Source organism: Myxocyprinus asiaticus, chromosome 25 (assembly GCF_019703515.2).
Source record: "Myxocyprinus asiaticus isolate MX2 ecotype Aquarium Trade chromosome 25, UBuf_Myxa_2, whole genome shotgun sequence".
Taxonomy (NCBI): domain Eukaryota; kingdom Metazoa; phylum Chordata; class Actinopteri; order Cypriniformes; family Catostomidae; genus Myxocyprinus; species Myxocyprinus asiaticus.
Genome location: NC_059368.1, coordinates 19,989,277 through 20,264,180, shown reverse-complemented (window position 1 = coordinate 20,264,180; position 274,904 = coordinate 19,989,277). Strand labels below are relative to the sequence as shown.

The 274,904-nt window shown below is 40.9% G+C and overlaps 1 protein-coding gene and 1 pseudogene across 1 annotated transcript; one reads left to right on the top strand and one right to left on the bottom strand.

Annotated features, from left to right (window-relative positions):
• Window positions 1–11,333: 11,333 nt before the first annotated feature.
• On the bottom strand, window positions 11,334–22,091 carry LOC127415619 (transmembrane protein 179-like; annotated as a pseudogene).
• Window positions 22,092–32,104: 10,013 nt separating this feature from the next.
• LOC127416502 (kinesin-like protein KIF26A) lies at window positions 32,105–174,092 on the top strand. Its single transcript, XM_051655906.1, has 15 exons — window positions 32,105–32,164; window positions 32,424–32,675; window positions 71,901–72,398; window positions 95,385–95,548; window positions 141,714–141,903; window positions 146,981–147,172; window positions 147,943–148,036; window positions 150,157–150,419; window positions 150,786–150,969; window positions 156,295–156,454; window positions 157,071–157,233; window positions 157,887–160,824; window positions 161,405–161,595; window positions 165,745–165,895; window positions 172,211–174,092. The coding sequence occupies exons 1-15, from the start codon at window positions 32,105–32,107 to the stop codon at window positions 172,390–172,392; spliced, it is 5,682 nt and encodes a 1,893-aa protein (XP_051511866.1). The 3' UTR covers window positions 172,393–174,092.
• Window positions 174,093–274,904: the final 100,812 nt, after the last annotated feature.

The following is a 274,904-nucleotide window of genomic DNA, read 5'->3' as shown; positions in this document are numbered from 1 at the left end:
AGAAATCAACCATTGCAACCATTAAAGACTTAAAGGGGAATACAAATCATGATCCATTGACTATAAACAATATATTCAGCATATACTACAATAAACTTTATACCCCTGACCACAATCCCATACAATTCCACTTCCAACACTAAACAATAAACAGGTAGAAACACTAGATGCCCCATTAACAGTCAATGAATTTCAACAAGCGATGAAACAACTCTCAAATAACATAGCACCATGCATGGCCAATTAAATCTTAAACACTTCAGTGCCACCACATATGAATACCACCCTATTCTCCATACTCCTAAAACCAAACAAAGACCCAACATCATGTGCAAGTTATCGCCCTATATCACTAATCAATTTAGACATCAAAATTATCAGCAAAGTACTAACAGCAAGACTTGAATCAGTCATCTCAGATCTTGTCCATTTAGATCAAACCAGATTTATTAAAAATAGAAACTCTTCAACTAATTCACGTCATCTTTTTAATTTAATGCATATAGCAAAAATGTATACAAAAAATATAATTTTTCTAGCATTAGATACAGAAAAGGCATTTGATCGTGTAAATTGGACTTTTCTTTTTGCAGTACTTAAAAAGTTTGGTTTTGGGGAAACATTTATTCAGAGGATCAAAGCCTTCTATGATTCACCTAGAGCGGCAGTTATTACAAATGGAATTATATCAGGACACTTCACACTACATCGAGGAACAAGACAAGGCTGCCCCTTATCTCCATTGCTGTTTGCCCTATTTATAGAACCACTAGCATCTGCAATACGCAAAAATGAAAGCATAACAGGAATTACGGTAAACACAACAATTCATAAGATTAGTCTGTATGCAGATGATATAATATTGTTCTTACAAAATCCGACCGATTCAATCAATGAAGTTTTTAAGCTTATCAATACATTCTCTAAAATTTCAGATTACTCGATAAACTGGAAAAAATCAAACATTTTACCTGTACATGGCAACATCTGCAAACATAACCTGAAATTTCCTGTCAATATAGGCAATATCACTTACCTTGGCTTAAACATTTCCCCCAAGCAATCAGAAATATTTAACCTCAACGTTACACCACTTTTAAAATCAATAGAAGACAAATTATCATGCTGGTCAGCTCTACCATTATCAATTATTGGCTGCATCGCAGCAATAAATATTATAATACTACCAAAAATTAACTGTCTGTTCAAAATGATACCTATACAACCACCAAGCAGCTGGTTTAACAAACTAGATAGATTAATTAGTACATTTTATTGGAAAGATAAAAAGCCCAAAATAAAATGGGCAACTTTACAAAAACCTAAAACTCAAGGAGGATTAGAAGTCCCTAATTTCTATTACTATTACTTAGTACTTATATTCACCACACACACTCTAATCAGCAATGGCTTCAAATAGAAAATAGTGAATGTAAAAATATTTCGCTTCAAATTTTTAGGCAAATCAATTGGAAAGCATAGCTGTTTTAGGAATAATACAATAGTCACAACTCTGACAGCTTGGTGGAATGCTAATAAAATTACAGGCTTCAACCTTACACCCTGTGCAAACACACCAATCTGAAACAACCCTTATTTCTTAATTAACAAATTACCAATAATAGGAAATAATAATAATAAAAAAGGCATCACTCATTTGCACCACCTCTTTGAAAATAGCACAAATCTCAGCTTCCCAGATCTCTGCCAAAAGTTTGATATAGGAAAAGAGCAGTATTTACAATACAGCCAGTTAAAAAGTGCAGTAAAAGCAAAAATCTATATAACATATAATCCTCTCCACTCCACTCCACTTTTAGAAACTTTAAATAAGATAGCAAATGCACCCAAACTCTTTTCAAAATTATATAAAACTCTGGCATCTCATGATTCATCTATATCACTCCCCATAGATAAATGGAAAAAGATCTTAATATCACAACTAATCCACAGTTTTGGTCAAAAATTTGCAATTCCATCTTTGAAATCACTAAAAATAAAAATTTGCAATTAATTCAATACACAATTATTCACAGAACACATATAACAGAACACAAATTGCACATAATGGGTTTTAATACATCAGACAAATGTACACATTGCTCACTCCAGGTAACAGATACTTACATCCATGCATTGTGGTTCTGTCCCCCCGTATATCTCTTTTGGAAAAGGACCATCACAAAAATGTCACAAATATTTAAAATTAATATACCACTATGCCCAAGTATTTGTATCCTCTGTGATCTTTCAGAGTTAAAATTTCCTGCTGAATCTACCACTGCTTTACTGATAGCCTTGGTCATTGCAAAAAAAAAAAAAACAACAATCCTTATTAATTGGAAGACAAAAATACAACTCAAAGCATCATTGTGGTTGGACCTTCACTCTAAATATGATAATCAAGAATATAATTCATCTCTACAGAAAAAACAAACTGAGAATTTCATCAAGAAATTTTCCTTACTCACCAAAGAATTCAACTTGCCGATGAGCTGATACTTGCTCTCACTTTCTCTTTTCTTCTTCAATGTGTATAGGCGTTATAATAATGAAGTATATGTGTATGTATTTTCTTTTTTTTTCTTCTTCTTTTATTCTCTCCCCCTACGGGTAGTATCATTTAAATGTATGTTATATTACATTAACACTTACGACATAATATACATAATATACAACATAATACTTACACCATACCACATAATACACCACATAATACTTAACTACAGATACGCTCCAACTTATAGACACTATGAAACTTACAATTCACCATTACTTCTAACCTCCAAGAATTATAGCTGAATTATCAATGACCCGCAGATATACTGTAGATATAGACATTTCAAGTTCATTTCTACCCCTTGACCCACCCAATTATAACCTCACAATTACTGGACGGTATTCTTTATTCTTTGTTGATGACCTCAGACTGCTGTGCATGGTGTTAGTATGGGGTGGGTGTGTTCCGGCTGTGGTCGCATGAGCGGTGGGCTATGACCTGTCTCCTGTTGGGATGTTGGGCCCCTCACTCTGCATGTTGGGCCTCTGCGGCGAATTACTCCTGAGCGGTCGGGGTGGTGGAACCCTGCTTCTAAACTATTATCTATTTTCAATTAATGACCTAAATCTGCCAGAAGTAAATGGCCTGCACACTGATATATATTATAGAACAGTAGACCTGCCCTATTATGTTCCCATCCTGTGAACACAAGCCTTGCAACACCTGTGCTATATATGTATAAATGGAACTCTCCACCAGGTGACAAAGGTGTTGATCACACCAACCAAAGGGACCTGAAAGGCAGATCTTATTCCTGCAAAGCAGGACTTATGGCCTTTGATCTGGGAGTGGGTTGCTGTGGGGACACAGTTTGTGGAGTGGAGGGTCATGGTATTGCAGCTGGGGACGGGTTTGTGGACCCTCGCTTGGGTGGCCGTGGCGGGGGGAGCATGTGCCCTGGATCGCCACCATGCACGGTAGCCTGGAGCTATTAGTAAATACAGAATTTACCAAAATTTCCTTCGTATTCCACATCACATAAATATACATACATGCCCCTTGTCTACTGCAAAGCTAATATATACATAGGTTCCCCCCCACCTCCCAATTATTATTACATCTCTACACATATTAATGTTAGTATACATATATCAAAATACATATACAAAAGTTAATTTTCTAAAGTTGTACCATATACACACCATTTATTTGTTCAACAGGTTTCTTAAAAGAAATATATTTACATATAACCAGCTTTCACACACATTCACTGTCTGTTCTTATCTATGTTTTCCCTGAGACTACAGACTCCCTAGTTTTGTCTAAAGTTGTTAAAATACTTACTTTGTTATTGTTCTCCTAGTCTGAGTTTTGTGTTGTTTCATCTTCCGTTTATTCCCCAGCGTTTGGACTCTCCTGTGTTGTTTATGTTTCCTGCATATATCAAAAGGACTGTTGTGAGTTAACCTATCATCTGTACATCGCTATGTTTTCCCTGTCTGGATATTACTCACCTGCTGTTTGCATCACAACTGTATCTGGATTGACTCACCTGTGGTTTACATCACTGCTTCTTTCACTTGTTCAATAAACCCCGCAATTGAGTCCATATCCCTGCCTCCGTGAGTTTCTATGTGACACACATATTCAGGGTTGGGGAGTAACGGAATACATGTAACGGGAATACGTATTTAAAATACTAAACATAAGTAACTGTATTCCACTACAGTTACAATTTAAATCATTGGTAATTAGAATACAGTTACAGTCAAAAAGTATTTTGATTACTGAAGAGATTACTTTGTATTTTATTGTCATTTGTTTCATTTAATATTTAGTCCTTTCAGATGGAAAACATTTATACATATAAATGATGCGATCCAAAGTGCATTTGAACAGCGGTGAAACACTTTCTTATGATGTGTTACATTCATACGAGCAGACAGAGAAGTACGTTTGAAGTAAGTTTGGAGCAGAAGAAATAGAAATAAACCTTGTGTAAATTGTCAGCTTTATGCTAAGCTAAAATGCTATTTCTAGACATTTTACATACACATGTTACAAGGCACGATCATATTTTCTTTTTTTTATCAAGAAAATTCTTGTTGGATCATAATTTATTTTTTCTAGTAAGACCTTTGACATTAGGGCAAAAATCTTATTCTTGATAATTTTTGTATTGTTTTCCTGTAAGAATATTAAAAAAAAATCCTTAAGATCAATTTGATTTATCTTGTTTTAGAAACAACACTGCATAAGATATTTAGGTTTTTCAGAGAATGTATTTTGTCTTCCTGTACTGGCAGAGTTTTTATAGTCAAAACAAGTGAAGAAAATCTACTAGTGCTGAAGAAGTAATCCAAAGTATTTAGAATACGTTACTGATCTTGAGTAATCTAATGGAATACATTACAAGTTACATTTTACAACATGTATTCTGTAATCTGTAGTGGAATACATTTCAAAAGTAACCCTCCCAACCCTGTATATATTGCTTTTCTTTATTTGTACTTATCAATCTTATGGGAAAAAAATAAATAAATACTGAAATTGTGATAAACGTGGTCCATTTTGTATTTACAATGATTGTGTGGGATTGACCGCTTGCAAGGAGATGAGTTTAGCAGTAACATAAGGGGCAAAGGGGTCCTTTAAGTTAATACATACAAAGTGTGTTGGCTTGTTACAGATCTGTCACAAAGGCAACAAATGTCCCAGAGCCTTTCATGCAAGAAGAATGTCGTACTGAAAAACTAATTGTTCAGTACGGACAGCATTCCATTCATCTACCTCATTTCTTTTATGACCTGATGATGAGTTCATAGATGTAGCATGTGTCATTTCTGATGTATTATAACCAGTTTAATATTTCCTTTTATATGGTTGTTCAGCAGACCACGAATACAATACATTTCTTAAGAAATAAACAATGTTGACTGTTATTCCAGTTCAAATTGTGTGATTTTACTAGTAACCTACAACCTACTGGTATGTATTTAGATTTCACACTTAGATTTTTACATCTTTTCCTCTGACTTTTGCATCATTTTGTAAGTGCACTTTAAATCTTGAAATAAGCCAAAAGACAGAAATATGTGGAGTCTAATCTGGTCATGACTTGTGTGATAGGGTTTCTGTGATGCGTTTCCTTTCCCTTGTGACATAAAAAATGCCTAGGCCCAATGGAATGAATTCTTTTTTCTCATTCTACTTCAAAACTTCCCTTCCATTTCAGGTCAGTCTGGGTCTACCAGGAGACTCTGATGGTGAGTTAAGTGGAGGCAACACAAGCTTCACTGGTTTGACTGTACTGTGTGGATTAATCTTATAGGAGATTAAAATACTGCATATTCCCCATTAGGTTTATACTGCATACTGATATGCCTGCAAATGCCTCTTTCCTGGACTCATCAAAAACTAAAAAAACAACAACAAAGAAATGCGATCTGATAGTACCACAGGAACTAGCTCTACTGCAAAAGCTAGTTTAGCCAAAACCTGGACACCACTGTCACATGCAAGTGCACACACACACACACACACACACTGTATTTTGGTAATACTGTACAGACTTCCCAGATTTTGGTTTATATTTACAGTTTTTACAGTCGATAACGTCCTTTTGTCCAATCTGTAGTCACATTTTCAAAAATGTAAACACAACTAGTACAACATCCATCTGTTGTGGACCATACCATTAACACAATTCATGTTGTTTTCACAGAATATGCAGTAAATTAACACATTCCTAAAATACTTGAATTTTCTTTACATACAAGCTTACCCAATACCAAAATCATGGATCTTTCTTGTCTTGTTTACAAATGCTTGCACACAGCATGCCAGAAATGAAGATCTAATTTTCCAAACCTTAAATATAGTATAAAGACTCTACTTCTGCAACAACAGCAGCTCAGAAGCTATATTGAAAACAGCTGATAAGCATTTTTGAAAGAACAGTTCATTGAAACATAGAGAAATAGTTGATTCCAATCTCAATCGGAGACATAGCCTGGTGATGAAGTTCTTTCCATTACATGGACATACACAGTAAAAAGGGGACTCTTTGGATTGGTTTTGTTCAATGTGGATACAGAACAACACGGAGGAGCAGAGAGAAAAAAAATAATGTCTGGATGAGGGAGAGGGGTAGTTGGACCAGGGAGAAGGAGTGGTAGGGGGAGAGGAGTAAGAATGCGTGGTGGTGATCAAAGGAGAGTAAGAGCTGTTGTCACTGATGAAATAAGAGCCACCATCATAGACCATGTGATAAACCATGGTCTATCACTGAGAGAGGCTGGTGAAAGAGTCTCAGATGGTCAGCTGTGGCTTCCATTATCTGGAATTTTCAACAAACCAACAGGTAAGTAATGCATTTCACAAGGGCTTCTTCTATCATTACTGTTGCTATGTCCCACAGTAACTGTAGGCCACCAGTGCCAATGCAAATACATATGTTGTATTTTTGTTCCTGTAAAGGAAGCAACATCTTCCTCACTCTGGGAAAAGAGGAAAGCTCCTCAGTGAAGACCAAGAGCATCCCATTGTAGGATTGGTCATCGCTGACAATGCAATAAAACTGAGAGAAATTCAGACCAGAAACCTGGTATTTCACAATGTGGAAAGCATCAGCCTGGCTACTATTGCTCAGACTCTGACCAAACACAGAGTTCAAATAAAACAGTTGTACACAGTTCCTTTTGAAAGGAACAGTGAGCGGGTCAAGGAACTCTGGCACCAATACATCCAGGTATGGTGTCTATCCAATATGTCTTGTTCTATAGTGAGTTTTACACTATGCTACTCTACATGTAAACATGGGTTACAGTACATAGAGTAGGACATACTGAAAAGCATTTACACATACTGTGTTTGATTTCTTTCAGAGAGTCATGGAGTTGGAGGCTAATCAGACCCCACATGAAATCATTTATGTAGACGAGGCATGGTTTAACTTGGCAAAAACACATCGGCGGGGAACAAACGCCATCGGGAAAAGGGCCACCGTTGATGTACCAGGTCAGGGAGGAGCAAATATCACAATATGTGCTGCAATCTCGAGTGCTGGTTTGGTCCTGCAGAAATGCCAAATTTGTCCCTACAACACTGAGCGCCTGCTTTTGTTTTTAGATGACCTCCACCAACAACTGGTGCCAGAAGCAGAAAGTGAACAGCTGGGAGGAAATATAAGGACATTTGTGATTGCATGGGACAATGTAGTATTCCACCATTCACATACAATCACAAACAGGTTTGCAGCCCATCCAAGAATGGTTTCCCTTTTCTTCCCCTCCACTCGCCTTTCCTCAACCCCATTGAGGAATTTTCTTCTGCCTGGAGGTGGAAAATGTATGATCATCAGCCACATGACCAATTGTCCCTCCTGGATGCAATGGATGCTGGCTGCAGAGACATCTCAGCTGAAGACCACCAGGGGTGGATAAGGCATGCCAAGTGTTTCTATCCATGTATAACGAGAGATGACTTAAGATGTGATGTGAACGAGAACATGTGGCCAAATGCTGAAGATCAAATAGATTAGAACAGGACTGTGCATCTTCGTGTTTTTTCCCTTCTGTGCCTTTTTTTTTACTGTAATTGTATATTTTTTACTGTTTTTTTTTTTGCCTTTTTTAATTGTAATTTTTACACATTTGGAACCAAAGGCCATGTATGTTGGATTTTGATCAATGGCAGCAATTTCCATTTGACACACAACCAAAAATGTAGAGAGGTTTACAGTAAAAGGAAACTGAATTATAAAAAAACAACAAATTTCATATTGTCTATTGTATGCAGGTAGAACTGAAACATGACAAGTAATGCAGTTTTTGTAATGCCCTCAATATAGTCATTGACTATATATTCCTGTTGGATAGAAAATGTGCTAGTGTTTTGACGGAATGATTAGATATTGAGTTAGTTTTGCTGTGTTTTGATAAAGTTAGTGTATGCAGAGTTTTTTTATTTATTTTTTTTGGTATTTTGAAATGTAGAGTTGGTATTTAATGAACAAAATGTGGTTTTGAGCAGAAAATTAACTATTTGGCTAATTGTGTGAAGTAGGTGTGTTGCTGTGTTAAGAGTTTAGAAAAAGTTTCTTAAGTATAGGTAAATGCTTGTTAGCAATTGTTAAAAAAACTGTAAGATGATGTTGTAATTTTGCACTTGGCATCACAGATGTTCTTGTTTTTATATATATTTCAGCTTCCGAATCTATAAATTATAAATGACACATTACTTGAAATGAAACCTTATTTATAACATTATTCAAAAAAACCTCATGTTGTATAAAGGCTTATGTTCACTGATATGAACTGATTTGATTAAATCTAAGCTTGAAGTCTATATAAATGCAACTACTGAACTTAAAAACATGCCTGGCAACAGTACATTTTTGACTGTTAGACCATCCAGTCCTTTATGCTGTTCTAATGCACTAAGTAGATTATCTGAAAAACATTAGATCACAGAACAAATGGATGGTAAAGAAGTTTACAACAATTACTTTTAAAAAGATCCATACTTTACTTTGAGCATCACTGTCATTGAATAGGTTGTATGTTACACTTGTACAATCACACAGTTTTAACTGGAAGAATAGCCAACATTGTTTATTTCTCGAGAGATGTATCATATTCATAGGTTGCTGAGCAACCCAATAATAGGAAATATCAGATTGGTTAAAACACATCAGAGATGACATGTGCTATATCTGTGAAGTCATTAGGCCATTAGAGAAATGGGAGGGAGATGAATGAAATGCTGTCCATTCTGAACAATTAGCCCTTCCACATTCTTCTTGCACAAGAGGCTCTGTGATATTTGTAGTCTCTGTGACAGATCTGTGACAAACCAACTTCACACATTTATGTAAATATTAAAGGAACAGTTTCCCCATTTGTTACTGTTTTAACTCATCGCTTTGCAAGCTGTCAACCCCTACACAATAACTGCTGATACAAAATGCTGTAAGTTTATCATAATTTCAGTTATTTGGGATTTTAGATAAGGACGTGTAAGAACACAAATATGAATATTAAGTACTAAAATGTGCATAAATGTATGTGTGTGTAACAAAAGCACAATTACATAATGCTCCATTCAAAATACTGAATATATGAGAATATTCTAATGTAACAAGAAGAATTCTATCAAACTTTAGAATATCCTGAATATTTGGTTCACCATACCGGCACCTTGGCCACGATCAATGGCATTCCCTTTGGCCCTTGTTCTACATGTAAAGGAGCAACAACTCTTCTCACTGTGACAAGGTTTTTACAGATCACAACCCCATGTTAAAGAGTCATTATTGAGTTATGGTACACAAACACCAGTTATTAACATTTACATGGTGGGTAAATTACAAATAGTTTTTAAAAAGACTACTGTGGCAAGGTGATTTAGTACTGCCCCTCACAATCACATTCATCTGGTTTAGTCATGTTTTAATTAAGTCTTGATTAATAAGTCTTTATTTTAATATAATGTCTTACAGTTCCAATAGAATCACTGCTGTGTGACTAATGTCCAAATTAGTGTTTATATAGGACTAGTTGGTCTGTTTTAAGAATCAATGATGGACAGAAGTCTACACTGTAAAAAAAAAAAAAAAAACTGTGGTTACCTGCAATTGTTCTGATCTAACCCTTAAGTTTAGTTTTGTTGAATGTTACACTTACACTTATACAGTAAGTATAGCGCTTTTTCTGACACTACACTCAAAGCGCTTTACATAGTGAACAGGCGACTCTCCTAAACCACCACCAGTGTGCAGCATCCACCTGGATGATGTGACAACAGCCATAGTGCACCAGTACGCTGGTGTAACCTAATGTGTTCAGGTTGATCCAGTAATGGTAAATAATTAAATAACTTGAATCATACCATTTCAATAAGATGTTACCACATGATGCACTTTTTTCAGTTTATATCATATCAAAGCATTCATGTAGAAGACTATTGTCATGTTCCCTATAAAAAAGGGGGGTATAACTTATGACTGTTCTTCATTATCAGTGAAAGGCAAATGCCAAAGAAGAAGAAGAAGAAGAAGAAGAAGAAGAAGAAGCTCAGACTCAAGAGATCCATAATATTCATTTTTGTCTATGACATTTTACTGGTCCTAGCTGTAGATAATTTAGCTAATACATGCAATTCATCATCATCATCATCGGACAGGCTTTCTTGAAGTCAATAAATGTGATAAATGTGAAATGTGCGTTTGCTTCCTCCATGATTCTGCGAAGAATGTGGATTTGTTGAGCACAACCGCGACTTGTTCTGAAGCATGCTTGGTTGTTTCGGAGCAGTTTGTCAATTGGGTCTCGTATGCGGTTGAGTAACACTCGATTGAAGACTTTGGCTGCTATTGACATCAAGCTGATTCCTCGATAGTTGGTCATAAGTTGTGAGTTTCCTTTCTTTGGAATTGGGTTAATCAGACTTGATGTCCATTGTTTTGCTACCGTAAGCTGTCTGTATACCAACTGACAGATGATGTGTAGTTGGCTTACCACAAAGTCACCTCCTTCTTTTAGCACCTTGGCTGTCATTGCATAGTCTGGGCCTGGTGCTTTATTTCGGTTGAGGGTCTCAATTGCATTGTCGACTTCCTCTCAAGTTATATCACCTAATGATATGCCCGAGGTGTCGGTTGTTGGTAATGGGCAGTTTTCAAGGTTAACTTTCAGGCTCTTGTTGTTTAGTAGAGCCGAGAAGTATTTTGACCATTCGCTTAGGAGTTCGGACTTGGAGCTGGGAATACTGCCATCAAGCATTCGAACCATATTGGCGGAAGCGGCTTTTGGTTTTTCAGTGATGTCATTTACTAGCTTCCAGATTTGCGGTACTCGTGGTGTTTGTTCGCTAGTTCTAGTGCGTCGAGCTTGGCGTTGATATAGGCATCGTTTTCTGCTTCGAAAGCTTGTGCGACTTGTGCCTGTGCATTTTGCCACGTCTCTTTGTCTGGCGTTTTTTGAGTTAGCTTAGATTTCGCTTTCAGATCTCCTTCATTGGTGATGAGCTGGAGTGTGATGTTGCTGACCCAACACCACACTTTTTCGTTTGACCCAACTTTTTCGTTTGCACTTACGAGTGCAGCATTCAGTGCATTTGCTCTCTCTTGAATTTAGTCTTGTGGTTCTTGGATTGCTGCTTCATCAAAGAGGGATTCAAATCGGTTTTTCACTTCCATGTTGAATTCGTGTTTTAATTTTAGGATTTTCAATTTCTCGTACATGAAAGTGCATCTAGTATTAGGTGGTGTCTTGCTAGATCTCAGCGCAAGCTTGAATTTGGCACTCACAATCTTGTGGTCTGATCTGATGCTGCAGGTGTTGTATGCACGACAGTTCTTTATAGAAGTCCACCACTTTGTGTTGAACAAAACGTGGTCGAGTTGGTAATATTTGCCTTTTGGGCTTCTGTAAGTTCGGGAACCAAAAGCTGGCTGGTCGAAGACTCGCCATTTCACACATGCGAATCATTCGTGACCCATTGTCGTTGGTTGTCGTATGATAGCAGTGACTGCCTATAACTCTTGGGTTTGTTGTATGACTGTCGTTACCAATTCGTGCATTAAAGTCTCCTGCAAGAATGGTGATCTTGTGTGGTGGAATCGACTCGGTTAGCTCAGATAGGTCGTTGTAAAACTCGTCTTTGTCACATTCTTCAGCTGTCTTTGTTGGGGCGTATGCTGAGACTATGCATACTTTTGGATTGCCCTTAATATGTGCGATTATTATGCACTCCGATTTGACTGTGATTTAGGTGGTTAACTGAGCAATCTTGCTGTTGTACAGAATGGCTACTCCATGGCAAATGGATGACGAGTCTGAGTGTGCAAGAGTCCAGTTGCTGTATTGTTTGTGTTGACTATAGCCCACCGTATCGGATGTTTTTTGCCGGTGCTCTTGGAGTGCTATGATGACGATTTCGTATTTCTCGCAGTCGGCTATAATGCGATTGATTTTGTGCGTGATGGGTTCACCTGTTTCTGTGCTGATAGTATCGTTCAGCGTTCTCACGTTGTAGGTTGCCACGGAGAAGTGCTAGTTTTTTGGTTTTCGTTTTCCAATATTCGCATATTTTTCAGTGGCTGACAGATTGGTTGAACAGCCACCGTGGACCTTGATAACCTGGGCGACGGCCAAGCCAGTATGTTTAGAATTTGGTTGTGTTTTCATATTGTTTATACTACGTGGATTTTCCTTATTCCAGGTAAGACCATGATGGGATACGAGCCCTCATGCACGGACTAGCAGTGGGTTCGCCTTTCCAAGGTCTCCTTGTACTTGCCTAGCCCTACCCTCAAAAAGCCTTTCTAGGTTTAAACCCTGTACTTGCCTTAATGAGGTTTAGGTCTTACCGCTGCATCCCAGTAGTACTCACGATAGTTTCTCTAGCTATCGGTCCCCATAACCATATTGATCAGAGATCTTCTTGTAGGTTATCCAACTAGACCCTATCGGATCAGTTTAACGTCATGATCAGGACAATTAGCAATTCCAGAACAGGACCAGGTAAAAAATTATGTTTCCATTCTAGTTTTCCTTGAATAATCTCTAACTAATGCACATTGTAAAAGCATATTCTGAATATCAATAGAATTTCAAATACATACATACACGAATAACAAGTTGACTGAGAAAATGTTCTGGCGATGCACATGTGGTGGCCCTTAGGTGAACTGTATCATTGATAAATTAATTATGTAATTAAAGGCATAATAACAAGTAAGTTGGCCATGTGGTTGCAGTGAGAATCTGCAGTCATTTTCACATGTATTAAGTTGATCTACCCTCATAAAGGACAAGTCCGAACAATTGTTTTAGTATATACAGTTTGTAAAAAACTTTTGCATAGTTTGCATATCCCTTGTGAACTTCAAACAAAAGGTTTAGAGCAGGCAACATTACACTTTAACTGTTTGTGGAGTGGCCCTCTTTTGCTCTCTGTGGACCAAATTGATCTGTTATACTGATGTATCTTGAAGGGAGCTACTATCGGGATAGAGTGACAGTATAATTAGTCATCTTTATTTTTTGTTTTGTTTTTGTATGCACTTTAGCAGTTGCCCTGATATGGGTAACACTTTAGAATACTGTTCCTTAATTAACAGGTAACTATGCAGGAATTAATGCAGGACAAATGAGTAGTACTACGTTAACACTTAAGTCACTACAATTAACTAATATGGAAACAAAATGAACTAATCAGTAAGTAATTACAAACTGATGACTGTGGTAGTTTACTATTAGCTAATCAATATTACTGAATTTTATTTGCCTCTTTGAGGACTAATAATTAACTATGGCTAAATTAAAATAACAACTAATTCATTACTCATCACCACATTAACTCCTCAAAATACAGTGTCTAAGGGTACGTTTACACGACAACGATGTACTAAAAACAGAAACGTTTTTCTTTTGCGTTTTTGAAAAGTTTCGCGTACAGGCGACAATGTTTTCAAAACGATCCCCGTTCACACGGATCCACGAAAACGACTTATGCTGCGTTCCATTTGTCTCGGAAGTCGGAGTTCCGAGTTATTTTCCAAGTTCCGAGACCGGAACTGACAAATGGAACGCCCCCCGATGTCGGAATTCCTACTCGGAAAGTCGGACGAACTCAGAGGACCCCGAGTTCAGAAAGCAAGATGGCTGCGAAGAGCATCGACTGTAGTAAGTTGTGGGTTTAAATTTTTTTTTAGCACTTTTGTCTTTTTTGTGTCCAATTTAGTAAGTCGTATACACAATACTGTATTACCGTTGCCTATATGCATGTTGCTACGATCCTGTTATGCGTGAATTACTGCGTAATGTGTTGTTTATAAACTGGTGCAGCTCAAATTGGCTAGGTCGCTGCTGCTAACAACAGCAATGGTTGCTGCAGCTACAAGAACAATGGTCAGTGTTGCTACAACAACACTGCCTAACATTACAAACCGTAAAACAGTTTACACATAACACAGTTAGGCAAATTTATATTGCAAATATACGTTTGTACTTCCATAGGGCATTGCCCTTTGTTTACACCGCTGGTTTGATTAAAACGTGGTTAACATGTTTTGGTACAATCAAATACGTGGAAACATTAACATACCTTCTCCGCTTTCTGTCATCTTCCTCGAGGTCTCTTAGGTGAAGGGCATACTTATTTTGTAGCTCTCTGTGCTCCAAAAGAGCTAATGCAACAATTAATTTCCTGGAGGCATCCATCTTTTTTTCCAACTTGTCCTATTGTGTGTAAAAGGAACGCATCCAACTCAGATTTCTTGTTTTTTTTTAATGGAAATGACGTCGATCCGAGTCCTGAGCTCCGACTTCCGAGACAAATGGAACGCCGCATAAAAACACTGTATTATGCATGCCAGGCCAGTAGTTGGTGATGTCACTTTGTAAAGAAACACTACACGCCTGCACACATAAGCATTCTTCCACAGAGCGGTGAATACAATCAATGAAGATGGCGAAAGCATCGAGCAATTTTGCCTGGACGGACGATGAGGTTGCTTAATTACTACAATTATTTTGCTGGAGAAGTGTCAATAGACTCAAAATCTTGAGCAGCACAAACACAGTCCTGTAGTCCGCCAGTGTAGTTTTGAATGTCTCGCGTGCATGCCTATAGACTGAACTCTCAAGAATATTCAATAAACTCTGCTCATTTTTACCATCACTTCTTCTCTTGCCTTCTTCTGTATTCCCCCTGCTGACTCTTGAGCTGGTAGGAGAGTAACTTAACATAACAAGCTGTTGATGTTGACTGGTTTTGGATATCAGACAGAACTCTGATATATGATATCTTCTGACGGAGAGAGAGGTCTTGTGTACATTGGATCTAACATGCATTTTCACTGCCTCATGTTTTCATATTCTAAGCATATCATTGAATACTGTACATGGCATTGCATCTCTGTCTATAGGCTATATACATAAGCGGTGGGTGAATGAATTGCAGGGTAAAGGTACATCAAATAAAATTAAGTAAGTAAATAAATAACAATTAAAATACAAATAAATTTTTCCCATCTGAATCCATACATTAATTTCAAGATTTTCAAATTGCAGGTTTTGACTACTGTACAATGTTCACACTCCATACAAAACACTCCAAATGAATATATTGTTGATTATTGTTATTTGCACAGACACCAGTATTCATATTGATAATTATACATCTCAAATTGATGCCCATCAATCCATAATTCTTTATATAACACGTAATAGGCGTACACATGGCGTCATCGTTTTCACAAATTCGCGTTTTTGTATGTTTACACGGAGACGATAACGGCATCGTTTTCAAAAACTTGCACTTTGAAACCCGTTTTCAAAAGTTTGCGTTTTCAGGCCCCAAAACGCTGTTATCGTGTAAACGAACAGCCAAAAGTTTTCCGTTTTTAGTTGAAAACATTGTCGTGTAAATGGCCCCTATAATGTGAGGAATTATATTTTTATTGTCAAATTGAAAATGCATCTTCAGAGAAGCATGATTGTGCCTCTGTTTTCTTCAGAACAGAACTGGATCAACTTATGAATGTAGCTTAAGAAGTGTCTGGTATCTGTATATGGGTCAATGACAAATAAGGATGTCAAAGATGTTATATAGAAACATCTTTTAAAAATCTACTTTAAAGGTTTTAAATATTTTTTAAGGAAAGAATATTTTTAAATACATTTTTGAGTCAGAATATGTTTGAATATGTTTATCATAGAGTAGGTGTATTCCAGTCATTTTTATACTTTAGCAGTTTCATGTATTTTTTAATAACTTAATAAATCTAGTTGAATAGAATAATCAAAATCGTAAAACTGCACGTCCATCACGCCTCTAATCCAATCAGCATTTGCGATGGATGCTGGAGCTGAGGAGGTGGGCTGGGCCGAAGTGAGGAAAAGAACACGGGTCTTCTGTGTTGATCCGAGCTCACGCCGCTCCGCCCGAACACGCCGTGCGATTAACACATTAACATAGTTAAGATATGTTTAGTTCTGTTCAGATCAAAATAGGCAAAGGACACGTGGAAAATATATTTTAGAAGCATTTTAGCGAAAGTACACAGAAAGATGGAATCGGCCCGGAGAAACATCATTGTCCGTTGACTTTTGGAGCTCAGCGCACTTTCTGTAGACACAGAAATGTTTATATTCATCTTGATTTTTTGTTTTACGTTGAAAGGCAATGCTATGAAAGACGATTGTGGAAGGCATCCAGCACTCATTCACAGTACACAGAACCTTTAAAAGCACTATATCCTGCTTTAGGTTTGACAAAAGGTATTGTTAAGCAGTAAAGTGTTTCTTATGCATTTTATGTTCAATGAATTTAATGTCATAGAAAGATGTTTTGAATTTTTTTCTTACATGTTTATGCAACAGATTTGTGTATCTGATTAAATTAATAAATTGTTGAACCAATACTTGATTATTCAATATTAACTGTCAAGTAACACATCGTTTACTTTTAATTAAGCAATATCACACTCGCAATCATGCGATATGGTCCTACACCAGCACTGCTGTGATTCAGCCATAGGTAATCACAACAGTGCTGATTTAAGGCCATATAGCATGATTGCGAGTGTGCTATTGCTTATATACAACAGTTAAGTACATTTTTCAAAATTAGGAAAAACTGAGTATGGTCATAAAAACGCATTTGTGCACGAAACTACTTATGTGACAGATTAGAATCGGTCGTTGCTAGTTCAAACCAAATTTTGCTTTAATATAACATTAATCCTGTCCCTGACAACCATGTCACTCATGTTTATCACATCTGTTTGCTGTTAGCCAGCTATAGTTTGTCAGTGCAGTCAGTAATGTTGCAGATTGAAGGGTTTTTACAGCTCAGCAGACAACAGTGTGGTGGTGGATTGTGCCTGTTGAGTGTTGATTTCACGCTACGTTGTTACCTAGTTGGTGAGACGCAATGCTGGAAAGTAAATAAACAACATCCATCTTTTACTCTCCATGACAACGAGCTTATAGCTAACTAGCTAACCACGTAGCTACTTTCATTGCTTGTCAGCTGAGTGGAAGCTAATGTGTAAACATGTATTCACCAAAATGTTTTGTTCAGGATTCGCAGTTTGGTACCCCCTTCTACCTAACAATTCCAGTCGTTGCATTTACAAAATGTAATATTTAAAAGTCTGGTTTTCCACTGTTGAAAGTTCCCCCTGAACTTGTAGCAGAATATGGTGTAACACCGCTGCTGCTGTTTATCTCTTGACTTGGAAGTATTAATATAGTCAGCATTTGACTGATACTAAACAGTACTACTGATGTTTATTTAGCTATTTATTTTATTTTTAATTATTCTTTATTTAAATGGTCAGCCATTGACTGATACTAAACATACAGTACTGATTTTTATTTAGCTATAATTTTTATTTATTCTTTATTTAAATGGTCAGCAACTGACTGACAATGAACATACAGTACTGATGTTTAGTACAAGCTATTTATTGAATTTTTATTTATTCTTTATTTTCTCAGTGTTCATTTCTAGAATTGGTTGACAATGTATAATAATAATGTCAAATATTCTTTGATAAAAATATTTGTTTAAGAAAGCAGCCTTCTGAGTACCTTTGCAGAGTCATATCGGTGCAAAATTGGTGCACAATCCACATAGAAAAGGTCTGTTTTCATTCCAGCTCAAAAATTAACTATATCGGCCACCATATCGGAAATCGATGAATTTCCCCCCTCTAAAATCTGTATCGGTCTCAAAAATCCCATATCGGTTGGGCTCTAGTACTCATGGAACATCTCTCATCCAATCAGATTTGAGGACTGGAACTAACTGTTGTATATTGGTTTATAATGTTCTTTCACTTTAGAATACTGTTCCAAATGGTTAGTAATTCCTTCGGAAGGATGTGGTAACATTTCAGTCATTACTGGTGGGTTACAATGATTTTCACTTTAGAATATTGTTCCAAATGGTTAGTAAATCCTGTAGAAGGATGTGGTAACACTTGAGTCATTACTAGAAGGTTACCATGATCTTCACTTTAGAATACTGTTCCAAATTATAAGTTATTCCTTCAGAAGGATGTGGTAACACTTCAGTCATTACTAGGGGGTTACCATGATTTTTAAAGTAGTTATTACAGTAATAGAAACCTATAACCCCAAAACACAGAAACAGCATACTCATTTGTAATGGTTAAGAGAGATATCCAGAAGAACCATATATTTCTGTGAGGTAAGTTGGCTAGTAATTATATTCTACCAAGCAATGTAGTAATTTGGAGGGGTTATTTCTTTAAGTTCATTTCTGGTTAAAGAGCACAAGAGGGACACTGTCCTGCTTCTAAAGATGTACTTTATTTTTGTCACTAAATAGAATATAATCATTTACATTTAGTCATTCCACAGTGCTGGAATTGGTGATGTCATAAAGACTTTGCCCCCACTCCCTGAAGAAAAAAATAAATCACTGTAGTGACTGTTTATGGCATTTGTGGTGATGTTGGCTGATGAGTCCTTTTGGTCCAGTATAGAAATAATGTAATCTTCAGTGGAGGGATGCTGAAAGAATTGACACAGGAGTGAGGTAACCTCCCGAACTTACTTTAAGAAGGCCATTTATTTAAAATGACCCCTTAGCACATAGTTCTCTATAGGAGGTGTAACAACATTTACTAGTTATTAATAGCTATAAATCTATTACCTATTGATAAGTTAAACAATCTTGTGTATTAGTTAGCAGTAGTGATTAAAATGGTAATGTAGTGCTAGCCATTTGTCCTGCATTAGTTCTTGATTAGTTTAGCATTAATTATGAAACAGTATACTTAGTAGTCCTCCAGGAGGTATGAAAAAATAGTAGTTACTGATTACCTCATTGTGAACTAGCCTATTGGATTCATCTGTGTGCTATTACTGATTAGTTAATCACAGTTTCTTGTTAGTTAATAGTAGTAACTAAAATGTTAATGTTGTGCTACTCATTTGTTCCTGTGTTATTACCCATTAATGAAGGAACAGTATTCTAAAGTGTTACCCTGATATGGTCTGGAAAGAACAAAATTAACATCATCTTAACAAATTTTCCAGATGGTACTTTGTAAAAAGTAGTAATCTGCATTTGTTTCCTAAATTTCTACCTGAGTTAACTCTAGAAATTCGTTTTAATAGTGTAAACTAATATATTCAAGTTGAATTAGTGATGTGAAATGATATTTATTTACTTGAATAAAACTAGTTAAAAATGTACCACAAGAATTTTTTTTAAATTGTTTTTTTTTTTTTTTTTTTTTTTTTCAGTGTACTTGAAGTTGTTTGGATGGATGAAATCACTCCTCAGTGGCAAAATGATCCTAAGACATGCTGATATGAGAAACTGGAGTATTGAGCTCCTTGAGAGAATTCCCTTTATTTGCAACTCCTTCAACACCTTCAGTGGGGCAGACATATGCATGTCACAATGGATTACCATTCTGTGTTATTTTGGTGAAACATTAGGATTTTTAAATTGATCAAAATGGTTTGTCAAGTTATTATGAACGAAAAATTATGTAGGCTTATTTTATGCTGAGCATGCAAACTTCCAGAGGGTTATTATTATTTTTCTTTATTGTCACAATTGGTAGAGGAATTTTGCCTTGATGGAAAAAAATAACATCTTCCTTTTATACTGTTTTCTTCTTGTTCTTTTCTTCACTTTGCAGTTTTCTTCTCATATAGGATATTCATATGCAAAAGAGCAGTTGCATATGAGACAAAATGTTATTAATTTTGTTATTTTAATACGCACTGATAAAATGAGACAAGAAATTACTACAGTACGCTTCACATTTAGGCACTATTTTCCCCCTTTCAGCCACTAGGTGGTGAAAGAATCAACGAATCTGGTCGTCAAGCACTGAATCCATGTTGTGAAAACCAGTACATCTTTATTCTACTATCTATTAATATGGAAGTATAGGATTATGTACCTAAATTCATAGACTAGTGCTTAAAGAAAATGAAAATATGAAAAATAAATAGCATTGTAAGCTAAGGACCCCATACACATGCAGCAAGAATACAATTTCAGTGTCATTTCAAAAGAGTATGTAAAATATAATACATTAAATATCTAACTTTTAAAAATATTTATAAAAAAATATATAATATGTAGATACAAATATAATTATTTTAATGATCCTAATAATTAAAAACACTGGAGAAACATGCTGTTTTATGTATTACACTTCAGTGTTCAAACAATGCCACTGATTGGCTGCAGTCAAAGAAACTGGTTCTAATATAGCATTGATATGGTCACAATACAAAACAATATTTTCAGTATGTATAAATGATGTGGAAAGGGCATATATGTTAGTTTTACTGAGAAAATGGGAGAGCCAATCATTGCCTGTGTGAAAGTCTGATATGTAATACATTTTGTAAAACTAATGTAAGAATTAAATTAAATAAGAGCAAATGATAACACCAAGTACAGCTTTATGAGCAATATGTCAGGATGCTGTCTAAAAAATAATACTGCAAACAATTTAACTCTATGGTATCAGCCTTGAATATAAAGTGTGCCATAGACATTTATATAAATAGGAACATCCCTTGCAAGGAAACTCATAACTACAGTAAGACTCAAATCAAATCTCATACAAAATACTTTACATTTTAATTAAGGTCATAAAATAGGCCATGCAGTATAAAGGTATTACATGATAAATGTTTTGTTTACATCATCATGGCATTCCTGTTATGCAAATAAGAACTCTGCAAAGGATGACCCAACAGAAGCTCTTTTTCCTGAACTAGATTGTCTAGCAGCTCCAGCTGCCTGTGGTTATGATAGACCTTCAGGAAGGCCAGCACTATCACACCCAGCCAGCATAATCAGGCTGACCACAAGCCAAACTGTAAAGCAGAGAGACAGAGAAAAAGCAAGAACGAGAGAGAGAGAGAGAGAGAGAGAGAGAGAGAGAGAAATATCATATAAAATGGATATTTTGTGCAAGCTCCTTATGAATAAGAAAATCTCGGAAATACCTAGGGAATGTACAGTAGGTGGTATGTTACTTTGTGGATGTTTACCTGTGCCATGGCAAACTGGTCATAAAAGAAGGAGTTGTCGACACCAAGCTCTAAATCAGTGTCTTGCAGATCCTCACAACTGCCAAAGAGAAATTAATCATCTTTAAAGCAGAAGTAATATCAAAGTTTTAAACATACAGTAATTGGTTACAAATGGATAAAAAGAGCTTACCTGCTTGGCATGGCCCCATTTTCCGTGATAGCATCACACCATGTACTGAAGCCAACACTGGAGATGTTACTTGCCACAAACACCATAAATACCACCAAGAGGGACAGAAGGAGATTCAAGAAGGCATGGAAATGAGAGCTGTAAAGAAATATAAAGACAGTTGTTGAAAAGAAGCAATGTATGATAAAACATTTTACAAACTGAAACTTTAACATCTGGGGAGATTGCTATGTCTGCCATCATTTTTGGGAGATAATCAATACCCAAATTATCGAAAATTATCGACGGCCATCGTTCCGGCGACAGCATTCTGTTACTGCGCATGACGATAAATGTTCAGTTGTGTCATCACATCTTGTATTGCATCTGAAAAAGGATTTTCATGTGATTTTTTTTTGTTGTTGAATTTTTCTTTAACTATTATAAATATTATCGCTGTGAAGGGATAAATAATTAAAGGGCAAGTATTTTAGGTAGATGACTGATAGATAGAATCTCTTGATCTCATGAGGTGACTTACAAATAGTAATATAATTGACACGGCTCAAGGATGGACTCCTTTCTTGTAATCTCATAGTCATTGTTATACTGTATTTAATGTCTTATAATAACTCATTGTAACCATTATTTAATTAAACAGTTAATCAGTATTATCATAAATATGGCTGACTGAGTACAGATAAAACACTGAATATTTCCTTCTCAAACTAATTTGAACTACATGAATTATTTTCTTACTCTTCTTTCGTTGGGAATAAATCATTATTCCTGACTGCACTGCAGTTAATAAATCAATAAAATAAAAAATGACTAAATAGTACAGTAAAACAACATATATTTACTTGACAAGTAAAATGGCATACAATATTAAGTATTGTTTTCAGAAATATCTGACAAAATTTAGTAAACGTTATGCTTAAAAAAAATAAAAAAAAATAAAAAAAATCTGCAAATGGGGTAAGATAAATAAACTTGTTATTACTGTAAAGTTGTTGTTTTTTCTTACCACATTGGCAAATAGTTTTTCTTGTTTTACTGTAAGCAAACCCCCCCATTAAATTTAGTTAGATTTATCTGAAAACAAGACAAAATATCTTATGCTATATTGCTTGTCAAGTAAATAGGCAATAACTTGTTTTACTGGTTTTCTCAATTGCTTTGGCGCAGTTCTCGAATGAGAAGTTCAAATCTCTGAACAATAAGTTTCTTGATCACACCAGATTTAAATTTCTCATTCATTTAAGCAAAATGCACGTGTTTTGGCACATGTGTGCAAAAGAGTAAGTACAATTGTCTACAATTTGCACAATAACTAAATGCACATGGCTTGCTGATAAAAACTGATGAGTTGATTCTCAGTGAAACTGTCATACTCTTCACAACTTCTAAACATTCTTTCATAGTGTGAGCCATCACATGCAAAATGATCCATTCAGTTATCAAATTTGTCAGACATACATGTATATTCCATAAATATCTATGACATAAAATGTTTGTGACGTCTGCTAAATCTCTGGCCAGACCAACAAGAGTGACAGAATGTCCACCAAGAAGATGGGAACTTGTAGTGTTACTTAGTGTGAGGAGGTACAATTTATTGTTTTTTACAGAACTACCAAAGGTTTTTTCAATGTTCAGTTGTTTACTGTATACATACAAATGTGCATATCCTTTATCTATGTACTACAGTATTGTACAGTATTGACTTTTCCCAGTAAACTTTTACCTACTGTTGAAATCGGTATCTAAAAAGCTCAGTGTAATACACAATAGCATTCAGCTAGACAAAACTGACATTCTTGTATAGTGCAAAAATTAGTTATTATTGTATTTGAATATAACAAACATTTCCAGGGTTGACTGCCATGGTGAAAAAACATCTAAACATTTTGACAAGTATGGCTCACACGATGACAAAAAACATTTAATTTTGGTGGCACTGGCCAATTTACTGATACAATAACTAGGTTTTGAAGCATGAATTAAATGTTTTGGGTGAGTTACTACATTTTGCAGACATGCAATAGAGTTCTGACGTCCCATAAACTACTTGTGACAATTGCACTTACAGTTTAGAGAATGTTAAGACTGATTAAAAAAATGAGCCAAAGTGATTGAGAAAAACAGTAAGAATGTTTAAATATTATTACTGGAAAACAAGACAAAAACAATAATTAAGAAAATTATTTTTTTCAGTTTGACCATGAAAGGAAACTTTACTTGTTGCTAATTATTGATTTGTCTGCTTAAGATATTTTGGGACAGGCTGCACATTTGCATTGAGAAAATCATGCAAACTTGCAAGGTGGTCAGTGGGGGACAGTAGGCTTAGGCTAACACAGCTGTACCGGCAGCATAAGAAACATGGTAGAAAATGCTCCTAGTTTTGTTGTCTTTTATTCCGAAACCTTAAATAAGTAAGCCAGACAAATAAATTAATTCATTAATTAGTTGAAAGCCATATATATATAGATAGATAGATAGATAGATAGATAGATAGATAGATAGATAGATAGATAGAAAGTGTTAACTGTACTCAGTCTACCCATACTCTGTCCCATACAGTAATCTGATACATATCCATATGTGAACATACAGTAAATATCGTTTTTATTTATTTATTTTAAAGTGAACAGAAAAGGGTTCACTTTTCACTATTGAGGGTTTAGTTGTTAAATAATTAAACTTTATTTATAAATACTGTCCCACATTTTCATGTCACTACAGAAACACAAAACGCTTAAATCCATTGGTTGAGCCTGATATTAGCCAAACCCTTGCATTTTTAACCAGGGAGTGAGACTGCATCCCTGTCTATCATGGCCGTATTATGAGTAGTTAGATGAGATCCCATCATTTTGAAATAAATGTGCTTTTAAGTCTGAAAATCAGTGTGTAACTTAAAAAATTGACACTACTGAACACATTCTCGGCAATTAAATAAACCTTTATGGGGTTTAATCTATAATGTTTAAACTGTTAAAAACTTATGATTATTTCATAATGATCATAAGTTAAAATTAAATGTAAAATTATAATTAGATAAAATTGTCACTACTGAAACACATGATAAAGTTTAATTAGTGAGTTGATTATTTCATTAGTGACTAAATCTTATGTTCAACAATTATTTTAAGGAAATAATCACAAACTTTGAACACTTAAACAAACACAAAAACATAATATTTTAGTTTAAAATACAGATTTTTTTTTTTTTTTTTTAATGCTCAAAATTATCTAAAATGTCACTACCGAAAACTTTTTATTGTCACTTTTTAAGTTACCTGACAAAACCCTTTTTCAGTGTACATCTGACTTTTCCATCATTTTAAGCGGTAGCTTAAAATGATCCAAAAGGCATAAATACATGGACGAGATCTGCAAGTCTAAAAACCTGGTCATGGTTTGTGACAGTCATCTTGTTCTTGTCACAGCACTAGAGTTACTGTCATACATTTCCCCTGAGACTTAAATGGAGCCTACACCCAATAACATGCATTCCTATTTATCATTCAGCATCCACTTGCTCAAGACAAAAAAGAGGTCTAACAAACAAAGTAATAGGTCAGTCTGGGTCTACCAGGATGCTTTGATGGTGGGTTAATTGGGGGCAACGCAAGATTCATGGAATTTTTTTTACTGAGTGGGTTAATCTTGTAGAAGATTGAAGTGCCGCATATTGCACAGTAGGTTAAATTTTTCTTTCCTGGAAAAAAAAAAATAAAAATGAAAAAGAAAGAAACGATCTGATACTATCACAGTAACTAGCTTTACTGCACAAGCAAGTTTAGCAAAAACATGGATACCACTTTGTGTTTTGGTCACACACAAGACCATACCCACAATGTATTTAGGTTTAAGACTTTACAGACTTTACTTTTTATTAAATTTCTTCCCAGACTTTAGCTTATATTGAAGATGACATTGCAATTTTCCACTCTACAAAGATCTTTATAGTTCATTATAAATGACACATCACTTGAAATGATGCATGACTTATTACATTATTTCACAAATATTTTTTTAAAAATCTCATGTTATCTCATGTTATATATGGGTTAGACATTTTAGCCTATGATACTAAGCTAAAATTTGTAATGCCCTCAAATTGGAGGAATTTTAGCAGGCTAGTTTCACTGTGACCTCAAAGATCAGGTCTGCCGTGTAGACAACAGATTCCATAGACTTTGTTCGCTTTAGGATGGACAATTATATCCTGTAGAATAGCATTCATCCTTCCTTTTTTAAATGCTATGTTAAAAGCATCCTTCTTAAAGTATACAGTGACATCAGCTTTTGTTGGTATTAGAGAATATATGTGTAATGAGCTCAGTAATATTAAATCCTATTATTTTCAGCCAATTTATATGAAATAGTTAGTAAATTCTTGTGCTCTCAATGAATGATTTGAATTTGTTATAAATTGCAGTGTGTGCTTCCCTATATAGTTAGCATTAAAATTTATATTTTGTATAGTCATACCATAGTCCTAAAAGTAACTGACATACTGTAACTATTACCTAAGATATGTTGCAAAGTAGTTGAAGATTAATGATACATTGGTGGGTCATTTTATATTACTAACCAATCTGGGACACAAATTAAGTTGCACTGTGAATATATTGAAGCTCTAAACTAAGTTCAATCAGTAACAAACTAAATCCCAAAGTTCTTGATGAAAAGGGAGTGTGTCTGAGTGTAGGCCTATTTTAAGAAAATCTTTTAGTAGAATAAAGGCTTTAAAAACAGAATGTTGTATACTGTGCAGCATAATAATATTAGTTTACCTGAGTTAATCTTATTATAATCATAATACAGAATGCATGAGTGAATTATTGAGAGACAAATGAGAAACTCCAACTGATAAATTCTCGAAAGTAAAGGTGTGTTCACCTACTTATAACCGGTTTAGCAAGCAGGTTCAGGGTGAACGAACTTCATTTAAAGTGCCCACGCATGGTAAGAACCTCTCCAACAAGTCCAACCGGCATGATCATCATTCCACACCAGCACGTGTGAGACCCCATTATTTTGCGCTCTATATAAGCACCATGCATTAGGCAACAGCAGTGCAGTTAGTGTTTGAGTAAAGATGTCTTTATATGGGCTTCAGATGTGTTTTTCCAATCAGGTTTTCACAGATGCTACAGGATCTTTGGCACTCACTCGACTTCCGACTCGACTTCTCTTTGGTAACCTGTGGCTTCCTCTTTGGCTGAGTGGTTCTCAACAGTTCAACAGTTCTTATGAAAATTGTGAAATGTTCAGGACCACTTGATCAGACTTGGGAAAACCATCCACCAATGCACCAGGTCTGTTGCTTTGTTAAAGTTGGTTAAATTTACAGTATCATTTCTGTTTTATTGGCCTTCAGGTTTATGCTCTCTCTCTCTCTCTCTCTCTCTCTCTCTCTCTCTCTCTCTTAAATGGAATGTTTCACATTTTGTATGTAAATAATAAATGTACTATTAAAAGAATAACTTACAACTACTCTTTCTTATTTTTCTGCAAACACTGGGTAGACTTTATGTTTAGTTGTTTGTTTGTTTTGTGTAGTGCTGTGTAGCAAACTACTTTTGACCAATTACTAATTTGTCCTTGGACATATGACAACTTTAATATCTGTGTTCCTTCTGAAACAGGATAGCAGATGCGTACTTTATTGTGTGAAATGTTTGTGGCATGCTTCATGTTTTGTTTTATGCTTTCACATGAGTTTGAAAAAGCTACTCAAAATGTTTTTTAAAACAAAACTCAGATTTTTGGAAGGACTAGTCCACCATCAATGAAGAGGAATACAACTTTTTATTTCCATTTTAAAGGAAATTGTAGGTTGCAGGAATGTGCCACAGACATATGATCACTGCTGGCCGATTACATTTGTATACCTTCAACATAGGCTATGGTAATTGAAAGCTTATAGAAATCACTTTCTACACACACTATCTGCAAAAGACATGGGGCATTTCAAAACTAAAGTTAGATCTCATTACAATTATATGCCAAGGGGAAGCACATAAAGCTAAGTGCACAAGATATGTAAAATCTGTTTTGTTGTTAAATGTGCTTCTGAATTAGATAAATTTGTTGTAAGCTTATAACAACACAACAGTTGAAATATTGGGTAAAGTCCAGACATGACTTGAAAAGTCCTTAGCAGACATCTTTCTGTCAAAGGAGGAGAAAAGTGGCATTCATGAAAGATGTTCTGGGGCTCTTTGCATTAATAGGATCTTGACCAGATTGCACCAGGTTTAAACCAGCTGAGGTGTTCCCCCGGGACGTGGTCTTTCGGATTCAGGGCATGTCAAGTCTGACTCCAGGGACCACTGGACATGTTACAAATAACTTCAAAATGGATTGCAAAGATCGGACCGCAATAACCCATTATAATGTAAATTTTCATCACATCAAACTTGTGTGACTTTTCATTTATTTTTGCTATGTTGCATGGAGTCATAAATAAGGTCAGGGCCATCAGAGTTCAGAGGTTAAGATTTATGCATATATTATGCATATACACAGGTGTTTTTCACATTTTCAGGTCTAATAGTGTGTTAGTGTTCCATGAAAAAGAGAAATTGAAATTACACTACACTAAAATTGGTACATTACACTAAACTATGGTTTGAGACAATAGCAATATTTTTAACCTGTTAATAGGGAGTGAAAAATAGCTATATACAGCAGCCTACATCTCATCAAGATGTAATTCAACACAATAAAGGACATTCTCTCTAATAATCACTTACCTCTCTCCTTGTCTTTAATTTTTCCCCCCTTTTGTTTTGTTTTGTTTAATTCATCTACTTGAATTTGTTTTACATACATTTCTTCACTGTACTTAAAATGTCAAGTTGCCATGACTTGGCCATCATTGATGAAGACACTTTAATATTGCTTTAATTGTTCAATATTGTAATAACTTCATTTTGAGTCAACATTCAAACAAGACAAGACTAATAATCAACTAACTGATCATTTAAACAGAGACAAATACGTACTGACATCAAGGCAAGTTACTAAATGACAGTTAGTTTATATTTTTTCCAACAATAATCCATGATTACAAACAACGTAAATTATCAGTAAAAAGAAATCAGTTTCCGTAAAACATAAAGGTTCATAGTGCACATCAACTCAATCATCATTAACCCTTGTGCGACCTTCGGGACATTTTTGTCTTTTCATTTTGTTTTTTATTATTTATGCTAATTTCTGATTGGTAAAATGCTTCAGCACTGGCTATCTCTTGTTTGTTTGACAGTGTGCCAATGGCATACATTTTGCCAAAGGTGTGTATTTTTGGGGGAATTTTTATATTTCAACCTCAGTTCCTATAATACATCTATAATACACTGTGTACACAAAATAGTTACAAAAATGTTACAAAAAGGACAAAAATGTCCCCATGGAAACCCATTAAAACTGCAATATTTGATCCCTGTGCCATTAAAGCATAAGATCATGAATTCTGTGATATTATGCTTTCATTCTGGAGCCCTGGCTTCAAAATTAAAGCATTTAATATTTTCCACTAGATGGTGCCATTTTTCTCATGTTTAGCCTATGGAGCAAATACATGCTTTTTTCCTATTTTCTGTTTGCTGTATTATAGAGCACTGCAGGCCAATTAAATAAATGATGCAGCTAAAATTGTGTGGGTGTGTTGGTATGGGTGTCAGAGTGTGTTTTGTATGTGTGTATTGAGAAATCTGTGTGTGTGTTTGTGTGTGTGGGCAGGTTTAAGTGGTTTACGAGGACTTTTTTTTAGGTTATAAACTGGTAATTACAAGGGTATTATGCTATAAATGCGGTTTATGAGGACATTTCTAGTGTCCCCATAATTTAAATCACTTAAAAAACATACTAAATGATGTTTTTTTGAAAATGTAAAAATGCAGAAAGTTTTTTGTGAGGGTTAGGTTTAGGGGTAGGGTTAGGGTTAGCGGATAGAATCTATAGTTCATACAGTATAAAAATCATTACGTCTATGGAGAGTCCTCATAATGATAGCTGCACCAACATGTGTGTGTGTGTGTGTGTGTGTGAGTGTGTGTGTGTGTGTGTGTGTGTGTGTGTGTGTGTGTGTGTGAAAAATAACAGTGGCATTATGTAAACAAACTGGCATTTAATGGGTTAAAATTCTGAAAATTAATGAATATTTGGTAGTTATGATCAGGACTGATGTTAGTTAAAAAATCTAAGTCAGTGAAAGTGGAAAATAATATTAATATATAATATTATTATGGCAGTTTTCTGACGCGGACATTTTTGTCCTCTAAGGTCCTGAGTGTGCTTTTTTATTTTATCTGACACTGCACAGAAAATAATAATGCATCAAAATCAATGTTGTTGCCAATCAATGACATATCCCAGACTGTGATCATCCAAAAAATAAAAAATAAAATAATAATAATAATAATAACAATTTTCCTTAGCATTTAGTATATGGAAAACAATTCCTTTTTCTTTCTTTTTTTTTTTCTTTTTTTCATAAAAAACAACAGTGGCATTATATAAACAAACTGGCATTTAAAGGGTTAAAATCCTGAAAATGAATGAATATTTGGTAGTTATGATCAGCACTGATGTTGGTTAAAAAAAATTAACTCACTGAAAGTAGAAAATAATATTAATATATAATATTATTATGGCAGTTTTTTGACGTGGACATTTTTGTCCTCTAAGGACCTCTGAGTAACTTTTTTCTATTGACGCAAGGGTTAATTATATTTTAATCCATTTTCTGATTAAACGCGCATAAAACAATAATTTACAGTAGTCAAATTAGTTTGAGGCTGTTTGACAAAAAGAAAAGGAGAGAGAGAGAGAGAGAGAGAGAGAGAGAGAGAGAGAGAGAGAGAGAGAGAGAGAGAGAGTGTGTGTGTGTGTGTGTGTGTGTGTGAGAGTGAGAGAGAGAGAGAGAGAGAGAGAGAGAGAGAGAGAGAGAGAGAGAGAGAGAGATGAGACACAAGCGCAGTCTTTGAACTGATCCACATGGTTCAATTCAACAAGCTTATAGTTTTGTTTTGGACTACCAGGTGTGCTCGAGCGTCTTGGGTGTGCACGTGCAAAGGATGGATATGGTTAGACATTATTCTGAGCTAAAGCTATTCTGAAAGACAACAGTGTCATTTAAAAAAGGCACATGAGATTGAGCAAAATATTTCTTTGGTCTTACACTGATGTCTGATGCACGGCAACATCAAGCGGCATGGTTGGTTAATAAGACATTTATTAATACATCCAGATGACAGCACAAAAGAGAAGAGGTTTCACATGGCTTTACATGATTCAGCACAAAATGCAGGAGAATTACTGCAGAGGTCAACACCTGTGGAAGGTGCCACGTTCTTTTTGGATACTGATATAATATTGGGATTGACAAGTCACTGTCTGAAGAGAAAACAGAAGGTAATAGCAACTTGTCAGTTTGCATGTTGTTTTATAAACTATATACGGTATATAACACAAGAACAGGAAGTGAACATTTCATTTCAGCACCAAGAACAGCTCATTCGAAACACGCGACTGACGCGAGCCCCATAAATGTTTGTTTTGTCTTTGGAAAATGAAACTGTAATGACAACATATCTCGCATGGAAATGTATCATGACATGAAGTGATAAGAATACCAATGAATAAACTTCATAATCGTTCGTTTTATGAAAATTGAAAATTTGGTTAGTGCCCGTTTGGTGGCGCTAGAGTAATGGTAAATTGATGATTGCCCCACTAAAATTTCTCACAATGTGATGTTCCTCTCTCTCTCTCTCTCTCTCTCTCTCTCTCTCTCTCTCTCACACACACACACACACACACACACGCACGCACACACACACACACACATATTAGGACATGCAATAGAATACATCCAACATGATATGCAGTATACTAATATATATAATACATATGATGCAGGAGAGTATATAATTGGTTAAATATAAGTGTAAACTGGTCCACCGGTGTATTTATAAAAAATATTCTTGCATGTAAAAGCAATAGGACTGTTCAACCTGACAGAACATGATGCACGTTTAATCTGAACTTGATCTGAATCAGAGTTGGGAGGGTGCACTGTCTGAGCGTCGTTTCTGCTCCTCCCATTGAAGACTCAGTCTAAATGCTCAATAACTTTGAGACCTAACTTAAATCCACATAGCCCATTCTCTGTGGGATTGATAAACGCGACATCTCGCAAGAATGTTATCTAGCATGCCTGAACATTTTACTAACCGGAAAAACTAAACTTGGAAAGATTACACAGAGTTATGTAAATCAGTGAATCTTACGGAACTTGAAGTGAATCCAACCAAATCAGTGTCGCGTGCGTACGCGGGAACATTTCAAGCAAGAAACATGCGCTCCAATTATTGGGTCCAAGGTGGAGGGCGCAGAACAGATAACAGGAGGTTCACGGTGAGATAATGCAGATGTTATTATTATTATTATTATTATTATTATTATTGTTATTATTATTATTATTATTAATATTTATCGTCATAATTATCGTATCATGTAATAACGCAGATATAGTTCATGCTTTTTTTTTTTTTTTTTTTTTTTTTTTTTTTTTTTTTGTGAGATCCAGAGACCTGATACAACGTTTTGTGTTGTTACTTAAGTTTTTTCATTCATCTCTCAATTTAAATGTTTTTGTGCTTTTGTCTCACATTAGGTCGTTGAGATATCAGCAAGCAGTGAATCAGTGCAGAGTCCAGCACTTAATCCAAGGAAAAGGCTTCATTCAGCAGAGGAAGTGCAATGCGGCAACCGGCCAAACCCAGAGGGTGCCGGCTCAGTGTCTGTAACAGAGTTAAGCCATTCCGAGAGCAAGCAAGTGAGGGAAAGCCTGTGTCAGCGATGTCAAATCATCACGGACGAACTGAACAGACAGGCGCTCGAGCTGGCTGAGCCAGGAACGCTAAAGGTTTGTGCATGTGCATTCAACTAAACCATTAAAGCAATTCATCTCAGGGCCTTTTACACCATGAAGGGACTGACATTGGTGTAGAAATAATCGTTTTAATCTTTGCAGACTAAACTTTAATTGGTGGTGGTGAAAGTCAAGTCCTAACAATATCCATTTTTTTGTGTGGTATTTTCAGTGAAATACTAAACACATCTTTACAATGAGACATTATCTATTTTGTAACCCAACCGATTAGTTTGCGACAGTGATTGAAAGAATATTCTGGGTTCAGTACAAGTTAAGATCAATCAACGGCATGTGTGGCATAATGTTGAGTACCACAAAAATTTATTTTGACCTCCCTTCTTTTCTTAAAAAAAAAAAAAGAAAAAAGAAAAAATCTGGATACTGTGAGGCACTTACAATGGAAGTGAATGGGGGCCAAACTGTAAACATGACAAAGTTTCAAAAGTATAGCCTCTAGACGTAAACAATATGCATGTTAACATGACTTTAGTGTGATAAAATTGCTTACTAACCGTTTCTGTGTAAAGTTATATCTAATTTGACAACTTTGTTTGTAAACCCTAAAACGACCGCAAAAACCTCCTGAGACTCGAGCGTGACTGCTGTGTGCATTTTTCATTTCCCTTTTTGATTTGTAATTAGTAGCACCTTATAAACATGCAAAAAAAAAAAAAAAAAAAAAAATAGCAAATAGGTTTCCTAAAATGTATGTCCTCATATGAGGACGGTGGGATTAAGTTGTAAAATTGTAAATTATTTCAAGTTCTAGAAATTCAGATTTTTTTTAAATCAAATTGTTTATTATGTTTCCAGGAGTGTTGGTCATTCATGTTTTGAGACATTACAGACATTACAGCTGATTCTCTGTAAAGCTGCTTTGGAACTACGTATGTGTATTGGAAGAAAAAAAAAAAACTTTTTATTTTATTTTTTTGACTTGATTTGACTTTTATGTTTCAGTGTTTTTTTCTACTCTGGAAACAAAATCTCAATGTTCTCTCTTTACACTGTCAAACAAACAAGAGATAGCCAGTGCTGAAGCATTTTACCAATCAGAAATTAGCATAAATAATTCTGATTCAATGTAATGGCCAGCATCATCCAATCACTGCCAACCATGTTAAAATAAATTTATACATTATAAATCCTGAATCTATGTACTGATTACCATTGTCCTATGTCTGCCAAACATGTTGAGTGGTCCAAACATAATTTGCAGCCTGAAACTGAACTTTTGGTCGGAGGTTAGGAGTGAGTGCACTTGGCTGCATAGGTAAGCTATAGGATGCTCCCTTGCTCCCTATTTAGTAAATGACTTAACCTCCAGTGTGCTGTCTGTCTGCACTGGTCTCAGAACAGTTCAAAATGCACCTTTTTTTTTTATACTAACTCCATATGTTCAGAGTGGATCGCATCGTGGAGTTAACGGGGAAAACGAGAGGCGGTGGAATATGCTTTTACAGCAATGAAAGTTGGTGTACAGATGTAACAACATTAAAGAGGATGTGCTTTCCTAATTTGGAAACGCTCTTTATTAACTGTAAGCCTTTCTACTCGCCACGTGAGTTTTCCTCGTTTATTCTGGTGAGTGTGTATATCGCGCCAAACGCATGTTTGAATGCGGCGCTGCAACAGCTGGCTGATCAAATCACAGACACGGAACAAGAATACCCGGACTCAGTTATTATTATTTTTGGGGATTTTAACAAAGCAAATCTCACATGTGAACTGCCCAAATACAAACAGCACATTACATGCCCCACCAGAGACAGGAACATACTGGATCATTGCTACACAACAATAAAGGATGCATATCGCTCTGTCCCTAGAGCAGCTTTGGGACTCTCTGATCACTGTCTGGTTCATCTTCTTCCAACCTACAGGCAGAAATTAAAATCAACCAAGCCAGTAGTAAGGACTGTATAGAGATGGACCAATGAAGCAGAGCAGAAACTACAAGCCTGCTTCAATAGCATGGATTGGAGTGTTTTTGAGGCTGCAGCCACATACCTGGATGAGCTCACAGATACTGTTACATCATATATCAGTTTCTGTGAGGATATGTGCATTCCTTTTAGGACTTATTTAAATTTCAACAACGACAAACCGTGGTTTACAGCAGAGCTCAGGCAGCTTCGTCAGGCCAAAGAGGATGCTTACAGGGGTGGGGATAAAGTCTTGTACAATCAGGCCAGGAACACACTGAACAAGTAAATCAGAGTGGCTAAAAGAAGATACTCTGAGAAGCTGAAAAACAAGTTTTCAGCTAACGACCCTGCATCAGTGTGGAGTGGCATGTAACAACTCACTGATAACTCCTACCCCTAACCCTGTGGTGGACCAACAACTGGCTGATGACCTGAATGTGTTCTACTGCAGATTTGAAAGGCCCAATCTCACACCCCGCACCCAATCTGACCTTCACTTCACACAAACACCAACAGCTTCTGCAACCCCCCTCCTACCCACTCCTGCTACTCAATCTGCACTTAAGATCTGTGAAGATGATGTGAGCCACGTCTTTCGGAAACAAAAGACGAGGAAAGCTTCAGGCCCAGAAGGCGTCTCAACAGTGTGTCTTCGATCCTGTGCTAACCAGCTGGCCCCCATCTTCACACAGATCTTCAATAGATCACTGGAGCAGTGTGAATTCCCATGCTGCTTCAAACGCTCAATCATTATCCCTGTCCCAAAGAAACTAAAAATCACAGGACTTAATGACTACAGACCTGTCACCCTGACGTCTGTGGTCATGAAATCATTTGAGAGACTGGTGTTGGCCCACCTGAAGAACATCACTGGACCCTTTCTAGATCCCCTTTAATTTGCTTATCGAGCAAACAGGTCTGTGGATGATGCAGTCAACATGGGATTGCATCATATCCTGCAACATCTGGACAGACCAGGGACATATGCAAGGATCCTTTTTGTGGACTTCAGTTCAGCTTTCAACACCATCATCCCAGCTATACTCCAGAATAAATTACACCAACTCTCTCTTCACATGTCTATCTGTCAGTGGATTGCCAGCTTTCTGACGGACAGGCAACAGCTTGTGAGACAGGGGAAACTCACTTCCAGCACCTGTACAATCAGCACTGGTGCCCCCCAGGGATGTGTGCTCTCCCCACTACTCTTCTCTCTCTACACCAATGACTGTATCACCAAGGACCCCTCTGTCAAGCTCCTGAAGTTTTCAGACGACACCACTGTCATCGACCTCATCCGAGATGACGATGAGTCTGCATACAGAAGGGAGGTTGAACAGCTGGCTGTCTGGTGCAGTCAAAACAACCTTGATCTGAACATGCTCAGAACGGTGGAGATGATTGTGGACTTTAGGAGGAACACCCCAACACTGACTCCCCTCACTATTCTAAACAGCACTGTGGCAGCAGTGGAGTCATTCAGCTTCCTGGGCACTACCATCTCACAGGACCTGAAGTGGGAGACACACATTAACTCCATTGTGAAAAAGGCCCAGCAGAGGTTGTACTTCCATCGCCAGCTGAGGAAGTTCAACCTGCCACAGGCGCTGCTGATACAGTTCTACTCAGCGGTCATTGAGTCTGTCCTCTGTACTTCAATAACTGTCTGGTTTGGTTCAGCTACGAAATCAGACATCAGAAGACTACAAAGGACAATTCGGACTGCTGAGAGGATTATTGGTTGCCCCCTGCCCACCCTTCAAGAACTATACGCTTCCAGAGTGAGGAAAAAGGCTGGAAAAATCACTCTGGACCCCACTCACCCTGCTCACTACCTTTTTGAACTGTTGCCTTCTGCCTGACGCTTCAGAGCTCTGAGCACCAGAACCGTCAGGCACAGGAACAGTTTTTTCCCTCAGGCTATCCATCTCATCAACAGTTAAATTGCCCTATTGAGCAATACACAGTTTAGTCTTTTTTTTAAATATATTTATCCAACCTCTTCTGCCATTTCATTCCTCTGGAAAAAAAAAAAAAAAAAAAAACATTTGCACTGTACATAACAGATTTGTATTTGCACTGTACGTAACAGATAACAGATTTGTATTAGATTGCACTACGTATGTGTATGTGTGTATGTATGTATGTACTGTATGTGTGTGTCTGTGTGTGTATGTACATATGTGTATAACTATTTTTTATTTTTTATTATTATCTATGTCTTGCTGCTGTTTTTGTATTGTTTTTGTATTGTTGTACACTGGAAGCTCCTGTCACCAAGACAAAATCCTTGTATTTGTAAGCATACTTGGCAATAAAGCTGATTCTGATTCTGATTTTGGTATAAAGCCACTGAAGGCATTTTTTCAATGTGAAAATGCACAGTAAATACAGGATTTCTAATGAAAAACTGGCGCTATTGTCCACTATAGTGATGATTGTGTTTAACAGTGTGCTAGACACTTGCATGATGAAGGCCGTTTCAGAAAGTGGTGGGAACAAAACTGGCAAAGGCAAAAAGTGGTAGGGACATGTCCCACGCGTCCCACCCGTAAATGACGCCTAGGCCTTTGTACACATTACCGTCACTGAGGATATGAGACCCCATTTACACCTGCTATTAAGATGTGTCTTAGGTGATCTGATCACACGTGGTCATGTGAGACATATCGCTGTTTACACCTGGCCACTTATATGCGTCTCCTGTGACCACTTGTGATCGGATTTGGAGGGGAGGGACTCTTTTTCATGATGACACACATCACTATGTCAGTGTGTTACTGCATGCGCTATTTCTCCCAGATGCAGCTGAAATTTAATCTAAGCACAAACACAACATTTCGACCAGAACTGTCCGTAATTTTAGTGGATTACCTGTCTTAACCTGAGCTGCAGATGTTCGTGCTTCACATAAGTGTCCCTGAATGTTGACACACTGAAGAAGATCCATGAAGTGCTCATGCTTGTGTATATATCTGCTTTTTTAATTGTTCTGATCACACGGTTATTTCCTTTTAAACTGCTCATGACCGAGCACAGCGGTTGATTGACAGGTGATGGGGGGGTGCGCTTTGCTGTTGCTGGGACACATTCAGGACGGATTAGCGTTTACACATCAAATGTGATGCAGTCATATGCATTTTTGACCACATATGTATGTGGTATTTGTTATCTGATCACAAAACATTTTAGACCCCGTTTTGATCTGTATTTAGCCCTGACCACATGTGATCGTATCACCAAAAACGCATCTTAATACCTGGTGTAAGCGGGGTCTAACAAATGCACTCTAAACTCTGTGTAGTATAAACTTCTGCAGAGTCTTCTGCAGAGTAACTTCCCCACCTATTCAGCTCACAATGCATCTAAAGACAGTGGTCAAAAAGAGGCATGCAACATTTGGTCTCTTGCATCCATGTCTGTCTATTTGACATGTATGAGAACTCTATACGATCATGGAAGATAATACAGCCGCCAGTACCTCCACTTTCCTCCCCCTTCCACACTGATTCTTTTACATGATAGTGGGGTGGATTGCAGGTAAAACATACATTTCAATGACCAGAGCTAGTGAAAGGTTTTGAGTGGCTATATTCAAGAGGAGAACTGCTGAGATGATTGTAAGCAGTCATGCCTGTCATTGGTAACAAGCATTCTGATGATACCAGCTGTGCTGTCAGTACATAAAGAGATTGCAGTACACCTCAGTGTTTCAAGTTGTGACTATGCTTATGTTTATGGAAGAGGCACAACTTTAAAGGACAATCTTCAGTCCCTTTATGTCTGGTAAACTGTTAAAGCCAATTACTGAATCTTTTAAAATTGAGAGTTTAGCCTTTAAATGATTAATGGTATCAAGAGATTAAACATTGAGATTTGAGCCACCTGTTTCCTTTGTGAGTGTGATTATAAGCTGTCTTGTTTAGTTGGTCTTACCATACTTGTACTGTATACAACACCAATTGGGGGTCATTGTTCAAAAGAACAATGTGTGTAAAGGGAGGTGTAGAAATGATAACATCTGAAAAGGAAGTTTAACCCACCTAACTTTTACAACTCAATGAAAGTGTGATCCTGTTGGCTTGGCAATGCATTTCCTCAAATGGTCAGAGGCTGTGCATTCTTTCACGTTGACTGAACATATAAAGACTTGGACCTGTCCATAAGGTCTTGTTTTTAAGTATTGTGTGTCAAACTGACCCTGCCACAGGGACGTGTAGGTTTACCACAAGGCAGCATGGTTTAATTCACATTGTTTATACTCTTTGGTCAAATTACTCTTCAGCCAAAAAGACAGTGTTTAACTTACGCTGTAGCTAACAATGTAGGCTACAAGGCTGCGATGTCTGGTTCAGTTACACACCTTCCCTTTATTAACAACAAAGTTCAAGGTCTGTTATGGAGACAGCCATAGATTCCACTGAATTGTTTTGGGAAACTCCTGCTCTTTTAACTGGCTCACAATATAATTGTTTTCCAGTCCCTCTCTCACCCGCTACTCTGGAACATAACAATTCCATCACAGTAGTACATATCATCTAGTCAGCAAATCTGAGTGAAATGCAGGCCTGCATGGAAAACACATAATGAGGATGTTTCCATATTTATTTACTACAGAAAAATTCAGACCTCCCATGAAGATTTCTTTTGGTCAGTTATTTGGCACATTAAATGTGAACCATAGGTAGGTAAGGCTTGGCCCTATTTTAAAAAAGCTAAGCACAATGCTATACCATATGTCATATGCTCAGTGGGCATTTTGTGCAAGTTTTGGTATTTTGTGCAAGCATAAGCTAAGTCTAGTTGCAAGTGGGTTTTGCGAAATTGAGCGCACAAAACGCTAATGGTCAAGTGCAATTTAATCCTCAGGTTCTTCTCCAGTTATTGCACCGCCAGCGTCCTATTATATAGTGCATTCCCTGTCAAGCACCAGTGATATAAACAAAAGCTGGGTTTCCCGAAGCACTAAGTAGAATATTAGTAGCACTTAAGTAGTACTTAATTTCTAAGGCACGTTTCCCAAAAGTGTCATTATCTAAGTAGTTAGTAAAAACTTTCATAAATTAATGAGAGCTTTGAACCATTCTTAAGTCCATTAAGTGCAAATAAAACATATTTTTCTGGCATCTTTCACAGTTTATCAAGGACAATGGGTCTTTGAATGAATTGTATTAATATATTTTGATAATTGGAAAGCCATTGTAAACTATTTCAGAGGATAAAAAAAGTGTTGAAAAAATCACAATGAAATCAACAGGTAGTCTCCGCAGTCTGCACATGCAACGTGATAGGTCTAAATGACAAGACATGTAATACAGTATAACATAATATTAGCCTGCTTTGATAAGCATAATTGTAATGGCAATAGAAAGAAGATATGTTCTTATTAAATGAGTGATGTAATGTAATGTGACCATGCAATTTAAAACTTAAATATATATGCCTAATAAATCATTACAATTTGTTTAACAAAGGAGATTAGAGTAAGAGTGTGTAATGAGAGATTCCCTCTCTCTCTCTTCCTCCTCCTCTTCCTCCAATGGCTGTTTCAAATCAGCTTACTTATAGTCTTTTTACAAGGCAGTAACAAATTGCATGATGCATAATGGCAGTAAGGCTACAAGTACATGGTGCCTTGATCTCTAACCAGATGATCTATTAATATTTAGATAGGTCTATGAGTAGTTCAATACTGATGCTCGTCATTTTAATCCTGTTCTTTGTGCATTTGTTCAGTTTCCAGCCAAAAAACTTTAGGCTACCTGAGGGATGCTTCTGATTCACACCGTGTACATTCACGTTACATGCATTTATTGCATCACTTTCATTATTCTCTATGATACATCTGTAACTCCGTCTCACTAAAGCCATCATTATTTCTATAATTAAATTCTGTAATAGTTAATACATTTCTGTGCCTCGACAAGGTTACAAACAACTTCCATGTTTGTTAGTATTTCCACATGATTTTCATGTTGAGAAGAGAAACTCTGGACATATTTTCCAAAGTGATCAGCACCTTTGGACCGGACAGCTCCCGTAATGAAGCACTTAAGTTCTACTTTATAACAAGCAATCTAAGTGCTGGTTTGGGAAACAGGCGTTACTCCATCATAAAATAACGAGTGACGTTAGTTAAGATGATCGTAAAAGCTTAAGTTGAAACGTTATCAGGAAACCCAGCCAAAGACAGCTCATCCATAAGAAGTTGGTAGTGTAAGTGGGCTGTATGCAATGAATTAGAAGAACAGAAATATAGACTTGTGTTCTTGTTGATTGTCATTGGTACATTCTATGACAGTGACAAGCTCCTTTTATACACATGGAAAATGTGGTTCTCGTCAGGATTTGGATGTAGGCTCCGTTAAATTATAGAGAATGTACGTATTATTAATAATTCTGATCTACTGACACACAATGTGGCTAGGATCAACAGTATTTGTATTGGCATTCTAGGCTGTGGATTTGTGCACGCACTTCACTTCTACCGGTCGATTTTAGTTTAAAAATTAAAATTACTTTATTGAAATACGAATTTTTTTTACCAAAAATATTTCTAAATTAAATTTACACTTCAAACGAAACAAAAATATAATAAAAATAATTAAGTGGTCAAAAAAAAATAATATATAATCACCTTCCCAAATACAAACATTTTGCCCTCTCCAACTTCGTGCACCTGTCCTTTTTGCAGTGACCTAAAAATAACTAAAAAACAATATAAATTAGATCATAAGTACAATTCTAAATATAGACTTAACATAATAAAAATAATAATTGAAAAATAAACAATGACCTATAGATAGTTTCAAAGAAATCTCATACATTTTGTTTCATAAAGTGTCTACAGCTGTGATTGTCAGGGACATAATTCCATGTTCCACTATATTTTCAGAGTTTGGACATGGATTTTATAACCACCTGCTGATGGAATCTCCAAACTGCAAATTCAAGAACTGATTTTAGACTTTGTGCTGAGAAAAGAGATGCTTCTCAAAGCCTTAGCGCAATGACCCTTTTCTCTGGAAAATAGCAAATTGTGCTTTGCGCCACTTCATTAACATACAATACACCCACAGATAGCGCAAACACTCCCACTCACGCCCACTTGTGTTTTGCGCTGGCATGAAAATTGTGTTTAGAATTAGCACTTTCAAGAAAATTGGATTAGACGTAGTGCACGGTTGTTACGCGTAGTGCTCCGATTTGCGCACTCATGAAAATAGAGCCCGCTATCTCATTCTGAATAACAATTGAAAGTGACTCTTAATGTAAGAGAAGTGAACTGTGAAGGGTGCATATTGTAATTGACAAATTCAATATAACAACACAAGTCTGTATCTGGTTATGTAGTTATATGTAGTTATTCACCTCAAAGAAAAGAAGAAGGCTATCAGAGCTTCTTTGCCTTCCCTAAAGCACAGGGAGGATAAATGGTTGTTTTCTTAGACTCCAATTACAAGTCTGGAGATAAGATGAAATGTGGTGCAAGAGTAAAGCTGTAAAATGTGTGCAGACATTTTTCTCTTGGCTTAGTTAAATTATTTGTCAGCTCAGACAATCAGGTCTGGGTCCAGACAGATTAAGCTGTAAGATATCCCCGCAAAGGCTGAGTGTTTAACAAAAGCAAGATGAACAAATGTCAGGCCACTTTTAGCACACAATGTGGCTGTCAATACAAGATACTATAAGTTTGTCCCATGGAATCATATTCCCTAGAAAGGGTTTAAATTAAAAAGTGTATTGACATTGTAAATCCATTCTGACTCATCAATAGAAAACGAATTGAATCGCATTATTGAGGCATTTAACTTAGTTTCAAATCATTATGATCACATACCACATGAATTAAAGAATTTAACATCATGTAACAGACCTGCTAAAGGAAGTCTGTTAACTATAAAGAATTCTGTTTTGGCAGTTTAAGCAATTAGAGATTTGATACTCATATAGTGATTACAAATCATCAAAAGGTCTGAAAGCCATGGATTTATATATATATATATATATATATATATATATATATATATATATATATATATATATATATATATATATATATACTGTATATATGTCAGTGTTCTTGCTAAATCTAGCAAGAAGCAAGGGTCGCAATTAGGAAGGAAACAACAGTAGTGAATAAGAACGATTCGTTCGCTTAATGAATTAATTCCAAAACATATTAATTCACAAATGAACACTACAAGGGCTATTTAAGTGAAGTGAAAAAGATTTGACGAAACGATTCATACTGTAAGCGAACGTCCATACATTTTATGTATCATATGTGCATAGCGTACCTTATTTATTTGATTTAAATAGTATGTCAGCTAGGTGTTAGCACACACATTTCTCAAGAATGCACACACACACACACACACACACACACACACACACACACACAAACAAAAGCAGAGTATTTGACTGCTCAGCTCTAGCTGTTGCACCCCATATGCATTAGAATGAAGAGGGATTTGAGTGGCTGTGGTGTTTGTGTTTTCTCAATTTAACATCATCATCCACTTCAGTGATTTTCTTTGCCCGATCCTGAGATTTGTTTACATTTCTGAGTACTGGCTCTTTGCTTGACCCCTAAAATGCCAGAGTAGGGAACTCAAGGGGCTTATGTTCTTCCAACATAATCTCCTTTTACAGTTACTGAGAAAAATCCCCCTAAAACATTTTCCTAGTTGTGGACTTTGATGACAGAGTAAACTCCTGACTGCCCCCCTGTGTCCAGTACTAATATGAAATGGGTTTATCCAACTATAATATTTACTGAAAGTTTGTCAACAAGTGCATTCTAGGTTAAAATAATTATTACTATAGTCAGCCAAGTCCTTCTACTGAAAACCACCTCACCATAAATTCACTGGGCAAGTCTATCTCAGAAGAGGCCCACACTGGTCTCACCGGAGGGGGTGAAGCAATTTTAAAGAAATAAACTGGGAAGGAATGATGTGCTGGTCCATGTGATGAGAATTTAAACCTGTACATGTCCCTGCTGTCTCAGCGTTCAGCCCGCCAGGCATGACGGCTGTTTATAGGAGAAGCAAGAGGGGTACTTTCCCAAGGGGACTATGGCTTCCTCTTTTACAGGTCTGGACCTATACCAAGGGCCTCTCCCTCCCTCTATGAGATTATTCTTCTAATCACTTTGTCCTTGGCTATCTAGCAGGTAGCCTTTTGGCAGTGTAAATGAAGGCTTTACTCTTATTGGTTTTCAAACTGCAATATATTATAGAGGGCAACAGGTAAAGATTAGTCCATGCAGGCTTCTTCTAAGGATACAGCATTTCTTACTGACTACAGCGAGTGAACGACAGTTTCAGATAACATATGAGCTCTTGACCTAACATGCTAATGTAACTCATAGCTCAGAGCTGTATCATCCCCATTCAGGGAAAACTTCAGTGTTCTCCAAGAGGTTCATTATGTTGGTCCATTTCCTCCCTGTTATTTCTTTTCATCCTGTTTGTTCAAAGTCTGGACATGGAGGGATTCTGATTTACTCTGGTGAATAGGTAATCTTTAGAATGCTCATGACCAGATGACATGTTATCACCCTTCCCTTCTCTTTCATTCTATTCCTCTTCCATCCTGTGCTGATTATGTCACGCCCTGAGGGGTCAGGGCCGTATTAACGCACAGGCTTACCGGGGCTAAGTCCCAGGGCACGCGCCAGCGGGGGGGGGCACCGTATTCTCCCCCATAGACGTTCTCGGCAAGGCGTGCATGAAAACTCATTCAGTGGGATGCTGATGTAAACATAGAGAAGGTGCGCAACGGTTAAATCCATCCATGTAGCGCATGGTGATTGAGTGCGAACGTCCCCCCCCCCCGATGTCTGACAGAGGCCCAGCGAAACGTTAAGCCCTGGGGCTCCAGAGCACCTTAATACGGCCCTGTGAGGGGTCATAACTTGTCCATCACAGATCAATCCATCACACTGATGGGATGGTGGTTGTCATAGCAACCTGTTTGAAGGATGGAATAAGAATCCCAAGGCTTTCTTGTATTTGTCTCAGTGTAAATCTGTAAGTCTGTCTGCCTGTCTGTCCATCGACTGAATGAACAACAAAAGAATATAGGGGAAATCATGGGGTAGTTATCACATTTTTTCTCCAGTAAATATTTCGTAGAATAAGTTATTTTTTTTAATTCAGTTTCTGTATAGACACATATTTTAAAGTCTTGGCAACAAATAGCTTTTTCAAAACAGAAATTCATGAAACGACATGAAATATTAAAAGCAACATCCAAAAAAAATAAATAAATAAATCAAACCATTGTTTCAGCCAACAAATATTTAATTAATACGTTGTATAAACAAAATGTGACAATTTGCCCCAAAGTGACATCTATGAAGTGTATTCTCAGAATGCAGTTCAACCTTTCAATTAAATTCTACCTTAATAATAAAGTTGACCCCTGTATTAATGTATGCCAGTGTGGTTTTAAAGGAGTAGTTCACCCAAAAATGAAAATTCTCTCGTCATTCCCTCACCCTCATGCCATCCCAGATGTGTACGACTTCTGCTGAACACAAACAAAGATTTTTAGGAAAATATCTCAGCTCTGTAGGTCCTTACAATGCAAGTGAATGGTGGCTAGAAATTTGAAGCTCCAAAAAGTACATAAAGCCAGCATAAAAGTAATCCATACGGCTCCAGTGTTTAAATCCATGACTTCAGAAACAATATTGTAGGTGTGGGTGAGAAAAAGATCAATATTTAAGTCCTTTTACTATAAATTCTCCTCCCTGCCCAGTAGCTGGTGATATGCAAAGAATATGAACCACCAAAAACAAAAGAAGTGTGAATGAAGAAGAACAATGTGAAAGTGGAGATTTATATTATATATGAACTATCCCTTTAATCTGTTCACTTTATGTTGGACTTTTAGTCTGGAGGATAGAATTTACAAAAAATATTGTAATTTAAAGGAATAGTTCACCCCAAAATGGATCATTCTCTCATCATTTACTCACCCTCATGCCATTCTAAAAACTTCCCATCTTCTGTGGAATACAAAGATATTTTGAAGGATGTAAGAGGTGGTTTTCTTCTTCCATATAACGCAACTCATTGGGGATCAAATCTTTCAAGCTCCAAAAAGCACATAAAGGTAGCATAAAAGTAATCCATTCAATTCGAGTGGTATATTCCATGTCTTCTGAGGCGTCACAATAGCTTTGAGTTAGAAACAGACCAACATTTAAGTCCTTTCCAGTATTTTAACATTGCACTACACTAGATGTCCATTAATCACATTAATGATATTTATGCATATCTGGCCAACCATTGAGCTTTTGTATGCTTATCCAGCCACTGTGGAGTTTTGTCTCTGATGAGTCCAAACTAATGAGAGTGACCTTTCATTCTGTGGAGTTACGGATGCAGGGTGAGTAGTTTTGCAGGTAAAGCACAAGGCCACTCCTGAGGCTGAGCACAGAGCTGAGATCAATGCAGCATTTGCATTAATCACTCCGGAGTGCTCGTTCACAGCTAACACACAATGACTGATGAAAATACAAGTGGGAAGATGTGTGAGGAGTGGGTTGTAAAGTGCCCTGATTTTGGAACAGAGCCAGCAGCTAAAAAGGGTATTGCACTATATGTCCCAAGACCCTACAAATCGGCACCTGAGTGGGAAAGACACCAAATAAGAGAAGTTTCATGACAAATAGAAGAAGGTTCATGTTAAAGTCCTAAAGTATTTCTCCAGATATACATAAAAACCATACAGCTTAGACCAGCATGAATTCCCATGCTGATCCAAATGGGCCTATGCTGAAATGAAGTAACAGTTGAACTTGAAGTCACTGCAGAGACTACACCGGATATGAGTGATAATGAGATACAGAGACACAACAATAACAACAGAGTGAGAAAAATAGAAAGTCTGGCGATCAGAGGGGACCAGTGGTGAGAAGCGAAGAAAACAAGGGCAAATCCAACAAAAAAAGGAGAGTTGAGGTAAGAGATAGAACTGTTTGTCATTGCATCCCTCGGAGCCTGACATTAACCTGAGGCAATGGGAGTCAAACAGAGGAGTGCAGTGGATCAGCTAGAGTATATGGGACAGATAAGCTGATAGAACCACACTGGAACAGATTGAATAACAGGCTAAGTGAGCTGTGAAACAGATCAATGCTGTGGTTTGGTAGCCGTAATTCAGTTCTGTCCCTGAGCCTACACCTCAATCAACTTTCAGAGGCTGCCACTGAGATAAGTGCATCATATAAGTCAAATTGAAAGCCCAAGTCACATACGAGGTTTCTCTTGATTGACAAATATTCTAATATCACAAAGCAGGGGTGGACTGGAAATCAGTGGCATGCACTGCAAACGTTTTCTAGTATTTTACAACAGAATACTGTACTCAGAATCTTACTGTAATTTCAATACAGGCTTGGACATTTTCTGTCATAATCCAAATTACAGTATAAAAGAAATTACAAAATCACAATGCATTGTGTTACAAGTGTTTCATTTGAAGTCACATTATGGTGTTTAGTGTTCCGTTTGCAATGCTTATGCTATGCTTTGGTTGTTATCTCTCATTAACTTTTTATGTGAGTTGTCAATCAGGCACGCACAGACATTAACACTCAACACAAAAGTCCACAATGGTGACAATTAACATGCATTGTAGATAAAAAATAAAATAAAAATTATATATATATATATATATATATATATATATATATATATATATATATATATATATATATATATATATATATATATATACATAGATGATCATTGTGATTGTATAACACAACACTGCTACATTACAGTAATTTCCTAGTCCAGGGCTCATATAAAAAATATAAAAAAATCTTAAGGCTAAAAGTAGCTTCTAACACAGAAATTTAGGAGCAACTCTTAAAATTAGGTGCGTGTCACTCCTAATTTTACTTTAAATCACTTTTGGCATTTTAAAAGATTCTTACATTAGGATTTCCTTAGTAAACTTGCTCTTAGCAGTTTTGTGAATAGTTTTTAAGCAAAAACTCTTAGCTAGGAATTCTTTGGAGAGCTCCTTATGGTAAGATAAAATTTCACTGCAAAGTCACAGTATACAGTTGTCTTTTAATTGTAATAAACTGTAGAACTACTGCTGTAAAATATATTGTGAAAGTTTACCAACTAGTAACCATGAATATACTATAAACTCACAAAAACATTTTTTGTAGTGCATACACATAATTAATATTGCCTATGATTTCACTGCATGCTAATGTCTTTATTTAATGTATTTTTATATCGCAAAAGAATTTAATGAACTGCATTAATAAACTGAATTAAATTACTTAGTAAGAAAATACACAATGAGTAGTCAAGAGGTTGAGACAATTGTGCAGTTAACTTGCTTTACTTGAAACATTAAAATAGCTGGAATTGGTGCTTTTAGCTAATTCCTAAAAAAAAAAATTAAAAAAAAATCTCTGGAAGAAATGTTCGTGGACCAGTGATTCTCTCACCTTTTTTGCCCTTCATGAGTTTGCATTCCTGCTGTGGCATTGCAAGAATTAATTTGCAAGAACAAATCTACAAATTAGAAAAGAAGCAAATTTGTTGTTTTTTTCATTACCCAGTTAGCACTCTTGCCACCTGTGACCTCATTACACAGCATACCTATGTGACTTGATAGTGGTGTGCCATGGTATTTTTTATTCGTAAAAAGTGTTCCGTGGCAGAAAAAAGGTTGGGAAACACTGTCTTAAAGCAAATGAGAGGTGAACAAAACAGACATCCTTACCCTTAACCAACACCTAACTGACAGTGTCCTAAAAGCAAATGGCACATGAAAAGCACACTTTCTGAAGCAACCACATCATTTTGAGTCGCTTCTATGACACTTTCGTCTCACGTGTCAACTTGCATGCTTGGCTGCGCTCAAACAGCGGTCTTCTGAATTAAGTCTTGCATTAAGAATTAAGCTTCAGTGTTCTGAATTAAGTCTCTATGCAGGTAAGCTACCGCAGAAGCTAATCATGTTGGAATAAGCGTGTAAATGTAGGTGGGTCTGTAATACAAGCGTTAAAATGTGTCGTTGTTCAAATTATGCATTTTAGTATAAGTGTTTCGATATCATAACATAGCAGTGTTTGAGTAATAGTGTGAAAAATACGTGTTTATAGTCATAAACAGCCGTTGTAGTCGTCAGAGTAATTTGTGTGAAAGTGAATAAAACACACAGTTGTTATAGCACCTCTAGTCTTAATTTCACCAGGAAACTGTGGCAAACGTAGAACGTAAAAGTCAGTTTGCAAAAATTAAGTTATAGTAATGTTTCGTTAAAGCATTGGTTGTTATTTTCTTACCCAATTGGCAAGTAGTTATCTTGCTTTAAGCAAAAATCTCACTAAATTTTGTTAGATTTCTCTGACAACAAGACTTGATATCTTAAATCTATCTTATATATAAAGGATATAGCTTAATTTATCATATATATTGTATATATAGCTGAAGTCAGAAGTTTACATACACTTAGGTTGAAGTCATTAAAACTCATTTTTTAACCACTCTACAGATTTAATAGTAGAAACTATAGTTTCTATAGCAACTATAGTGCATGACACAAATACTTTTTCCAACAACTGTTTACAGACAGATTTTTTCACATTTAATTAACTATATCACAATTCCAGTGTGTCAGAAGTTTACATACACCAAGTTAACTGTGTCTTTAAGCAGCTTGGAAAATTCCATAAAATTATGTCAAGCCTTTAGACAATTAGCCAATTAGCTTCTGATAGGAGGTGTACTGAATTGGAGGTGTACCTGTGGATATATTTTAAGGCCTACCTTCAAACTCAGTGCCTCTTTGCTTGACATCATGGGAAAATCAAAAGAAATCAGCCAAGACCTCAGAAAAAAAATTGTGGACCTCCAAAAGACTGGCTCATCCTTGGGAGCAATTTCCTAACACCTGAAGGTACCATGTTCATTTGTACAAACAATAGTACGCAAGTATAAACACCATGGGACCACGCAGCCATCATACAGCTCAGGAAGGACAAGCATTCTGTCTCCTAGAGATGAACGTAGTTTGGTGCGAAAAGGGTGAATCAATCCCAGAACAACAGCAAAGGACCTTGTGAAGATGCCGAAGGAAACAGGTAGACAAGTATCTATATCCACAGTAAAACGAGTCTTATATCGATATAACCTGAAAGGCTGCTCAGCAAGGAAGAAGCCACAGCTCCAAAACCACCATAAAAAAGCCAGACTACAGTTTGCAAGTGCACATGGGGACAAAGAACTTACTTTTTGGAGAAATGTCCTCTGGTCTGATGAAACAAAATTGAACTGTTTGGCCATAATGAATATCGTTATGTTTGGAGGAAAAAGGGTGAAGCTTGCAAGCCGAAGAACACCATCCCAACCGTGAAGCATGGGGGTGGCAGCATCATGTTGTGGGGGTGCTTTGCTGCAGGAGGGACTGGTGCACTTCACAAAATAGATGGCATCATGAGGAAGGTAAATTATGTGGATATATTGTAGCAACATCTCCAGACATCAGCCAGGAAGTTAAAGCTTGGCCGCAAATGGGTCTTCCAAATGGACAATGACCCCAAGCATTGTGGAAAAATGGCTTAAGGACAACAAATTCAAGGTATTGGAGTGGCCATCACAAAGCCTTGACCTCAATCCAATAGAAAATGTGTGGGCAGAACTGAAAAAAACATGTGTGAGCAAGGAGGCCTACAAACCTGACTCAGTTTCACCAGTTCTGTCTGGAGGAATTGGCCAAAATTCCAGCAACTTATGGTAAGAAGCTTGTGGAAGGCTACTCAGAATGTTTGACCCAAGTTAAACCATTTAAAGGCAATGCTACCAAATACTAACAAAGTGTATGTAAACTTCTGACCCACTGGGAATGTGATGAAAGAAATAAAAGCTGAAATAAATCATTCTCTCTACTATTATTCTGACATTTCACATTCTTAAAATAAAGTAGTGATACTAACTGACATAAGACTGTCCAAAAAACTGTCCAAACGCCTTGTTGATGAGAGATGTCAACAGAGAATGGCAAGACTAGTTCAAACTGACAAGTCTACGGTCACTCAGATAACCGCTCTGTACAATTGTGGTGAGAAGTAAAGCATCTCAGAATGCTATTCTGAGATGTAGGTTGGCGCAGTTTTGGCGGCACGAGGGGGACCTACACATAGGCAGGTGGTTTTAATGTTGTGGCTGATCGTATGTATATATATATATATATGTTTTTAGGATATTAGAAATTATTACTTGAACAACAAACAAAAATACTGAGTAAGAAAATTATTTTCTGCAGTACACTAGTCAACCGCCCCCCTGGGAAAATGTTATCACAGTGTATCACGTTGCAGTGTAATTTGTGTAACAGTCAAATGTTTTAACTTAATATTTAGGTGTGCTCAAGAGAACAGTTCCACAGTTTTGTGCACCAGTTCTGCCCAAAGAGTCCCCACACGCCTTGTCAAAGAAGGGACAATTAAGCTCACACCCGCTTTATAACCCTCACTATGCTCACTATAAATAACCATTGGAGCAGTTAAGCTACAGGTTTACAGCTCTCTCCTCGTGAGTTCTGCATGCCAGTGCTGTAGTAATCAGCCGAGAGAAGCAGACACGGGGAGAGTTCTTACTGCTTTCCCTATGTATCCAGTGTTATTTTGGCTAGTTTGAATTTATGATTAATGAATATTATGGGTGTGTTAACTTCTCTTTGATTTAGTCACTTCCATGAGTCGCTTGTCCTTGTTGTCGCTTTATGCTACCAGGTTGTCTGCATCTTACTTTCAACCTCCTTATCTCCCTTCAGCCACAGCCTGCCTGGCGGTCACACTTTTAGATTAGTTGTCATTAATGATGGCTGTAAGATTGGAATGTGAGATGTTGATGTTTTGGAGGACGGAGCAGAGCGGCTGTGTTAAGGAGATAGCTGTTTTCTCACACCTAGTCTGGATTTACGCTTGGAGTACAAAGTCAAAATGTTTTCACAAGGCAAATGACTGGCATAATTATAAAGTTTAACAGAGTTTCTAAGACTTTTTCGTTATAGGAAAAAGTAGGTCTAATGCATTGATTTCCAGATCGATTTTGTTTGTTAGATAAGTATGGAAATTTCTGCAGCTATTTACTTAACAACTTTAATTTCAGTCTATACCTAACACAATCGCTATCATATGGCTTTGGATTATTTGAAATATAGCGCAGTAGTCATATGGACTACTGTTATGTTTTCATTTTACAGAAAAGAGTGGCCAGGATATTCTTCAAAAATTCACCTTTTGTGATTCACTGAAGAAAGAAAGCCATACAGGTTTTGAACTAAATGAGGGTGAGTAAATAATGACAGAACTTAAATTTTTGCCTGAGCTATTCCTTTAAGGACAAGAATTTAAGTGAATTCAATTGAATTATAAATCTGGGTGTTCCACAAATCAAACAGTGTAAAGACATCCCCCCAGGTTTCAGTGGCCTCTCAGTTAATGAGCTCCTAAAACAACATTTTGGGTGTGTTATGGGATGTGACCCCACATCACGGTTTACACCAGAAATTTGAGGTCCTGGTGTTATCAACAAAGGGCTCCCTTTAACTGTGGCTCCTCTGATGTTGAGTCTTAGGACTTCCTGTGAGTATTTCAAGTGGACATTCTTAGAGAGGGTGCATGTTGAGGTCAAGGCTACTTCCTGCGATTGAGAATTTTGCCTCTGGTTTTGTCTTTTGGATTCACTGTTATCTTACCACACCTGTAGGAACATCTTTTAACACGTGACAGGATCTTGCAGCATGTCAGTTTTATTTGACTGGTTTAGTCTGACATTTACATGCAGTAAATAAAATAGTGGAATGCTTTTTATTATCTCATTGACATTTTTAAATACGTCTCCACAATTCCTTAACTCATCTCTTTATTTATGTGTGATGCATAAATACTTGTAGGAACAATGTTTTATAGGTGATGTTGGGTCTGTTGCATTATTGTTAATGTAGCAGAGACAAGCATAAAGTATAGTTTCTCATCCATCCAATTACATTTGGTGATGAGACGAATTTGGAGTTGTTCTGAGGCTGATTTTCTTGACGTCAGCTGCCTAAATGGGGATGTATGTCTATCAGAATGCACGCATATCTTGTACAGATATCTTGCTTTGTGTGTTTGTGAGAACCATAGAGAGAAAACACAGCTAGGGGCCTGCTGAAAAACACTGTCATCGCAACTAGTGTGAGGACACAAAACCGCAGAGCTTTGACAAGGAAAAAGAAATATGAGTGTTTAACCATTACTGTTTTCTTTAAAAGGAGGTACCATCACTGTTCATTCCCTATTAAAACAGGAAATTACAGGCGGACACAGGGAGGAGTGGAATTGTTCATTTGATCTTTGTTGTTCGGAGGTCTGGACTGTTCAGCTTTGACCTTCGTGGCCAAAAAACAAGTTCATAAAATCCAATACCTGCTGTGAGGTACCTAAAATAGGAACTTTTGAATGCGTTGTTGACATGGAACATGAAATCCCATCCCCTAATGTATTGGAATACTCTGAGGTTACCCATCTATCTAGTTTTTGGCATGGCCTAAAGCTCATATGGATTTTAGGAGGAACCTGATGTTCCCTTTGTGTCAGACCATTGTAATGTGTGCGTGTGCTATGAAAGTATTTTGAGTAAAAATAGATTTTTTTTTTTTTTTCTACAGACTTGCATGTGTCTTATTTCCCCCAATTTAGTGTAAATAGAGGTTATTCACACTGTGAGGGCAGGACATTTGTTGACACTGACTATCTGCAAACAGGACATTTCTGAACACAGAGATAGTGGTGTTACTATTGACTATTAATTTCTCTAAGTATTTTCAATGTGTGTTGATGAATATATCAATTAATAATGATATTGCTTTTTTTTTGGCACATGATGTACTGTATATAATTATACAACAGTTAGTTCCAGTCCTTGAATCTGACTGGATGAGAGACGTTCCTAGCGTGCTGATGTCTCAGAAGAGCAGCCGCTTGTGTTTGTGGTGTTCTAAACTAAAATGTAAGAGCAGTGCAGATGTGTAAAAGCTGCTAGAAGTGTCTATTTTTATTTATCCCTATGACATTAAAGATTTTTGCCAGCAGGTGACAACAAAATATTATTTTTATGTGTTATGAGCCAGTTGATGTTCATAAAGTCTGTCAGTCAGCAAGCGGTTTCTTTGAAGTCATTAGCATTGTCTCTCACTCCATGATCGATCGGATTACTACTACACTAGGACTGCACCTAACGATTATTTTTTATCGATTAATCTAATGATTCTTTTTCCGATTAGTCAATTAATCTAACAACTAATTTGCAGATTATTCTAAAGATTTTTTATAATTATTACTTGATTAATATAACAATTAATTAACCCAAAATAAATATAAAAAACTTGTCTCATTAATATTTCAATATTTTATTAAATCATCTTCTCTTAAACACAAACAAATGTACAAGAAACAAAGTGTGCACTGCAGGGCATTATTCTGCAACAAAAATAACCCTGTTTTAACTGGTAATCTCCATTTTACAGTCCAACATATAATCTCTCCAAAATAAAAGAAAGAACTTGTTCAATTCAAGTAAAAGGAAAGTGCAATCTACATTTAGCAATCCAACAACAAAATAAATGAAACAAATGTAAAATTCAAGTCACTTTCAGGAGGAAAGAGGATTTTGGTTTTCCAAAAAGGTGGGGGGTGGTGGGGGGGGGGGGGTAATAGGGTTCAAAACAGTGTTACTATGAATGCAAATTTTAATACAGTGAAAAAAACACTCTATTAGCATAACATAAATATATATAAATAAATAAAAAATGTCCAACATTCTTTTGAATGTCCATGTACTAAAATAAAATATTTGATGTCATAAGTGTACCTTCATTTACTATTACTATTATTTTGAATGGCCATGGAAAATGAAGAAATATGATAACAATTTTACCTGGTTGCAAAAAGTAGTCCATTAATTTACCTGATGTACTTTCACCTTTTGCTGACCCTTTATGCTTCGCAGAGCTAATGTGTGCTTCTAAATCACTTGCACCTTTATTAGCAACTGACACATAAGTGCCAGCTTTACATGTCATACATTCTGCTTCCCACGGATCTCGACCTGGACGAAAGTATGGGAATTGTTTGTGCAAATCTTCTGTAAATTTGCACTTTTGTTTGGGCATTGTTTCCACTCAGCTGTCGTTTGCTGCTACTGTCAAGCAACTGTTTGATGCTGAACACAACAGCGTTTCGCGCATTCGCGGAGAGATTGACAGGCAGGAATTTGGCCAATAGTTGCTGGAAGCCTCTTATAATCGACCAATTGGTGTGCGAGAAGGCGGGACTTACAAAGAGGGGTTAAAGCAATGCAAATATGTGCGCACACATCCCGGACATTTTCTCAAATTTAGAAATCCGGGCTGGATGCTTTTTTAAGGTCTGAAAAAAGAGGACATGTCCGGGAAAAAGAGGACGTATGGTCACCCTGCGTTAGCAGCGGTGCAGAAATTACTTTTAACATGGGGGCGATGAGGAAACATTTAGAAAATCAATTTTAAGTGACTACTACTAACAGAAACACGTGTTGTAATACTAATATGTAATGCTTGGGTGGGGACAAAAAGTAAACAGGACTTACGGTGCTGCCTTGCTGCTGTCTTGACAAAGTGCTCCGGGATGCTTTCGCTTCAAGTGTTCATTCATGGCGGTTGTACTGCTGTGATAAGCCATTTCCAATTTGCATAGCTTACACAGCACCACATTGTTGGGTCTCTGGCTAAAATACTCCCATGCTTTAGATGACTGTGGACGTGTTTTTTTAGCTGCAGCTTGTTCTTCAGGGGAATCCATGCTTAAACCGGGCGCTGCCATTTTAATTACTCCATTGCGACGCGCTGACGCATGTCATGCAAATCGACGTATTTCTGTAATCGATGACGTCGATTACGTCGATGAATCGTCCCAGCCCTATACACTACACTACAGCTGGGATATAGAGTTAAACTAACAGCTTCAGCATTAAGGCTTATCACAGCTGAGAGATACGACAAACAGAGTAATAAAAATACTCAAGGCACCTTCTACCAGAGATTCCACTTTGGGAGGAGATGTAAACATTTAACATGGCAGACGAGAGTATGGTTTCTATAGTGAATGACTCTTGCGAACCGGCTACCAAGAAATACTCAGGGGCTCTTTTTACACAGAGAAGACAGGATGTTTTTGACCAAAATTCCATTATCTTCAGCAACCTGACTAACACAACAGCTAAGAAATAGAGTTAAACAGCTACAGCTTTACTGTTCATCTCTGCTTGGGAGTTGCGACAATCACGCTCAATCGCTCTTTCTCTCTCACTTGTTCGGTCTCTCTCTCAGCACTGCTGCGATTACCTGTGGATGAATCACAGGCGTGCGGATATAGGGCCATACAGCATTCTTGCTTGTGTGATATTGCTTTAATCAAGCTAAAAAAGTACTATTCATTGTTAAATCGAAAAGCAAAATAAAATAAAAATAAAAAACTGTTAAATGACAAATTCCAGTCAGAATAGCTTTGTGGCTGTATACTTGGTGCACTTTTCCAAAAATGAAAGTTTTGTACTTTAAATTATATTATACACTTTCAAGTAAAAGATAATACAGTGCAATGACTTTTCAACATGAAAAGTAAACTTTAATCATGGGGAAATTTTACCAAGAATTTCACTTATCTTCAGTGGCAACATTTTGACCATATAAATCTAGAGATGTGTAGATTTTAGTAGCAAGGAGATGAACATATATCCTTCAAAGAATTACTCATATTTGCTGACTGACAGTATACTAATTAAAAGATATTTCTCAATAATATTTGCGGCTATAGTACAGACATACTCTAGAATAATATTATGTGGGAAATGCAACTACAGAGGTACATTATAAATACTGGGAAAATACTGGGTTAGCTGAAGATTGCAGGTATATTCTGACAGGTTTTTTTTTTTTTTTTTTTTTTTTTTGTGGTTTTTTTCATGTGCACTGTCAAAGGAAATTTTCTGTGGTGCCTTGAAATCTAAATCTTTAGTGTTCTGTATTTAATCTTGGATGATTTTGGTCATAAGATGCCTTTTAGATCAAAAATGCACTCAGACTACTGAAAAAATATTTTTTCATGATACGTTTTATTTGTGTTTCTTTTTAAGGTCTCAGTATCTACAGTTAATTGACTGGCTTTACTTTATCTGTTTGTCCCTAATAACACTTTCTACATGGAAACCTCTGTTGCAGAACTGCTGGTCTTATGACCAGATGATACAAATTGTAAGAAAAGATAATATAGTAATAGAATAATATTTATGCTCAAAGTATGAAATTATTTCAATGCCATCTGAAATATAATTTGCATTTCCATTAATTTATTATGGCTCATTCTGCTGAATGATTGTATTAATCATCTGGCTTATTGGCTTGGCTGATATGCATCAGTGGGACACTAATGATTCCTATAAGAGTAGCAGATTTTTCAATATGTGATGACACACTTGCACCATAATCGCTACTGGAAGGATTTTGTGTAATGTTAATTAAGCCCTCTAAAGTCTCTTTATTTGACCACAGACCTGAACTAGGGTAAAAAATCAAATCTTTCAACCTAGTGTGCTTGATTTCTGTTCAAACACTCAAAAGTAGCAAAAAAATTGCTCCTGTTCTTGCAGTAGGTAAACAGATAAGGTACAGTAGATTGTTGAAATAGGTTCTGGCAGCTTTTACCAAATCAGGAGGAGCTGTATGAATTTCTTTCTTGGGCCATTTTACCTGTGAGTTTATGTACCAGTGAGTGCAGTGTGTTATGCAATAACCTACACGGAGACATTCCTTTGAATGCATCCTTGATGTATGTGTATGTCATCTCAGTTACATAACTGTCTCATTACATTGACAGGAATTTGCCTTTTATATAGAATGCAAGAGAAACCCAGGATATACAAGTCTTTGCTAAGTCAGTGTGGTGGGACAATGGCTCTTTTTTCACATGTTAGATATGCATGTATCTTCCTGCTTCAGTCGTTTGTTTTTTTTTGAAAACTAAATCCCCACACTGTCAATAATGGTGACATATATAGTGTGAAAATATCTGTGGGATGTATGGTAAACTTTTCTATAACTTTTGTTAATTACAAAGCTACATGCATGGTATTTCCTTCCCTTTTTTTAAGAACTCTCCATGCTGCAACAATTCTGCACAAGTAACTCATGAACGCTGCAGTAATTTTTGGAAACCTTTCTTAATATTGTAAATTCTACCCAACAGGGAAAAAAATAAATGCAACCAAATTACTGAAGTAATCTGTTGTAATTTTCTTCTATGTCATAACCTGTTTGTTTACAAAGCTCTATGAAATTAGTGTTCTAAATGTAAATTAGTCAAACAAGATTGGTGTAATTGTTTTGGGAGTCACTTAGTTAAATAATAAAAGAGTGCATTTCTATAGACAGCCACTTGAATGTAGTATAGGCCCACCCACATGTATTTAAAACCTGTCATCATCTCTGTGCTTGCTCATGATAATGGGAGCTTATTGGGCGAGATGTTATTGTAATGGAGTATAATTGTTCTATTAAGAGCCATCACTACAATTTCTCCCTGCATCTCGCAGTCAGTTATGCCTGCGTCGTTAACGCCATTATCCTTGGTATCATTGGTGCCGTATGATCAATCAGAGATTGATGACTAAGGAAGCAGTTTTTTATATGAACTCTTTTACTCACAAAGAGACAAACTCTAATATGATGACATGACAAAATGGCCCTTAGGGAGAATTAGCATTATATATTTTTTATACTTAAAGACTCCTGGAACTTTTAAGACTACATTTATAAGAGCAATTTTACTTTTTTTAAGACAGACTTTGGAATTTACTGTATATTGATGTGTAAATTTTTGCTATGGCTGTGAAGTAAAAGAAGCTGTAGTAAAGCACTTTAGTTAAATGGTGTAGGCAACTATATTATGCATTTCCAGGTGATCAAAGGGGATATATCTTTGGTGATGCACTTTTGAAGTCTGACATACACAAACCTAAATATGTTATTGCATTTCTGAGATGCTTTCATGTGTCAAAATCCAAAGTGTAAAAGAGAGATTTAGAGAATGGAGACAACGAAGGAACATTCTCAAGAAAGTAAATTTCATTAATGATAGGCTAATTGGTTATTCTATACTATACTATGCTATGCTATGCTATACTAAATTATACTAAATTATACTATTCTCTGCTATACTATCCTATCCTATACTGTACTGTACCATACTGTACCGTACCGTAACATACTATACAATACTATACTATACTATAGGCCTACTATACTATGCTATACTATATTGTACTATACTATGCTACACCATAATATACAATACTATACTACACTATACTGCAGTGGTTCTCAACCTGGGGGCCGGGACCAACTAGGGAGCCTCAACAAACTTCCAAGGAGGCCTCAAGATTACTTAAAAATTAATTTAAATTAAGAAACATTAAAATAATTTAAATAATACAACTTAATTAAAATGCTAAAAAATACTTTAAGATATGCCCACAAATTATAAACAGACTCTTTCTGAAACTTCTAGAATCAAAATTTATCCATGATTAATTCTTTTAATCAGACACATCTAGTTTCGGGTGAGGGGGCCTTCAAATATTGTCTTGGACAGTGCGGGGCCTTGGAGTCAAAAAGGTTGAGAACCACTGCTATACTGTACCGTACCATACTACACTATACTATACTATACATCTTGGTTACTTTCGTAACCTCCATTCCCTGATGGAGGGAACGAGACGTTGTGTCGATGTAGTGACACTAGGCGTCACTCTTGGGAGCCCCAAACACCTCTGATTTTTGAGAAAAGGCCAATGGGAATTGGCTAGTGGAATTTGCATGCCACTCCCCCGGACATACAGGTATAAAAGGAGCTGGCTCGCAACCACTCATTCAGGTTTTGTGCTGAGGAGCCGAGACGAGGTCCTGGCCATTTCAGCGGGTAGTTCAGTGTTGTGGCAGGAGGGACACAATGTCTCTTTCCCTCCATCAGGAAATGGAGGTTAAGAAAGTAAATAAGACGTTCCCTATCTGTCACTCACTCAACGTTGTGTCGATGTAGTGACACTTGGGGTCCCTATACGAAATGCCACAACTAGCTGAACTGTGTTACGTGGACTGGAGGTGTGAGATGGGTAGGCCATTGTGTGCCTCGTAGCCAGAGCACCTGGCCATCACGTAACCTCCCCCAACGCTCCTACGAGCATCATATGGTCCCCTGCACCTCGGGAACAAGTTGACTGCCCAAAAATGGGGACAGGCTGCCCCATCCGTGGCCTCTTCTCTTTTTCTTTCTCCCCAAAAAAGAATGGAAATCTTGTTCAGCTGGGGGCCATTAAGTGTCCGGGTCGGGGACGTGTCCCTTCCCAAGGGGAAGACACTGCAGAGACCACACCCTACCCGAAGGGGAGGTAATTGTGTGGAAATACGTCACATGGTCTTACCGAGCTTGTCGGCAGTGTTGCACATGGAGAAGTCCCCGTGGTAGGTCCTACCTAGAGGGGAGGAGCTCTACAACACGGCGACTGGTGGCAGAGGGAACTCTGCCCAAGGAAGATGCGGGTTTACCAACGGGGAAACCGTCTTGCGTAAGATACATCACACGGGGTTACATACAGGCAACCGGCACATGTGGAGCACCTACCTCAGCACAGGGCCTATTAGCACACGTGCTGGGCCGGCATAGAGTTTCTCCCCCAACTCGCCTGCCACAATGCTAAGGAGGAAGGACATCCAGGTTCCACGACCTCGTGAACACGGCTGGGGGGGTAAAAGCACACGTCTCCGCCTCCAGGAGGGGTCAGGTGCTATGCGCAAGTGGTACACCCAGCCAGTTGTCCCACAAATGTACCTGTTCCTACCTGACAACACACGGGACGAAACCAGCTCAACCCAGAGATTGTAAAACCTTGCAAAAGTATTGGGTGTTGCCCAGCCCACTGCTCTGCAGATGTCTGCTAAAGAGGCACCATTGGTCAGAGCCCAGGAGTCCACCACACTCCTAGTAGAGTGTGTTCGTAGCCCCAAGGGGGCGGCACGTCCTGGACGTGATATGCCAAAGTGATGGCGTCAATAACCCAGTGGGCGATCCTCTGTTTGGAGACAGCGCTCCCTTTCCGCTGTCCTCCAAAGCAGACAAAGAGCTGCTCAGAGCATCTAAAGCTCTGCGTGCGATCCAAATAGATGCGTAAAGCACGCACCGGACACAGCAACGACAAGAATGGGTCTGCCTCCACCTGGGGCAGCAATTGCAGGTTCACCACCTGATCCCTAAATCATGGGAACCTTGGGCACATAGGGGCCGGGGTCTCAGGACATGTGAGAGTATTCCAGACCAAACTCCAGGCATGTGTCGCTGACAGAGAACGCCTGCAGGTCCCCCGCCGCCAAGGATGCCATATGCTCCAGGAGCCTCTGAAATTTTGGTGCTCCTGGACCACCAAGGTGGACATCGCCTGCCAGAGAGTCCCGGGGTTGCCCGTGACCTTCGTCGCCCGGAGGGTGAGATCAGTCACCGAACGCAGCTTCTGCATCAATCCCGGTTCAGAACTACCCTCGTGCAGTTCTCTCAGTGCCTTGGCTTGGTGCACTTGCATGAGAGCCATGGCATGCAGGGCGGAGGCTGCCTGTCCAGTGGCACTGTAGGCCTTAGTCACCAGTGACGATGTGAGCCTACAGGCCCTAGAAGGAAGTCTCAAGTGGCTCCGCCAGGTGGCGGCGCCTTGCAGGCACAAGTGCACCGCAACCGCCTTATCCACTTGGGGAATTGCCGAGTACCCCCTGGTAGCCCCACCATCGAGGGTAGTGAGAGCGGAGGAGCTCAGAGATTGGGTTTGGGCAGTAAAAGTTGCCCGCAACGACTTCGTGAGCTCCTCATGCACCTCTGCGAGCAGCGCTCTGCGCCCAGGAACCAATAATCAAGCCATGAGGGTTCAGGGTGGGACGGAGGGGTCCACTCCAGCCCGACGCTCACTGCAGGCTGGGCAAGCATGGCCGTCATCTCTGCGTCAGCCTGCGATGGGGCGACCGCACCCAAAGGTGGGAGCCTCGGCGTCAGACTGAACCAGCCCGCTCTCTGATGCTGCAATCGAGAGCTCATCAGCTCTGCGAGCCCCAAATGAGATCGCGAACTCGCCCTGAGACAAGCCGGCGATCTCATCGTAGAACTCTAGGAAGAGCGTGCTGGGAATGGGAGGTCCGTGGGTGGTTATCTGGCGGAGTGGCTCTCATTGGAATCCCCAAATTGCTCCCAATGCTAACCGACGCGGCCTCAAACTAGTAGGTTGCCATGGTCATGTTCTCGCAGTGAGAACATGACCCATCCATGAACGGCGTCTCCGTGTGGGCAGCGCCCAAGCACGTGAGGCAGCGATCATGGCCATCGGAAGCAGAGAGGTAATGATCAGGATCACATGAGAGCAACCCAGACCAAACTCCAGGCATGTTTTCCTGACAGAGAACGCCTGCAGGTCCCCTACCCTCTTGATGGAGGTGAGCGCCGTCAGAAGAGCAGTCTTCAAAGAGAATCAGCTGACTCTAGGGGCTCAAATGGAGCTCCCCGTAGGCCCAGAAGGACCACGGAGAGGTCCCACGAGGGGATGAGATGCGATCTGGGGGGGTTTAACCTCCTAGCGCTTCTCAGGAATCTGACAATCAATTCATGCTTCCCCAAATACTTACTGTCTACTGCATCGTGATGTGCCGATATAGCAGCTACATACACCTTCAAGGTGGAGGGGGACAGCTGCCCCTCCAGCCCCTCCTGCAAGAAGGAAAGCAGGTGGGTCTTCACGTTGGGAAGAACACCACTTGGCAGACAGACATCACTTCATGTCGTACAGGCGCCTCGTAGTGAGGAGCATGAGGTCTGAGAACCAGGTCTGGGTAGGCCAGTAAGGCGCTACTAGGACGACTTGCTCCTTGTCCTCCCTGACCTTGCACAACGTCCGTGTAAGTAGGCTCACTGGGGGAATGCATACTTGCGTAGCCCCAGGGGCCAGCTGCATGCCAGCACACCTGTGCCGAGAGGAGCCTCGGTCAGGAAATACCAGAGCGGGCAGTGGAAGGATTCCCGGGAAGCGAACAGGTCCACCTGCGCTTGACCTAATCTACTCCAGATCAGCTGGACCACCTGAGGGTGGAGTCTCCACTCTCCCCCGAGCGTGACCTGCCGTGACAGCGTGTCCGCTGTTCTATTGAAGTTGCCCAGGATGTGAGTTGCTCGCAACGACTTGAGTTGCTGGTGACTACAGAGGAGGAGACGGCGGGTGAGTTGCGACATGCGGCGAGAGCGCACACCGCCTTGGCGGTTGATGTACACTACCATTGCCGTGTTGTCCATCCGGACCAACACGTGCTTGCCCTGGATCAACGGCAAAAGCCTCTGCAGGGCGAGCAATACTGCTAGCAACTCGAGGCAGTTGATGTGCCAACGCAGTCACGGGCCAGTCCAAGGACCAGCGACTGCGTGCCCATTGTACATGGTGCCCCAGCCACGCTTGGAGGCATCCATCATAACCACGATGTGCCTGGAGACCTGTTCTAGGGGAACCCCTGCCCGTAGAAATGCCAGATCAGTCCAACGGCTGAACAGGCAACGGCAGACCAGCGTGACGAGCACGCGGTGTGCGCCGTGGCGCCATGCCCATCTCGGGACTCAAGTCTGAAGCCAGTGCTAAAGCGGTCTCATATGCATCAAACAGAGCCACGTGACCGCCGCTGAGGATGCCATATGCCCCAGGAGCCTCTGAAATAATTTCAGTGGGACCGACGTTTTCTGCCCAAATGCTCTCCGACAGTTCAGCACTGACTGCACACGCTCGCTCGTGTGGTGTGCCATCATTGAGACTGAGTCTAGCTCCAAGCCGAGAAAAGAGATGCTCTGAACTGGGGAGAGCTTGCTCTTTTCCCAGTTGACCCCAAGCCCCAACCGGCTAAGGTGCCTGAGCACCAGGTCTGTGCGCACACACAACAAGGCCAAGAGTGAGCTATAATCTGCCAGTCGTCGAGATAGTTGAGGATGCGAACACCCACTTCCCTTAACGGGGCAAGGGCTGCCTCTGTGACCTTCGTTAAAGTGCGAGGTGACAGGGACAGACCGAAGGGGAGGACCTTGTACTGGAAAGCCTGGCCCTCGAAAGCAAACCGCAGGAAGAGTCTGTGTCAAGGTAGAACCAAGACATGGAAGTACGCGTGTTCGGGGCTCCCAAGAGCGACCCTTAGTGTCACTACATCGACACAACGTCAAGTGAGTGACAGATAGGGAACTGTGAATGCAATTCTAAAATATTGTCTGAATCTGTAGATATTGCCTTGTTTAATGCACAGCTGGAGTTTTAAAACAGATTTTATAACAGGGATAATCTCACAAGGCTCAGAAATGTTTTTAGGGTGTTCAACAACTTTTGCTGTGTTCACTATGTATTTTTAGATGGCACAATTGTTTTGTTTTTTTACTCTTCAAACAAATGTGTGCAGTTAAGTACACCAGTTACAACACCTGTCTTTTATGTAGATTGTTTAAAACCACCTGTGACCAGGATTCATTTGCAATACAAATTAGAGTCTCTTATTTGAATGTATTTTGTGACACATGCATAATTTGCTTTTTATGATTTCGAAGTATACACCTCCATAGAGGGAGAGAACAGGTTTCACAGGGAAGGGATGTATACACAGATGTTTTGAAGATGCTGGTAGCATGAATATGCAAAGAGTGGAATAAATTAAATGTAAGGGTTGTCTTGGAGGCTGCAAAGGGGACAGTCCTTGTTTTGATGGGAAAGAAGACTTTGACTTTGACTTGCTGAAGGTAAAATAGGGGCAGAGACCAAGAAGAGTACATTTATTTTTAGACGTAAATCTACCTGCAAGTGGTACTAAAGTAATAAGGCATGAGAGGCCTTGCATTATAGTGATTATATCATGTGCAGGGGGTGTTCTTAACCATGATTTGGGGTGGTGTTTGCCCCCTTGGGTACATTTACAGTACTGCATTTGTGTGCCATGTAAGCTGGGACTGGAGCCCCATATATTCTCCTCTCTAAATTCATCAGAATGTTTTGTTTAGTGAGACATATTGTTAAAGACATTTTACATTAAATTTGTGGTTATTCTCTCACCTATATTTGTCTTAAGTGTCTACAGGATCTTATAACTTTGTAGTTTAACATCAGGACTTGTTGGCATTTGTGAAATGAAGGCAAAACAACTGTTTGTTCCTAGCCTTTGACTGCTTCTAGAGGAGCACGCAGGCCACCCCCTGACCTCCAGCACACAATGCACTCCGTCTGCTGTGCTTTTAAGGATAAATCTCAATTGTTTGGGTGATGTGATTTACAACACCCCTTTGCGAGTAAGTCGAATATTCTCTGAGATCAGTCAGTTGTGGTTTGACTGCAAACCAGAAGCGATGGTTTGAGAGTTTATGAGAATCTGAATTAGTCAATTGCCAAGACCAGTCAAGTTGTGTCAGCCAATGTTATTTTGATTTGAGTGGACTACTGCAAAAAAAAAAAAAAAAAAAAAAGGTAATACAAATCTTGTCTTTATAATGTGATCATACATGCTTTTTATATGATATATATTATTATATAGATATGCACAAATCCCAAAAATTACTTAAGGTTTGGATTAAGGATAAAAGTGAAAAGATCTTGTTCTCTTGAGTTGAGAATTCACAAAACATTTTCAGTTAGTTCATAAACCTTCCTCAATTTGTGTATTTTGCTGTCATCTAATAACAAAGTGGTTGAGTGTTGCTCAGGCTGTTGATTTTACATGGGATTTATTGTGTTCTATATCATATAAACAAAATAATTTCTACAGTATATCTAATAATATCTATAATGGAAAAAAATTTACTTTTATTATCAGGTGTTTGAAGACTATGTCTACAAGTGCATTGCATGTTGCAGTAATTAGACAAATGTGTTTCAAAATGTATGTAACAAATTAATATAAAGTTTCACATGATGCAAAAGTTTTTTTTTTTTTTTTTTTTTACATAATCTATAAGAGCAGGTTGTTGATGGAAGATGAATGAAAAACTCAGATACTGTATATGGTCCTGTTGTTCGATCTATGACTGAGTTTAAAACTTTTCAAATTATGGAATTTAAACAGCTTCCTTTGTTCTATCATTCCAGACATTGCACTATTCTCTGTACCTGTGTTCTGTCATGCACACTTTTATTTCACCCAAACTTTGTGACAGATCCTACTTAATTCCTTGTCTGTTTTCCTCACATTTTTTGTTGTTGAGCTCCTTTCCCCTCATCTCTTTTCTTCAGTCCCGCCATCATCTGTCTGTTGCCTTACAGGACAGAAAATTGCAATTCACCAGCAATTTGCCCCTCAGTGGAGCATGGATGAAGTCTTTGAAGGAAGACCTCAGTTCTCTCTCAGCCTGATATCTTTTAAGGATTTTCAGCATTTGTAAAGAATTTTAAACATCTTTTAAATTATTCAGTGTAAATGTATAGTTAATTTTCTGGGTGTAATTTGTTGAGGTCCACTGTCATTTGGCATAACTAGCTCGGTTAGCAAAATGTCAATTATCTACTATTGCTGTTGTTATGGCTGCCACCTCTAATGCTACTTCTGTTTACTATCATCTATTTGCTGATAGGTGAAAATATACGCTCTGAATAACTTGTAATTGTTTTTTGTATTCTGAATTCAGCCTTTCAAAAAAAATTTTAAATTCTAACTGAAACATTTTAAAACACTGCTAGTATACAGTATAAAATATGCATGTGTACTTTTAGATCCCACAAACCACCCCTGTGCTACTTATGTTCTATTTTAAGGAAGATTATTTATCTGTTTATACAGTGGCCCTAAAAAGTACTTGGACACTTAACACAGCAATTAAAACATATTAAAAAGATCTTCATCAACATGTCTACTGGCTAGTGTTTCAGATCGCCTGCATCAAAGTTCCTCTTACTGCTCTGTATCGCAGGTGCAGTTGTATATCAGTCATTTCATCCATGTAACAATCCCATTATTAATAATTGGGGCTGAAAAGAAAGTCACAGGTGGTGGATTGGTTCAAGTTTGTCATTAAAAGGTTCAAGCTTTGTAATGTTGTCGTCATCCTGTCCTCTAGTGTGTCATAAAGTGTGCCTGGTCACCCTCATCCCTTTGTCCTGCCTATCAGAATGTAGTGGCCATTGCAAACACATGTGGGTGGGTCATATGGGGCACCAGCTCATAGAAAGGCATTAACTCATGAATAAAGCATTTCTAACCTCTATATGTTTGCCTAGGAGGGCACTAGAAGCCAACAGACACAATAAAGGGTGCAGGCACTTTCCAGCAACACTGTTGTGTGACCAACATTTAACAAGTGCCATTTGTGTCTGTTGAGTGGGTGGATGGCTAACACACTCTATGTTTGTGCATGCATTCACATCATCTGGGCATTTTGCATTCTGCAGATGTCATTTTGCATTTTTACTATTCACAGTATCAGTGTTTAAATGAACACACATAAAGGCTTTTGAGGACATATGTTGATTAAGCTGATCCAAAGCCCTTACACTAATAGACTCTTCCTTTTTCTTATAAAGGTTTAGATTTACTCCTCTAATTGGAAGTACAAGCATTTAACAGTGATTACAATTCATTTTAAAGCAAAGGTTCACTCCAAAATTAAAATCCTGTCATCATTTACTCAACTTCATATAGTTTCAAACTGATATGACTTTCTTCTGTGTAACACGAAAAGAGAAAATTTGAAGAATGTCCTCATCTGGGATTCTCATGAATGTATTTTGAATTGTTTAATTTGGCTCACAAAACTGGTTCCTCACACAAAGCGAACAAATGGCTTCAGAAGACTTGGAATATAGTGTACAAGACCACTTTTATGATAATTTTAGGGTATGTTTGCATCAGTTTTGAAGTTTGAAAGCTCCAGTCCTCGTTCATGGTAATTGCATGAAAAAGAGCAGTCAGTACATTCTTCAAAATGTCTTGCTTTTGTGTTTCACTGAAGAAAGAAAGCCATACCAGTTTGGAACAAATAAGTAAGTAATTACAGAATTTTCATTTTTTGTGAACTAAAACTGAAGTGTTTTGATTTCATTTTTGATTCAAATTCGTTATCATTATCAATAGCAATCTTTTTCAGTACTGTCAGTCTTGATCTAAGGCCATAATATTATCAGGTCTTTGGACTAGTCTCACACATCCAGGGTGCTTCCTCTTAAGGGTATCAGCCAAGCTTTATACCCAGAGGCAGCTCTAACAGGTTGAGGGGGATGCATGCAGAGGTGGGTAGAGTAGCCAAAAACTGTACTCAAGTAAAAGTACATTTACTTTAAAAAAAAAAAAAAAATGACTCAAATAGAAGTAAAAGTACTAACATAAACAATTACTTGAGTAAGAGTAAGAAAGTATCCAATTAAAAGAGTACTCAAGTAGTGAGTAACTCGTTACTTCAACAAATGACATCATGGACGTTAACTCCGCTATATTTCATTACACAATACACATTTAACAAGTATTACAGAATTATTATTATTATTAATGGATATTCTGTCATCATTCACCATCATGTTGTTCCAAATGACTTTTGTACGACTTTCTTCTATGCAACACAATTAGGAGATTTTAGACAGAATGTTAGCCTGAGTCACCATTTACTTTCAGTGAATGTGTTTTTTTTTCTCCATATTTTGAAAGTGAATGGTGACTGAGACTGTCAGTCCATAACATTCTGGCTAACACCTTTTGTGTTCCACAGAAGGTCACACAGGTTTGGAACAACATGGGGGTAGGGAAATGATGACAGAATATTAAATTATGGCTGAGCTATCACTTTAAAGGTATAGTTCACCCAAAAATAATTTACTCACTCTCATACCATGGCAGATGTGTATGACTTCCTTTCTTCTGCAGAACACAAATTATGATTTTTAGAAGAATATGTACAATACAAGTGAATGGGTGCCAAAAATTCGATGCTCCAAAAAGTACATAAAGGCAGCATAAAAGTAATCCATATCTTCAGAAGTGATATGATAGGTGTGGGTGAGAAACAGACAATATTTGTCATTTTTTGCTAGACATACTTCTCCCTACCCAGCAGGGGGCGATATGCTGAGAAGAATGTGAATCACCAAAACACAAAAAGAAGAATGTGAAAGTGATCCATTTCTCATCCACACCTATCACATCACTTATGAAGATATTGATATATCCACAGTTTTATGGATTACTTTTATGCTGGTTTATGTGATTTTTTTGAGCTTTAATATGTTGGCACTCATTCACTTGCATTGTATGGCCAAAAGAGCTGAGAAATTATTCTTAAAATCTTCAGGAATTCAGCAGATGAAAGAAAGTCATACACATCTGGGGTGACATAAGGGTGAATAAATGATGAGATCATTTAAATTTTTTGGTGAACTATCCCTTTAAGGGCTCTTGTCAGATCTGGATGAATTTGTCAATAAGAAGATAGGTTTGAAAACCTTTCTTGTAATTATTACAGTGAAAACAGGGACATTATATATAATGCTGAAGTATAAACCAAAGCAAAATCATGTTTCATTAATGTCTACTTTCGCTATTTCATAGCTTTTAGTTCTTAGTTCAGTGTAGTTACAGTTTTCAGTGTCAAAAGAATTTAGGTAATTAGTTCTGTACAGATGTACCACCGTTCCCTAAATGCAGAATATGCAGCTTACGTAGGGCACCAACACTGGTCGCACAACACTCTCTTCACAATATGATCGCCTCGCGTCTGCACATCTCTCACGCGTATGACTTGCTGTGCACGCGCAGAAATGCTATCTGTTTGCGCTCCAGTTGTCAATCACATGAACGGCAGAGCAAAAGGCATTTACACTTAACTTGGATGTTTACAAGGATTTATACAGTTAATCAGCCCATAGCTGCGATAGTTTCCAGTACCCCCACGAGGGTGCAGGGTAAATGCATAAATACTGCTCATGACATGCGGGACATGGGACAAAGCGCTCTGATATATTGCTGCGCTGATTTAAAAATGTACACTTAAAAACGAATGTCAGAAGAACCCATATTTACATAATCACCCTGAAAATGTCCATCATCATGTCACAGTAAATCCCACGTTATTATTAGAGCTATAACTTACCTCAATGTGTTGCTTAAATTGGAGCTTCACTTTTTATCTTGAAATATCAGCTAAATGAAGGCATTGCATGACAAAACTATTCTTTTTTTCACTGTGTGGAGCGAAGAAAGTGTTTCACTTTGTTTGAAGAGCTCAATGCTGCAGCAGTGATGGACTTGGCTTGAGTGACAGTCTGTGACAGCGCGCACAGCTGTGTGAACTTCCGCTGTCGTAAAAGTCCCATTCAATAATCTCTCAATAAATTACACATTAATTAAAATTAAACACAGTAATGTGACAACAGGAACGCCCCTCATAGTGACAAAGTAAAAGTAAAATTTTTTCATTAGAAATGTATTTGAGTGAGAGTAAATGTACCCACTTTTAAACATACTCTAAAAGTACATGTTTTTCTGAAAAGTTACTCAAGTAAATGTTACGGAGTAAATGTAGCATGTTACTACCCACCTCTGGATGCATGCATGCCAACTGAAGCTGAAGCAGACTGCAGGCATCTGGCATGCCTATGTCGTATGGTTTTTCCTGCAGTGAACCCTCTGCATAAGACCTCCACCCCCAGAAAAAAAAGCACTCAATCATGGTGTAGAGTTGTGCTGAGGTCTGGGCTTTGTCCTCTGACCTCCATTTCCCTCCCGCAAACATACACTGAGGGTGTCAGCAGTAGACAGAGTACCCCAGCACCGTGTGTAGTCACGGCTGAGAAAGCAACAAGAGGGAAAGGGAGTTTATTACGATTCTTAAATCAAGCTACACTCAATGTTGTGATTCATGGAAAGAGAGTGCATTGATTTTATTGTTTTAAAAAGAACAGCTGTTAGGAATGCCCAAGTTCACCAAAAGTTTACCATTAAGGATGCTACTTATATTGTATTTTATGGAAGTTCATTTATCTGTATATACAGTGGCCCTAAAAAGTATCCAGACACTTACCCCAAATAAAATGTTTTAAAATGAATCTCATTGGATTATAAACTAAATATCAAAGTGAAATTTGCAAACAAATAATAGACCTTTTCTCAGAACTAACATTTCTTTCTGAGCCATTTTTGAGATTTATTTTCTCCAGCTGGTCTCAAGGTCATTTTAATGTACAGTATGTATGAAGTCAGTTTCCCTCATACAGGTGTCTTAGCAGAGTACCAACAGGTGTATAGCTCATCTATGTACATGCTCCGAAAAACATCTGACAACCAGAAAGTGGCCAAATAGCTTTTGTTTTCTATTATTTCATCATTTAAAACCTAACAAATCTTTTTTTAATGTTTTGCTTGAAAAGAGTGATTGTGCTTTCTTTCCTTAAAATACATGCCTCTTGGATTGATAGTTTGTTATAATGCAAAGACATTCATTGTAGCTAAAGTTTCCAAATAGTTTTGGGCCCCTTTGTATGTTATTATTCTATTTCTCACTGTTTTGTTTTGGTCATGTATTTGCATGTATTGTTCATGAAACATTTCAGTCACATAGCTGTTCAGAGGATGTTCAATGATTTTAATTATAGTATGGCTGTTTCTCAATGTGCGTTCTTATACGTTCTTGTGGACTCATTCGCTGTCATCATCCTCTTCCAAAAAAAAAGAAGGAAAAAAAAAGAAAAGAAAAGAAAAAGTACATATGGGGCTGTTAAATCTACATATTGCAGCACATCCCAAAACTCATATAGATGCATTCCTCCTGTCCCTCTGAGTTCACCCTTTCAAGGTAGCTAGACAAGACCGATTTTCACCACAACGCAAGTCCGGTCTTTGCGTTCTTAACTTCGAGAAATACCCCATTAGTGTCAACATGTGGACTGAGCTGCCACCTCTGTTTCGTACTTAAAGTTTTTGCTGTTATCATTATGTGTTACACATACAGTAACTGTCCTACATACATAATGCGTTAAATTAAGCCCAGTTTTTGCTTTAAGAATAGAGAATATTTAAGCACAAGCTCTGAAGTTATAATCAGTCGGTTAATTCGACCAAAACACAGTGTAAACAATACAAACTAAGACCATGATATCAGCTGTGTTGTTTTCACTGGTCATTAACATATTACTGAATTTCCTTGCAGAACCCAAGCGTTGCAGCCTTTCTCCTCAACAAGCTCCAGACTCTGGAATGGCCTCCCAGGTGCTGTGGTGCCCAGAACCGTTGTGAAGTGTGTGGAACACCCCTTCATCACCTGAGATGCCTGGCACTCCACTCTGCCCTGGGGCTGGCATTGGACGTCATGCCTGAGCTGCAGCATGGTGTCCTTTCTTGCCTGCTGCCACCACGTGTAGCATCCCACAGTGTTATGTCACCCCATACGTCCTGGGAATGGCCCACACAGAACTCTCCAACTGGAAGTGGTCAACTCCTCACCGGGCACCTCTGTGGTCCACCACCCGGAGAGAAACAGCAGGAAATGTGTTGGAATCAAGATGTAACAGCAAGAGTGGGTGGTAAACTAACCTGTTTGGCCACTGTCACACCTCTTCCTATCCATACACCTCTTCCTGTCCATACACAACACTACCTGGAGGGAGTTTGGTGTGTGACAAGGGCTTCAGACCATTTTCATATATTGGTAAGAGTAGCTATTGAATGTCTAGTTCTAAAGCTTCTAGATATGGTTCATTAAGCTGTACAAATTGATTCTCCTGAATTACCTTTCAGGCTAAAAACTGGAGGGGTTACTATACAAGTATTGGTGGGAAAGTGTTTTTTCTTACATTTTCTATTACTATCTGTTAATTCAGTAAGATATTGCTAAAGATGCTATATTTTTCAAGATCTGAGCAATGTTCATAGTAAAATCAAATCAAGTAACTTTATTGTTACATTACCTTATTCATGTTGTAGGTGTAATGGTGGGTGACTTGGGTGAATGCTCCACAAAAATGCAAAAAAACTTTCAAAAATATATGAGTAAATCTGGAGTAATTTGAGCATAAAATTGACCTTCCCTAAATATTCGCGAAAGCTTCGTACCCCTCAGATTTGTTAGTTGTATATTTAATTGAATTCCAAACATTCATAAATATGGGGCTTGTGCACGTTCATTCACAATTATCACAATCCAAGCGTTAGTGCAGTGGCGGTCCGTGACCACATTTTCTGAGGAGGCAAATATATAAATTAGTATTGAAAGATCAAACCAATAAAAGATTGCAGTGGGTCTAAATATCATGTTTTATTATATGTTTTATGCTGATAATTGTGCTCCCGTACACAGATAAAGTCCTCTCCCTGATATCTTAAAATAGTATTGTGTAACAGACCAGGTTCTTAATGTAGAAAGGAGGAAGTAGGGACCGGGTGAACAATCCACGTCAGACCTTTATTTCTGCACTTTTCAGTGTCACACAATAAGACACCGCTTTTCAGCAGTACACAAAAGGTTTGCTTTTCAGCACACACCACACTGACATGCAGACACACACAGACAGCTTTGTGCATCTCTCTCTCTTTGGTGTCTGGCTTGCTCTTAAATCCCTCTCCAACTCTCTCTGCAATGACAAGCAGCTGTTAGAGATAATCAATGACAGGTGATGATCCTTACTATTCTCATCTCCCAATCTTGCTCTCCATTCACAAACCAGTGCTCAACCACGCCCCCACCTCCACATACCCCCGTCGCCCGACCAGGGAGCCATCCAGCATGCTCAGTACCCCCCCCCCCATTTCTGGAGAGGAAGTCCGTAACAGCCATCTGCGCCCCTAGTCTGTGGACCACCTCGAATTTAAACACTGAAGAGCCAGATACCAACGGGTGAGCCGCGCATTGGTATCCTTCATGCGATGGAGCCACTGGAGTGGGGCGTGGTCCGAACAGAGGGTGAAAGTCTGTCCCAGGAGGTAGTAGCGAAGGGTGAGGACCACCCACTTGATGGCCAGACAATCCTTCGCAATGGTGCTGTACCTTGCCTCTCTTGCCGAGAGCTTCCGACTGATGTACAGCACCGGGCACTCCTCCCCGCAGACCAGCTGAGTCAACATGGCTCCCAACCCCCTGTCCAACACGTCTGTCTGCAACACAAAAGGGAGAGAGAAATCAGGGAATGTAACAACGGCCCGTCACAAAGCGCAGCTTTCACTTGCATAAAAGCCTTTTGGCATGGCTCCGTCAACTGGACCAGGTCTGGGGCTCCATTTCTAGTGAGATCAGTCAGCAGGCTGATGACGTCTGAATAATTAGGCACAAACCCACTATAGTAGCCAGCCAGCCCCAGGAACTGTCTCACCTCCTTTTTGGTCTTAGGTCTCGGGCAGGATGCAATCTCTGCAGTCTTATCAATTTGGGGACGCACCTGCCCGTGGCCCAAGTGGAACCCCAGATACCGTACTTCCACCGCTCTTCGGAACCAGTACCACCGGGCTGGCCCAGTCACTGTGGGATTCTTCTATTACCCCATATCGAGCATGGCCTTTAATTCTTCCTGAACTACTTTTTTTTGTGCTCAGGTAATCCGTCTGTGACTTGCAATGGTGAGAGATGGTCTCTGAAAGTGACCGGGGTGCCTCGATCGACTTTTATGTTCACCTCCAGCCCGAGCTCCTCCCTCTCCGGAACCACTGTCACCAAAGACACGGAGACTGCCTCCCTCCATGGTTTTAAGAGGTTGAGGTGGTAGATTTGCTGTGCTCCGCCCCTATCCATTCGTATAACCTCATAATCAACTTCCCTGACTCGCAGAGTGACCTCAAAGGGCCCTTGCCACTTTGCGAGTAATTTAGAGCTTGATGTAGGTAGTAATACAAGGACTTTATCTCCCTGTGTAAATTCCCATAGCCTAGCTCCCCTGTTATACAGCCGGAACTGACATTCTTGAGCCTGTAGCAAATTCTGCTGTAATAGCTGGCCTAATGTGTGGAGTTTTGCTCTCAGGTCAAGGATGTATTGAATTTTGTTCTTGCTATTTGAAGGTCCCTCCTCCCAGTTTTCCCTCACAACATCTAAGACACCATGAGGCTTACGCCCATACAATAATTAAAACGGGGAGAACCCTGTGGAAGCTTGCGAGAACTCTCAAACTGCGAATAACAGAGGTTCAAGCCACTTATCCCAATTCCGAGTATCTTCATGCACGAACTTACGAATCATGTTTTTCAGGGTTTGATTAAACTGTTCGACCAAGCCATCCATTTGTGGGTGGTACATGCTTGTCCAAATCGATTTAATACCTAATAATTCATACAGCTCGCATAGTGTACGTGCCATAAACGTAGTGCCCTGATCAGTGAGGATTTATTTTTCGGAATCCCCACTCGGGAGATGAAGAATGCCTCCGCAACACTGCATGCTGAGATGTTGCGCAGAGGCACTGCTTCCGGATATCGCGTTGCGACCAACACAAAGCGATGCCTGTGTACCATCCGTTTTAATGGCCCGATGAGATCCATGCCAATTCTTTTGAAGGGAACCTCGATCAACAGAAGGGGGTGCAATGGTGCTTGTGGGGTGGCCACTGGATTCACCAGCTGACATTCACAGCATGCTGCACACCACCTGCAAACATCCCCGCGAATGCCCGGCCAATAGAAATAGGCCATCATACGGTTTAGTGTTTTTTCCTGCCCCAAGTGACCCACCATCGGATTATAATGAGCCATCTGGAATAACATTTCCCGACGGCTCTTCAGTACTAACAGTTGGGTTGTATCCTCCTTTGTCTGAGCATCCTGCGTCACTCGATACAACGATCCTTAATAATTGAAAAATACGGATATGCGAGTGCAACGTCTGGCCAGAGGCGTTGACCATCAATCACTTTCACTTGATCAAAGGCATGCCTAAGGGTCTCATCTCACGTCTGCTCCAGAGGGAAATCCCCTTTCGTCATTTTGACATGGAGCTGACGTAGATGGCCCTGGCTCTACCTCCCCAGCCAGCGATTCTCACACCACATACCTATACGTTTTGTTACAGGACCCATCCACACACATTCCCCTTAATAAGGTAGTAAATGCCAGCCAATTTTAGTGCCAAGATTAGTGGATGGATAAGGCAGCTTGTGGGGGAGAGTGGAGAGGGTTAAGGAAAGCCAGCGGGATGAACGGTGCACAGGACTGGGGAACCGGTTTGGGGGAAGGAATTCCCTGTTTCCAGAGAACAGGAACAGGACGGCAGGGGAGAGATAGAGAGAAGGAGCTCGGGGCTCGCCAAGTCCCAAATACTCTGCCATATGATCCTCTGCCAGCTGGATGTCTGTTTGGAGTGATGCCAGGCGATGGCACTGGACCCACTCCACCTTCCCTCTCGGAAGCTGAGCGAAAAACTGCTCCAGTACCACCAGATCGATCACAGTCCCAACGTTGCGTTGCTCAGCCAGCAACTTCCTCTGGCAGGCGTCCCGGAGCTGCTGGGCAAAGGCAAACAGGTGGCCATGCTTGCCAAGTGTCAGTGATTGAAAGCGTTGGCGCTGTTGCTCCGGTGTCTGGCCGACCCGCTGCAGGATGGTTTTCTTTAGATCTGCATACACCAGGAGGTTCTCTGCTCCTGCTCTGTAAGCAGCTCGAGGAGGGCCTGATGCTGTGACTGGTGGATGCTGGCGAGGGTCTTGAAGACTTCCTCCAGTGGTGAGGCATCCATGGCAACATTCTTCCTCCTTAAGTCCTGGGTTTCGGCACCAGCGTAACAGACCAGATTCTTAATGTGGAAAGGAGGCAGCAGAGACCAGGGGAACAATCCATGTCAGACATTTAATAAACACTTTTCAGTGTATAACAAAAGGGGGTGCTTTTCAGTACTACATAAAAACATGCACTGCTTTTCCACCAGCTACGTATAAACATAAAGACACACACAGAGAGCTTTGTGCGTCTCTCTCTCTCTCGAACTGTGGCTCCGGCTCCAACCTATCCCTCTCCCGGCTGATTGCATTCATTTTTCCCCAGCCGTCCCTCATCGCTCTACCATGCCCCCATGCTCACCACATACCCCCAAAGGCCAACTCAGGCCTGGGAGCCATCCGGCCTGATTTACTCCCCCCCCCCAATTTCTGCAGGGTAAATATTGCCCTTTCGGCCTGTCCCACTGCCGGATTGTTTTCCCTGCTTCCTGGGAACAAGACGAGGGAGAGGAGGGGGGAGAGAGAGAATGAGATAGAGCGAGAAGGGGAGGGTAGGAGAAGAGAGAGAGAGAAAGAGAGGGAGGGAGAAAGAACGAGAGTGAAAAGGGAAAAAAAAACTCGCCGGTCCCTGTACACACCACCAGACGGTCCTCAGTCCGCTGTACTGCTTCCGTCCACGAAACCGGGCGATGGCACTGGACACCTCAGCCATCCCTTTCGGTTTCCGGTTGACGCAGTGCTCCAGCGCCACCGGATCGAGCACTCCCTCAGCGTCGCGATCCTCAGTCAGTGGCGAGGACTCCTTGACGGTGCATCTTCCTCTAAATTCCCAGGTTTCATCACCAGCGTAACAGACCAGGTTCTTAATGTGGAAAGGAGGAAGTGGGGACCGGGTGAACAATCCACGTCAGACATTTAATAAACACTTTTCAGTGTTTATACGTATAAACATAAAGACACACACACACACACACACACACACACACACACACACACACACAGACAGCTTTGTGCGTCTCTCTCTCTCTCGAACTGTGGCTCTGGCTCCACCTTATCCCTCTCCCGGCTAATTGCGATCATTCTCCCCCAGCCGTCCCTCATTGCTTGGCTACAACACGCCCTCTCCCCACCACCCCCGCTCGCCACATCTTGATAACTGCATATGTGTTATACTCTTTCCGCTAATAAACTCAGCACTTTCCAATCACCAACTCAACACTTGTAAAAACAAATGAAAGGAACAAATGATGCAGCACCAGCTACAGACTACAATCAGTGCAAACATTTATAAATGGATGCAGGGTCCAGTTTCATGTACAGTAGCATCTACTCACCTAATAAGCTACTGTATGTGTAGATGAACTCCATCCTCCACTGCTTCATTTCCTCAAATATATATATGATCATGTCGTTCTGTCTTTCACATGTTTTTAGATTTCCCAATAACTTTTATTCCAACGATATTTTGGCTTATTTTGAAAGTTTCTCTTCACCTCTCATGTTATCCACAAGTAGGCTTGATGAAGCGTAAATGTGATACTGAAAGCTCAGCAGATTGGTTTGAATGGCTACCTCTGATAATGATTGGTTATGAACGTGGAAGGTGGCAAATTTCATTTTGCCTCCGTTTGGCTTTTTGGACACTTTTTGAATGGAAGCAGATGCTGTTGTATCATTTGAATATCCATTTTGATTGGTCAGTTTACTAATGAGAGGTTTTATGCCATTAGCCTCCTCTGGCATTCATACCAATTCATACAGTCATTTTAACTCACCTGGCTACTACGCATATAAGACAAATAAATAGAAAAACATTTTTTTCCATTAAAGGCATCTGAGTTGTGTATGTTAGTAGGTAAACTGATTAAAACAACATTAATTTTGAATACATTTTTGAGGAGGCTCAGCCTCCCTTGCCTCCTCTGACCAGCCACCACTGCTTTAGAATAAAAAAATGTTCAGTGTAGCCGGCAGAAGGAGGTCTACCGCAATTAACCTTATCTGGTACAGTCGAGCGCATCACCAGCATCATTGGTGAAACTTCTCATGTAGGCTAAATTGTGATGGTAATTGTGATATACTTTCCTTGCAACTGGAAGAATCATTAAAGAAATTAATAGAATGCCTGAAGGCCTATACTGAATTATGAAACCTAAATTATAGAGCTCATAGCAAATAAAGAAACTCAAAAATCTGTCACATTATAGGGCATACATTTTTTTGAGAAAAGCAAACAAAATCTACGTCTTTCAATGACCTTTTTGCACCATGCCAAGCAGTTCTGCTGGAAAAACAATATAACATTTGTGAAGCACAGTTGAGAAGAAACTTTGATGAAATAAATGCAAGTATCAAAGAAATTATTTTAATGAATTAGCCTATATGGTTTAAACAGAAAATGACAAACCGCTTTTATTTAATGAATTTATGTTATATTAAAGATTAATTTTACTCATTTAATTCTTAGTTATTTTTTTCATACATTTCATTATTATTGAATTTAACTTCTGTCAAAATGTAGTCATGGCAGTTTGCCTAAAAGAACACAAAATGTTTGGAGGTCTTATGCATGGATGTCATATTTTCGTTTTGAAAATACGAAAACTTTCATGAATCCGAAAATTTACGTCAGAACGGCTTTACATTTTTTTAGTTCTACTTGTGCTCCATGAACGAGGCCCAATGTTCAGTATGTATAATTTACATATAATACACATAATAGACAATATACACATCATACCCAATTTACACATGATACATAATATACAACAGCACATGTGCTTTACAAAATGACAACACAGTGCCATTTGGAATACACAGTATACATAAAATAAACATAATACAAAATGTGCAGAGCAACCACATATGCAGGAGTTCAAATGGAGTGACAGAGAACCCAGAATATTTACTGTATAATGTACAATGCTGGAATGCATGCCTAGTCATAATGAGACATGAGCAGAAGAGTAATGAGCAGAATAATGAGAGATATACAGTAATGTACTGTGCAATGTATTGAGTTTAATGTAAAAAAAGTTTGGTGCTAGGGAAGATGGAGTAGAGTTGTGTAGTGATAGTCATTGTTGGTCATCATATCAGTCTTATGACCTAAAGAAAGAACCTGTCCTAAAGCTGATGGATGGTACAAAACCTGGAGCTCCCCTGTAAGAAGTGTTCTGAGATTCATTCTGGTGGTTTGCCAAGGCCACTGTAGTGGCTGATTCTACTGGGGCCATTTAGGGCCACAGAGCACACATCATAGTTGCCTTGCAAATATGCAGTTCTTTGTGATTATGGCCTAGTCATTTGGTTTATGGCTTTACCTTGAGTAAAATTATTTAAAGGAGTCCCTTATAACAGGGTATATGTGACTGACTATATTTATACCATTATGGAGTACATGTCCAGTTCAGGGCCAACAGAGTGTTGTTAAGACAGGACTCTGGGACTCTAGTCAGAGAGAATAAGATGTCACTTTTTGATAATGTCTAAATCAGATGTTAATGTTCTGGCTGAATGTGACTTAAAGGTTTAATAATAATCTTATGGTATGTTATAGATGTTTTGTCTATATATGAGATGCCAGTTTTCTATGGCTTGGTTCAAGGTTATCATGGATATCTTAATTGATTTTGCATGGTGGAAAAAAAAACAGTCAATGATGCACTGAAGAATGTGGCACAACAGAAAGTCAAACAAGGACAAAATTCCACAAGATCTGATTTTGAGAAGAGTGTGGTACACAGCCAAGGTAAGCAGTTGTCAAGCTGTATTAAGGGCATCCACTGAGATACTTGCTGTCCTATTTCTCACTGCAACACAAACACTTCATCCCTATTAAAGCCCATGAAAAGAAACCATAACTCTGGCAATATTACCTGTTTGTATGCTGAGTGACTTGGCATTAGCCAAACATCATTATCAGGTAGATTAGCTGCTGCATGTCTTATATTGGCCTTCTCAGTTCTACTTGACCATCCAGCTAGGAGATTGAGCATTAAGTCATCTTGTTATGAATTGTAATTTGATGGGCATTTGGATGGCTCGCTGTGACCCCATTGTCACAGATGAGCCATTTGTCATGGCTCATGCCAACAGAGATAATCAAGATAAAAAAAATAAAAAAAACCTTAAGCGATGTGAATGTAGGTTACCCTTTGCTTAATGCACTTTTTTTTTTAAAAATTTTTATTGAGTTTTCTTTACATTTGAACAAGAAACAAATCAAATACAAACGATCTGAAATATAGTAAATATAAAGTATAATCAATACACCAAACAGAGAGAAAAAATAAAACAGACTTAGGTAAGAGAGAGAGAGAGAGATAAAAAAAGATTACAGTGCTTTACCAAGTAATATAAGGGATGCCAGTGAGGCTTTAAACTACAATCATACAAATCCTCTTATTAAGATGGAAGCAATGTCAAGTCCTATATATGACAAAAAGGGGTCCCAAATTTTGTGAAATATTGCATCCTAATCATGAACCCTACATGTCAAATAATCTAGAGACACGTATTCAAGAATAATCCTATTCCACATTTTCGGAGTTTTGTCTGAAATCCACTGCAAAAGTATACATTTTCTGCCACAAAAAGTGAGAATATTAAAGAGCTTAGTCTTGTGTACAGTAAGACCCAAATAATAAGATATTCCTAGTAAATAATATACAGGGTCCGGAACCAAGGAGACCTTCAATATCTTGTTCATCACTTCAGTAACTTTACACCAGAACCTTTGAATCTTATGACAAAACCAGAAGCAGTGGGTAAGATTCCCTATATCTGTCTTGCATTTAGAACACAGAGGAGAGAGATCAGCCCTAAATCTACTGCGTTGGGCAGGAGATATGTGTGCTCTATGAAGAATTTTAAGCTGGATTGCTCTCACTCTATTAGAAACACTCAGAGACTTTGCATTCCTTCAGGCTATGTCCCATTCATTGTCAGAAATTGTAATATCAAGTTCTTTCTCCCAGATTGTTTTAAAAAAATGTGTAGATATATTCTTAGTCAAAGACAGAATATTATAAAAATGACTTATAGATGCATCTGACCGAGTCTCAAAAAGCTGTTCTTCAAGGTTTGATGAACTCACATCAGATAGAAGTGAAGTGTCCTTCTGAATAAATGTCCTTAATTGTAGGAAGCGAAATAAATCTCTGCCATCCAGATCATATTTCTGAGAGATCTGACCAAAGGACATAAGAGTAGGGCCCTCAAAAAGGCCCTTCAAATTAGTGAGACCTTTAAAAGCCCAATACTGAAATCGCATATCAGTCATGCCTGGAGGAAAATCTGGGTTTTTGCATATTGATCTAAAGACTAATGTTACGGACAACCTGCCCTCAATTCGTCGTATGGATTGCCACACCTTGACTATGTTCAAAGTAATGGAATTTGAACACACTGTTTGAACCTCCTTAAATATTTTAAGAAAAGCAGATTCACACAGCCGGCGCCGAAGAACCCACGGAGTTCCTTGAAGCGCCCCTGAGACGGGCGACCCAAGGATGAGGGAACCCACTCACGTTGAGCTGGTAGGAGGACCACTCCACCCCCGGTGGAGGGCTGAGTGGAAAATCTATTGTTGCCTTTTTGTTTGATTTCGCTGCACGCCCAAGTGGCTGCGGTACCCAACAGATCAGCAAAAGAGCGGCTTCCTTCCTCCCTGGGTCACATACCCGGTGTGTACCGTCCATGGGCTTTTTCTTGCAGGATTGGCGCTTCAGCGGTGCCCTTTCCGCCCCTGAGCGCCCAGCTGTGGCACACAGCCGCCCCCTATGTGGCAGTCTCCACGGGTTACGAGGACAGGCCTCTTCCTCCCCCGTCCCAGGCTGTTCTGGGGGTGGTCACAAGGAGCCAGGTAAGTGCTTCGATGTCCCTAGACTCAGCATGGCCACGACATGCTGTGGCACCTCGCTCTCCACCCCGCCGCGAGGCCCCACCTGCCGGTACATCCGACGACATTGTCCCCTTGGTCCCCCTCAAGCGGAATTTGGACGCGTGGCTCGCGCTTTCCAATCCGTCGCGGTGGCTGATCCGGACCGTCCGACTCGGCTATGCAATTCAGTTCACAGGCGCCTGCCCAGGTTCAGTGGTATTCACTTCACCTTGGTCAAGGGCGAAAACGCCGCCACCCTGTGCGCGGAGATTGCTACCCTCCTACGGAAGGACAAACAGGGAACAGCAGTTCCACTGAAACTTTTTCAGAGGCTCCTGGGGCATATGGCATCCTCGGCGGTGGCCACCCCGCTCGGGTTGATGCATATGAGGCCGCTTCAGCACTGGCTCCAGACTCGAGTCCCGAGACGGGCATGGCGCCACAGGACACCACCGTGTGGCCATTACATCGGTCTGTCACTGTCTTTTCAGCCCTTGGACCGACCTCTCGTTTCTACGAGCAGGTGTTCCTCTAGAACTGGTCTCCAGGTGCGTCGTGGTCATGACAGACACCTCCAAAACGGGCTGGGGCGCTGTTTGCAATGGGCCCCGCGACTGCATTGGCCCATCAACTGCCTCGAATTATTGACAATTCTGCTCGCCCTGCGGAGGTTCCGGCCGTTGATCCAGGGCAAGCACGTGTTAGTTCGGACGGACAGCATGGCAGTGGTAGCGTATGTCAACCGCCAAGGCGGTCTGCGCTCTCGTTGTATGTCATAACTTGCCCGCCGTCTCCTCCTCCGGAGTCAGCAGCACTTCAAGTCGCTGCGAGCCACTCACATCCCGAGCAACCTCAACACTACAGTTGACGCGCTGTCACGGCAGGTTTCCCTCAGGGGAGAGTGGAGTCTCCACCCTCAGGTGGTCCAGCTGATTTGGAGTCGATTCGGACAGGCACGGGTGGACCTGTTCACCTCCCAATAATCCTCCCACTGCCCGCTCTGGTACGCCCTCACCAAGGCTTCCCTCAGCATAGATGCTCTGGCACACAGCTTGCCCCCTGGCCTACGCAAATATGCGTTTCCCCCAGTGAGCCTGCTTGCACAGACCCTGTGCAAGGTCAGGGAGGACGAGGAGCAGGTTGTCCTGGTAGCACCCTACTGGCCCACCCAGACATGGTTCTCGGACTTCACGCTCCTCGCGACAGCTCCCCCCTGGTGAATTCCCCTGAGGAAGGACCTTCTTTCTCAGGGACGGGGCACCCTCTGGCACCCGCGCCCAGACCTCTGGAATCTCCAAGTCCGGTCCCTGGATGGGACGCAGAAGACCTAAGCGGTCTATCACCTGTGGTTGTAGACACGATCACTCAGTCTAGGGCCCCCTCTACGAGTCGCCTGTATGCCTTTAAGTGGCGTCTATTCGCTAAGTGGTGTTCTTCCTGACACGAAGACCCCCAGAGATGCACAGTCAGATTAGTGCTTTCCTTCCTGTAGGAGAAGTTGGAAGGGAGGCTGTCCCCTTCCACCTTGAAGGTGTACGTTGCCGCCATAGCAGCACACCACGACACAGTCAACGGTAAGTCCTTAGGGAAGCACGACCTGATCATCAGGTTCCTAAGAGGTGCCAGGAGGCTGAATCCCTCCAGACCGTGCCTCGTTCCCTTATGGGATATCTCCGTAGTTCTTCAGGGTCTACAGAGAGCCCCCTTTGAGCCTTTGCAGTCAGCCGAGCTTAAGGCACTCTCCTTGAAGACTGCCCTCCTGACTGCGCTCACTTCCATCAAGAGGGTAGGTGACCTGCAAGCGTTCTCTGTCAGCGAAACATGCCTGGAGTTCGGTCCGGGTTACTCTCACGTGATCCTGAGACCCCAACCGGACTATGTGCCCAAGGGTCCCACCACCCCTTTTAGGGACCAGGTGGTGAACCTGCAAGCGCTGCCCCAGGAGGAGGCAGACCCAGCCCTGTCGTTCTATTTGAATCGCATGCAGAGCTTTAGAATCTCTGAGCAGCTCTTTGTCTGCTTTGGTGCACAGCGGAAAGGAAGCGCTGTCTCCAAGCAGAGGATTTCCCACTGGCTCGTTGACGCCATAACTATGGCATATCTCACCCAGAACATGCCACCCCTGGTAGGGCTACGAGCCCATTCTACCAGAGGTGTAGCGGCTTCCTGGGCCCTGGCCAGAGGTGCCTCTTTAACAGACATTTGCAGAGCAGCAGGCTGGGCAACACCCAACACCTTTGCAAGGTTCTACAACCTCCGGGTGGAACCAGTTTCGTCCCAAGTAGTGGCACGCAACACAAGTGGATAAGCCCGGGAAAGACCATGTGACGTATTCTTCCACTTAAATATACCCGCTCTCTTTGGGCGAGGTGTGGTCTCCGCTGTGTCTTCCCCTTGGGAGGGACACCCCCTGACTAGACCTGGCGGCCCAGTCGGATAATCCCCCTTCTTTTTTAGGGAGTGGAAAAAGAGAAGGGGAAAAGAGGCCACGACTGGGTTAAGCCTGTCTCTATCTTTGGGTAGTCGACTTGTCCTCAAAAAGGGCCGTTCGACCCTCATAACTATGTTGGGGGAGGTTACGTGTCAACCTGGTGTGCTGGCTATGAGGCACACAGCAGTCTGCCCACCACACACCGCCAGTTCACGTAACACAGTTCAGCCAGTTGTGGCATTTCGTATAGGGACCCTAGTGTCACTACATCGACACAACGTCAAGTGAGTGACAGATAGGGAATGTCATGGTTACTGGTGTAACCTCCGTTCCCTGATGGAGGGAACAAGACATTGTGTCCCTCCTGCCACAACGCTGAACTACCAGCTGAAATGGCCGGACCTTATATCGGCTCCTCAGCATAAAACTTGAATGAGTGGTTGCATACAAGCTCCTTTTATACCCATATGTCCGGGGGAGTGGCATGCAAATACCACTCGCCAATTTTCATTGGCCTTTTATCAAAGACCAGAGGTGTCTCAGGCTCCCAAGAGTGACCCCTTGTGTCACTACATCGACACAACATCTCGTTCCCTCCATCAGGGAACGGAGGTTACACCAGTAACCATGACGTTGATCCTCCCTAAGTCTCAGATTTATATATATTTTCAAAAAATTTTTGCAAAGCTATTATTAATAATTGAAGTATTCGAAGAGGGATGCCCTAACTGGTCTTTTATTGACAAAATTGTTTGAGAGTCTGCCTTTTTCTTTATAAGGTGTGCTAGATATTTCCCTGCCTTGTCACCAGGTTCATAAAGCCTTTGTTTAGCAAATCTAATCTTCTTCTCAGCCTGTCCCACAAACAAAGAACTTAAAGAGGAACGTAAAGCAATAATTTATTTCAATCCATCTGAATTTGAGTTCTGAGTGTATTCAGCTTCCGTTCTTTTAATTTTAGCCTCCAAAATTACTCTCTGTTCTGCCTGTTTTCTCTTTTTATTAAATGTATAAGAGATTATCAAGCCCCTTGAAAAGGCTTTTATTGTTTCCCACAAAAGAGATTTATCACTTGTAGAAGGGCCATTAATAGTAAGAAATACCTGAAATTCTGAGACAAAATAAGACGTAAAAGCACTATCCTTAAAAATAAAAGGGTTAAGTCGCCAATGCTTAGCTTGAACTGAATGATCACGGGGCTTCAAATGCAAAAAAAAAAAAACAAAAAACAGATGCATGGTCTGAAATGATGATAGTACCAATTGAGTGCAGTATTTGTTTAGGGGCAAAAAAAGAGTCAATTCTCGTATTGGCAAGAATGTTGTTTAGAGAAAAAGGTAAATTCTTTATCAGCTGGATGTTAGACTCGTCATATATCCACAAAGCCCAAATCCTTACATAATGAATTAATAAATTTAGCTTGAAAAGAGAGGGCTGATGTGCCAGTCAGTGGCGATTTTAGGGGGTGGCCTGTGGTGGCCTGGGCCACCCCTGAAATCTCATTGGCCACTCTGTGGCCACCCCAGAATTGATTGGTAGTTCATCATGTTCATCAACACAAGAACGAAGAACCAATAGAAACACCTGTCAATCAAAGATGACATCTCAGGTCATTTGTTGATTTAGAGCCACACTGACCCAGGGTCAGTTTTATATTTCTGACCATTATAGTAGTGGTGGGACTGAAGCTGTGTGAGCTGATCTTTGATCAGTGGGGGGAGGGGCAGGCCGCGGGTGGCCAGGCAGGTCCCGCAGGTCGCGGGCAGCGGGCGCCAGATCTGGAGTATAATGGTCGGTCAGAAGCACGAAGCTGACACAAGCTAGCGTCTACCTCCAACTTCCAATGAGTTGACGACGTCGATTTGTGGTCAAAAAGAAAGCTGTTATTTAAGAGGTATTTTCTTCTAATCTAAAGTTTAATTTATCCCGAATTTCCATGTGAATGTGAAAAAATGTTTTCATTGTTACAGTAGCTAGGTTAAAGAGTAAGCTAGACCCTACACCACATTCAGCATGTTATCTTTATATTGACATGAAATATGAAATGCCATGTTTTCTGATTTAATGACGGAGATGTGTAAAGCATTTTACAGATGTATATGTTCAATAGCTAAAGTTTTATATATGGCTAACCTGTGTGTGAAATGGAAGGGTTTGTGCTGTGACTGTACTTTAAATCTTTACATGAGTTATTTATGAGCTCTTTATGTGTATTATTGGTCAGTCAGACCAATAAAATCTTCAAAGTTTTTATACCTTATTTGACATTTTAAATATGCAGAGGCAGGGCAAATTGCACTTAAATGCCGCAAAGGATTTGACTAACTATTTTATTTAGTAATATTCAAAGTAATTGAAGCTATCAGAACATGTGGAAAATAAACCTGAGTAGACACTGTAAATAGAGTTTTGTTTTTTACTGTATTCAGAGCTCAATCTGCAATTTTGGGGTTTCCAGACAGACACCTTTAAGCCCTCGTAGCCAATTTCACACACTGATTTGTATCCAATTTAACAATATTTCTGCTGGACAGTGCAGTTATAGCTAATAAATGAATGAATAATTGATTGAATGATTGATTGAATTGCGCCTCAATCAGTTATCACCTGCACTTGTATCTTTTTATGATTATACCTATACCTGATGTTATACGCAGATTAATTCTCTACAATGAGAATAGCTCTTAAAAATGTGGAACTAACTTTTCCTAAACAATTACTGATTTAAAAATGGATGTTATGTTAAAATAACCAGAGATTCCCAGAAACTGTAATAGGTTGAAATAGAACAGGAATAGAAAACTGTCAAATGTCAAAACAACAGTCTGGTATTGAATACAAACAATTCAGTGAATGCTAACATGAGTTTAAGAATTCATTTATTCTACATGTGTAGATGTTGAAGCAAAGCAATGCGATATTTACACATTTTGATCATGTGCCATTCATAAAGTTTCTCCCGGTATCGCCACCCCACACTAGGTCTGTGCCCCATCTTGGCCACCCCAGTAAAAATGTCCTGGATACGCCACTGGTGCCAGTGGGCAACTTGTCTATTACAGGATTCAAATGACAATTAAAATCTCCACCCACTAACGAGCAGTCCACTTTACATTCTGGCAGCTTAGCAAATGCATTGGTTAGAACATCACATGAATGACCGGGGGGGGGGGGGGAGTACATATTCATAATAGCTATTTCTTCCTCAAACATTACCCCCTTCACAATCACAAATCGACCACCTCTGTCTTGAATACAGTTTGTCATCTGAAACGACAGTGATTTCTTAAACAAGATGGCCACTCCTCAACACCTTGTTGAAAACGATGAGAAGAAGACATTACCAAAACCCAGCTGTTGTAGCTTAAGGTGTTCCTTAGCATCGAGATGGGTCTCTTGTAACAGAGCTATATCCACTTTCTCTTTTTTTAAGAATGTGAGAATTGATTTCCTCTTCACAGGTGTATGACTCCCATTGACATTCCAGGAGCATATTTTAAGAGTACCTACTGACATCTTTGACTATAACAGGAATAAATAAAAAGCACCTCAAAAATATCCCTTATAAAACAACGCATCCCAAATACGTCTAGAGTAAACTGAAAAGGAGTAATAATAGAAAAACAAAACATAGAACACAGAACTATTATATAAATAAAGTGTATACCGTACTAGAGTATAAGTCCAGCATTACACGGAGTTGGTTCAATAACCCAACCCAGTGTGTATGGGGATCCTGGACTACAAAAGATCAGTCCAGGTGATGTAAACGCTCAGGCTTCACTCGCATCCATCGTGTCCAAACAAAAAGGAGCATAATGTATACCAGCTCAAAGGAAAGGGAATAAAAAAAAAAGAAAAAAAACACGAACATATCGTGTACTGACTTATGATGCCAATGTTGTGCATAGTTATAAGATATGTTCAAAAGGTCTCTAGGCAATACAAAAGGCCGTGCCGCAGTGACATTTTTTTTCAAGTAGACTTGGATATTTCACTCAATGACAGCAAATAGCTGTTCACTTCTGATGGGTCAGCAAAGACCTTAACATCTCCCTGATATCGCACTTTGAGAAGGGCAGGGTAAATCTTAGCATATGTGGTGCCTATGGCCCTCAGTTTTTTCTTGACATCATCAAACCTCTTGCATTTACGTATGACAGCTGCAGAAAAATCTTGATAGATTCTCACCTTAGAATTTTCGACCATTAGTGCTTGATCGCCCAAATCCCTTGCCGTGGCGACAACACGCTCTTTATCCAAATAATTATGAAATCTCACCAGGACTTCTCGGGGATATTGAGACGTTGATTTAACAGGCACAGTGGGAACACGATGGGCCCTTTCGAACTTCAGTCGCCCTATTTTCGTTGAAATATTCAGAACTTTCAGAAGCCAGGATTCGAAAAACTTTATGGGGCAATCGCCCTCCATCTTCTCAGGAAGCCTGATAATGCGTACATTTTTCCTTCTACCTCTGTTCTTCAAGTCATCCAAATGCTCTGCCAGCTCACAGGTGCGTTTCTCCAGCATCTTCAATAGCATCCTCTACGGCTGATACGCGATGCTCAGCTTTGGCGATCCGCTTCTCGTGGATATAAAATCTTTTGCTAAGCTGTTGCAACATTTTAGAGAGTGGACTTAGCTTTTCATCGATTACTTTCGAAATATTGTCCATAATTTCGGTGATTGTTAAAAGAAGAGCGGTATCAGATGGCTTGTTAGCATCTGGGCTAGTCCCAGCACTGACCTCTTCCGGCCGAGTAGACTCAGATTCAGGTTGCTCGAGTTTTTGGTGTTCCTTTGAGGCATACAGTTTGGCTGTCTCAGAAAATATGTGTCTATACTCATAGCAAATTAAACATCTAGCCGTACTTAAACTGACACTCGATCCTTGTGAAAATAATAAAGAAAATGAATACGCTGAGCCGTAGTGCCTGCAAAACACGACCGCCCTCTAAGCCGCCATCTTGAACCCCCACTGCTTAATGCACTTTGTGAAGGACAGATAAATGTCTGAGCATTATTTTTAAAGGATGCATGTATGTTTGTTAGGCTGCTTGTGAGTTCCCATCCTTAATGATAATATGGAATGGCAGGTTTCCATAGTAATATTCTGTATTTAAGCTTTAAAGTGATCAGAAAGTGACCTTATCTGCATAGTAGATTTGACCAGTCGATTACACAATTAGTTGTAATTAGTTCTAGTTAAGCTAGGTAAATTGCTTTGTACCTGTAATCATATGTTAATATTTACACAGATGTACATGATATGTACTGTAGCATACTGAGCAGAACAGCTTGGATGAGTACCCATAACTGCCTTTGGCTTCGTAATTATCATATACTGAAACAGCCTGAACTGGGCATTCTGATTTCTACTGTATGCAGTTAGTTACTACTGACAATTAATAGTGTATCAATCTATTTGTTCAGACTCAGACTCTGTTAAGTGTTGTTGATGTTCTTTGATTGAAAATAGTTATATAGGCTTGTATCTGTAGTCAATGTGCTTTATGCATGTATACATCTTTTTGACAAGACATGAGAGCATGCACATTTATCAAGCCTGACAATGTAATATATTCTGAAGCCCTTCATAATTACATATCTAGTATTGATTACAATGGGCTAAAATATTGTTACTAAATCCAAAACATTGAGTGTATAACATATTGTTACTGAATTGCAATATGCAGTCATCTCACAGGCAATGAAAAGCAATTAGACCTTGAAAGTGACAGCACATCCAAACCAAACAAAAACACAAGGCTGTTGGTACCCTGGAGAACATTTCCACCCTGGAAGAGAAAGTTATTGTGCTGTAAATTTTATCTTTAGCAATGTGTTTTGTCATTATTTAGTAATGAAGGTGTTTGTTCCCATGTTTTGTGTCCCCTACTGAAAAGACCAGCTTAGACCAGCATACATTTCTAGGCTATTTTATGCTGGTTTGGTGCTGGTCTTGAAGGTTGACAATGATAGCTATGCGGTTCACCAGCAAAACTGCTTGTCAACCAGCATGGTATTTCTGGTAAAGCTGGTAGACCAAGAAAGTCTAGCTGGTGTCCACCGGTGTGGAAAAAATCTGCTCAACTCTGCTCACCATGACAGAGAGCTGCAGCTTTGGGGTGGGTTACAGTGAATGTGTGTTGTCTATGGCTGTCTTCACAATGCCATACTACCCATACTACTTTAACTGCTTCTGCCACATCATTCTATGGCAGAAATAGTAAGAGTTGTATGTAGTGTCCTATTTCGAACTATGGAACTATTATCGCCTATGTTTGTTTTCAGTTCACGGTCAATATAATCATCATAAATATGCGTGATTACAGTCAACTGTGTTGATTTATTGTACTTTTTTATTTAGCCACAGTATTGTCACTATGAATGCTTGCATTCTTCCTTGGCAAGTCTGTTTGAAGTCTCACTTTTGCTTACCCAGCCACCGTATTGCCGAAATAAATGCATGCAATAATCATATAAAGTCTGTTTGTGATTAAAGCACTGAATCCAGCAGAAACATTAGCATAATCTTCATATGTCGAAGCACTTATGACAGACGTCACTGCTTTCAGCTCACAGTGATTGGCTTTTGCCTGGCATTTTTCACTTCTCATTTGCATAATGCAGAGCATTTCTCAACTTTTTTGATGCTCCACGCTACTCCCCATGCTTGATCTGCACCATTGTCAATCCACAATAGGAACAAATTGAAAACGCTCACTCATCTTCGCTCACCTCACGCCAGTGGACACACAGTGTTAAGCTAGTTATGAAACCTAGCGGAGATATCTTCACGCCAGCATTGCATCTCAGGGACCAGTATCCAAAACACAACATACTGTTGCTGGTGCCCAACAATGCTGGTCTTTTTCTTAACAGGGTACTGTATGTAGTATACTGTATAGCAATTGTTTTATTAATTGCAAAACAGCCAAAGGCCAAAGCCTGCAATACAGCTTTAGCTGACTGCAAAGCTCTACAAGGAACCAGAGGTGGAATTTTTCAGTCATGTCTTTTATCTATGCCACCCCACTTACAGTAATATCAGCTTGGAGGCAGCTAGAGGCATCTAGACTTTGTGTTTCTGTAGTGTAGGACAGGGCTCATCAGCTTGTCCCCAGGCCTAAGTGCCACCTGCAGCCCACTAATGGGCCTCCTCTGGCAGCCTGACTATTTTAAGGCCTTGAGGAGCCCTGTTCAAGCTTTATTTGAATGTGTGGAGGGAGCCAAAAGTGCAAATTGTCAACAGATGGGACTGCAATCTCACCTGGGGTGAAAAAATGGCACCTGACGTCCATCTGGGATGGTTGTCTGCTAGACTGCACACACAGGCAGCACATGCTGGCCCGCTTTAACTTGGCAGTAGTCTGATCCTTTGAAGGACGTTAAGGGCCTCCTATGCCACACTCAAAAAACAGAAACAGCAGAGTGAATTTAACAATTTAATTTCATTTACTGTCCTGTCCAGCAGCTGAGAATCACTCTTCTCTTATATCAAGGAACTGGTTTTATTTTAAGAGCAATAATATATATATGACTTCGGAGGGGGTTCACCTAAGGGTTTATTAATTATTTTTCTGTGCCAGCAGATTGCTGTTGTCTGACAACATTTAATATAACCTGATAATTAATAGAATTTTAGAGGAGTTGCTCCCTCCTGTCACCACTTGTACTAGTGAATGTTCTATAAATGTCAAAGTTAAAGTCCAATGTGACCCCTTCACTATCACTAAGCTCCATCTGCTGCTGGGTTTTATTGGAACACAGCTGTGTCCATCTAACACACACTTGTGAGCCTGTGAGTTTGAGTGTGTGTGTGTGTGTGTGAGAGAGAGCACTGGTGCATGTATTCTTGCTCGATAAAATGAAAAGCTCTTGATTGTAATGTTGATGACAGAGCAAGGTCATTAAGCTATTTACCCCAGTTTAACTGAAATGAATTTTCATGGCTGCTGTACAGAAGTCAGATTTGTTTGATGGATGAACTCTTTTCTTGCTAAGACAGAACACTGACTGGCTGAAGTGTCCATACTTACAGAATATTTATCTTAAAGGGGTAGTTCACCCCAAAATGAACATTCTGTCATCATTCATTTATGCTCATGTTGTTCCAAACTCTATCCCCACTATCTCTTTAACCCTCATGTTCTGTTTGTGACACTTTTAATAGACATTATTCATGGTAGCACCATCCTTGATTTTTAATGGGAATGACAACGAGGCTGTGAGGGATGGACTTACCATCTCTTCAATGGCACGCACAGTATAAAGCTGTAAAAAACACCTTGATCACATCTGATTTTGTATTTTTATTTTTGTCTATGAATGTTCTAAGAAAGATATTTTTTCAAGGTTTTGTTTGCAGAACGATCCAGAAACACATTAAACTGCAGTACAGTCCATCGAAGAGACTGTAAGTTTATCCTTCACAACCTCGCTGTCATTCCTATTAAAATTCAAAGACGGTGCTGCTGTGAATAAGGTCTATATGTCAGAAAACACATTGAATTATCAAGTTGCATCTTGATAACTTCTTTACACATAAATCATTGGGTTCTCTGGGACCCTTAACATAAAGACAGCAAAGTCAATTTCAACATAACATGAGTGTTCAGGAATAGTGAAAACAGCCTGTCCATTCTGAACTCAAAATGTCTATCTCTCTGCTGTGCTCTAATTGTGGACACTGACATGAGGATATAATTACCACTAGTGTGAAGGGAGATAGATTAGCACACGCAGCCATGGTGGGTGTTTGAGATGGTTCTCTCTGGAGCTGAAGATCCTGCACGTGTAAGTGAGATTCTCCTGTACTCGTTATCTCTACATCAAGCTGTCAGCAGATCACAGCTACTCTAATTTTCCCAGATTCTCTTGTACCTATTCATGCTTTCTCATTTCCTCTGTTTTATTAATTATGTCCTTGTATGCATATTAATACATACAGTATGTTGAGAGAGAGAGAGAGAGAGAGAGAGAGAGAGTGTGTGTGTGTGTGTGTGTGTGTGTGTGTGTGTGTGTGTGTGTGTGTGTTACTGAGGGGAGGGGTGTTTTTTGTTTTTCAACCAGAGCATTATTTACCTAGCACAATTTGAATCTCAAATCTTTGATCGTGTTTGGGCATTGGTCCAGGAGCGTCAGAAGTTTAAGTGGGAAGGCACATGGAAAATCTAGGGAGGCAATGACCCCCCTAGCAACCCCCCACCCCATCCCCCCTTAGACCCAGCCTTATATGTGCACAATCCAAAATTACCCAAAAATAGCAGAGTAGCATTTTGTCACACTCCAAACTACTTGTTGGAAGAAGCAGTTTGTTACTGGAAAATATATTTTTGTTTTGAAAATGGCTCAACTATTGTTACGCTACTGAAAATGTTGTTAAAGTTGTTTAGCTAGTTAATCTCAACACTGAAACGTCAATACTAAGGAGGCAAAATTTATTCAACATTGTGGTAGCTGGCAGATCTGTCTTTACCCCATACCTTCAGAGGCATTTTGAAGATGAAAGCTGTGATGTGTCACACTCACTAGCTGCTCTTACATAACAGGTTGCAGGTGCATTTTATCTGACTCAATTTATAAAACTTTAAATTTAAGGACAATTCCTGGAGTTCCTTAAGAGCGCAGTTTTTTAGTTGTTTTGGTCACACAATAATATCTTCATGTTAGCTGTTCAGATCCTCAACCAGTTGTATAATATCACAACATTGCATGAATGCTTTCATTTGCAGATAATGTGCTATAGATAGGTACAAACATTATATTATAGACTGTATGTATTCTACTATACATATTCCATCACCATTTCAAGGTTTGATTTAATTCCAGTGTATGCACAACTTTTAAAGAAAAAAGGTTTTGAATGTTATGACAATTAATGTCTGAGTATACAAATAAAATATATTATGGTACAGATTATATTTGTTAGCACCACTAAGAAATAGCCCCATGTTTGATACATGGGCTGCTTGGCAGCATTCATTTTACTGCTGTATGAGTAAACAAGGTATTTTTTGACACCAGTAAACATTTTATTTTACAGCATGCTGTGCTTGTGATATTATGTGTGTTTGTAATCCTGTTTACCAAAGACTGAGCACAGCTAAAAAGCTGTATGACACATCCTTCAGCAACCTACTCTCCTCCAGACATAACCATGTCACGACCGCAGAACTTATCCAGCATAAACTAAAGCAATGACACATTTAATCAGCAGGGGGAAAACAGTGAAACAGTGAATGGATTACAAGTGAATTATTATTTGTCACCACTGGAAAAGGTGCCATTTCATCACTCTTCAAGATTGACAGCACATATCGAACTAGAATTGTGGGAGATTAATCCTCTGGGGCTCCTATGTATTCAAGAGTGCGGCTCCATTTTAGAACTAACAAAACTTGTCAAAGGGTGGATACAATACACCTAGTAAGTTCACTGGTTGTGAAAAGAGTTATTAAGTTACTCGTTCATATGGTCAATGCAAGCCAAAACATGGCTTCCTGCTGGAATTGCTTTTTCACTAGTATAATTTAAAGAAGATTGTTACACCGACTGTTTATGCACCATCTCTATAAGTGAAACTCATTTGCTTAAGGACAGCATTTACCATGCTCTTTTGTAATCTTTTATCCTCCTCCTTTCTTACTCTTGTTCTAATCGTCATTCATCTCCCAATAGGGCCATACCTCAGAGAAGGACATTTTGGTAAATGAGGCCTCCAGGTCCAGCCAGGCCAGTGCTGTACACTTAGTATCTTCTTCAGAACACAAACCAAACCAACAAGATCAGCCAGCTATCCCGCCTGTACCCCAAACCAGCTCAGCAGCCTCATTCTTCCTCAGGTAAGCCTAGATTTCTATGCATAGACATGTTTTTCCAAAGTGTTCAGCCACAATTGGCCTCAGAACACCAGGTGAAATGCACAGCCATCAATTCGCTCTTGATTGAGCTCTCTGGCTCCTGATCCCATGCCGCAGTCCCTTAGTGCCTCCTCAGCCTCTCACACCCACGAACTAACAATCCTCAATTTCCTCTGGCAGTCACGTCACTGCAATGCTTTCTCAGTGCCCGTGGAGACGACAGCGATGTTGAAGGCAGTACAGCCTAATGTGTTGAAATGTCATCGATCAATGCTCAGGCTTTGCAGTCTGAGAGAGTGCAAATACAAATGGCAGAGGTCTGCACACAGCTGGATTGGGCATGTATCCTCAGGGATAATGGTTAATCTTAATGTACTTGACAAATTGTTTGTGAAAATTGCTCCTAAAAAGCGATTATTTAGTGTAACATTTAGAGGACATGTTGGATGAGGACATTTGTTTTTAGAGTAAAACACTTGTGTCAGCAAAGGCCAGTTTATGTTTCCACAATTCCTCTGTTTTATCTCATTGAATTTATTTGTGAATATTTTATTCAACACAATATAAATCTCTCCGCTAATAAAAATATTGAATTTTATTGCCCCAAAAGAGAATGTTGGTAACGATTTACAGTACGGTTGTATTTGTTAAGTAAGGAATATGTACAGTCAGCCAGTTGTTATCACAAAATAAACCCAGACAGTGTGATCAGGGTCTTGTTTCACCCTGAAGAGGTTTATTTTGCATTAACATCCTGTAGTGAGAATCACCCTGGCAACAAATGAAATGAACTGGGCCTCACACAAGACACCAAAGTATGAGGTGGTTTTTGATCACACTTCACTTAAGGTGTATGTGTGTGTGATTATTAATATCAGAAGGCCCCTCCCTCCATCCTCGGGGCACCAGCTAAGAGTTTCACCTTAACAAATGGACTATTCAATAAATTTAAATTATATCAATTGGAGGGAGTTGGCCATCTAAATAATCTGAAGGATTTGTGAGATTCACTAGCCCTTTAGAGCTCTTCTGTATCATCAACACAAGGAACACACAGTTGAAATAAAATTAATTGTATTTACAAAAAGATAAACAAGAATAACTAACAAAAACTACAAAATGGTACTATGTTAAAGAATAATATAAATTAATATGTAAATAAAAGTGCATAGGATGGAAAGATGCAAGTAGTTGAATTGGATGTAGCAATGGCAAAGTATGACTATTATTTTATGAAAGATAAATTGCTGTTTCTCTATTAATTAATAAGGTGAAAACCTTATTTCTATTGAAACAAATAACTCAAAGATTATTTGCTAGACACTTGATACACAGGTTATGCAATCTAAGGAACATTAGATAATCATAAACTGATAGTACACTAATGCCAAGGTCTCTGGTGAAAAGTTGGATAGTGACATATTTACGTTCTGCTTGATCGATCGATGAGTTCGGTGATGGTGACGTCTTCCACTAGGGCTCAGGGCCACATTACAGTGGGGAAGGAACTGGATTCCATTTCAACAGCCTTGGACATGAAGGAGCTGAGGAATGTTGATCTGGAAGCACAGAGAGGGTTCTTGCAATCTGGAACACGCAGATATACAGCCCTTATGTTGGTGCAAGATTCATCATCTGGAACACGTAGTTGCATGAAACTTGAAGAGAAGGTTTGCTCACCAGAGCTAAACCTTGTCGCTCTAGTTATATCCCTGGTATAGGGATTGTAAACTTGGCGTTGCAATAGTCTCTTGTAGTGAGACTTGGTACTTGGTCGATCTTCTACTGTCTCTCAGATTGGACACTGAGAACGTTGGGTGATCTGTTATCCTCTCTCTCTGTAAAGCGGAGACATAGCACGTTGGATGGTTTGTATTCTGTTTCATCTCCTACCACTTAGGCCAAAGATTCAGAATGTTGATTATTATTCTGTTATTGCTCCCGAACTCGAACAGCTGGGAACTCAGAAGGTTGGTCATTATTCTGTTATTGCTCCCGAACTCAAACAGCCGGGAACTCAGAATGGAGAAGTGTTATAGAAGTGTATCCTGTTAACGACCCTCTGGACGGGGACTCAGGACAAAGGTGTGGTCATTCGGAGGATAACTTTATACCTTCTTGATGAGGAGGAGATTTCAGTTTGGAGCTTCTTGTTTCAGGGTTATGATTGGCTGCTGACTTCGGAGGGTGCCCACACAGTGTGGCTCACCCTACCTTCTCTGTGTGGAACATTTGCATTTACGTACATAGTTAGAACAATGTCTTTAAAGTCTCATCTATGCATTGTTTCTTTTCCAAACCTCTTCAAAAATACTCTTGGCATTTTTCTGAAGATTTAAAGACCAAGTTGCATGTTAGGAGTAAAAGTTTGTGTTTAAAGATATGTCTTTGTGGCTTCTTTGTTTCAACTTTTGCCACATGGTAAGTTAATGCTGCTTTGAGAGGTCTTGAAGAATTTTTAGGGTCCTTAGCTCAATTAACTTTCAAAACCTCCATTGACTTAAAAAAAACTTTTATCCTTTTTTTTTTTTTTTTACTGTGGCAGGTCATCTAGCACTGGGGAATATGAAAGACCCAAACCAGTAAGATAAAATTTAGTCTCTCTTTTTGTCAGCATTATTTGGGTCAACAACAACGACAACAAAAAGACAAAAGAACAAGTGACAGTTGATCACATCATAAACACAGGCAGGAATTTGAGTGAGCATGGCTGAATGTCTGGGAACAGAATGAGATGCTTAGAGGTGCGAGACACTAATTGCAGTGTGGCAGTGCATACAATTTCCCTAGCGCTCCCATCTCCATATCCGACCTTTAGTACCAACCTCTGTAAATGACTGACAGGCATCACCTGTATTTGCCTTGGCCAATTTTAGACACTGATCACTATATGACCTGTGATTCTGTGTGCATCTTTAGGCATTATCACTAATCAATTTTCCTTTGAGTTGACTTGAATCCAGTGAATTAGTATGCTCTGTCAGCAATAGCACGTCTGTCTTTTTGATGCACCTGATGATTGATAAATAAGGTGGGTCATGTTCTGTACAATTAAATGATTTCTCACCACCTCAAACAGATATGCTCACTCATTCAGAAATATTCAGAATGAGAGCATGTGCCATTATGTAAATGAGGCACGACTGACAAATAGACATTTTGAATATTGCTTAGACTGCCTGTGGCAAGATATGCATATTCATGACAAAATGATTTTATACTTTTCTCAATTGTAGGAGTCAAAGCAGCTAAAATGTCAGGCATTGCATCTGTGTCCTTTCCCTGGCCTTGAGGTCCACCTGGAACCAGGGGCGTGTTTATGATTTCTGAGGCCCCAAGCAACTGACCAGCCCGGGGCCTCATTTAAAAAAAAATTGCATAAAAAATAACATAACATTTATTTTAAATCAAAATTTTAAATTCATCCTATCAGCCGTTGTAGCCAAGTACATTCAAAATGTTTACTGAAACATAAAAATCTGGTTAAAGATAATTAATGCATGTTTTCCAGTTTTCCACAATATAGTGATAAAAAAAAGATACGTATATATATATATATTTTTTTTTTTACAAAACGCTCTTTATTTTTTTAATAAACAGGGTGTGCAAAACCTACTACACTCACTAAATTTTGGAATTCAGTTTTTATTTATTATTATTATTACCCAACAATTATTTATTGTTGTGCAGTTTGCCATTATAATTTGATACAGTATTATTATTATTACTTTGAGGATTTGTTGTATACAATAGTAATATATTTCTTTCTTATTTAATTTACTTTCACCAGGAGCTTATATTCTGATGCTGCAGTGTATTGTTCACCATGTTGCAAAAGGCTGTATTTTATATTAGCATCATTGGCAACATTCGTTACAGTATTGTAACAGTAGACATACAAGGCACGGTGGCCCCTCAGCACACTAGAGCAGAAGGAAAAAAAATAGCTGTTTATAAAAAGCTGAAACTTTGCTTGGTGCAGAACAATCTGGAATAATTTTAAACATTGTAACAGTCACCTCTTTGCAACCTGAACTTGTTCAGAACGTTAAATATTTGTGACACATGCGCTAAAAACAATCTAGCGCAGCGCAACAAATGAAACAGAACACAGGTGTCTCGACATGCGTTTTTGAGACCTGAAGTTTTTTTTAACATGGCACTAAAGAAACAGCGAGACGCGGTGCAGCAGGTATGGACGTTCATCCAGCGCGTTTACATAGGAAAACAATGGATAAATGGAGCAGACGAGGGCAAAAAAACACGTTCGGTATGAACGGTCCCTAACTCATCCATTCAAGTGTATCTATGAGTGATAGCGTGTGGGCTAAACAAGTTCGGAAGGCCTGTATATTTTTTTCATAAATTACAAACCCGAACTAAACGTCGTACATGAAAAACTGATCCAACCTGGTGGACCCGGTGGACCTGAATCTGAGAGCGCTGACAACAGCGTATTCGAGCGTGTACACAGAACAACATGTGACATGTCACCCCTCAAGCAGTTTTTGCAGAGCTTTCCTATGTCCCCCCGACGTCCGGGGCCCCATGTAATTGTGTGGTTTGCGTGGTGGTTAAAACCTCTACTGCCTGGAACCCACACATCTTTAAAAGCAAGTTGCCATGGTTGCACTGTTGTGATAGAAAGAGAGGCAGAAAAGGCTAAATAATTAAGAGAGAGGAGGCAGAAATAAGGAAAAGGTGAACAGGAACATGCAATTTAGAAATCCCTGTTGCGCTCTCTCTCTCTCTCTCTCTCTCTCTCTCTCTCTTTCTATCTTTCTCTCTCTCTCTCATTTAGGTATTTACCTTTTTTGTTTGTTTTGGTCAAAAATGGCCTACAATTTGTCTTTACATAAAAAAGAATGGGACCATAATATGTAAATGTAGCTGTACACATAACTGCAAATGTGGCAATTGTGTCTTTGTTATAAAGGAAATCCAATAAGGACAGACATGAAACATAAGCAACACTACTTGAAAAAAATCTACTTTTGTCATATTTTCGAGCACTTATGCAGATGCGAGTTAGATTGCGTGTCTATACTCCCAGTGACAACCCATATTTCTAATGCACCCGTTTTGGGTGGTCAAAGCCTTGTGTCTGTGTGAATCAAGGTTTTTTAAACCAGCAACATTGCCCACTTAAGTGGCAAACTGCAGCTCAAATGACCTTTAACCCCAGGTTTCCCTGGGAGACGGATTAATGTTTTGAGGCAGGATGGTTGTTGTGACAGATTCCCTTCTTCTCATCTGTTTAGAAAGTGGCAGTCTAGTAAACAAGCCAGAAAAGTGTAAGAATACATACAACCACACATGCACACTTTCAAACACACTCAAACAAATACACACACATTCTTATGCACAGTTTCTCTTTGGAAGTATTAGGTCTGTGGTTGTTTTTTATGTATACAACATATCTGGTCGAATAATCTGATTAGACTGGCAGTGACTATGTTTACATGGACACCACAAGGTGGTTTAGTGCAAAAACGCGGGTTGTTGCAAGAAAATAGCATTCTGGTTTACATGCACTGTATAAGCGGCATACATTTTACTCCTGTATACATACAGCTCGTTCAGTAAGCAGCTTTCTCCACAGCAATGTAATTTCCCAGCGACGCTTGTGTAAATAACAAACATGGTATCAGAGGGAGACTATGCTATTTTATTCTCCATTGCTTCGCTTTATTTCCAGATATTCCAGAGCTGTTGCTGTGTTTGTTTCCTTCACTTTCTATTGCAACCTGCAGCTGAATTGCGCTTCAGTAGTGGGCTTTCCCTCTTGCGTAAAACTCTGGAATTTTCCCAATGTACAAAAGCATACATGGACATGAGGGACAGTCGATATTTTACATTAGTGTTTATAAATGTGTATAGTATACTATATAGTATTTGTGATTTTCACACTGTACTCCCAGAAATTTTGAATTCTTTCCGCTGTGTCGAATTGTTGTTGAGCTCCATCTTATGACGTTTTTTGTCCCTCTTGTTTTGGTCCTCTAATTTGGTCATAGACATGAGGTCATAGGCCTTCAGTACAACAGCACTCTTGCTCATGTGATACTGCCTAAATATATCACAACATAACACATTAAGCGGATAGGTGAGAACTCAGCCACACTGTCTATTCTAAATCAGAATTGTGATGGAAGGATATTTTCACTTATCTCCTGCAATCAGCAGTCCTGTGACCTTTAGGGTCAGAACTGGATATAACAGATCAGTGATATGTGACATGTATACCTGCTATATTTATATGTTTGCTATGTCTCATATATATATGTCATGTATTTTGTGATGGACTTCACATAATACCCATAGGTAGGTTATTGGCCTGGCATGATGCAGAATTCTGCAGAGGTGCGCAAAAAGCAAGTGCCCAGAGCAAGTGGGTTTTTACAACTGAAGGCCAGCTGTAGTCTCGCATTTAAAGATTTACAGATAAAAGCAGAAAGGGTTGTTTATTCCTGTAGATGGGACTGTCTTACCTCAGCTTTGATGTTGCTCCATGACTCTCTTATGTGCTTTTCTATTGGGGCTTTCATTGGCACTCTGAATGTGTATTATCTGCTGGAGTCATGCACCGCATTATTGTCCTGTTTACTGCTGTGCTGAAATGCATAATCAACAGGGACCGACAGAGCCAGCATCTGTTTAGACTGAATGAAATTGTTCATAATGAATGCTGCTAGTGCTAAGGTTTGGAATGCATCATGTAACTGATGCTGCTGAACAGCCACAAATTCTGTTACCTACTTTTAACAGATGCTTTTAATTTTACCAATTACCTCTCTTTTTTATGATGCTATATGCACTTTCTAGACATATGGCAGCTGTGGGCATTTCCCCATATAGAGATAGTTTATCATGGTTAAAGAGAAGTTTTACCCTTACAAAAAACTAAAGCTTGGAAATTGGATCTGACGGTGCATTGCACTTCAATGCAAAATTCACAATGGAATGAGATTGTGGCAGCGGGGGCGTGGTCAAGCGTCTGTCCGGAGAGAGAGAAAGTGGTAAGGGCGCTTGCACCTGAGCTAAATAATGTCTAACATCTGTCTCTAATTACAGTGAGCACGGGGAGAGCGGCATAAAAGAGCCACACCACAACTGAAGAGAATAGTGCTGTGAGCGCTGAAGTGTGGTCATTAAAAGCCTTACTTGTGAGTGGAGCAACCTGCCTCCCGTGTCCTCCTTATCGACTGCCCTTACACTGGTGACGAAACCTGGGAAATCTTGGTTGAAGATGGATGGAAGTCGCCCCGTAGAGTCCTCCCAGTTGGCGGAGATCCTCCAATCCCTCGCTGGCCTACATCAGAACCACCAGCAAACCCTGCTTGAGCTCCGGCAAGACCAAGATCGCCGGTTTGTGGAGCTCCTACGGGCTCAAGCAGAGGACCGGCATGCGATCCGGAGCCTCCTCAGCCAAGAGGCCACCCCAGCCGTGACCCCGGACACCCACATGCCGTTGCCCCCACCCGCGTTACAGAAGATGGGGACGGCGGATGACCCAGAAGCGTTCCTTGATCTGTTTGAACGCACTGCCGAGATCTGGGGCTGTCCGCTCGGCCAGTGGGTGGCCGACTTATTCCGCTGTTGTCCGGGGAAGCCAAGCTCACGGCTCAAAAACTGCCGGCAACGAGCCTCCTGGCTTATGGTGATCTAAAAAAAGCCATCTTGCAAGGGGTTGGTCAGAGTCCGGAAGAGAATCATCAACTCTTCCGGAGCCTGAAGCTGAAGAAGTCCGACCGCCCATTTGCCTTCGCCCAACGGCTCCACGACACCTGCCGGAGATGGCTGCTAGTGAGGGACCGCGGCATCAAGGGGATAATCGACCAGGCGGTACTGGAACAGCTAATACGTCGACTGCCAAAAGGGATGGCGGAGTGGGTCCAGTGCCACTGCCCGGCGTCGCTGGAGGAAGCCGTCTGGCTTGCGGAGGTCCATCTCTCACCGAGTCAACTCGCAGAGGTTGCCAGGTTGCAACAGGAGTTTGCGGATGTGTTCTCCCCTCTACAGGGTCGTACGAACCTCATTCAGCACCACATCCAGATTGAGCTGGGGGTCATGGTACGTAGCCGCCCCTACCGATTACCAGAGCACAAAAAGAAAATTGTCCGAGAAGAATTGGATGCAATGCTCGATATGGGGGTAATAGAAGAATCCCACAGTGACTGGTCCAGCCCAGTTGTTCTAGTGCCTAAGAGCGACAGGTCTGTACGGTTCTGTGTGGATTATAGAAAAGTCAACGCGGTGTCTAAATTTGACACTTACCCAATGCCTCGCATTGATGAGTTGCTCGATCGGTTGGGCACTTCTCGATTTTATTCGACATTGGATTTGACGAAGGGTTATTGGCAGATCCCCTTGACACCAATTTCCCGTGAAAAAAAACCGCCTTCTCCACACCGTTTGGATTACACCAGTTTGTGACACTTCCGTTCGGTTTGTTTGGGGCCCCGGCTAAGTTTCAGCATTTCATGGACCGAATCCTCAGACCACATTCAGCTTACACCGCTGCCTATTTAGATGACATCATCATTTACAGCAATGATTGGCAGCGGTACATGCAACATCTGGGGGTGGTTATGAGATTGCTGCGTCGAGCGGGACTCACAGCAAACCCAAAGAAGTGCACGATTGGGCGGGTGGTGGTACGGTATCTGGGGTTCCACTTGGGCCACGGGCAAGTGCGTCCCCAAATTGATAAGAAGGCGGTGATTGCGACCTGCCCGAGTCCCAAGACCAAAAAGGGGGTGAGACAGTTCCTGGGGCTGGCTGGCTATTATAGAAGATTCGTACCTAACTATTCAGATGTCACCAGCCCGCTGACTGATCTCACTAAAAAGGGAGCTCCAGACCCGGTCCAGTGGACGGAGCAGTGTCAGCAGGCGTTCACGCAAGTTAAAGCCGCACTTTGCGGGGAGTCACTTTTACATTCACCCGATTTCTCTCTCCCTTTTTTTTTACAGACGGATGCTTCAGACAGAGGGCTGGGGGCCGTACTCTCACAGGTGGTGGAGGGGGAGGAGCGCCCGGTGCTGTACATTAGCCGCAAGCTCTCGTTGAGGGAAACTAAGTACAGCACCATAGAAAAAGAATGTCTTGCCATCAAGTGGGCAGTTCTCACTCTCCGATACTACCTGTTGGGGCGGGCCTTCACCCTCTGTTCGGATCACGCCCCACTCCAATGGCTCCACCGCATGAAAGACACCAACGCGCGGATCACCTGTTGGTTTCTGGCTCTTCAGCCATTTAAATTCAAGGTGGTCCACAGACCGGGAGCACAGATGGCTGCCGCCGATTTCCTTTCCAGAAACGGGGGGGGAGTGGTAGGCAGGCCGGATGCCTCCCTGGCCTGAGTCGGGCGGTGGGGATATGTGGCAAAGGGGGTGTGGTCAAGCGTCCGTCCGGAGAGGGAGAATGCGGTAAGGGCGCTTGTACCTGAGCTAAATTATGTCTAACACCTGTCTCTAATTACAGTGAGCACGGGGAGAGCGGCATAAAAGAGCCACAGATCAGGAAGAGAGAGCCTGGGTCCAGAAAGTGAAGAGATTATTGTGAACTAAGAATTTATTATTGTGAAGCTAAGAATTTATTATTGTGAAACTGAAGAGAATAGTGTGTGAAGCTGTGAGTGCTGAAGTGTGGTCATTAAAAGCCTTACCTGTGAGTGGAGCAACCTGCCTCCCATGTCCTCCTTATCGACTGCCCTTACAGAGATTTACTGCAGCAAAGGGATATAAAGGCTCCTGTAGAATGAACTGAGTGTTTACTACTGGTCTCCACACTTCCAATTTTCTCTGTTTCTCTGTTCCTATTTTTTGTGTGTTTTTATTCATATTTCCTATTGATTACAATCATGTTACTCAAATAGACAGGACCATAGCTAGGGAATTCTGCCCCCACCCCCCCAAAAAGACGACTTGATGTGGGCCCCCACCACCCATGTCTTATACACCATGAAGAGTACTATGTAACCTACCTACATACAGTATATAAATATAATTGTATATATAATTAAATATTACTGTAATATTATATATATTTATTGATTCAAATAATGAAAATACTGGTTCGAAAATTTAATATATCCTATATTAAATATAAACAAGAAAGTCTTTCTTGAACAGTGAAAATTGCTCTAAAAAAGCAAAATAACCATGGCATTTTTATTACATAATATATATATATATATATATATATATATATATATATATATATATATATATATATATATATATATATATATTATCATATGGCTGTAGACAAAATGTTTAATACTCCCACATATGTCGACAGTAATAATAAAGTCTTTTAATTTAATATGAGAGTCATGGTTATTTTGACTGATTTGAACCCTTGAACATAGAGCACCTTAACTTTACACCCCAATTTTGTAGCACTCTCTATTTTTTGATTGTATTTTTAAGTGAAAATTGCACTTTTTCCTAATTGTTAAATAGCAAAAACTGTTATGTAAATTAGTTATGCTTATGTTTCACATGATTTTCACAAATAACAAGGCTACCTCATTACAACTGGTTTAAACCAAAATGCTGACCAAATCACTTATAATGTCTTTGATGTCCCACTGTACCAGACAGTACTGTATTTACTTGTACTTGTTATATAAAAGCTGAGTATCAACCATCCTAAAAAGTCTTCATATTAATACCAAACTTTCAGTGTAAGATAACAATGCCAGTAAAAATGTCATGCTCCTCATGAAAAAAGTAATAGCCTATGTTATTGTATATTCTTTTATTTGAAAAGTTACATTTTTATATAAATATTACAACAATTTTAAAATATTGTATCCATTATTCAAGCCTAATGCATCCTGTGTTTTGACACACATCAGATATTTTTCCTACACGTTATACAAACCGACCTACGTGGATCTAGAGATAGTTTTTATGGATTAAGATATCAAGATTCATTGCAGCAAGTACTAGTTCATTTATTGAAATCACTATCAAATTACAAATGTCCATGAACTTGCGATGCAAATGCATTTCCACAAAGAACCCCCTTGTAACCATTTTGCTACTGATTTGCAAACATGAAAAAATACTTTTTCTTTTTGTTAATGGGATAACATTTGTTTACATTAAAGGCATTTTTTTTTTTTTTTTTTGCATCTATAAAAATAAATAACAAAAATCTTCAGAGCACCAAGACATTGCCTATTAAACACATCAACAAATTCTAAATGTTCCTCAGCTTGACATATAGAACTGGCAATCTAAAGTCAATGAATAGATCACACTTATTAGGTGTCACTGGGGTAGCAACTGGGAAAAACATTACCTTAAGGAGGCAGTGCGAAGTGGCAAAACGAAATTAATATTAATTATGTCATGCACAGTAAAAGATTATGTTAAATGATCTGTTTGATAAATAGTCATTCATTACTGATGACCAATTCAAGCACTCAAATAAATATTTCACACAATATAGTAACTTAATCTCTATATCTGCCACCATTGGTCTTGGGATTTTGTTAGTCATTAAATAAATACATACGTTTTGCAACACCAGAGTCTGCTTTCCGGCACTCTCTCTGGTTAGATATGTGAGAACTTATATTGCGCAAGAGAGCTCCCAGTTTTGTCCATCGAATGATAATTCTTTGGGTAAACATATGATTGATTGATTCAAAAGCTAAACGTGGTTGTTCTGTATATGTATTATTGCATTACAGTTGTAATAATAAAGTCTTCATTAACATTATGGTTATTTAAAATACTGAGATATTATTTAGTAAATTGTAGCATTTTGTGATTTCTCATACCTTCTTTATATAACTTCCATCCCTTGCGCACTTTTGGCCTCTAGCGGGTGAGAATTTTCAGACAGATAAACAGCAGCACAGGGAAGTACAATACAGCACTGTGAACGAGAGTGTTACCCGCTAGGACAGTTTATCTTGAACATGAGGGGCGAACGGTTATGTAATGTAATGCGGGAGTAAAATACTGAACTGATGCGAATTGATAGAAGAGAGTCTATCTAGAAAATTATGTCCAGTTAAAAGTAAAAAAAGATCGCAATGTATGTAATTGTAACTATATCAGATATTATTAATAATACACGGAAACTCTTTGCGTAGGTATTTTTTGCCCCCATATTTTGAATTTCAGGGATATTTTTGTTAATTTCAGTGGCATTTTTGCCCCAAGTCCCTGTTAATTTCCAACAGAATTAGCACTGTATTTTTCTAAGGTGTTTAAAAGTATGTTTTAGATATAGTAGCAAGTAAACAAGATATCCCCACATATATGTCAAACTACATTGTGTTAATGTTTGACATAGTTAAAACATTGCCTACCTCAAAAACAAGTGAAGTTCGATCAGTGGTTAAACGTGTTCAGACGGTTCCCTCATACCTGAATGAACAGCTTCTTTCCAGAATAAAATGAAATATGCAGAAAATCACAGTATTACAGTTTTTGTATACTGAAAGGGCAGAAAGTCTTGGAGAAGCTAGAGTAGAGAGAACACCGGCGGCAGTTTATGCAAGCTGCTGTGCTCATGATGCTGTGCCTTGCAGGCTTCCGTCATGCCGTTCAAAGAGCATTTTAGTTTATAAATAGATTTAGCGCTTATAACTTTCTTCTTCCCAAAAATTCAGAAATATTATGTATTTTTTTCTACTTTGTAATTGTGGTGAAAAATAACTGTAGCAAAGTTGAATACTTCATTTTTAATCAACTCAAGTAAAAGTACTATTATTTATTTATACTTAAAAAAGTTGCAAAATGTAGTCAAGTACTGTAACGAGAGTAGCTGTAATTCATTACTTTCCACCTCTGGATTTAAGCAAGTACTTGCATAAAATGCTGTAAATGATATAAGCATTTATTAAGGTGATGGATGCTGAAGCATATGGGTAGGCTAATGCCCTGTTTGTGTTTTCATTTGACATTAGCCTCTACTGCATTTTTTTGAACCATATTTCATTTTTGTATTTTGTTTCTGCTTTCCATTTTACACATTTGTTTTATTTATTTTTTTACATACTGCATACTGTATACAAACTGCATACTGTTACATCGACCGCTGTTTTATATATATATATATATATATATATATATATATATATATATATATATATATATATATATATATATATATATATATATATAAACAGCTGTCAGATTAAACACCCGAAAAAAATTGTTTTGTATCTTGAGTTGTTTCTTTATAACCCACCAGCTACACATAGATCACCACTCTCATTCAGAACATGACTGATTGGCTGTAACATCTGCTTCCTCCAACCACTAGAGGGAGCCCTCACCCGAATACTGATCACACTCCATTTTCTTCTACAGTCATTTCCTGTTTGCTATGTATAAATAGCCATGCCTATCCATTGTTACTTTGTGAAGTATTGTCAGTCTTACTGAGAGTTTTCTCCATTGCCATTGTGATTGCTTCAAGTTATGACCTTTTGTCTGTTACTGGACTTCACGTTTATTGGATTGTTGTTTTTGTCTTGATTGCACATTTGGACTGTCTATTTTTGATCTTTGAGTTTTGCCTGTATTTTTTGACCATCCCTTTGCTTGTTGATTCTGATATTAAACTTCTGCAAATGGATTCAAACCCACCACCAAGCCTGAGTTCATTACAGAATACTTCACTTAAAATGAATCCAGCAGAAGTATCACAGCTCCAGGTGGCCTACCCATACCAGAGTGAGATGCTACAAGGGTTTCAAGGTCAACTTGCCAACCTACAAGCAGCCAATGGATATCTAACCCAGTACATTCAATCAGTCAACCAGAGCTGAGTCGGTAAGATTTGTGCTACCCAATAAATTTGATGGTACTGCTGATAAATGCCGAGGCTTTCTGCGTCAATGTAGAATTTACTTTTCTAATCAACTAGAAGAGTTTCGTCAAGACACTACTAATTGTTCATTTATGATGACTCTGCTCACTGATAAAGTGCTGGATTGGGCATCGGCTGTGTGGGACAATGATAAACAGATACAAACCTCTTGACTATTTTGCTCAGCAAATTCAAGATGTCTTTCAGTATCCTGCGGGAGGGGAGGATATTTCAGTACAGCTGTTGCACATACGCCAAGGCAATTGATCAGCAGCAGAGTACGCCATCCAATTCAGAATGCTAGCAGCTAAGAGTGGGTGGAATGATGTGGCACTAACAACAGTGTTTCGAGAGGGACTTAACCATGAACTACAAGTGGAGTTAGCATGCAAGAATGAGACCATGAACTTATCACAGTTTATCACCATGGCTATTAAACTGGATAACTTAATTCGTAATAACTCCAACTCAAAACAATCCTAAATGGCTTATGTTTCCGCACAAGATGCTGCTTTCTCTATGCCTCAGTCCACAGAACCCATGCAAATCGGCTATACTAGAGTTTCACTAGAAGAGCGACATCATCGTCTACAGGAACTTCTATGCTTTTACTGTGGTCAACCCAACCATCACATCAATACCTGCCCCAACAAAGTCAACAGCACCTTAAAGGGTGAGTAATGAATACTCTCTCACTCACCTTCATCATAATTTCACTCTATTCGTCTCCATTGAGGTTTCTAATACGATACACTATGTTTCAGCGCTAGTGGATTCCGGGGCTGCAGTCAATTTAGTCCACAATGATCTCGTTCAGGCACTCCAAATCCCTACAATACCATGCATCCCTTCAATTAATATTACAGCAGTCGACAACGAACCCATAGGACAGGGCATAACACAACAAACTGTCCCAATCACTCTACAAGTTGGACTATTTCACACTGAGGAGAACTCTCTTTGTTATCTCTTCTCCCAAGAACCAGATCATTCTCGGCCATCTGTGGCTAGCTATCCATGACCCTAGCATTTCCTGGAATCAAGGTGAACTCCGTAAATGGTCTCATTACTGCCAAGAACACTGTTTTAACTCTAAGATCACGTTACCATGTTTTACCATGAGCGTGGACAGCCCAGAGACTCACAACACTACAGCTATTCCAATTGAGTACTCTGAATTCTCTGAGGTCTTCAGCAAGGCAAAGGCAACCGAACTACCTCCCCATTGTCCATGGGATCATGCCATTGAACTTCTGAATTCTGCACCACCCAAAAGCAAAGTTTACCCCTTGTCACATCCTGAGACTCAGGCTATGGAAAACTACATTGAAGAAGCCCTAGCCTCAGGCTTTATCCGTCCCTCTACATCTCCAGCAGTGGCAGCGTTTTTCTTTGTGGAGAAAAAAGATGGTGGACTAAGACCATGCATTGATTACAGAGGTCTCAATAGAATCACAATTAAGAACCAATATCCACTTCCTCTCATCTCTTCAGCACTAGAACATCTCTGTGAGGCACATATCTTCACCAAACTAGATCTTCGAAGTGCATATTACCTCATTCATATCAGAGAAGGGGATGAATGGTAGACTGCCTTCACCACTAGGGGGCACTATGAGTATCAGGTCATGCCATATGGCCTTGCTAATGCACCTTCTGTCTTCAGTCATTCATTAATGAAATCTTCAGAGACCTCTTGAACCAGTTCGTCATTGCATACATTAATGATATCTTAATCTATTCCCAAAGAAAACAAGAGCACATCCAACATGTCAAGACTGTCCTAACCCTGCTCCAACAGAGCCAACTCTACATCAAAGCTGAAAAATGTGAGTTCCATACAACCAGTACCACGTTCAGCCATCAAGGCAGGGAGATGGACCTATCCAAAGTCAAAGCAGTCACCGAATGGCCACAGCCTACCACCATCAAAGAACTTCAACGATTTCTTGGTTTTGAAAACTTCTACTGAAGATTTATCAGGAATTACAGCATCATTACAGCTCCACTAACATCACTACTCAAGGACAAACCCAAGAAACTTCAATGGAACGAATCAGCTAACACCGCCTTCAACACCCTTAAAACCGGCTTCACTGCTGCACCCACCCTTAAGCATCCAGACCCAAGCTTACCTTTCATCATTGAAGTAGATGCTTCCGACTGCGGAACTGGGGCTGTTCTCTCTCAAAGACACGGTACGCCAGGCTGATGTATCCATGTGCCTTCTATTCTAGAAAACTCATGGCTGTTGAAAGAAACTACGATGTGGGCAATAAAGAACTACTTTCCATTAAAGCTGCAATGGAGGAATGGAGACACTGGCTAGAGGGAGCAGAACATCCAATTCAAGTTATCACCGACCATAAGAACTTGGAATACATCGAATGCCAAGAGACTCAATCCACGACAAGCCCGTTGGTCTTTGTTTTTTACAGATTCCAGTTCACAGTTACCTACCATTGTAGAAGCAAAAACAGCAAGGTAGACGCTCTCTCTAGAAGGTATGACCCTACATGCATTCAAAATAACCAAGTCTCTATCCTTCCCCCATCAGTGGTTGTAGCCCCCATTTGCTGGGACATCATGGAAGAGATCCAACGGGCACAACAAACAGATTCTCCTCCACCTAAGTGCCCACCAACCAAGCAGTATGTCCCAAGCATTCTCCGACAACGTGTGATCCAATGGGTCCATACATCTCTCAGTGCTGGACATCCAGGTATTCAGCGAACTATTTCCTTAATACGCAACTCATTCTGGTGGTCAGACATAATTAAAGATGTTACCCCATATGTCAAGTCTTGTCCAGTATGCGCTCAGTCGAAAACACCCAAAGAACTACCTGCCGGACTCCTGGAACCCCTACTCATTCCTCAGAGACCCTGGTCCCATCTATCAGTAGACTTTGTCACAGATCTACCCAACTCCAACAATTTCACCACAATTCTTGTAATCATTGACCGTTTCTCTAAGGCTTGTCGTCTTGTTCCACTGAAAGGTCTTCCCACAGCCATGGAAACAGCCACTGCACTGTTCCATCATGTGTTCCGGGTGTATGGATTACCAGAGGACATTGTCACGGACCGGGGCCCTCAGTTCAAGTCAAGGGTACGGCAGGCATTTTGTAAGAAGTTGGACATTAATGTCAGTTTAACCTCAGGCTACCACCCACAGGCTAATGGGCGAGTGGAGAGATTGAACCAGGAGATTGGACGTTACCTCAGGTCATACTGTAGTCATGAACAACAGAGGTGGAGTGAATTCCTTCCATGGGAAGATTATGCCCAAAATTTGTTAACTCCTTCATCCACAGGACTTACCCCCTTTCAATGTGTGCTGGGCTATCAACCTCCCATGTTTCCTTGTTCTGGTGAATCATCTGCGGTACCGGCAGTGGATGACTGGATTAGGAGGAGTGAACGGGTGTGGGACATTGCTCGTGAGGCTCCAACATGCCATTCGTGCTCAAAGGATCCAGGCGGACCGCCGGAGGCATCCCCACCCCAACTACAAGCCAGGCCAGAGGGTCTGGCTTTCCACAAGAGACCTGCGTCTACGACTACCCAGCAGGAAGCTCAGTCCCAGGTATGTAGGTCCATTTCATATCATCAGACAAATAAATCCTGTGACCTATAGACTTGAGCTTCCTGCTAATTACCGGATCTCTCCTTCATTTCATGTATCATTGCTGAAACCGGTCCACCCTGCATCTGGCCCCGAAACCACGGAACCTGAACCTTCACCAACCTTGGAGAATGATGGAGCCCCGGCAAATTTGATAAAGGAAATCATGGATTCAAGAAAAAGAGGGGGCCAGATGCAATATTTGGTGGACTGGGAGGGTTATGGACCAGAGGAGAGATCCTGGGTAACTGCCAGGGGCATTCTGGATCCTTCCATTATCCACAATTTCCACCGAACACACCCTGACTGCCCAGCACCCAGACCAAGGGGACGCCCCAGTCAAAGAACACCGAGGGGGGGGGGGAGGTGTGTTATGTAAAATCTGCTTCCTCCAAACCACCAGAGGGAGCCCTCACCCGAATGCTGATCACACTCCATTTTTCTTCTACAGTCATTTCCTGTTTGCCATGTATAAATAGCCAAGTCTATCCATTGTTACTTTGCGAAGTATTGCCAGTCTTACCTGCCTTACTGAGCGTTTTCTCCATTGCCATTGTGATTGCTTCATGTTATGACTTTTTGTCTGTTTACTAGACTTCATGTTTATTGGATTGTTGTTTTTGCCTTGATTGCCCATTTGGACTGTCTATTTTTGATCTTCGACTTTTGCCTGTATTTTTTGACCATCCCTTTGCTTGTTGATTCGGATATTAAACTTCTGCAGATGGATTCAAACCCACCACCAAGCCTGAGTTCATTACATTGGCCGAGTGGTAACTTTTTTTTTTTTTTGCCTATAGTTTTTAGAGGTTCTAATTCCTTATATAACTTTTTATTAATTAACCAGTGATTGCACATATGTAAGAGGATGTATATCATTAAGTGGGATTGGAGAGAATTTTGCATTGTGATTCCATTGGAAAGGAGCATGAGTTGCAGAAAAGCAGAGTGAGACAGGTAGAGTGTGCGTCTGTGTGCACGAGAGAACATTGCTGCCTGCTGTCCCAAAACGCCACTGAAAATAGCCGTGAAGAGAACTCATCATAGCATTTAAAATAACACATTCCATGCCAGATCGCCACTCAAAACACACACTGATGAAATAGAAACTAGTCAAGAAATGGAGATGATTCATCTGGTTTAGACATGCACTTGACGAAAGCTATTTCAAAAAGTAATGAGGACATTAATTTCTCACCCATAGCTGAAGCCTATGTATCTGACATTCATTTAGTGAAGATTTGGAAACAACTAATATTTCCCCTTTACCTCTGTTTTTCAATGTATCTGTCCATGTTGTCGCTGCTGTAGCAAGTATGCGATTGGCCACTGCTGTGATCAGTCACGCTTTCCACTGTAGTCATTTATTCATTCCGTTTGATTAGAGCTGAGGCAGTTTGACATAAATAAACCTGTACATAATGTCAACATCAACTATAATATACTTACATTTATATTTTATAAATTAGGATACCAAATGCCTTTCTTAGGTTGGCATCTGTCATCCCATGCCACCTTAATAGATGCACCCATGAAACCGACTCATTAATATAATGACGTTTACATTAATACCTTGCCAAGATGGGGATTTTGACCAGATTTGATTAGGGCCCATCCCGTTTGACATCCCCATAGTGTGCCAAACTTGTCTTGGAAATAGACTGCACTCAATGTAAGGAGATTTACTGTAGTTCTCCTGGCCTCCTGCTCATTCTTTTCCACTCATTTCTGATACCCAGGTTTTTTTTTTCCTTTTGATTCTTTCCTGGTCCTGATTGCCTTTCATAGTCTCCAGTCATTTCCACTACTTTATTCAACTTCACGTCAGACTTGCAAAGCAGAATTGCCATAGTGAAGAAACCAAAACTGTTTTGACATCACATGACCATATTAAAACCTCATATGGGGCTCCAGTAAATGTAGTGTGCTACGTTTAGGAGCAAGTTTGGTTATTAGCAATAATTAATAATTATCAAAGATAATTATTAATTATTAAAATCAAGAGAACATTGATGAGAATCAAAGTTAGCTTTTTAAAATCCTTTAAAGCAACAATTATCAAAGATAATTGTTAATTGTTAACATTGATGAAACATTAATTAAAATTAACACTTGCTTATTGATCATTCAAATTCAATCATCAAAGATAATTATCAATTACCAAAAATCAATAGAATATTAATAAGGATTAACATTGACGGGGCACCACTCTGGAATTAGAGGTTCCTAATTAGAGGTTACTAATAACCAAATAGTAAAACAGTCTCAATATTAGATTGTTTTCTTAGGAAAATCGACATCCGAAGAATATCGATTTTCGGGAAAAAAAACAATGAATGAAGGCTTGAATCCGAGCAGTGACATCCCGTCAGCATGACACAGGTGTATGCAAAACAAACTAAAACACTTCTCTTTGTAATATAAACAAAGTTTATTTATGCAGTAATATCAATTAATAATTAATACAATGCAGTCAATAAACTTCCGACTTACAACTACAAACTAAACAGTGTTATGATTAGATATGGAAATCAAAATAATCCTATAACACATAAGGTGTGTGTGTGTGTGTGTGTGTGTGATTAGTAAGAGAGAGAGAGAGAGAGAGAGAGAGAGAGAGAGATGATTAAGTGACAGCCCTAAAGCCGATTTCGCGATAGTGGGAGAGAAAGCAGCTGTGTTCATCACTCAGAGACGCGGTGGACGGCTCGTAAAAGTCCCGCGTTATTTGACTCTTTAATGGATGAACTCAGTTGCTGTCTCACCCGCGATGGTGAAACTGCACAACAGTCCAATTTGGTTGGACCACAATACAGCAAAACAAATTCGTGATAATTAATACCCTGAGTATTAATAATGAGCGGACATGGCGGTCCGTAAACTGTACAAGCAAAAACCTTGAAACACAAGAATAACACACTATAATATTCTGTCTCTGCTCAGACGTAAACCTCTTACTTGAATCGCATGAGGACACAGGTAGAATGTGTTTTCCTCCGTCCTTTAACTCTGACCCGGTTCTTTGAGGCTCGGGTGATGGCGGGAGGCCGTTTCCTCGCTCTGTTGGCGGGCACGGCTGTTGATTCTCAGCGGGCTGGCGGAGAACTCAGAAATGTCGACTTGATTGAAGATGGAAGAGAAATCTTTAATCTCTTCACTTCTGTAGGCCAACGGATGAAGATGCGAATTGCTCGGCGGTCTCCTTCGGATCCGTTAGAGTGTTCGGTTGAACACAGAGTAATCTCAACTCGTCCAGCGAGATGGAGATTGTATGGCCACAGTTTCAAGTCGGACGTTACTTCCTTGTGCCACGAGGTTGCACCTGAGAGCAGCAAAGAGCTAAGTCTATATTCGGTGAACAAAGTCGCTGGAAGTAAATTCTGGAAGCATTTTAGAGGTATTTCAACTCCTGATGATGTCATGTTTGAGGGACGTTCCGTTGTGTGCCTCATCCAATAGGAGTTGAGAGTTCGATCCTTTAGTGAGCAAGGCTTCATGGATTTGTAGTCTGTTTTGGACTCCCTTTGTTTGATTTTGGCGTGATTTTTATCAGTAAGATTTACGACTTGGAAGGTGGGGGCTTGAGTTATGTTTTTACGACTGTTAGGCCTGCCTTTGTCTTCTATCTGAATACATGAGGCCCAACATTTATGATTTGATATTTATGTATTGAATTAATTCAACTCCACAACTGCACAATGACATTTTTATTGTATATATGTGGCGGAATGACCTGCCCCTCCCTCTCGTCATCATCACCCCCTGCCTCTGAGGGCCATCCTTCAGCCAGGCTCACGACGAGAGGAGGGTAGAACGAGGCACACCTGAGGTGTGTTTGGCCTTGTCACCGCTGCCAAATAAACGTAGAGTGTGCCTCTTCTCTGGGAGCCTGCTTCTATCTCCTTGTGTGCACACACTGGTGTCCTTGCAGATTCCAGGAGCAGAGCGGGGAGGGTCCGGCTGAGTTAGATGCGTGCCGGGGGATTGGAGCATGCATAGAAGCTGACGGGCATGGATGCCAGGCTGCCTTCCCCTCACACTCGCCGTGGCTCCAGGGAAGACAGACCGCCAATGAAGCCACTGCCCCTCACGCCATGGACCATGGAAGGGAGCTTGTGCGGCCGCTGGACCCCGCCTACGTCCTGTATCCTCCTCTGGATACTCCCTATCTTACACGATGCCTCCTTTCACCGCGAAGACGCCAGATTCCCCTTTCTTTTGAACACCATTCCCCCGGACACTATTTTCCCTTTTTTGTGAACATTTTATGTTTATTATTATTTTCAATAAATGCATCTCCGAGGCTTGAAGCCACACCCACTGTGTGTGTTTCTTGCTCACCCCGCTGCATATGGATTGTGTCACACATTATCTTTATCATGGGTACCTAGCAGACAGTGGCACTTGTAGTCATCTCTAGAGAATTTGCTGCTTAGCCTCTGACTTCATACTGTCTGCTGAGAGACTTCTGGGATCACTCTGTATTATTGTGTGTTAATTGTTTTTTATCAGTCTAGACACACCTGATTTTTACACACTTTGAGATCAAACCACATAGGTTTGTAATTTCCAAATCATTTACAAAGTTCTCATGCATTCCTTATTCTTGTCTGCCATATTATATTTCTAAAGTTTTATTGTGTGTCATTCTATAGGACGTGTGGCTGCTTTTTTCCTCAATTTGAGTGTTCTTTGTTCTCATTTGGCAAACAGCCACATCACCAGTCTAAGCCCAAGCACAGGAGGAGTCAGAGTGTCTCGCTGGCTTACTCGCTCACAGAATACATCAACACTGACTCTGTTGATTAATCTGGGCCAAAGTTTCATCCCATGACCCAGTTCGTTTGCAGAAAAATTGAGCTGAATAAGTCATTGACAATTTTCATTAATAGGGTATAAAATAAGGCCCACAACCCTTAAAAACCAAGTCCTTTTTTTCCTCTTTCATCGAACAAAATGATCAGTGAGGTACTTAACCTTAACATCTGGAAGTCATACTAGTTATTATATTAGCTATTTAATTTAATTTAATTTAATATGAGGTGTGCAATTTTTATTCCTGTAACCAAAATTTAGGGCATGTCTAAATACAGTTTGAAACCATGATTTATGTGATATTGTGTGATTTTAAAAAAATAAATAAATTAGATAATAGTTTTTCCAACACAAATTGCACCCTATTTCTGATTCTTTCTATTCTCTCCACAATAACTTCTTATCATCCTGGTCCTTCTCTTTGCTACATATTTCTCAAACCTTAATCTGTCTCACTCTCTCACTCTTACATCATCCCTTGTTCCCTCGCAGCAAGTAGCTCATGACATAAATTCTTAAAATGATATTTACAAGGTAGAGAGAATATTCTCAGGTGCTTCGAGCACTAAGACTGCCAGTCAGTGCTGTACACACACAGATATGTCTGTTGTGTGTGTACTTGTATTTTTATGTATAAGCATGTAACTGGTGCTTTGGAAGTGGTAATTAAACTTCAGGTCTGTTTAGAGACAGGCTGTTAGTGTGTGCAACTGTGACACTCAGAATAACCAAAGAGGAAGAGAGTCAGATAGATACACAGGGAAACCGAGAGACTTCAGGTGAAGCAGTAGTGGCAGCATCTCAACAACTTTACAAAAATCATGTGTGTGAGACAGAGTGAGGAAAAAGGGGGAAGAAACAGAATATATTTGTAACCATTTTTTTTTTTTTTTAAATCAACTCTCAAAGGACAAAACTGTTGGTTGGAGTATGATTTTATGATTAATTATTTGCAGTAAGAACTTTCACCAAATGGTGCATTATTATATGTTATAAAACATAGGATATATATGTGCTGTTATTATATATATATATATATATATATATATATATATATATATATATATATATATATATATATATATATTATTATTTTTTTTTTTTTTTGCAATCACAGTAAGTGTCAGAACACTGGCAAAATCTGACAAAATGGTCAGCCATTCCATCAAAATGTAGCACCACACCTGCTTATAAGATCACAGTACTGTCACAATCCCCTTCCCCCAAAGCACACAATCTGTGACATACATTATTCTAATTTTGTCACATTTGAATGCTTTCCATTCAAAGTTTAACCATCTGATTTATTTTATGTGAACAGGTCTTCAGTAGCACAGTCTTTGTATGAAGGTCAGTAATTTTATAAGAACAAATTAGGAATGTTGCCTTATGTTAAGAAGTAGGCTACTTCCATTTTTGTTGCCTAAAATGAGCAATACTCAAAACACTACTTCTAAAGACTGACTATATCAGAATTTGTTGTTGAAACTAACACAACAAGTCCAGTGTGGCCTCTGAAATGCTTTTCCTTTTGAAAATTATTTCATTCAACTTATCAGATTTCAAGCTGGTTTCCCTGTGGACTTCCTCTCCTTTTTTCTATCCATCTCTCTCTTTCTTATTGCCCTCTGTACACATTCATCTGTCCCCCCTCCCCCTTTCATACCCTCTTATGCATTTGAGGTATCCCCTTAATCCTGCCTCTCTCATTTCACACCCATCATAGTCGAATGCTAATAAGATCACTTGAGATTACCTGCTTTTCATTATTAACCACCCCACACCTTTTTGCATTTTAACCTCTTTTAAGAGGTTAGAAGCATGAAAAAACATAAGTACATTAGATGGAGCTTCATTCGAAAGGGTTGAAAAGGGAGAAAAACAATAAAGGATCACATGGCAGACTGAAATTGACTGATTTTGTGGAGATCCTTGAGTCTCAGTGCTGGCACATTTGATGTTTTCCAGTCGGGCAGAGTTCCTTTGAAAGAGAATGGGGGGGTTGTGCCTCTGTCCCACTGTTTGAATCCCCCCTTCTCTTTCACATTACGTCTGAGGGGAAAACAGGAGATTCAGGGTTCAATCAGTAGAGGAGCTGCCTTGTACTTCACGTAGCTGAGCCCCAGCAGTTCCCAATACCATCAACAACTGCTCAACCTGTTGGTGGCCACAATATTGAATGTAAACGTTTGATCAAAATTAGCTCCTGGCTTCTCTTTGTAACCTTTCTTTACAATCACCCTCTGTTGGCAATAGAATCAGTGTTTGTTCTGCCAGGCTGAATCTAAACAATACTGTATGTGCTAATAGTCGCTAACAACCTCAGACATGCTAGCATGCTGTTAAGAGAGCTGCCCCAGCATTTGTGGCAATACCCCCTGGCTCTACATGACAAAACTCCTGTGTCCCTCAGGAAAAAGAGACCAAGCACATAATGCATGAAGCAAAATTCAGTAATGACAGCAGCTCAAAGCAGCTGTCACACAACATAAGGACAAAGAGTTGAGCCAGTGAAAACATAGCTGCTTAACAGGTAACACAGGTGCCGGCAAACAAAAGAAGGTGTTGAGAGATGTCATGGTGTTTTAGGTGCACCATTTAGATTTTGCAATAATTATTGAGCTCCAGTGCCCATTAAGCTGATCTTTTTCTAGCCATAGGCATTGTATCTTCTCATTGGTATCTCATATATGAATCAGTGGCCTTATGCTGTTTCTAACCAGGGAATAGAGTTCAAATGAAAGAGATTCTACATGCCATGACAGAGGAAGAAGACTGTCTTTTCATAATTTAAGACCTCAGCCCTCAATATGTTTGCTACAATTAAAAGGAAAGAAACAGCATAGCGGATTAGCCTGTCCAGAGTCACATTGCTTGTGAGAGAATACCAAACACTTACAGTATGAAGCAATAAATCAAGAAAAGTTGAGTAACATTGTCATTATGTTTCTGTATCTTGCATGTAAGATATCCAGTGATCAGGTAAACTTGAAAACAAATCAGCCTGATTTCATTAAATTTACATGAACATGACAACATTTTTGCAGTTAAAAATGTACGTGCTGTATAATAGAGGTTGACCGATACATAGGATTTACCGATTAATCGGGGCCAATAGTTGCATTTTTAACTATCGGCTATCGGAAAAAATCAACTCCGATAGTTTCCAATAGTTATTTTTAGTTTCATTTTTCCATGGCCAGTGCTGATGGGTTCTACAGTCTGAACTCCTTGGTTCAACAACACCCTCTAGAGGTTAAATAAAAACAATCAATGACTCCACGTGGACAGAGAAAAGCCATGGTATGTATACAATGCACATTATTATTATTGTCATTGTACAATAAATCATTGTCATTTAAGTTAACCAAAGGTGGTTTGTTAATAAATTTGTTTATAACTAATTGCTGCACAGGAGAATTGCAATGCCCTGACAAGGTGGAGAGGACAGGCAAATGGACATTAGCTGTTTGAATGGTTAGAACAATGTTCCAAAGTCAAGGATGGAAACTGCTTACCTTTCCTCTTAATACGCTGTTTTGAATAAAAAGTCACTTTTGAATTTGTGCATATCCATTGTTTTTTTTTTTTTTTTTTCCCTAAGTGAATTTATAAGTTATTTATCAGTTATAAATTAATCATTAATGGCAACCTTTTATGAATATGCTGCCTGAGTTTTGCTCAGTTGTTTGTTTGGTTCAGAAGACAATGTGCGATCACGGTTTATTGTGTAAATCCACACACGCAAGAACAGTTTTATAGTTTTCTGTTTTATAGTTGTTGTTTTTTTGTTTTTTTTTTGACTATAAAGTTTGTTTAAAGTTTAACTTTTTTTCTCAGTTCTGACAAAATTAACATCTGTCTAAACTTTCTAATGTTATGATGTAGTTATGGACAAAAAACTTAAGATCATGGTTGTGGCAGCGGGGGCGTGGTCAAGCATCTCTCCGGAGAGAGAGAAAGTGGTAAGGGCGCTTACACCTGAGCTAAATTATGTCTAACACCTGTCTCTAATTTCAGTGAGCACGGGGAGAGCGGCATAAATAGAGCCAGACCGCAAGTAGACAGGAGAGAGAGCCTGGGCACCAGAGACCCTATTGTGAAGTCAGGAGTTTATTATTGCGTAGCTGAGAGTTTATTTTTTTAAAGTAGTTTGTTTACTTTGAGAGTGAATTAATGAACATTGGGAAAGCCCTGAAAGAGTGTATTTGCTGCAGTAAGGAGAATAAAACACTTACCTGAACCAGGAAAGCTGCTTCTCGCCTCCTCTTTACACTGGTGCCGAAACCCGGGAACTGAAGTTTGGTTAAAGATGGATGGAAGTCGCCCCATAGAGTCCTCCAAGTTGGCGGAGATCCTCCAGGCCCTTGCTGGCCTACATCGGAGCCACCAGCAATCCCTGCTTGAGCTTCAGCAAGATCAAGACCGCCGGTTTGTGCAGCTCATGCACGCTCAAGCAGAGGACCGACAGGCGATCCGGAGCCTTCTCAGCCAGGAGGCATCCCCAGCTGCGACCCCGGACACCCACACGCCGTTACCCCCGCCTGCGTTACAAAAGATGGGGGTGGTAGACGACCCAGAGGCGTTCCTGGATCTCTTTGAACGCACCGCTGAGATCTGGGGCTGGCCGCTCGACCAGTGGGCGGCCCGACTCATTCTGCTACTGTCCGGGGAAGCCCAGCTTGCGGCTCAACAACTACCAGCGATGAGCCTCCTGGCCTACGGAGACTTAAAAAAAGCCATCCTGCAACGGGTTGGTCGGAGTCCGGAAGAAAGTCGTCAGCTCTTCCGGAGCCTGAAGTTGGAGAACTCCGACCGCCCGTTTGCCTTTGCCCAACGGCTCCGCGACGCCTGCCAAAGATGGTTGCTAGCGGGGGACCGCGGCGTCGACGTGATCATCGACCAGGTGGTACTGGAGCAATTAACACATCAACTGCCAAAAGGGACGGCGGAGTGGGTCCAGTGCCACCGCCCGGCGTCGCTGGAGGAAGCTATCTGGCTTGCGGAGGACCACATGGCAGCGATCCTGAGGGCGGAAGAGCCCTCCCTCTCTCTCTCTCTTCCCCCTGTCTCATTCCCCTCCCCTATCTCCTCTCGTTCTGCTCTCTCTCCAGGTCCTGTTCCTACCCCACACGGACGAAGAGGTCTTCAGCCACGGAGACCAGTTCCCCAGGTGTGGGAGGCGACAGCTTCCTCTGTTCCAATGCCCCGCGGCTCTCCCCCTCAGGGGGGGGCGCCCGCCGACGCAAGTGCAGACATAGCGCCTGGGCTGGCCTGCCGGAGGTGCGGAGACCCGGGCCACTTCCGAGATCAGTGCCCTCTGATGGAGCTGGGGACGGTGGTGCGGGTCTCTGACCTCCCACAGGCTGCCCCCGACCGGGCCGGAGCGTACCGGATACCGTTAAGTGTCAAGGGGGGTACTCACCAAGCGTTGGTGGACACTGGGTGTAATCAAACCACTATCCACCAACACTTGGTTCAACCCGAGGCATTGGTCACAACTAAAACGGTGAAGGTGAAATGTGTACACAGGGATATTCACAAGTATCCGGTGGTGACCCTGACGATTAAATTCTGGGGGAAAAAGCATAGAGTGGAGGCCGCGGTTAGTTCCCGCCTCACCCATCCGCTGATTTTGGGGACTGATTGGCCTGACTTTAGAGCTTTATTAAAGGGAATTTGCGCGGATGGGTCCTGTATAAAGTTAGGGAGATGTGCAATGTGCGATGCTCTGGCAGGGGAGGCGGAGCCGGGGCCGTCCTCGACAGCTCCATGTCATAATGATGAGAGAAGGGGAGAGGCTGCAGCCCCTCCCCTTCTCAGGGAATTCCCTGAGGGGGATTTTCCTTTGGAGCAGTCGCGAGACGAAACCCTCAAACACGCCTTTGACCAAGTGAGAGTTATCGATGGTCAACGACTCCAGCCTGACATCGCCCTTTCATACCCCTATTTTGCAATTATAAATGAGCGGTTATATCGAGTGACACAGGACACTCGGACCAAAGAGGATACAACCCAACTTTTGATTCCAAGGAGCCGTCGGGAAATGGTATTCCAGGCGGCTCATTATAATCCCATGGCGGGTCACCTAGGAGAAAGGAAAACACTGAACCGTCTAATAGCCCGTTTCTATTGGCCGGGCATTGGCGGCAATGTCCGCAGGTGGTGTGCGGCTTTCCGCGAATGCCAACTGGTTAACCCACCGGCCACCCCAAAAGCGCCATTGCACCCTCTCCCTTTGATCGAGGTCCCCTTTGAGAGAATTGGAATGGACCTCATCGGGCCATTAGAACAGTCAGCACGCGGACATCGCTTTGTATTGGTCCTATTGGACTATGCAACGCGATATCCGGAAGCCGTGTCTCTTCGCAACATCTCAGCACGCAGTGTTGTGGAGGCACTCTTCAAAATACACTCTTTCAGGGCTTTCCCAATGTTCATTAATTCACTCTCAAAGTAAACAACCTACTTTAAAAAAATAAACTCTCAGCTACGCAATAATAAACTCCTGACTTCACAATAGGGTCTCTGGTGCCCAGGCTCTCTCTCCCGTCTACTTGCGGTCTGGCTCTATTTATGCCGCTCTCCCCGTGCTCACTGAAATTAGAGACAGGTGTTAGACATAATTTAGCTCAGGTGTAAGCGCCCTTACCGCTTTCTCTCTCTCCGGATAGATGCTTGACCATGCCCCCGCTGCCACAATGGTAAAATACATTCGTCTGAAATAAATTTGATATTCATGAGATGTTATATATGTTGGGCCTCATGTGTTCAGATAGAAGACAAAGGCAGGCCTAACAGTCATAAAAACATAACTCAAGCCCCCACCTTCTAAGTCAGATGTTGTACTGATAAAAATCGCGCCAAAATCAAACAAAGGGAGTCCAAAACAGACTACAGATCCATGAAGCCTTGCCCTCTAAAGGATTGAGCTCTCAACTCCTATTGGATGAGGCACACCACAGAACGTCCCTCAAACATGACATCATCAGGACTTCAAATAATTCTGAAATGCTTCCAAAGTTGCTTCCAGCGACTTCGTTCACCAAATACGGACGTAGCTTTTTGCTGCTCTCCGGTGCAACCTCGTGGCTTAAGGAAGTAATGTCCGACTTGAAACTGTAGCCATACAATCTCCATCTCGCTGGACGAGTTGAGATTACTCTGTGTTCAACCGAACACTCTAACGGATCCGAAGGAGACCGCCGAGCAATTCGCATCTTCATCCGTTGGCCTACAGAAGTGAAGAGATTAAAGATTTCTCTTCCATCTTCAATCAAGTCGACATTTCTGAGTTCTCCGCCAGCCCGCCGAGAATCAACAGCCGTACCGCCCGCCGACAGCGCGAGGAAACGGCCCCCGTCATCACCCGAGCCTCAAGGAACCGGGTCAAAGTTAAAGGACGGAGGAAAACACATTCTACCTGTGCCCTCATGTGATTCAAGTAAGAGGTTATGTCTGGGCAGAGATAGAATATTATAGTGTGTTATTCTTGTGTTTCAAGGTTTTTGTTTGTACAGTTTACGGACCGCCATGTCCGCTCATTATTAATACTCAGGGTATTAATTATCACGAATTTGTTTTGCTGTATTGTGGTCCAACCAAATTGGACTGTTGTGCATTTTCGCCATCGCGGGTGAGACAGCAACTGAGTTCATCCGTTGGGGCAGTGGTAGCTCAGCGGTTAAGGCTCTGGGTTACTGATCAGAAGGTCGGGGGTTCAAGCCCCAGCACTGCCAAGATGCCACTGTTGGGCACCTTGAGCAAGGCCCTTGACCCTATCTGCTCCAGGGGCACTGTATCATGGCTGACCCTGCACTCTGACCCCAGCCTAGCTGGGATATGTGAAAAAAAAAGAAGAATTTCACTGTATATGTGCAAATGTATAATGTGTGATGAATAAAGAAATTAATTAATTAAAATTAATTAAATTAATTAAAGAGTCAAATAACAAGGGACTTTTACGAGCCCCACTCGTAAAACCGCGTCTCTGGGTGATGAACACGGCTGCTTTATCTCCAGCTATCGTGAAATCAGCTTTCGGGCTGTCACTTAATCATATCTCTCTCTCACTAACCACACTGACACACACACACCTTATGTGTTATAGGATTATTTTATTTCCATATCTAATCATGTCACTGTTTAGTTTGTAGTTGTAAGTCGGAAGTTTACTGACTGCATTGTATTAATTATTAATTGATATTACTGCATAAATAAACTTTGTTTATATTACAAAGAGAAGTGTTTTGGTTTGTTTTGCATACACCTGTGTCATGCTGACGGGATGTCAGTGCTCGGATTCAAACCTTCATTCATTGTTTTTTTCCCGAAAATCGATATTCTTCGGTTGTCGATTTTCCTAAGAAAACAATCTAATATTGAGACTGTTTTAATATTCGGTTATTAGTCCCTGATTCCAGGGTGGTGCCCCGTCAATGTTAATCCTTATTAATATTCTATTGATTTTTAATAATTGATAATTATTTTTGATTGAATTTGAATGATCAATAAGCTAGTATTAATTGTAATTAATGTTTCATCGATGTTAACAATTAACGATTATCTTTGATAAGTGTTGATTTTAAAGGATTAAAAAAAAGCTAACATTGATTTTCATCAATGTTCTATTGATTTTTGTAATTAATAATTATCTTTGATAATTATTAATTATTGCTAATAACCAAACTTGCTCCTAAACGTAGCACACTACATTTACTGGAGTCCCATATGAGGTTTTAATGAGTTAGGTCCAATTAATTAATTTAAATATTGATTAATAACTACAGAAATAATTACCAATTATTTCTGATAGTAACACTGATCTAAACAACCAGTAAAGCCCTACATATAATACAATGTGTTCATGTGAGGGCACTTGGATATATGATATAGAAAATGCCATTCTAAAATTACCTTTAAATAGACAAGACTTGAGTTTATATATTTTTTCGATCCCTTTTACTCTATCCCTTTCTTGTACATCATTTATAGATTTAAAATGACAATAAAATAAAATAATAAATATTGTCTGAAGTGATGAAGCATTCAGTTGCTATTAGGTTTTGTAAGGCAGTGTTTTATGTTACTACTGAACAACAAACACATTTGAACTGTAATATTTTAATTAATATTTTAATTAATTTCAGATGGCAAAGGTTTTGAAGAAGGTACCAGTGTGGGAGAAATTTATTGAAGTATCACCATGGAAAGTAATGCTAAAGTTCAGCACTATTGTACATTGTGTGTATAGTTTTTATTCAAATTTTACATTTTTAAAACTATCGGCCGATTAATCGGCTATCGGTATGTTTTCCCACCTTAGTTATCGGTATTGGCAAAACCCACTATCAGTCGACCTCTACTGTTTATCACAGTTTTCCAGTGAAATGTCCAGCTGGAGGCGCCAAAAGCAAGTAAAATGGTGTTGTATTCAGATGCTTTTTTAAGGAGAATTTTAGATGTAAAAACATTTAAAACATACCTCCCTAACCTAAAATCTTTGGCTGAACCTAACCAATAGTGTTTTAAAATATATATGAGAAGTTAAAAAAGACATCCTTAACTTATCAACTCCCAAACCTAACAAGTATTGTTTTAAAATGCAAAAGCAAAATGAAAAAGCAAATTTTATGAACAACCACATCATTTCCTGCCAGTTCTATGTCTCTGTTGTGTCACATGCCAGCTTGAGTTCATGGCTGGATTTTAACCACAGTCCTCTGACTCGAAGTCCAATGCTCTATTAGGTGAGCTACCGCATAAGTTATTTATGTTAGAACATATAAGAATAGAAAGTTTATACACAGTATGTAGGTGGGTCTGTGATACAAGCATTAAAAAGTATAGTTTTTCAAAAGATGCGTTTGAGTAAAAGTAGTAAAAGTATGTGTCGATATCATAAAATAGCATTTAATCAGCCATTAAATTCATGATTTGGGTGAAAGTGAATAAGACACACAGTTGTTGTAGTGCAGGGAATTGGACCTGGAGACATGTACGTATAACAAGTTTTGCAAAAATGTATGTTGAGTCACATTTTCACTATGAGACCATAGGTTATCAAGACAAAAGAAAAAATCCTGCTCACTACCATAGCTTGCAAAACACGTTTCGGTCACATCATATGTGTAGAGGTAATTTTAAGCTTGAATAATTGTGAATCTACACAAATGGCTTGAGCTCTGAGAACCCGCTTCTTCCCTTTCAGTAGTTTGCATGTTAATGTAATCCTGAAGAGCACATTGTAAACGTGTTTTGGCTCGCTGTCACTGGCGGAGAGCTTGAGGCTCGAGACCTGACCCGAGCTTGAATACCCTCCTGGAATTGTTGAGTTATTAATGAATAGATGGGAGGAGTTGGGGTGGTGGAGGGATGCCAGAAGAATCGTCGCAGTATAGAGGTAAGCAGCTGTTTATATACACTTACTCTAGCGATGTGGTTGGTTGGATTAAATGAACTAGCTCCTCCCGAACTTAGTTTGGAAAACTCCATTTCAGCTGCAAACACCTCTTGAGACCCCGATATACTTCATACAAAATCGAAGTTGACAGCCTTTAAAACAAAATCTGGCCAAAAAGGTGTTTTTGAGTTCATTTCGGTGGTTCATAACAGCTACCCTGGGCAAACTTTTAGGAAATCTTCACTAGTCAGCACCACACTTGTAGACTCCAAACAACTTGATTTTGGCCAAGGCTTTCACACTTGCAGACCGTTTACAAAGATCTCGCACTTTTCAATCGCAGGTATAACACACTTGCCAATACAAAATGATGGAGGGGTGACACATAATGACTAACCCCAACTCTCTCTCTCTGATCCCTGTCACATAAAGCATGCTGAAATAACAACATGAGTAAAATTGCAATTGCAGTAGAGTGATTTAGGACATTTTCAGACCTTTTGCTTGCTTGATTTGTGCCAAAACGGGATGAAAAAGTTACATTGTTGCATTTTCTTTATAGGTTTATATGACTTTCACAAAGTTACAATTTAAAACACACGGACTTGGTTTCAATCAGCGTTTGATTATGTAAAAAAATCTAAAACATTTCAGTTACTAAATAACGATCAAAGAAAACAAAAAAAATAAATTTTCAGTAAACTATATTCTTAACTATACGAAAAATAGTTACCAGATCAAATCTATTGTTAACAAATATTGGTTCATTTTAGTTTCAGATTCTTCATTAAAAGACATTTTCAAATATCCTCCAATGTTTACTTACAAAAGATCTCAAAGCTTGACGAATATGCTAGTCAGATCAGATGTCATGCGTGATGACAAAAAAGCATACATACAAGGTTGTTTTCCATGTCAGAATTGCACATCATGTTCTTCTATATTACAATGTAAAAATGTCACGTGTTCTTCCACAAAAAAAGTATACCATATTAAATCATATTATAACATGCTCGAGTAAGAATGTGATTTACCTACTCCAATGTTCATGTCTATTGATATACGTTTGAAAAACATAGAGACCTTTGAAGATTAGAGTGAGTGAACAAATCAGCCATTCGCAGACATGGCGTTACCTCTCCGATTGCTAGACACTTTATTGAGTCTAATCACAATATCGAACAACTTAAATGTATAGGCATTGAGAAAGTCATGAATTCTCGCCATGGTGGAGATAGCGATAAAAAACTTTTACAAAGAGAGGCATTTTGGATGTTTCATTTACAGACTATGTCTCCTTTGGGTTTAAATGAAGATTTTGATCTTTCATATTTTTTTTTATTTTTTAATTTTTAATTTTTTAAATATTTTTTTCTTTCTGGGCACGATGTTTATGAACGGCATTATTGCCTGATGTGTTATTGTTCCCATCATTATTTTCATTTATTATTTATTGTTCCATATGGAGTTGAACTGGAGTCTGTGGATTGATTGTTTGATTGTTTGATTATGATCACCTGAAGATATGTAGCGTGCTCTTTCTATATAACTATTGAGAACAAGTGAATTGTTACAATGACGAAAGCAGACAGCCAAAACGTTTGTACTATTTTTATCTCCTGCTTGAACCTAATAAAAGTATTTTTAGAGTGCAGACCTTTTTGCATTTTCATATTGATACATAGGTCTTAACAACTAATTAGCTGGGAGAGCACGGTGAGTGCTTTGATTACAATTTAAAACACACCTAAGTTATAAAATGATAGTTGTGGCTATTTGGTCCCGTCATTAGTTGCTTTCGCATTATTTTTGCATTGAAAAGTACCTGTTCTCACGTTCAAGGGCTCTTTCTCTCTCTCCCTCTCGCACTGCACACTTGCACACACATACAAACAGAAAAGTAAAGAAAAGAGTAAAGCCACATTTTTGTCGGTCAAAAAGTTGCTGAAGCCATCCTACCTGTGTCTGTTCTGCTGCTATTAAAATGAGAGATGCGATCTTGAAGACCTTGTGAAAGTTCGTGATTGTGTATTTATCCCCTCGAGTCGCGTATGTCCATATGCACCTTTCAGTGAGTAAAATAAATTTTGTTCAGTAAAAACAGACTGTTGTGGCTCTGGCTTTCTGGTGTCATTTTTGTGTAGGAAAAAAGGGCTGGAAAACGTCATGGTTACTGGTGTAACCTCCGTTCCCTGATGGAGGGAATGAGACGTTGGTGTCGATGTAGTGACACAAGGGGTCACTCTTGGGACCCCGAGACACCTCTGGTCTTTGATAAAAGGCCAATGAAAATTGGCGAGTGGTATTTGCATGCCACTCCCCCGGACATACGGGTATAAAAGGAGCTGGTATGCAACCACTCATTCAGGTTTTACGCCGAGGAGACAATATAAGGTCCGGCCATTTCAACGGGTAGTTCAACGTTGTGGCAGGAGGGACCAACGTCTCGTTCCCTCCATCAGGGTACGGAGGTTACACCAGTAACCATGACGTTCCCTATCTGTCACTCACTCGACGTTGGTGTCGATGTAGTGACTCTAGGGGTCCCTATACAAAACGCCACAAGGCTGAACGGTGTTACGTGAACTGGCGGTGTGTGGTGGGCAGACTTGCTGTGTGCCTCATAGCCAGCACACCAGGTTGACACGTAACCTCCCCCAACACAGTTATGAGTGTCGAACGGCCCTTTTTGGGGACAAGTCGACTACCCAAAGATAGAGACAGGCTTAACCCAGTCGTGACCTCTTTTCCCCTTCTCTTTTTCCACTCCCTAAAAAGAAGGGGGATTATCCGACTGGGCCACCAGGTCTAGGACACCGCGGAGACCACACCTCGCCCCAAGAGAGGGGGGGATATTTAAGTGGAAAAATACGTCACATGGTCTTTCCAACCATGTGGAGAGCCTTCAAGGTAGATCCTGCCCAATGGGGAGGAGTTACTACAAACATGGAGACTGGGGCAGAGGGGCTCTGCCCAAGGAAGACGCAGTTTGCCAGCAGGGAAACGAACTAGCGGAAGATATAGATCACATGGGGTTTAGCCTTACAGGGAACCACCACATGCGGAGCACCTACCCCAGAACAGGGCTCTTAGTTAGCGCATGTACTGGGCTGGCAGTGAGTCTCTCCGAACATTCGACTGCCACAGGACTCAGAGGAAGTCAACCAGGGAACAAAATTTTTTGAACACTACTGGGAATTAACGGTGCACGTCTTCAGCTCAAAGTTAGGTGGAAGGCGCCATGTGCAAGCGATACACCCGGCCGGCTATCCCGGGCTTATCCGCTTGTGTTGCGTGCCACTACCTGGGGTGAAACAGGTTCCACCCGGAGGTTGTAGAACCTTGCAAAGGTGTTGGGTGTTGCCCAGCCCACTGCTCTGCAAATGTCTGTTAGAGAGGAACCTTGGCCAGGGCCCAAGAAGCCGCTACACCACGGGTAGAATGGGCTCATAGCCCTACCGGGGGCGGCATGTTTTGGGCGAGATATGCCATGGATATGGCATCAACGAGCCAGTGGGCGATCCTCTGCTTGGAGACAGCACTTCCTTTCCGCTGTGCACCAAAGCAGACAAAGAGCTGCTCAGAGACTCTAAAGCATTGTGTGCGATCCAAATAGATGCGTAAAGCGCGCACCGGACACAGCAACGACAGGGCTGGGTCTGCCTCCTCCTGGGGGAGCACTTGCAGGTTCACCACCTGGTCCCTAAAAGGGGTGGTGGGAACCTTGGGCACATAGCCCGGTCGGGGTCTCAGGATCACGTGAGAATAGCCCGGACCGAACTCCAGGCATGTTTCGCTGACAGAGATCGCTTGCAGGTCACCTACCCTCTTGATGGAAGTGAGCGCAGTCAGGAGGGCAGTCTTCAAGGAGAATGCCTTAAGCTCGGCTGACTGCAAAGGCTCAAAGGGGGCTCTCTGTAGACCCTGAAGGACTACGGAGAGATCCCATGAGGGAACGAGGCGTGGTCTGGAGGGATTCAGCCTCCTGGTGCCTGTTAGGAACCTGATGATCAGGTCGTGCTTCCCTAAGGACTTACCGTCAACTGCGTCATGGTGTGCTGCTATGGTAGCAACGTACACCTTCAAAGTGGAAGGGGACAGCCTCCCTTCCAGCTTCTCCTGCAAGAAGGAAAGCACTGATCCGATTGCGCATCTCTGGGGGTCTTCGTGTCGAGAAGAACACCACTTAGCGAATAGACGCCACTTAAAGGCATACAGGCGCCTCGTAGAGGGGGCCCTAGCCTGAGTGATCGTGTCTACCACCGCTGGTGGTAGGCCACTTAGGTCTTCTGCGTCCCGTCCAGGGACCAGACATGGAGATTCCAGAGGTCTGGGCGTGGGTGCCAGAGGGTTCCCTGTCCCTGAGAAATTCGCCAGGGGGGAGCTGTCGCGAGGAGCATGAGGTCTGAGAACCATGTCTGGGTGGGCCAGTAGGGTGCTACCAGTATGACCTGCTCCTCATCCTCCCTGACCTTGCACAGGGTCTGTGCAAGCAGGCTCACTGGGGGAAACGTATACTTGCGAATGCCAGGGGGCCAGCTGTGTGCCAGCGTGTCTATGCCGAGGGGAGCCTCGGTGAGGGCGTACCAGTGCGGACAGTGGGAGGACTCTTGGGAGGCGAACAGGTCCACCTGTGCCCGACTGAATCGACTCCAAATCAGCTGGACCACCTGAGGGTGGAGTCTCCACTCTCCCCTGTGGGAAACCTGCCGTGACAGCACGTCCGCTGTAGTGTTGAGGTTGCCCGGGATGTGAGTGACTTGAGGTTCTGCCGACTCCGGAGGAGGAGACAGCGGGCGAGTTATGACATACAGCGAGAGCGCAGACCGCCTTGGCGGTTGAAATATGCTACTGCTGCAGTGCTGTCCATCCGAACTAGCACGTGCTTGCCCTGGATCAACGGCCGGAACCTCCACAGGAAGAGCAGAATTGCCAGTAACTCGAGGCAGTTGATGTGCTAACGCAGTCGCGGACCCATCCAGAGGCTGGCGGCTTCATGCTCGTTGCAAACAGCGCCCCAGCCCGTTTTGGAGGCGTCTGACCACGACGCGCCTGGAGACCAGTTCTAGGGGAACACCTGCTCGTAGAAACGAGAGGTCGGTCCAAGGGCTGAAAAGATGGTGACAGACCGATGTAATGGCCACACGGTGTGTCCCGTGGCGCCATGCCCGTCTCGGGACTCGAGTCTGGAGCCAGTGCTGAAGCGGCCTCATATGCATCAACCCGAGCAGGGTGGCCACCGCCGAGGATGCCATATGCCCAGGAGCCTCTGAAAAAGTTTCAGTGGAACCGCTGTTTTCTGTTTGAACGCCTTCAAACAGGCCAGCACGACTGGGCGCGCTCATTCATAAGGCGCGCCGTCAAGGAGACTGAGTCCAACTCCAAACTGAGAAAAGAGGTGCTCTGAACCGGGAGGAGCTTGCTCTTTTCCCAGTTGACCCGAAGCCCTAGTCGGCTGAGGTGTGAGAGCACCAGGTCCCTGTGTGCGCATTACACGTCTCGAGAGTGAGCTAAGATTAGACAGTCGTTGAGATAGTTGAGAATGTGAATGCACACCTCCCTTAACGGGGCAAGGGCAGCCTCTGCGATCTTCGTAAAGACGCAAGGAGACAGGGACAGGCCGAAAGGGAGGACTTTGTACTGATACGCCTGACCCTTGAACGTGAACCACAGGAAGGGTCTGTGTTGAGGAAGGATCGAGATGTGAAAGTACGCATCCTTCAGGTCTACCGCCGCGAACCAATCTTGATGCCAGACGCTCGCTAGAATGCGTCTTTGCGTCAGCATCTTGAACGGGAGTCTGTGTAAAGCCCGGTTCAGTACTCGCAGGTCCAAGATTGGCCGCAAGCCACCGCCTTTTTTCGGTACGATGAAGTAGGGGCTGTAAAACCCTTTCTTCATCTCGGCTGGAGGGACAGGTTCTATCGCGCCCTTTCGTAGGAGGGTAGCGATCTCCGCACGCAGGGTGACAGCGTTTTCGCCCTTGAGGTGAAGTGAATACCGCTGAACCTGGGCAGGCGCCTGGCGAACTGAATCACGTAGCCGAGTCGGACGGTCTGGACCAGCCACCGCGATGGATTGGAAAGCGCAAGCCATGCGTCCAAATTCCACGCGAGGGGGACCAAGGGGACAACGTCGTCGGACGTACTGGCAGGTGGGGCCTCGCGGCGGGGTGGAGCGCGAGGTGCCACAGCACGTCGTGGCCGTGCTGAGTCTAGGGACATTGAAGCACTTACCTGGCTCCTTGTGACCACCCCCGGAACAGCCTGAGACGAGGGAGGAAGAGGCCTGTCCTCGTAACCCATGGAGGCTGCCACATCGGGGGCAGCTGCATGCCACAGCTGGGCACTCAGGGGCAGAAAGGGCACCACTGGAGCGCCAATCCTGCAAGAAAAAGCCCCCGGACGGTAGTCATGGTGACGACCGCAACCAGGAATAACACACGATCGGAAAGGCATCTTTAGAAAGACGCGTCTTTAAAAAGACATTCCGTGTATGCGCTCTTTTAGAGAAATAAACTCTTTTAGACGGGAAAAACGCTCTTTCAGAAAATATACTCTCTAGTTTTTCTGCCGAAGCACCCAGGGGTGTTCTCTGCAGTGCACCAGTGCAGAGGAGGGAGAAGCCGCTGAAATGCGCCGTCAGACCCAGCAGAGGTGAATGAACAGTGCTATTCAGCTCAATGAGCATGACCGTTCGGCTCCGAAGAGAAAATCAGAATGAGTGGTTGCATACCAGCTCCTTTTATACCTGTATGTCCGTTGGGAGTGGCATGCAAATACCACTCGCCAATTTTCGTTGGCCTTTTATCAAAGACCAGAGGTGTCTCGGGCTCCCAAGAGTGACCCCTAGTGTCACTACATCGACACCAACGTCGAGTGAGTGACAGATAGGGAACCACTTGGTGAAAGAATCACTATGGATTTCAATCAGCGTTTATGATGATATGCAGCTGAATGCGATAAATAAAAGTTCAGATCCACTTGACATCTTGTCCATTCTTCAGTAAAAGAAGAAACTCATTGGTCACTTGAGGAGAACACAAAACCCCACCTCAGTGACAGAACAATTATTTCAAACAAAACGAATGTTTTCTTTTTTTTTTTCTTCAGTTCTTGAAGTCATTAACTCAGTAGGGAGTCCCGAAAGTTAAGTGAAAAAAAGTCTTACTCTGCCTGGACGGTGATTATGTTAATGAAGCTCACACCTGAAAATAATTGAAAAAATCAGCTAGTGAGACGCCGACTTTATCGGCAGCTAAACACCTTGTTACAGCCATTGGTCCAGGTCGTCGGTAGATGTGGCCACCTGCTTGGAGTTCGACATCTAATTCCCATTCAGTCAATTAAAATCAGTTGAAATGCACCACCATGTATTAGCAATCTGGTGCAAATGTATCTTCATCTGTATTATCATTCGCATTTTCCAAGACCATGTCATGCAATTTTTTTGTTTTGTTTTTGTTTAATTCGTCTACAAAACAAATTAAATCTACTCAAATACTCCCAAGTGCCCATTCACTCATGTGCTATCTGCAGTGAAAGCCATTCACACATTTGCCCAAAGTAAGATATGCCTCTTTCATCGTCATTCTTTTGTCTGTATTTTGTGCATTAACACTCTTTTATACACCCATCTTTGCAGTAGTATCACTGTCATCATAAAATTACAATAACAGAGTGTAATCAAATCAAATCACAATAAAAGTCATTTGATTTGATTTAATCATTGCATATTATGGCCACATAGAGCATGTTAGCTAAATACTGTAGCTACATGAATTCAGAATGTATACAAGACAAATTACACATGATCTACTGCATATACAGTATATTACTTATTTTCACATTTTAATAACTATATTACACATTATAATGTCACATTAGTTAAGTTTTTACATGTACTGTATTCTTAAGCATCCTCATATTTAAATGTACTTCTAAACACCTACCACAACGGTGTGGCGGGTGTCTGAATGTTCGCAAACAGTATACCGTTGCTTGGCTGTTTCAAACTACTTTTTCCCCTAAACAAAGAAGAATTTCTCCGGAAGTTTATCGGGGCCTTAACCCTTCAGCTTAGTGCTTAAGTCAACTGTAAGCCTATGATGCTGCTAACCTGTTTGAGGGTCAACAATGTTTTGGGTCAGAGTGAGACCATTTTTCTACACTTTCAGCTGCAGACACCTCTAACTGCTTGGCACAAATAAGAACACCTGAGTTTTCAGTGGTCAGAGCTAGACAGGATAGGTAGTTTATCAGCTGCCATAGATTGCACAGCATTTTACTAAATGGTTATCTGATCCAAGGAGCCCAAAGAATACGGAATAAGGGGGAGGTTTAAAGGGAGGAAAAATAAGGAAGTTAGACCTCTAGTCACTTAATGAGCTTCAAGCCAAAGGCTGCAAAGGGGATTATAGAGGTTGGTGACAAATTGTCCTTGAATAACCTTAAGGCTGTCTCTACTAATGACTATCAGGTTGGAAGGATGACTCTTGCTATCTGGCAAAGATGGACAGGGATCCAATAGGCAAGATGCCAATTGTTTAGATGCCAATTTTTTTGCACTTTTTTCTTTCATAAAAAATAAGGTAAGAAAGCTACAAGAAACAGTGGATTCCCGACTGTAAAGATCAGTTTAGACAAGGATGAAGTCCCATGCTGGTCCAGGCTGGTTTATGCTGGTTTGATAATTTTTGGAAAGAAGTGTTTGGAGTTTAGAAAGACACTGAAACAAACTGTCACCTGCAAATAGATAGAACTATCTGAGCTTATTGCATTGTCAGATTGACCAATGGGTGTATTATGTTTTACTGAGGGAATGGTGATTCAGAGCAGGTGAATCTACTGGACACAGCTATCAGATTAAGTCTGCCAACAGTATTGCGGGGCTATATGTCATACTTTTTGCCAGACTACAGAACATCTCTCTTCTTTTGTTTCATCTCTTATACCAATTCATCATACCAAAGACACACATACTCACACACATACATATTTCATGTAAATTGGCACTATGCATTTTCCTGAGCAGCTAAAGCCAGGGTCCGAATGGTTAATAGTTAACTCCATTGTTTTCTGCCTGTTAGTGAAAGCAGTGGAGGTCTGTATCTTTGCTTGAGGACTAATGTCCTCATTAACATCTTGCAGCTCACCTGTTCCTTCAGCATTCGTATACTCTTTGTTTGTTTTATCTTGGTTCATTGATTTATCCATCAGCTGTGCCATCCATCCCTCTCTAATAATCCCTCTGTCCATCCAAGCAGCCCTTATTTGTATTCTGCTAATCACACATCTCAACCCTCCTTAATTTTTCAGTCTATTCTAGACTATACCCTGTGTTATCTATAGGTTTATCTAAGCTCTTTGGTCTTTTGTTGTTTGTTTATGATTGGAAATCGATTGACACATGTAAATGTGCACGGAGAGATAGGGAGATACTCATTATAAACATAATACCGTTTCCTTGCTTTTGTTTTAGCACACACACACATTTCTCACACACTTATCCAGTCTCTTTGAAGTCCAGCAGAATGAGAAAAGGGGGCTCCTCTGCACTCATGAACTATTCATGCCATGTGATGTGATTGTGTGTGAAAGTGCATGCTTTGCACATCAGTGAAGTGTGTTCGTGTGATTGAAAGAGTGTGTGTGTGCATGCACATGCAAGTGTGTGGAGCATGCTCCCTACCAGTGACGCTTTGCGCAGCATCTGTGTACTGACACAGTGTCTGGGAGGGGAATAGAAAGGGGGCTGGGCTGAGGAGAGAGAGAGTGAGTGCGGAAAAGCAAGAGGGAGAAGGTGAGAGCGGCTCACAGATTGAGAGAGACGTGGAGAGGAGACGGAGAGGGGGACCGTTGGACTTCTGCCAGGGTTTCCCAGCAACAGCACAAGCAGGAATCAACTCTTTCCTCCTCCCAGGGGATTTGCCTTTGCTACTGCCTTCTCTGGGAGTTCTGTCATCCCTCAGCTAGTGGCAGAGAGGAATACGACAGAACAGAGGAAAGAAGTGCTGCACAGCGGAGAGGGAAGATGTGCCCCCACCCAGCCTCAATGCAGAGGTGAAGCAAGGGCTGTCTTGGAGAGAAGTGTAAAAAAAGGGGAAAAAAAAAAGATGAAGAGAGTGGAAGTGTGCAAGTGAGGATAAAAAGCTGAGCAGTGTAAAAGAGAAAGAAGTGAAGAGAGTGGAAGTCGTTCAAGGGTCACACTGAGTTTACAAACTTGTCAGTTTCCGACAGGTGAATGGAAGTGTGGATCTCACTTGGGAATTTTTATCACCAACTCCTGGACCAAGACTCATTTCAGAAATCTCTTTGGAAAGAGGGCATTCCTGAAAATGCTTTGGTGCAGGAGAGCTTCGTACATGGCCGTACAACTAAAAACTTTTTCATGGGGTCGCCATGAGGGCTTCTGACATCTGCTTCTCGTCCTGCTGCCTCTCATCTCCTTGCACCTGTATCCACTTCCTCTGCTCATTTGCTCATTGGAATTTGCACGAAGTGGACCCCTGATGACAGTGACAGTAATCACATCACCACGTTCAACAGCAGACACCTCTAACCCGCCACCTCCATCCCAGTCATACCCTCCACACCCGCCTCACTCTCACACATGCTGGGAGCCGTGGAGTGCTCTTACCAGGGTCTGGAATGAACAAGTTAAAAAGCTGCTTTTCTCACCCCTTTGCTGATATGACCTCTGAACAAAGATAATGGATTGGCGAGAACTGTAAGTATAATGGATTCTTTTGTTTTATTTATTCACCATTACATATGTTTTCAGTTTCTTAAACATTTCTCTTCTCTTCAGCATCTCTGGTTGTTCACAATCTTCCTTGCAAACTCATGGTGTTAATTTGTTGCTCTGTTGTTCAACACATAAAGGAATTGTTCACCAAAAAATGAAAATGCATGGAACACAAAAAAGAGGTGTCAGTCACCATTCACTTTCATTGTATGGAAACGGGATTCAATAAAAGTGAAAGGTGAGTAAGACCAACATGTTACCTAACATCATGTCTAATGTCCAACAGAAAAAAGAAAGTAAATCATATGGTTTGGAACATTATGAGGGTGAGTAAATGTCAGAATTTTAATTTTTGGGTGCACTATCCCTTTAACTGATTATCATTAAGGTGGTAAAAACCCTGATGAAAAGACCAGCATTGCTGGTCATGAGCCTATGCTGTGTTTTGGGCTTTACCAGTTAAGTTTAGCTGGTGAGCAGCATAGCTACAGTATGCTGGTCTCCCAATCAGACCAGCATAAACCAACCTAAACCAACATGGAAATTCATATTCATTGTACAGTAGATGATCTTTTCAGTTGAGAGTGCATTAGAAATCATAGTCACCATTGTGCTTCAGGTTTGCTCTCAGTTGCTTAACTGTCTGTCATGCACATGTTGCAACCCTAAAACCTCACCTGCATTAAAACTAATAGCAGCTCTTCCACAGCAGAGAAGGGAGATTTAACAGGTGGGTGTATCTGCGTGAAGCCTTGCCTAGCGTGCTTGAGCTCATTCTACCATGCTGCTTTTCACCCACTCTGGTCACTCACCTCTGTTGGCTCCTGACTGATATCTCAATCTTTTGTGTATGTGACTGCGTTGTGCTTTATAAAAAGCTTGTAAAGCATTTGTCGTGCTGTCAGACAGGGCGAATGCAGCTCTCTGCCCTATGTGTGGGCGTAGGTCTTTTCTTTATGTTAGAGGAGGCGCTGTATATGTGTATATTCACAGGCATGTGTGTGAATAGGTGAGGTGTGTGGCGGAGGAGGCAAAAAAGGTTTTGTCTCAATAGGTGGGTTTAACATTAATAAAACCCTCCTCCTTTTATTCATTTTTTTCAAACCTTTATTCCCCCAATTCCTGTCCATCCTTTCTCTCTCTCTCTCTCTCTCTCTCTCTCTCTCTCTCTCTCTCTCTCTCTCTCTCTCTCTCTCTCTCCATCATGCAGAACAGAAACTGGAATGCCTACTTAAAGGGATAGTTCACCCCAAAATAAAAATTCTGTCATCATTTACCATCTCCCTTGTGTTGTTTCATACCTGTATGACCATCTTTCATCCATGGAACACAAAATGAGATGTTAGGGAGAATGTTTGGGACTTACAGATTCAGTCATCATTTTATAGAAACAAGAGCTATGTCAACATTCTTCAACATTTATCCTCTTTTTTCCACTGAAGGAAGTCATATGGGTTGGGAAAGACATGAACGTGAGTAAAGGATGTCAGAATTTTAATTTTTGGGTCAGCTATTCCTTTAATATTGCTTTTTTCCTCCACTTAAGTATATGCATATGGTGATAGCAGATGATGTGCAGTACTAATTTGCTTCTGTAGTCTGTGAGTCTGTGTTTGCACACATATCCATTCACACCATTTAATGCATAGCACATACAAATTTCCTATGGTGGCCTCCCCTTGTGTCCTGCATGGAGACTGTAATTACATTGAAGAGGCTGTGCTCAAGGAGTTGGAGGGTGTGAGGGAGAGAGAGACAGACAGAGAAAGAGAGAGAGAGAAAGGATGTGAAGAAGAGTGAAGCATTTAATGAGCTCAAGCTTTTCCTCAAGCCCTTCAACCTAAAGCTAACAAGCATAATGACATGAATGTCAACTGAAATACACACACAGCTTCAAGCAGACTGCATCTTTTTCACCATTATTGCACACACATAGCTTACTCAATCTAAAAATATATTTTTTTATTTACCTTTTGCTAATTATAATTACTATACATTATCCATAATAATAAAATGAAATGCTTTAGCTTGCTTCATGGGTACGTTTATTTTTTTTTTAAAACGTACATGTATACACAAACACACACTTGTCTTTCTGTATTTCATTTTGTCTTTTTGTTCTATGTCCAACAGTTTGTCCCTGCTTTCTCTCATTTGCTTTTGTCGCATTTGCACATTTCAAAATTCACTTCAGTTTTGAGTATTTCCTTTTTGGACTAAATGATCTCTCATATTGTCAGTGTGTATAATATATTGTAGCCAAAATCCAATAATGGACAGATTTTTGAACTGATTAAATGTTTTAAGAGAAATCTGTTGAGAATTGTGATGGGTGGGTAAATTTCAGCATCGGCTGCCAAAGCATGAATAGGAGAAAGACTGGAACCTTGCAGGCTGTTGATTTGTTCACTCAGACAACTGGAGTCAAATAGGTTTTACAGGAGCACAATCTTGCAATATGGACCATAGATTTGTCATATTCTGATGGCTCACGCTTGCTTTGGCACATCTGTTTGGAGGATTCCTCAGCTGTAGGAATGAACACTCAAATTCTGGTCTGCAATTCAATGTAGATCTAGTATTCTGTTCAATGTGTCGATGTCAAATATTTGAAGGAAAGAGATGGAGCAGTATTGCAATGCAGGTTTTTAAGAAGGAACCTCCTGGTCATGACAACTTGACCTGATCTTTCTGTTTGCTGCTCTTTCACAGGGCTGCCCAGAAGCTGAACCTCTCCAAACGGAAGAAGCCTCAGCCTCTGCCAGCCTCCCCACCTGACCCAGAAGAGCCGTTCTTCTACACTGATGGCTTCAGTGCTGCCCTGCAGCTCTCACCCCCAGCTGTACCCCCATGTCTCCTCAGGGCAGGGTCAAAGGTCAAGGACAGCCCTGGGATGGGAAAGGTAAAGTTTTTTTGCTACAGCTGGATGTTTCTGATGTGATATTTCTTAGGTCTTCAAAAGTTGTGCACAGCCTTAAAAAGGTTTTCAGAAGTTTGATCCTTTTATAACCATAGTCTTAGAGGGATAGTTCACACAACTTTGGGTGAACTATCCCTTTAAGACATGTTAAACATTTAGTCAAAATTACTGACATTTGTCTGAAAAAAAGAAAAGAAAAGAATAATAGGTCAGGACATTTTGATGATGTCTTAACATGACAGCATGTACTTCATACTATGTATTGCAGGGATTGCAAATTACATCATGAATGAAATGAAATGAAATGAGATCATGTGAAAACCTCGAGTTACCCTATCCTCAAGAATGCTCTGTGGGTTTTATCGATTTGGCTAGTTCTTGGGTTACGTTCAAAGCAGACTGTGTGTGACAGCATGGGTTTGCCCAGTTGTCCTGATTCCCAGGCTGTTGGAATTCCAAGAAGCTCCTTCGGAATGCCAGACAGCATTCCTCTCTGTAAGTGACGAACAGGCCGTGGGAGTGGGAAAAGCAATGTATGAAAACAGAAGAGTCAGAGAATGACAACAGAAAAGGGCTATTTAAGTGCTGGACAGTTTGGGTGTGGAAATGTTACAGGGCATCAGTTTCTTACGATAGCCCAATGGTTTAAGGAGCCAGATACACAGAATAATTAGTCTGCATAGGTCATGCTTTGGATGACTAATAAAATGTCTATCCTGAATTGTGCATTTGCATAAAAGCACCTGTCAAATGCGGAAAAAAAAGGTTGTCTGGACTATTTGAAAACCCAGAAGCTAGTTCTTTTCCTTCCCCTTATTATTAGAAAAACAATCAGCAAATCATTTAGCTGTTTACCATTAGGGATTATAAGGCAAATGAATACGTATGGTCTGAGTCTGTAGAGATTACATAATCATTTGAAGATAAGTGTCTCTTAGGTAGCAGGGATAAGATGAGCAAACTGAAAGCCCTGATCCTTCATGCTGGCCGTGTATCAGTTTCTCATCAAATCCTGCAGTGGGGTGTTTTTTTATGGTGGAGATTACATAAATGTGATGGGATTATAGTGAAGTAGATTAAACTCAGTTTTACTATATTATATTATTTGTCCATTCCCACCTTTGTCCACCCCAGTCTCACTGCTAATGCAGTGTTAAACTGACCTTAACTTGTATTGAAGGATGTGTGCATTGCCTCTATAAAAACACCATTATTCTCAGGGACTGTAGAGTTACTGTGATCATTGTCATGGTAAAGCACCATTGTACCCATTAGACAAAGTACTTAATCCCAGTTTACTGTTCCCACAATTAGTGTACTTTTGGGTCACTTTGTATAAACAACATCTGCTTAATATCAACTAACTTGAGGTCATGCCCTTTTATGTAGAATCAGCTATGCATATTACGCTATATCTGCTATCATGCTATTAAACAGACAGTTCCATAAATATATCCACTCATGGGATTTACGCACATCATCAACATCTCAGCGTGTCACCTCTATTTTGGGTAACAAACTCATTCCTTTCCATCAGACACTCTGTAGGTCTGAAAGCCATTAAAGATTGCTCTGACCCAAGTATGACCCTCCTGCAGCACAGGTGATGTGCTCTAAATAAATTCAAAGAGATATTGGTCATTAGCATTTGGTTTAAGATGACGTTTCTGTGGGAAAGTAAGAAGATAATGGCCGCTCTTTAGATAAATTAATAGACCATTGACTCATAAACATCAGCAGTTGGTTCAGGTTTATTATGGCGTCATGTTTACAGAAAGATGATTCAGCCATTAAGGACAGTGAGGTCTCTGTCACTGAAGTCTCAAAGAGGATCAGGACACCTGAGCAGATGTCCCTTTATTACATCATAATAGCCACTGTAGATTGAGGGCTGCATTAATAAAGCATTTCCTTAATTGTGCACCTAATTGTGTTGTGTCATTACATTTGTACAAACACAGCATCAAAAAATGTGCACAATAGGCATTAAAAGTTTTCTAAAGTCTCACCAAAGGCAGACAGCTGCAAGTTTTTAATGAGGTTTATCCAGAATGATGCACTAATGCACAGACGGTTATGCAAATTAAGTAAATCTATATGTAATTGACTGATTGACAAATCATTGTTGCTTTTGTTCCAAATTAAATTGATTGATTGACAACTCTGCAGTGTCACAGGAGGGTGTGCAAGCTGCAGGCAACACTATAAGAGATCCGTATCTCAACTAATGACTAAATTCACATTCAGTGAATCAACAACCTCAAATATAAAATTAGCTCAGGTCAATTATTTGTATGAGAGCACCTCTTGTCCATTGATGGGCTTAGCAATCAAGAATGGAAAAGTTTCAGGTTCAGAACTGAAGATGAATTCATTTTAGGAGGTGGTCTTGAGCTGGTCTAGCTGTTCTCTTATTAGGCAAGCTGGTGTTCAGCTGGTTTAGCTGGTCAGCTAGCTGGTCTTCTAGACTGACTAGCTGAAAGTGCCCAAAACCCACCTAAGACTTGCAAACAAACCAGCTAAGACAAAAAGGAAACCTTCGCCTATAACATTCTTTAATGTCAGTTATTCAGTTTACGCTGGTGTCATTAGAACAACAAAAAAGAAAACGTATTGTTTGGTTTGCTTATCAAAACCAGCTGGAAAATAAATGTATGTGTGGGCTGCCATCTCAATATAAATAAGCAACATACTGTTGTAATTCTGATCTGGCAGAAGAGACCTGTATTCACCGGCAATTTAATTCTTTATCTCAGTAGAGGACTGTAAACTTCACGGACTGTTTGTTGCTCTCTACTCCAAAAGTGTCCCCAATGGCAGGCAATAAAATAAAGCGTTAAACACAGAAAGTGCAGTACATTATTACCCCACTGAGATACACTAAAATGAACTGTTCTGCTTCAGTCATGTGGGATGTGTTGTTTTAATTTGCTATCGATCTGTACATTGCTTGTGTTTATGAGTGTAAGAAAGGGATAGATATTTCATGCATGTTCCATTAACGCAACCACCTGGAATCTTGAGTGTTAAGTCTAATATGTCATGTGCTGATTTACAGTTAGGTCATGTTACTCTAAAATTAGATAAAGGAAACATCAGACACATAGCTGAGACCCCTAAATGAGGCTGCACTAAATGAGTCTTTATACTGCTCAAAGAAGAAAAATAACTTCTTATAATAATCAAAATCCTTTACTTTAAACTGAAAATATCAGTAGTGCCAAAAGTAATACTATCACAGAAAAGCAGCAATTAACCAAAGTCAGATGTTTTAGCCAGTGCTTATAAGCTAGTGTGCAAAGCCAGTTTTATTTGCTTTACTACAATCCTATTAGGCTTTTGACACTTGCAAGGTGATGTGACATATTTTAGGCTTGTATTGTGAATGTTGTGATGTCAAGAGAGGACTTGACTATAAAACAGTTCATGGGATACATCTAATGTCATTTCTCTAGCAACTCAAAATATAATCACTGAATGCTCTGAATTCATTAGTCAGAATACCATAGAGGGTCTCCATGCCCTGGAAGGTGGACAAGTGCATAGGTGTTTCCGCAGAGCCTGAGAAAATGGCTGTAGAAGGTCAGTCCTTAAAATAGAACTTTTCTTTAGGAAAGACACATTTACGAATGTTTGTCCATTTCCAGGTCCTTTGTGCCATGTTCCATGGATTGACTGCAGGTAGGCCTGTCGCGATTATTAAATAGTCGTCTGATCGCAGTTATTTCATGATTGTTGTGCACTTCAAATTCCCAGATTTTAATTCCCAAATAAGGGAATTTTAAGCAAATATATAAATTCCATCAATAGCACATTTGTGTGTCATTCAGTTAAACTCTAAGCATCAATGAGCTGCACCACGGATGTCAACCAGAACAGTTTTTATTTGGAAGAGCACGTGAAGCGCTTCTTAAGCGCTCTGATGCGCACGACATCAGCAAAGGTTTGTGCTATGTTTGTACAATCGTGCAAATATTCCTGTTCATACTGGATTCATATACACATTGTTAATGACATGCAGTAACACAGAGGAGATGCACACTTACTCTATTTCTGTCGTGATAAAATAATTAAACTAAATATTAAAGGTTTTACTTCATGAGAAATAAGGGCTCGTGGGTTTAATCAAAGAGCATTAAAATAACGTGTGAAAGTGAAGAATTTTTTTTATTATTTGAATATTGAATATTTGAAGTTAAATTTTTAAAAATTATTTCTTAAGGTGTATGAAGCCTACATGCACCTTAAGAAATATGACAATTTGTATGACAAATAATCGTGAAAGCCCTCAAAGAGACAATTAATCGTCATAGCCCTTTAACAGACAATTAATCTTCATAATCTCAATTATTTGTTTGACAATTAAGCGTCAGCCAAATTTTGTAACTGTAACAGCCCAAACAACAGGCTAAGCCACATCTGAATGTACTGTTCTGTAGCAGTGCTTTAGGCAGTGCTGTAAAAATTATTACATCCCAAGTATTTGATGGTGCAAACCACACCCAAAATCTGTTATCCTGATGGAGAAGAGGCAGTTGCTGTTGCTTGAATGCCTGTCAGTCTCATTTTAACATGAAGTTCCTGGCCACTAAGACATGTTTTACAGCAGAATATTCCCTGTGAAGGAACAGAAGGGAGTTTAGGGGATCTCAACATCCATCTTCTGCTGATTGACATGCTTCCAAGTGTTGTCAGTATAAGGGAAATCTTTGGAAAAGATTATAGAAACAGTATGAGGGGAATCCTGAAAGACATTTTTCTTGAAACAAACCACTTAATAGTTGTGAGAATTAGTATGTGAGAGGGTGAAATTAAAGCCGGAGACTTTGTTATTGATTAAATTCAGCCTAAATTTTGGTCGAGCATCCTGAGGAGTCTCAAAATTTCGAGTTTGTCACAAATGAAATCTGTAATTATTTACATTTATTTATTTGGCAGAGGCTTTTATCAAAAGTAACATTTTATACAGTTTATACAGTGCCCATGCCATTGTGGTCATGCACTACCAGTTAAAGGAACACACTTAATTGTGTTGCCTTAATAATTGTGTGCTTTGCAGGTGAAAGTAATGGTGAGGATATGCCCTGCCAAAGGATACCGAGACACCTCAGAATCCATGTCCTTTCTGAAGGTAGATGCCCATAAGAAGCAGTTGACGTTTTGTGAGCTGCCCGCTAGCTCACGCTACGCCTCTGCCACCGCCCCAAAGATGTTTACCTTTGATGCCATCTTCACCCAAGATGCTTCACAGGTAGAGTAAGAGTGCAGCTACTTTGAATTCTTGACAGTCATTTTGAAAGTCATACCAAAGCTCTGCCTCCCATTTCCTGTCTGTTCTTCTAATTTCATTTTGAACATAAATCTGCACACAATTGAGGTCAGACAGGTAGGACAGTTGTTCTGATCAAACTAGAAATGTGCAAGGAAGATGTACAGTTTCACTTAGTTTGTGAGGGATATAAGGTTTGAGTTGGGTTATCATTCTGAGCCCAGAGCACCTCAGAATCTCAGAGTAAAAGATATCAGATAGCTCTTTCTCCTGAACTCTTTGGGAGTTCAGAGTCTTTGGGTTTGCTGTCCCAGAAACATCAGGTCTGATGATCAATGACTACTCCACACTGTTCAAAGAAGAGGCTTTAAGCAAGCACACATCAGAGGTAGTTCTTACATTAACACTGCCATAGCTTCCCGCAAGCTGCAAGATACACACTCACTTCCACAGTTTGAAGTCTTCATCTGGGAGTCCTTATTGTATTTTGCATTTCAGAGAAGGTTGACATGAACAAGATGTTATGTGGGGAATTGAAAAGCCTTCACTTCTATCTATGTGTCTATGAGAGTTATTCATTAAGAATCTATCTATGTCTATCTATCTGTCTGTCTGCTAAATCTAACATATTTTATGCCCTATGTCTTGAATTACAAATGCATAAACTTTTTTTTATTTGGTCTGTTTTTTTCTTTTTGGTTCCTTGCAGTTTGGTATAGGCTATGTCTCTCAATGTCAGTTTCTGTCCTCAGGCAGAGGTGTGCTCGGGGACAGTGGCAGAGGTAATCCAGTCTGTGGTCAATGGGGCAGATGGCTGCATCTTCTGCTTTGGTCAAGCCAACCTTGGTTTGTAAACATCTCTGTTACTCAACCTAATACACAGTTGTAACGTTGTTGGCTGCTGACAATGATGACAATGACGAAGATGACGTGAAGATGAAGAACCCAAGTGCAGTTTATTTACAAACGTGAACCAAAAACCCTGACAACAAAACATGGACTAGACTATGGCTTGACTATGGCTTGACTATGGCTTGACTATGGCTTGACTATGGCTTGACTATGGCTTGACTATGGCTTGACTATGGCTTGACTATGGCTTGACTATGGCTTGACTATGGCTTGACTATGGCTTGACTATGGCTTGACTATGGCTTGACCAAACACATACCATCACATTCAATACTTCACAACTACACAATGGAAAACATGAGGCTTAAATACAAGACATGGGAGAACATAAACCAATGAACAAACAGAACTCATAACAAGCTAATTAAACAATAACCCAATGAAAACATGACACAAGAACATGGAGGGAAAACAGGAATCACATGACAAGGGAAACAGAAACACATGACATGAACCAGGAACTAGAATTTCAAAATAAAAGACATGAATCAACACAATACACATGACAACAGTCTACATTAGTCTCCACTTTTCAAATTAACTTTCTTGTTATGGTTCCCCAGCCCCCTCTGTCACAATTTTCCCTGATATGACAGATAATGCATGTTCAGAATCAGAATCCATTTTCAGAGAGAGACACCATTATTCATGTGTGGCAAAGGGAAAGTAGGGGGAATTTACTAATGTTTTGACTACACTTAAAACCTCCCTAACCAGGAGGTAGAGAAACACGGAGAGGGCATATGGGATTTGAGCTGCAATAGCGGTTTGTTGAACACAAAGTGTCCTCGTTTTACACTTCATGTTTGAAAAGCGCTTAGTTTCTCTCTCTTCTCTCTTGTTGCTCAGCCTCTCACTGTGTGTGTGTGTGTGTGCCTCCCACAGCGCTGCTTCAATCCCCCATAGTTAGCTTGGCTGCTCCTTTCTTTGCCTTAGTGAGTCGTATTCTCTCATGACTAACATCCTTGTGGGTTAATTTCATTAGCTTAGGGGCAGCTTACATACACAGTGCTATTATTAACACAAATCATATTATATGCCTACTTTTATAACATTAGGGAGTTTTGTTAAGATAATCAGTTGACAGAATGTAATTTTATAAAATATCGTGCTGACAAATGCTGGATACTTATTTTATTATGTACCTGTAACTTTTTATTTGGTGGACCTACTGTATGTAAGAAATGCTAATTGATGTAATGCTTATTAAAAACAATTGACACAGTTCAGTCTATGTTTATATATAATTAGGAATAGTGTAGTGGCTTAATATAAACAAACCATAAACTGCTGAGGGGCTTAACAAGGAGATAGCTTTTGATGACTCATCAATAAAAATAGTTCAAAAATACTTGCGTCTTGAGTTTTATTGACGAAGATTCCAAAATCCAAAGAGCAAACACTGATGAATTCCAAGTCATGAGTATGAGTTTGTATGATGTAAAAAATATCAAATGATAAACAACGTTTAGATGATCAACAAAAAATATGTGCTCCAAACTCACCCCCTCCCTTTTTGTGAGCACATACCAGCACAGGTGTTTTAACCCCCAAATTGTGATGGACACACATGACACTTAACATTTAAAGAGACATGAAACAATTAACTTAAACATGGCTCCTACAGATAGTTTACCCAAAAAAGAAAATTCTGACATTACTTATTCAGCCTCATGTTGTTCCAAATCATATTACTTTCTCCTGTTGAACACAAAAGGAGAAGTTAGGCAGAATTGTAAGGACTGACAATGGCAGTCACCATTCAAATGTATTGTATTGAAAAAAAAAAAATAGCAGCATTAACATTTCTCCTCTTATGTTCCACTGAAGAAAGTCAAACAGGTTTGAAACAAGTTGATGGTGAGTAATTGATGACAGAATTTTAATTTTTGGGTGCCATAGCCCATTTATTAACCCATAGAAAAATACCCTTAGAAATAAATGAAGAGAGCAGGTAAAAGTTAATGACTGCTCATTAATAATGCTCACACTTTCTTGCAATGTATTAAGCAGCAATTCCAGTTTTCTTACAATAGTTGATCCTTCCCATACAGGCAAAACCTACACCATGATTGGCAGGGACAGTTCTACTCAGAGCTTGGGCGTGGCCCCCTGTGCTATCTCTTGGCTCTTCAAGCTCATTGAGGAAAGGAAAGAGAAGGCTAGTACACGATTCTCGGTCCAAGTGTCTGCTGTGGAAATCTGTGGAAGGGAGGAGCTGTTAAGAGACCTGCTGGCTGACTTTTCCACAGGGGCCTCCCAAGACAGCCAGGGCGCAGGAGTTTCCCTGAGAGAGGACCCAGTCTGCGGATCCCAGGTGCAATAAACCTTATGAACCGTTGGGAGTTTGTTTTTAGTATATATAGATTGGAGTTGAAAAGTTTGCATTGAAAATCTGGAATTCAAAATATAATTTAAACCTAGTTTAAACTAAATAAACGAAAAGTTTTAGGAATTTGAATATTTTTAAACTAAGAAATGTAATCAGCTTGATGGCCTAGTGCCGCTGGCAGAAATTATGCTTTTAGTCCATTTAATAAACTTTGTCACTATTAAGACTTTCCACTATCCATTTGTCTTTTTTTCCCTCTGCCAATGTTTCATTGTAGCATCCTGTCTCATCACCCCTGCAAATGCCTCTCTGTCTATCTTTATTTATTTTTCACTCTTTGTCTACATCCAGCTGCAGAACCAGAGTGAATTGCGGGCTTACTCTGCAGAGAGGGCGGCATTTTTCCTGGATGCAGCTCTGGCAGCACGCAGCACTAACAGATCGGACTGCAAGGAAGAGGACCATCCGAATTCCCACATGCTTTTCACCCTGCACATTTCTCAGTACCGTACGGAGAAGAGCACCAAAGCAGGAAGTATGACTCCCTGTGTTCATTTTCAAAACGTTAGTTAGTATAAATAAAAGTTACACCTGCTCCCGATGATGTGTAAATCACGCGTAAGACATCCGAGCATGTTGTGTTCTTTCAGACAAACTGCCATGACAACATTTTGATAGAATTGAAATTAAATTAATGAAAAAAATTTGTTATTATTAAATTAGTGAAATTAAAAAAATAACAAATAATAATAATAAAAAAAGAAACAAAAATGTTTTTATTTAGAAATGTTTCTTTGCTGCTTTTTTCAGTTCAATTCAATTCAATTTTTCCAAGTATAGTTTTTTCCCAACTCCAGATTCCAGCAGAAATTCTTGACATGTGTTTGTGTTTGATTTTCTCAAGAAAAAATAATAATGCCCTCTAAGGTGACTGGCTGGACATTTTGTTTTTTAATTTGAAATAAGCTCTATTATTTAGATTTCATAATTTAGTATAGGCATCAGTAAATCGTGTTCAGTTGGCCAGTATGGTCAGTGGTAAAACCATAAATGAACACAGGTGCGGCAGGTGCGTACATAAACAATATAATGGGGAAAAAAAGAAAAAGTTGCACACTGTCATATAGCTTTTAAATCTGTAATATCATACAGCATTTCGGTCAAAGACCTTCTTCACACATTCTGTCAATATCTTTGAAGACTCTTCCTGTTGCAAGGGAAGTATATCACTGTACACAGTCCTGGATTTACTCAAGAAGTTTCTCCAAAGACGTGGTCGATGTGCTCAACTAAACCAGAGAAGGTGGTGGACATCCTCCTGTCGGCATGAACTGAACATTTTTTACACTAAAGCTTCATGTCAAACCATTTTTATTGACCTCTTGGACTGTATAATTCACAAAAGAACCTCTGATGACAGAAAATATGACTGTAAGTTCCTCACTTTCTTTTTAGATGCGAGTGTTTGTTAAATCGATATTTTACAATGTGAATGCACTCCATTAAAAAAACAAAAACAAACTTTTATTACTGTTTGCATGCATGTTAAAAGCTTCCTGTTGTCATTTACTAGCGAGTCTGCAGCCTTCCTTATATGACGTTTCATGGGCGTGGATTATGATAATTGTGAATGAACGTGCATGCAGCTCTATTTACGAACGTCTGGAATTCATTAACTTTGCTGCCTTCATGTGCTATTGGAATTATCCTACTTCCCACTTCTGAAGTGGTAATTACGAGTACGTCATGTTCACGTTCTTTGTTGTCAGAAAGAACATGAAACATGTACAATGCCAGGTTCATTCATATCACTCAGTTAGCTTGCTGACGATAATGGAATTTTGGTCAAATACAAGCTATTTTCACGGTGTGAAAATGTATAAAATGCATCAAATGGTTGCTGATATACATAATGAATTTGACAGAAACTGCAAGCGTTAACAATTAGCTGTATTTAGAAAAATGAATAAAACCTGTCATTCAGTACAGAAACTGAACTCTCCTCCGCCATGTTGAAAGTTTACGACTCATCCCATCTCGGAAACTCGGGTATCAAAACTATCTCAGAGTTTCCCAGTCATAATTATGACTTCAGGGGTCATTCATGTACAACTTCCGAGTGGGAAACTTGTATTTGCGATAATTCCGATAGCACGTGAAGGCAGCATAACATACACAAGTTGTGCTAACAAATCTAGGGAGTACGAAGGATTCGTGAATACAGCAGAAAGTTTTCGGGAAGCTCCATTTTATGCAGAAATTACTCACGATTCTTTTGTATATTTACGAAATTTTCATGAATGAGGCCCTGTTTTTTTTTTTGTGTGTTTATTTAGGAACACCAAAAAAGGAAAGCTATCTTATTGAAATTAATAAAATGATTAAGCTATTCAGTATCCAATCTCAATGGGGTTATTCTCTTTAGACAACAAAATGTTTTTTTTTTTAAATATTAATAAAACATTTTGTTGTGTAAAGAGAATAACCCCATTGAGATTGGATACTGAATAGCTTAATCATTTTATTAATATTTATGTATAATATTGTAATTTAAAATGCAAAAATATTTTTAGAACAGTTATAATATCCTGCCATAAAGGGATAGTTCACCCAAAAATTATAACCCTGTCATCTTTCCCTCATGTTGTTCCAATCCAATATGACTTTCTTTCTTCCATGAAATACAAAAGGAAATGTTCGGCAAATGTTAGCCTCTGTCACCATTCACTTTCAATGCACCTTTTTTTCTATGCAGTGAAAGTGAATGGTGACTGAGGCTGTCAGTCAATGACATTCTGCCTAACATCTCCTTTTGTGCTCCACAGAAGAAAGAAAGTCATAAGTGTTTGGATTTGGAACAACACAAGGTGAGTAAAGGATGACTTACAGTATATGATTATTGGTTGAACTATTCTTTTAAAAATCTTTTTCTTCAAGACCAATTTACCTCCACTACAAAAATGAAGTTAGGCCCCCTTATCAAAGTCCAAGAATACATTTAACCAGTGGCGGGCCATGCATTTAAAGTCTAGGACTTCAGTGTGATTCATGCCATTAAGAAAACACAGTTTCACAACAAATAAGACATCCTATGCCTTTGGGCATCATACATTATGTTGCAGATAACTAGTAAAACCAATTGACATTTTAAAAACACATCAACGCACGAAAGCCAGAACTTGAAACGACACTTAATGCTCAAGCAAGCCTAATTTTAACTGCAGCATGACTGATTTGTGAAATGAACGTCTATTTTTTATATGAATCTACCAAGGAGGTCTATAATACCTGGAAAAATCTATAATAATATTTGCGATTTAAATGTTGCTTGCAATAAATTTCGTATTGTCAGGGTACACAGTTATGCTGCGTTCCATTCAAGTTGGATGTGGGATATTCCTACTTGATATCTCCGACCACAAATGCATTCCATTCCCCAATATTAGGAAGATGACATTTAAGGAAACAAAACTGCAATGCTCCCATTAGCTTAGCAGGGGTTTGATTCTCATTAGAGATGTCTCCTAGCAACCCAACTGATAAACAATGCTGCAGCGCTAGCATTTGTGCTTCAGGTGTACGATTATCAAAAGAGATTATAATTTACTATGTTTTATACACCTGTTTCTGCAGGAGTTTGTTAAACAAGCTTAAATATCATGTAATGTGGAAACAAACTCATTTATTGATATTACTTAATAAAGTAAATGTTTATCACTTTGTATATCTCCCAGAGTGACATGTTTGTGTGAAATCATGCCCCTGCATCTCAGTGAAATTGGAGTTGAGAATTTCTGCACAAGCCTACAAGTTGTAATTCTGACTTTAAGATGCATTCCATTGCACTTTTCCTAGTAGGAAGTTGTAAAATCCGACTTTCTGAGTTGAATGGAACGCAGCACTACTTTTCAAAACTTGATCTGACACTGAATGCTCCAGCAGCCTAATTTACACTTAGAAAACTCCTGATGTTGCTATAACAATGCAAAAAGCACTTACCAATTTGCTTGAAGTGAAAATCAGTCCTCTTTTCCTGTTTAATAAATTAAGCAATCACACTGTCATGCAGAACATCTCATGTTTTTAAATCCATAAAGATCTCTTTCTCAATGGCAATACCAGCAGTAATGACAGCCGACTCGTCAGACAGCTTGATCTTACGCTTTTCGCTCTTGAATTACGTACATCACTTAAAGCGTGATTGCGTCACCCAAGGCCAGCTAGAAGGCCTCGACCGGGACATATTCTAAAGATCACACCCACCAAGAACAAATAAATCAATTTGATTGACTGATGAATCTGACAATCTGACTTTAGTTGCTCATTCATTTGCACAGTTGAGGGATTCTGAAGAAATTCTGAAGGCCTGACGGGGTGGAGCTCAAACTCACACACTGCTTCGGGCATGCCATTTGTGAAACAGTTGTCACACTTTGCTTGTAAGCATCAAGGAATAAATTCTGACTGGATAAACTTTTAGTTTTTCTCTATTTGTTTGTAGATTAATTAAGAGTGGAAAGTGATTAAAAATACATAGGCAAAAAGGTGATTTAGAATGAAAGGATGAAAAATCTGTATTTATTTGGCATGTTTGGCCAGCAGAGAAGGTTTTGCTGGCCCTGAGAATTCACCACTGCATTTAATATGTTTTTATGCATCGTTAGTATTTTGAGATGTTATCAGTTACCTTAATTTAGTCCTTCTGATAGCGACTTTATGAGAATACTAACAAGAAGGGTTCACACATTTTCATTACTGAGTGTAGACATCCTGTCAAGTCAGCATGTCAGCAGCATGATCATTGGTATTGCGCTCCTGTTGCTGCAATGCGGGCTGGGTGCTGGCCATTGACACTAGCCAGAATAGATTTTAATATGTAATGAGGCTGGAGTCTCCTCTGCAGAAATGTTTATTGAGCCCAGCATGAAAAAAGAACCTCGTCTGCATTCCCACTCTTCAGAGGGTCCCTGTTCAGAGTGCCAGCTTTCTAAATCTTGCTGACGTGAGGATAATGGCCTCTATCTCAATGTGAAATGAGAGCATCATATCTCTCCAGTAATGATAGTGAATGAATTTTGATCTAGTGACCTACATGGGGCTGTAATCTAACTAACTTTACATACATTTATTGCTTGAATTTTGATGGACTGCCGAGAATGTTGAATCACCACTTACAGTACATACTAAAGATGCTATATCCAACTAATTACTAATAAGGTCCCCGACAACAAAGTGCGGTGCAGTGCCTGTGGCCTTTGAAAGGTTACCAAGACATCAAATAATAAAAATAAAAAAATACTGTCATGGAGGTGCTGTGATTTTTTTTTTTTTAAATTTTATGTTAAAATCCATTCTCCTATCCCAGCTTTATGTGCAGAGACAAGTAAACCCTTCATAGGTTTTTCGTAAGCCTTTCCAGTTCCAAGAAAAGAGTAAACACTGTAGCTGTGTGGCACATTCAACATTGCTCTGTTTGTTTAAGTGACAAAGCAACATTGGCTCAACCAGTGGCATGAATTTGGGGCGTGACTGTATGTTTGGACACAGTCATTATTTTTTCTATTTAATTACAAACTTCACCTTTAAACAGGACAGAAGTCTTGCTTTATCCAAAGGATGGAGGCTTACTTTTTTTTTTTTTTTTTTTTTTTGTCATGGGTGCCAAAAGTTTTATTTACAGATTTCAGTTCAGTTTAGGTTTTTGGAACAAAAAATTTGCTCTGTAAACAATACAATTATGTTTTTAAATGGGGTTTAAGGCATTTTGCCACAGCCTCAACATACTGTACTTACTACATAGTTGTCTAAATGGACAAAGGCAGTCAGATTCTTAACAAGTTGTGTTCAACTTTCTCTATAGTGTCTGGGGGTCAGAGTCGTCTGCATCTCTTTGACTTGGGCAGCTGTGAGTCTGATCTGAGCCAAACACGAGATGGAGGAAGAGGCCAGTGTCTGTCCTTAGGTGCCCTCGGAAATGTCATCCTAGCCTTGGCCAACGGAGCCAAGCATGTGCCATACAGGTATGTTCTTCATATAATAGTTCAGATAATCAATGCAAGTCAATAGTGGGAGATGATAGACCTCTGTTAATAATGCTGGTTTGTCTTAAAGTACCCACTGAGCCATTCTGATCTGCATCTGCAAGGATTTCGTTCTCACCCTCCTTAGATCAATGAAGCCAATTAACCAACTTTGAAGCAAGATAAGGCAGCCAGTGGGAGGGTAAATTGAACTGAGGTGGGACGTATTGATAGGAATGTGGTCCAGGAGGATTGGAGATGTTTGCTGAAAGAGAATGAAGAAAGACTTACTAGAGACCAGGACAGAAAACACTGTAAATGTGAGCAGGGAAAATTTATCTTTTTCTGTTAAATTTGGCTGCAAATATGTGATCCTCACACCACAATTTAAAAAAAAAAAACACTCCAAACCAGGTCACTAGAAAGCGAGAATGAAAAGGAGGGATTTCTAATAGTCAGGGGAGCCCATTTTCTTTGGTTGCCTTTTATTCAAGTGTGATTCATAATCCTCTATTTTAAGACAACCTCTCCATGATCTTAGAGCAAAGGAGGCAGAACGTTGGAAGCCCTAGCTTCCTTTTTGGCTAACGAGAAGATTTTTTGATGTATAATTCAGGGACAGCAAGCTCACCATGCTGCTAAGGGAATCGCTGGGCAACATAAACTGCAGAACTACCATGATCGCCCACATCTCTGACTCGCCAGACAATTATGCTGAATCTCTCACCACTGTGCAGCTTGCTTCCCGCATACACCGCATGAGGAAAAAGAAATCCAAGGTATGTGATTCCATTTAAGCTTATGCATTGATCCTTCTTATTAGTCAATGAATGTGTGTATTCATACAGGACAAAGTATGACTGTCCAGTTCATTGTCTTTTTAAAATATATATATATATATATATATATATATATATATATATATATATATATATATATATATATTTTTTTTTTTTTTAAGCTTTTCCTGATTGATTTTCCTAGATGACAAATAGCTTTTGTTCATCAGAACACTTCACATTCTAAAGAAGTATTTGTATTTTGTCAGAGAAACAAATGTTGAGATGGTAATTTTACTGCTAAATTTCTCACTGACTGATGTCATATAATTAGTGCTTTTGATCCAGAGGGAGAATGTCATGTATCCATTCCCATTGCCGAGGCAATTTGTACATTATAATTAAGCTGCTTTACAGAACATATTAATGTTTTATAGATATGATCTGAAATCCTTTGCCAGCATAACTTACAAATCAATGCATTGTATTGGTAACTTATTTCGTCTCTCCTTTGGTGTGCACTTTGAAACTGTGTTGATACTGACATGCCATTTCAATCTCTGATTTGATTGCACTGTGTGAAACAGCTATATAACTGCAAAAGTGTATGTGAAAAGTGTATTGATACCTGCATGGTTTGTGATTCTGTTCAGTATGCATCCAGTTCATCTGGAGGGGAGAGCTCCTGCGAAGAAGGACACATCAGACGAAGACCCTTCCACCCTCGGACTGTGGCTCTTGATCCAGACCATCCTGCACTGCTGTCCAGTGACCCAGATTACTCCTCCAGCAGTGAACACTCATGTGATACAGTGATCTATGTGGGGCCCGGTGGGGCCCCTATCTCTGACCGTGAACTCAGCGACAATGAAAGTCCCCCAGCTTTTGTACCTATCATTCCTTCCCTGAACAAGAAGCGTGTAAAAGAGGGACCCAAGTCTGATGGGGACCATCTCAAATGCAACACCTTTGCAGAGTTACAAGAACGGCTTGAGTGTATTGATGGCAGTGAGAGCTCATCTGTTTTTACTAGTGAGGGAAAAGGCCAACAGAATGCTTCCAAAACTGCAGCAGACAAAGTGGCAGAAGGGACTTCTGTATCAGCAAGGACAGCCAAGTCCTCTCTCCAAAAGCCTGCACAGCTGCAACATGGGGGCACATCTGAAGCCAACAAGACATGGCAAGATTCTGAGCCTGTTGTGAAAGAGAAAGTCCACTTCAATAAAGGGCCTTTACAAAAACCCAGTGCTTCTAGCTCCTTGCAGAACATCTCAAGGACCCCGGAGTGTGGCTTAGCCACACGGACACCTCCAGTGGGTATGAGCCAGCAGGCCCTAAGACAGGGAGAACAAAGTGACTCCCCAGATTTTGACAGAGCCCAGCACCTTAGTAGAAGTCCTTTGGAGGTGAGACACCTATGTGCCGCTCTAAGCAACAGGTGTTTTGATAGAGATGTTTTAAGGACTACAGTAACACTGCAACAGCCTGTAGAGCTTAATGGAGAGGATGAGCTTGTGTTTACTGTGGTCGAGGAGCTGCCTGTTGGTCTGGTTCCAGACAGTGAGCGACCTTCCAGCATCATTAGCTTTAACAACAACTGCTCTTTGCAGGCTTTTGCATCTGGCTCACGTCCTGTTAGCATAATCAGTAGCATCAACGATGAGTTTGATGCTTACACATCGCAGATGAGCAGGTCGCAGCTTAATCTAGCTAGTGCTTCAATGTCACAAGAGGATCTTACAGCTGGATGCATCACACAAGCACAAGGATCTTCAATCTGCTCCTGGCCTGGCAAGACAAACATTTGTACCCTAAGAAGTGATGAGACAATTTTTGAAAGAAGACTCTCTTCAAAAAGTTTGCGCAGTGGACCAGACAGCAGCCCCATGATGGATTTACCTGGTGGTTTACACATTGAGTCTTTCTCCCAACAAAGAACAAATAGCTGTTTAGGTGACAGTGGAATTTGTTTTTCGGAAATACACTATGATTCTGCAACTGCTGACAAACTATCCATATCGAAGTGCCCTCTATCTCATGACAGTACCAAAGCAACCCTCAGTGGTCCAAAGTCACTAAGATCTAATAGACTTATCACTTCACAGTCTGCCCAGATCTCAAACATCTCTCACTCTACTCACATCAAAAAGAGCACACAAACTTCATCCTCTAGCAGTAGCTATAGCCATGAGCTACAACACCAAGGAAGCAGAATAGATGAACAATGGGTCCACACAAGTGGTGGTTTAGACTCAGCCAGAAATGCTGAGTTTAGCTCTGCTAGTAAGTCACCCAAAAATGGCATGAGTGGTATTCCATCTAGAAAGACAAGTGGGAATAGCAACAGTGTACCTCGCCCTCCAAAAATGCATGCATCATCTGTATCTCAAAGGGTCGTGGATGGTTGTGAGAAATCCAGTGTTAGGAAAGGAGATCTGAAATTCTCATCTTTAGGAAAGAAAGTTAATGGACCAAAGGGTAGTATGCTCCCTAAGTCTGGAAGCATGTCACCCCCTGCTCCACCTGTCCGGAAGTCTAGCCTGGACCAGAGAACACGTATTTTATTGTCTCCAAGTGCCTTAAAGTCTGTGGGTAATGATGGAACAAGATCCTCTTTCTCCAAAGCATCAGTTTCTGAGGAAGACTTTGATGTCCGAGTTAGGGGGGAATCTTTAAGCTTTAAATCATCCAGCCTAAGGACAGCTTCTAGTCTCAGATCACATAGTGGTAAAGGGGACAATGGCAGGAATTTTGGTAGTCTTATGTCCCTTGAAAGGTATGACAGTTTAACTTCAGTGGGTTTAAAACCAGGTACCTCAAGAGAGAACAGTAGCATCGGTATTGGCAGCACTGGAAAATCTGGTAAAACTGTGCCAAAACTTGGGACTCCCAGTTCCATATCTACACCTGCTGCCACTTCTCCTCCATCTACCATTGGAATTAGTAAGCTTGGACAGCTAAAAGCCAGTATAACACCTAAAGCCATTGTTGGGAATGGCAACAAAGGAAAGGCCTTGTTGAGTACTGTTTCAAAGTCTACTAGTTCCTCCATCAAGTTCCTTGCTGTCTCAGCTGCACGGAATGCCAGTCTACCTCCAACTGGAAAAACCCCAACTCGCTCAGTTACAGGCTCCAATGGTAAATCAGGGAGGGGCACTATTATGGGCACAAAGCAAGCAATCCGTGCAGCCAACAGTCGGGTCAGCGAATTAGCAGTTGGTAGCTCCAAGAAACACCTCAGGGGCTCTGACCCAGCAGATGGCAACAATGATGCCACATCAGCCAGCGAGAAACCTCTGGCTGCTCCTCTGCCCTCTCCGTACAGTAAGATCACTGCTCCTCGCCGTCCTCAGCGCTACAGTAGTGGTCATGGAAGTGACAACAGCAGTGTACTTAGTGGTGAACTGCCACCAGCCATGGGCCGCACTGCACTTTTTTATCACAGTGGAGGGAGTAGTGGCTATGAGAGCATGATCAGGGACAGTGAAACCACTGGCAGCGCATCATCTGCTCATGACTCCATGAGTGAGAGTGGAGTGTCCACGTCTAGCCGAACAAAAGCTTCAAAATCTCCCAAAAAGAGATCCAATGGTAGGTTTTCCTATCAAGACACTCGGGGCTTTATGCCCTCACTGGTGTTTAATTCAGTAGATTATTCCATGGATAAAAGGAGTAATTTTTGTGCTCTTTCATTTGTTTATTAGATAAGTCTAATTACAAAAGTTAGAATGGAGAAAGATAGTATCTGCAAATCACTGAAGGTTGTTTATGTACTTGAATATGATTTATGTACTTGGCCATTAACTATCTAAATATTTTAGGACCATAGATATGGCTTATTATTAATATTTAACATAATACATATTTATTAAAATGTTTATTTCAAAACTGAAATAATGTGTTTAAAAAAATACAAATATATACTGTAATAATAAAGCATCCCATCTTGCCAGACTAGCCATTTAATCTTTTTTGATTTATGCACCCAAGCTTATTAATAATATTTGATGTCATGCTCCTAAAGCATTTGTAAGAACCTTAAGCTGAAATCACCACTGCTTTAAATGCTGTAACCACTTACAAGCCTCAAACATATTTAAAAGCATGCCCAAAAACTCTGCTGTTCATCATGGGCCCACATGAAGAGCATTGCCCTTTGTGACCCCTCCAGGCCTACAGCGACGGCGTCTGATTCCGGCTCACCTGCCAGACACCTCTTCCCTGGGCAGGAAGGTTGGTGCTGCCGGCCAATGGGTGGATCTTCCCCCACTGGGGGGTACTATGAAGGAGCCCTTTGAGATCAAAGTGTACGAGATTGATGATGTGGAACGGCTTCAGAGACGGAAAGAAGGGCTGACAGAGGTAAGAAGACTTTTTATGTCACAGAACGCTTGGCATGTAAGTTCTAGCCAGTATGCAAGTTGTGCTATTTGCATGCTAATTGTGTTAAAGGTGAATGTGCAGTTATCACCTTATGGAGGTAAGGTAGGATATACTTAGTTTTTCTGCTTGCCATTCCGTCTCATGCAAGGTCGAGCTTTCAGCCTTTCAAAGTATACTCTTTTGACCACAAGCCACAGTCAGACACATTCGATGCATGCCCACTACGACAGACTGTGATACTTGAAAGACACAGACTGTCTACGTGTCTGGAAACTAGGCTGCATTTGGACAGTCCACTCAGAAAAAATTATGGAATTTGCATCATGCACATAAAATCAGTTTGCATTGATTCAGTCGCTAAACACTATTTCATAATCAGTTAATTTAGACATTACCACATGAAGCAATTTTTAAAAAAGTTTTTTTATAGTGTATCTACTTTTGTTTTTTCATTGCTGAATTCTTACTGAATTTAGTCTCATTCTGGTTTGACACCTAAGTGTATACCAAATATTTATATATGCTTGAATATGTGGCCCCCACAGCTGTCAGCTTATACAAGGCCCCCTCAGTAGGGCCCTGTGACTATGAGGGCCCCCAGCCAGCTTATAGGACCCTTTTGCCTTCATGTTTCTAATTTATTTATTTTTTTTATAGTTACTCTTTAAAAATTTGAAATTAGAATTTTCTGACTATTATTTCACATAGGCTTTATTAGGGTTAAGCTTTGTGCTTTGTATGAAAAGCGCTGTTGAACAAAAACATTTATTATACTATTCATTGCTATAACTGCATTTCTCCCCAATATTACAAAAAATATCTGGGCTTAGGTGGTTGGGAAAAAGGAGATATTGATATATTCTTTTGTGTGGTACAAAAGTACTGACCTAGAAATGTAAAGTTTGTTGAGACTAACTATAATGTTTGTTTAACAAAACCTTTTCTGAAAGTTTAAAGTAGTTTTAAATGCTTGAAGTTAGACATTTTTGCAGGTCTTACAGTAAGAGAAAGAAAGAAAGAAAGAAAGAAAGAAAGAAAGAAAGAAAGAAAGAAAGCATCTTAAAGCAGATTAAAGGGCTTGTAAGTTTTGACCTCTGAATTTTGAAATCATGAACATTCAAAAACAGACTCTTAGATCATTTAACATTTCTGTTCATATAATCTACCCTAAGGGATTTTGGATTGCATGATGCCTTTACAGGGCTTTTCAATGGGAGAATAATAATGGTAGCTGTAGGGTCATTGCTAACAGAATTTACAATAAAATGACCAAATGACCACTATTTTTGAGCCCCACACTTTCAGCCCTTTGAAGCTCACAATGGAGGGTCTTAAAAGTCTTTAAAGGAAATAGGGAATAGGGATGATCACTTCTGAATGGAATGAACCCCATCATTCAGATGAGTTAGAAAAGATATAGCAGCACGAGCCAGAACTGCCTGAACGTTTTGCCAAGTTTCATCAAACCAATAAGTACATGCTGTAGGAGTCTATTTGTTAAATTCTTTATATTTAAAGTGTTTGATGAAGTTAAAATATGTAATAATGTATTATTGCCCCTTTAAATATATGCATGTTTACACATTTATTACACATTTTGTTACAAGTATTTACAAGTATTTACATTGAGTTTACATTATGTATAACAGGGGTATTCAATTAAAGTTCCAAGAGGTCCAGTCTCTACATTTCCTTCCCAGCAAAGGTCTGGATAATAACTTACATGGTGTCAGTAGTCAGTATACTGTAGCTATGAAATGACACATGTAATGCTTAATCAATTTTATGAAATAGTTATTATAAATGTACAAGTTGGCAGCAATAGTACTTTGTAAAAGAAAAAAGAAAAAATCAAAGACAAAACAGTCTCTTCAAAATTAGTCAAGGATTATGACATTGGGGCCCCAGAGACAAAGCCAAAGTAGTGGGGTTTGGAGGATGTCCTACCAAAAGATTAAAATATTTCTATTAGTTCATCAACCGAGTGCACTTTGATATGAATATTAATATTAAAAGATAAAATCAACTTTTTGTTTTGAAGCTGAGTGACAGCAGTCCAGTATTTGTGTTTGAATATTTTTAGATACCTAAGGGCATAGCAGGCCTTGTGACTAAAGAAAGATACATTATGGGGGTTCAGGGGTACCCCCGAGAGAAAATGTGGAAAATGTAAAAGTCTGAAAGGACCGTTTTTTTATATTTTCCTTGAAGTGAAAATCTACCAACAACAAACAATGTACATCACAATAGTAAAGCTTAAAATACTGTTAGCTGTAATACTGTTAAAGTTAAGTAGGCCTATAAATGGATTACACATATCAAATAATGGAAACATTCTCATGAGAACTCTAATATACTAGTAATATCACATTTATGGTTGTTTTTCCTTGCCATCTATGCCAGAGATGATGACATCTTTTGATCAATATTCACAAAAATAATCTGTTTGTGAAAGACATTAAACATGCTGATCATAATAAAGGCAATTTTAGATGGAAAAAAACGTAATTGTTTAAAGGCGCTCTGGAATCACGTTGTCCTGTCACAAACCTGGTTATATAACCTACTATCCACACATATATACAGATTCACATAAAACAAGAGGGCGAACAGCCTAATTCTTCATGATCAAACTGCCACACTCTAATACACAAACTGAGATTTTTTTTCTCTCAATGGAAAATAAATCAGAGCGCCATTCAACTTAGTTAATGTTGTTTCCTCTCGTCTTCTCCACACAAATGACTGTGAGATCAGGGTTGGGAAACTCAAAGGGAAACAGTTAATGACACTTGGACATGCTGTTTGGAGTGGGCCATAAAGTCCGATCAGGCAGCCCACAGATTGTGGGGCCACACTTCATTCATCACCGGGCCCACTGACCCCTCCCCATTGTTCTAATCTATTTCCACTTCTCTCAGTCTTACAATGCTAGTCATCCCTGTTCAACTAAATCTATCAGTCCAATCTAAAATCAATTAGCCAACATAAGTAACTGTCCTAGAGATAAGCTTTATTCCTGACAATTGCACATCACAGATTGTAATAGAAACAGGAGAAACTGTTGAAGATGTTCTGATGCTTTTGATGTTAGCCTTCATTCTGATCATACTGGGACCCTGCTGCATGGAAAAAGTAAGTTAAAGCACTGGAAACCATGGCAAGATTGATTATGAAGAGTAAAAATTAATTAAAAAGTAATTTACATCCCGCAAAAGGGTAATAGCTTTATTCCACATCTACTTGCTTTAAGTCATACCCACATTCAAAAAAAAAATTCAGTAACTGCCTCAGAATTGCTTGACACATTCACAGCAGGGGCGGATTATGACTTGCAAGGGCCCCGGGGCCAATTTTCTTTTAGGCAAATTGGTCTCATGATGAGATCCGCGTCCTATCCAATCACGTGCATTAGCGATGCAGAAAAATACAGTGAGCAACAATATAGATACTGGCATCTTTTGCTAAAACACACATGAAGCAAAGTGAACTTCATGTGTCTGAAATGAATCCGACCGTTCAGCAAAACTGCTAGGTTATTTTTATGCATTTTGAGACCAAGACATACTTTGTGAAATTTCATCCTATAGTGTATGCAGTGGGCTTTTCATGGCAGCTTGAATGAGTTTTTCATCATCTGCAGTTCACAAAGCTGGGATATTTACAGATAGCATGGCTGGATGTAGTACAGTAGATTACAAACAATAAGCCTACTGTGAAACATGAAAATATCATTTGAAGCTGTCTAATGCCTACCTGTTAATAACGGAATACTCATGATAGGAGTAAGGATAATCTGTCCTGTAATTCAACCTTTCAGTCACCTCTTCCACTTGAACCTGATCTCCCTTTTTTAATCCTTTAAGCAAACGTGCCTCTAGGAGATTAAAGACCAGTGAGTGTTTAACCTGGATGCTAATTTTATTTCCAGCTTGGCCCTAATTAATCTGACCAGGAGACTGAGGGTTTAGATGCGTTGTGCAGGTTAGTGAGCACTGAATCAATTCATCTTAAGCCCCTGCACTGTAAACTGTGAGGAGGGCCATATAGATGCTTGCAGGCGCTTGGTACAGGTAGGTCTGTGGTTTACTCTGCACAGCTCACCCTGCTGCTGTCCCACACTTGCAGGGTTTGCAGTACTTCAACGCCCGCCTTAGGATGCTGGAGAAGAGGCAGCAGCAGATCAGGGAGCTAAGGGCCAAGCACGACAAGCTGAAAAAGGAGTTGGAGGATGCCAAGATCCATCTCATGATGGACCCTAGCAAGTGGATAGGAGAATGTAAGTTCCCAAGTGTCTTATTATCTACAGTATGCGACAAATAGGATAACCATGGTGTTTTTACACTACTTTTGTGGTTCAATTCTGATGACAGGTAGCACAAAACAGTATGTACTGTATGTACACTTGACTACCATCATAGAATGTAACACACTTTATTTATGCCCTTTAGGCTGGGAATTCACAGAACTTAGTGTTGTGATACTCATGGAAGACATTTTGTTCATACTGCAAATTTTGCATGCTTTAGCTAGCACATACTTTCTTATGGCTGTTATTTTAGTGTGATGCTTTACCATGCATAAAGGAGAGGGATGATTATTTTTATCATGCATCCTCCTCTGCATAGGCTTCCCATTAATGGCTGCCTTTATGAATCTAATTGATGAATTTGAACTTTGTCCCAGTGGATTTGAAAGAAAATGCTGAGATAGTGGAAACAGTGAGTGCTTGTGCATTCATAGAAATTTGTTAAAAAGCTAAAACTTTGAAAATTTGTCTTAGAAGAGAAGTCTAACACCGTGTCCAAACCAGACGTGACACAGTAAAAGCAGTACTTTCAATCAGTCTTAACCAGCTTTGAAAAAAATTGTCCTACTCAGCTTTGACCACGACAACGTGCAACATGACATTTTGTCGATCACTTGGTATCTATTTTGAAAATGTTGTGCTGGCCAACCCCACCTACTGTTAAATCACATTGTTCCAAAATCTCTAAATGCTCTACATAGTGGTATATTAACATCAAACATGATCTGATTGGGTGTTATTAGTGTTATTTTAGTTTTTAGTGTGGACAGACAGATTACTTTATGCTGGCAACCTATCATGATGTGCCTGAATGTGCCAGGCACAGTGTAACAAAGTATTAAAATAAAGGCCTATCATTGGCTTGAAAGGCATGAAAAGACATGAAACTTTGAAAAGATTTATTGAGGTGTTTGGAATAATAATCCTCTTTTACTGTTCAAGTAAATGCTCTGTTGCCTTCTTCGAGGCCTTTAAGTTAAGAGTTAATAGTAAGTTAAGAGGCAGAACTCAGGACATAGTCTTTACAATGAGCGCTTTTACATGCACATTCTTATGGCAATTATGCTTAATAAGCAGACGATGTGTGTGGTCATGGAAATGTATTGAATGTCGTTCCTTTATTGGTGTAAGGACATAAACAGCATAAGAATAAACCGATTGATACGGGTAGATTTGTGAACATTACCCCGATTTCTCGTTGCATGGAAACTTTATTTGTTGTTGCCTCAAACAGTGGAAGAGAATTATTTAAAGAAAATGAAGCTGAATAAATTTGTCAGTATTGTTCAATCTACTTTGAATGAAATTAATATTAGAATACATTTTACAGTCTGAAGCGACAAAGCTCCATTGATTCTGCATCTTTGTGTTCATTCTTTAATTGTCCCTTGGTTAAAAAAAAAAAAAAAAAAAAAAAAAAGAGAAGAGAGATTTCATTTAACTATTACAAAGCACCAATACAACAACAGCTGCCTCTGCAAGCTGCATCTGCTCTGATAGAAGAAATGCTTTTGTAAACTTTATGTAGGAGCGAAATAGGAATCTCAGGATGGACTCAAGATGGCGCAGAGTATGGCTGCTGCGTTGCGAGCTCCGACACAACATAGTAATGTTTTGTTTGTTTTGTTCACAATTCTTACGTTTTTTTGTCTTGGATGTTGTCTGCCTTATTGTCTACGACAGACAAACATTTTGGACATTGGTTCAGCAATTTCACACCATAAACCGGACTTCACATTCCCCAATGCCGACCCGCTGTTTACAAACATGCAAGCGGAGCCCCTTGTCTGGGCAGCACGGCCACGGAAACGCAAAAGGAAAAGGGGAAACAGAGCCGGCGTTCTCCTCAGAGTAAGATGCCGTGCAAATCGACCCCCGCTACCCACTATTCTTCTGGCAAATGTTCAGTCTCTGGATAACAAACTCTGCGAGCTGAAAGCGCGGATCTCTTTCCAACAAGATACAAGGGACTGCTGCATTATCTGCCTTACGGAAACTTGGATGTCTGCGGAGATTCCAGACTCAGCCATTGAACCCACGTGGTTCTCCGTGCACCGAGCGGACAGAGCGAAAGGAGGTGGTGTATGTTTTATGATCAACAAATCCTGGTGTGATCAGAGGAATGTTCATTCTATCAAGTCTTTCTGCTCTCCTGATCTGGAATTTCTTATGCTTCTGTGTCGACCATTCTGGCTACCGAGGGAATTCCCCCACAAGCCGACACAGACCGGGCACTCAAGGAACTGTATGGGATTATAAGTGAGCAGGAAACCGCGCACCCTGAGGCCACGTTCATTGTGACCAGGGACTTTAATAAAGCCAGTTTAAAATTAGTCGCACCAAAATATCACCAGCACATTAGTTTCAACACACGAGGGGACCGGGTTTTGGATCATTGCTACTCTCCCTTCCGGGATGGCTACAAATCCCTCCCCCGCCCACCATTTGGCAAATCAGACCACTCTTCCATTCTGCTTCTGCCCGCTTACAGGCAGAAATTGAAACAGGAAGCACCCACCCTCAGAACGATCCAGTGCTGGTCGGACCAATCAGACTCTACGCTACAGGACTGTTTTGATCACACGGACTGGGAGATGTTCCGGTCTGCCTCTGATGACGACATCGAGCTTTACGCTGATAGTGTAATGTGCTTCATCAGAACGTGCGTAGAGGACGTGGTTCCGACCAGAACAGTACGGATCTATCCGAATCAGAAACCTTGGATTAATAGCGATGTTCGCACGGCACTTAATGTGCGGACCTCCGCTTTTAATTCCGGGAACGTGGAGGAGCATAAACAAGCCAGTTATGCCCTCTGAAAAACTATCAGAACCGCAAAACACCAGTACAGGAGCAAGATTGAAGGACAGTTTAACACCACCAACTCTAGAAGCATGTGGCAGGGAATTAACATCATCACAGACTTTAAAGGGAATAAAAACTCCGCCATGAACACCGCTGCCTCTCTCCCGGATGAGCTAAATACTTTTTATGCTCGTTTCGAGGGAAATAACACCGCCCTTGCGGAGAGAGCTCTCGTGGCTGAAGCTACAGAGGTTAGTTCACTCTCCGTCTCTGTAGCGGATGTAACCCGATCCTTCCGACGAGTGAATATCCGCAAAGCCGCGGGCCCAGGCGGCATTCCGGGCCGCATCATCAGAGCGTGCGCGAACCAGCTGGCTGGTGTTTTTACGGACATTTTCAACCTTTCCCTCTCTTTGTCTGTAGTCCCCACATGCTTTAAAACATCCACCATTGTGCCTGTTCCAAAACAATAAAAAAAAAACTTGTTTAAATGACTGGCGTCCTGTTGCTCTGACCCCCATCATCAGCAAATGCTTTGAGAGACTAATCAGAGACTATATCTGCTCTGTGCTGCCTCCATCATTGGACCCATTGCAGTTTGCTTTCCGCAACCACCGCTCCACTGATGATGCCATTGCGTCTACAATACATACTGCTCTCTCCCACCTGGAAAAAAAGAACACTTATGTGAGAATGCTGTTTGTAGACTACAGCTCAGCATTCAACACCATAGTGCCCTCCAAGCTAGATGAGAAACTCCGGGCTCTGGGCTTAAACAGCTCTCTGTGCAGCTGGATCCTGGACTTCCTGTCAAGCAGATGCCAGGTGGTTAGAATAGGCAGCAACATCTCCTCATCACTGACCCTCAACACTGGAGCCCCGCAGGGCTGTGTTCTCAGCCCACTACCGTATTCCTTGTACACACATGACTGTGTGGCAACACATAGCTCCAATGCCATCAAGTTTGCTGATGACACGACGGTGGTAGGTCTGATCACTGACAATGATGAAACAGCCTACAGAGAGGAGGTGCACACTCTGACACACTGGTGTCAGGAGCACAACCTCTCCCTCAACGCCAGTAAGACAAAGGAGCTTGTGGTGGACTTCAGGAGAAAAGACAGAGAACACAGTCACATCACCATCAATGGAGCACCAGTGGAGAGAGTCAGCAGCTTCAAGTTCCTGGGTGTCCACATCACTGAGGAACTCACATGGTCCATCCACACTGAAGTCATTGTGAAGAAGGCTCATCAGCGCCTCTTCTTCCTGAGAAGGCTGAGGAAGTTTGGAATGAACCGCCACATCCTCACACGGTTCTACACCTGCACTGTAGAGAGCATCCTGACTGGCTGCATCTCCGCCTGGTACGGCAATAGCACCGCCCACAAACGCAAAGCACTGCAAAGGGTGGTGCGAACTGCCAGACACATCATCGGAGGTGAGCTTCCCTCCCTCCAGGAAATATATACAAGGCGGTGTGTGAAAAAAGCTCGGAGGATCATCAGAGACTCCAGCCACCCGAGCCATGGGCTGTTCTCACTGCTACCATCAGGTAGGCGGTATCGCAGCATCAGGACCCGCACCAGCCGACTTCATGATAGCTTCTTCCCCCAAGCAATCAGACTTCTGAACTCTTGATCTCCCACGATCAAATACATCAGCACTGCACTTTATTACCCTTACTCTTATATCTCACACTGGACTGTCATAAATTATATTATTATTATATTATATTCTCTCTTAATAACTGACTATCAACCGACAGCTGAATGTCAATACAGTACAATAATGTACATTCTATATATACTATATATACTTTTTATATATATTTTATTTTTTATTTTTATTGAATAATGTGTATCTATATAGTGCGTATTGTATACTGTACAGTGTATGTTATTATTTGTATATTGTTGAGTGTAATTATGTGTATATCAGATGTTTAAATTGTGTTGTGTTAATTTGGTGTTATTGTAAATTGGTACTGTCTCACTGTCACGACTGCTATGTTGATCGGAACTGCACCCAAGAATTTCACACACCATTGCACTTGTGTATATGGCTGTGTGACAATAAAGTGATTTGATTTGATTTGATTTGAAATAATAAAAAAGAAAATACAATGTGCATAAAGAGTGGGACTCTGTGTGAATATGAGTGTTTGTATGTGTCTATGGGTGTGTTTTCTTGAATCAATAAGGTATTATTTTTCTCTTCTGCAATCACCTGTCCACTGGCTAGGAGGTGTTTACTATTCATCTGTGACTGGTGTCTTGTTCTAAAGCCATGTTTAAGGCTGTCATTCTGTAAAAATCAGGCACCTCTTCAGAGCCCAGTTAAATGATGGTGGTGTTTCTATAAGCCCTTCTTCCATACTAACCATCACCTCCACCTGAGATAAATTAAATGCTCACCTATTAGGTGTGAGGGGTTCAGCATCATGGCATATAGCCCCTAGTCACAATTTTATTGTCTAGCAATAGCCAGTAGAGTAATGTGGCTACCTTTTGTGTATTTCTTTAAAGAGATATTTATTTAAAGATTTATATAAGAGTGCTCCTTCAACTTCGGGCAGTTTCATGTCCCAGGGGTTGATTTTTTATTAAAACAAGCAGATATCAACTTTTTTATTTTTGCTATACAGTATGGACACATCAAAACTGACGTGGAAAGTTTTTACCAGGCCTTCATCATTTATTTACTTTTCAAATGCCTTTTATGTATAGACTTTACTGTTTTATATTGTTCCAGACTCAATATTATACTATCATTTCCATTATAAAGTTACAAGTTATTGCATGTATAGAACTATGGTGATCTAAACAAAGAGTGAAATAAACAAAAAACATTTCAATGTTTAATGTGGTAAAATGATTTCTATAATTTTATTTATTTATTTATTTAATTTTAAATTACAACTACTTTACAGTTGTGGCATTATGTCCACCACACTAAACAATTTAGCCCCAAACAAAGTTTTCAAAAGTACCTTACTTGTCCCTTAAGTAAAAAAAATAGTGTCAGTTAACAGCATGCTTACAATGAAATATGAGACAATGGTTGTTTGAAGAAAACAAAGAAAAATCAAGGTAAATATCACTTGTAAGCAGAATATTTTTATTGGGTGTCATTTCCAATCAAGCCAAATTATGTAAAAAATAAATAAATAAATGATGTTTATGAATATTTAATTCTGTGCATTTAGGATACATAAAGTGTTAGCTATGAAAGTAGCCTTAGCAAGACAAAGGAATGGGACACATATTCTAAAAACATAATACATAAAAATATAACATTTGTGTTAGTTTTGTATTATTAACAATTCTGGTACTGTGTTTGGTTTGTCACTTGACATCCAATGTAAAATCTGAGTCCTGAGGCAAAGCCAGTTGGGAATCACTGGTGTAAAATACTATTTAAAAACTATTAGTAGTGTTTATATTTTTCTGTCTCTCTTTTTTTTTCCATATTTAATAGTTGATGTGGACCCAGACCTGCACCAGGAGTCGCAGGACTTCTTGGAGGCTTTGGCTCAGGCCACAGGAGAGCTGGATTTTTGTGTCAACCTATGCAAGTCTCGATTGATGATGGAGACCTGCTTCGACATCGCGGTGCCCACTGTCCAAGGACAGAGTGGACAACAGGAGATGGAGGTCTGAGAGACAAAACAGGGTGTGACTTATGATGAAATAAAGCATATGACAAGCTAGCTAACAGATAGCTGTTGGGCAAGCAAGGACAAATTAGACTTTTGAAGAATGTGGAGAAGTTTGATGTCTTGTGGCAGCAACATATTGTGTTTTGTGGGGTTAAAACTGGCCTGTTTTGACAAATGAAACAAATGAAGGTATTGAAACAGTGGGCAACGTTAGAAACTCACTGAAATGCTGAATAAATATAAGAATAAAATAAAAGCAAGAAAGTGATACTGAGATCTTTTTTAATGTTACCAGAAAGTGCCTTATATGGAAAAATCCCAAGAACTATTTTTTTTTTCGATTGGTGCAAGTATTGAGACCAACTTTCCCAAGTAAACTATTAGTTTTTATGTTCCCTTTGAGAAACAAAAGTATTTTGCGTTGTAATGCAGTGAATAGTCTATTTATGATCTAAAAGAATGTAAAAATATAGTTTCAATTATTAAACACTATTAAAAAAAAAAATTGAAACTATTTGGTTTTCAACCCCCCAAACTATTTTTGCATTTTATAATCTCTAAATAAAAACAACAATTAGTACTTCTTAACATGCAAAGTTTCTTCAGCATCATGCAAAAACTTCAAGGATCTGTCCTTGATTTAGTTCGAGACCATGCTTGTCTGCAGTTGATAAGATGTCACTTGATTGGATAAAGATGCTGAAGCTGTGCCACTGTCTTATTTAGCTTATTTAGCTACAGTTGTTCATCTACATTTGAAAGGCCCTCAGACAGTATTACATAAACCCTGGATTCAGTTCTACTTGTTTAGTTGATTGGTGCAGCTGGTAGCAGATCATAAATTAGAGCTTGTCTCAAACACTTCTCAGGACATCTGACTGAAGTGTGTTTGTACTGATTAATTTCAGTGTGTGCGCCTGTGTGCGTGTGTACTGTATGCATTTAAATGCATCGTACTGATATGTATGCATGTGTCTGTTCTTATCTGATCATGCAACATCCAGCGTTAAGCTGGTTTCTTTTAATGTGGTAAATAATTCCACTGTATCTACCTGAACTTCAAAAGAGTATGCCTTTCTTCCATTTGAAAACAAACTTCAAAATGTTAAAATATACAAACGGCTATTATCTGTTGGCATCTTCACAGCACAGGACTTTCTCCACACATGGTCCACTGATTTATATTCAGCCGCTGAAGTGAATGATTTTTGTCATGTTAATCCTTAAAGTGTGTCTCTTGAGAGAAGTGTCATTGCTGTTTCTCAAATAGAAATGAAGAAACGAAAAGAGAAGAGATTATTCGGTTTGCAAAGGTTTGAAGTAGAATTTATGTGAATTTGTTTTACATTTGACTACAATTACTTTTTATTGTTGTTGTAGATGAATGATTCTTTATTTAAAAGAGAAAAAATACTCAGGCTTTATTTTTCAAGTTGCTGCATGATATCTTTATTTATTCTTTCAAATTAATTTAATTTTTCCCTTTCTTTTATATCTTAGTCTGTGATTTCTACTAATAATTTACATTAAACAGATTTGCCAAACATTTTGAGCTTTTTCTATTTAAAATGTATGACATTTTCTCAGTGTTTCAGCTTTTTATTGTACAGTTTTTTTTTTTACCTTTTTAAAAACCATGTATAGACTCCTCAGTTTGCATTAACATAAAATGAAGAATAAAAAGAATGTTTCCTCTTTACAGTTCATTGTATAAATGTATTTTATTTCTCTCTAAAAATATATTTCTAGTCTTTATATAGGTAGTGACAATATTTCTTTAAAATGAAAATTAATTTACTCACCCTCATGACATCTCAGATGTGTATGACTTTCTTTCTTCTGCAGAACACAAATGAAGATTTTTAGCTGAATATTTTAGCTTTGTAGGTCCATACAATGCAGGTGTAACAAATAGCTTGGGAAAATATTAAGCAAAAGCATGTATTGTACTTTTACTTTATAAGTGTAGGGAATAAAACTGTGTAAAGTATTGACCACTTCGCATTAAAGCAATTGTTCTCTGTGCAGTTGTTAAATTGTTACTAGACACAAGAGGGCTCGTGAAGAGATGACACTACACAGATGGCTAGAGCAAAAATAAATTTGGGAATTTAACAACACTAGATTGATCTCCATCAGGTTTCAGGTCTATAAATGATTGTTTTCTACATTTACTGATTCACTTAGGCTCTCGAATACTGTGAGTATATAGAATATCATTAGCCACACAAAGGAGACCTGAAAGCTTTATAGGCCAACACGGTAAACTCCCTTTATGACTGATTCCATTGGTGTGCTATTCCACCTGCTCTTTATTTCTCTACTAAACAAATGGGCGCTTCAAATGAATAGAGCTGTTTTAATCAGTCCCTCTAAAGACATATAGTCATTCCTGTCATAATGGGTCACTGAGAGTCACTGAGGGGGTCCTAAAAAATTGTTGACCAATCACTAACTGTCATTTTGAATCACACATAATGAAATAGGGGTTGGTATTTGTTATATGCCGATTATAGGTAATTCACATTTAGCTATGTAGACCTCAATAGAGGAAAAATTTAAATAATCTATGTCATACACACAAATTACCTTTTTTATTAATATGTGATCTGCTCCATCATTTTTGAAAACTTTAAATCAGAAACACATTTTAAATGTTATGCACTATAGTGAGAAGGAAAGTCTAAGCTTTCTAACGATATAATAATGGTTCTACTCTAAACCTTTGTTGATATACAATCATGCTATAATAATTTAAATGGTTTTCTTTTTACTTTGGTGCATGAAACTCAAAATAATTTTCAGGGACAAAGTGACTCAAATTGATGGAGCAGGTCACATATACTAAACAACAAAGTAAGGAAATTATATAAAACAGACAGGGGTATCATTATTATGCAAATCACATTCATGTTGTTGGTCACCCTTACCTAATGCTTGTTTGAACTTGAGAGTCTCCAACAGGGAGAGCAATCTATGTCTCTCTCTTTCTCTCTGTCTGTATCTGCCTTCCACTGTTCATAACATACATGGATGGGGGAGGGCAGGTTCAAAAGCAAACAGTACATCCTTCAGGCTATGAATGTGATTGAGTTCTTTTTCACCTTGTGAATAAGTGGAACCAAAGCAAACAAAATGGGGGAGTTGTCTGTGGTATTTCAGTTTCATCCTTTGACACAAAACCTCTTGCATTTATGCAGAAAATCTACTGTAAATGGCAAAACACTTGAGATGCATGACAGAAGGCATGAATAATCTTGTACAACGAGCATGACAATGGTCATATAAAATTACACCAGCATGTTTTCTACAGGATAAAGCATGATTCTTTTTTATTGCATAGCGTAGAATACCCTTACCAAAAAGAACTGTGGAGATACAATGGCACAGTGATGATATAAGAAGGTAACACCACAGTACTTTGATAACAAAATATATTGATAGACCATAGTACCATGGTATTAACATTGTAATCCAAGGTACTTCCAAGAGTATCATGCACATACTGTATACAAAAAACATTGTACAGTAGTACCATGTTACTTTTTGGTGAGTTTATCAATTTGCATACATGTATAACAATTGGCATTAATGTACTGAATACTGAAAAGGTTGATGTTAAAACAAAACATCTATTTATTCCAACTACCTAATGGATATTGTATTTGACACATTTTGTATGTACTGTGATTCTAAAAAAACAAAAAACTTTCAATGTCTATTATTCCACAAGCATATAATGTCTGGGTTACGTGAAGCGGGAAGCAGTTCCCTGAGTGGGAATGAGATGCTGTGTAATCGCATTGGGAATACGCCCTGAGAGTCATGTGGTCTGAAGCCCTTATACAACCATGCCAATTTATTGGCTGATGGCGCTTAAGCGACGCCCCTAGGGAGCTATATCACAGGCTCCATAAAGGCATTCACTTCATGCCATCGAGTCAGATTTCCTGCATTAAGGCACGAGCCTGTGCAGCTGCTAGAGATTATGGCCAGTTTACGCAGCATCTCGTTCCCACTCAGGGAACCAGGGTTATGCTTCATGTAACCGAGACATTCCCTTTCATAGGAACTCGAGCTGCGTAATCGCATTGGGAACGATACACATTCATGCCATACGAACAGTAGCTGCCAACTGTCTACGCCCGTGTGGCAAGCATGTAGTGGCGCACAAGCGAGCTAAAGCATCTGAATAAAACAGGTGGAATTATGAGTTTATTCCTGTTCCAACAGAGAGAACCTGGGAAGCAGGAGTCAAACCCTCGTCCAGATTATAAAATCAAACAAATGTATGTGGAGAGGACCACCCTGCTGCCATACAAATGCCCTCCAAGGATGCACCTCTAGCCAAAGCCCATGAGGATGCCATGCTCCTGGTAGAATGAGCTTGAATACCCGAAGGCGAAGGTAAAATGTGTGCTTCGTAAGCACTTGAAATTGCATCAACTAGCAAATGAGACAGTCTTTGCTTGGACACTGAAACACCCCTGTTGCGGCCACCAAAACACACAAACAACTGCTCTGACTTACGCCACTGGCTAGTACAGTCAACATAAACTCGCTGCGCCTGAACTAGGCAAAGCATATGCATGCTTTCATGCTCCTCCGACTCAAATGGGGGAGGATAGAAAGCCTGAAAATTAACAGTCTGCGAGCAAAATGATATAGAAACAACCTTGGGAAAATAGCCCAAGCAAGGTCTTAACACCACCCTTGAACACCCTGGTGCAAAATCCATACATAAGAGATTAATCGACAGGGCATGCAAATCACCAACCCTTTTAAACAACACCAATACCACCAGCAGGGCTGTTTTAAGAGTCAGAAACTTATCAGTGACTGTTGCCAAGGGCTCAAATGGAGCAACCGAGAGCGCCTCTGAAACAACAGATAAATCCCATAAAGGAACGTGGACGAGACGAAAAGGTCTAAGCCTGCATATCCCATGCATAAAATGAGAAACAAGAGAATGTCTACTGACAGAGACGTCACTGATAAGCGCATGCTCATCTGCTATAGCGGCAACATAGACTTTAAGCATTGCCGGGGTCTGCCGGGTTGCCCCAAGTCTGGCCGGGGGTGCCAAATGCTGCCCAGAGCCTGAGACAACATGTCTGTTCTGACTGGAATCTCCCAAGGCACTTTCTCCAGGAGAGAGACCAGAGTCGAAAACCATACTTGAGATTTCCAAAACAGCACCACTAACAGAAGCCAAACTGATCCTCCCAAACTCTCTGCAGAACTGCAAATAGCAGACTGATCGGTGGAAACGCATAAAGATTCATTGTTGGCCACTGATGCGCCAATGGATCGATGCCCAGTGTTACAGGGGGTGAGAGGGAAAACTAGAGGGTGCAGTGTGACATCTCGCTCGAAGTGAACAGATCCACTTCTGCTCTACTGAACCTTCTCCAGATTTTTTCTATAATCTGAGAATGTAATGTCCACTCTCCGGACATCAAGCCCTGTCTGTACAGGAGATCCGCCCCCAAATTCAACCAGCCTGGAACATTCACGGCTCGTAGAGACCACACATTGTCCTGTGCACACAGAAGAATGCACCATGCAAGACTCAGCATGGCAGGAGAACGCACTCCTCCCTGGCGATTGATGTAGGACACCACCGTCCTGTTGTCCAACCGGATAAGGACATGGCTGCCCTGAATTTCCGGGAGGAAAAATTGTAATGCCAGCAGCACCGTGAACATCTCCAGACAGTTTATGTGCCAATATTGCCGCTGGCCCATCCAAACCCCATAGGCTGGACGACCCTCGTATACAGCACCCCAACCCGTGAAGGAGGCGTCTGTCGTTTCAACTTTGCGGCGGCACACCTATCCCAGCGAAACACCCGGCATCAGAAGGCAGGTCCTTTTCCATGGTAACAGAGTTTGGTAGAACCCACACATCACTTTGAAGAGACGGAACGTATGCGTCAGTGGTTGAAGTCCCTTTGTGGAGTTCATCCATCACTGAAAAGGCCTTGCATGCAACATGCCCTGAGACAGATGTGTCCTTGGCAACAGGACACTCTTGACTAGGTTTACCCACATCCCTAGATTTTTCAGACGGCTGAGAATGACATCTCGATGTTGGGCAGCCAACGTCTCTGAGTGGGCTAGCACCAACCAATCATCGAGATAATTCAAAACGCGGATACCCTGAAGCCACAAGGGCGTCATAGCCGCATCCATGCATTCTGTGCAATCCGAATATGGAAATAAGCGTCCTTCAAATCTATTGTCACAAACCAGTCCCCCGGCTTCACTTGTGACATTATCCGCTTCTGCGTCTGCATTCTGAATTGACATTTCATTAGTTTGGAATTCAAACATCTCAAATCCAGAATGGGATCCAAGCCGCCGTCTTTCTTCGGGACCAGAAATTAACAGCTGTAAAAGCTGCACTCTCTCTGAGAAGGGGGAATCTCCTCTATTGCCCCTTTTTCTAAGAGAAAATTAATTTCCTGAATCAAAAATGGGACTTCTCAAACATAAACATCTGTCGGAACAACCCCGTTGATCATCGGCGGAGTTCTCCTGAATTGAATTACATAACCATGCTTCATTGTTCGAAGTACCCAGTTCGAAATGCCCTTCAGCTGCTGCCAAGCCAACAGATGGGCAGACAGAGGGATTAATGCATGGCTTTTGCCTGCAGAGCAACCTGTAACCACTAGATGGCATGCTTGGCTTACTTTTGGTGATTGCCCCCGAACCAGCAGCACAGTGGAGGGAAACCTTTGCTCCTCTAATACTGAGGCTGGTTGAAGGGAATTTGATAATATTTTTGCCTTTATTGTATTCAGGCATAAAAGATGAACACCCTGAGATGCCTTTGCAGCAGGGACCATGACAGAATAAACCTTTTCCCCGGTATTTTGAAAGGGGGAAATGTACAAACATTGGGGGAAAAGTTTATTGGGAAAACTGGTTCACCACAGTGGTCCCAGCATTCTTTATGGGTGACAACATATGGTGCTTATTTTCACTGTGTGTTTTGTGTACACTTGTGTTTGATAAACATTGAATTCTGTTATGCATGTCTCGAGACCCTTGCTAATGGAGACAGAGGCTGAATTCAGAATGTGAGTTTTTAATGTTCGCTCCCCAGCGCAAGCTGTGGGGGGAAACTGAACTACAAACGGGCATTCGAAGCATGAACAATGGTGAACTCAACCCGATACTATCTGAAGGGCAATCAGGAATGACATGGATACATTTGTACTGTTCGGTTTCATTCATCGAATGGGGACTCACCCTTCGTTTCACTGCAAGTCCATCAGGATCGCTTCTGGTGTCCTGCCGGCTGTTTAAAAGGGGCCGGTCCAACATCCAAATGCCTATGTGGATGCGCCCGTGATGGCGGGAATGAAAAAGGGCCCCAATCCTTCTGAGGGGTTGCAAAACTCGTGTCTGGCGCCCTATGCGGCTCTCTGGTGGATTGTTGCAAAGATATTGAATGTGAACGCTCCGGAGCTGCAGCGGTCTTTTCTCTCTCTCTATGAGGAAGCATCTGATGGAATGCAGCAGTCTGCTGTTTCACAGTGCGGAATTTTTCCACCACCAACTGGACTGCATCACCGAACAGTCCGGATTGTGACATGTGGCGTTAATTAGAAAGGCTTTATCTTTGTCACGAATATCTGTGAGTGTAAGCCACAGATGGCATTCCACTACCACGAGGCACACCATATTCCGACCATATATATATTTATATATGTACATATTCTGGGCAACTTTGTTTTCATAGATTTTTTTAAAATAAACATTTACACATAGTTGTGGGTAATTGAATTTAAATTTTAAGCATTGTCATCAGTGTCCTACTGTGTGACACTTTCTTCATCTAACTATTTTAATCCACATTTTATGATGTTGTATATATATATATATATATATATATATATATATATATATATATTATTATTATTATTATTATTATTATTATTATTATACTTGTTGTTTCCACAACCTCATATTAACTAAGACAATAGTTTATTTACACTTCTAGAAAAAAGTTGAAAGGTGATTAAGATCTTAAAAACTTTGAAGAAATGCTGACTTGTCACAGCACCTCAAATACACACTTTCCCTTGTATTTTCATGTACATTTTAACCTAACATCTGTATGTTGGGAAAAAAGTTTTCGAACATGTTATTAGTCTGAGCTATAAAGAGCTTATTTTAGTGCTTTCTCTGAAAAAATCCACTCATCACATTTACAGTGGTTCCCTATCTGTCACTCACTCGATGTTGTGTCGATGTAGTGACAATAGGGGTCACTCTTGGGAGCCCGAGACACCTCTGGTCTTTGATAAAAGGCCAATGAAAATTGGCAAGTGGTATTTGCATACCACTCCCCCGGACATACGGGTATAAAAGGAGCTGGTATGCAACCACTCATTCAGATTTTCTTTTCGGAGCCGAACGGTTGATGTTTACTGAGCTAACTGTTCATTCACCTCCGCTGGATCTGACGGTGCATTTCAGTGGCTTCTCCCTCCTCTGCACTGGTGCACTGCAGAGAATGCCGCTGGGCGCTTCAGCAGAAATAAGAGAGTATATTTCTCTAAAAGAGTATATTTCTCTAAAAGAGCGGCACACACGGAACCTCTTTTTAAAGACATGTCTTTTTAAAGATGTCCGTTTGTGTGTTATTCCTGGTTGTGGTTGTTATCTCTCAACTTCTGACGGTCATGATCGCTGTCTTTCATGTCTGGGCGCGACCCACGCGGAGACAGCGTTCATGGATGGATCATGTACTCATTACAAGAACATGACCATGGCAACGTTGCAGTCGCGGCTTGCTTTCATAAGAAAAGTTGTCCCCGCCTCTGTCCTTCTACCTATGGGTATGAGGCCAGCGCGGCTAGCACTGGGGGCGATTTGTGGACCCCAATGGGACCACCTCTGTCGTGTATCTTCCCCGATCAGGCTTCCGGATGAGTCCGCCAGCTCGTCTCACGGCGAGTTCGACCTCTTGTTCAGAGCCTGCGATGCTGATGAGCTCTCGAGCACAGTATCGGAGAGCGGGCTCGTCCAGTCAGACGCAGAAGCCTCAGCTGGGCTCCCCCCCTCGGGTACGGTCGCCCAGTCACAGGCTGACATGGAAATGACAGACATGCTTTCCCGGGTAGCCGCGAGCATCAGGCTGGAGTGGAACCCTCCGCTCTCCCCTGAACCCTCGCGCCTCGATGACTGGTTCCTGGGCTCGCAGCGCCACTCACAGCCACGCCCCAATCCAGTTCCTTTCTTCCCGGAAGTGCACGAGGAGCTGACAAGGTCGTGGGAGGCACCTTTTACTGCCCGGTCCCGATCTTTCAGCTCCCCTGCCCTCACTACCCTCAATGGTGGGGCGGCCAGGGGCTATTCGGCGATTCCCCTGGCGGATAAGGCGCTCGTGGTGCACCTATGCCCGCAGAGCGCCGCCACCTGGCGTGGGCACCCAAAGCTCCCATCCAAGGCCTGTAGGTTTACGACATCCCTGACGGCCAAAGCCTACAGTGCTGCTGGACAAGCTGCCTCCGCCCTGCACGCCATGGTTCTCCTGCAAGTCCACCAAGCCATGGCGCTAAAGGAAATGCACGAGGGTAGTTCCGCCCCAGATTTGATGCAGGAGCTGCGCTCGGTGACTGACCTCGCTCTCTGGGCAACAAAGGTCATGGCGCGGTATCTCGGGCGGGCGATGTCCACCTTGGTGGTCCAGGAGTGCCACCTTTTGCTCAACCTGGTCAAGGGAGAGGCCGACAAGGCACGGTTCCTTGCTGCCCCCATTTCCCAGGTTGGCCTATTCTGCGACACCATCGAGGACTTTGCCCAGCAGTTCTCAATGGTGAAGCAGCAGACGGAGGCTATCCGGCACATCCTGCCCTGGCGCGGCTCAAGATACCACACTCGTCGCCAAGGGTGTCCCCCTGTGGTGACTGCACCGGCTCTGCTGCAGCCTGCCCCTTCCGCCCAGCCCTGGCGTGGAGCCCACCGCAGGAAGCAGATGCCACCCGTCTCATGGCCGGCCACCAAGACGATGAAACCCACTGCCTTGTAGCTAATAAGCAGACCAATCCATCCCCCATCTTTTGTTGCCTTTTCATTTAATTTCACCGCATGCCCAAGTGGCTGTGGTACCCAACAGTTCAGCAAAAGAGCGGTTTCCTTGTTCCCTGGGTCACATACCCCGTGTGCACGGCCATCATCATGACCACCGTCCACCATTCCATTTTGGCAGGTTTGGTGCACCAGCGGCGGTCTCCCCACCCCTACATGCCCAGCTGTGGCACAAATCCGCCCCCAATGTGACAGTCTCCACGGGTCACGAGGACAGGCCTCTTCCTCCTCCATCCCAAGCTGTTCCGGGGGTGGTCACAAGGAGCCATGTAAGTGCTTTGATGTCCCTGAACTCAGCACGGCCACAACATGGCGTGGCACCTCAGGCTCCGCCCCGCCACGAGGCCCCACCCGCCGGTATGTCCGACGAGATTGACCCCTTGGTCCCCCTCGCCCGGAGTTTGGACACGTGGCTTGTGCTTTCCAATCCGTCACGATGGCTGAGCTGGACCGTCCGACTTGGCTACGCGATTCAGTTCTCCAGGCATCCGCCCAGGTTCAGCGGTATCCAATTCACCTCGGTGAAGGGCGAGAACGCTGCTATCTTGTGCGAGGAGATCGCTACCCTCCTACAGAAGGATGCGATACAGCCTGTCCCTCCGGCCGAGATGAAGAAGAGGTTTTACAGCCCCGACTTCACTGTACCGAAAAAAGGCGGTGGGTTGCGGCCAATCTTGTACCTGTGAGTACTGAACCGGGCTTTATAGAGACTCCCGTTCAAGATGCTGATGTAAAATGCATTCTGGCGAGTGTCCGGCATCAAGATTGGTTCGCGGCGGTAGACCTGAAGGGCGTGTACTTCCACGTCTCGATACTACCTCGACAAAGACCCTTCCTGCGGTTTGCATTCAAGGGTCGGGCGTATCAGTACAAGGTCCTACCTTTCGGCCTGTCCTTGTCCCCTCGCATCTTCATGAAGGTCGCAGAGGCAGCTCTTGCCCCGCTAAGGGAAGTGGGCATTCACATCCTCAACTATCTCAATGATTGACTAATCCTAGCTCACTCTCGGGATGTGCTGTGTGCACACAGGGACCTGGTGCTCTCACACCTCAGCCGACTAGGGCTTCGGGTCAACTGGGAAAAGAGCAAGCTCCTCCTGGTTCAGAGCATCTCTTTTCTCGGCTTGTAGTTGGTCTCGTTGACGGCGCGCCTCACGAACGAGCATGCAGAGTTGGTGCTGACCTGTTTGAAGGTGTTCAGACAGAAGACAGCGGTTTCATTGAAACTGTTTCAGAGATCTGCTCTCGTCTCCTTGGTCTCCTGGCCATCTGCCTGACCTGCTCTAGTCTCCTTGGTCTCCTGGCCATCTGCCTGATCTGCTCTGGCCTCTTTGGTCTCTGGCTCCACCTTGGTCCTCACTCCCACCGGTTCTGCCTCGGTCTTCTGAGCCCCCAGCTCCACCTCAGCCCTCTGAACCTCTGCCCACGACCATGGAGGTCGTTCCCCAGTCGCTGCCAGTGCCCACGGCCACGGAGGTCGTTCCCCAGTCGCTGCCAGTGGCTCCGCTGCCTGACCCAGTCCCTGTCCTGTGGCCACCTCCCAGGCCTCCTGACCCTGTCTCAGCCCTGTGGCCGCCTCCCAGGCCTTCTGACCCTGTCTCGGCCCTGTGGCCGCCTACCAGGACTCCTGACCCAGTCCCAACCCTGAGGTGATCTCCTTGGTCTCCTGGCCATCTGCCTGACCTGCTCTAGTCTCCTTGGTCTCCTGGCCATCCGCCTGATCTGCTCTGGTTTCCTTGGTCTCCTGGTCATCTGCCTAATCTGATCTCATCTCCTTGGTCTCCTGGCCGTCTGACTGATCTGCTCGGGTATCCTTGGTCTCCTGGCCATCTGCCTGATCTGCTCTGGCCTCTTTGGTCTCCAGCTCCACCTTGGTCCTCACTCCCACCGGCTCTGCCTCAGTCTTCCAAGCCCCCAGCTCTACCTCACCCCTCTGAAACTCTGGCTCCAGCTTGGTCCTCCAAGCCTGCAGCGTCACCCTGGCTCTCCATCCCTCCGGCTCTGCCTTGATCTCAAGCCTTCCTGACTTTGCCTTGTTCCTCTGCTCCCCTTGTACCCCCTTCTACTGCCTGTTTCTCCCTTCCCCCCACTCTCCATGGACAATGTTTTTTTTTTGTTGAGCATCTGGAATCCACTCCTTAAAAGCAGGGCTCTGTCACGTATTCCCTGTTTTTGTGCTTAGACATTTATTTTGAAATTCCTCTTTAGTTCCCCATTCCTGTTTCCTGTTAGCTTTGTAGTCCTTTGTAGTTTTACTTGACATGATTGGTTTTCCCCTGATTGTTTTCCCCAGGTGTTCCTCATTCCCCTGTTTGCCCTTGTGTATTTAAGACCTTGTTTCCCCTAGTTTCTTTGTCAGTCTTCACATGTGTTGTCATGTTCTGTGCCTGGTTCCCTGTGTTTTGTTTCATTTTATTCTAAGTTCATTGTTTATCTTTTGTTTCATTAAAAGCTGCATTTAGATCCTCATTCCTCACCTGCCTCGTCACAGTATAAATGTTATTGAGAGTAGGTTTGGTCTTGGTGGACTAGATCTGCTTACGCAAGCAGCTGCTGCTGCTTAATCCACTGCACGATACACTGTACACAATACACTTCTGCTGTTGAGATATGCAGCTGATGCTGAACACAAGAGTTACACCACATAAGCAGATCTAGATGGGGGGAGCTGGCTGCTGTTGAACTGTAGTTGAAGCTGTAGAGGTGAGTGCCTGCTTATAAATGATTGACAGAGGGTTAACAACTCCTGATTGGTTAGAGAAAAGGCATGTCAGGAACTGGGCATATTGACCTGTGCTGCATAGAGTTTCCTAACTGAACTAATAGGATATTTCAGTTAGGACAACTCTCGAAGTAGAGCTGCTGCTGCTTAACACACTGCTCGATACACTGTACACAATACACTGCTGCTGTTGAGATATGCAGCTGATGCTGAACACAAAATTTACACCCCCAAAAAATGACATTCTTGAATAAATATATTAAATTTTTTTAATTTTTTTTTATTTAATTTTTTTTAAGTTGGGTTTAAATCTAGTGACCAAAAGACTATGTGTAAACAGCATTTACACTACTTGACCTAATAACCAGTGTGTGCAAGGCTTTTTTTGTTACATTTTTTTATTAAAGCCACTAATCTAAGCAAACTAGAATCTGCCGATATCCCGGTTCTGATATTTAGATAAACTTAAGCTCCCTTTATAGGGGCTCGGTGATATCTGCATGTAAAACATTCATTTATATGTTGCATTTAATGGCAGTGTGGGTAGGCTGACATCACCTTTAAGATGTAACACTCGGCCTAATAGGCTCGGGCGTGCCCGGAAGATGACGTTTCCTTCAGTGTGTTTGCAGATAGGGATTCCAGGATCTCCTACAATACTCGATCAGCTCTCTGATCCTCCAGGGAAAAGGCACTCTCTGGTCTGAAGCTCGAGATGAGGCACGGAGGTGGGAAAACAAGCAGAAAATAGCTAAATGATGACTGCATGAACCTTGAGAACGCTGCGTGTCACCGCACTGCTGCCGCCGTAAATACCATATACCACTGCTGTTGGACTGTAGAGGTGAGTGCCTACTTATAAATAATTGACAGAGGGTTAACAACTCCTGATTGGGTAGGGAAGAGGCATGTCAGGATCCAGGAACATCGACCTGCGCTGCATAGAGTTTCCTAACTGAACTAATAGGATATTTAAAGTAAACACACAGCTATGAAGTAGTTCCAGGTCTTGACCGCATAACGGTTCCATATCAATTCGCCAAATTATTTCAGTTATTTCAAAGAGCCCTACAGGCTACCACAACAAAATAACCAATTAAAACGAAGACATTGGTTAAGTACATCGGATAAGAATGACAAACAATTTCTATAATATCCTTAATTTATTTCAATTTCGGTTGAAAAGCGGCCTCATGCTCCTCGTCTTCCCTGCACTTACAGGTGCATCTCAATAAATTAGAATGTCGTGGAAAAGTTCATTTATTTCAGTAATTCAACTCAAATTGTGAAACTTGTGTATTAAATAAATTCAATGCACACAGACTGAAGTAGTTTAAGTCTTTGGTTCTTTTAATTGTGATGATTTTGGCTCACATTTAACAAAAACCCACCAATTCACTATCTCAACAAATTAGAATACATCATAAGACCAATAAAAAAACATTTTTAGTGAATTGTTGGCCTTCTGGAAAGTATGTTCATTTACTGTATATGTACTCAATACTTGGTAGGGGCTCCTTTTGCTTTAATTACTGCCTCAATTCAGCATGGCATGGAGGTGATCAGTTTGTGGCACTGCTGAGGTGGTATGGAAGCCCAGGTTTCTTTGACAGTGGCCTTCAGCTCATCTGCATTTTTTTGGTCTCTTGTTTCTTATTTTCCTCTTGACAATACCCCATAGATTCTCTATGGGGTTCAGGTCTGGTGAGTTTGCTGGCCAGTTAAGCACACCAACACCATGGTCATTTAACCAACTTTTGGTGCTTTTGGCAGTGTGGGCAGGTGCCAAATCCTGCTGGAAAATGAAATCAGCATCTTTAAAAAGCTGGTCAGCAGAAGGAAGCATGAAGTGCTCCAAAATTTCTTGGTAAACGGGTGCAGTGACTTTGGTTTTCAAAAAACACAATGGACCAACACCAGCAGATGACATTGCACCCCAAATCATCACAGACTGTGGAAACTTAACACTGGACTTCAAGCAACTTGGGCTATGAGCTTCTCCACCCTTCCTCCAGACTCTAGGACCTTGGTTTCCAAATGAAATACAAAACTTGCTCTCATCTGAAAAGAGGACTTTGGACCACTGGGCAACAGTCCAGTTCTTCTTCTCCTTAGCCCAGGTAAGACGCCTCTGACGTTGTCTGTGGTTCAGGAGTGGCTTAACAAGAGGAATACGACAACTGTAGCCAAATTCCTTGACATGTCTGTGTCTTGATGCCTTGACCCCAGCCTCAGTCCATTCCTTGTGAAGTTCACCCAAATTCTTGAATCGATTTTGCTGGACAATCATAAGGCTGCGGTTCTCTCGGCTGGTTGTGCATCTTTTTCTTCCACACTTTTTCCTTCCACTCAACTTTCTGTTAACATGCTTGGATACAGCACTCTGTGAACAGCCAGCTTCTTTGGCAATGAATGTTTGTGGCTTACCCTCCTTGTGAAGGGTGTCAATGATTGTCTTCTGGACAACTGTCAGATCAGCAGTCTTCCCCATGATTGGTCTTCCCCATGATTGTGTAGCCTAGTGAACCAAACTGAGAGACCATTTTGAAGGCTCAGGAAACCTTTGCAGGTGTTTTGAGTTGATTAGCTCATTGGCATGTCACCATATTCTAATTTGTTGAGATAGTGAATTGGTGGGTTTTTGTTAAATGTGAGCCAAAATCATCACAATTAAAAGAACCAAAGACTTAAACTACTTCAGTCTATGTGCATTGAATTTATTTAATACACGAGTTTCACAATTTGAGTTGAATTACTGAAATAAATGAACTTTTCCACGACATTCTAATTTATTGAGATGCACCTGTACATACACTCACACATGCTCACACATATACACACGCACACACACACACACACACACACACACACACACACACACACACACACACACACACACACTGAGACTCGTGTTGCGACCAAAAAATAGAGCAGCACCCCCCGCGACTTGATCAATACAACAGTTTCTATTATCTGAAATAACTCTTAATATGTGAAACTTTTTATGTTTCAGTGTATTTCACCCTAATCAGCCTCACATAGCTATAATGGAAAGCACCACGATACCCCTCCCCTTCTCTCTCTCTCTCTCTCACTCACACGCACACACACACACACACACACACACACACACACACTACCTTGTTACTCCAATGCCGAAAATCAGCACATCCTCCGTTGCAAGTTCTAAAGTGACATTTTCAAACTAGCAACGAAGGCTTGAGCTGTATCAAAGCTAGATACACTTGATCAATAAAACTTCTATATTATCTGAAACATCTTTGGAAAACACTCTGACCCCCCCCCCCCAATAATTTAACGGTCTGTCATCAATTATTCCTTACATATTCCTCTGATGGCGTCCATTTCTTTATAGTTTGCGGCCTTGGAGCTTATCTGTATGTGCTTGATTACATGCTCATGAGAGCGCTGTGACTCTGGTCCCGCCCTGATAGTAAAACAAAGTGTGATTGGTTGAAGATAGAAAGTGCTACGACTGGTCTGAGTAATGTGGCCGTTATCTGATTGGCTTGAGTAGATGATGGGTGGAGTCCACCTATTTGTGGATTGCCAGCAGCTCTCGTACAAGAAATGTTTCAGAATTCACAAATGTGAGCAGTCATCCACAAATGCACAGCAAGAGATCCACAAATAAATGCACACGATTCAAAAATGAATGCTGGACAGAGTTGTGTTTGTGAGTTAAATATATTTGTAAATAATTTTTTTTATTTGCAAATCTCATTTTATTTATTTGTGAATTCACTTTATTTTTGTGAAACTCCTAACATACAGTATATATGTAAATCTCATTCTTTTTATTTGTGAATTCATAAAAAATTTTGTGAAACTCCTTACATTTATTTGTGGATCTCATTCAATTTATTTGTGAACAAACTTTCTATTTGTGAATCTCTTTCCATATGTCTCTGACTTAGAAACAATTCTTACTCCATAAATAACCTCCAGCAATTCCACATAAGTTGCCGAAGGTCTGGAAATCCTCGAGATCCTTGGAATCCGATGCCGTAGACATGGTGTCCTCATCCTCAGTGCCGAAAGAAACCACAGTGTGGGCCTCAGGGCTAGTATGCAAATGCCTCCGTTTAAACTCCACGAGATAATATCTAGCCGAATCCGGGGAGAGTGACAGAGAGAACCGTAGGTCGGTCTGTTGCTCAACTCCCATCTCCTTGGCGTCCGCACCGGCCTCCTGGTCTGCACCAGCACACAGCTTGACTGAATTTCCAAAGGAGGCGAACCTTTCACGGAGCATCCTGACATTCATAAAATTACACTGTGGGCAATCCGAACCCTCTAACGCGGCCTCCCCAAGGCAAAAACCCAGACAGGCAATGCACATGTCGTGGGAATCTTCACAGACAACGAATCACGTGCAAGGAGGTAAGCACTTCCTAAATTCCATCCTGTGTTGCCATTCAAAAGGGAGAATAATAATGATCCTTGCTTTGACGTGATCGGCCAGCGGAGATCATGTACTGAAGAACAGAAAATCTGACTCGATGGTGCAAGTGAGCGCCTTTATGGAGCGCTGTGGCGCCGAGTATGGCTGCCGCATTGCGAGCTCTGACACAACACTGCAGTTTTTTGTTTGTTTTTTTTTTACAATTCTATGTTTTTTTTTTGTCTTGGATGTTGTCTGCCTTATTGTCTATGACAGACAAACACTTTTGGACATTGGTTCTGCAATAGCACACCGAAAAACAGACTTTAAATACCTCAATGCCGACCCGCTGTTTACAAACACGCCAGCGGAGCCCTTTGTCTGGGCAGCCCAGCCACAGAAACGCAGAAGGAAAAGGGGAAATAGAGCCGGCGTTCTCATCAGAGTAAGACATGGCAAATATTCAGTCTCTGGACAACAAGCTCTGTGAGCTGAGAGCGCAGATCTCTTTCCAACGAGAGACGAGGGACTGCTGCATTATCTGCCAAACAGAAACTTGGATGTCTGCTGAGATTCCAGACTCAGCCATCGAACTCGTGGGGATCTCCGTGCACTGAGCGGACAGAGCGAAAGACCTCTCAGGTAAAAGCAGAGGTGGTGGTGTATGTTTTATGATCAACAAATCCTGGTGTGATCTGAGGAACATACATTCTATCAAGTCTTTCTGCTCTCCTGATCTGGAATTTCTCATGCTTCTGTGTCGACCATTCTGGCTACCGAGGGAATTCACAGTGGTCATTATCACTGCTGTGTACATCCCGCCACAAGCCAACACAGACCGGGCACTCAAGGAACTGTATGGGAGTATAAGCAAGCAGGAAACCGCACACCCTGAAGCCACATTCATTGTGACCGGGGACTTTAACAAAGCCAATTTTAAATCAATTGCACCAAAATACCACCAACACATCAGTTTCAACACACGAGGGGACCGGGTTTTGGAACATTGCTACTCTCCCTTCCGGGATGGCTACAAATCCCTCCCCCACCCACCATTTGGCAAATCAGACCACTCTTCCATTCTGCTTCTGCCTGCTTACAGGCAGAAACTGAAACAGGAAGCACCCACCCTCAGAACGATCCAGTGCTGGTCGGACCAATCAGACTCTACGCTACAAGACAGTTTTGGTCACGTGGACTGGGAGATGTTCCGGTCCGCCTCTGATGACGACATCGAGGTTTACGCTGATAGCATAATGTTTTTCATCAGAAAGTGCGTAGAGGATGTTGTTCTGACCAAAACAATACGGATCTACCCTAACCAGAAGCCATGGATAAATAGCGATGTTCGTGCTGCACTTGATGCACGGACCTCCGCTTTTAATTCCAGGAACGAAATTAAACTTGTTATCAAACAAGCCAGTTATGCCCTCTGCAAAACTATCAGAGCAGCCAAACGCCAGTACAGGGACAAGATTGAAGGACAGTTTAACACCACCAACTCTAGAAGCATGTGGCAGGGAATAAATATCATCATGGACTTTAAAGGGAATAAAAACTTTTTATGCTCGTTTCGAGGGAAATAACACCACCCTCACGGAGAGAGCTCTTGCGGCCGAAGCTACAGAGGTTAGTTCACTCTCCATCTCTGTAGCGGATGTAACCCGATCCTTCTGATGGGTGAATATCCGTAAAGCCACGGGTCCAGATGGCATTCCGGGCTGCGTCATCAGAGTGTACGCAAACCAACTGGCTGGTGTTTTTACAGACATTTTCAACCTTTCCCTCTCCTTGTCTGTGGTCTCCACATGCTTTAAAACGTTCACCATTGTGCCTGTACCAAAGCAATCCAAAATCACTTGCTTAAATGACTGGTGTCCTGTTGCTCTGACCCCCATCATCAGCAAATGCTTTGAGAGACTAATCAGAGATTACATCTGCTCTGTGCTGCCTCCATCACTGGACCCATTGCAGTTTGCTTACCGCAGCAACCGCTCCACTGATGATGCCATTGCATCTACAATACACACTGCTCTCTCCCACCTGGAAAAAGGAACACTTATTTGAGAATGCTGTTTGTAGACTACAACTCAGCATTCAACACCATTGTGCCCTCCAAGCTTTATGTGAAACTCTGGGCTCTGGGCTTAAACAGCTCGCTGTGCAGCTGGATCCTGGACTTTCTGTCAAGCAGACGCCAGGTGGTTAAAATGGGCAGTAACATCTCCTCATCACTGACCCTCAACACTGGAGCCCCACAGGGCTGTGTTCTCAGCCCACTCCTGTATTCCCTGTACACACATGACAGTGTGGCAACACAGCTCCAATGCCATCATAAAGTTTGCTGATGATACGACGGTGGTAGGTCTGATCACTGACAATGATGAAACAGCCTACAGAGAGGAGTTGCACACTCTGACACGCTGGTATCAGGCGCACAACCTCTCCCTCAACGTCAGCAAGACAAAGGAGCTTGTGGTGGACTTCAGGAGAAAAGACAGAGAATACAGTCCCATCACCATCAATGGAGCATCGTTGAAGAGAGTCAGCAGCTTCAAGTTCCTCGGTGTCCACATCACTGAGGAACTCACATGGTCCATCCACACTGAGGCCGTTGTGAAGAAGGCTCATCAGTGCCTCTTCTTCCTGAGATGGCTGAGGAAGTTTGGAATGAACCGCCACATCCTCACACGGTTCTACACGAGCACTGTAGAGAGCATCCTGACTGGCTGCATCACTGCCTGGTATGGCAATAGCACCGCCCACAACCGCAAAAGGTGGTGCGAACTGCCAGACACATCATCGGAGGTGAGCTTCCCTCCCTCCAGGACATTTATACCAGGCAGTGGATCATCAGAGACTCCAGCCACCCAAGCCATGGGCTGCTCTCACTGCTACCATCAGGCAGATGGAATCGAGAGCATCAGGACCCGCACCAGCCGACTTCATGACAGCTTCTTCCCCCAATCAATCAGACTTCTGAACTCTTGATCTCTCACGATCAATATACATCAGCACTGCACTTTATTAATCTTATTATCTTACACTGGACTGTCATAAATTATATTCTCTCTTAAAAACAAACTGACAACTGACTATCAACCGACAGCCTGAATGTCAATACAGTACAATACAACCTACTTTATATTTTATATATACTATATGTGTTATTTTTATTGTATAAAGTTTATTATATATTGTGTGTATGTGTATTCTATATTGTATGTATTGCATACTGTACAATATTCTATATTGTGTGTATTGTATACTGTACATTGTATATTATTATTTGTATATTGTGATGTGTGTAATTATGTGTATATTAGATATGTAAATTGTGATGTGTAAATCTGATTATTGTAAATTGGTATATGTCTCATCACTGTCATGACTGCTATGTTGCTCGGAACTGCACCCAAGACTTTCATCCACTATTGCACTTGTGTATATGGTTGTGTGACAATAAAAGTGAGTCCACCTATTAATAAAAAATAAGTTTGATATTATGTTAGACAAAAAGGTTGCTTAATTGTCTGACTGCCCATGCAATAACCAACCTGTTCATGAAAAGGCTACATGCTGTTTTTGAACTTCAAGAAGGCTTGCTCTAAAAGCATTGCCTGCCATATGATGATTGAGGTTGCCGGAACCCCTTGATTGGGGAGCCGAAGCAATGAACCAGGCAGTGGCAAGTCATTTGCTATGAACAAGGCTCATTTCCTTGAGTGACAGTCTAAACTATACATTGGTGAATGAAGCAGAGACTACACTATGATTGGCACATACCGGTGACGGGGTGACGTATCTTTCTTTTACTGGCACGTTAAAGTGTAAAGGTTAGAAGTGATGGGGTTAATTGCTCCTTGTTGTGAGGAGCCAATGTGCCATCTGTCACGCCTATTGCATTAATCCCATCAGAGGCAGCACGTGCCCATCAAATGCATGGCAACGGCTGCTGTGGCTCACAAGAGAATATGGCTTTGCCTTGCCTGTGGTAATAGTGATTTTTTTTTTTTTTTTTAAATTGGGGGGGATTTATCTTACCTAACACATTTATTGTAACTTTAACATGTCAACATGAAAAATAAAACTCTTACTATTATGCATTTATTTACATTAAAATAGTATGTAATTACATTAAAAGAGGTATTTAATTAACATTAAATCAACTACTCAACTACACCCTCAACTAACAAATAGGTTTTGATTAACTTTACTTTGAAAATAAAAACATACAATGTAGGGTTATTGTTTATGAAATCTGAGGAAGAATATTCAGACCTGCTTATGTCTGTATCTTTGACAGTATCAACCCACATAAGATAACAATGGCAATCTAATGTAGAACTCTCTTTTTACACAAAATAATGTAGCCTAAAATTGAAAAATTATGAGAGCATTTTGTCTGTTTTTCCTTTATTCTTCTTCTTCTTCTTATTATTATTATTAATATTATTATTATTATTATTATTGTCCTCCCACTCAATGAGGAGACAATTAGCCTTTTCTTGTCCTGCACACATGAATTTGCACACAGGAGCCAGATACTTGTGCAGATGATAAATAATCATAAGAAATGATGAACAAACTGATTTGATGATGTTCAGGCCAGGACTGTGAACACTGACACATATCTGTATGTAGAACTAAACACTGTCAGGATTTATGCATAGGTAGGTTCAGTGACATTTCACAGTCTTTTTATGAGTACTACAGAAAATACATGAGAATAAAAAGCAAATTTTCCTGTGTATTTTATTTGAAGCTTCGGTTTTCATCATTGATTTTTCTTTTGTGAAAAAAGGTTGTGCATATGAGATGACATCACTTCTGAAACAGCTTTGACATTTTTTTAAGTCTGTAGTTTTGACTGCAACCAGCAGCTAAACAATTTGCATAAATACATTCAATTAAATAAGACGCGATATAATGTTCTCACATAAAAGTTGCTGGTTCATGTTTTGGAAAAGAGTGTAACTGAACTATACCCAGACAAGCTTAAACATGCACACTCCTCTGGAACTGGACCATGGCTTGCTTGATGACCACCGATGCTGTTGTTGCATATGTTGAGTGCTGCAGAGAGGGCTCGGATGTTTACCGCCGCGATTTTATCAAAATCATTTGGAAGTTCAGATAAAAGTGATTGGCTGGCCTCATTAAATCACTGACTTACATTAAATAAAGATATTACATGGTACCGGGAGTCTCTGAGAAGTGGTGGTACCAAGGGCGTAGCAGCACGGGCGACATGGGGGACACGTCCCCTGCACTCTTTAAAAAGGTGAATTTGTCCCCCGCACTTTATCAAACTAAACCCATATCGAGTCAAAATGGTGGATTTGTATACAGTATTCTTTGCATTCTGTTACTTTGGGCTGATTGAGTGACCATCCAGCCAGTAATAGGTGAGTTTCATGAGCCGAAACAACCCTTACATAAAAGGTTATCAGTCAGACAGTCTAATCAATGCGGCTCCATTCATTTCTACAAAGTTTCTTTCAACAGTGCTCATTTATCCATGTTTTTTTAGCAATGATGTTTATCTAAATTAATAATCTAGAGATGAGGAACACACAAACGAGAGTTATTTCATCGGCATATCGTTCTTGATTGGCAGCATTACGTGAAATGCACTGCATAAAAAAAAACAGGACAATCCTTCTTTTAAGCACACATTGTAAGTGGAGTTTTTATCAGTCTTCATTAATTATGCTTTTTACATTATGTTTGTGAGGTAATAGTTTGATCATTTGTTTTTGCCAATTTGAGCAGATTACTAGATCTGTGTTATACACAGGGTTGGGAGGGTTACTTTTGAAATGTATTCCACTACATATTAAAGAATATATGCTGTAAAATGTAATTTGTAACATATTCCATTAGGTCAGTAACGTATTCTAAATACTTTGGATTACTTCTTAAGCACTGGTAGATTGTTTCACTTGTTTTGACTATTAAAACTCTGCCAGTACAGTAAGACAAAATACACATGTTAAAAATACATACTCTGAAAAACCTAAATGTCTTATGCATTGTTGTTTCTAAAACAAGATCAATCTAATTTATCTTGTTTTAAGGATTTGTAGATATTTTTATAGGAAAACAATAAAAAACTTATCAAGAATACGATTTTTGCCCTGATATCAAAGGTCTTACTAGAAAAAAGAAATTATGATCCAACATGAATTTTCTTGATAAAAAATATGATTGTGCCTGGTAACGTGCATGTAAAATGGCTAGAAATAGCATTTTAGCTTAGCGTAAGCTGACAGTTTACACAAGGTTTATTTCTATTTCTTCTGCTTCAAACTTCAAACTTACTGCTCTGTCTGCTCGTATGAATGTAACACATCATAAGAAAGTGTTTCACTGCTGTTCAAATGCACTTTGGATAGCATCATTTATATGTATAAATGTTTTCCATCTGAAAGGACTAAATATTAAATGAAACAAATTACATTAAAATATAAAGTAATCTCTTCAGTAATCAAAATACATTTTGAATGTAACTGTATTCTCATTATCAATGATTTAAATTGTAACTGTAGTGGAATACAGTTACTTATATTTTGTATTCTGTTACTTCCCAACCCTGGTTATACATTTAATGCTACTTTTAATATCAGCTCCTGTTTTTTTACCTCTATGTTGGTGTGCAGTCAACAAACTGTAGGAAAAAAGATAGATTTGCTGTGTTCTTAGAACACTTAGGCATTTTACTGAAGTGAATAGATTTGTAGACATGCTTTTTTATACATAAAAACGTACTGATGTTATTGAAACGTCATGGTTACTTGTGTAACCTCCGTTACCTGATGGAGGGAATGAGACGTTGTGTCGATGTAGTGACACTAGGGGTCACTCTTGGGAGCCCGAGACACCTCTGGTCTTTGATAAAAGGCCAATGAAAATTGGCAAGTGGTATTTGCATGCCACTCGCCTGGACATACAGGTACAAAAGGAGCTGGTATGGAATCACTCATTCAGGTTTTATGCTGAGGAGCCGATATAAGGTCCGGCCATTTCAGCGGGTAGTTCAGCGTTGTGGCAGGAGGGACACAACGTCTCGTTCCCTCCATCAGGGAACAGAGGTTACACAAGTAACCATGACGTTCCCTACCTGTCACTCACTTGACACTGTGTCGATGTAGTGACACTAGGGGTCCCTATACAAAACGCCACAATTGGCTGAACTGTGTTACGTGTACTGGCGGTGTGTGGTGGGCAGACTACTGTGTGCCTCATAGCCAGCACACCAGGTCGACATGTAACCTCCCCCAACATAGTGATGAGTGTTGAACGGCCCTTTTTGGGGACAAGTCGACTACCCAAGAGATAGAGACAGGCTTAACCCAGTCGTGGCCTCTTTTCCACTTTTCTTTTTTCCACTCCCTAAAAAAGAAGGGGGATTATCTGACTGGGCCGCCAGGTCTAGTCGGGGGGTATCCCTCCCAAGGGGAAGACACTGTGGAGACCACACCTCGCCCAAAGAGAGGGGGGGGATATTTAAGTGGAAGGATACGTCACATGGTCTTTCCAACCATGTGGAGAGTCTTCAAAGTAGATCCTGCCCAATGGGGGAGGAGTTACTACAAACATGGAGACTGGGGCAGAGGGGCTCTGCCCAAGGAAGACGCAGTTTGCCAACAGGGAAACTAATTAGCGGAAGATATATATCGCATGGGGTTATCCTTACAGGGAACCACCACATGCGGAGCACCTACCCCAGAACAGGACTCTTAGTTAGCACGTGTACTGGGCCGGCAGCAGATCTCTCCGAAAACTCGACTGCCACAGGGCTCGGAGGAAGTCAACCAGGGAACAAACTTGTGAACACTACTGGGAATTAATGGCACACATCTTCAGCTCAAAGGGAGGTGGAAGGCGCTATGTGCAAGCGATACACCCGGCCGGCTATCCTGGGCTTATCCACTTGTGTTGTGTGCCTCTACCTGGGATGAAACCGGTTCCACCCAGAGGTTGTAGAACCTTGCAAAGGTGTTGGGTGTTGCCCAGCCCGCTGCTCTGCAAATGTCTGTTAGAGAGGCATCTCTGGCCAGGGCACAGGAAGCCACTACACCCCTGGTAGAATGGGCTCGTAGCCCTACCGGGGGTGGCATGTCCTGGGCGAGGTATGCCATAGCTATGGCGTCAATGAGCCAGTGGGCGATCCTTTGCTTGGAGACAGTGCTTCCTTTCCGCTGTGCACCAAAGCAGACAAAGAGCTGCTCTGAGATTCTAAAGCTCTGCGTGCGATCCAAATAGATGCGTAAAGCGCACACCGGACACAGCAATGACAGGGCTGGGTCTGCCTCCTCCTGGGGCAGCACTTGCAGGTTCACCACCTGGTCCCTAAAAGGGGTGGTGGGAACCTTGGGCACATAGCCCGGTCGGGGTCTCAGGATCACGTGAGAGTAACCCGGACCGAACTCCAGGCACATTTCGCTGACAGAAAACACTTGCAGGTCTCCTACCCTCTTGATGGAAGTGAGCACAGTCAGGAGGGCAGTCTTCAAGGAGAGTGCCTTAAGCTCGGCTGACTGCAAAGGCTCAAAGGGGGCTCTCTGTAGACCCTGAAGAACTACAGAGAGGTCCCATGAGGGAACGAGGCACGGTCTGGAGGGATTCAGCCTCCTGGCACCTCTTAGGAAGCTGATGATCAGATCGTGCTTCCCTAAGGACTTACCGTCGTCTGCGTTGTGGTGTGCTGCTATGGCGGCAACGTACACCTTCAAGGTGGAAGGGGACAGCCTCCCTTCCAACCTCTCCTGCAGGAAGGAAAGCACTGATCCGACTGTGCATCTCTGGGGGTCTTTGCGTCAGGAAGAATACCACTTAGCGAACAGATGCCACTTAAAGGCATACAGGCGCCTCGTAGAGGGGGCCCTAGCCTGAGTGATCGTGTCTACCACCGCACGTGACAGCGCGTCCGCTGTAGTGTTGAGGTTGCCCGGGATGTGAGTGGCTCGCAGCGACTTGAAGTGCTGCTGACTCCAGAGGAGGAGATGGCGGGCGAGTTGTGACATACAACGAGAGCGCAGACCACCTTGGCGGTTGAAATATGCTACCGTTGCCGTGTTGTCTGTCCGAACTAACACATGCTTGCCCTGGATCAACGGCCGGAACCTCCGCAGGGCGAGCAGAATTGCCAACAACTCGAGGCAGTTGATGTGCCAATACAGTCGTGGACCCGTCCAGAGGCCGGCGGCTGCATGCCCATTGCAAACAGCGCCCCAGCCCGTTTTGGAGGCATCTGTCATGACCACGACGTGCCTGGAGACCAGTTCTAGAGGAACACCTGCCCGTAGAAATGAGAGGTCGGTCCAAGGGCTGAAAAGACAGTGACAGACCGGCGTGATGACAATGCGATGTGTCCCGTGGCTCCATGCCCATCTCAGGACTCGAGTCTGGAGCCAGTGCTGAAGCGGCCTCATATGCATCAACCCGAGCGGGGTGGCCACCGCCGAGGATGCCATATGCCCCAGGAGCCTCTGAAAAAGTTTCAGTGGAAACGCTGTTTTCTGTTTGAACACCTTCAAACAGGCCAGCACTGACTGGGCGCACTCGTTCGTAAGGCGTGCCGTCAAGAAGACTGAGTCCAACTCCAAACCGAGAAAAGAGATGCTCTGAACCAGGAGGAGCTTGCTCTTTTCCCAGTTGACCCGAAGCCCTAGTCGGCTGAGGTGTGAGAGCACCAGGTCCCTGTTTGGGCACAACATGTCTCGAGAGCGAGCTAGGATTAGCCAGTCATTGAGATAGTTGAGAATGCGAATGCCCCTCTCCCTTAATGGGGCAAGGGCAGCCTCTGCGACCTTCGTGAAGATGCGAGGAGACAGGGACAGGCCGAAAGGGAGGACTTTGTACTGATACGCCTGACCCTCAAATGCAAACCACAGGAAGGGTCTGTGTTGAGGAAGGATCGAGATGTGGAAGTACGCATCCTTCAGGTCTACCGCCGCGAACCAATCTTGATGCCGGACACTCGCCAGAATGCATTTTTGCATCAGCATCTTGAACAGGAGTCTGTGTAAGGCCCGGTTCAGTACTTGCAGGTCCAAGATTGGCCGCAAGTCACCGCCTTTTTTCGGTATGATGAAGTAGGGGCTGTAAAACCCCTTCTTCATCTCGGCTGGAGGGACAGGTTCTATCGCGCCCTTCCGTAGGAGGGTAGCGATGTTCACACGCAAGGTAGCAGCATTTTCACTCTTGACCAAGGTGAAGTGAATACCGCTGAACCTGGGCAGGCACCTGGCGAACTGAATCACGTAGCCGAGTCGGATGGTCCGGATCAGCCATTGCGACGGATTGGAAAGCACGAGCCACGCCTCCAAGTCCCGCGCATATGTCGTCAGACATATCGGCAGGTGGGGCCTCGCGGCGGGGCGGAGCTTGAGGTGCCACACCACGTCGTGGCCGTGCTGAGTCTAGGGACATCGAAGCACTTACCTGGCTCCTTGTGACCACCCCCGGAACATCCTGGGACTGGGGAGGAAGAGGCCTGTCCTCGTAACCCGTGGAGACTGCCACATCAGGGGCGGCTGTGTGCCACAGCTGGGCGCTCAGGGGCAGAAAGGCCACCGCTGGAGCACCAATTCTGCAAGAAAAAGCCCATGGACGGTAGTCGTGGTAACAACCGTACACACCGGGTATGTGACCCAGGGAGGAAGGAAGCTGCTGTTTTGCTGAACTGTTGGGTACTGCAGCCACTTGGGCATACGGCAAAATCAAACAAAAAGGCAACAAAAGATTTTATGCCCGGCCCTCCACCAGGGGATGGAGTGGTCTCTTTACCAGCTCCGAATGAGTGGGTTCCCTCGTCTCTGGATCACCCGTCTCAGGGACGCTTTGATGACCTCCGTGGGTTCTTAGACGCCAGCTGTGAGACGGGCGGCATCTGCTTCCTGCGGTGGGCTCGACGCTGGGGCCGGGCCGAAGGGGCGGGCTGTGGTGGAGCTGGTGCAGTCACCGCATGGGGACGCCCTTGGCGACAAGCAGACGGGGTGCGGGATCTTGAGCTGCACCGGGGCAGGATGTGCCGGATTGCCTCCGTCCGCTGCTTCACTGCCAAGAACTGCTGGGCAAAGTCCTCGACGGTGTCACCAAATAGGCCAGCCTGGGAAAGAGAGATCCAACCTCGCCCATCTTGACCAGGTTGAGCCAAAGGTGGCGCTCCTGGACCACTAGTGTGGCCATCATCCGCCCGAGAGACTGCGCCGTGACTTTCGTCGCTCGGAGAGCGAGGTCGGTCGCCGAGTGCAGTTCCTACATCCAGCAGCACTGCAGGCTTTAGCCGTCAGGGACGACGTGAGCCTACAGGGCTTGGACGGGTGCTTAGGGCATCCGCGCCAGGTGGCAGCGCTCTGCGGGCATAGGTACACCGCGAGCGCCTTATCCACCGGGGGAATCACCGTATAGCCCCTGTCCGCCCCGACATCGAGGGTAGTGAGAGCGGGGGAACTGCGGAATCGGGGCCGGGCAGTAAAAGGTGCCTTCCACGATTTCGCCAGCTCCTTGTGCACTTCCGGGAAGAATGGCACTGGAGCGGTGCGTGGCTGCTTTGAGCGGTGCTGCGAGCCCAGGAACCAATCATCAAGCCGCGAGGGTTCAGGGGAGAGCGGAGGGTTCCACTCTAACTCGATGCTCGCGGCCGCCCGGGAAAGCATGTCCATCATTTCGGCATCGGCCTGTGACTGGGCAATCGTCCCCGAAGGGGGAAGCCCAGCTGAGGCTTCTGCGTCCGACTGGACAAGCCAGCTCTCCGATGCTGCGCTCGAGAGCTCATCATCTTCGCGGGCTCTGAACAAGAAGCCAGACTCGCCATGAGACGAGCCGGTGAACTCATCCGGAAGCCCGATTGGGGCAGACGGGCGTGCTGGGGAATGGGAGGTCCGCGGGGGGATATCCGGCAGAGACGATCCCATTACGGTCCCCAAATCGCCCCCAGTGCTAGCCGCGCTGGCCTCATACCCGTAGGTAGAAGGACCATGGCGGGGAGCCGCTGGGGTGGCTTGCTTTCATACAAAAGCAAGCCGCGACCGCAACGTTGCCATGATCATGTTCTCGCAATGAGAACATGAACCATCCACAAACGCTGCCTCCGTGTGGGTCGCGCCCAGACACGAAAGACAGCGATCATGACCATCCGAAGTTGGGAGATAACGACCGCAACCAGGAATAACACACAATCGGAAAGGCATCTTTAAATTGACGCATCTTTAAAAAGATGTTCCGTGTGTGCTGCTCTTTTAGTGAAATATATACTCTTTTAGAGGAAAAAAGATCTTATACTCTCTTGTTTTTCTGCCGAAGCACCCAGCGGCATTCTCTGCAGTGCACCAGTGCAGAGGAGGGAGAAGCCGCTGAAATGCACCGTCAGATCCAGCAGAGGTGAATGAACAGTAGGATTCAGCTCAATGAGCATGACCGTTCGGCTCCGAAGAGAAAATCTGAATGAGTGGTTACATACCAGCTCCTTTTATACCCGTATGTCCGGGGGAGTGGCATGCAAATAGCACTCACCAATTTTCATTGGCCTTTTATCAAAGACCAGAGGTGTCTCGGGCTCCCAAGAGTGACCCCTAGTGTCACTACCTCGACACAACGTCGAGTGAGTGACAGAAAGGGAACTCTTATTATAAGACTATTATTGTTGTCTTTTGATAAGTCATACTCAGCAGCTCACAAACTGTAGGGATATGATAGATTTGCTTTGTACTGATAATGCTTAAAACCTCTACTAAACTCTCTTGTAAGTCTGTAGACACACAAATTTTAAAGGATTAAAATTTTCTTTTGATTGTTGATTCAGTGACTAACTCATTTCACACAAGACACTCATTTGTCACCACCTGGCATCACCAGAAATGGTCACTGAATGAATCATTAAATTGATCTGAAAGAATTATGGTGAATGTAGTCAAAACACTCAAGCCACTTGGATACATTTAAATCATAAATTGTGCACATGCACAATTGTCATTATTGTAAGTGATTAAATAATTTATTCAGGACCAGCTTGTGCTCAGTCTTTTATTGTCATGTGTGAAACAGAAGCAAGAGCTCCACAAGATGCCCCCTTTTTTTGCAGCTAATTTTGCTAAATTTTGAAATTAATTCGCAATACTTGAATATTTAAAATCCTACAAATATTAAAATTATATAATACATATATATTAATATAATACTTGTCTTTTACATCTTGTAACACTGACTGGGATCCATGTGCAGTTTATTAACACAAGTTCAGAGTACAAACAGGCGTGGGTAAAATAACCAGGGCAACCAACAATATCAGAGACAGGGCAGTAACATAGTCAAACAGGCAAAGGTTTGGGGCAGGCAGCTAAACAGCAATAGAGATCGTCCAGGCAAACACAGTAATAGGCAGGCAGCAGAGAATCGTGCAAAGTCAATCCAAAGCAGAGTCAAACACAGGTAGATCAACAGAGTTAGTAATAACGCTCAGAAATGTAGCCAGGGCAAAAAAGACCCCCCCCCCCCCCCGCCGCAAGCAGCTCCTGACGTGAGAGCACATCCGATGTGTTGAGGGCCGGTTTCTCCGGGTGAGTCCTATGAAATTATGTGATGAGATTGGGGTCGAGGATATCATCCGCCTTGACCCAGGACCTCTCCTCCGGACCGTACCCCTCCCAATCTACCAGATATTGTATCTGGCTTTCCCAACGTCTGGAATCTAGCAGATCTCATACTAGGAATGCCTCCTCGACATCCACGATCATGGGTGAGTGGCCTGCATCACCGCCTTCCTCCTCCACCCTCGGACCACCGGCAGGTTTCAGCAGAGAGACATGAAAAGTGGGAGAAATACCATAATTAGCAGGTAATTGGAGGCAACATGACACAGGATTGATTTGTCTTAGGATTTTGAATGGACCCACATACTGGGACTGAGCCTCTTGCAAGGTAGACGGAGATGAAGTTCCCGGGTTGAAATCCACACCCACTGTCCTGGAATGTAGTTGGGACTGGGACGACCATGGCGGTCCGCTTGTTCCTTTCCCCTGTTGATGGCATGCTGTAGATGGACATGAGCTTGATCCCAAACAGCCTCACTATGCTGAAACCAGTCGTTAACAGCAGGCACATCAGACAGTTCACCAGACCATGGAAATAGAGGGGGTTGGAACCCCAGAACACACTGAAAGGGTGTCAATTTTTTGGAGGGTTTGAGGATATTCTGCCCAGGGAAGAAAGCGGCTCCAGTCGGCTTGATGCAAAGGAATTTTGTGAGTTCTTGATTTAGACGTTCCATCTGGCCATTAGACTGGGGGTGATAACCTGAAGTGAGACTTATATTGACATTAAATAGTCGAAAGAAAGCTGTCCAAACCCTTGATGTAAACTGAGGGCCCTGGTCAGAGACAATGTCTTCAGGAAGACCATAGTAGCGGAACACATATTGGAAAAGATGTTCTGTGGTTTCAAAGGCTGATGGAAGCTTAGACAGGGGTATTAGTCGACATGCCTTAGAAAAACGATCAATGACAGTTAATATGGTGGTGTTACCTTGGGAGATGGGTAGATCGGTGACAAAATCAATGGCGATGTGGGACCAAGGTCGTTGTGGAATGGGTAGAGGTTGTAGCAACCCTGCCGGTAGTTGTCTGGGTTTTTTTTGCTGTGGCGCAGGTGTGACAAGCGTTCATGAATGTACTGGTGTCTGCCTGTAATGTCTCCCACCAGAACCGATTTCTTAACAATCATACTGTGGTAGTAATGCCTGGATGGCCAGAGCTTGTGGAGGAGTGTACCCAACGGATTACCTTTTTTCATAGAGTAGGTAACACAAAGGTTTGGTTGGACAGACATTCTGGAGGGGCTGAATTCTGTGCATGTGCCTGGGAGATTTCGGACATGATGTCCCACTGGACCGGAGCTAGGATCAGAGAGGATGAAATGATGGGTTCTGGAGAGGGATTCTGAGGAGTGGAATCAGATTAATGGGATAGTGAGTCGGCTTTGATGTTCTTTGATCCTGGATGATAAGTGACTGAAAAGTTAAAACGAGTGAAAAATAGTGCCCATCTGGCTTGTCTGGGGTTAAATCTTTTGGCTGAGTGCAAGTATTCGAGGTTGCGATGATCGGTTAATACCAGAAATGGATGTCTGGCCCCCTCCAGCCAGTGTCGCCATTCTTCGAATGCTGCTTTCATGGGTAACAGTTCACGATTGCCCACATCATAATTCTGTTCATCAGAGGAGAGTTTACATGAGTAGTATGCACAAGGGAAAAGCTTAGGAGGATTACCTTGGTGTTGAGAGAAGATAGCGCCAATACCAGTGTTTGATGTGTCTACTTCAACCACGAAAGTTACGTTCGGATCAGGATGATGCAGAATAGGAGCAGAAGTGAAGCGACTTTTCAATTCATTAAAGGCTTGGATGGCATCAGAAGACCAGCGAAGCTTGGTATTACCTCCCTTTGTCATGGCGGTGAGTGGAGCGGCGACAGTGCTGAAGTTTCGAATGAATCTTCTGTAAAAATTTGCAAATCCTAAGAATCGTTGTAGTTCCGTTAGAGTAGTGGGTTGAGGCCAGTTTAGAACTGCTCGTACCTTGCTCTCGTCCATAGACACCCCTTCTGGACTGATGATATAACCGAGGAAGGAAATTGAAGTTTGGTGGAATTCACATTTCTCTGCTTTGGCATACAATTGGTGTTCCATGAGACACTTCATAACTGCCCGGACCTGCTTATGTGTTCCTCCAGGGTGTCTGAATAAATCAGGATGTCATCTATATATACAATTAAGCCTTGGTTAAGCATGTCTCTGAATACATCATTTATGAAAGACTGGAACACAGATGGACTATTGGACAGTCCGAACAGCATAATGAGATACAGTTGTGCTCAAAAGTTTGCATACCCTGGCAGAAATTGTGAAATTTTGGCAATGATTTTGAAAATATGACTGATCATGCAAAAAAAACTGTCTTTTATTTAAGGATAGTGATCATATAAAGCCATTTACTATCATATAGTTGTTTGGCTCCTTTTTAAATCATATGATAACAAAAATCACCCAAATGGCCCTGATCAAAGGTTTACATACCCTTGAATGTTTGGCCTTGTTACAGACACACAAGGTGACACACACAGGTTTTAATGGCAGTTAAAGGTTAATTTCCCATACTTGTGGCTTTTTAAATTGCAATTAGTGTCTGTGTATAAATAGTCAATGAGTTTGTTAACTCTCACGTGGATGCACTGAACAGGCTAGATACTGAGCCATGGGGAGCAGAAAAAAACTGTCAAAAGACCTGCAAAACAAGGTAATGGAACTTTATAAAGATGGAAAAGGATATAAAAAGATATCCAAAGCCTTGAAAATGCCAGTCAGTACTGTTCAATCACTTATTAAGAAGTGAAAAATTCAGGGATCTCTTGATACCAAGCCAAGGTCAGGTAGACCAAGAAAATTTTCAGCCACAACTGCCAGAAGAATTGTTCAGGATACAAAGAAAAACCCACAGGTAACCTCAGGAGAAATACAGGCTGCTCTGGAAAAAGACGATGTGGTTGTTTCAAAGAGCACAATACTTGTTGACCCCTCTCCAAACATACGCTTATGGTTGTGACCATAGAGCTCTATTTTGGTCTTGTCACTCCAAATTACAGTGTGCCAGAAGCTGTGAGGCATGTCAAGGTGTTGTCAGGCATATTGTAACTGGGCTTTTTTGTGGCATTGGCTTCTTTCTGGCAACTCGACCATGCAGCTCATTTTTGTTCAAGTATCGTCGTATTGTGCTCCTTGAAACAACCACACAGTCTTTTTCCAGAGCAGCCTGTATTTCTCCTGAGGTTACATGTGGGTTTTTCTTTGTATCCCGAACAATTCTTCTGGCAGTTGTGGCTGAAATCTTTCTTGGTCTACCTGACCTTGGCTTGGTATTAAGAGATCCCTGAATTTTCCACTTCTTAATAAGTGATTGAACAGTACTGACTGGCATTTTCAAGGCTTTGGATATCTTTTTTATATCCTTTTCCATCTTTATAAAGTTCCATTACCTTGTTACACAGGTCTTTTGACAGTTCTTTTCTGTTCCCCATGGCTCAGTATCTAGCCTGCTCAGTGCATCCACGTGAGAGCTAACAAGCTCATTGACTATTTATACACAGACACTAACTGCAATTTAAAAAGCCACAGGTGTGGGGAAATGAACCTTTAATTGCCATTTAAACCTGTGTGTGTCACCTTGTGTGTCTGTAACAAGGCCAAACATTCAAGGGTATGTAAACTTTTGATCAGGGCCATTTGGGTGATTTCTGTTACCACTATGATTTAAAAAGGAGCCAAACAACTATGTGATAATAAATGGCTTCATTTGATCACTATCCTTAAATAAAAGACAGTTTTTTTTTTTTTTTTGCATGATCAGTCATATTTTCAAAATCAATCCCAAAATTTCACAAACTTTTGAGCACAACTGTATTCATAGTGCCCGCTACTGGTAGAAAAGGCAGTTTTCCACTCATCCCCTCTCGAATGCGAATGAGGTTGTACACGCGGTATAGATCAAGCTTTGTGTAAAACTTAGCAGTTCTTTGTTGTTCCAAAGCTGCGGGAACCAGGGGTAAGGGATATCTGAATTTAACCGTTATATCAATTAGACCACGATAATCAAGGACGAAGGCCCCCATCTTTCTTTCCCACGAAGAAGAATCCTGCTGCTGCTGGTGAATTGGATGGACGAATGAAACCCTTGGCCAATTCTTCTTCAATGTACGATTTCATGGCTTTAGCCTCAGGTTCTGACAGGGGAAAGATTCTGCCTTTAGGAGGTGAGGTACCAGGTAACAGATCAATGGCACAGTCACTAGATCGATGCTGTGGTAGTTGCGAGGCTTTGGTTTTACTGAAGGCTTCAAACAAATCAGCATATTTAGAAGGTATATGTGGTGCTATGTTGGACTCGTTAGTCACCATAGTGGTACTCACAGACATAGGGATGTTTGAGACACTTGAACGAGCAGCTGGGATCCCATCGCATGATCTGTTTCTCATGGCATGAAATTTGCAGGTTATGGTCCTGCAGCTAGGGTAATCCAAGGATAACTGGGTGGTGTGGAGAGTGGATGATGAAGAGGCGTGTTGTTTCAGTGTGTAAAATTCCAACTTGCAGAATGAGGTCAGTGGTGGTGTACAGAACCTGGCCGGTCCCCAGGGGACGCCTATCTGGCGCTGCCACTGTCAAAGGAGAGTCGCAAGGAACTAGTGGTATCTTATGCTGTCGGGCTAAATTTTCATCAATAAACTTGCCCGCTGCCCCCGAATCTAACAAGGCTTTAGTGATGATGGTATTTGACAGGAACGTTAATTTTATTGGCACTTCAATACAAGTAGTGGTTTGGATAGAGGTAATCAACACACTTACCCTGCGATTGTGTGTTTGAGGGGGTCGTGTCGGACAGTCAGCTCTTAAATGACCCGTTTGGCCGCAATATAAACAGAGATGGTTCCTGATGTGGTGTTTATGCTCCTCTGTGGTGAGATGGGTTCGACCAACCTGCATGGGTTCAGTGACATCACTGGGTTGATGCGTTTGAGTGAGAGGACTGGTAAATCGATTTGATCTCCTGGAGCGAATGCATAGCGAGGTTCGAATTCGGGGTCAATTCGAATAGCGAGGTTGATGAATTGGTCCAGGGTTCTGCCTTCATCACGGCAGGCCAGCTCAGATTGCACGTAATGTTTAATCCTTGATGAAACGGCAGTTTTAGTGTGTCCTCCACCCACACAGTCTGCGCAGCGAGAGTGCAAAAAGACAGAGCGAATTCAGCAGTAGTATTTCTACCCTGACGAAGCGCAAGCAGTTGCTCACCAGCACTCCTTCCTCCCTCAGAATGTTTGAACACCTCTCTCAGACGTTGAACAAATTCATTGAAAGTGGTGTGGTTTAGTCCTTGATTGGCCCAGACAGCTGTTGCCCATTCCAATGCCTTACCTGTGAGCAGAGAACACACAAGAGAGATCTTACTATCATCAGATGGGTATAACGAGGGCTGTTGAGCCAGGAACATAGAGCATTGCATAAGGAAGCCTTTACACTTGATTGGGGTGCCATCAAATTTTTCTAGAAAGGCTAAACGTGGATTAGCAGTCACTGTACTATGAGGCATTGAGACTGTTACCTAACTCGCTTGAGGCATTGTGGAAGCGGATTCAGGTGCGGGCTGATGGAGACTCTGCACGGATTTCACTAACTCTTCCATTAGTGTGGTGAGTCGGCAAAGTTGTTGTTGCTGAGATGCCAGTAGGTTAGCTTGGGCAGAGAGTTCACTGGACAGATGCAAAAGGACCGCTGGATCGGTAGTTGGCGAAGTCTTCTGTAACACTGACTCAGGCTGAGTGGGATCCATGTGCGGTTTATTAACACAACAATTTCAGAATACAAACAGGCGTGGGTAAAATAACCAGGGCAACCAACAATATCAGAGACAGGGCAGTAACGTAGTCAAACAGGCAAAGGATCGGGGCAAGCAGCTAAACAACAATAGAGATAGTCCAGGCAAACACAATAATAGGCAGGCAGCAGAGAATCGTACAAGGTAAATCCAAAGCAGAGTCAAAACACGGATAGATCAACAGAGTAAGTAATAATGCTCAGAAATGCAGCCGGGGCAAACAAGACTTCACATTGAATGAACACACACATCGGGTTTAAATAGTCTGAGTGATATGAGGTAGGTGTAGGGTAATCAGTCCAGGCATGTGGGCACTTGGGAAATGTAGTTCAGTGTTAATATTCAGGTGAGTGAGGAATCTTCACCGGCGTTTCTTGACACATCTGACCAGAGCTAATTGGCTGTATATGTTTTATAACTATAATATAAGATTACTTATTTTATAAGTTAAAAGGTTTTGAAGTTTGATCTTATGATTTTTAATATAATTTGAGTTTGATGATGTATTTGCATTTTAGCAGAGTGAACTGGTGCTATGTATTGTATGTGTATGTAAATGTTTACATTATTTAATTTAATCTTTTGGAAAGCACTTTGGTCAACTTTTGTTGTTTTAAATGTGCTATAGAAATAAAATGTGTATTGTATTTTATTGTAATACTTATATCATACTTATATATTAATATATACTGCACTGTAAGTGTTGTGTCTCTGCGAGCCACCTACTGACAGCTGTACACCCCCCCCCCCCCCACACACACACACACACTTTTAAAATGACTGCTTCGCTCCTAGGTGGTACGCAAGAAAAACTTCCGTTATGCTGTAGAGTAAATTATAGAAGTGCAGGTAGTGGTGTTGCATACACTTCAAGCACTGGCAGTGGATTGGAGCTGAACAATCAAGTAACTTCCCCAACACTCATGTTTTGGATGCTGGTTTGCTGGTGTCGCCACCAGACTTCTTAACTAGCAAGAATTCTTCGGTCAACCATATTTACCAGTAAGACCATTCTCGTCTACCACCAGCACCCAACCAGCACTAAACCAGCATGGAAATTCATGCTAATCCAAGTTGTTTGTTTGTTTGTTTGTTTTTTAAAGGAAGACATGAATGAGGTTTTGTCAGTTTTCAGCAAATCTTGTGTTCCCAAACAAGTATGCAAATATAAATAACAGACAAGCTACCCAGCAATGTTATAGGATTCTAAGAATTTATAGAGTTTCTCCTTTAATTTAAGGAAGAAATTTTTATGGAACGTTTTCTCAGAATCAACCCGTTTCTTCAGAAAATCAGGTACGCTACGGGCTGTCTCTTTTCAGCCCCACTAACATCTGTCAGAATCTTAACAAGATCTCAAAATGTGAACACTGTCATATGCACCAACAGAACTGGCTTTGACGGGAGTACCTGTGCATCTGTGCTTAAGACACATGCATAATAAACCACAGTAGACCACAGACAGCCGCAGTCTGAGAGCACTCATTCTTATCTCCTGTCAGTTTTGTTAATCTACCTCCAATTCCCTCGCTGGTTGATCCCTGACCTTTGTGTGTACTTTGGAGGCCTCTCTTGTGGTGCATTTGTGCCATTTTAGTGGCAATAGTGGAGATTCTATGTAATCACCGTCTCACCCCTTTCCTTGACAATGCTGTATTGCCATTAATATGGATGGCATTTGAGTCTAGGCCATGTCATTAATGTGTCAGGAGTGTGTGTAAATCATGTAGTCATAAAACATAGGACTCTGATAAGCATTGGGCATGATGCCAGCTTGATTAAAAAGCTTGGGTTGTTAAAAAAGGGTCTGGAAAAAAAATCTTTGAAAACACAATAAGGCACCTTGTTGTGGTTGTAAAGCTGTATGCCATATTTATTAGTCCTTTCTGTGTGATTGGATGAGAATATTGCTTTAATTAATCTTGGCTGTAATTATTATTTGATTTGGATTTGAATGAACTGCAGGCCAATTAAGTTCTCTTTACTTAACTGGAGGTCCACTGATTGCCTTCATAATTTTGATCCTAATGTGTGGTATTAATTAGACTGTAACAAAGGCATTTGTTGCTTTTGCTGGCCAGCATTGTCTTAAGAGATTTTGCAGTCCCCTTTTCTTAATGCAGTTATTAGCAAGGTCTAATGGCAGTTATTATAGATTGACAAGTGTAATTACAAGTGATTAAATAGTAAAGTGGTTGTTTATTTATATTGTTGTTTAAATCACCGGTTTGTAAGGTTGTTTTAACATGAACTTATAAGAGAAAACTAGAAGTTCACACTGTACCACCAAAACTGACATTCTGAATTCTCTCCTTTCTGTTAGAGCTAACAAGTATTAAACAATATGTGTGTGCATGCATTGGTTTCCTTCACCCTTCTTTGTAAAATGAGAGTAGGATTTTCAGTTTGCATTTTGAAATCTGTGGACAATTCTCACATTGAGCCATTTCTTGTTCCAGCCCATTAACCATGATAATGTCTTTCGAATTGGAATGGAAAAAGCTGCTCTCACATTGAAGCCCACTGGGGTCCTAAAGAAATAAACATGCTTGGACAGGCACAGAGGGAGAAGATTCCTCAATTGGCTCCTGGTATTCACAAGGTGGAAGAATACGGCTCCATCTGAGAGAGAACAAGGTCAAATCCAAATGTTGAATTCTTTGCCTTTTCTGTCTTATTTATATGCATCAGGTTTCCTCTTCATTTTTCCATTCTATTGCATCCTCTTTACTCAAGTGTCCTCATAAACCAAAAGGCTTACATACTAAACAATGTTTTTTTGAAAATGTAAAAAATGCAGAATTTGCAGTTAGATTTAGAGGTAGGGTTAGGGGACAGAATATATAGTTTGTACAGTATAAAATACATTATGGCTATGGAGAGTCCTCGTAAACCACAAATACCAATGTGTGTGTGTGTGTGTGTGTGTGTGTGTGTGCGTGTGCGTGTTGGTGTGCGTGCATATAAGAATGCTTGGTGTGTGCCAAGTATTATTGCCTCACCCTTTCATTTGTGTGTGTGTGTGTGTGTGTGTGTGTGTTCTCCATTCTGTATGTGTTATGGTCTCACCCCTTCATTTCTGTGTGTGTTCTGCATTATGGCTGACAAATTCTATAAAAAATGCTCTCTTTTATAGTCTCACCTTCTCATTCCTGTTTGTGATTGTGTGTGTGTGTGTGTGTGTGTGTGTGTGTGTATGTGTGTGTGTGTGTGTGTGTGTGTGTGTGTGTGTGTGTGTGTGTGAGCATGTGCGTTACGCATTGTGGATATGTTATAGTATCACCCTTTAATGTCTGTGTGTGTTCTGCATTGTGACTGATTTATTGATTTTATTTGACAAATCAAAAAAATAAATAAAAAAAATTAAGAAAACGCTCCTTATATCGTCTTACCCATTAATTTCCTATGTGGGGTCAAATTTTATCCCGAACATCACAAGTGTGAATTTTTTGTCACACCACCACACAACCTCAATCCAGCCCAATTTTTTTGTGCGTGTATAGATAGCAGGGAAAAGTCACGAAGACTCATGCCACTGAGATGAAGGAAACCATGTGTTTTAAGGAAGCAAATTTCAAAAGGGGTCATTTTTGACCCCAAAGCTACATCAGGGTTAACAGAACGCTCCATGATCTATTATGTACACTTCCCCCTGAAAAGAAAAAGTGCTGGCCAGAACACATTCCTGAGCTGGTTTATGCTTATAATGTAACACCACATGCAAGCACTGGATACTCACCACATTACCCTCTGTTTGGAGCCAACCCACATCTTCCAGTAGATAGTTGGTCAAAAGCAAACTGTGGACAGAAAACATGATTGGTTAGGGATTCACCAAGACAGATTGAAAGCTCATGAAAAAGCCAGGGAATATGCTGAACACAAGGCTGCTATGAGACTTGCCCCTTTTAATGACAAAGTCTATTGCCCTGTGACTGATGTTGGTCAGCAGGTATACTTGCTTCACAGACCTTTGGGTAGGAATAAATACAGGATTCATGGGGGTCCTACTGTATACAGGGTCATAGATGTGCAGGGTACCACACATACTGTCGAGCCCATTGAGGGTGGTCCTATAAAAAGTGTCCATAGAGTTGACTTGCGCCCTTGTGTTAACTCTGTTCCTGAGCCAGAGATGACTGAAACCCATTCTCCCACAACACCACAATCGAGGGGAGAATCTGTTTCTGAGCAGGTTGAAGTTTTGCATTCCGATCCTGATTTTGTTGTGCTAGGAGAGGTCACGTATCCTAGTCTGCAACAGACAGAGAATGTGAACCCTGAAAACCATGTGTTAGCTGTTGAAGCCCTTATAGGTAAATCTGTACTGATTTCAGAGAACATTGAACAACAAGGTTCTGTACCAGAGAGAGTTGAACCTAACAGTGACACAGCTCCTAGAGTGTCTGGTACAAAGAGAGTTGAGCCTGGCACGGCTTCTAGAGTGTCTGAACCAAAGGTAAAATAGCCTGTACCAGCACCAAGAAGAACTAAAAGAGCCAATGCTGTCGTGCACTCAAACCCTTTTAATGAGACAAAATCAGCATGCAATGCTGTTTCACTCAGTCCTGAAGACTTTTTTCAGGTGTTAACAAGCCTGAGTAGTGTGTTCTTTAGTGAAGCTGTTAAAGAAGTGAAAAATATGTATTAAATCATCGGGGACAATGCCTTTTAGCTGGGGAGAATGTAGCCAAGTGGAGAAATTTCATGTACTTTAACTGTAGTCAAAATTGGATGTGGCCCCTTTAAGAATCGGAGTTTTGCGACACCTGCTTTTCATCACTTTCACATGTTAGAGTTTGCTGGCCTTCCGTTTAATGTAGTCTGGCGTAGTAGCTTTGTGAGACCTCAAGGGGGTGATATAATATTTACTTATGTACTTAATACTAAGCTATCATTACCTCTGTCACCCCTACATTTGTGCAGATGGTGTTTCACATAGTGTTTTATTGTGTTATGGTGGATAAACAAATCGGAGAGTTTTCGAGAAAGGGCAAAAGAAGGGTTTGGAGTAATTTCGGATTCTGGGTTGATGGAGCTGGCCAATATCTGGACAAATCAAAAACAGTGTGTAAAAAGTGCAAGGCAGAATTGCCATAATCCGGAAACACAGCCAATGTAATATCCCATTTGAACAGATATCATGGAATGGATGTGCAATAAACAGGCACAACCTACAATTGAGGAAGCTTTTAACCCAAGGAAAAAAATATTAATTGATTTGCTAACAGACCATGAAGCTAACAAATTGTGTAAGTTTTATTGTAGGAGATGTGCAGCCGCTTTATGTGGGGAGAGTCCCTTTTTGAAACACATCAGAGGCAATGAAAGCAGAAGTCAAGATACCCTTTCGCAAGGTACCACACTTTACTAACTTTGTGTTGAGAAATATGAATGAAGAGACAAAAACTATTGTGCCTACGCAGATAGAGAAGGCGGAGGGCATCGCTCTTTCTACGACTCCTGGATCTCACAAGCTACTGATGAATACTGGTAAGCATTTGCAGTAGATTTAAGGGTTTGGTGTGGCAATAGTTGCCCTGCTTATATATGAAAATATTCAGATATATACTGATAATCATCTGGAAAATGTTCTGAGTATCGATGTGTGAAAAAGGCAACGATTCCAAGCCTACTCTTCAGTGAGTGTGTTTACATGCACACCAATATGCTGATAACTACCAAAAATCTGCTTATTCAAAAAAAAAAAAAAAAAAAACTGACAATACAAGAAATTTATATTTGCATGAGATCTGAAGTCATCAGATTATTCTCTGCTTTTAACATCAAAACGTAAACAGGCATGTGCTAAACATTCGTGCATATTGGATCAGCTGGTAAAAACATCGGTAAAGGTGTTAACATGCAATGCAAAATCAGGGTAATGGGCAAAAATCTGTGTGCTGATTGCTTTTTGATTAAACCGTTTACAGTATAACCTTACCCTGAAAAAGGAACATGACCTTTACATTACCTTAAACGTAAGAACATGCATAAAGGCACATTTAATTACAACTATTTATCTACTTCAAATGCAAGGCATTTTTACAGTATTGACTTCTAACCCTCAGAGAATTTTGCTTCTAATCTATAACAATAAGAGTATATTAGCAAAATGCAAGGTATTTGCAAAGGTTATAAGATACTGTAGATAAAACTACCACACTGCTCTGTGATTATTGCAGTCATAAGCTCACTGGACAGCTGTCTAAAGGTGAGAACCTGTTCATCAACCAGCTTTCAAAAAGCAATGGTAATATCTGGGAAATTATTGAATTGAGAGGAGTCTTGGCGCTACCTCTTGGCATAGTGGGAAAATCAATAAAGGACTGCTGTTCTGAATGACAAGAAGCTATTTTTTTATTAGAACCTGTACACTGTTGCTGACTTTGAGGGGGCAGGACCCAAAATGGCAGGAGAGCTTGTGAATGTATGATTAGAGATGACAGCTTTAAAAACCATTGGGGGTATTGATAGGGTGCAGTCAATGTGTAGTGTCACACGGTCCCCTTCACACTCGGGCTGTCTCGACACTATATTGATTTAGGGACACCTCTTAAGTCATCATTATCCATGGTAAATGATTCAGTCACTGACAGTGTTTTGCAAAGAAGCTGTGTGTGAAATATTATATTTGACCTTACTTTGCCAAATAATTTGGCTTCAAAAGAGCTTGTTACTAATCTTCTTGACATCTTGTCTCATATATTGGTGATTCTCATATTACTGGCATATTTCTGTCCCTGGGATGTTTTTCTAGGAAAAACACATTTCAAGTAACTATTTTAAATGTCCATAGTCAATTTAGACAAAGACAGATCTTGACTTTTTATTGTGTCTCAAGATAATTATTTTAGTACATTTTATTTGTGTTTTACGGTAGAAAATGCATGTTTTGGTGTTGTCCCCAACCCTGAGTTTCAACTATAATACAATATTTAAATGAAAGATTTCCTACAAAATTATACAATTTTTAGTGTATTTTATTTTATTTTTTTTAAATGTAAGCTAGCATATTATTAGCAATAATAGATTTTGTTCTTTATTTCCTTTCATTTATACCTGTCCCTTAATGTATCCATCTTTACCAACACACTCTACTATATAATGCTCTGAAATAAAGTTTATTTCAACATTAAGTTTACTTGGTATGCCATGATAACTTGAGATCCTAGTGGAGCACATGTCTATCAAGAAAGACTGGTGTTTTGATGTCCAGAAAGATAAGGCAATTTACTCTTTATTCTTAGTGATAGGCATGTACACTTATTACGTGTCATCACTAAACAAGTTATATTTTTGTTAATTTAAATTATTTTGATGACGTTTTACTTCTATTTAATTTACATATAGATATCCAGCTAGACTTGCTAGTCATCCATGACATAGTCATATGATTTTTTTTAATGGCAAAGATGTCATCACAGCTTGTGACAGTGATTACGGGTCGAGGTGCTAATGATGACACTCAAAATTTCAGCAACCCAATTCTGCCTCTATTCTGAGAAACACACATATTTTAATCTTCATTTTGTCAGTCAAAACTACTGGACCCTCCCATGGGAAATTTAAATCACAAATTAGATCTTCCTAATTTCTCAGAAGTCTCAACTGTAACAAACTGTGCACAGATTAGCCTGTATACCAAAGTCTGAAATAAAAAATTTGGTTCTTTCAAGACCTAATTATCTAAACTACAGTATGCTATCCACATTACTGTAATTTTATAGCTCTATACTCTGTCAACAATGGTCTCATTTGTTTCTGTTTCTCCAAAGAAATTTTAGATGAAACATCTGAAAAAACGCTGGTACATAAATGAAACATATCTGAGATATCCAACGTGGTCTCATGGTAACGTCATGGTTACTTGTGTAACCTCCGTTCACTGATGGAGGGAACGAGACGTTGTGTTGATGTAGTGACACTAGAGGTCACTCTTGGGAGCCCGAGACACCTCTGGTCTTTGATAAAGGCCAATGAAAATTGGCGAGTGGTATTTGCATGCCACTCCCCCGGACATACGGGTATAAAAGGAGCTGGTATGCAACCACTCATTCAGGTTTTATGCTGAGGAGCCGATATAAGGTCCGGCCATTTCAGCGGGTAGTTCAGCGTTGTGGCAGAAGGGACACAACGTCTCATTCCCTCCATCAGGGAACGGAGGTTACACAAGTAACCATGATGTTCTCTATCTGTCACTCACTCGACGTTGTGTCGATGTAGTGACACTAGGGGTCCCTATACGAAACGCCACAATTGGCTGAACTGTGTTACGTGAACTGGCGGTGCGTGGTGGGCAGACTACTGTGTGCATCATAGCCAGCACACCAGGTCGACACGTAACCTCCCCCAACATAGTTATGAGTGTCAAACGACCCTTTTTGGGGACAAGTCGACTACCCAAAAGATAGAGACAGGCTTAACCCAGTCGTGGCCTCTTTCCCCTTCTTTTTTTCCACTCCCTAAAAAAGAAGGGGGATTATCCGACTAGGCCACCAGGTCTAGTCGGGGGGTGTCCCTCCCAAGGGGAAGACACCGCAGAGACCACACCTCGCCCAAAGGGGGAGGGGGGATATTTAAGTGGAAGAATACGTCACATGGTCTTTCCGGGGAGGAGTTACTACAAACATGGAGACTGGGGCAGAGGGGCTTTGCCCAAGGAAGACGCAGTTTGCCAACAGGGAAATGAACTAGCGGAAGATATATATCGCATGGGGTTAGCCTTACAGGGAACCGCCATGTGCGGAGCACCTACCCCAGAACAGGACTCTTAGTTAGCACGTGTACTGGGCCGGCAGCGAGTCTCTCCGAATACTCGACTGCCACAGGGCTCGGAGGAAGTCAACCAGGGAACAAAGTTTGTGAACACTACTGGGAATTGCACGTCTTCAGCTCCAAGGGAGGTGGAAGGTGCTATGTGCAAGCGATACACCCGACCAGCTATCCCGGGCTTATCCGCTTGTGTTGCGTGCCACTACCTGGGACGAAACCGGTTCCACCCAGAGGTTGTAGAACCTCGCAAAAGTGTTGGGTGTTGCCCAGCCTGCTGCTCTGCAAATGTCTGTTAGAGAGGCACCTCTGGCCAGGGCCCAGGAAGCCGATACACCTCTGGTAGAATGGGCTCGTAGCCCTACCGGGGGCAGCATGTCCTGGGCGAGATATGCCATAGTTATGGCATCAATGAGCCAGTGGGCGATCCTCTGCTTAGAGACAGCGCTTCCTTTCCACTGTGCACCAAAGCAGACAAAGAGCTGCTCAGAGATTCTAAAGCTCTGCGTGCGATCCAAATAGATGCATAAAGCATGCACCAGACACAGCAACGACAGGGCTGGGTCTGCCTCCTCCTGGGGCAGTGCTTGCAGGTTCACCACCTGGTGATAGACCTCTTAGGTCTTCCGCACCCCATCCAGGGGCCAGACATGGAGATTCCAGAGGTCTGGGTGCGGGTGCCAGAGATTGCCCCGTCCCTGAGAGAGAAGGTCCTTCCTAAGATTGGCCGCAAGCCACCGCCTATTTTCGGTATGATGAAGTAGGGGCTGTAAAACCCTTTCTTCATCTCGGCTGGAGGGACAGGTTCTATCATGTCCTTCCGTAGGAGGGTAGCGATCTCCACGCGCAGGGTGACAGCGTTTTCGCCCTTGACCAAGGTGAAGTGAATACCGCTGAATATGGGCGGGTGTCTGGTGAACTGAATCGCGTAGCCAAGTCGGACGGTCCGGATCAGCCATCGCGACGGATTGGAAAGCACGAGCCTCGCATCTAAGTTCCGCGTGAGGGGGATCAAGGGGACAACGTCGTCGGACGTACCGGCAGGTGGGGCATCGCGGCGGGGCGGAACGCGAGGTGCCACACCACGTCGTGGCTGTGCTGAGTCTAGGGACATCGAAGCACTTACCTGGCTCCTTGTGACCTCCCCCGGAACAGCCTGGGACGGGGGAGGAAGAGGCCTGTCCTTGTAACCCGTGGAGACTGCCACATCAGGGGCGGCTGTGTGCCACAGCTGGGCGCTCAGGGGCAGAAAGGCCACCGCTGGAGTGCCAATCCTGCAAGAGAAAGCCCGTGGACGGTAGTCATGGTGATGACCGTACACACTGGGTATGTGACCCAGGGAGGAAGGAAGACGCTCTTTTGCTGCACTGTTGGGTACCGCAGCCACTTGGGCATGCGGTGAAATCAAACAAAAAGGCAACAAAAGATTTTCCACCCAGCCCTCCACCAGAAGATGGAGTGGTCTTCTTTCCAGCTCCATGTGAGTGGGTTCCCTCGTCCCTGGGTTGCCCGTCGCTTCGGTCGCTTTGAGGACCTCCATGGGTTCTTCAGCGCCGGCTGTGAGACGGGTGGCGTCTGCTTCCTGCGGTGGGCTCCAGCCGGGGCCGGGCCGAAGGGGCAGTCACTGCAGGGGGATGCCCTTGGCGACGAGCAGACGGGGTGCGTGATCTTGAGCCGCGCCTGGGCAGGATGTGCCGGATTGCCTCCGTCTGCTGCTTCACCGCCGAGAACTGCTGGGCAAAGTCCTCGACTGTGTCGCCGAATAGGCCCACCTGGGAAATGGGGGCAGCAAGGAACGTGTCTTGTTGGCCTCGCCCATCTCGACCAGGTTGAGCCAAAGGTGGCGCTCCTGGACCACTAGTGTGGCCATCGTCCACCCGAGAGACCGCGCTGTGACCTTCATCGCTCAGAGAGCGAGGTCGGTCGCCGAGCGCAGTTCCTGCATCAAATATGGGGCAGAACTACCCTCGTGCAGTTCTTTCAGCGCCTTGGATTGCTGGACTTGCAGTAGAGCCATGGGGTGCAGGGCAGAGGCGGCTTGTCCAGCAGCGCTGTAGGCTTTAGCCGTCAGGGACGACGTGAGCCTACAGGGCTTGGATGGGAGCTTAGGGCATCCGCGCCAGGTGGCGGCACTCTGCGGGCATAGGTGCACCGCGAATGCCTTATCCACCGGGGGAATCGCCCCTGGCCGCCCCGCCAGCGTGTGTAGTGAGAGCGGGGGAACTGCGGAATCAGGGCCGGGCAGTAAAAGGTGCCTCCCACAACTTTGTCAGCTCCTCGTGCACTTCCAGGAAGAATGGCACTGGAGTGGGGCGTGGCTGCTTTGAGCGGCGCTGCGAGCCCAGAAACCAATCATCAAGCCGCGAGGGTTCAGGGGAGAGCAGAGGGTTCCACTCTAACCCAACGCTCGTGGCCGCCCAGGAAAGCTAGTCCGTCATTTCGGCATCGGCCTGTGACTGGGCAATCGTCCCCGAAGGGGGAAGCCCAGCTGAGGCTTCTGCGTCCGACTGGACAAGCCCGCTCTCCGATGCTGTGCTTGAGAGCTCATCATCTTCACGGGCTCCGAACAAGAAGCCAGACTCGCCGTGAGATGAGCCGGCGAACTCATCTGGAAGCCCGATTGGGGCAGACGAGCGTGCTGGGGAATGGGAGGTCTGCGGGGGGATACCCGGCGGAGACGATCCCATTGGGGTCCCCAAATCACCCCCAGTGCTAGCCGCGCTGGCCTCATACCCGTAGGTAGAAGGATCGAGGCGGGGAGCCGCTGGGGTTGCTTGCTTCCTTAAGAAAGCAAGGCGCGAACGCAACGTTGCCATGGTCATGTTCTCGCAGTGAGAACATGAACCATCCACAAATGCTGCCTCCATATGGGTCGCGCCCAGACACGAAAGACTGCGATCATGACCATCCGAAGTTGAGAGATAATGACCGCAACCAGGAATAACACACAATCGGAAAGGCATCTTTAAAAAGACGCGTCTTTAAAAAGATGTTCCGTGTGTGCCGCTCTTTTAGAGAAATATATACTCTTTTAGAGGGGAAAAGCTCTTCCAGAAAATATACTCTCTAGTTTTTTTGCCGAAGTGCCCAGGGGTGTTTTTTGCAGTGCACCAGTGCAGAGGAGGGAGAAGCCACTGAAATGCACCGTCAGATCCAGCAGAGGTGAATGAACAGTTGTATTCAGCTCAATAAGCATGACCGTTCGGCTCCGAAGAGAAAATCTGAATGAGTGGTTGCATACCAGCTCCTTTTATACCCGTATGTCTGGGGGAGTGGCATGCAAATACCACTCGCCAATTTTCATTGGTCTTTTATCAAAGACCAGAGGTGTCTCGGGCTCCAAAGAGTGACCCCTAGTGTCACTACATCGACACAACGTCGAGTGAGTGAAAGATAGGGAACTAGGAATTATATTAAATTCCCAGAGAGACCAACCAATCAACAAACAGAATTTCAAATTAATATAATGAAGGCATCAAATTGTAGCTTGCCTCCTGTTTAGCACACACAGGAAACTTTTGTTTATAAATTCAGTTACTCATTCCAAATTTAATCTCGCAATGCAAAGAATGTACTAGAGTGTCAATAATCTGAAAATTGCTTCCCTCATCTCATTCCAAACACACCACATTCTTTCTTCCATGGTACACAAAAGTTATTTTCCTATTAAAATAATGGTTAAATTTAGATTTTAGTTTGGGGTTTGGGTCAGGGATTAAATTTAGGAAAGACTGTTAGAATGCTCGTTCAATACCATATTTCTTTTTCTTCAGTGGTACACAACAGTGATTTTCCTTTTAAAATCATGGTTTGTTTTAAGGTTTAGGTAAGAGGTTAAACTTTATGGTTAAGTTTAGGTTTGAGTTGGGGTAAATTTTTGAAAAGTCTTAACATTGTTAGTTTATTTTTCTTTATGAACATAAAAGTCATATGATTTTTTACGAGCCAACTTGTATTATTAGTACGATTTGTCATGAGACCGGTTGGAGATCTATAATTTTGTGAGCTTTAAAAGAGCAATCTCTGAGCAATACAAATTTCCTTTGGACTCTACATGCAGCCATGCATAAATTCTGTCTTACAATGTCACCAAAAGAGCTCCAGTCACCACCTATTTGGTTTGTCTCTGTACAACCTCATAATATGCTTGAACAGGCACAAAGAAGGTGTGACTGAGAAGATAGCGCAACCATTACCCTCTATATTTCATTGAGGCATGAGGCTTTTGCATTCAGGACACAGTCATCCATCCAACTGTCCTTTTCACCTGATGTCGAGCTGAAACAGATTCCCCCTGTCTCCGTCCCCCTGCACCACCTCAATTACCCACTGCGAGGAGTATGGAGCCGATGAAAAGAAAGAAGCAGAGAGTTTTCATACCTGCTATTTATTTTATTTATTTATTTTTGTTATTTTTTTTATAATACAAAATGTGGCTTTAAAAGTCAAAATATTGTTTGTTTTATTTCCATATCATTGAACATAACACTATTATTGGCATGCTATTGCCAGGGTTGGGGAGTAATGAAATACATGTAACGGGAATACGTATTTAAAATACAAAATATAAGTAACTGTATTCCAATACAGTTACAAATTAAATCATTGGTAATTAGAATACAGTTACATTCAAAAAGTATTTTGATTACTGAAGAGATTACTTTGCATTTTAATGTCATTTGTTTCATTTAATATTTAGTCCTTTCAGATGGAAAACATTTATATATATAAATGGTGTGGTCCAAAGTGCATTTGAACAGCCATTAAACACTTTCTTATGATGTGTTACATTCATACGAGCAGACAGAGAATAAGTTTGAAGTAAGTTTGGAGCAGAAGAAATAGAAATAAAGCTTGAGTAAATTGTCAGCTTTACGCTAAGCTAAAATGCTATTTCTAGCCATTTTACATGCATATGTTACCAGGCACGATCATATTTTTTTTTCAAGAAAATTCACGTTGGATCATAATTTCTTTTTTCTAGTAAGACCTTTGATATTAGGGCAAACATTTTATTCTTGATAATAATTTTTGCATTGTTTTCCTGTACAAATATCTAAAAATCCTTAAAACAAGATCAATTTGATTGATCTTGTTTTAGAAACAACACTGCATAAGATATTTAGGATTTTCAGAGAATGTATTTTTAACATGTGTATTTTGTCTTACTGTACTGGCAGAGTTTTTATAGTCAAAACAAGTGAAAAAATCTACCAGTGCTGAAGAAGTAATCCAAAGTATTTAGAATATGTTACTGACCTTGAGTAATCTAACGGAATACATTACAAATTAAATTTTACAGCATGTATTCTGTAATCTGTAGTGGAATACATTTCAAAAGTAACCCTCCCAACCCTGGCTATTGCATATGTACATGCTATTCCTGAAAGAGCCAGCCACTGCCTTGAGCTCTGATCAATCTTGGCAGCACTCCATTTCTCTCAGACAGCATGTTCTCACATAAGGCAGGCCTGTCAGTTGCCAAGACAGCTTTTGTGAGTTTTGCATGTGCTGCTCGACTGTAGCATGAGCAAACAGTTTGAAGAGCAAAGGAGAAACAATTTGTGAAACCATAGAGATCTCTCAAAATGAAACAAAGCCTGTTCTTTTAAGATCAGAACAAGTTTATATGCTGGTTCAAGCTGGTAGATGGTGGACCAAAATAACTATGTTTTTTACCAGCAAAAAATTCTGGTCAACCAGCATGGTCTTTCTGATAAAGTTGGTAGACAAAGTAGGCTTACTGGTTAAGCTAGTTAAAAAGCCTTGTAGGGATGACCAGCATGCCAAACACAAAAGATGCTTGTCTTCAACAGGGTGTGTTCACTCTGTTAAATTACAGAGGTTCAACATATTACATTGTTAGCATATGCAAATGGCATAAAATGTTTTTTTAAAAACTTGACTTGTTGAGAAAAATCAGTTAGATTTAATTAAGGAACCTGAGTTAAGAGCATGCAAAGAAAATGCTTTGCATGCAAAAGAGTATCCCTTACAAGAATATTTAAAATATAGGCTACATGCTAGCATATTATAGCTGCTAGCTTTGGTGTCAGATCATGTGCATTTTGAGCGGGCCAATGGGCGTCACACCCGCAGCTGCAGGACTAGTCTAATAGCTTCAGTACTGGACTGTACATCGCAGAGTCCCCATAAGAAGTGTACAGCTGCAATAACTTACACAGTCTCAATCGTTTCTCTTCATGTCCTGTCAGTTCATATGAAGCAGAGGAGCTTTTGATGCAGAAGAAGTTTAGGAATGCTTGAATTATGCATGAATTATGTATGACACATTTCTACAGGTGCATCTCAATAAATTAGAATGTCGTGGAAAAGTTCATTTATTTCAGTAATTCAACTCAAATTGTGAAACTCGTGTATTAAATAAATTCAATGCACACAGACTGAAGTAGTTTAAGTCTTTGGTTCTTTTAATTGTGATGATTTTGGCTCACATTTAACAAAAACCCACCAATTCACTATCTCAAAAAATTAGAATACATCATAAGACCAATAAAAAAAAACATTTTTAGTGAATTGTTGGCCTTCTGGAAAGTATGTTCATTTACTGTATATGTACTCAATACTTGGTAGGGGCTCCTTTTGCTTTAATTACTGCCTCAATTCGGCGTGGCATGGAGGTGATCAGTTTGTGGCACTGCTGAGGTGGTATGGAAGCCCAGGTTTCTTTGATAGTGGCCTTCAGCTCATCTGCATTTTTTTGGTCTCTTGTTTCTCATTTTCCTCTTGACAATACCCCATTGATTCTCTATGGGGTTCAGGTCTGCTGAGTTTGCTGGCCAGTCAAGCACACCAACACCACTGGTGTCATTTAACCAACTTTTGGTGCTTTTGGCAGTGTGGGCAGGTGCCAAATCCTGCTGGAAAATGAAATCAGCATCTTTAAAAAGCTGGTCAGCAGAAGGAAGCATGAAGTGCTCCAAAATTTCTTGGTAAACGGGTGCAGTGACTTTGGTTTTCAAAAAACACAATGGACCAACACCAGCAGATGACATTGCACCCCAAATCATCACAGACTGTGGAAACTTAACACTGGACTTCAAGCAACTTGGGCTATGAGCTTCTCCATCCTTCCTCCAGACTCTAGGACCTTGGTTTCCAAATGAAATACAAAACTTGCTCTCATCTGAAAAGAGGACTTTGGACCACTGGGCAACAGTCCAGTTCTTCTTCTCCTTAGCCCAGGTAAGACGCCTCTGACATTGTCTGTGGTTCAGGAGTGGCTTAACAAGAGGAATACGACAACTGTAGCCAAATTCCTTGACACGTCTGTGTGTGGTGGCTCTTGATGCCTTGACCCCAGCCTCAGTCCATTCCTTGTGAAGTTCACCCAAATTCTTGAAACGATTTTTCTTGACAATCCTCATAAGGCTGCGGTTCTCTCGGCTGGTTGTGCATCTTTTTCTTCCACACTTTTTCCTTCCACTCAACTTTCTGTTAACATGCTTGGATACAGCACTCTGTGAACAGCCAGCTTCTTTGGCGATGAATGTTTGTGGCTTACCCTCCTTGTGAAGGGTGTCAATGATTGTCTTCTGGACAACTGTCAGATCAGCAGTCTTTCCCATGATTGTGTAGCCTAGAGAACCAAACTGAGAGACCATTTTGAAGGCTCAGGAAACCTTTGCAGGTGTTTTGAGTTGATTAGCTGATTGGCATGTCACCATATTCTAATTTTTTGAGATAGTGAATTGGTGGGTTTTTGTTAAATGTGAGCCAAAATCATCACAATTAAAAGAACCGAAGACTTAAACTACTTCAGTCTGTGTGCATTGAATTTATTTAATACACGAGTTTCACAATTTGAGTTGAATTACTGAAATAAATGAACTTTTTCACAACATTCTAATTTATTGAGATGCACCTGTATATACCCATGAGTATGAGGCTCGATCAAACTTTTGTTCCACACTTGTCTCTGAACATACTTAATAAGGACATGGTAAACATGTATTTGCAATGCTGGCACATTCTTACATGATATATTCACAACAAGGATGGAATATAAACATGGTAACTGGTTCAATGTAGCACAATTTTACATAATTTTGACAGTCTCTGTTGTTAGTGTAATTTGTAATTTTTTTTACTTGTTACTTTCACAAATGACATAATGGATGTTAACTCCCTCATATTCCATTACATAATACACATTGAACATGTATTACATAATTATTATGATTATTATGATTATTATTATTATTATTAATGGAAATTCTGTCATCATTCACCATCATGTTGTTGCAAACCCGCATGACTTGCTTTCTTCCATGCAACACAATAAGAAGATTTTAGACAGAATGTTAGCCTGAGTCACCATTATTTTCATTGAATGTGTTATATATATATTAGTTCTTTGTTCAGTGTAGTTACAGTTTTCAGTGTTGAAAGAATTTAGATAATTAGTTCTATACAGAAGTACCACCGCTCCCTACCACGCAGCCTGTGCAGGACACCAACCCCGGTTGCAGAACACTTTCTTCGCCATAAGATCGCCATGCCTCCACACATCTCTCACATAAGCGCATCGCGCCGGCACAACTCTCACACGCGCACCTCACTGTGCACGTGCAGAAATGCTGTCTGTTCGCAGTTGTCAATAACATGATCTGCAGAACAAAAGCATTTACACTTAACTTGGATGTTTACATGGATTTATACAGTTAATCAGCCCGAAGTAGCTGCAATAGTTTCCAGCACCCCCGTGAGGGCACGGGGTAAATGCGTAAATACTGCTCATGACATGCAGGATGCGAGACAAAGTGCACTGATATATTGCTGCACTGATTTAAAAATGTACACTTTAAAACTGATGTCATAAGAACCCATATTTACAGAATCTACCTGAAAATGACCATTACCATGTCACAGAATAGTCTGCATTTTCATTAAAGCCACAACTTACCTCAACGTGCTGCCTTAAATTGGAGCTGCAATTTTAATCTTGAAATATCCACTTGTCTTGGTGTTAAATGAAAGCATTGCATGACGAAACTATTCTTTTTTCACTGTGCGGAGCGAAGAAAGTGTTTCACTTAGTTAGAAGAGCATAATGCTGCAGCAGTGATGGACTCGGCTTGAGTGACAGTCTGTGACAGCGCACGCAGCTGTGTGAAATTCCGCTGTCATAAAAGTCCCATTCAATAATCTCTCAATAAATTACGCATTCATTAAAATTAAACCCTGTAATGTAACGACAGGAATGCCGCCCATTGTAATGAAGTAAAAGTAAAAAATTTCATTAGAAATTTACTTGAGTGAGAGTAAAAAGTACCCACTTTTAAACCTTCTCTAAAAGTATTTAATTTTTTCCAAAAAGTTACTCAAGTAAATGTAACAGAGTAAATGTAGCATGTTACTACCCGTCTCTGCTAACATGAACTATTAATCTTGGCTAATGTTAACTTTAACATATTCTAACACATTTTTAAATACAAAGTTGTATTTATTAACATGAGTTAATGCACTGTGAACTAACATGAACAACTGTATTTTTATTAATTAAAAATAAAAAAGATGAATAAATACTGTAAAAAATATATTGTTCATTGTTAGTTCATGATACCTAATGCATTTACTAATGTTAAAAAATGTAACCTTATTATAAAATGCTGCCTGATTTTGTATTAATTTGTACATCTTTTTTGTGCACCAGAAAAGTCTTGCTCACCTTAAAATTAAAGTGTGTCATTTCTGTGACACTAACATCACCAAATGCAACTGCGAAAATAATGATTGTTCTCAAACAGGTTTTCCAAACATTCAGGTTCTGGTCCCATGTAAACCAGAAAGTAATTGCATTCACGTAAACAATGATGAACACGATTTGGTTGTTGCATTTTCAATCTAAAATCAAGTTTTTACTCCATTGATGGTTAGGATTAGTGTTGGAGGTTGAGTTAGAGGGTAGGGTTCATAAAATATCCATTCTTGTTGACTGTATGTTGACATTAACTAAAAATACAACTTGCTTTTGGCACCACCCTGTGGACATTTCATCTTAACAGTACTTCCAGCTTTGGCCACTTGGGGCAGTGTTTCAAATTTCGGTAAGCACAGATCAATTTCTGCAGCAGAACATTTGACCTCCTTATACAGAATTCACAGTGTGAACAGCCTGTTTTGATAAAGTATTTACACTTTTCAGGGAAATCAACTTATGAATTGTTTACCTATAGTTTATTATCTACATTAAGTATTTTAACCAAAAAAAAAAAAAACGTCCTAGACCTTTAATTTAGTTTTATATGTTTTATAGTGTCATTCTTATTTGACATATTTAATTTTGTACCATAAATAGATGAAAAAGGCTACAGTGATTGTCTGCTGGCCCTGATAGACAGCCGCATGTATGCTGCATGTACTATGACAATGCAAATGTTTGTCAAAATAGGAAAGTTGAATAAAGCATATAATGGCCGTTCCCTCTAGGATGTCTTGGTACAGTTTTTTTCATTGTCAGACAACTATAAATTCACTAACTGGAATCCAGAATTAATTTATTTAGTTCAATTTACTTGCTCTTCTGTAATTACATTCCGTATGAATACCTGCTATTAGGACTTGTGTTTCCATTATATTCAGAGTTGAATGACTTTAATTCATTCAGTCTTTAGTTTCATGGATGGATCACATGCATGTGTCTTGGTTAATATGACACTGGTCATTTAGCTTAGGATAGTGAGTTAAACTGAAGTGACACACTGGCTCTTTTTGGAGAGGAAGAAGTTAATGAAATGTGATGGGTGGTGTAAGTTACTGCCACTCATCATAGTCACTAGAGAATGTTTCAGTTTGCTTTTTAATTTCACACAATAAGACATTATTTGCTGATAACACTAAATATGAATGGTGATAGTGTTTTTACAATGTCCTGGACTGTAGTGAAGCTTGTAGGAATGAACAACCTCCAAAACCAGAACTGAATATGTTCACATAACAGTTACCTTCTGGTCTGGAATCAACTATGTGTCCCTATTAGAGACAAGGATATCTTATTCTTAAACCATTGTTTGGTGCAGCTTTCATACAGTAGATGAACTAGATGAATGGCTGACATAGAGTAACTGACATCTAAACATTTTGTGAACCTACTGTATTTAGTTCTAATGAAAGCTTCATTCATACTAATAGAAAGAACACAGAGAAGTAAACTGTTTTACATTGTAAAGGGCACTTAAGTCCAGAGCAGGCTGATGTAATAATAATGACAGGGGGAGTAATTGAAGAGCAGAATCTAATCAAGGCCCTTTTCTAATAAACTATTGCAGTCTGTATATGGAAAAAATCTGACCCCTGGGTTAAACAGAAACGCCAATATCTATTCCTGTGCATGTTTCTTCAAAGCCAGTCATTGGAAATATGATTTACCACTAATTAATCCAGTATAATGGTGTTACAGATCATCAGCATCTGTCTAGGAACCAGCATGTTTAATTATTTTGTTCCCATGATTTTTTCCTCCTAACTTGGACACTCTAGACTGTCAATATTAATTCTTACCCTTAGATGCACTATAATATATCCAAAAGATCTTATTAATTTAAATTTACATTGAACATTCTTTCTTTTTATTTGTATTTTATTCTGGACTTGTCTTGTATTCCAGGCTAGGTTCATTTCTGTGAAATGAATTAACCACTTAGTGAAACAGGTCATGTAGCATACAGACAGTAATGAGGTTAGGTGCTGCTGATTGGTGGTGGCTGGAGCAGTATGCTAATTTGCATTGCACTATCTGGCTGCATTTCTGTCTCCACTGCCAGTAAACTAAATACATCACTATGAAGTCTGGTTGTTACAGAAACAGTTTAGAATCATTCTGCTTAGGTAATAATCAGTGCAGTTAATGTTGATTAAATAGCATGATATCTTTATTTTTATTTATTTATTTATTTTTTTTTAATAAAATTATATACACTGGCGGCCAAAAGATTGGAATAATGTACAGATTTTGCTCTTATGGAAGGAAATTGGTACTTTTATTCACCAAAGTGGCATTCAACTGATCACAGTGTATAGTCAGGACATTAATAACATGAAAAATTACTATTACAATTTGAAAAAAAAATCTTAAACTACTTCAAAGAGTTCTCATCAAAAAATCTTCCACGTGCAGCAATGACAGCTTTGCAGATCCTTGGCATTCTAGCTGTCAGTTTGTCCAGATACTCAGATGGCATTTCACCCCACGCTTCCTGTAGCACTTGCCATAGATGTTGCTGTCTTGTCGGGCACTTCTCACGCACCTTACAGTCTAGCTGATCCCACAAAAGCTCAATGGGGTTAAGATCCATAACACTCTTTTCCAATTATCTGTTGTCCAATGTCTGTGTTTCTTTGCCCACTCTAACCTTTCCTTTTTGTTTTTCTGTTTCAAAAGTGACTTTTTCTTTGCAAGTCTTCCCATAAGGCCTGCAATCCTGAGACTTCTCTTTACTGTTGTACATGAAACTGGTGTTGAGCTGGTAGAATTCAATGAAGCTGTCAGCTGAGGACATGTGAGGTGTCTATTTCTCAAACTAGAGACTCTGATGTACTTATCCTCTTGTTTAGTTGTACATCTGGCCTCCACATCTCTTTCTGTCCTTGTTAGAGCCAGTTGTCCTTTGTCTTTGAAAACTATAGTGTACACGTTTTTTTTTTTTGGCAATTTCAAGCATTGTATAGTCTTCATTCCTCAATCAGATTGATTGATGAGTTTCTAGAGAAAGCTATTTCTTTTTTGCCATTTTTAGCCTAATATAGACCTTAAGACATGCCATATATACATATATATATATATATATATATATATATATATATATATATATATATATATATATATATATACGTCACAGTCCTGTCACCTTGTCAGGTTGGGTTTTGTCTGACGAGGACCATGACATCATCGTCCCGTCTGTCTTGTGTTTCGTGTATGTGCTTTGTGTGGGTGCACGAGTCCGGTTGTTGGTTATGCGCAAGTTATCGCCGTGTGCCCTCCGATGATGTCACGGTCCTGTCACCTTGTCAGGTTGAGTTTTTGTCTGACGAGGACTGTGGCATCATCATTCCTGTTTGTTTTGGTCAAAGCATGTTTACGTTTTGCCCTCATGTGTTTCAGATGCCGCTGGCACATGGAATCAGCGCTTCCATGGGAACCCTGATTGTTTCCATGGGAACGCTGATCATGCCAACTTTTTTTGTTCTGCCCCTTGTTTGTTTCCTGCTTATTTAAATCCCCTCGTGTGCCATGTCCGGGGCTGGATCATTCAGTGTGGTAGTTTAATGTTGTTTAATGTTAAATATAGTTGAATGTTGAACGTAGCCGAGCTTATGATGAATGTGTTTGTCAAGCCACTAACCTCGCTCTCTTTACCTAGTTGGTCCTGCCTTGTGTGTCTGTTGGTTGCCTGTCTCTGCCCGCGTGTCAGGAGTGTGGTTACCTTCCAGCTGGGAGTGTGGTCACCTTCCAGCTTGCTATACGCCGGTTCTCGCTGTCCACGAAGTGTTGATAAATGGATACAATTTAAATTATTTAAAAAATTATGAAAAATCAACCCATAAGCATGATGGCACACTCCTAAAATGCATCTCATGAATTCATATCAAAGCGCTCTGCCTCTGGGAACAATAAACACCACCCTATTTAACAATCAGTATAAAGACGCAACAAGGGAACTCATTCATTGTTTTTTATATTGAAATGCCAGATTATGTTTTGTCTTGGTATTCAGCTGGCATGTCTTTATACCTTTGATGGCCATTTATCTTTTTAGCACACAAAGGCAGTAAACTATTCATGCTATTCAAAAAAACAGAATAAATTAATAATAAAATTAATTTGAAAGTCAAAGCAAACATGATTTGAGGAGGAAATGTTTGCTGAATTCTTGTTTGAGGAGGAACTACCAATGCCATATGCAATTCAAATAATATATCTCAATAATATGTTCTGTTATCTTTCACAAAGTCACTTTTGAAAACACTACATCTATGCAAAAAACAAACAACAAAAAAAATTTACAATTCAGAATTTAACACACTTTTCACATTCCTGTCACATAATTTTATTGTAAATCGTCTGCTTTCCAATTAACCGTTCTTGTTACAGTAATTTATATGTAGAAAACATTGCTAAAAAAGGCTAGTATCTGGAATTAGCAGTTGCGCTGTTTAGTTAAAATGCTTTCTTAATGAAGTATTCACCCCCCATATGAGTTAAGGGACACCAAATTTGAACACTGGAAGTATTCAGAGTAGTGTTTTATGTTTATTCAAAGACAATGCAGTCTGTCTTTGAATATCATATTATTCAGCAACAAGGACTGTATACTCTCCCATTGACTCAGCTTTTATGATTCACCATTTCAATCATACAACCATATGAAAAAATAATGCGTAAAAGTAATCTTGACTATTAAAATTCTGTCAGAGACAGACTGATATTTTGTATGAAGCAGTCACACTGTTTAATATTTCCAGTAATCTGGATCAGTGTTGGAGAAGCTTCCCAAGCTTCAAGCTACTCATAAATGAAAGTATTTAAATTACAGTCAAGCAAAAAATTCACAAGAGAAGTCTGAATGCACCAGTTCATCCCAACACAACATACTGTATGGAAGGATGATATTTTTGAAAACTCGTTGGGAAAAGTAGCTACTTTCTGGAAAAACTTAGAAACAGCTGAGGATGTTCTTAGCATCACTACTTTTAAAAACTGACCTGGATTGATTACAAACTCCTAGTATGGGTACAGTGTATATGCTGTAAATTCCCTGCTAGGTATGTTGTGTTTCAATTGTTTTCAGTTTTATGGCAATGCTTGAAATGGAGTTGTAAAATGGCCAGCTATTTCACTCTCAGGATACATATTACATTGCCTTTTTGGTTCACAGTGTATTTGCAAATGTACATTTTGCACACACTGACATTCATTGTAAATCAGTCATGTGCAGCTGTTTTTTAGCTATTGCGAAAACTTCTTTAAGATTTGTTTGTTAGGACTCCTAGAGTCTTCACAGTATTCATGAACTGCATATAAATATTCCTCTCACAGCACCTACTGATCCTTAAACAGTGTTATAGTTTTACAGATTCACATTTATTACATTTATTTACAGATTTAAATGTATTCATTCATTTATAACGTTTTTATAAACAATACAAACATCATTTGTTATTTGTCTCACAATTCAGGAAACAGTAACATAAGTGCATTGATACAATGAGAGTTTCCTATCTGTCACTCACTCGACGTTGTGTCGATGTAGCGACACTAGGGGTCACTCTTGGGAGCCCCGAACACATCTGCTTTTTGAAAAAAGGCCAATGGGAATTGCCGAGTGAAATTTGCATGCCACTCCCCCAGACATACGGGTATAATTTATAATTAATAATTATAATTTTATTTATTTATCACACATTATACATTTGCACATATATAGTGAAATTCTTTTTTTTCACATATCCCAGCTAAGCTGGGGTCAGAGTGCAGAGTTGCATTCAGTAAAAGGAGCTGGTATGCAACCACTCATTCAGATTTTCTCTTCGGAACCGAGCGGTTGCATTCAGTGCACTGAATTCAGTTCAAACTCAGTTCTCTTTACCGTTCACCTAAAACTGCTGGATTTACAGCGCATTTCAGCGGCTTCTCCCACTCTGCACCCGTGGAGTGCAGAGAACGCCCCTGGGTGCTTCGACAGAGCAAAAGAGTATATTCTAAAAGAGTATATTTTCTTTCTAAATGAGCGGCACACACGGAAACGTCTTTTTAAAGATGTCTTTCCGTTTGTGTGTTATTCCTGGTTGCGGTCGTTATCTCTCTGCTTCTGAAGGCCACGATTGCTGTCTTACGTGTCTGGGTGCTGCCCACGCGGAGACATCGTTCGTGGATGGGTCTTGTCCTCATTGCGAGAACATGACCATGGCAAGAAAGCAAGCCACCCCAGCGGCTCCCCGCCTCGGTCCTTCTACCTAGGGGTATGAGGCTGTGCCGGTTAGCACTGAGGGCGATTTGGGGACCTCAATGGGAGCACCTCCGCTGGGTAAACCCCCACGGACCTCCCATTCCCCAGCATGCTCGCTTTCCCCGGTCGGGCTCTCGGATGACACCACCGGCTCGTCTCACGGTGAGTTCGACCTCTTATTCGGAGCCCGGGAAGGTTAAGGACGATGAGTTATCGAGCACAGCATCGGAGATTGGGCTCGTCCACTCTGATGTGGATGCCTCGGCTGGGCTCCCTCCTTTGGGCGTGGTCGCCCAGTCTCAGGCCGACGCGGAGATGATGGACAAGCTTTCCTGGGCAGCCGCGAGCATCGGGCTAGAGTGGAACCCTCCGCTCTCCCCTGAACCCTCGTGGCTCGATGATTGGTTCCTGGGCCCAGAGCGCCGCTCACGGCTGCACCCCGGTCCCTTTCTTTCCGGAAGTGCATGAGGAGCTGACAAGATCGTGGGGGGCACCTTTTACTGCCCGATCCCAATCTTTCAGCTCCCCCGCTCTCACTACCCTCGATGGTGGGGCGGCCAAGGGGTATTCGGTGATCCCCCAGGTGGATAAGGCGTTCGTGGTGCACTTGTGCCCGCAGAGCACCGCCACCTGGCATGGGCGCCCAAAGCTCCCGTCCAGGGCCTGTAGGTTTACATCATCCCTGATGGCTAAGGCCTACGGTGCCGCTGGACAAGCCGCCTCCGCCCTGCACACCATGGCTCTCCTGCAAGTTCACCAAGCCAAGGTGCTAAAAGAGCTGCACAAGGGTAGTTCTGACCCGGGATTTATGCAGAAACTGTGCTCGGCGACCGACCTCATTCTCCGGGTGACAAAGGTCATGGCGTGTTCTCTCGGGCAGGCAATGTCCACTGGTGGTCCAGGAGTGCCACCTTTGGCTCAATCTGGTCGAGATGAGAGAGGCTGACAAGGCACGGTTCCTTGATGCCCCCATCTCCCAGGTTGGCCTATTCGGCGACACGTCAAGGACATTGCCCAGCAGTTCTCGGTGGTGAAGCAGCAGATGGAGGCCATTCAACACATCCTGCCCCAGCGTGGCTCAAATCCTGCACCCCGTCTGCTCGTCGTCAAGGGCATCCTCCTGCAGGCCGCCCCGGCGTGGAGCCCACCACAGGAAGCATCCCATCCCCCTGTGTAGGGCAGGAGGAGAATCTTTTGTTTCATTTTTCCGGCGTGGAGCCCACCACAGGAAGCAGACGCCACCCATGGGGACCCAGGGACGAGGATATCTGCTTCTATGGAGCTGGTAGACAGATCACTCCATCCCCTGGTGGAGGGCCAGGAGGAGAATCTTTTGTTTCATTTTTCACCGCATGCCCAAGAGGCTGCGGTACCCAAAACTTCAACAAAAGAGTGGTTTTCTTTGTTCTCTGGGTCACAGGTCAGGTGCGCATGGCCGTCGTCTTGGCCACCGTCCACCGTCCCATTTCGGCAGCTTTGGCGCTCCAGCGGCGGACCCACCCGCCCCTGCGCGCCCAGCTGTGGCACAAACACGCCCACACCGGGTTGCCTCCGACAGACTGCGGGGACGATGTTCCTCCTCCCCCCTCCTCGACCAATCATATGGTGGGTATCAGGAGCCAGGTAAGTGCTTAGATGTCCCTGGACTCAGCACGGCCACGGGGCTCGAGCCCTTGTGATGTGGCACCTCAGGCTCCGCCCTGCCGCGAGGCCCCACGATGTGATTATCCCATTGGTCCCCCTTGCCCGGTGTTTGGACACGTGGCTTGCACTTTCCAACCCGTCGCAATGGCTGACCCGGACCGTCCGACTCGGCTACTCGATTCAGTTCGCCAGGCGCCCGCCCAGGTTCAGTGGCGTTCTCTTCACCTCGGTGAAGGGCGAGAGCACCGCAACCTTGTATGCGGAGATCACGACCCTTCTGTGCAAGGGCATGATAGAGCCTGTCGAGCCCTTACTTCACTTTTACAGCCCTTACTTCATCGTACAGAAGAAAGGCGGTGGGTTGCAGCTAATCTTGGACCTGTGAGTTCTGAACCGGGCCTTACACAGACTCCCATTCAAGATGCTGACGCAAAAACGCATTTTAGAGAGTGTCCGACATCAAGATTGGTTCACGGCAGTAGACCTGAAGGACGCGTACTTCCACGTCTCGGTTTTACCTCGACACAGACCCTTCCTGCGGTTTGCTTTCGAGGGCCGGCCGTACCAGTACAAGGTCCTCCCCTTCGGCCTGTCCTTGTCCCCTCACGTCTTCACAAAGGTCACAGAGGCAGCCCTTGCCCCGCTAAGGGAAGTGGGCATCCACATACTCAACTACCTCGATGACTGGCTGATCCTAGCTCACTCTCGATAGTTATTGTGCACACACAGGGACCTGGTGCTCAGGCACCTCAGCCGTCTAGGGCTTTGGGTCAGCTAGGAAAAGAGAAAGCTCTCCCCGGTTCAGAGCATCTCTTTTCTCGGCTTGGAGTTGGACTCAGTATCGATGACGGCGCGCCTCACGAACAAGTGCACACAGTCGGTGCTGAACTGTCTGAAGGCGTTCAGACAGAAGACAGTGGTTCCACTGAAACATTTTCAGAGGCTCCTGGGGCATATGGCATCCTCTGCGGTTGTCACACCGCTCGGGTTGATGCATATGAGACCACTTCAGCACTGGCTTCAGACTCGAGTCCCGAGATGGGCATGGCGCCACGGGACACATCACGTGGTCATCACGTTGATCTGTTGCCACCTCTTCAGCCCTTGGAATGACCTAGCATTTCTACGGGCAGGAGTTCCGAATGAGCTGATCCCCAGGCGCATCGTGGTTACGACAGACGCCTCCAAGACGGGCTGGGGCACCGAATGCAACGGGCACGCAGCCTGTGGACAGGCCCATGACTGCATTGGCACATCAACTGCCTTAAGTTGTTGGCAATTCTGCTCGCCCTGTGGAGGTTTCGGCTGTTGATCTAGGGCAAGCACGTATTAGTTTGGACAGACAACACAGCAACTGTAGCATATGTCAACCGCCAAGGCGGTCTGCGCTCTCGTTGTATGTCACAACTCGCCCGCCGTCTCCTCCTCTGGAGTCAACAGCCTTCAAGTCACTGCGAGTCACTCACATCCCGGGCAACCTCAATACTACAGTGGACGTGCTGTCATGGCAAGTTACCCTCAGGGGAGAGTGGAGACTCCACCCTCAGGTGGTCCAGCTGATTTGGAGTCAATTCGGACGGGCACAGTTGGACCTGTTCGCCTCCCAAGAATCCTCCCACTGCCCGCTCTGGTACGCCCTGACCGAGGCCCCCCTCAGCATAGATGCGCTGGCACACAGCTGGCCCCCTGACCTGCGCAAATATGCATTTCCCCCAGTGAGCCTACTTGCACAGACCCTGTGCAAGGTCAGGGAAGATGAAGAGCAGGTCATCCTGGTAGCACCCTACTGGCCCACCCAGATGTGGTTCTCGGACCTCATGCTCCTCACAACAGCCCCCCCCCCCCTCCCTGGTGAATTCCCCTGAGGAAGGACCTTCTTTCTCAGGGACGGGGCACCATCTGGCACCTGTGACCAAACCTCTGAAATCTCCATGTCTGGACCCTGGACGGGATGTGGAAGACCTAAGTGGTCTACCACCCGCAGTGGTAGACACGATCACTCAGGCTAGGGCCCCCTCTACGAGGCGCCTGTATGCCTTTAAGTGGCGTCTGTTCGCTAAGTGGTGTTCTTCCCGATGGGAAGACCCCCAGAGATGCGCAGTCAGATCAGTGCTTTCCTTCCTGCAGGAGAGGTTGGAAGGGCAGCTGTCCCCTTCCACCTTGAAAGTGTACGTTGCCGCCATAGCAGCACACCATGATGCAGTTGACGGTAAGTCATTAGGGAAGCATGACCTGATCATCAGGTTCCTGAAAGGTGCCAGGAGGCTGAATCCCTCCAGACCGTGCCTCGTTCCCTCATGGGACCTCTCTGTAGTTCTTCAGGGTCTACAGAGAGCCCCCTTTGAGCTTTTGCAGTCAGCTGAGCTTAAGGCACTCTCCTTGAAGACTGCCCTCCTGACTGCGCTCACTTCCATCAAGAGGGTAGGAGACCTGCAAGCATTCTCTGTCAGCGAAACGTGCCTGGAGTTCGGTCCGGGCTACTCTCATGTGATCCTGAGACCCCAACCGGGCTATGTGCCCAAGGTTCCCACGACCCCTTTTAGGGACCAGGTGGTGAACCTGCAAGCACTGCCCCAGGAGGAGGCAGACCCAGCCCTGTCATTGCTGTGTCCGGTGCGCGCTTTACGCATCTATTTGGATCGCACACAGAGCTTTAGGATCTCTGAGCAGCTTTTTGTCTGCTTTGGTGCACAGCGGAAAGGAAGTGCTGTCTCCAAGCAGAGGATCGCCCACTGGCTCATTGACGCCATAACTATGGCATATCACACCCAGGACATGCCGCCCCCGGTAGGGCTACGAGCCCATTCTACCAGGGATGTAGTGGCCTCCTGGGCCTGGCCAGGGGTGCCTCTGTAACAGACATTTGCAGAGCAGCAGGCTGGGCAACATCCAACACCTTTGCAAGGTTTTACAACCTCCGGGTGGAACCGGTTTCATCCCAGGTAGTGGCACGCAATTCAAGCAGATAAGCCCGGGATAGCCGGCCGGGTGTATCACTTGCACATAGCGCCTTCCACCTCTTTTGAGCTGAAGACGTGCGCCATTAATTTCCAGTAGTGTTCGCAAACTATGTTCCCTGGTTGACCTCCTCCGAGTCCTGTGGCAGTCGAGTTTTTGGAGAGGCTCTCTGCTGGCCCAGTACACATGCTAACTAAGAGTCCTGTTCTGGGGTAGGTGCTCCGCATGTGGTGGTTCCCTGTAAGGCAAACCCCGTGCGATGTATATCTTCCGCTAATTCGTTTCCCTGTTGGCAAACTGCGTCTTCCTTGGGCAGAGCCCCTCTGCCCCAGTCTCCATGTTTGTAGTAACTCCTCCCCCGTTGGGTAGGATCTACCTTGAAGACTCTCCACATGGTCGGAAAGACCATGTGACGTATTTTTCCACTTAAATATCCCCCCCTCTCTTTGGTCGAGGTGTGGTCTCCGCGGTGTCCTCCCCTTGGGAGGGACACCCCTCGACTAGACCTGGCGGCCCAGTCAGATAATCCCCCTTCTTTTTTAGGGAGTGGAAAAAAGAAAAGGGGAAAAGAGGCCATGACTGGGTTAAGCCTGTCACTATCTTCTGTGTAGTCGACTTGTCCCCAAAGGGTGTTCGACACTCATGACTATGTTGGGGGAAGTTACGTGTTGACCTAGTGTGCTGGCTACGAGGCACACAGTGGTCTGCCCGTCACACACCACCAGTTCATGTAACACAGTTCAGCCAGTTGTGGAGTTTCGTATAGGGACCCCTAGTGTCACTACATCAACACAACGTCGAGTGAGTGACAGATAGGGAACATCCTGGTTACTTGCGTAACCTCCGTTCCCTGATGGAGGGAACGAGACGTTGTGTCCCTCCTGCCACAATGCTGAACTACCCGCTGAAATGGCACGAACTTGTCTCGGCTCCTCAGCATAAAACCTGAATGAGAGGTTGCATACCAGCTCCTTTATAACCCGTATGTCTGGGGGAGTGGCATGCAAATACCACTCGCCAATTTTCATTGGCCTTTTATCAAAGACCAGAGGTGTCTCGGGCTCCCAAAAGTGACCCCTAGTGTCACTACATCGACACAATGTCTCGTTCCCTCCATCAGGGAACGGAGGTTACGCATTTGGTTTCTTTTCTTTTTCAACAAGGGACTCCACAGCAAACTACACAGCACTTTAACAGGGCTTAACTTCCAGCATCTTTTAAGAAGAGCAATTCCCTAGCACTTTCTTCTGGGAGTTTGTTACAGACACACTCTTGATGCAACCATTTTGTATATACTGTATAAAGGAAGTGAAACATTATGTGACTCATCATGTGACTCATCTAAACATCATGTGACTAATCATGTGACTAATTCAAACCTCATGTGACCCTCTAAACATCAGGTGTATCACAAACTGATGTGTTTATATGTTAAATTGTTGAGTGTAAACTCAATGATGAAATATAGTGTTGGCATTTGTAATTATTTGGCATTATCAGTTATTCACTCCTGAACATTAGAGATGTTAATTAGAAACATGGGCAGGACAGAAGGGTGGCACGGGGTGGCAGCTGCCACCCTAAAAATGAGCTTTTCCACCCCACATGCCACCCCAACTCGGACCCTGCTCACGTCCTGGAGACGGTGTGCAACGTCTTAGCCCGTCCGTGTTTCGCATGGTCCATAACGTTCCACCCGTGTCTGGCAGGACACAGCGGCATTCTGCATCAGTAGACAAACCCATTTCATTATATAAAATATAAATGATCAATGATAAATCAAGTCATTACTTCCATTTTCCTCTTTATATGGCCTGTTTCGGGTTGAGGAAGTTGCTGTAAATGACCACAGAAGCGAGAAAACATTCATTTCAGTCTGTCATAACACCATGGGTTTGTCAACTCAACAGCCCCCTGGGACTGCAGATTCCCCACAGTTTACAGATCTTTGACTCAGAATAAAACACTCCCGAATGTGTCCAGCAGACACACTGACAAAGAGAAGACACAGATAAACGCTCTTGCTTATGAACTGTGTAGGAGGAGTAGGAGGAGTAGGATGTGGCCGGGCTGTAACGATGGACGCCCGGTGCTCAATCAGTCGGGAGAGGGATAAAGAGGAGCCGGGGATGCCAGTTCGGGAGAGAGAGAGACGTACGCAGCAGTCTTGTGTGTGTGTGTGTGTGTGTGTGTTTGTTTTGTGTTATATGTTACGCTGGAAAGCAGTTTTATGTTGTGTTTTGTTCATTTGTTTATTAAAAGTTTACATTCACTATTCTGCCAGTTCCCGCCTCCTCCTTGCCCATCGTGAACCTGTTAAAAACTGTTTTTCACATCTTGTGGCAGATTTTCATTTCAATCCCTGTCCTCCACAGCAGTACTTTTATTCACTAGTTACATGAAGTTGGATCATATGACAATTCCTGACCGGCTCATGGGTTTGAGAATGAGAGGAGGAAGATGCAGGCATTCGGTGTTGCAATTTTCACACCCAATAATGCTAATGTGTTGTGCTGGTGTATGTGTGTGCTGGAGTTGATGGAGCTGTGTCCTTGAAGTACGGACCACAGGGACACATGGAGGGCTAGGACAGATGTGACACATTGTGCATACTTTACCCAAGAGAGTACAACCTCCTGCTCCAAACAATCTGTAAACATGAGGGTTATTCCATGCACAGCGTAGCAGGGAGTCTGACAAGGCCTGCACAAAAGAGAAAATGTATTTTCTGAAATCTACAATAATGTCAAAGTGTGGTGCATAAATGGTAATATTTTGGGTACAAGCATACTTTAAATTGGTTCATGGCCCCTACAATATGCAAATTTTTGTACCGATAATTAATCGGCATGTTATTTTCTTGATACATTTTTGAGGCATCAGTATGTTAACAATAAATTAGAGGCCTAATTTGTGTGATTTCTAATTCACTGTCTCAGTTGGCCTTACGTTTAATATAACATTTACTGTATTTAATACTGAAGGATGCATCAATGTTGTAGGTGCTACTGGTTGTTTAAATCAGTTTTACTGTCAGAACTAATCAATAATTAATTGTTATTAATTATGGAATAATCAAATAACAATTAAATAATTAAATAGTAATTAAATAGAATTTAACTCATTTAACTCTATTCTCCAGAAATAATCAATAATTAATTGTTATTAATTATGGAATAATCAAATAACAATTAAATAATTAAATAGTAATTAAATAGAATTTAACTCATTAAACTCTATTCTCGGGGCACCACTCTTTGAAAAGAGAAAAATGATAGCAAGTTACTGATTGAGTCTCATAAAACAAAATCTACCCTGTAGGTTGAGTATCTTAATTGTTAATCAAAATAATCAAAAAGGGGAAAAACTAGTTAAATTATTGGTATAAAAATCTAATAGTAATCTAGTTACAGTTAGTTTCTAACACCAATAAAATAATAGTACTCTGAGGTAACTTGGGAGTTCTTCACGTGGCAGAGGTTGGCTTCAACACAATATTCAAACAAAAACAAACAGGAGTACTTATTATAATATAACAAGATTTATTATAATCAAGCAGTAGTGAAAACAGCCAATACTATCCGAATATAATCCAAAAATAAAATCAAGGAAATCCTAAACTAACAGTGGAGCTATATGCTAGTGTGTGTGTGTGTGTGTGTGTGTGTGTGTGTGTGTGTGTGTCCAGGTGTGGTAACAAAGGAATCAAAATGGAGGATCAGGTTCAAAATGGAGGGTTAAGTCCAAAATGGAGCTGATACCACGTGCGGGTGGAAATGAGCGGACACACAAAGGAAGTGACGAAACAGGCGGGAGAATTTGGTTCACCAGCCTGAGTCGAACACAAACCGCGGTGCCGCTCACTCAATGAATATCAGTGAGAGAGAGAGAATGAGAGCGAGAGAGAGAGGAAAAGTGCATGCAGTTTAGATAAGGGTAACCGCTCGTAACAGCGGGACTGAATTACTAGTTCAAATCACTCAACATAACAAACGTAACCCCAAAAGAAACTAAAACAAATCTCCCAACTCGAAGCAGCGAGCAGAGTTTAACATACAAATATACTCAAAACATCAGCATTTAGAATCAAAAATACGATTTAGATTCACAAGAAAAATCACAGTTTCTAAACTAAATCTGCCCAGATGTCAAGCCTTACTTGGGAAATCTTGTGTGATTTCAGTAGGGTTGTCCGTTGGAATTCCTGTTGCATTGAGCGGTCAGGAGAAACAGTCTGGATGGTTCCTTGTCTTACGCTCATCAGTGAAAAGACGCGTCTCTGCTTTATTCTTCGGATCCAGTGATGGAGAAGAATGCAGAAAGTAGTCAACATTGAATGAAAAAGAGGGAGAAGGGAAACTGGTCGCCTTTCCGTTTTTCAAAATAAATTCACTGTTGCTTTACAGTGAAACTGAACCGGTTGATATAAGTATACTATAAGATTTGAACAAAGCTAAGTTAATCTTATTCTACCGTGGCCAAATGGTGAGGTTAGAAAAACGTGGTCTCTTTGTTCTCAGTCCAAACAGAGGGAAAACTCCTTCAGTACATGCACAGTACAGATGTCCCTTAACAGCCAGGCAGAGCTTAGCACAGAGAGGCCGAACTTCATCTGTCCGCTGGTTTTATTGACAAGATGACATCATCGGTCGTAGGCCGCTCGACCAATGGCGTTTGAGACTGGGTCCATGGGCGGGACTTCGCATCCAGTTGTGAATTTGTGAAGGATCCTGGGAAATTGAGTTCAATGTCTCTCCTTTGATCATAGAACAAAGGGCCATGCGGTCTCTGCTGCCATTTTAAGTGGGCCAAGGCCCTACAATGTGGTGAAGGTGGCAGTCCAATGTTGTGAATCTAGTCACCATACACACAAAAGTTATGGAGGTTTATGTTCTTCTTCAAGAAAGTGATGTTGATGAGTTTGCAGGTTAGTGTATGAAACTGGTGTAACTGCACAAACTGCCCGATTAGAAATGGTGATGTTTATTATGCAATTTCTCTATAATGTAGCCTTAAATAGGTTTTATTTTAGCTGTCAAACCACAAAAAGACATACTTGTAACTGAAATACATTATGTATAGGCTATATGAAAGATACATATTCACAATATATCATCCAGTAATGGCTAGAGTAAATAATCTATGTCCTTTGATTTGACTTGATTTTATTTGGGTTGAATTTAATGAAAAATTAAGCTAGATGTGCTTCGTGGCAGTCGTAGTGGGGGGCCGCCGACAGACACAGAGCGATGGCTGGGATGTGCAAACCTTTAGCCTATAGAAAATAATGTCGTCCGCCATATGCGTCTATTGTGCAACCCCCTTTAAGTTATAACCTGCCGCTCACACTTTATCAAAGTTGTGTTGAGAAAAATGTATGAAGAGACAAAAACTGTTGTGCAGTGAGTAGCCCTTTTTATCTCTGAAAAAATGCTGATATAGATCAATAATCAATTTTCTGATTATCAATGCTTGAAAATGGTCCCAAAAAGATCCCAAGCCTAATATACTGTATATACCGAAGTGCTGGAAACATATGGGCATGTGTAAACTCCAAAGGGTGACGCCAAATTCAAGTTGTATTTTCAGTTTTTTAGTCAATAGGAGTGCATATTTTATGGCCCTATGCCCTAACCCAAACCCCAACAATAAACTAACTGTCAGTGGAGTCAACCACTGAAATGTTTGATGGGGAATGGCGCTTGTCAGAAATTCAGCTGAATGGGGTTGATTTTCAAGGTAAATGTACATTCGGGAGCAACATGTCGATTTTCATGTGTTATCATGTTGACAGCTCTGATGTGGTACAGCAACTACTTGACTTCTTGTGGTAGGCCAAACATTTGTTTTTTTTTTTTTTCAAAAACTTCATGAGCTACAATTAACTTTTAGAAATACATTTGCTTTGCACCTGTTATAAAGTGTACAACACAACAAACAGTGAAGTGCTCCAATCAGTTCTTCAGATGCATTCTCATGTTCATAAAGTGTTTCTCAACCAATTTAAGCCCACATAACCTATCCACTAGATGACAGAAATAAGCCTACTGTTTTTCTTCACACTGAAAAAGATCCATTACCATTACAGTGGAGAAATTACTTGTTCAGTAGGAAAAAATCACAACCCCTCCTCACTGAAACGGACAGGCAGTGCCATCAATCATTTGAGTTTAATGTTTCCGTCTTTCAGCAGACAATTAGAGAAATCTCTAATATAGATGAGAACCACTGCAATGCTTATTACTTCATTCATTCTTTAACTGAGTCTCTCCCGGGTGTTCTTGAGCTGGTCTCCCTTAATAATAGATCATTAGAAAAACAGTTCTGAATAATTGGCATGAATCATTTTCTAAATCAGTTTCAAAAATACCCAAATTCATACAGTAAGCACGTCTTACTACTTACTACTAATACTGTGTAGTGTGTACAATTCACTTCAGATTCATATATACTGTATTAATGTGTATATTTGCACAGTATTTGTGAGAAGACATCCATATATTTTTCATGGCAAGAACAGCCTTCCTCTCATAATTTACAATGGCTGAGATGTCAGCCAACACACATTCAGGATTTAACCCATTAGAGCAGTTTATCACAGCCAAAATGAAGCACTGAAATCTGTTACTGCCATTGAAACAGAGCCGCTGACAGTTATAGCTAGTGAAATTTTGGACAGTAAAAAATACAAAAGTGAGAACAAGCCTGAATCATGACATGTCAAATGTCTGGGAGGCTTTTAACATTTACAGACACAGCAAAAGCAACAATAGCCATAAATGGCTAAAACACCCATTAAATGATTTGAATGAGGAAAACGAATTGCTGGCAATTTCAAACAGAGCATGAACCATTAGACCAGTAATGTGCAACTTTATTCCAGCAACAATGTTCACATTGGTTTATATTTATGAAAGGTAACCCAACCCATATAGAATCTGTGCCCACGCAGAACTCCACAGAAAGCTCAGAAGATTTCCACAGAATTTTAATGCCCGTCATTCTCAAAGTTCTACACGTTCCCCAACTCCTTTGTATTTTTGCTCATTTAAAATTTGGACTAATATGTTTTAGCTTTAATCCGATACTAATAAGACTATCATAAACTTAAACTCCTAACAAAAAAGTCTGCAAATTCCGTCTGGGCCTAGTGATAAGCTACGCACACATGTTCATGTTTGTTTGTGTATCTAGAAAGGCAACCACATTTATTTATCAGTAGCAAATCAGATTTTACATGTCAAAAGCACATGCGATGCAGTTCTAGCCATAGCTACCCTTATAGTGTCACAGCACATTCAAAGCTCTTCTATTGCTCAGGGGCGGATTGATGCTGCCATTTAGAATAAACAGGCTGGCAGGCTGTCAACAGTGTCTTTATAGGCCCCAGAGCTCCACAAAACTCTCACATTACAACTTTGCAAGAAAGCAGTGACATGCCAAACTCAGGTGCTGAAAGGTCAAGGTCACCACTAAAGGACAATATTTCACTACAGAAGTAAATTTAACCAATGCCACTTTTTCTTCATTGCATGAAGAAAATTCTCTTATATTTTACTCACCTTCATGCCATCCCAAATGTGTATGGCTTTTTTTCTGCAGAACACAAATTAAGATTTTTAGAAGAATATGTCAGCTCTGTTTGTCCTCACAATGCAAGTGAACAGTGGCCAGAACTCTGAGGGTCCAAATATCACATAAAGGCAGGGACGTGCACAGACATTTTGAGGGGCAGGGGCTCTAAAACTTTTTGCGGGGCAGTTGCTTTAAAATTGTAGGTAGGCCTGTTAATGTATCAAAATACTAGGCTTAAAGGTTTGAAGTTTGGATTTTGTTTTTTGTTGTGTCTCTGTCCTCTGTGCTCCCCTTTATTGCTCCCAGGTGTGTCTTGTTAATTAATCTTGTTAACCTTTGTTAAGTCTTGTGTATATAATGCCCTCATTTTCCTTAGAAGGCTGTAGTGTTTTCTGTGTTACAGTTTCTTATATTTTATTGACATTTGGGTTTGTTTTGAGTTTTATTAAATGCTGTGATTAGATCCACCTTTTTTTACCTTGGCATTCATTACAGAAGAACTGACCAAACCATGGATCTAGCAGCCATAGAACTCTTGTCTCTTCGGCATTGAGGAATATGTGGAAATGTTTTGTGCGCTAACCAACATGCTAAATTGGGGAGACAAAGAGCTTAAGGATATCTTCCGTTTTGGCGTCAATGAGCCCATCAAGTTGTGGCTACCAGGAGGCAGATTTAACTGTACTTTGGAACAGTACATAGATTATGCCCTACTGCTAAATTCCTCCCCCTACACAATGTGGTACTGCTCCAGTACCCATGTGGCTCTCAAGGCTCTCTCTTTAGACATTCCTATAATGGAGGCCCAAGTGGTCCCAGCTTCACTGGTCTCAACTTCAGTGGTCCCCAACTCGGTGGTCCAGCACTCATGCCTGCCATGGTCAACGAGCCAGCACCCATGCCTGCCATAACGTGCCATCCACCTACAGCCATGGGGCTGTTCCCAAGTCGCTGCCAGTGCTCCTGGCCACTGAGACTGTTTCCCAGTTGCTGCCAGCACTCCCAACCACAGAGGCCATCGACGAGTCCGTCCAGTTCCTCGTGGCCGTCGACGAGTCCGTCCAGTTCCTCATGGCCGTCGACGAGTCTGTCCAGTTCCCTGTAACCATTGACTATCCTATCTTTCAAACTTTTAATAATAAACACTGGAGTGGATCAAACGATAAAGCTAAACATCACAAAATAACAAAACAAGGAAACACTTCATAAACACAATGTAACACTTCAAGGACTGACAAAGGAGTGGGCAAAACTAGAGGATATGTATACAAAAGGAACTAATGAGGGAATGGAATACAGGTGAGGATAATAAGAAACAGATGGAAGTGATGAGGGCAGTGCACTATGGGAAATGAAGTCTTCAAAATAAGAGTCCTTGAAGAAAATGAAGGAGAGAGATTGTGACACTGATATGACTACAGTCCTCATCTCATGTGAGTGGTTATGATTTTATATATATGTTTCTAAATTACTATTAATTTCTTTAGGAGTAAAACTTTTTTAATGGGGGAAAAAATTACTGAGTGCAGCATTAATAATTAGTCGTAAAATTCCTTTAAATTATTTTATATTCATAATTATTTTCCAAAATATGCTAAAGACAAAAATATAAATGGTGGGATCATTTGCACTATACATGACTATTGATGGGGAAAAAAAATCACAAAGACTAGGTTTTGGTTACATTAATTGGTTTAAAAACGTAATTATGGATAAGATATAATGCGTAATGCATTGTGTTGGACAGGAGAATGCACAACTGTAAGAAGATTCAAAATCTTTTCTGAACATTCTTTGCTTTTATGAAGTACAGGGAGGTTTGTTTCATAATGAAAAAAGAAAAATAATACTGTTGTTACATTAATTATTGAGCCAGTATGATTAAAGGATAATGTCATGTCTGATTTTATGCAAACTAACACAAACAGATGGTAAGTAGACTGCAAATTATGTGTAATTGATATATCATCATGGGAACATTTACTGAATCAAAATTTTTTATATACAGTAAATAATATCTGTCATCTATACAGGTAGATAAGTCTGATCTTTAAATCAAGCAGGCTCACAGAATTAAAAACTTAATGGCTTTTAACACATTAAGGACAAATAATGATCGTGAGTAAAGGCGCAGTACAGTACCGCCTACCTTTCCAAGCGTATTCTCCAAATATTCCACAATATGCATAATATATCACAATTGGGGAGAAAAGAATAACAATTTAGTTATTTTGCTTATATAGACGAGCACAATTATGAACAATGCAGCAAAAATCCGAATGAAACTTTTATTAATTTAAGGTGCGCGTTTGTTTCTTCAGTCATGCGCCCACATTTGTTGCAAGAGTGTGCATGTAATCTGAGACATCCTCTCTAACACATGGGGTATTATTATAATTGATTATTAAATTCTGTAATCGATGCATCAAAGTTTTAGCATAATACTGATGCATTTTTACACCCCTACATACAACCATTAAGCGTAAAAAAACATAATTTCATGTGGGTGTGCAAGCTTTCATTTTGGGTGGCATTTGCACACTCTGGAACACATCTGAGGGGCACCTCAGCAAAAGGGCAGGGGCTCAAGCCCCTAGAGCCACCCCCTCTGCATATGTCTGCATAAAAGTATCATAAAAGTAATCCAGATGACTAATATAATGACTAACAAACCAAAATATAACTCCTTTTTCACTTTACATCTTGCCATTGCATTCTCTAGACAAAATCATTTTTTCAAACTAGATTACACTTCCTAGTGCATGACGTATGTGCAGAGTGCTAGATGATGCTAAAGGAAGTGTAACCGAGTTTGAAACTGCAATCGCCAAGGAGACTGCTGTCAAGATTTATAGTAAAAAAGGAGTTACAGTTTGGTCTGTTCTCACCCAAAACCGATTGGAATGCTTCAGAAGACATTGATTAAACCATATGGATTACTTTTATAATGCCTTTATGTGATATTTGGACCTTCAGAATTTTGGCCACCATTCACTTGCATTGTGTGGACCTACATTGCTGAAATATTCTTCTAAAAGTCTTTGTTTGTGTTCAGCAGAATAAAGATAGTCATACACATCTTGGATGGCGTGAGGGTGAGTAAATGATGAGAGAATTTTCATTTTTGGTTGAACTATCCCTACAAACCTGGATATAAAGTTTTAAAATTGTGAAAAATTGACTAATAGACTATTATACTAATATAACATTACTAATAAAATGGAATATTAAATATACTAATCAAATAAGCTATTGTGTGACACTGACCATGTTAAATACTCTGATTCCTTGTTAACTCCTCAGATTTTGCTGCTTTCATTGAAGCACACAAGATGCTCTTTAGACCATTCTCAAATCATGCTGGGATACTAATCACATTGTTTTTGCTGATAATCTAATTAGTAATAGGAAAACTGTGTTACATTAGAAAATGCAAAACAGAAGCTTTTTCACAAGAGGACTGAGGCTTTTGAACCCCACCATACGATACAAGTTGCACTCTTTTACATTTAATTTCCATTTAATTTATTCAGAATGAATAAATCAGAGTAAATAAGCATGGGGGTATTAAATTTTTAATCTGATTACTTTCATGATGTCATCCAAGAGGAGGTGTTGAGCAAAAACAGAACAGTTGATAGTTAGGATGGAGGAGTTATGGTCAAGTCTGCACAGCCCAGCGTAGATGGTCCTGGTGTGGACACTGCTTACATCAGCAGGATGGACAACTCCCTGCTGCTCTGAACACTCCAATCATTCCCATTGATTGATGTGAAGGCTTGGTTTGCTTTCTCTCTGAAGACCTCTGTTATGAGTTTATTTATTCTTTATTTAATTAGATGTCTCCGGAAAAGATTTCCACGTGTATGCAAGCTATGACATGATGACTTAGTCAATTTGAAAAGTCAAAGATGATGAAATATGGTTAAATTTAAGAGGAGGTCTTGATGTCCAATACTTTCTTCTTCAATCATTATTTTCAAACTGTAAAGAATCAGTGATGTATGGAAGTCTTATTAATTTTTCATCTTTGTAACACTGTGTCAAAAGTTGATAGAATTTCTATCAGCTCAAAGAATCTTCATTCCGTCAAGGCCCATGAACTTTTTCAAGATTCCCAGTCCAAAGTGTTTTACATTAAGAGGATGTTGGAAAGCATAGGCATGTAATATTGATCAGACATCCTTTCAGTCCTGTTGTATATGGTGTGTATACTTTCTCATCATGCCTGGCTGGTGTATATAAGGATCTTAACTTGCCGGCATTCACAGCATTGGCAAATACATTCAATTTTTAAGTTTCATGGTTAGCTTAAACAATTTGATTGTGATGTGTTATTTGATGAAAAACTGCATTACTAAACAAAGTACAGAACATTTAGAATAGAAGTATGGAAAAGCTAATAAAAGCACTCTCTTTCTATTAACATTTTCTTCAACACTGAAGGGTCAACAAAGTATCTTAAGAACAACTCAAGCTTTCCTGCTAGTTGCGAGTCTGTAACCATTGACAGCCACAGGCACACAAACGGATAGCCACGGGCATTAAGCCAATAGTCTGTCACCTTTCCTTTCAATAAGAGTTATTAGTACTGGCTAGCCCTGGGGGTCCTCAAAGGTCAGACACCTACAGAAAGGCTTGGAGATGTAGGTGGGTGAGCTCTTTGAGAGGATTCTGCTGATGGAAGGCCCTCATGTCAAGCAGAGAAAACAGCTGTGATTTCAGGTAAATGGTTCTGCTGATTGATTCTGGGTGATCTTTGTTTTATCTCCTGGGTGTCCTCCTGTGAGATGTGACATTACATGCAGGTATCTTAAACTGTCTCAAGTCTAAAGGTCTTTTCATATCAAATCTGAATTTCTTTATGAACTCTTTCACACTGAATCTGCATATGGTAATTTGGTAGAAAATTGGTTAAAATGTTTGATGCAAAATGAAGTTTTCTTGCTCTATTTACCCAAAACATTAAAAAAAATACTTGGCCTTCTGATCATCATTCAGTGAATTGCTGCTGTCATAATCACTAGAAAATGTGCACAAACATCTCTTCTACACACAATTTTATCAAGTGTTTTCAGTGGCTGATATAGTGCAACAGTAATTGCAGCGAAAATTCAGCTTATTTTGTAAATAAGGTACATTCTATAATAAGACTAATTAACTCATACTAAATACATAACTAATTAAATCATAGAAAAGAATGACAATGTCTTAATTTACAGTTTTTCTCAATCACTTTGGCTTATTTTTTGAAACAGTCTTAACATTCTCTAAACTATAAGTGTTTTATGGGACATCACAACTCTATTGCATGTCTGCAAAATGTAGTAACTCACCCAAAACATTTAATTCATGCTTCAAAACCTAGTTATTGTGTCAGTAAATTGGCCAGTGCCACCAAAATTAAAAAAAATTTTGTCATCGTGTGAGCCATACTGGTCAAAATGTTTAGATGTTTTTTCACCATGGCAGTCAACCCTGGAAATTTTTCTTATATACAAATGTAATTTTTGTTCTAATTTTTTGTAGACACTGACTGCTTACTGTACTATACAAGAATGTCAGTTTTGTCTAGCTGAATGCTATTGTGTATTACACTGAGCTTTTTAGATACCGATTTCAACAGTAGGTAAAAGTTTACTGGGAAAAGTCAATACTGTACAATACTGTAGTACATAGATAAAGGATATGCACATTTGTATGTATACAGTAAACAACCGAACAATGAAAAAACCTTCGGTAGTTCTGTAAAAAACAATAAATTGTACCTCCTCACAGTACATAACAAGTTCCCATCTTCTTGGTGGACATTCTGTCACTCTTGTTGGTCTGGCCAGAGATTTAGCAGACGTCACAAACTTTTTATGTCATAGATATTTATGGAATATACATGTATGTCTGACAAATTTGATAACTGAATGGATCATTTTGCATGTGATGGCTCACACTATGAAAGAATGTTTAGAAGTTGTGAAGAGTATGACAGTTTCACTGAGAATCAACTCATCAGTTTTTATCAGCAAGCCATGTGCGTTTAGTTATTGTAGACAATTGTACTTACTCTTTTGCACATATGTGCCAAAACACGTGCAATTTGCTTAAATGAATAAGAAATTCAAATCTGGTGTGAACAAGAAACTAATTGTTCAGAAATTTGAACATGGTTTTGAGAAAAATAATTCTCATTCGAGAACTACGCCAAAGCAATTGAGAAAAACTGTAAATACGTGTGGCACAAACTATATATACCACCACAGATAGAACCTGGTTAAGTTGGTTAATCAGATGTGTTTAATGATGTAAATTGACAATAAAAGTAAAAGATTTAAAAGTTTTACTGGGTTTTGGGATTTTGAGATTGCAGATTCTAAGATAGCCGATTAAGAGTTATACAAGATTACACTAATTTCACATGTGGGCACCACACTACTTCAGGCATCTCCTGAAATGCAATAAAATAATTACAAATGCATATTAATTTTAGTCAATAGACTGTAAAAAAATAAAATAAAAAAGAAGCTAATTGATGTCCATCTTTCCAACAACCTGAATTGCCTGAATTAGTAAACAGACATTCATAGAAATAGTAATTTATAAAGTGATGAATGTATCACAACAGAAGACCAGGTTCCATAAAATTCCAGAGTGTGTCAAATCTAGCATGCCAATTCTTTCATTTCAATGAATCTAATTAAATATTAAGATCAAAATTTTGAACTATAGTTCATCTCTGTTTTGTATAGATTCTGCCATACAGGCAAGTTGAACATAAGGTTACACAACAAACCTAAAAGATCACTCGAAATCCCTTTTCCATATAGTTTCTCAACAAGTATTCATCAGGCAGTCAAATCTTATGCTGGGAGTGCACATTCTCTCAGTAGCTGAATCATCTGAAGTGCCCCCACACAATGTTTTTCTAAAATGATAACCGGTTTGCATTATTCATTTCAAACCGTAAGTACCCACAAATGCAAAGAACCTTACAACTGCAATAAAGTTGATAGGTCCATTGCTGATGTTAAGACATTAGTCACCTTCCTCAATGGGAACCAAGGGGCCTATTTCCACGTCTACAAGTGTAGACATGAGGGAATAGTCTAGTAAAATTACACCATACGGTGTTCAGACTCATGCCCAAACATACACACAAACACATGATTTAAATTTTCATTTATTCATAAACATTAATCCAGACCCAAGATGATGAATTCTGTGCAACAATTAAAAATTAAAAACACAAATGATTTGTGTTATGGATTAGTGATTTTCCATGCACTGAACACTAAATATTTAATATCCTTTACTAGACTTATCACCCATAATAACCTTCTCAATATCTGTTCTCCGGTTTATATAATTCTGAGGCTAGCTCAGTGATACTACTACCATGATAGTAGCTCTAAATTGAATTTTTATCTTGGCTCTGGCCCTCACAGAAGAGCTTCTTATTATCATTTGTTTATTGAAAATTACTTAAAGGGATAGTTCACCCAAAAATGAAAATTATCTCATTATTTACTCACCCCCATATTATCCAGGTGTGTATGACTTTCTTTCTTCACCAGAACACATTTGAAGAAAAACAGAAAAATATCTTAAAATGACACCAGCTGTTAAATTAATGTCTTCTAATGTGACACGATCGCTTGTGGTGCAGAAAAGATAAATATTTAAGTTCATTTTTTAACTCTAAATCATGCTTCTGGTCGGCAGCGGTACGCATGAGTGACGTAATTGCATTGGCATTCGAAACACGCAAGAAGTGACACACATGCATCACAGCCGGAAGAGCAGTGCTGTATAAAAGTGAGAAGGAGGAATGATGTACAGTAGCTTGGTTGATTTTGGTTTAGATCTGTTATTATCTGTTTCTTTACTCACAATGGTGCGTAATGGTGGAGAATGTGAGATTACCTCCATGGAAATGCAAATACGTCACACGAGAGACCGCTTGGACTCCACCCTCTTCTGAAGCGTTGTATTATAGTTAAAAAGTACTTAAATGTTGATATTTTCCGCACCAAAAGCAGTCATATCGCTTTAGAAGACATTAATTTAACCGCTGGAGTCGTATCCATGACGTTTATGCTGACTGTCAGTGATTTTTGGACCTTCAAAAGAGAAATTGCCACTTGCATTTAAAGGACCTATTGAGCTAAGAACAAATGTGTTCTGGTGAAGACAGAAAGTCAAACACACCTGGGATATCATGAGGGTGAGTAAATAATGAGAGAATTTTCATTTTTGGGTGAACTATCCCTTTAACACCTTTATAGATTTTGAGATAAAAGAAATGAGTCCACTTTTGATAAGTGCTGCACTGGTTTGTTAGAACAGATTTGTGTCTAGAAAGCAAATCTGTTTAAGGGATGAGCAATACTAATCCTGAACATATGTATTAATCCTACGTGTACAGTATTTACATTTTACAAACATTTTAACACATACTGTGCTAAATTGTATAATTTTGGGATGTTAAAATACGTTCCTATCCCAGCTTACTGTTCAGAGGCAACTTCTGTAAGTAAGCCATTTATAGGTTGACTTGAACGAAAAGTGTTAACACTCTGGTACTATCAAAACATTGCTCTATTCTTTTGAGAATCCCAATCATCCAAACACAGTACAGTTGGCTCAACCAATCGAGTGAGTTTGGGGCGGGACTATCTGTTTGTCCAACCAATAGAAAATAGCAGGAGAACAGACATAATTTGTGCAATTCTATTTGGTGACAATAGTGCCGCAGTAATGATACACTTCACCTTTAATGGCTTTAAAACAAAGGACTTAAAACGATTTAAAATGTCCTTTAAAATTTCCATGCAATAACCAAATCAGCAAAGTTATTAGCAGCCCTAGCTTGATCTTCAGCATATTAAGCAAATGCACAAACTGTGATATAACATCAATAATATTACTGCATTAAAATTATGAAAAAGTATCAGCCTAATGTAGCTGTTGGAGATCTATCATTATGGCGGAAACACATCCATCACATTCTGTCGCCCACTTGATTATGTTTTTATCAAATGCTTGCTAAATCAATATGTACCAGATTACTTTAGGATTATCTGTGGCAAAGGCTCCATTATTACATCACATTATGGACGCCTGAAAATATATATATATATATATATATATATATATATATATATATATATATATATATATATATATATATATATATATATATATATATATATATATATGGAATGGAATACATCTCAAAACTAACCCTCCCAAGGTTGGGAGGGTTACTTTTGAGATGTATTCCACTACAGTTTAAAAAAAAAAGAAATTAGGATCCAGGGTGAATTTTCTTGATGAAAAATATGATCGTGCCTGGTAACATATGCATGTAAAATGGGTAGAAATAGCATTTTAGCTTAGCGTAAAGCTGACAATTTACACAAGGTTTATTTCTATTTCGTCTGCTCCAAACTTACTTCAAACTTACTTCTCTGTCTGCTCGTATGAGTGTAACACATCATAAGAAAGTGTTTCACCGCTGTTCAAATGCACTTTGGATCGCATCATTTATATACATAAATGTTTTCCATCTGAAAGGACTAAATATTAAATGAAATAAATGACAATAAAATGCAAAGTAATCTCTTCAGTAATCAAAATACTTTTTGACTGTAACTGTATTCTAATTACCAATGATTTAAATTGTAACTGAGGTGGAATACAGTTACTTATATTTTGTATTTTAAATACGTAATCCTGTTACATGTACTCCGTTACTCCCCAACCCTGTGTATATACACGCACACAACATCTATATATTTAAATGCACTATATCAATTACAGCGACAATTACAGTATGCAACTGTGGCCATTAGGATGTTGTAGGGATTAGTTCGTTTTAAAAAAGTGAATTTCTTTTTATTGTGCTCAGTAGTCACTCATCAATGTTGTTTGAGATCAAATCAAAGAAGGCGGGACTCACTTTTCATAGATGCTATGCGGGAACCTACTTGTGGATTATTCAAGTGCAGCCGTCCAGATTAAGTGTGCTAGTCCCATGTAAGATATAAGTATTTAACTAATCATGGGATTGTGACGGTTCTTTCACTGTCTCAAGGAGGAAGCGGGAGACGGCGAATCAAACTCAAAAGGTATCTTTATTTCCGCTCGATCTAATTTTTTTTTTGTACATGCAAATGTTGCCCACACACACACACATAAGTGCAGGCTCATCTCTCTCTCTCTCCTCTGGTGGTCTGGATCGCCTCTCTGCTCTCACTGCAAACACTAAACAGCTGTTTGAGGTGATTTCCCACAGGTGCCAACCCATACCACACTCACTCTCTCTGCCTCACTCTCTACAGACGTCGCTCGGCCACGCCCCCATCACCACATACCCCCATCGCCCGACCAGGGAGCCATCCGGCCTGTCAACCCCCCACCCCCCATTTGTGGAGAGGAAATCCGCAACAGCCATCTGCGCCCCTGGTCTGTGGAGCACCTCGAACTTAAAAGGCTGGAGAGCTAGATATCAACGGGTGATCCACGCGTTGGTATCCTTCATGTGATGGAGCCACTGGAGCAAGGCGTGGTCCAAACATAGGGTGAAAGCATGCCCCAACAGATAGTACCGGAGGGTGAGGACCGCCCACTTGATGGCCAAACACTCCTTCTCGATTGTGCTGTACTTAGTCTCTCTCATCGAGAGCTTGCGACTAATATACAGCACAGGGCACTCCTCCCCCTTCACCATCTGGAACAGTACTGTTCCCTCCCCCCTGTCCGATGCATCCTTCTGCAAGATAAAAGGGAGAGAGAAGTCAGGAGAGTGCAATAACGGCCCACCACAGAGTGCAGCTTTTACTTGCGTGAATGCCTGCTGACATGGCTCCGTCCACTGGACCGGATCTGGTTCCCCCTTTTAGTAAGATTAGTCAGCGGGCTGGTGATGATCAAATAATTAGGCACAAACCTATGATAATAGCCAGCCAGCCCCAGGAACTGTCTCACCTCCTTTTTGGTCTTAGGTTTTGGGCAGGCTGAAATCACCACGGTCTTATTATTTTGCGGCCGCACCTGTTCATGACCCAAGTGGAGGCCCAGATACCGTACTTCCACCCATACAATTGCACATTTCTAGGGGTTTGCCATGAGTCCTGCCCATCTCAACGACTTCAGGACAGCACTCAGATTCTGCAGGTGCTGCTGCCAATCATTACTGTAAATTATGATTTCATCCAGATAGGCAGTGGCGTAAGCAGCATGCGATCTGAGGATTCTGTCCATGAGCCACTGAAACATAGCCGGGGCCCCGATCAAAACAAAAGGATGGGTGACAAAATGGTGTAAGCCGAATGGTGTTTTTTTCACGGGACACAGGCGTTAAGGGGATCTGCCAATGTCCCTTTGTCAAATCCAGTGTCGAATAAAAGCAAGCAGGCTCGGCTCTCTCTCTCCTCCGGCGGTCTGGATCACCCTTTAAATCACTCTCCGCTCTCACTGCAAACACAAAAAAAATGTTAGAGGTGATTTCCCACAGGTGCCAACCCTTACCGCACTCACTCTCTCGGCCTCGCTCTCCACAGACATTGCTCGGCCACGCCCCCATCACCACAGTTATATTTGCCAACTATTTTATGATAAAAATTTTGTAGAGACCGACAGAAATTTCCAGTAATGCAAACTACTCACCCTTTCACGAAATTAGTCGATTTGAATAATTCTTAATTGTCAATTCAAGGTGAGAAACAGATCAATATTTAAGTCTGAAAGTGACAGTAAAAGTGGAAATTTACAATAAAAATGACTTTTTTTTTTTGTTTCTCACCTACACCTATCATATCACTTCTGAAGGTATTGATTTAACCAATGGAGTCTTATCGATTACTTTTATGCTGCCTTTGTAATTTTTGGAGCTTCAAAGGTCTGGTCACCTTTCACATGCATTGTAAGGACCTACAGAGCTGAGATATTCTTCTAAAAATCTTCTTTTGTGGTCTGAAGAAGAAAGAAAGTCATACACAACTATGGCATGAGGGTGAGTAATTGATGAAAGAGTTTTAATTTTTGAAAAACACAAGGGATGTAATTCAAACTCAGCAACACCATAGCATTGACATCGGAATGCAGACATAAATAATCCGAAACAGAGGGAGTCAGCATTGATCTTCAGAGCTTATTAAGGAGTAGAAACAAAGCGACTAATTAGAATGTTATCAGCAACACAGAAGAGATTTAGGCAAACTGGGTTAATGCAGCAAATATCAATTTCAACAGTAAATTAGTTCTAATGGCATAACACATTCTTATCTTCTGTATTGTGTGAGGCCAGGACAAATATTCCAGGACTTGCTCATCAAAATGGCTCTATTCTTTAGCAATTTAATGGTGCACTCAGAAATTATTTTCTCATTAAAAAAGTTCATCCACAGAAGAAATAAACAGTACTTTTGGAAAATATGTTTAAAAATGATGAGATGAAGACACCAGTCATATCAGTAACCTTGTAAAAGCTGTTTTATTTTACATGGAGTTGGGTGGCATGGAAGCTGCCATGTTGAGATCACATGACCATCCGAAGACATCTTGCTTTATCACGGTTACCCCCCGTTACTGGATACTTTCACGTAAAGAGTAAATCCAAATCTCTCCAATGCCAATGGCAACCGAAAACTATCCTGTAGATTTGCATGATTCTGCATCTACAGCTCTAGGTGTAAATTTAAGTCTAAAATGATTGCCATATCACTGGGTATAACCCAAATAAACAATTACTGAGCAAACCTTTAACATATGTGTAAAAAATGCCAGTATTTGACAGCTAAGGCAATCCAGATACAGCACAGTAACACTGAGGAAAGAGCGGGATGGTTAGTGGAAACCCTCTTAGGCATGAGAGCAGCGATTGTGACAGAAATAGAGCATTGTGGGAAAGAAGCTGAAGCTATGTCAGCCGATATTATTACAGAACAGCCACTGGTCAGCATACAGCTGAGTGCGGGAAGTGACTGTATGAAGTAAATATCTTGAGTAAAATAAAGAACTACGAAGACCAAAAATGGAGCAGTATTGTCCTGTGCTTATTTTGCTTGCGCCCTGAGTGACCTCACAAATGTATTGCCATGTATTGCCTTAGAGAGTGTTTTCTCAATAGCAATATCATTAAATCAGACACACTTTGTACTTGTCATGTGTATTTTGTTGATTCATGTCTTTTATTTTGAAATGTTTAGTTCCTGTTTCCCTTGTCATGTGATTTCATGTTTTCCCTCCATGTTCATGTGTCATGTTTTCATTGGTTTATTGTTTAATTATCTTGTTAGAGTTCTGTTTGTTCATTGGTTTATGTTCTCCCATGTTTTGTATTTAAGCCCTCATGTTTGCATTGTCTAGTTGTCAAGTATTGAATGTGATTGTAGATGTTCCATGTTCCATGTTCCATGTTCCATGTTCCATGTTCCATGTTCCATGTTCCATGTTCCATGTTCCATGTTCCATGTTTCACGTTTCACGTTTGTAGTTAGGGTTATTGGTTATCACGTTTGTAAATAAACTGCACTTGGGTTCTTCATCTTCACGTCATTGTCTTCGTCATTGCCAGTGCCAGCAACGTTACAGAATACTTGACTGACCATACCAGCGTTCCACGACATGGCCGCCGCCGGGCCAACGTTCCACGACATGGCCGCCGCCGGGCCAGCGTTCCACGACATGGCCGCCGCCGAGCCAGCGTTCCACGACATGGCCGCCGCCGGGCCAGAGTTCCACGACATGGCCGCCGCCGAGCCAGCGTTCCACAACATGGCCGCTGCCGAGCCAGAGTTTCATGTCATGGCTGCCGAGCCAGAGTTCCTCATCATGGTCGCTGAGCTAGCGCCATCTTTTGCTCCATGCCACGTCACAGCAACGCCTCAGACTGCTCCATGCCATGTCACAGCCACGCCTCAGCCTGCTCCGTGCCACGCCACAGCCACACCTGAGCAGTTGGACCTGGAGATGGTTCCCACCCTTATACCCGCCCTTAGTTCTCCTGAGCAGGCAAGGGGAACTTTTGGTCCTCCGACCCCGCCTGGACCCTCTGAGCCCTGGACTTTGCCTTGGCCTGTCGGTCCCTCGACATTGCCTCAGTTCTGCATTCCCTCAGCTCCACTGCGGTCCTTCAGCCTGTCAGCTTTGCCGGGGTCCCTCATCCCTCCGGCTCCTCCTTGGTTTGTCGGTCACCTGGCTCCGCCTTGGCTCTCCGATCCTCTGGCTGTGTCTCGTCCCTCCGATCTGTCAGCTACACCACGGACCTGCTTCCCTACGGCTCCACCTTGGTCCTCAGTCCCACCGGCTCTACCTCAGTCTTCCGTTCCCCCAGCTCCGCCTTGCTCCTCCGAGCCTCCAGCACCGCCTTGGTCCTCCCTGCCATTGGCTCCACCCTGGCCCTTTGAGTCTTCGGCTACTCTCCGGGCACCAAGTTCCATGGCTCCACCCCTCGAGCCTCTCATGGCTCCGCCTTCCATGGCTTTGCCCCTCGAGCCTCTCATGGCTCCACCCCCCACAGACTTTACCCTGGTCCCATGCCCCTCGCCCTTTTTCACCACGCCCCATGCCTCAAGACACCCCCCCCCCCCCCCCCCCGCTCCCTACAGAACTTTGGAACTTTGTAATGTTTTTTGTGTTTGTTCTTGTGTTGGGGCATCGGGAGCTGCCCCTTAGTGGGGGGGATATGTCATGTGTATTTTGTTAATTCATGTCTTTTATTTTGAAATGTTTAGTTCCTGTTTCCCTTGTCATGTGACTTCATGTTTTCCCTCCATGTTCATGTGTCATGTTTTCATTGCTTTGTTTAATTATCTTGTTAGAGTTCTGTTTGTTCATTGGTTTATGTTCTCCCATGTCTTGTGTTTAAGCCCTCATGTTTGCATTGTTTAGTTATCAAGTATTGAATGTGATTGTAGATGTCTAAGTCAAGCCACGTTTATGTCAAGCTATAGTCAAGTTCATGTATGTTTTATGTTTCACGTTTGTAGTTAGGGTTATTGGTTATCACGTTTGTAAATAAACTGCACTTGGGTTCTTCATCTTCACGTCTTCATCATTGCCAGTGCCAGCATCGTTACAGTACTCTTGATTCAACATTATTTGCATATTCTTTCAGTGTTATTTCAGCACTATTTTTCTGACCACTAAAGAAGCAGCATTAGTATTTTTCACCTCAGAGTCATAAAACGTCATTGTGGGAATATAAAAAGTGGTGGAAAGCATGGTGTAATGATATGGAGGCCTGATGCCCTACTGGGAGGAGAAACACACTAAGATAAGAGGCACTATCTTTCCTGCATGCAATTTTAAAAAATGTGGAAAGCTTGAAAAGACAAGAGCAATAGAGGAAGGGGACATGCACAGCTTCAGTTATTCATAGAGGGAAAAGAGGACCAATAAAAAATTATGCATGAAGTCCATGAAAATCTGTAATTTTTATTCATGAGAGTAGTGGAAACAAACAGGAACCTCATATTGATATAGACAGTTTGCTAAGAGGCTCAAACACTACGTGGGTGCATCGCATCAACAGATAATTAAGCCTGGTAGTCTCTAATTTTTTCCATAGTATTTGTGAATGCTCACACTGGGTATTTCCTCAAAGCTGAAATGACTGCTAAATGAAGCTCTAGTGGTACCAGTGTGAGTAAGAAGCATTCATCATCTATTATGTGCCATTTTCATTCTGTTTGTTAATAATATACAGCAGATTCTAAAAGGCTGAAGCAGTTTAAACTGTGAAATAAACAAAGCTTTAGGATTTTGAAACATTTTAAATATAGAAACATTATGAAACAAAATGCATACAGTAATAAATATTTAAGTTCCTGCACTTTTTTGAGGTCACTAATCAAATGAGAACTTTTGTGGCATTGAGCATTTGAACTCCTTTGTACAACAGGCCAGATTTCCTTGCTTCCATTGATGCACATAAGATGCTTTTGGAACATTCTCAAATCATGCTGTGAAAACATGGATAATTTATGGATGTATTCTGTAAATTAACGCTCATACACTGTAAAAGCTTTTCTGTAATTTTAACAGTAAAAGACTGTTAAAAAACCTAAATTGGTTAACGAGTAGTTACTGTAAATATACTTACAAAAATTGTAATATATTTAAAAAGACAATACATGTAGTTTTATGATAAATTGTTGTAAAAATGAAATTTCTTTAGATGTAAAAAGTATGATTGTCCCATATAATTAACGATTAAAATTGATATTATGTTTAACAAGAGAGTACATGTACTTTTTACGATAAATTATTGTTAAAATTACGGTAAAAAACAGTAATCGGGCATTCCCAGAATTCCCTGCGTGACCCATTACATTTCATTATACAGTATTTTATGGGAATAGTTATGTTTCTTAGTTTTAATATCAGTTATGTACTTTGGGGTGTTCTGTGTTATATTTGATGTAGTTTAGTTAATGTTTATTGCATAACTTTAATATCACATGTGTTACCCTGATGGTGTTTAGTGTTTGTGTGAGTGACACTGAGCACTGTCTCTACATATTTATTGGTCATTGCTCCTGGAAGGGCCACTATTGGTGAACTTTATTTCATCATGTGCTCTTCTTTATTTACTATGGTGATTAACAATACATTATAAAGTGAGATTTTTACAGTTTCAGAAGGTTAATATATTAAGTTTATAATTTTATATATATATATATATATATATATATATATATATATATATATATATATATATATTAATCGTAAAACAACAGTTTTAACCTGTAAAATTTACAGGTTGTTCTGTAAAGTTGTTTACATTTTTACTGTATTTTATACATAATTATTCTAGCAACCACAGCTGCCAGTTTTGTTTTTGTTTTTTGTAAAAACAACAGAATTTTTTTTTTATAGTGTATGGTATTTGGTCATTTTTTTACCTAAATAAAATTTCCTAATTTAATAAAAATTGTTTCCTTTATTTGAGTAGTCAAAGACTTGTTGATTTTTCCTACATTTGCCATCTGAAAATTGTCAGGAGTTTGTGCAGGGCAGAGGCAAGAGAGTGAGGATCCATTTGCAGAACTTTAATAATAAACAAAAGAAGAGTATTCAGTGAAGGCGGTAAACATACAAAGAAGAAGGTAACTCAAACTCCACAGCGGTATGCTGGCTAATCACAATACATACAAACATACCAACAAGAACCAATGAGTAACAAGAGAAACATGAGTGTATAAATACACAGGGACAAATGGGCTAAACTAGACACAGCTGAAAACAATGAGTAATGGAACAAGGAAACCAGACATGATAAGAGCAAAAATACATTTAAAAATAAGAGTCCACTGAGAATGTCAACATAAAAGTCTTTGCAACCATAAGGACGATGACGACAGACAACAATGATGACGATGAAGGATGATGTGACAAACATACAAAAAAAAAAAAAAAAAAAAAAAAAAGGGCTTGATTCGATATGTAAGTGATCATAAAAAAAGCTTATATATAAGCTTATAAGACCTTTAGTATTTGTGGTCAGAATTGACCAACCATTGAAAATGAAAGGGAAAGACTAAAGAACAGAGCTTTTTTTTTTATCTGTCAGTAAATCAGCCACTGTTGGAAAGGCCAGTTACACACACACACACACACCTGTCACTCATATTCAGTCAGCATTGGGTGTGCTAAGACAGACGGAGATGCTCTGCAAGCAGGAAACTTTCTGAATGCGCATTTCCCCTCTTGCATTGGCGTTGTGCAGAGAACGCCCCTGGGCGCTTCAGCAGCTAAAAGAGTATATTCTTTCTTCATAAAGAGTATATTTTCTACTAAAAGAGTGACACTTATGAAAGCGTCTTTTTCAAGGTGCCCTTTCATTTGTGTATTATTCCTGCTTGCGGTCGCTATCTCTCCGTTTCTGATGGCCACGATCGCTGTCTCATGTCTTTGGGTGCTTCCCAAGCAGAGACAACTTTCGTGGATGGTTCGTGTCCTCATTGCGAGAACATAACCATGGCAACGATGTATCGTTGTATTGTGACGTATTTCCACTCAAATGCCCCCCCCCCCCAGCAGGGTGTGTACTCCCCGATGAACGGACCCTATATGGCCCCCAGCTGAACGATTTCGTTCCTTTTGGGGAGAAAAAAGAGAAGAGGCCTCGGCTGGGTCAGCCGGTCCCTAATTTTGGGCAGTCGACTTGTCCCCGAGGTGCAGGGGACCATTTGACGCCTGTAAGAGCATTGGGGGAGGTTACGTGACGGCCGAGTGCGCTGGCTACGAGGCACGCAGAGGTCTGCCCGTCTCGCACCGCCAGTCCACGTAACACAGTTCAGTTAGTCATGGCATTTTGTATAGGGACCCCTAGTATCACTACATCGACACAACGTCGAGTGAGTGACAGAAGCGGAACATCTCCGTTACTGTCATAACCTCTGTTCCCTGATGGAGGGAACGAGACGTTGTGTCCCTCCTGCTACAACACTGAACTACCTGCTGAAATGGCCGGGACGTTGTCTCGGCTCCTCAGCACAAAACCTGAATGAGTGGTTGCAAGCCAGCTCCTTTTATACCCGTATGTCCTGGGGAGTGGCATGCAAATTCCATTCGCCAATTCCCATTGGCCTTTTCTCAAAGATCAGAGGTGTTTGGGGCTCCTAAGGGTGACCCCTAGTGTCACTACATCGACACAACGTCTCGTTCCCTCCATCGGGAACGGAGGTTACGACAGTAACCGAGACATTTGAGAAACAGACGTACAAGACCAACATGTAATGTGCGATCAGTCAATAAACAGAGACAAGTTGAGATGCGAGTCAAAAAGTGAGTCATTTTATTTTGAATCATTGAACAAAACAAATACCAGCTATAAACAAGGTCTTAGTGAGTACTGAATTATGTTTTGCTCAAGCTGTTTCAACTAGAACATGTTATAATGTCCTTACAGAGCTCAGGGATAACGTGCGGTTCGTGGCTCTACATACATCCTGAGGCCACTAATTTAAATCATCCTCTCAAACCTCTATTAAAGATGGAACGGCTATCTGTATATTGTCCTTATTAAGCTCCGTCAGGTTGTGCTCACACATCTAGAACTATGAATGAATGATTAGCAACGCTATAAAAAATGAATGAACGTATGATGAAACTACAACTGTGTTTACTTCTTAGTGGAAGTACCGCCCACATTTCGTGCAAAGCATCACGGGGCATAGGAATAAGGTGGATACGGGCTTACTAGTCCCAGAAAAGTTGCCGGGTCAATGTCTGTATTTAAAAGGTTTAATTTCCACTGGCACTTTTTAAACATTGACAGATAATTCCAAATTATGTCCATCATTTTGATAGATAAAACATAAGAAAACCATTTTAACCATAGCTCCTCAAATATCATTTTAACTATCTTTACTGTCCTTCTATCTCTCCTTGCGTGCACTTGTGCGGCGAGGCAACTGAAGTGATGCAGATGATGAAACATGCTTACCCCCACTGACAGATTTATTTGGCTTGCGTTGATAAACAATCTTGTCCCTACAGTTTCTTGATTCGTTTAATTGCTCTTTGCAAAGATTTTGGCTTGTGCCGTATGTGAAAATGTACGCTGTAAATGTCCTCAGCGCTTTGCAGCGTGGTTCCTTCATGCTTAATTCCATGCATGTTTAAATGCAAATACAGAGAACACAGTTTGTGGATTGATGTATTCTCCTTATTACAAGTGCAACTGTAATCATGTGATCGACAAATAGCCTCGCTCATCCCCCGTGATTTAATTGTCATCCGAACGCAAGAGTACATTATCCTGCTGAAAGAGGCCACTGCCATCAGTGAATACCATTGCCATAAAGGGGTGTACGTGGTCTGCAACAATAGGTGGTACGTGTCAAAGTAACATCAACGTGAATGGCAGGACCCAAGGTTTCCCAGCAGAACATTGCCCAGAGCATCACACTGCCTCCGCCAGCCTGCCTTTTTCCCATGGTGCATCCTGCTGCTATCTCTTCCCCAGGAAAACGATGCACATGCACCCACTGTCCACATGATCTAAAAGAAAACATGATTCATCAGACCAGGCCACCTTCTTCCATTGAGTTTTATCACAGAGGAGCCATGAACATTTAATTATACAGACGTCAACCTGAGGAACAATTCCCTTCTAAATAGGGCTTGGCTATCTTAGCCATAATTTACAACTTAATTAAACTTCATTAAATGTCCTATTTTTGTGTAGAAAGTAATATAATGATTGCACTAAAACAAATAAATTTAGCAATTTATTTGTAGCATCTTTGTAAAGCCAATACTAATTAGCCTTAAATACTGGCTTATTGTTGATTATTAAACTTGATATATGATGGAAATTGAGCATTAATTACATTAGCTTCCACACAAAAGTAAGATGTTTAATAAGTTGTAATGGCTAAGATAGCCTTACTATGCATTTAGTTAAAGATGCACTGCAGAACTTTGTGCTCTCTAGCGACATCTGTGGTTGAAGAACACTTTACGTGAGTTGTTTCAGCACTGCTCTTCTGCTCGGACGGGTCTCCTGATTTAAGCTTACCTAGACATCGCCTGTGTGTGATCATGATGGGGAGATATTCAGAGCCAGAGTCATAATATTCCAATTTCATGCGGTTTCATAAACAACACTCTTTTTTACATATTTTGAATGAATGAATTTTACACTTATAGCACTTTTGTATACACTAAACTTAAAGCGCTTTTGCATTTATAACAAACCACCACCAGTTACCAGTATATATTAACATGATAATTTAAGTGTTTTATCAACTATTAATGTTTGTATTCTACCACACTTATCAATTTAAGAGGAAACCTAGAAAGTACAGCAATGTTATAAGATACTCAGAAGTCATGAATATTATTAAACTTTAGTAATTTCACCAGACAATGTAGATACACCGCAGTCGGTTAACACATGAGTATTGTTTCAATCATATGAGCATGACAAGGAATCAAAGCTCCAACTACCCTACTAGACAACATATCCCAGCATTATAGCAAGTAAAGAACCTCAGGATGCTGTCCTGAACTGTGTGACAGTGACTGACTGAACTAAACAATGTAGTTTCCTCAGCCGGATTACGTGACAGCCGGTCAGTAGCGGATTTAGGCATGGGCGACATGTTTCATTGCCCAGGGCGGCATCTTGCGGTGGGAGGGGTGGGGAGGTGGCTCTGTGTGGGTGCCCGCAAGATGCCGCCGCCCCCCGCAAGATCAACGTCAACAACTTTGAGGGCGTGTTGAAGCGGGATTCACCCAGAGCGCCATACAATCTAGAACCGTCACTGCAGCCAGTACTTCTTTTCTGTGTTAACGGACATGACATAATGAAGTAAGGATGATCGACATATGCCTGTTATTTTGTGCCAAATCCAACCCGACAGCTCAAAATAAAGGTAAGGACATTGTTTTGAACACTGTTTTTTTATGTATTCAATCAATAATAATTAATTATTAACAGAAAAAATAAATCTTTCATAGTGCAGCTGTAATTATTAATGACTTTCTTATTCAAGCACAACTGCATTATCGTGGGCCCTTAAAATAAAGTGTTACCATGTTTGTTTGTTTTTTTCATGTCTACAAAAAAAAAAAAAAAAAAGTATTTTTTTCAATCATGCTATTTCATATCTTTCAAGAGTCAATTATATGGTCTGCACTGGTCAGTGAATGCATGACATTAATGGGAAATCTTTCAAAACTTTAGCCTGAAAAAATCTATAAAAAAATAAAGCCAAGTAGAGAGCCCGTAAACAATAAATATTGTTTGCGGTTTAATACAAAGCACATTTTGCAAACCCGTGATGAGGGTTGAGCGGTTAAAATGCTCTATGATTCAAGAGAGTGATTATCCGCTTGTGCCAGGTGTGAGAATAAAACGTTATTTCCGGACTTCCAGAGATAATTTTAATCAATTTCAGATTGGGTCCAGGAGATCTAATTCAATTTTGTGTTGCTATGGAACGGGGCCATGTGTATAAGTGTGCATGTGTGTGTGAGAGAGTGAGAGGCTATGATGAGACAAAGAAGGATTTAATCACACATTACACAAAGCCAGAGAGACAGAATGAGAGAATGTTTGCCACTATCCCAACAGTTTCTTTGCCAATTATTACGTCCCCTTTTGTTGGGTCCTGCAGCAATGGATGTGTGTCCAAAAGCTGAAGATTATTGACAGCCCTTAATTATGTTTATGTGGGATTTTGAACAAAGTATCACAAAAGCCAATTTGGTAAAATAACATGAAATATCTAAAATACTATTTTGCTTGCCAAATATATCCACCAATGGGATTTTGGTAATGATCATTAACTTTAATATGACCATTAACTGTAATGTTTTTTTATTAGGACGAGAGGTAGTATTCCAACTTTTACATTTCACTAACAGTTTTTTCCAAAAATTACACATCATTGTCATTTCCCAGTGGAGGGTGATAGATAATTGAGAGAAAAGAGGCTGTCTTTTTGCCTAGAAAAGATAACTTTCCATCTGCCCCTCAAAACCTTACAAAAGTCCAAGTTTCTTATTAGAATTTCACTGGTTTCCTCTTCATGAACACAGACCCAATACGATTGGATTGCAGGCTGCCAAAAGACTCATGCTCTGCATTTGTAAAATTGATCAATGAGGAACGGTAAACAGAATGTCGGCTAAACATATTATGAATCACCATATGGTTGATTAATCACACTAATCATGTCCCTTCACACAAACATTGATGAATAGCACCAGCAAATGTGAAGTGACTGGCCCTGGGTGATTAAAATGAATCATCATACTGTATGTAACTGTGTTATGGAGTTACAGAACTGAGGTCAAAAAAATATTATGATTAGAATATGCTCACCTTTACAAGAATATAACTGACAATTCATCATTCATTGTATACGTTGTACAACGTCAGCAAGGCCTTGGAAGACCTATCATTATTGTGAATAACACTAAACAGAAAGCAGGGCATCACATGAACTTGTGAAGAAAGCCAATGCTTATTTAAAGGAATAGTTAACCCCTAAATGAAAATTCTGTCATTATTTACTCACCCTCATGTCACTCCATTTTTGAAGAATCTTTACATATCCTTCTTTATGTATATATTAGGGCTGTCAATTTAACCAGTTAATTCAATGTGTACAGAGAACAAAACACACTCAGGCTTGCTTGACACCAGCGACAGCAAAAGATGAGAAGAACCTGTTCTTGTGTTTAAACAGCTTGATGGAGCACGAATCTAAACATTTTTTTCTACTACATATTCTTATGGCAAAATCGTAAAGATTCATACGACTTTTCAAAATTTGGCTAATTCGTATGGTATCAAACAACTTTCACTACAGCCAGTGATGTCGCTGGACATGGTTTCCATCTAATACACGACAATTACTTGCCTCTGTCACACACAACAGCTTTCTATCATGTTTACACACTCTACTGATCGGTTAGGTTTAGATAAGGGGATGGGTAAGGGCATAATATTAATAAGCATGTCCTTAACGCCTCGTGCACGAAACTCATGCTTACTTCCGCATTAGACATCTGGGCATTTGCACGTTACAAAATCATACAAATTTATACCATCTAACTTGTACAAAATCATACGAAATAGCCAACATTGACATGTCATTATAAATGCCCTTATAATAAATCTGGGACTGATTGACAAATTCAATTGCAAAATAGATTGCTGTGGACTGTAGACCACAGGCATATGTTCAAAAATATGGAAATAAACAATATACTGGATTCTAAAGCCAATTTCTGTAATGTCTTATCAATGCTTGTCTGCCACAATACTGTAATGCATCTTAATTATCTAAATTATTATTTTTCATAATATATATATATATATATATATATATATATATATATATATATATATATATATATATATATATATATATTATGATTATTTAAATATTACTATTTATAATTATTTAATAATTTTATATTGAATTTTTGTTATTTTCTTAGCAAATATTTAAATGTGATTGATTCAATGAATGAATCGGCACACCAAGTAATTAATTCGATTAAAACATTTTATCGATTGACAGCCCTAATTTACAGTATATACAATCTTTCCATACAGTCACAAAAAAAAAATAAAAAATCACGATTAAGGTACAAGGCTGTTACTTGGGTGGTAGCCTTGTTACGTGTTTGTACTCTCAAAAACAGTACTTTTTTTTTCCCCCAGCGGAACAAAACATACAGTGGCCCAGGGGTGGTTCTCGGGTCAGTGGATATTCAATGCTTAGCCCAGACCTCTATGGAAAAGTATGGGGCCATCCTTTGATGAAATATTGGAATATAATACACTTTATAATAAAAGTTTAAACATTACATCTGTGAGATGTCATTTATGTAATAGTCAAGTCAACCTTCATTTATAGAGCACATTTAAAAATAACAGAAGTTGACCCAAAGTGCTTTACAGATCAACAAAAAAGATGACAGAGTGATATAAAAATAGATTGATTTAAAAATAAATATTAAACATAATAAAATAAATAAAAACATGTAAATACAACATCATGAATTAACAATTTCAAACTATTCAATGATCTATTCAAAAGCTACACAATAAAAAATATGTTTTTAAAGAAGATTTAAGAATGGCTAATGATGAAACTGACCTCACATGGAAAGGGAGACTAGTAAATCTTTAAATATTACTGGAACTAAAACTAAAAGGTCCCACTAATTTTTGTCTCTACTTCAGATATGCCCAGAGATTAGAAATTGTGTGCTTATAACACAAAAACATGATTTTTCACAAAACAAATACTATATTGATCACACCCCTGTCCCATAGACCGACAGGATCATCAATGATGAGATCGATCCAGCAGTCGTGAGTGCCAATGAAGAAGACGCTGCGCAAAACCCTGATTTTTTTTTATTTATTTATTAATTTTTTTTGGATGAACTATTCCTTTAAGGATACCACCATAGAGATGGCCCTTTTACCTTGACAGTAACTTTTTTTCTGAGAGTGTACAACATGGTGACTATGCTGACAGTTTATTGTTACCAAGCTCCTAAAAGAACAAGAAACACTATAAAGTAGTCATTCGACATGTAGTACATATGATTCATGAACCATATTCCAAGTCTACTGAAGACAAATGAAAGCTTGTGTGAGGAACAGATAGAAATTTAAGCCATTATTTATAGATACTCTTCACCTCCACTGAAGCACGCTTCTGGCACATGTCCACATTCAGTTTTAAAAATGGCTTTTTGATGTTATTGATGTTATTGATTGACAAAACAGCATTGGTTCTCTTAGTAGTAACCAAACACGACTCACCAAATGACAAGAGCTGCATAATGATTCTTAAAAAAATTCTACTTTGCTCTTCCATGGAAAAAATAACAGTACACAGGTTTGGAAGGTCATCATGAGGGGAAGTAAATAATGACAGAATTTTAATTTTGGGGATTTTCTGCAAACTAATCCTTTAATGGTCAGAGATCTCATTCTAATAGGTCTATCCATTGAAGCCTGCTTTGAAACATCAGAATTACTCATGGCTTTTGTATATCAAGGCACCTTTGGCCATGACTACAGATATATTGCTCTTCATTACTGTATGGGTCACTTGGGTTATTTCTGATTTTTCACTTCTAATTTATCAGTCAGACCAAAGTATAATTGAGTCAGCAGCGATGACCTCAGTGTAGAGAAAGCAGGTCACATCTCTTCTTTCCTCTTTCCTCTACCAGTTCCATATCAATCCACACTGTCAACAGAGCTCTCTTTATTAGACTTGTGGCACGAATGAAGGAAACTGCAGTGTCCTCACAGTGTCCTAAAAATAATATATCTGCCCTTGCTTGAAATTATGCTTGCTGCTGATTTATCTCTTTATTTATTTCTCTGTTTATTTGATTAAAAAAATAATCAAGTTATGTCAAAGCCAGTCATATTAATATTATGTAATAGAGCTTTGTACTTGTAATTTCTATATATTTACATTAGTCACATTTTTAAAGGAATAATTCACCCTCATTATTATTTACGTATTATTAAGCTGCACCATAGGTGCCATATTTGATTTGAGAGGGTAAATAATGACAGAATTTTTTTTTTTGAACTATTCTTTTAATAATTCAAAATTCATTTAATAGTAACATTTTACCAAATTTAAAATCCCTAATACTTTTGTTTACACTTTTGCATAAGAAAATCAAAAACACTTTTGCATTTTCTGAATTTGTTAATTAGACTTTATTTTTCCCCCCTCAAATGCCAGTTTAACTGTCAACAACCTAACTCTACTTTGGTCAAAAATGTATGTGAAGCCAGGAATATTTCAACCCTCATAAAATCGAACAGTTCTGATTAAAATCAGGTACGACTTGTGACTGTGAATTACAATCAGCCTTCAATTGTGTGACTACAATAGCCCTTTCTCCACTGACCCGCTCATCTCCCATGTGTTTAAAATTAGCCCCAAACAAATATGACAAAGCCACAAAGATTAATTGGGAGGGGATATTGATAAAGTCACATCCCCCCAGCTCTGTCAGTAATGAGAGGCTTGGTGTTTTTATGTATCACTCTCCTTGATGTGCTCTACAGGTCAAAAGAGATTCCCATGATCGCTTAACACATTATTAACACTCTGTCAGAACAAAGATTCCTCGAATCTGAATAACCCCACCCCCACACCAAACATTTCCACTGCCTCTAATTTTGGTGTCCACCAAGCTTAACCACCCATAATTACCACCTGTTTTGCATTCTCAGGCACATGAATCAATAAAGGAGATATTGATCTGCTGGCCTTACCAGCTCAGTGGCCTTTATCTATTGTTGACACTCGCCCAACAATTTGCAATGCTGATTGCCCAGGGGTACAATAACACATCCTGGGAAACTAGAGAAACAGTCAGAGTTCTACCTTTCCTATGAGAATGCCACTATGACAAAAACTGTGTACATGTATATATGCATGGGCAGCTGTTTACGGGCATCTTGACTGTTGAGATGGTGCCGCAATTACTTTAAGTGAATGAATAATGAAAATAGCCTGCGATTTTCATACCACAAGCCAATAACCAAAAATATGATGAAAGCTGGCATTGAATTGAGAAGGAATAAACAACTCTTCCCAGGGTTTCTTAGACTGAATATGCAGTCTAATAAATACAAGTGTGCTCGTGAGGATCAGTGCATTATATCAGGAAAAAAAAATAAAAATAATAATAATAATAATAATAATAATTTAAGTGACCTAATGTGATTATTTGTGATTATTTACATTTTGAGAGATCTCTGAATCAGCATTGGTTAAAACCAATTATGTTGAGCTTGGTCTCCTATGGCAGTAGATTTACTGTGTTAAACTGCTTTTAATGCCCCATGTTAGTAAGCAGGGCTTAACGCATCATCATTCTAGTCAGGTAAACGCTGCCACAGACCAAATACCAAAGGACAGCATGGCATTAATCCCTTGCAGCTTCAATATGAGAACCAGAAAGACAGAGTGAGCAGGGGAATACACATGTTTTATCCTTACTCGTCAAGGTGTAATGATAATAATAGCCCCATTTTCTCTAATTAGTGAGTGCAACCACCCCATGGAAAGAATGAAATGGTGATGAAGTGTAAGGTCAGAGAGATGGAGAGGTTCATTTCATGCAACTTAAATGTGTGAATCTCACTTGTCACTCAATGTTACTGTAAAAATGTGTCTTATTTAGTGAGAACAAGTCTTCATATTTAAAGAGCTCATCGGACACAATATGTGGGTTTTTTGTAATAAGCAATTTAATATTGGATTACAAATTAATATAAAAATCAACATCTAAATAATCTTATATATGGAGCTATTTTTTTCTAAATGGCAGTCAAGGTCCCTAATTGAATATGTGCATATCTCATTTTCCATTATTTTCAAAAGCCTTAATTGGATAAACATGTTGAAATTTATGTTTAATAAAATGTATTTGTGTAGCATTTCTTACAATACATATCATTCCAAATCAGCTTTACAAAGAATAGTGCCTTACAAACCACCCAGTCAGAAAGCACAAGGTGACAGTGGCAAGTAAAAACACCCTGAGATGTTAAAATAAGAGGTACCAGAGAGACCTTTAAACTACCTCTTTAATCACTAGTATATCCTCAAAATGAAATGCCAGGGTTTTGGGAGGATACTCCATCCACTTGCTAATGTCCTCTTAAAATGTATCATGGGTTCAGCGGTTCAGCTATTTCCACAGCTGCTATACACGGGGCGAACCTCCTTCCACCATTCTTCGTATGCCCGGCCTGTATGATAATGACCCTCCCCAAAGGGGTTTAGCCTTAAAGCCTAAAGAAGGGTCACTGACAGAAATTACTATCATGTTGAGATGAAAATGTGCAGAGAGTGTACAGTATTTGGTATACAACTTAGTCCAACATACAGTAGTCTCATGCAGCCTGGTCTCTTGAAATTTAGTGAACATGACATTTTTGCAATTCAAAATTTACGCGCTGTATAACACGTTTGGCTGCAGGTTTCCAGTGAAATGTCCAGCTGAGGGCGCCAAAAGCAAGTAAGATGATGTCGTATTCAGACATAGTTTTAAGGTGAATTTTTTTTTCAAACATACCTCCCTAACCTAAAACTTTTGCCTGAACCTAACCAATGGTGTTTTAAAATATAAATGAGAGGTTTAAAAAAGACATCCTCACCAAATCAACACCTAAACTTATCCATTGGTCTTTTAAAATATATATAAGTTAAAAAAGACATCCTTACCTTATCAATGCCTAAATCTAACCATTAGTGTTTTAAAATGCAGAAGCGAAATTAAAAAGCACATTTTCTGAAGCAATCACCTCATTTCGTGCCACTTCTATGATTCTGCAATGTCATGTGTCAGCTGGAGTTCATGGCTGGACTTAAACCATGGTCCGCTGACTCTAAGTCCAACACCCTCTCA

Bases quoted from the DNA above. Each gene is read 5' to 3' on its own strand.
- LOC127416502 (XM_051655906.1), top strand. From the start codon at position 32,105: ATGCGCTCCAATTATTGGGTCCAAGGTGGAGGGCGCAGAACAGATAAC. The intron at 72,399-95,384 runs GTAAGAGTAGCT...ATCTCCCAATAG, and splicing joins CAGACCATTTTCATATATTG to GGCCATACCTCAGAGAAGGA. The intron at 148,037-150,156 runs GTTTGTAAACAT...CTTCCCATACAG, and splicing joins CTTTGGTCAAGCCAACCTTG to GCAAAACCTACACCATGATT.